The sequence below is a fragment of the Botrytis porri genome (assembly GCF_014898465.1).
Source record: "Botrytis porri strain MUCL 3234 chromosome Unknown BPOR_004, whole genome shotgun sequence".
Classification (NCBI taxonomy): Eukaryota; Fungi; Ascomycota; class Leotiomycetes; order Helotiales; family Sclerotiniaceae; genus Botrytis; species Botrytis porri.
In genome coordinates, this window is record NW_024066078.1 from 831,343 (window position 1) to 1,070,049 (window position 238,707).

General features: G+C 31.5%; 48 protein-coding genes across 48 annotated transcripts; 25 read left to right on the plus strand and 23 right to left on the minus strand.

Annotated features, from left to right (window-relative positions):
- Positions 1-7,757: 7,757 nt before the first annotated feature.
- On the plus strand, positions 7,758-9,239 carry EAF01_003233 (uncharacterized protein; the record flags this gene model as incomplete). The annotated part of the gene is made up of 3 exons (XM_038911487.1): positions 7,758-8,220; positions 8,280-8,419; positions 8,469-9,239. 3 exons carry the CDS (start codon positions 7,758-7,760, stop codon positions 9,237-9,239), a joined length of 1,374 nt encoding a protein of 457 aa, XP_038772722.1.
- Positions 9,240-10,084: 845 nt separating this feature from the next.
- EAF01_003234 (uncharacterized protein) lies at positions 10,085-11,477 on the minus strand. The gene is made up of 2 exons (XM_038911488.1): positions 11,095-11,477; positions 10,085-11,021 (listed from the first exon to the last, which is right to left on the minus strand). Exons 1-2 carry the CDS (start codon positions 11,153-11,155, stop codon positions 10,369-10,371), a joined length of 714 nt encoding a protein of 237 aa, XP_038772723.1. The 5' UTR covers positions 11,156-11,477; the 3' UTR covers positions 10,085-10,368.
- Positions 11,478-11,852: 375 nt separating this feature from the next.
- On the plus strand, positions 11,853-12,749 carry EAF01_003235 (uncharacterized protein; the record flags this gene model as incomplete). Its single annotated transcript, XM_038911489.1, has 1 exon — positions 11,853-12,749. The coding sequence occupies one exon, from the start codon at positions 11,853-11,855 to the stop codon at positions 12,747-12,749; it is 897 nt and encodes a 298-aa protein (XP_038772724.1).
- Positions 12,750-16,055: 3,306 nt separating this feature from the next.
- On the plus strand, positions 16,056-17,293 carry EAF01_003236 (uncharacterized protein; the record flags this gene model as incomplete). The annotated part of the gene is made up of 3 exons (XM_038911490.1): positions 16,056-16,382; positions 16,501-16,606; positions 16,707-17,293. 3 exons carry the CDS (start codon positions 16,056-16,058, stop codon positions 17,291-17,293), a joined length of 1,020 nt encoding a protein of 339 aa, XP_038772725.1.
- Positions 17,294-18,112: 819 nt separating this feature from the next.
- On the plus strand, positions 18,113-19,042 carry EAF01_003237 (uncharacterized protein; the record flags this gene model as incomplete). The annotated part of the gene is made up of 1 exon (XM_038911491.1): positions 18,113-19,042. The coding sequence occupies one exon, from the start codon at positions 18,113-18,115 to the stop codon at positions 19,040-19,042; it is 930 nt and encodes a 309-aa protein (XP_038772726.1).
- A 1,266-nt stretch (positions 19,043-20,308) lies between these two features.
- On the minus strand, positions 20,309-21,455 carry EAF01_003238 (uncharacterized protein; the record flags this gene model as incomplete). Its single annotated transcript, XM_038911492.1, has 3 exons — positions 20,309-20,439; positions 20,498-21,282; positions 21,340-21,455. 3 exons carry the CDS (start codon positions 21,453-21,455, stop codon positions 20,309-20,311), a joined length of 1,032 nt encoding a protein of 343 aa, XP_038772727.1.
- Positions 21,456-23,637: 2,182 nt separating this feature from the next.
- Positions 23,638-23,884, plus strand: EAF01_003239 (uncharacterized protein; the record flags this gene model as incomplete). Its single annotated transcript, XM_038911493.1, has 2 exons — positions 23,638-23,759; positions 23,794-23,884. The coding sequence occupies 2 exons, from the start codon at positions 23,638-23,640 to the stop codon at positions 23,882-23,884; spliced, it is 213 nt and encodes a 70-aa protein (XP_038772728.1).
- A 1,251-nt stretch (positions 23,885-25,135) lies between these two features.
- On the minus strand, positions 25,136-28,585 carry EAF01_003240 (uncharacterized protein; the record flags this gene model as incomplete). The annotated part of the gene is made up of 6 exons (XM_038911494.1): positions 25,136-25,464; positions 25,525-27,287; positions 27,338-27,649; positions 27,820-28,308; positions 28,359-28,398; positions 28,483-28,585. The coding sequence occupies 6 exons, from the start codon at positions 28,583-28,585 to the stop codon at positions 25,136-25,138; spliced, it is 3,036 nt and encodes a 1,011-aa protein (XP_038772729.1).
- Positions 28,586-30,228: 1,643 nt separating this feature from the next.
- Positions 30,229-31,716, minus strand: EAF01_003241 (uncharacterized protein; the record flags this gene model as incomplete). The annotated part of the gene is made up of 2 exons (XM_038911495.1): positions 30,229-31,302; positions 31,357-31,716. 2 exons carry the CDS (start codon positions 31,714-31,716, stop codon positions 30,229-30,231), a joined length of 1,434 nt encoding a protein of 477 aa, XP_038772730.1.
- A 1,872-nt stretch (positions 31,717-33,588) lies between these two features.
- EAF01_003242 (uncharacterized protein) lies at positions 33,589-34,008 on the plus strand (the record flags this gene model as incomplete). The annotated part of the gene is made up of 1 exon (XM_038911496.1): positions 33,589-34,008. One exon carries the CDS (start codon positions 33,589-33,591, stop codon positions 34,006-34,008), a length of 420 nt encoding a protein of 139 aa, XP_038772731.1.
- Positions 34,009-36,229: 2,221 nt separating this feature from the next.
- On the minus strand, positions 36,230-37,500 carry EAF01_003243 (uncharacterized protein; the record flags this gene model as incomplete). The annotated part of the gene is made up of 3 exons (XM_038911497.1): positions 36,230-37,020; positions 37,069-37,318; positions 37,366-37,500. 3 exons carry the CDS (start codon positions 37,498-37,500, stop codon positions 36,230-36,232), a joined length of 1,176 nt encoding a protein of 391 aa, XP_038772732.1.
- A 545-nt stretch (positions 37,501-38,045) lies between these two features.
- On the plus strand, positions 38,046-39,143 carry EAF01_003244 (uncharacterized protein; the record flags this gene model as incomplete). The annotated part of the gene is made up of 4 exons (XM_038911498.1): positions 38,046-38,062; positions 38,117-38,191; positions 38,256-38,857; positions 38,905-39,143. 4 exons carry the CDS (start codon positions 38,046-38,048, stop codon positions 39,141-39,143), a joined length of 933 nt encoding a protein of 310 aa, XP_038772733.1.
- A 173-nt stretch (positions 39,144-39,316) lies between these two features.
- EAF01_003245 (uncharacterized protein) lies at positions 39,317-40,533 on the minus strand (the record flags this gene model as incomplete). Its single annotated transcript, XM_038911499.1, has 2 exons — positions 39,317-40,352; positions 40,412-40,533. The coding sequence occupies 2 exons, from the start codon at positions 40,531-40,533 to the stop codon at positions 39,317-39,319; spliced, it is 1,158 nt and encodes a 385-aa protein (XP_038772734.1).
- A 451-nt stretch (positions 40,534-40,984) lies between these two features.
- EAF01_003246 (uncharacterized protein) lies at positions 40,985-42,949 on the plus strand (the record flags this gene model as incomplete). The annotated part of the gene is made up of 7 exons (XM_038911500.1): positions 40,985-41,059; positions 41,110-41,313; positions 41,370-41,701; positions 41,757-41,797; positions 41,846-41,920; positions 41,968-42,210; positions 42,261-42,949. The coding sequence occupies 7 exons, from the start codon at positions 40,985-40,987 to the stop codon at positions 42,947-42,949; spliced, it is 1,659 nt and encodes a 552-aa protein (XP_038772735.1).
- A 322-nt stretch (positions 42,950-43,271) lies between these two features.
- Positions 43,272-45,126, minus strand: EAF01_003247 (uncharacterized protein; the record flags this gene model as incomplete). Its single annotated transcript, XM_038911501.1, has 5 exons — positions 43,272-43,882; positions 43,948-44,107; positions 44,177-44,493; positions 44,532-45,029; positions 45,087-45,126. 5 exons carry the CDS (start codon positions 45,124-45,126, stop codon positions 43,272-43,274), a joined length of 1,626 nt encoding a protein of 541 aa, XP_038772736.1.
- Positions 45,127-47,731: 2,605 nt separating this feature from the next.
- On the plus strand, positions 47,732-48,721 carry EAF01_003248 (uncharacterized protein; the record flags this gene model as incomplete). Its single annotated transcript, XM_038911502.1, has 1 exon — positions 47,732-48,721. One exon carries the CDS (start codon positions 47,732-47,734, stop codon positions 48,719-48,721), a length of 990 nt encoding a protein of 329 aa, XP_038772737.1.
- A 648-nt stretch (positions 48,722-49,369) lies between these two features.
- On the minus strand, positions 49,370-52,194 carry EAF01_003249 (uncharacterized protein; the record flags this gene model as incomplete). Its single annotated transcript, XM_038911503.1, has 5 exons — positions 49,370-50,049; positions 50,106-50,447; positions 50,496-51,204; positions 51,250-52,025; positions 52,107-52,194. The coding sequence occupies 5 exons, from the start codon at positions 52,192-52,194 to the stop codon at positions 49,370-49,372; spliced, it is 2,595 nt and encodes an 864-aa protein (XP_038772738.1).
- Positions 52,195-53,513: 1,319 nt separating this feature from the next.
- Positions 53,514-54,541, minus strand: EAF01_003250 (uncharacterized protein; the record flags this gene model as incomplete). The annotated part of the gene is made up of 6 exons (XM_038911504.1): positions 53,514-53,589; positions 53,645-53,714; positions 53,777-53,849; positions 53,904-54,150; positions 54,238-54,314; positions 54,419-54,541. 6 exons carry the CDS (start codon positions 54,539-54,541, stop codon positions 53,514-53,516), a joined length of 666 nt encoding a protein of 221 aa, XP_038772739.1.
- Positions 54,542-55,189: 648 nt separating this feature from the next.
- EAF01_003251 (uncharacterized protein) lies at positions 55,190-56,276 on the minus strand (the record flags this gene model as incomplete). The annotated part of the gene is made up of 2 exons (XM_038911505.1): positions 55,190-56,006; positions 56,078-56,276. 2 exons carry the CDS (start codon positions 56,274-56,276, stop codon positions 55,516-55,518), a joined length of 690 nt encoding a protein of 229 aa, XP_038772740.1. The 3' UTR covers positions 55,190-55,515.
- A 1,755-nt stretch (positions 56,277-58,031) lies between these two features.
- Positions 58,032-60,431, minus strand: EAF01_003252 (uncharacterized protein; the record flags this gene model as incomplete). The annotated part of the gene is made up of 5 exons (XM_038911506.1): positions 58,032-58,421; positions 58,493-59,104; positions 59,196-59,236; positions 59,298-60,104; positions 60,161-60,431. 5 exons carry the CDS (start codon positions 60,429-60,431, stop codon positions 58,032-58,034), a joined length of 2,121 nt encoding a protein of 706 aa, XP_038772741.1.
- Positions 60,432-61,513: 1,082 nt separating this feature from the next.
- Positions 61,514-63,473, minus strand: EAF01_003253 (uncharacterized protein; the record flags this gene model as incomplete). Its single annotated transcript, XM_038911507.1, has 5 exons — positions 61,514-61,789; positions 62,070-62,160; positions 62,211-62,817; positions 62,867-63,224; positions 63,288-63,473. The coding sequence occupies 5 exons, from the start codon at positions 63,471-63,473 to the stop codon at positions 61,514-61,516; spliced, it is 1,518 nt and encodes a 505-aa protein (XP_038772742.1).
- A 1,945-nt stretch (positions 63,474-65,418) lies between these two features.
- On the plus strand, positions 65,419-66,958 carry EAF01_003254 (uncharacterized protein; the record flags this gene model as incomplete). Its single annotated transcript, XM_038911508.1, has 2 exons — positions 65,419-65,623; positions 65,673-66,958. The coding sequence occupies 2 exons, from the start codon at positions 65,419-65,421 to the stop codon at positions 66,956-66,958; spliced, it is 1,491 nt and encodes a 496-aa protein (XP_038772743.1).
- Positions 66,959-67,628: 670 nt separating this feature from the next.
- EAF01_003255 (uncharacterized protein) lies at positions 67,629-69,000 on the plus strand. Its single transcript, XM_038911509.1, has 2 exons — positions 67,629-67,989; positions 68,045-69,000. The coding sequence occupies exons 1-2, from the start codon at positions 67,944-67,946 to the stop codon at positions 68,881-68,883; spliced, it is 885 nt and encodes a 294-aa protein (XP_038772744.1). The 5' UTR covers positions 67,629-67,943; the 3' UTR covers positions 68,884-69,000.
- A 967-nt stretch (positions 69,001-69,967) lies between these two features.
- Positions 69,968-74,576, plus strand: EAF01_003256 (uncharacterized protein; the record flags this gene model as incomplete). The annotated part of the gene is made up of 3 exons (XM_038911510.1): positions 69,968-70,637; positions 70,694-74,371; positions 74,434-74,576. The coding sequence occupies 3 exons, from the start codon at positions 69,968-69,970 to the stop codon at positions 74,574-74,576; spliced, it is 4,491 nt and encodes a 1,496-aa protein (XP_038772745.1).
- Positions 74,577-75,383: 807 nt separating this feature from the next.
- EAF01_003257 (uncharacterized protein) lies at positions 75,384-76,100 on the plus strand (the record flags this gene model as incomplete). Its single annotated transcript, XM_038911511.1, has 1 exon — positions 75,384-76,100. One exon carries the CDS (start codon positions 75,384-75,386, stop codon positions 76,098-76,100), a length of 717 nt encoding a protein of 238 aa, XP_038772746.1.
- Positions 76,101-76,838: 738 nt separating this feature from the next.
- EAF01_003258 (uncharacterized protein) lies at positions 76,839-78,041 on the plus strand (the record flags this gene model as incomplete). Its single annotated transcript, XM_038911512.1, has 2 exons — positions 76,839-77,198; positions 77,283-78,041. 2 exons carry the CDS (start codon positions 76,839-76,841, stop codon positions 78,039-78,041), a joined length of 1,119 nt encoding a protein of 372 aa, XP_038772747.1.
- A 700-nt stretch (positions 78,042-78,741) lies between these two features.
- Positions 78,742-79,939, minus strand: EAF01_003259 (uncharacterized protein; the record flags this gene model as incomplete). The annotated part of the gene is made up of 3 exons (XM_038911513.1): positions 78,742-78,795; positions 78,847-79,354; positions 79,410-79,939. 3 exons carry the CDS (start codon positions 79,937-79,939, stop codon positions 78,742-78,744), a joined length of 1,092 nt encoding a protein of 363 aa, XP_038772748.1.
- A 743-nt stretch (positions 79,940-80,682) lies between these two features.
- On the minus strand, positions 80,683-81,447 carry EAF01_003260 (uncharacterized protein; the record flags this gene model as incomplete). Its single annotated transcript, XM_038911514.1, has 3 exons — positions 80,683-81,101; positions 81,168-81,251; positions 81,303-81,447. The coding sequence occupies 3 exons, from the start codon at positions 81,445-81,447 to the stop codon at positions 80,683-80,685; spliced, it is 648 nt and encodes a 215-aa protein (XP_038772749.1).
- A 460-nt stretch (positions 81,448-81,907) lies between these two features.
- On the plus strand, positions 81,908-84,338 carry EAF01_003261 (uncharacterized protein; the record flags this gene model as incomplete). Its single annotated transcript, XM_038911515.1, has 5 exons — positions 81,908-82,288; positions 82,347-82,657; positions 82,706-82,765; positions 83,174-83,612; positions 83,799-84,338. 5 exons carry the CDS (start codon positions 81,908-81,910, stop codon positions 84,336-84,338), a joined length of 1,731 nt encoding a protein of 576 aa, XP_038772750.1.
- A 1,161-nt stretch (positions 84,339-85,499) lies between these two features.
- On the plus strand, positions 85,500-87,744 carry EAF01_003262 (uncharacterized protein; the record flags this gene model as incomplete). The annotated part of the gene is made up of 3 exons (XM_038911516.1): positions 85,500-86,859; positions 87,192-87,451; positions 87,511-87,744. 3 exons carry the CDS (start codon positions 85,500-85,502, stop codon positions 87,616-87,618), a joined length of 1,728 nt encoding a protein of 575 aa, XP_038772751.1. The 3' UTR covers positions 87,619-87,744.
- A 1,158-nt stretch (positions 87,745-88,902) lies between these two features.
- EAF01_003263 (uncharacterized protein) lies at positions 88,903-90,794 on the minus strand. The gene is made up of 2 exons (XM_038911517.1): positions 90,479-90,794; positions 88,903-90,375 (listed from the first exon to the last, which is right to left on the minus strand). The coding sequence occupies exons 1-2, from the start codon at positions 90,688-90,690 to the stop codon at positions 89,346-89,348; spliced, it is 1,242 nt and encodes a 413-aa protein (XP_038772752.1). The 5' UTR covers positions 90,691-90,794; the 3' UTR covers positions 88,903-89,345.
- Positions 90,795-92,134: 1,340 nt separating this feature from the next.
- Positions 92,135-92,950, minus strand: EAF01_003264 (uncharacterized protein; the record flags this gene model as incomplete). The annotated part of the gene is made up of 1 exon (XM_038911518.1): positions 92,135-92,950. One exon carries the CDS (start codon positions 92,948-92,950, stop codon positions 92,135-92,137), a length of 816 nt encoding a protein of 271 aa, XP_038772753.1.
- Positions 92,951-94,842: 1,892 nt separating this feature from the next.
- EAF01_003265 (uncharacterized protein) lies at positions 94,843-95,709 on the plus strand (the record flags this gene model as incomplete). The annotated part of the gene is made up of 1 exon (XM_038911519.1): positions 94,843-95,709. The coding sequence occupies one exon, from the start codon at positions 94,843-94,845 to the stop codon at positions 95,707-95,709; it is 867 nt and encodes a 288-aa protein (XP_038772754.1).
- A 401-nt stretch (positions 95,710-96,110) lies between these two features.
- Positions 96,111-98,025, minus strand: EAF01_003266 (uncharacterized protein; the record flags this gene model as incomplete). The annotated part of the gene is made up of 2 exons (XM_038911520.1): positions 96,111-97,804; positions 97,854-98,025. 2 exons carry the CDS (start codon positions 98,023-98,025, stop codon positions 96,111-96,113), a joined length of 1,866 nt encoding a protein of 621 aa, XP_038772755.1.
- A 626-nt stretch (positions 98,026-98,651) lies between these two features.
- EAF01_003267 (uncharacterized protein) lies at positions 98,652-100,897 on the plus strand. The gene is made up of 2 exons (XM_038911521.1): positions 98,652-98,885; positions 98,939-100,897. The coding sequence occupies exons 1-2, from the start codon at positions 98,710-98,712 to the stop codon at positions 100,641-100,643; spliced, it is 1,881 nt and encodes a 626-aa protein (XP_038772756.1). The 5' UTR covers positions 98,652-98,709; the 3' UTR covers positions 100,644-100,897.
- A 275-nt stretch (positions 100,898-101,172) lies between these two features.
- Positions 101,173-102,408, minus strand: EAF01_003268 (uncharacterized protein; the record flags this gene model as incomplete). Its single annotated transcript, XM_038911522.1, has 5 exons — positions 101,173-101,351; positions 101,452-101,633; positions 101,708-101,844; positions 101,924-101,964; positions 102,201-102,408. The coding sequence occupies 5 exons, from the start codon at positions 102,406-102,408 to the stop codon at positions 101,173-101,175; spliced, it is 747 nt and encodes a 248-aa protein (XP_038772757.1).
- A 1,007-nt stretch (positions 102,409-103,415) lies between these two features.
- EAF01_003269 (uncharacterized protein) lies at positions 103,416-105,161 on the plus strand (the record flags this gene model as incomplete). The annotated part of the gene is made up of 8 exons (XM_038911523.1): positions 103,416-103,426; positions 103,482-103,495; positions 103,549-103,584; positions 103,746-103,904; positions 103,953-104,205; positions 104,259-104,314; positions 104,363-104,515; positions 104,569-105,161. 8 exons carry the CDS (start codon positions 103,416-103,418, stop codon positions 105,159-105,161), a joined length of 1,275 nt encoding a protein of 424 aa, XP_038772758.1.
- Positions 105,162-105,706: 545 nt separating this feature from the next.
- Positions 105,707-106,249, plus strand: EAF01_003270 (uncharacterized protein; the record flags this gene model as incomplete). Its single annotated transcript, XM_038911524.1, has 1 exon — positions 105,707-106,249. One exon carries the CDS (start codon positions 105,707-105,709, stop codon positions 106,247-106,249), a length of 543 nt encoding a protein of 180 aa, XP_038772759.1.
- Positions 106,250-108,121: 1,872 nt separating this feature from the next.
- EAF01_003271 (uncharacterized protein) lies at positions 108,122-108,514 on the plus strand (the record flags this gene model as incomplete). Its single annotated transcript, XM_038911525.1, has 1 exon — positions 108,122-108,514. The coding sequence occupies one exon, from the start codon at positions 108,122-108,124 to the stop codon at positions 108,512-108,514; it is 393 nt and encodes a 130-aa protein (XP_038772760.1).
- Positions 108,421-111,085, minus strand: EAF01_003272 (uncharacterized protein). Its single transcript, XM_038911526.1, has 5 exons — positions 109,740-111,085; positions 109,394-109,458; positions 109,239-109,345; positions 109,071-109,188; positions 108,421-109,017 (listed from the first exon to the last, which is right to left on the minus strand). The coding sequence occupies exons 1-5, from the start codon at positions 109,974-109,976 to the stop codon at positions 109,011-109,013; spliced, it is 534 nt and encodes a 177-aa protein (XP_038772761.1). The 5' UTR covers positions 109,977-111,085; the 3' UTR covers positions 108,421-109,010.
- On the minus strand, positions 111,086-112,612 carry EAF01_003273 (uncharacterized protein; the record flags this gene model as incomplete). The annotated part of the gene is made up of 3 exons (XM_038911527.1): positions 111,086-112,430; positions 112,482-112,545; positions 112,604-112,612. 3 exons carry the CDS (start codon positions 112,610-112,612, stop codon positions 111,991-111,993), a joined length of 513 nt encoding a protein of 170 aa, XP_038772762.1. The 3' UTR covers positions 111,086-111,990.
- A 375-nt stretch (positions 112,613-112,987) lies between these two features.
- On the plus strand, positions 112,988-114,049 carry EAF01_003274 (uncharacterized protein; the record flags this gene model as incomplete). The annotated part of the gene is made up of 3 exons (XM_038911528.1): positions 112,988-113,174; positions 113,240-113,380; positions 113,463-114,049. The coding sequence occupies 3 exons, from the start codon at positions 112,988-112,990 to the stop codon at positions 114,047-114,049; spliced, it is 915 nt and encodes a 304-aa protein (XP_038772763.1).
- A 928-nt stretch (positions 114,050-114,977) lies between these two features.
- On the minus strand, positions 114,978-116,464 carry EAF01_003275 (uncharacterized protein; the record flags this gene model as incomplete). Its single annotated transcript, XM_038911529.1, has 2 exons — positions 114,978-115,159; positions 115,213-116,464. The coding sequence occupies 2 exons, from the start codon at positions 116,462-116,464 to the stop codon at positions 114,978-114,980; spliced, it is 1,434 nt and encodes a 477-aa protein (XP_038772764.1).
- Positions 116,465-117,115: 651 nt separating this feature from the next.
- Positions 117,116-120,321, plus strand: EAF01_003276 (uncharacterized protein). The gene is made up of 4 exons (XM_038911530.1): positions 117,116-117,375; positions 117,459-117,545; positions 117,619-117,720; positions 117,772-120,321. The coding sequence occupies exons 1-4, from the start codon at positions 117,317-117,319 to the stop codon at positions 120,290-120,292; spliced, it is 2,769 nt and encodes a 922-aa protein (XP_038772765.1). The 5' UTR covers positions 117,116-117,316; the 3' UTR covers positions 120,293-120,321.
- A 1,447-nt stretch (positions 120,322-121,768) lies between these two features.
- Positions 121,769-122,143, plus strand: EAF01_003277 (uncharacterized protein; the record flags this gene model as incomplete). The annotated part of the gene is made up of 3 exons (XM_038911531.1): positions 121,769-121,795; positions 121,877-121,936; positions 122,000-122,143. The coding sequence occupies 3 exons, from the start codon at positions 121,769-121,771 to the stop codon at positions 122,141-122,143; spliced, it is 231 nt and encodes a 76-aa protein (XP_038772766.1).
- A 484-nt stretch (positions 122,144-122,627) lies between these two features.
- Positions 122,628-123,401, minus strand: EAF01_003278 (uncharacterized protein; the record flags this gene model as incomplete). The annotated part of the gene is made up of 1 exon (XM_038911532.1): positions 122,628-123,401. One exon carries the CDS (start codon positions 123,399-123,401, stop codon positions 122,628-122,630), a length of 774 nt encoding a protein of 257 aa, XP_038772767.1.
- A 564-nt stretch (positions 123,402-123,965) lies between these two features.
- Positions 123,966-124,704, plus strand: EAF01_003279 (uncharacterized protein; the record flags this gene model as incomplete). Its single annotated transcript, XM_038911533.1, has 2 exons — positions 123,966-124,014; positions 124,142-124,704. 2 exons carry the CDS (start codon positions 123,966-123,968, stop codon positions 124,702-124,704), a joined length of 612 nt encoding a protein of 203 aa, XP_038772768.1.
- Positions 124,705-234,799: 110,095 nt separating this feature from the next.
- EAF01_003280 (uncharacterized protein) lies at positions 234,800-235,723 on the minus strand (the record flags this gene model as incomplete). Its single annotated transcript, XM_038911534.1, has 1 exon — positions 234,800-235,723. One exon carries the CDS (start codon positions 235,721-235,723, stop codon positions 234,800-234,802), a length of 924 nt encoding a protein of 307 aa, XP_038772769.1.
- Between the last annotated feature and the right edge of the window lie 2,984 nt (positions 235,724-238,707).

Sequence of the window (238,707 nt, forward strand, 5' to 3'; positions counted from 1 at the left end):
GGGATGGAAGCCCTTTAGTGGAGTGAAACACGCCCATGATCTACCCCAAAGGAATTTGATGTGTGAACTGTTCAGCAGAAGGGGGAAGACGTGGTATGCGCCACCGACTGGCAAAAGCTCTTCGACTGCGGGAAAAAACTTAAGAATATGACATCTTCCCGTTCATTAGTTCTGATGCTAAATGCACTGATGTAACTATAGGCAAGGATGAGTAGTCAACTTTGGCTACTCCTTTGCCAGTGCTTCTTCAACCTCTTCCCGATTGGACATATCTGCTGAGTATAAATGTGCCCGAACCAGAAATGCCACGAGGTGTAAAGGCGCTAGAATAAGGATCCTACCTCGTAAATGCTGCACATAATCAAATATAGCACCTAAACCAAAAAGAGTGTTTTCGGGACGGTTGATATACGTTAATCACTGTTTGCGGCGCAGCAATTTCAGCCCAATGATTACTTTTGATTCGGTGCCCCAAGAGTATGAATCGGAAAGTATCTAGCGCATGAAACGAAGTTCTCTCAACGCATTGGCCACGTCGTATGCATTCTTGTGCCCTGCAGAATTGCATCGATCCGAATATGCCCTAGGTAGATGAGGGCAGGAGGGTAGGTTAGCCTATGCAACAAGCGGAACAACGGCGTAATTAGCATAGCTGGTATTGAAAAATCAAAGAGATTAAACCTTATTAGGGTAGCACTGCATAACGTGCGGAACAGTTTCTCTTGGGCCCAACGTCGTAGCTGAATAAATGAGATCAATCAATCTAACCATTATTCAAAACCGAGAAGAAAATTTAGTGAAGCATAAGAGGACAATGCAACGTCATCTATTGAAACTTCCTATAGAAGAACAATGGAATATGGAAGCGACAAGGATCCCATCTGCCATGCCCAAGCACTTTGGTTACTTGGCTTGGTAACCTATTCGAAGCGGGATATCTCCTCAGGTTCCGATCGGTCTGACCGGTTTCTTACTTGTTCCGCTTTCTCTCGCCTTGCTTTGATGTTGCATGATGATGAGTCTTGAGTCCATAAAGACCCCACAGCATCCGAAGTCTCCGATATGAGGGTGAAACATTCATGTCCTTGTTCTAGAAGGTGTTGATGAAGCTTCTAGCGTCTTAGTATCATGGTTAATACGGGTTCAATGTTATATTTAAAGTACTCGTGCGGCCAGAAAGTGTGCAAATCCGAAGCTAGATGCACATACCACAAGATGATAAACTACGACAGGAGTAACCTGGCTTTCGAAGCGGTAGAGTTGCATACCTACTTTGTGGCAGTACGAGTAATGACTGTCAAAAAAGATTGCTGCAAGCCATGTGGTGGCATATCCTTGAATCTTGACGAATCGTTGCGTTCCCAATCTTCTATTCCTGGTCAGATTGGAAGTCTGAAGTGCTAGGAAAGCGTAATGTTCCGTTTCTGGAACGTTAGCGGTTAGCAATGAGAAAGCTAGATACCTTCCCACTCTTTCCCTTGACATTGTGAGCGCTTGAACGTGTAGTTCATCAATCAGGCTATCATCCAGCGCAAGTTACATACTAGGGAGGTTAAGATACAGAAAGCTAAAAACATAGAAGAATAATGGAATAACTTACTGCACGTACCGTAATCAATTTGACATCAACGACCACATATCTCGATGATTCAAACGTCTATCCCCTTCTGACCAAGATCCTTGAAAGACTTTTGATTTCTCCGAAAAATCAATCATCATTTTCGGACATCATATCCCTTACTAGAAACTTGGAAAAGGGCGATAGTCCAAACGGTACTTGTTGCAGTGTAGTGTTTTCGGTAGTAGAGGAAGATTATATGGCAAAGACAACGCATGGATAATAAAGCGACCCGGTCTTTCACCCAGCGAATCCAATGCCATGGCCTTTGGTAACATGGAAATTAGATCTGACGACTTGACAAGGTTCGCACGTTTTATTAACAGAAAATAACATGGTTCCATGGTCATTATGATGAAGCGCCCTTGGAACAGTGAGGTAGGTGGGGTCACTTTGCAGCGAAGGATTGAAAAAGCTGTGATACTTATGAGTCCTAAGCACAAACTTAGCCAAATGCGAGATACTCCCCGGGGGTAAATGAACTTAGCTCTTGTCCGAGGCCCAGCTGCCAATTACCAATGGAATTGGATGTGACAAACCTACAAGGAAGAGACCGACGGAACGAGGCAGACAGGGGAAACGGGGCATTATCAACTTGAGCAAGTTAAGGTATCCATTTTGACGGGGGAGGAACGAGAGAGAGGATACTAATCCCAAATCTTTGGGCAGAATTCCGGTACTTGCGTTGGTAGATAGACAGCGTGTGTATTGCCAAAGTCTGGTAGAGATGGGGATTTTAGCACAGTATTGATAAAAGGAAATTTCGACGGCGGTGACTTTTGACCAAGACATTTGTCGGCTTTCTAGATGAAAAGAATCTCTTGAAACCTTCTAGAAGTTTTTGATAAGCTAGCTGACTGCATGGATATGTAGGTTTGTACCAAACTCCCCCTCAAAGGAATAAACACTGTAACCGAGATGGCAGTGGCTACTTCCTTTGATGACCCCTTACAATTCAATAAGAGTGCATGGAAAGAAGATGTAGGATTTCCCTATCACGCCACTAGTTTATGAAGAGGTTTCCATGTGCCGTATATGTTGAAATTACAATATCTCAATGCATTGCATCATATTGGATATTGGTACTGCCTGTGTACACATCACCCTTTCATTGCCCCTAAAAGCAGCTAATCGCCTTCACCTTGATAACTTTTCCCCGACAGTGTATACGTCAACTTCTCCAGGATTGTCCCCCTTTATCTACTGCATAATCTCTGATGATATATGATGCAAGCTAGAGTGTACATTGCACATTGCAAAGGGCATTTGATCTTCAGATCCTTTGATAAAATGCTGTTTGGACCTTTGATCCGACTTAAGAAGCGTCCTCTACGCTCTGGTACCTATGCGTTCGAATCCTGTCGCCTATATACACTTTGATAGGGCTTACGAGTTTCTTAACCAGTCGGAATTTCAAAAGCCTCCATTTATGAAGACTGCCGTGCAAGGGACTGCATCATCTACGGATCGGCTCTACGGTGTGTCTAAGTAAAGAACAGTCACGAGACCGGTATGCGAGCATCATGTTCAAGGTCTTCCGGGTCCTCTCCCGCTCAGGGGCAAGTAGACCAGAGTTGTCCCTCCCCCCTGGTACTATTTCATACCGCCTCCTAGTTTCCAAACCTCAAAACCCCCCCGGAATCTGCTACCATTTTCTTACTCGTCCGAGCCGCCCCACGTGTCTCGCATTGGACCGAGGACAGTGATCGCTTCTCAAACGCTATTGAGGGAATCATCACATTCCGTAAAGTTCTTTGATCTAGGATTGTGGGTGTATCTCTTTAATGATATCTGTCAACGAGCTGTTAGTGATTACACCGTACCGATGCCGTTCTTAACTAAACACGACGGTAGCACTAAATGATGTGCAAGGTCACTGTTCACAAGGCGGTTAGGTATACAAATTATCCAGGAATGACCTACCTAAGAGACTCGTGGAAAGGAATGCAGTCAGGAACAGACACAGGCACATTGTGGCTTAGCTTTTTAGGAGTTTTAGCACAGTTAGCTCCACCCATCAATCATTACCATGTTCGGACTCCGTAAAATCTTTTGACGGTGTAGGGTACGTATCTACTATCTACTATCGAGTATCAAGAGCTGCTGGAGCCTCAAGGTTTACTAGGGTGGAACTTCCCAGCACTCCAGGAGATGGCTGATGTTTCCAATAGGCTCATTACGGGGTAATTGACATAGTGCGGCAGCGTACCTTACCACTTGTAACTTGACTCACGCCCCGTGGCCTATACCTGGCACAACGTAGCGCTTGTGAGATTACAATTCGTGCAACTTGCAAGCACAAATGATAAACGCGGTGGTCGGACAGCTTAAAGGTAGGGACTGGTGGGAGTGGCATGTAGCATGTAGCGTGGGGCACCGTTAATTGAGGGAGCACAATGGCAATGGACCCCCGGGTGGTCCTTGGTCACTAGATCATCAATCATCAATCATCATTCATCATTCATCTTGAAGAATGAAGATGTATGGCAGTTGGTTGGGCATGAGCATGGACATTGTAAATAAAGCTAATTTACCACGATTGAACAAAATGGCATGAGAGCAATGAAGGCTCGGAATGGCTTTGATACTGAACCGGTGATAGCATTATCCTGTCAAGCTTACTTTGGGGTCCACCACTAATGTGATTGAAAGAAAGTATAATGATACGAAAGTGGCATGAAGCCGTGGCAATCAACACCTGCAATTAATAGGCATGCGTATTTGTCCTGTATGGTATAGATAGAGCGTGAGGCAAAATTCACATATCTCCAGATATTAGCCCCTAAGAGCAAACGTATGGTGAATGAGTATGTGTTGTACAGTAGATTCCTTTAGCTGGTGCCTATGTCAAGAGGAGAAGGCAGTCGCCTAATCATCTTTGAGAGATCGCGGTGACAGGATTGATAGGATTGAGTCGGTTGTGACCAGGGTAAAACTAGGGGATCTTAGAAACGAAACTTAGCAAGTCAGCGAGTGTCTACCTACCTTTGTAGTCGCAAATCTTGATCCAGTCAAGTGTGTGTAAATATTTACATATATTAAAAGAAAGTGGATGTGAAGTGGACACTGGACATCTGACACTGGTGACTGAAGTGACATTGGACATTGGACATTGGATATTGGATATTGGACATTGGACTGTGAGAAGTGGAGGGTGATCGGCGGATTTCAAGTCAACTCTCTCTTGGTACACATTGTTTATTATCATTACAGAGTGCAATTTTGTCCTCGATCAATATGTGCATATTCCCAAGCAATATTGAGGGACGGACGTGTGTATCCATAGGTACTCGGATCGATGAGAAGTGCCGTTGTCTTGTTCTGGTTCTTTTTCCACTTCTTTTTCCACTTCTTCTGCTTGTTCCTCATCATCGTCTCCATCATCCTTTTCTTCTTTCTCTCTTCTTTCTTCTTTCTTCTTTCTTCAACCATCTCAGTTCCCTATAGACCAAAATGACTAAGCGAGAAATCTATTATTATTCCATCAAGTCTCAATTCCTGACTCTTGAGTCTTGACATGAATCTTGTCCTCTTTTTCTCTTTTCCCTTGCCCTGCTTCATCCAAGTCTCTCCTCACAATTCCCCTATAGAGACTGACTATACCTGGTAAATCGAGGACTAAAGTTCTGACCACCCTGTTTTAAGCTTTTAGCGACTTTTCTTTTTATCGTACCAGCAAACCAGGATTTCCAAAAGGTCTCCATCAACAAAGCCTGCAAAATCTAATCAGCCCCTGTAAATTAAAAACAAAAACAAAAAAAAGCATCGACATCCATCTAAAAATTCTAAATACCCTCGTAATACACCCACTATTGCCGAATAGAAGGCCAAAAGAAGGATTCGAACCCTTTTCTTGTGCTTCTAGTTCATTAATTCCCCCCCCTCTCTCTCTCATTCTTCCCAAGTTCCCCCCCTCCCCTCGAAGGCCGAATATCTCTACAACCCACCCTTTCCCTCAATTATTGCTCCCAGTCTCTTCTCAATATTTCCGCATTCCTTGTCAATTCTCCTTCCTAGACACCTAGACACCCAGACACCCAGACACCCAGATACCCAGATACCCAGGTACCCAGATACCCAGGTACCCAAATATCTCACCCTCTTTTTTCGAGAAGAAAAAAAAGAAGTAGAAGTCTGATCCACACATCAAAACGCTAGACCACTTAAAATCATCTGTGAGTAGCTAGAGAGAGACAGAGAGAGAGCGAGAGCATCTCATTCTTCCCACGATACATGAACCTTCCCTATCTCATTCTCTAAACTCCTCGCCCGTCCTCCTCTCCAACAATAGCATCTACGCTTTGATATCTTAGCTCATCATTTGTGGTTTCTAATTGAAGAGCATCAACAGACCATTTCATCTTGATTGTACATTATTTCTCACATTAAATCTATAAAATCGGCATCGGCGCATTATTAACGATCAAGAAAGAGTACCTGCCGCATTGTATCCCGAGCTTCTAGTTCAGCCCAGAAGCAGCCTCCATCTCGAGATCTCTTCTCCGCCCTGCAGCAACCGCATGGTTCCTTCCGAGGCATCTTAATAACCTTCGTGTCACCTGGAAAACTACAACCTCACTCCAACGTCAGTTCAATCCCGTAAGATCGGATTACAATCTCAATGTAAGTTTGCATATCCTTACCCATCAACTACCCACGGTAGGGAAACAAATCACTAACGTCTGATGGAATACTAGAAGATCTACCCGAATCTTTCTTTCGATTTCTCGACTTCTTGAAAGGATCAATTACTTCTCCAACTCAAGACGCGTTTTACAAACAGATTCTACAAACAGATATAACTTTGCGACGCGAGTAGTTTGTGTTAAGACTCTGCATATCGGGGAACGGTCTCGAGTCTCAAGAGCGCATACATAAGGATAAAAAAGGAGTGTTGGACTAAGCTCAGTTCTTATTGCGAGAACAAGTTTGCGGATTCACCAAACTCTATTCAAACCAAATTCGAAAACGCGCCACTTCAAAGACACTCTGCCTCATCACATCTCACATTCACCACTGATCCAATATATCATCTCATCAGACGAACCTTTGGCTCGTGCCTCAGACACTGCAGTATTCCGAACCAGCATCAGTCAAAAGAGGTGCAAACATATTCTCCAGTTCTGGGAACCATTGCTAGCCCATACGAACCAGTGTGTATTTACGGTACGGTACTTCCCTTGGAATCAAGAAACACGCATGCGCAGTCGCGTCTAGGAGATTGTTCCAATCCAGCAAACTAAACCAGCAAACTAAAGCCAAGAGACTCGAGCAATAGCAGCGTTCCATAAATTGGAAAAGCACCATCCTCTCTGATTTGAGAAGGATTAAAAGAAGAGTCAATCAATTTTTAACCGGTCTGTACGGTTGCCCGTGCGTTGTGACATTCCTGCATCCCCGCCCACCCAGTGTCCAGATTGGCGGACTTGACATAGTTAACTGCTCGTGAAAATTGTCGGGGTCAATTTTTTAATTTTTTTTGATCTTTGAAGCCATACAGTGGACAGTGGACAGTGACCTAGTCATCAATAATAAGGTAAGCAAGCTCGGATATCTGCATATCTACACACATACACACACAGTACAGACAGTGCATACATACTGGATCCACTCACCCGCTCATCCACCCTTATTAACTCTACGTTATTCTTCCTACAAATTGAGGAGAATTGGCGGTGTGCACCGTGCAGTTGTTGTTGATGCCAACACTACACACAGCATTGCATCTCTTACCCCATAACACTTTGCTAATATTCACCCACTATAGACTTTTTGAAAAAAGTGAAAAGCGGCAAAATCCCCTCAGAAGAAGTCATTCTAAAAAGTCACTTTACCTTTTTGATTGGAACGAAGAACTTTCAATCACGTTACTCTACTCAATTCACTACGGTCACTTTGGTCATTACGGCCCAATCTAAATCTTTGCAAAGTATTTTCTATTTAATATTCTTGCATACCACTTACAGCCTCTCGAACACTGGTTCCCGAGACACAAAGCAACCTTCGAGACACGGTACCAGATTTCAAAACTTGGTACGAACGCCTGATCCAAGCGTCGATCACGTCCTATAATCTTCTTTTATTCCTCTTTACTTCATTTTTCCTAGCCAACGGAATCTTGAAAAGGAATCATCTCATTATGGATATCAAAGAAATAGTTAATTCGAAAGGAGTGAAAGGAGCAGCGGCGGCGGCAGCAGCATCAGCAAGTGGTCAAGCTCAGGCTCAGGCTCAAGATTTACACTTACTCCAAACTATATCCCAAGCCAACGGAATGCGCATGTCTGACGCTGGATCCGAGAGAGGTACTTCTCCTCATGGTTCTGAACATTCTCAATATTCTACACCACGAATGGGAATGAATGTAATGAACGGAGCTCCAAATGGCATGCGTTATCCTTCACCTCCCGGTATGCAAAATGCGATGCCAATGATGCAACAACCTTACCGCCCTGAGATTCCTTTCGATAACGGTATGATGCCCACACAACAACAAGATAACACGCGTCAACGTCAACCTGGAGATGTCACAGTCACAAAAGCTTTTCCTTGTAGTACATGTGGCAAAGGATTTGCTCGTCGAAGTGACCTTGCAAGACATGGTAAGTTCCTTGATAAAAATTATTATGATCGGAGTCGAGTTGCTGACCCCTTTATCTAGAGCGAATTCACAGTGGTGTCCGACCTCATGTCTGTGATTATCCGGGGTGTGGCAAACAATTCATTCAAAGATCAGCTTTAACAGTCCACCTTCGAGTTCACACTGGTGAAAAACCTCACACTTGCGAACGTTGTGCAAAGGTGAGGATTATTTACGTATGGGTTGATGCATTTTGCTAATTCAAGACAGCCCTTCAGTGATTCCAGTTCTCTTGCTAGACATAGGCGCATTCATTCCGGAAAGCGTCCATACAAGTGCCCATATGCCGATTGTCAAAAGACTTTCACCCGAAGAACCACTTTGACACGCCACCAAAATCATCATACCGGAACTGTCGAAGAGGCTGCTGCCGCAACTGCCGCTGCTCTCGCCACTCGACCTGGTAATAACAGACCTAGTAGACAACGTTCCGATGGCGAGTCATATTCAAACAATGGATCTCCAATGTCAACTCCTTCACCAGGCCGACATCTCTCTGCTTCTCCAAGTTCTGACATGGCACCAATGAATAACATGCAGCGCCACCCTGGTGATTACGGCTACATGAATAACAGCTCTTTACCTGGTCATCTTCGTGGTGACTATGGTGTACCAAGCCAGCCACCACCAGTCTCTACTGCTTTTGCAAATGGTATGCAGCAACAACGACCTACCTCCCACCCAACCGGTTATGGCCCACCAAACATTCTAGAGCCTCCTGCCAACATGGAACAACGTCAACCTGGTAGCGCAAGTGGTAGCCCACACATGACCAACATGGGTTGGCAATCACCATCTCACATGGGATCTCCATCGCACAACAACAATTACGTCTATCCAGATCCTGATCCGTATGGATCTGGCGCAGCGATTGGCCAGATGTATTACCCAAATTCAAATATGAGAAGACCACAGAGTACGGAGCCAGAACAATATGATATGAAGCCAAGAATGGGCGATCTATGGGCCACAGCTCAATGATGAACATATCGTATCGTCTGAAACTTTCTTTCTCTGCCTGCTTTAAACGATTCTCTGGTTTTCATAGTGCTATGAATCTTTTCATGAACTATGTTTGATACCCTGTACACATCACGACTCATTCTTTCATTTCTCTCTGATCGTTCACTCTTGATGTTCGACAGTACTGCATACTATCAAAAAGGCTTTGTTATCTCGATATTGGCGTTCTTGAGATTCTATCGCGATCTCGTGACTTTTAGGCGGTTTCTCTTTCGGTGGAATAAAGAATCTCTAGACATCATGAAGCAAACGACCTTGTTTTCTGATTAAATAACTTCGGGGTTGTGGCTCATGGCAATAATTATGATATTGGTCTCTTACTCTCACATGCATCACACTTGGTATCAAGCTTCACGGCACCTACTTCCACGTTGGACTGGCTCGCTCTTAGGGCTATACATTTTGTTGTGGGCTGTTTGCAACAGCTTTTGTGATGAATTGAGCAATTGGGCTCAAATTCTTTACTCCTTACTTTATTGTAAAGTGGTAATTTCGGGATTGGGTTGGTCTGGTCTTGTTTGGGACGAGCGATGGGAGGTGAATAAATTGATGGGCGGGATGCTTGCTAGGGGCTGCTTTTTTGCTGCATTTGCTGGCGTCAAAATTATGTGTAGAATTGCCAATAATGAAAAAGTTTAACATGACCTCTGTATTTTTGTGATAATCTGTTGTAAAATGATTGTGCATTTGCAATGCTATTCTGAGTTTCCTTTTTCCCGGTAAAACTGAGTGTCGTGCGTATACATGCAAAGTAAGTACTTGAGGTGTAGTACATACGATTTACGAAATAGTAGAATGTAGAAGAGACTCAAGAAACATTGAAAACCTAGCTAAATTCCATTGTTGAGATTTTGCCTTTTGCTCCTCGCGGCGATTGAATCTAATATACCAAGCCCATATAGAATTACAAGTAAGGACCAGTTAAACTCCTCATCATCATCTATCCAAATTTATCATCTCCGTTTTATCTCCTGCATTTGTCTACCTCTCTTCTTCATTGCCTTTCAGCGGCCATCTTTTCAGCCTCTTCTCTATCCGGAAATCACAAGTGATATCTTTTTTAATACACATAGATCGAAGTTTCACCTCAGACCCTATTTCCATTACGCTGCTCCTCACTCTTCACCCACTTTCCCTCTTTCTCCTCCATATACTCCACCAGAGCCTCAATCGTACAAGTCTTTAACCCCCATTTCTTTCCAAAAGCTAAACATCCATCTCTCCTCAACATTCCCGGCTCCTTCCTAATCGCCTGTCCGGCCACTTCCTCTCCATCCTCCACAATCTCACATATAACCCCCACCAGCGGCTTTCCCGCCAATTTGCAAAAATCCACCGCGGCCTCCGTATGACCCGGTCTCTCGCGCACACCGCCCTCGCGCGCCCGCAACGGGAATACGTGGCCCGGTCTGCGGAAACTCTGCGGGCTGGATTTCGCATCCGCGAGCATGGTGCAGGTGAGCGAGCGATCGTGCGCGCTGATGCCGGTGGTGGTCGATGGGTGGTTGGCGTCAATACTTATGGTGTAGGCGGTACGGTTGGGATCTTCGTTGTCGCTGACCATCTGGGGGAGAGCGAATTGCGTGGTTAGGGAGGGGGGCATGGGCGTGCAGATTATGCCGGAGGTGTGGCGGACCATGAAGGCCAATTTTTCGGGAGTCATGTCGCTAGCGGATATGATCAGGTCGCCTTCGTTTTCGCGCGAGGTGGAGTCGAGGACGATGATGAATTCGCCATTTTCTGGGAGGTGGGAGGGGAGAGTTAGTTGGGAGGGGGGATGGGCCGGGAGGGAGCGGATGGAGATGATGCTTACTGAAGGCGGTGATTGTGTCTTCGATTGTATCGAATTCGTGGATTATATCTGAAGAAGGCATTTTGGGTTTCTCTGAGAATATGCTGTGCTTGAAAGGAAATAAATGAGTCGGACTGAGAAGATGGGATGAATATATAAGAGTGCCCCGCTTCCGAATGATAGTGGGGAGATGCCGTGAGATATCTAATGATGATTTTACAATTGGACTTTGCGTCTATGACGATAATAGAAATAATAATGAATAAGCAATATCTTCAAGAATGATATCCAGGAACGATATATGTATGAATATATATTCAAATCAACGTATATGATTTTACACTACAAAGTAGCTGAACATCCAAGTGCCCTGAGTACATTTTTTGTTCTCCGGGGGCGGATGGAAAGATCTTCGGCATCGGACAACTAGGGGATTTTGGTATAGTACAGGGGTATGTATGTATGGAAGACAGAAATGCATAAGGGCTTACCAAGAGGCTGACAAAAGTCAATTTAATTTTCATGTCAGCAAACGCTCCCTTCAACAAATCATATACGAAAAGTACACTTACAACCTGGGATTTCTCGAACGTTTTGTGCCTCGACGAATCTATTCCTGGGAGCCGATTACATATCTCTAGGTAACTAGTTCGTATTATTCAATTCCTATTGGTAACGAAAGAGCTTGGCCTTCGACTTGGAGTACAGGATTATATAGGAATTTTGTGACATTATTTTACATGTTTACATACCAGTACGTACATACAAATATACAAATCATGCCCGTCACTCTCTCCACGCCACTACGTCCGACATCCCTCCGAAACATCAACCTACTCCTCCGAACCGCACCTCGATACATCCAGAACCAATTCCGAAGTCAATCTACCTCTCCCAATCATTCTCTTTCCCAATCCTCATCATCCGTCAATCCCGACGAAGTATCGCATTTCAATGTCCTCGCATCAACATGGTGGGATCCCCATGGCTCTTCACGATTACTACATCTCATGAATCCGCTCCGTCATGATTTCATTCGCACATGTCATTCTTCGCAGCCCATTCCCCCTGCATCCTCCGGGCTAAAATATCTCGACATCGGGTGTGGCGGCGGGATCTTCGCCGAAAGTGCTGCGAGAATGGGAAACTCGGGGAGTGTCACGGCAATTGATCCTTCGCCCGTAGTGCTGAATGTTGCAAAAGCTCATGCGCGGAAAGATCCAGGACTGCAGGGAAAACTTACGTATTTGAATACGTCGATTGAGGGGTTACCGAGACCGACTTCGAGGGAGGAACAGTATGATGTTCTTTCGTTGTTTGAGGTTATCGAACATATCACGTATCCGTCTGAGTTTTTGGATAAGTGCACGCCGTTTTTGAAGCCCGGGGGATGGATTATTATGAGTACAATGGCGAGGACGTGGACGAGTTGGTTGACGACGAAGGTGGTGGCGGAGGATGTCATGGGGATTGTGCCGAGGGGGACCCATGATTGGAATCAGTATATTAATGAGCAGGAGTTGAGAGGACATTTTTTGAGGCAGAGGGGTTGGAATAGTCCGATTGTTAGGGGAGTGGTTTATGTGCCCGGGTTGGGGTGGAAGGTGGTGCCTGGGAGTGAGAAGGTGGGGAATTATTTCTTTGGGATTAGGAGGGATGAGGTTACGCAGGTGTGAGGTGCGAGGGGACAGATAATTTGCATGTGTTGGGGTGTTGATATCCTGAGGAATCATCCGGAAGTGAAATCATTAATGATGAGTGATTACTCGTCAAGAAACCGAAGCCACTTGTTGATACCCTAATGGGTTGATAAGGGATGGCGAGAAAGGGATTTGGATGTGTAATCCTGGATACTTGAGTTTTTGCACGGCAAGCACAATATCATTTACATGATATTGTGAATAATGGCATCAAATACGATCCTTTACTTATCAGCACGATATTACAAAAGCGTATCCTTCGAAGAACATCGCCAAAATATATGGCCGATTTGGCTCTGCAAGATATCTCAAACGTGTATAACTACGGAAATGGCTACAAATTATGAGCCATTCTTATGGAGATGGAATAATAATGAATATCAAATCAACGTTTTGCGTTGTAAGTCTATACCATCTAGAAAACGCATATATCATATTTGACCATAGTCTATCTCACTCCTCCCATCCCATCCCATACTCTACAGAAAATATCCAGAGAATGCTATACATCTATCTATCTATCTATCTATCTATCTGATTCTATGATCCCGCATCCCATAAAGTGAATAATACTCGACACCTAACCTTGGGCGATAAGTAAGAGGTGACTTTTTGTTCTGAAAGGTTTTGTTGCATGTCTGTAGATGGTATATAGTTGCTAGCGTTGCTAGCGTGACAGATTGAACAATTGCAAGTGGGTAAAGGGATGGGAAATGGGAAGATGTGATTTATTAGATGTGCAACAAAATATATATAAGTGAAAAGATGCTGGTGAGTTGTTAGGTGTGAGGTCACCCGGTGGGGTTAGTAATGTGGAGTAGTGAATTGTGAGATGGGTTTTGTTGCATATCTGTAGGTGTATATAGTGGCTAGCTTGTTGCTAGCTTGTTGCTAGCGTGTGCTAGCTTGATGAAATGGAAATATCAAATGATTAATAAGGGGGTTGGAAATGGGAAAGAAATATTTCAGACGTGCAACAGAAGATGTGAAGAGATACTGATGAGTTGTCATGTGAAGTAGTGAATTGTGAGTTGAGTTGGTTTTGTTGCATATCTGTGAGTGTATATAATGGTTCATATATTTGCTAGCTTAGTGCTAGTGTTGCTAGTGCGGTCGATGGAAAAATGTCGAGTGGTTGAGGGGGTTGGAAACTGAAAGAAGTATTTCAGATGTGCAACAGAATAGAGAAGACCTGGTAAGTTGTCATGTGAAGTAGTGAATCATGAAGGGAATTGGTTTTGTTGCATATCTGTAGGTTTACATAGTGGCTAGCTTGTTGCTAGCGTGACCTATTGGGAAATTTCAAGTGGTTAAAGGGACTGGAAGCAGAAAGATGTGATTTAGATGTGCAACAAAGTTTATAAAAGGATACTGATGAGTTGTCATGTGAAGTAGTGAATTAGAAGGTGAGTTGGGTTTGTTGCATATCTATAGGTGTATATAATAGCTAGCCTCTTGATAGTGTTGCTAGCGGTGTTCGGTTCAGAGTTCTAAGAGTGTTCTACTCCTGTGAGATATGCAACGACGCTTATGATAAAGGTTGGTAGGTTGTTGTCTGAAAATTTCGGTGTATTCTATGGCGAAGTGGTGAGTGAATAGATGGGTCTTCATCTTTTTGTTGCAGGTCTACAGATGTAGTGCTGCAACTTTATAGCTAGCTTTAGATTTGCAGTTGCTAGTGAACGCTTCATTCGGGTTTCTGGCTTTACTGGCGAGGAGTGATATATCTCAGACACACAGTATAACGTGGTAAAAGTCTAGTGCATTGTCATCTGAAGTTGTTTGGGTGGCTCTATCGCATGAATTGGTGGTGGATGAAGGGAGATCGTTTTGTTGCAAATCTGAAAATTTTTGTTGGCAGCTAGCGTGGAATGTAATTGTAGTGCGGTACTGATTCGGCTTCTGAATGATTTATATGTCTAAATGAGAGAGGCAATGCTCCTTAACTAGCCGGCCACTTGGAAGAGCCGACCGTTAAGACATGCAACTAAAACGAAAAACGGCTTTTTGAGTGCTCTAGGTATCGATAGTTTCAAAATTGATAATCAATTGGTTGCGGGTAGATACATCAGACTTTTAGACGAAGTGCACAGGATTTTGTAGACATGCAACAACAATTTCAAAAGCTAATGGATTCTCATCGGGAATCCGTGAAACGAAGTTGCAGTACATTTGTAGAGAGTGGTGAATAAAAGGGTAAATACTAGGTAATTGGAATGGCATTTGAGGGACTGCTATTGTGACGTGTAAATCTTGCTCAATGTATTATGATTACTATGCCGACTCATGGCGCTTTCGGACAATAGATCCCTCGCGCTATAGTCGGGAGAATTTACGCTTTTTGGAGAAATTAATGAGGTTCGCATGCTTCCTTACTGTCTGTAGAAACTGGAATGAGGAATGGCATAGAAAGCTAACGGGAAGAGAGAAAAAGCTATGGCGCTCAAATCGTCGGACATACCTTGATTGAATGAGTAACCAAATTGACAAAACCTTGGGCAAATTTTCGGGCCATCTAATGGCTCAAAGATAATTTGGAGATTGGAAGGGGCATTATATGAAAGATTTTCGAGCTCTATCTAATCTGAACAATATAGCTTCCTAGGCCTCTCGTATGTGCCAGAGCCAAAACGTGAGTAACAAGGAGAAAAGCTACATTGCCACTAGCTTCAAAGATAAAGCTTTTGGAATGAATCGAGGTGCCTAATGATAGTACCGGACCAAAGTGATCATCATGGGTCTTGGCCCCTGACTGGCTACGATTCTAGGAGAGCAAGGTGATCTCAGGATACAGTAAACTTGAGATTCCAATCCTCAAAGCCTGCTAAAGTATCTTGAACTGCAGATCTTCTGATCAAAGCTAGAGTCATCATCGTACACAAATAGCGACAAGATGGCCAATATATCCGAGGTATCAGGAGAAAAGTTGAAAACGACGATTTCAAGCATATCCAGATCCGGCCAATGAAATGGCAAAGAAGAATCATAACCTCGACAATGGAATTGAAAGCTTAACTTGTGATAATTTGAATACACTAGCATCCATAAAAGACATTGTAGTTTTGTCTTTATTAAGAATGTCAACATTGGCCAAATGCACTTTGAATAAATATAAAAGCCTTAGGCACAAATGCCTCACCCTCCTCAATCTCTCTCTTAATTCTGATCCGCAAGTGCACGGCCCAGCCTCGCGCAAATAATTCCCCAGACGCGACTCCCCATCGCAATCAATCCATCAAGCTTTCCCCCTCCTTTGAGCTATAAAATTAATACCCATCAACAATGCCCTCACCAACCCCCTCGCCTGTCCCCCGCGGTCGCTCTCGTGTACGTTCCCGTTCACGAACTCCAGATTCCAGCGCATCACGTTACACCCGGTCGCGCAGCCGTTCTCCACGCCGTTCAATTTCACCTCGTTCTCGATCTAGATCTGGGGTTAGAAGTAGGAGTCGTAGCTTGGCAAGCGCAGTTGGTGCTGGTAGGAGTGGAGGTACGAGATATAGGAGTGAAAGTCGAGGCAGAAGTTTAAGTCCTAGGGGACGGAGTAGAAGTAGAAGTCGAGGGAGAAGTGAGAGTGCTGGATCTGTAGCTGCCCCGAGGAGTACCAAGGTTTGTTTGCTCGCCCTTATTTCCTTCTTCTCCTGAGCATGAAGATATCTTTCAAGCATTGTAGTTGTTAGTAAGCAGAGGTTCATATGCAAATACTAATAATCAATTCCGTTTACAGGTTGTAATTGAGAAACTCACCAAGAATGTTACCGAAGATCATCTTCGTGAAATATTTGGAAGTTTTGGTGAAATCAAAGATCTGGATGTGCCAATGAACAGAAATTGTAAGTTGCACATTAACATTTTCTGCATATCATCTCATCTTCATACTCTACCATCCTAATGTATAACTTACAACGAATGTCAGCTAACATTTTTTGAAAGTCAATACCAACCGTGGTACAGCTTATATTCTTTACGTCTCTTCACCATCCGCCGAATCTGCGATAGCTCATATGCATGAATCACAACTCGATGGCGCCGTCATAAATGTATCAATCGTGTTACCTCGCCGCAAATTTAGTCCACAACCACCAATGGCCCGTCGGGGAGTAAATATCGATCCTAGAATTCCAATTGGTAGTAGGAATTCTCGTGGCGGCTTTGAATCCAGGGGTGCTGGAGGTGGAATGGGAGGAGGCGGAAGAATGATGGATAGGGAAAGAGACAGAGGTGGTGATACTTATAGACCTGGCGAGAGAAACCGTGAGAGATCAAGAAGCCCCCGAAGACATAGGACGAGAAGTCGAAGCTTGAGCAGTCGATCGCGGTCAAGATCTCCAAGGAGAGATAGAGGGAGGGACAGGAGAGATAGTTTTGGAGGTCGCGGAGGTAGAGGTGGTAGGGATAGAGATGGAAGCAGGGATGGGAGAAGAAAGAGAAGTCCTAGTTATAGCAGCTATAGTAGCTATGATGATCGAAGTCGAAGTCCGAGTCGAGTTCGAGGTGGAGGTGGAAGGGGAAGACGTTAAGGATGCAGTTGAGATGAAGTTGGGTCTCCAAATTATTGCAGCAATCGGAAGGAATTTAAGCAGCGGCAGATGATCGAGATTTTGCCAAAGGTTAATGAAGAGCTGAGAGGAATTTGGAGCAAAAATGTACAAAATCTTTTCTTTCTATCAGCTGGGGTACTATTGTAGTGTAGGTATGGAGCGAAGGAGTTTGAGATTTCGAGATGAAAATGGATTAGCTATTAAAACGAACAGAAATTGTAATGAAAGTATGAAGCTTATTATTATTCTGGAGCGTAACGAGTGTTACTACTCTCAGTTAAATTTGCCATATTATTTCACATTATGTTTAATAAGATTCTATCGTCTTTTAGACTTCGGTCAAGAAGGTTCTAATATATAATCTCCCACTCATGACATATACTTTATGAAGATTCCTCTTTCGGGCGTCATAAGCTAAACAATGGCCAAGACGAGTCGAAATCATAAAAGCTAAAAGCTTTTAGTATCAAGACTTTCAACAGATCTCCATGCCAGCCAATTAATCGATTGGTTATTCGAAATCGGCGCGGAATACACCTCTCCCCAACTTGGCACTCAATTATTCATCACAAGTTACTTAGTAGTAGCATAGTGCGGCCGAATCAAGTAACATCAATAACTGTATGCTAGCAATTATGCTCTTCAACCTTTGGGCTCCCTTGTATCCTTACCTTTGTCAACACAGATGTTCTAGATCTTGATTGACATAGTGTGATATAAGGTGATGACTTCGTTCCTTTGTATTCTAACGATCAATTATTCGCGGCTACATCAACGTGTCATGCATACACTCTCATCATGACAAACGAAGACCTCACAGTCACAGAGCTATCTGTTGCACCCACTGCCCAACTTGCAATACGATACTCTCCAGTTGACCTCATCAAACCACCCACTGGTAACCTCGGGTCATCGAATAAGAAGATAGCTTTACCCGACGAAACCGTGCTATGCATTCTCGAACTAGCTGTTCAACTGGAGCCTCGCATGATTCGTCTCGAGTGCCATCACGACAAATGCCTCAAAACCATCATCGTGAGCGACAGCCCTGCCCAATTTCACATTACCTGGAAATTGAGACGATTGCTTTTAACCTCCAAAATCCTGATCTCAAAATCCTTGATACCTAGCAAAGAAGTGATGTTTACTTATAAACCATACTTTCGGCTCCCCGAATCATGCTTCAGTGCTGAGATTGACACCTTGCATATCAGCACACAACTTTACACGATGCTCAGAACAGAAGTTCCTTGGAGACATAATTTCAGACATATGACTGAACATGTTAAACGACTGGCTCTTGATCATACTTCCACCAATCAGAGTATATTTCTAAGTCGCTTACGCTTGGATTTCCCAAAATTGGAACAATATTCCGTACGATTTGATACAAGTCAAAATCTCACAGATCATGATGTAGATCGATGGGTCGAGATTTACAGGAAGCTTGGACGCGAAATTGATTACACGACGAATGTGCAGCTTGATGGGATGATGAGAACAGAGGGCGTTACACTATACTTTAAGCATAAGAAATTCCCTTTTGGACACGTCGCTGCGGGTCGCTTGTCGTTTCTGAGAAGTGCGAGTCGTATGTCTCAGGATTGGATTCCTCCTGTGGTGTCGAAGACCGGGCGCTTGTCGTGTCAGAGTGGTATGGATGTTGGGGTGCGGAATTCCTGTTTCCATATTAAAGGGTGGGATGGATGGATGGATGATAGTTTTTAGTGAGGGGTGAGGGGTGAGGGATGATTTGATTTAGATCATGGGAGCTGGTGCATCATTACTTTTCGGAGGCGGAGGATGTGTGGGACTTTGTGTGTGGAGATGTGGTTCCTATGAGGAAGAGATAGGGGAAGGAATGGTGTAAAGAGTTGAAAGGGCTACTGTGTTGTTTGATTTTTAGGAATGGGGGGGGGAAGATATATATAAACGTTTTTGAGAGGCTTAGGGGAGGGGAGTAAGGAGGCATGTGGATAGGTGGATGTAAATGTAGAGGAAGAGATGGGTATGTAGAGGACAATGGGTAAAGATAAAATTTACAGATGTGCTTCGGAAATACTCAATCCTGGATGTTGAAGAAATAACAGAGAGGAGGGTGAGAGAGGATGTATTATATATATACTTCGATACAAATCTGAGAACCCATGATATATCTGCTATACTTAAGTTTTGTGTTCACTATCTACAAGCGAGGTTTTCCGAGGAGAAGATTACTATACTAGGTTACTGAGGAGGGGGGGGGAGTATATGTTATAGCTTATTGACTATAAACTTTACAAATCCACCTAATCAACGCCATGCGATATAATACGATTAGATACTTTGAAATTCCCCATGTATACATTATATTACAACTCTACATATACGCTGATCTACATACAAGTACAAATTAAATATATACAATCAATGGGTTTATATATTCTTACTTTCTTGCTTTCTTGTAACCTATTTTAGTCCCCATTACATTAACATTACCATTACTTCACCATTACTTAACAATCCCCCAGTCATACCAGCAGACTATGTGCCAAGCCATACTGTATTACATGATAGCTATTCTATCATATCACATCAAATCATATCTTACTGAGTGAGTGACGTTTTGCCTTGCTCTTTCGTTCTTTTTTTGGTCGTATAAATTAATTATAGATATTTGATATTTGGGAGGGGGTGAGTTTGTATGTATGCATGAAGAAACTCGAATTCTCGGGCAGGGAGGGAATGTGTGGTTCGGCTGAGAAGGTAGAGCGTATAGAGCAGACAGACAGAGGGATTTTCAATGAACAACATCAGCAAATCATTTCAGCTCCGACATCTCATTTCTCACTCTCATCCCCTCTCACCTCACCCAGGAACTGCGCATCACAATCAGTGTATTTGTATATTTATTATTCAGGGCAATAAACAAAATGATATTCGCTACCTAGAACCATATCCTAAACCCCAATCCCCGAAGCCCACCATCTTGATATCAATAATCAAACTCCCTGCTCACTTATGAAATGACTTGACCTTCTCCATTTCATCCCAACTACCCATGAAAATACCGGATCTGTCGTGGATACTCTCGGGTACCACTTCCATCATTCTGTCCATCTTGCTGTTTAATGCTTGACCGCCGGCTGGAGATATGATGTTAGTATTCTGTGTATAATTGCGGGGAGAGAAAGGAGAGCTTACCATTTTCAAAAACCATAGCCATAGGTGCACATTCGTACAAAATTCTCAATTTACCCTTGGGACTCTTCTTGTCCGCCGGGTATGCGAAAACACCTCCATATAGCAGTGTTCTATAAGCATCTGCCACCATACTTCCGATATATCTTGCGCTATAAGGTTTTCCGCCCTCGTTCTCGGGGTACTTTAATGAGTTAAAGTAGTTTTTGGTGCTATCTTCCCAGTAAAGAGAATTTCCCTCATTGACCGAGTAGATGGATCTCGATTTAGGTAATTTCATATCGGGATGTGTGAGAATGAATTCTCCCAACGCATTGTCCATTGTGAAACCATTGACACCACCTCCCTTCATTGTAATAACTAATTGAGCCGAGGCACCGTACATGGTGAAACCTGCAGCGATGAGTTCGGTACCGGGCTTGAGGAGATCTTCCTTGGTTCCTGTAGAGCCTTCTGCGAGTTTATGAATGCCGAAGATTGTGCCGACGGAGACACCAGCGTCAAGATTGGAGGAACCGTCGATGGGGTCGCATGCTACGGCATAACGGGCGCCTTTAGCTTCAGGGAAGAAAATGGCTTCTTCTTCCTCTTCTGAAACTAAAACGGCGCATTTTCCGGAGGATTTCATGGCAGCGATAAAGAGGTCATTGCCAATGACGTCGAGTTTCTTTTGGTCATCTCCAGTGATATTGCTTGATCCTGCGAGACCGGTCAAGTTGATGAGGGTTGCGCGACGGATATAGTATGCTATCGATTTGAAGGAGAATTGGAGGGCATGGCAAAGAAGTCTGGTTCTTGTTAGTTTTCTGCAGATTTAAAAGAGTTAAACAAGGGAGGTGGCGTACGTGAAATCTCCGGTTGCTTCTTTTACTTTTGTTTGTTCTTCGGTGAGGAATCTAGTCAGAGTGATAATATCTGTGTTGATATGCTCTGTTGAGCCTTGGTCGCCGCCGTGAGACATTTTGAGAGTATTGAGTAGGAATGTTTTTGAATTGTGCGATTGTATAAACTATTTAAATAATAAATAGAAAAGAGTTATCCAAGGGAGTATCAAAGTACGGCCTGTTGTTATATAAATACACTGGACCTCGGGTCTACACGGGTATGAATTCCGGAAGCAGTATTCGATAATTACGATAGAACGAGCACGCCGATGGATAGTTTGGAAACGTGGGGGAAAGAAGGAGGAAATAAAAGGAAGAAAGGAAGAATGAAAGGAAAGGGAGGGAAAAGGGGGTAATAAGTACTTTTTTGGAATTTACCCAATCTTCTGATATCATCGAGTTGCAATGCTCCATTGTATTTCCAAGCTGTGAAGGAAGAAATATTGGAGCTGGATGATCTCCTCCCCAACATGACTCTCCTACACCGAGCCACAATACTAGAATACCCCAATTCCACCATTTTGGGTTGTTTTATTGCTTTACCAGCTACCTTAGCAGCTACCTAGATACCCAGCTAGACATGCTACACCCTCAACCCTCAACCCTCATCCCTCACACTCTCACCTCTTTCATCACATCAATGTCACACGTCCGACTCCCACGGGAAAGTTCAGTGGCTTTTGAAGTTCCCCCCTTCCTCCCCCCACGAGCCCCGCACTCAGGTCCCGTGTTGTATTTGCTTGGTTGCTTTGTTCATTCAATGCCCGGCGCTAAAAGGATCGGAGGAATGGGGGCCGGAAGAGCATAATTAAACACGGGAAACGTAATATCGGTATGCGGATTTGTTGGGCAAGCTGAGTGGAATAAGAATATACCTGGTAGTAGCATAGTGAGTCAAGGAAAGCAAAGCAATGATTTTCCGGTGGGATAAGATCACGAGAAATAGATTCCATACGCTTGGTAATATCCAAAAGTCTCGCCCTGGACCATGACTCCTGGGTAGGGATATATACAGTCCAACATACAACAAACAGCACAGTAATTACAAAGATTGGTCTGGAATTATTTTACTCGATAGAGTTATACGGGCGAAACCGGGCTTCGGACGGATATGTCATTTGTCTTTCCGTTCGCAAGAATGTTTTTCCATGGTAAATTTGAAGGTTGGAAATATATATTTATATATATAACTATATACTTATTATACCTGTGTGTATGTACCTAGTAGGTACCAGTACTTAATCTACCTAGACCTTGGTAAACATCAATCGACCAATCGTGCATTGGATCCTTTTTGTTGGTGACATGAGATGAGGTGAGAAGTGAACGTTTATTATTACGGAGCAACTACAGAGTCACACTTTTCGGCGTTAATAAATGTGAGAGCTCGGTGAGAGCTAGCAGCATATACAAACACCGAATTGAATAACAATAGCACGTGACCCTGAGAAAGTATCCTCGATTCGACGTAGAGTCTCAGGTTATCAACGGCTCATTGGTGAACCTCAGGTTGCAAAAGATCTTGCGCTAAACTATCTAAGCTAGTCTTTAGCGCGTGAATGAAATTTTTTAAGCTACAAAACTCTGCGTCTTCTTCATTCTATCCGAAATAACTTTTTTAACCCAACAACAACCTCTGCTTCATGCAGTATAGATTGAATTGGATTGATACAACTCAATTCAATCCAGTCCAATTCATCATCAATGGTAAGCGCATCTACATCTTCTTTCCCTTCCCCTCACTATGTGATGACAAAACAACAACCGCAAACTAGAGTCTTTGATCCTACGGGAAATGAAACTTTTGTAACACGTCAGTCTGATATTGGATCACAATTTATTCCATTCGAGCAAACTCATGATTATAATCATTGCTAACATCTGAGATAGATGTCAATGAAATAATCTCATGCTCCTTGCGATTGCTGTAACAAATCTCTGGATTTTACTTTGGCTCATCATTCCAATTGTAAGCTTCCCTTCATCCTTTCAAACTTTTTTCTCCCTCCCCCACATATAATTTGTGATGATGATCAGTTTATGCTTTTGCATGCTGGAAATTACCGACTGAAGCTTTCGGGCTTTTGACGACAAAAAAGGCTGTAACTGAGCAAATTTTTCAATTCAATTCATTTTGATGATTTTTTCCCTTTGAATCGATGCTAATTATATTCTAAGACTAGATGAGCCCTTCAAGTCAAGAGGTACGACACAACTGTTTTCACTTTCAATATCCCGCGAGACTGCATAAAATGATGAATGGCACTGGGCTCCGACAGTTCCAAAATGGTTCTGGTCTTGATGGATATGCCATTTTACGGCAGGCCTAGAAAACCTCGCCCACTGATATCAGTCATTACATCAGCATTTGTTGAACACATGTTTGATATATGGTTTCTGATTTTGGAAACATAGATCTGATAATACTTTGGGTACGCATCAGGTGTTCCAGGTCTTCATTGACTCTGGGCATCGAAACCTCCGTGAGGGCTGTAGCATCAGGTAAATAGACATTTTCTCTTAAATTTCACACTCTTTATGATGAGCATTTTTAGATGACGAGTCTGATTGGAGTTTTCCATGTTGACAACATCAAAATTATACCATTCATGCCTTCTGAATTTTGACGAAAAGAATTTACTTGTTATTGATCTTGTCAAGGCTTGTGCTAACGTTAAATTGTTAGATTTCCGAATCGCTGCAATACTCTTGTTGGCCAATGTTATGGTGTCAACTTATTATGGTAAGATATTTTCTCTTCTCACATTTTTCCGACAGCCCTCGAGCATTCTGATGACATCGATCGACAATGACAAGCATATGTCCAAGCCTCGGCTGTGACGAGCCTATCTTAACTGAATATGCTCATGCTATTATTTACTGTTTAAATTCAGTCGTAGCCATTACTAACGACTGTTCTTTAGATTCTTGAATGCGATGTTCCATCAACCTCAGTTGACATTATCTTGCATCGTCTAGCATGGTACTATTTGACCCGGGTCTTCGTTTATGGTATGTTACTTTCTTTTTAGTACACTTCCACCATCCTCACTCCTTAACATGATGATTAATTTATCACGACGGTCGACATATCCACACGTTGGTAATTGATGAAACTGCCTATGACTAGGCTTTTGATCTGACATTTCATTTTCCTCTACACTTCCTCGCAATCGGTTGATGATAAAACTATCACTAACAATTTGAAGATTAGGAAATGTCCATGCTTGAATGTAGCCTCTTCATTCCCTCCCGTTCACACGGATACTTATTTTCATTGCGATGCGCGGCTTGCCATGTACGTGAAGAAGATATCCACATAATCTCTTCAAAACAAAAATCAAATTCATTGCTTTTGTTATCATTTTATCACATCATTTGCTGTTCAGACATGCATAAGAACCAGCCAAACTTCGAGGTCTATTCAGTTGGCACAAAATGTTTATTCAAGCTACTATGACTTGCCTCTCCAAATACATCTATGGAGAAATACTCGTTTCATATCTGTATCGTAATTCATTCCAATCACAAAGTATAACCTGACACCGTTACTCTTTTCGTTAATTGTGACCAATTCCCGCTCAAAATATCAAGATACCCCCATACCAGCCATCAACTCCATTGCATGCAGAAGTAAAACCAAAACCAGACCTCCCAACACGTTCCTTGGTATCATTCGCCTTGCCGTCGCTATAAAAGGGCTCACGCCACCCACATAATATCCCTTTGAATCATCTGCAGAATCATCTCCAATCAATCAATGCAAAACCTGACCATCACTCGGGAACGCATTATCCAACGCCATGTAATCCAGCAAATCCATACCGCCCACATTAACGCCATCCGCCGTCTGCGTGATATTGACCTGACTATTGAGATCTTGATAGAAGGCGGATCCGGGTGGTAAATACCACATTTCGTCGCTGCTATTGTTGTTACCCCAGTCGTTGCTAGAGCCTGAGATGCCGAACATGGAATTGATGGAGTCACTGTTGAAGTTTGGACCGCCGTGTGCTGCAGGGTAATGGGTGCCGGCGTAGAAATCTCCTTGGTTGAGATCATAGGGCGTGGCGGAGAGATTGAGATCTGTGGGGAGTAAGTGGTTAGAGTAAAGATTTGGGAAGGGTGTTGGGTATTTGAACTTACCTGGACCATTTACGTGGTAATTGGGCATACCATCATTCCAATCTCGAACCGGATCAGCTGGGTCACGTCTCATTTTGTTCGGATCTGCGTCATGAGGTGGTACTGGAGTGCGACTTCTACTTGCGGGTTCTCCTGAAAGGGGAGGTGCTTCGGGGGCGCTAATGAAGCGACTACGCAGACGCTTGGTCAATGTTTCCAACAATTCCGCAAAGCGAATCCCGAGATGGACATCATCGACTACACAAGTACGAAGTGCATTGACCGCAGAATCCATGAGGCTGATACTGATCTCAACATCGTGTTTAGATGCTCCTAATGCGAATGTTTTCAACAAAAACATAGCACCACTTATAATCCGGAAGTATGTTCGAACAGGAGCATGCTTCAGGTAATCGTTTGGTAGAAGTCCCTCTACGACGGTTCGTAATAGGTTGCGGCATCCCTCGACAACTTCTCTGACATATCCCTGATCAGTCGCTCCAAAACCACCGAGTCTTGCCAATGGTAGCTTTCCGAAGTAATTTTGTGTTTCTGGGGACATGGCACTTCCTAGTGGTAAACCTGAATCATTGGAGGTGTTTGTTCGATTGGTTGCATTGCTTGTGCATCTTTCAACAACAGCCTGCAACGAGAGAGAATTTATGTATATTCTGACATACTCGTACTCTATAGTCAGAATATGTCGAATGTAGAGAGGCAATCCAAATCTGTCGAATTCTCGTTTCCATGAACTTAACATTGGTTGAAAATCCTTCAAGAGATCCGTGTAGCTACCGTCTTGGATGATTTTGGTCGTGTATTGCCTAGATCTAAAAATCTTTTCATTGCCCATACGCATGGCATTGCTAATTCCGGCCCAGCAATGAATAATCTGATCATCCAATTCTAAATCGGGAATGTAATTAAAATTTGTAACAGTGGTTGTATTGGTTTCGGGGGTTTTACCATCAATCGATAGCCTACGTTTTCGTGGAGCAAATGCAGGATCGGTTTTTCGCAGGTGTTCAGGAACCATATTGGTCCAACCTAAACGTCCAGCTAATTGCGTGACATAGATTAGTACCAATCGCTTGATTCTCGCGGCTCTTATTCGATATGACTCCTCGTTGTATTCTGGTCGTGTCATTTCTCCACCATCAGCTAACGACTCGTCAATATCATCGAAAACACCTAGTTCGTAGCCGAGGCCCATGGCGGTACTCAACAACATCCAACACATTCGATCACTTCTCCAAGCAGGTTCTAGCCAGCCTTCGATTCTTCGGCCTCCAACACCGCCAGGTAGATGGTGTTTGCCTTCTTCATCAGTAGTAAAAGCATCTTCCTTATCAGGAACTGGTAACATAAGTTCATCAGTTGCTTCTGCGGGGGGAAAGTGAAGAGCGCGAGGGTGCCATTCTGTCAAGATCATAAGACTTTCAATTGTACCGAGAGTACGAAGACTGCCTTTCCGAAGTCCTCTCCATGGTGCAGTGCTTGATGTAAGAGAAGCTTCTGCGCCGGAACCACAAAATCCACCACCGAATGCTTCTTGACCCCAAAGACATCTCTCGATCATGCCTCGCAAGTAAGTCCAAAGCTGTTCATGGATCGCGTACGATCTGGAATGTCCTCCAGCTCCAGACATTTCCATGTACCGACTTGAAATTGTCAATAATGTCACCGTGAGAATTGGTTCTTCGACTAGAAGCATAGGATGAGTGTAGGGCTCTTTGAAAGTAGGGGGAGAGATAGGTGTTAATGGGGACAAGAATTCGTAATAGCTAATCCAATCATTAGTCTCGTGTCAAGTTAGTGAAAAAGGAAAACTTACTATGTAATATATTGAATAGCTTCCGCTGCGGTAAACCATCCTGCGCGAACAAATCTGAACCTTGACCAAGCTTTAATTGCATCCTGGTATCCCAGATCATGATCTTTGTCTAATGGAATGGTATCACCAGTTGACAACGTAGGATCGATGGAAGATTCCGTATGGGTGGTTGTGTGTCGCATGTGGCTTATAGGAAATGAAGTATGTTGAGTTGCAGGGCCTTGATAGCTCTGAGAGGCAGATTGTGCTCTGTGGCCAATTCTTGGAGATTCTTGGCTATTGGAATCCAATCTTGCTCTTTTGTGACCTGGACTATAGAAGAAATTAGTACAAATTTTCGTGATGATGATGTATTCTTGTAAATCTAGCCAATTGCAAAATACCAGAAGCATTTTCTCTCATTAAAGCTGTACAAAGAAAGTACAGCAATGCGAAACAACTATTTAGATGTGAATTGCTCCAGATGAAAGTGCTCAACATACCTATCAGTAGCAGCCTTGTAAAGAAGATCCAAAGCATCATGAGGGCCGTAAACCTCCTGTCTCATAACCTCTTGCGCTTCTGGATTCTCTACATTCTGATCTCTTTCTTCTTGTTGTCGGGTTTCCGATTGAGGTCTTCGTAGAGGCTGAGTTCTCCCAATAGAACCACCAGGCGTAAGAGGAGGTCCAGGATCCATGCGCGCACTATCAGCGAAAGCGTTGCTTGTCGATCGAGCAGAAGAGGGTGCTCCCATAGAGTTTTGTCTGAAAGTTGCGGGGGGAGAGCCGGAGACCATCTTTCGACCATTGCGCGTTACATAGTCATCAGCATATTCATCTTCAACACTGTTTTCTCTACTGCCATCGGCCTTTCTCTTTCTTCTGGTGGCTGAAAAGAAACATTCTTTACTTTCGCGTCGGCATCGTACACATGGTGGATCACTCGGGTTATCGACACTTCCTAAATCACATCTCACTTTGCGACGACGACTGCAATGACAATTAGCCTTGAGATAAGATATTTGAATCGGATCAATTACCATGGGATGCAAGCTTGGTAAATCCTTTTGTGATTTCCTCCTACTGAAATGTTAGTCTACATGTACAATGGCATTGTGCGACCATGGCTAATTCCAAAGAATGTCTCCAGGATCCTCCACTAACCATTCTGCAACTTGGATTGCTGTTGACCAGTAGAAGATGTGCCATTAGTACTATGCTCACTCTGTTTCTCCTGCTGTGTAAAATTGGTCGCCGGCGTGGACATGATAATAGCAAAAAGAGTAAGCTTAGTTGTGTAAATGATCGAAGCTCTTTCGCTTTCCTACGGTTTAGGCTTTGCGATATGTTTCTTTCCCGAGAGATAAGAATGCCACAACCCGAACTGATTGACCGACAGACCGACAGCAAGGAACTTTTTCGGTTTTAATCAGCCTACTCTGTGCTTTGTACTTAGATAGACTGTCCTCAATTGTTTAGTTTGATCTCTTTGTTATTCGAGTAGAATGAAGTCAAAATTCTGGAAGTCTTGGGATGGATACTTAAAATGAAGAAAGAATTCGAGGTTGGATTCCGAGCAGGTGTTATTGACTTCTAATAATGTTTCATTATCCTCTTGACCTTCTTCCTTGTATTGGGTAGATTTACATACAAAAATGTGTTTTTATCTAACTCTTTTGGGTGAAGTTGCATACCCGAGGCTACAGTATTGTTTTTCAATGTACAAGGACTATCTACTCAGGTTGTGTGATGAACATGAATTTCGTTGATACAGGCTGTACAGATAGACGATACAGATGGACAATACACATGCTATCTATCTGTATAGGCGCAGCAGTGGGGATCTAGGCATACTGTCCCTACCCAGGTGATAGATACAGTATTCTACATACCTACCTAGTCAATGTTATCTATCATATTCCTCTTGCTAATTAGCTGTTATTCACTTTGCGCTTGATTAGAAATCCTTCTCTCTTCCATGTCAAGTGATTGAATACATACTCAAAGTAGTTAGTGAAGGGATTCTACTCACCTATATACTCTTTTAGCTCAGTAAAGTTGACGTTGAGCTACTTTGTATACCCTTGAGCTTTTAAATTGTTTAATGAGGGGAAGAGAAGCTAATGTCTTTAAGAAGCTAGTGTAGATCTGTGTATCATTGATTGAGTTTCTAGAACTTCTATCTCCCCTGTCCTAGGTTTTGCGCAGGAAAGTTAGATGTTTATTTCTTTTAGATCCTTAAGAATTAGGTCTTTTTAGTTGAGGCAATAATGAAATTGATAGGTGTTATGACGACAGTATAAATAGCGACGCTAGAGAACTATCGAAGGAGACAAAGTATGAAATTGTGTGGTATTATGCTATTTTCATCCAATGTTTACTTCATTCGTCTTATAAATACTCAACATTGATTCAAACAATCACTAGAATTGAGTACTTTAACGCATTTTTGACATTGACGTACGTATTCATCTTTGACATTGGGGATGATAACTTCGTATGAAGGGGTTTAACCGAGTCCCAAAGTTACTAGAGACAGTTGTCTTCACTTTACACTCAACTAGAGAGTGGGTCCAAAACCCCAAAGATTCGATGGGCTACATTGTTGGAGCATTTAGATTTTACATCTCTCTGTCAAGCCTCTCTTCTTGTTCATGGCCCTTGAAAGTTCACTGGCTGCTATTAATGTTCATTCAGCCAATTGTTCGGGTTTGCAAATTTAATTTTGAAAGTTTTAATTACAACTTCAGAGTGTCTTGGATGCCCATAACAACGTCTTGGCTCTAGGGATAACCTTTATACCAAGCAGCTACGAAGTCTTTTTTTTCTGCCTACGTAATATTTCGCTCCAAGCCTCTTTACTCGGTTCCTGAATTCAAATAATACAATTTCCCTCAATCTCATTAGACTCTAGACTTCATATTTCCCTTCCGCCATCCCAACTACCCTGACCTTCCCAAAAGCCACCTCTCTCTCCTTCAAATTAAACACCGCAAACCAATTCCTTAGAAATCCACTTCCGAATATAATACGCTTCACATCCCCTTCCATCTCATCTTCCATCTCCATGAACAACGACACACATCTATGGCCACCTATATCCGCTCTATCGACTTCCAAGGTATATTCATATGCTGTTAAAGGAAATTCGTGCTCCCCAAGATGTAGAGTAATGACGGGTAATGAATCACGACGGGAGCAGGGAATAGAAGGTGGCACATTGTAGCCGCGGAACTCCATTCCGAGATAGGCGTGCAGGGAAGTGACGAGAGATGAAGGGAGACCGATACCTGGATAGGATGTTTCAAGGATGGCGATGTATGGACGGAGGTTGTAAGAGGAGGATGTGCCAGAGATGGTAAGAGATTTGCAGGGGATTTGCCAGCGATCGGTGATGAGATCTGGGAGCATGGTGGAGCGAGTTTGTGAAACGACTGTGTGATTTAGGAGAGGGAGAAGCTTGAGGGAGCCGGTATAGAGTGTATGGTCTATTGTACCGAAGGTGAGGAGACCGGGAGTGTCTAGGTTTTGCGGAAGAAGAAGAGTGAAGACCGGTGTTTGAATGAGTTTCTGGGAACGAAGATTGATGAATGGATTTGGAATTGAGTGCGGAGAGTGCGTAGATGAAGGAGCTAGTCCAAAGAGCCCATCCCACTCCAAGTTACCCCAATCTGGATCGGTAAATCGTCCTACACTGTCAACAGCGCCGAATTGCTGTGAAATTGTTAGGCCGGCGAAAGTGATGGTATCGGAGACTATGTTACCAAATACAGAGCACCTGGCATAGTCCATGGCAAAGAGAGTGCCGATCCATGTTTTCGTGTTTGACAAAGAGGGATCGTAAAGTTGATGAGAATGGCATGTATTCGTACAGTCAACTGACGGTAGAAACATGTCATTATCGGAGATGGAAAGAAGAGCTCGTGAACTCTGCGGTGGGCTTCCAACCTCCAGGTTTATGACATATACTAGCTCATTCCAATCCTGTACTTCGATCAGTATTGTCGTTCAAATATTGCGAGTGGGTTATAAAATTACCCATTCCGGGACTCCACTCCCGTACCTTGCTCTGACATCGTCTAGAAATTTGCCTTCCCTCAAAGCCGCAAGGTACTCATCATCATTCTCCACGCCACCAACGGGACCTTTTAACCTCTTTTGTTCATCTTCATTATGTCTAACCCGTCTTGACACCCTTGCTCTCTCTTTTTTAATTTCACTCTTCTTATGACTGTTAGTTCTACTCCTCGCAATGCTATCCTCTCTTGCAGCTACTCTTTTTGCTTGCGCGTATGTCGAGTTCTTTGCAACAGAGTAAATCGGCGTCGAAAATATCTCTGCTTGGATCAGAGTAGCTGTACATACTACACATACCAGTCCCAAGTCAGAAACCTTCATATTGTTTCTCGGGTTGTAATCTGATACCCTGTTGATTCTTTCTTGTCTATGATATTATGCACTCGCGAATGAACTTTGTTGTATAATTGAGCGACAAAGTCAGTTTTAAAGTTGCTTTGGGTGATGATGTGTGAATCACTAAGAATTGAAGTGTTACCAGTACCAATCACAAGTGAATGAATGGATGTTAGGAATAAAAAAGCCGTTGAATAATAGATGAAATAGATTACAGGAAAAGAAAAGAATCCAGAGATACCAAATCCAAATCCTTTGAGGAATATACAAGGCTATATCAACAAATCTCTTTCCAACTTGAAGTGATGTTGGTGGTGCCACCCCTGACGTTGAAACCTACCTTTTCCTCTTAATACTCACAGCTCATTTGTAGCCATGCAACCCAGTATGCATCACTGTGGCAATGATGTATTTTCAATCTTACTCGACAGAGTATGTTTTTCATTACCAATGCGAGCGCAAATGTATTGGTTGCAAGGAGATTGAAATTGTTGGGTCTGATAGAATGATACGATCAGAAAGAAATGTTTGGTGAAAGAATTCCGGCAATTCGGATAAGCGCCAGGATAATATCCAGGTTTAGATTGGCGCGGTGATATGAGTGATTGGCCTGCATTTAACCGCTCTGATATGCGATGCGACTACCAGGGGAGGCGAACACGTGCGATGTGTGCTCACGTGTTCGATACTGTACTGTGCGGTCACCTATGCTGTAAGACGTTGTCGATGCTTCTTCCAAAGATGATTGTGAGATACTGGGATAAGGAGTTTGCAACTTTGTAAACACTTCTCAAATCTTGTCCCCGATACACTGGCTACAAATTCCACCAAATTGTCTTCACCAGAACCCCATGAAAGTAGTCCAGTTTCCAAACCTAGCAAGCCTGTGCCTTCCAGTCCAGCAGCGACATCTTACTGGATTTGATCATATGTAGTATTTATGATACAAATAAGCTATGTCCAAAAAGATCCTTGTTATGCGATAACTGCAGACCTCGATAACTCTCACGAAAAGGGTTGAGCGTTGTATTTACACGTTAGTGTAGAGATAGTTCTACCCCTCTAGTATGTGTTTCTCGTCGCGATTTCCAAGTATAAATTATCGAGCCTTGATCTGACCGCGAGGACTTCTCCCAAAGATCCATAAGCTGACAGAAACTTCAAGTGGAAGTGATTGAAGTGTTTCCTCACAACCGCGCTGCTGCAAGTCCTGAAATATTTAAAACCAATCATGGCTGAGCTCCAATACCTGGTACTCAAAGTATATCTACGTCATAGGTTCCGAGATTGCTTTAGTGGCTCTGATGGCGTTTTTGAAGATCCTGAGGAAAAGCCATGTTTTCCTTGCTGTAGTTGTGTAAATGGATACTCATTGGTATTTGGCATTACCGTCTGTCCTTATTTGACAAAAGGGGTAATCATAGCTCATTGTTTTTAACAAACCCTGATGTAGAGAAAGTGCACACAGCATGAGATACTTCGTTCTACATGCCAATGGTCAGAATTTCTGGCAGCCGTAGTATGGATCTGTAATCGTATCTAGAACGATCAAATTAATTGCAAAAGCTCCTCTTATCAACAATAAAGCTCAATATCATTACACTCCCAACAATATCGATTCCTTCCGAGAACGGAAGCGGCTTCGATAAGAAGTTACTGGAAGTACTCTTGCAGACCCACATGCTATCACTTGCTCCAAATATACAGTGAATAATGTCGAAAACTCCGAATCCATAAAGCTCACTCCTTCGGCTCTCTTCTGATGCTCGAATTTTGATAACACAATTACTCCTGAAAGCCTCTCCAAATTGTGACCCTCCCCAATCTAAACCAAAATATCAACTTCGAGCATTCAAAATGTCAAATCTCTTCTCTTGCGCCCATGTCTGGTTCCGACAAAGCCAAATCGGAAAACTTCCTCCTCTTTATCTCAGCAGTCGCCCCTCAGAGTCAAAGTTGAAGCATATGGAACACCACTGGGATCAAGTTATTCAACAGTATCGCGACATGCCCGACGAGAAAGCATTGGACATCATTATGCTTCAAGAGGAGTTGGAGAAGGGTATGTCGAAGGAAAAGAGAATGGCGGTACAGGAATATGTCTTCAATGTTGAAGATCCCGAGAGGAGAGCTATGTTGGAGGTTTGGTTGGCGAGGTTTCCGGGATTCATGTTGAGGACCGATAGAATGGTGGATTTCGGGGTTACGGATATGAGGAAGAAGGCTGGGACGCAAAGTGGTTGGCAATCATGGCTTGAGGAGTGGAAGCTTTGTTGATTTGAGCCTGGAATATGATTATGGAGCGAAAGTCAATTTGATGTTGGTTGATGCGAGGTATACAAAGCAGTGTGCTTATTTGCGCTGGTATAATTGAACACATGTGTTCAGCGATGTGGTTTCAATCTTTGGAAAGAGCAAGAAGATAGCGGAAGCCAATCATCATGCTGCATATACAGACATTTTTGTCTATAAGTTATCTTCACAGCGAGAAAATATAAGCAAAGACTCCTTTCGAGTCCCCTCTAAAATTTAGTACAGCTGATATCAATGATGTGTAGGGTTCCACACACTTAATGACCCCCTTTAAAGCATCTCTATCGATTGTTGCTTTGTAAATTGCATAATTCTCACACCTCTCCTCTTCACCCACACTCTAATATGCGTTACTTACCGTCTTACTCGCCCCGTTCTTCTGTCTCATTGGATCTTCATTTGACTCACCACTTTCACTACCTGAATCGCTCCGTTTGAGATAGTGTACACCAGTAAGCTATGCCCTTTTCGGGAATAACTTCACTATTTTGCCTCTGAACCCTTCGTACCATTGAACAAAACCTTTAAGAGATGTGCAGTGGTATACCTATAAGCTTAATTCTGAATAACGGACCAATGGTGTTGCAGAAGTTGAACAAGCTGTCACTTTCCTTTTACGTAATAAGTGTGCGATTGCGGCAGGAGCTCGACTCGCCAAGAAATCTCCAATTAATCAAAAGGATCTATCTTGGCACTATAAATGTTGTTATCATTTAACACTTTGTATGATATGAACCACATAATTTAAAAAGGTTTCAATAATACAATGTAAAATTTATTGTTGAAGAATTCTCACGAATGCGATAGTACCTTGAGAAGTTCAGCAAATACCAATAACTACAGTTCACGATGTTTGAGTCTCCACTACAGGCCCAGTCTTGGCTATAATGAATATTTCTATATGATCTGAACACTCGATACTATCACGCTGAATCTAAAGATGGTTTCTCAGCTTATATGAATAGGGATTTCCATGACACTTGCGTGATTGCCGAAAGAGAGGAAAGTCAACGAGCGAATCCGATGGCCTCAGGGGTTCTGTATGAGACTGTGCTAGTACCTTGGTCATTGTCTCTCTCATAGATATATACGATCCGATCTGCTGCTTAGAGTCTGGTTTGTAATGACCACAACAACTCCTATAACTGACAAGTATCATATCAAAGTGATACCAGCATCTACTATCAGAGTTTTACTCTTCATACATAATCCATGACACCTCTTCATTGCGAGACATATTATATCTCTACTTCTCCAATAGGGCTAGCTATCGAGGAGCATTTTTGAGATTGAGCGGAGTTTGATTAACGCAGACAAATCAACTAGACTACTAGTCATGCTGTTCTGGACCCCGAATTAGTCATTTCGTGCAACCACTTTGAAGCACCACACGGTCTCAAGTAAACTTTTGCATCTGAGCCCCCAGAATTCATGGTTTCTACAATCGCCAACCTATCGAAACATGTGTATCTATTTGTTTGGTTTATGTACAGCCACAACAGTCATACGCGGCAAATGTTCTACGCTAACTGAAGCTCGTTCTGAACAAGGTTGGCAGGCTTCTCGTCAATGGTTATTTCCTAACCGAAGCTTGAAAAAAATTCAGGCAGGGTTAGAGGGAAAAGCTATGAGAGCTATGGGCACCAATTTGTTGGCAAATTCGAATGCCGAAGAGATGGAGAGCGATTGATTTGAGTTATATGATGAATTGCAGGGCTTCCAGTTCTTGTGTGTGAAGAGACCAGTCGGGTGTAGAACCAATTCGATTGGGGCCGTAAGGGAAGAAGAGAAATAATGAAGCAATTTGGTAATAACGGCAAGCAGACGAGTAGTAGTGGCAACTAATCTGCCTGCCAGATATCTTCATTATCAAGTAGGTACGGGTAACAAAGCGGGGATTATTCGCCCGGGGTCTTCGACAGACTTTCAATTAGCTAGCAACAATAGCTTCAGATCCCCAATGCCACCAATGAATGGCAAACAACAACAATTGAAGGAATGACAAAAGTGAAAAAGCGGCTCAAGCACATGCGGAGCGTGTCGTCTACAACTACTTTTTATTGAATATGCCCTAGACTCCTTCCTATCAACGCCTATCCATACATCACATGGGTATTGCCAGTTTGAAACACAACATAGATCTTGCTTTGACAACCACAAATAATACGCATTCGACAAGAAATTATCAGAGCATATCCGTGTTCGGAACCCAGAACAGAACTTCCTGATCTGCTGTAGCAAAATGGTTATACTTGGGGTTAAAAGCAACAATGGCTGTTTCGCCTGGGTAATCCAATTCATGCAAAGGACTAAGGACCCGATTTGTTGTAGCCGCAAGTGTATCCCATACCAAGACATTCTTTCCGCGAGATCCACTGATTACAAATCTTCCATCAGGAGTAAAACAGCAATCTCCGGCAGTAGTGTGGAGGTATTCACTTGATGAAGGATCCAAATTATCTGGGTTGTGATCGCCTGCTCCTAGTCTCCTGACACCACCTCTATCCCTCCTCAAGAACGCCTTCAGATGCCCATCAAATGCGTCCAGTAAGAAATGGCCATTGCCAGTCGTGCCGAGTAACAGGTGCTTTCCATCATTCGAAAATGCCAATTTGTTCCATCCTCTTCCAATTGCTTGAGGGGAAAACTCTTGACAGTATGGTAATATATCGAAAGTAGCAAACGGTTCCTTGTCAAAATTGCGGAAGTCGTAAAGTAGAATCGATTGAGCTAGTGGGGAAGCAGCTGCAAAGACGTTCCCGGAAGGATCCCATGCAACGAGGTGAACACCAGTAAGATTCAGAATACCCGAAGGATTATTGGAAGCTGCGTCCCAGATCCTAAGAGTGTTGTCTTCAGAGCATGAAATGAAATTGTCCTGGCCGGGATGAAGGGATAGACATGTGACGTTTTGCTCATGACCTTCAAAGTAACGGATGTAAGAATTATCATGAGCCGAGAGATAACGAATTTTGTCTATATTGTAATCAGCATTATAAAGCATTGAATTGGGCTGTGACTTACGGTCTTTTTTGGTACTGGAATGGATTATACAATGTTCAGCATGGCCAAACATCGCATGATTACAACCATACTTGGCACTAATATTCATTTTTGAATGTCTCCCCTCAAGAACATCATATATTTGCATAGTGTTATCAGTTTCTGACGTGATAAGTTGACTGCCATTGTCATTGAAATTGATAGACTGAATAAAGTTGTAACTTGGGGGAGTTTGCCCTTTGTCTGCCGGCGTCGGAGGATGTTTGAAAAGCTTGATTCATTAGTAGTTGCTTATCCTCCTGTAGTATTTAAGCTTACTTTGACTGGATTGTATAAGGAGATCATCTCCGTAAGTTTGCCAGTTTGTGGGACTGATGAGACTCCGTTTGCTTTCGATATGGAAGCACCATTCGCTCCTAATGGAGAATCTATCACCATAGGTGTTGATGACATGTTTTTTGTTTGTTATGTTTTATATTTTTTGTGATACTGTGTAAACTTTCAAGAAATGTTTGAAAGGTCAGGGACCATAGAGTGACGAAGACTTAAACCCCTGGTCTTGATTCCTTGATCTTTATTTTGTCAAAATATCAAAATACTAACAAGCAGAAAGACTTAACCATAATTCAATTTGATATCACCACGTGATCCGGACGGTACCTCTTATCGGGTCCGCCCCACCATCTCCGCGCTGCTCCGAGGAGCAACTTTAATTTGTAGTGGACGAGGATCTGCAGCAAGCTACAGCTCCGACCCTCGGCCAGTCTGCTTCAACACAATAAAAATTATTACTTTATACAGAGTTAATTTATATAACAACACAGTCAGCTCCTATCACAAACACTACTATCAATTCTCCACTCCTTGAACGTTTTCCTTCCTCTTTTAAGTTCTGCAAATATCTTGAAATAGAGTTGTCTGGCTTCTTGACGTATTCGAATTGGCGAAAGGATAGCGAGCTCGTTCTGTGAAAAGAGTAGGAGCGGGGAACATAGAATATGTCTACGACATTAGGGTTAGTTTCCATGATTGTTTTCTGCTACATCATTTTCTGACGTAGAAAACATAGGGCCTTTGTCGCCGGCGGCATTGCTGCATGCGGAGCTGTAACTGCAACTCATCCTTTCGAAACAGTGAAGATCCGGTAAGAACACCATTGTCTGGGGAGCGCACACCCCACCACAAAGTTACTAATGGTGCAACCACAGTATGCAATTGCAAGGAGAGCTCCAAGAGAAAGGACTCCAACCAAGACTATACAAAGGGCCTATCCACGGTGTCACAACTATTGTACGGAATGAGGGCCTTGGGGGTATATATCGAGGAATCGGCGCTGCATACATTTACCAGATGATTCTCAATGGATGCAGGTTGGGATTTTACGAGCCTATACGAGAGACCCTTACTGGCGTAATATTCGATGATTCAAAAACACAAAGTTTGGGAATAAATATCTTTTCGGGCGCAACGTCAGGAGTTTTGGGTGCTGCGGCGGGAAGTCCATTCTTCCTGGTTAAGACAAGATTACAAAGTTTCTCACCGCAAGCACCAGTAGGCACACAACATGGTTACAAAAATGCCATGGATGGAATGAGAAAGATTTATACAACAGAGGGGGTAAATGGACTTTACAGAGGAGTAGGAGCCGCCATGGTCCGGACGGGTTTTGGAAGTTCTGTTCAGCTACCAACATATTTCTTTGCAAAGCGGAGACTTGTGAAACACTTGGGAATGGAGGAGGGGCCAGCATTGCACCTTGCAAGTAGTACAGCTAGTGGTTTTGTGGTTTGTTGTGTTATGCATCCACCAGGTAAGCAGTTTTGATTTTGTAAATGTTCTTTATGCTAATTCTCTCAGATACTATCATGTCGCGTATGTACAATCAAACCGGAAATTTGTACTCGGGTATTTTTGATTGCCTAGCGAAGACCGTCAAGACTGAAGGTATCTTCGCTATCTACAAGGGGTTCTTGCCACATCTTGCGAGAATATTACCTCATACCATTTTGACCCTCAGTTTGGCGGAGCAAACCAACAAGCTTATGCGGAAATTCGAAACCCGAATCCTTCCTGCGTCGATAAAAGAGCAGGTATAAACTAGTTGATCTACACCTCAGATTGGTTGGCAGGCCCGGCCGCGCCGAGTTGTATAACCTCGTTCAGCTTGTATAGTGCATGTCCCTCACGGACAACCAGGAACAATAATTGGTGTTTATATACGGGGCATTTTGGGTGTTATAAAAAGATGATAGAATATCGTTGAGCATTTTCATCCGTTGATAGATCTTGAGCATCCATAGCATAGAACAGTATTTAAACTGACATCTTCCCTTGCTGGTCTTGAATCTGGATTTTGATCCCCGCCCCAACCGTAAATACCATCAGTACCCTCTGCGACAGGGAGTCCGCAAATTCCACAGCCCTTCGATACGTGGTCAGTAGAAGATTTCAATTTGCTCGATGTCCTAACAACATTGGCAACTATACTAGGGAAATTCTCCTCGACAGATTCGAAATATTGTGCCATTAAATCGTCAATCGTTGTCGATTTAGAGGAAGCAGATATATGGGAGGGTGGCTCCTGGTACACAACTAGCCCTGGGAGAGGTGTCGTTGAAGAGGAAAATGTCATGATTTCTTTTTTAAGGATATCTCTTAAGGGATAATTAAAGCCCAGTCCGTATGGTGATGGTCCATCGGAGACTTGCCATGGCAGAGAGAATCCACGCCCCTTGGCTGTTTCAGTGAGCGTCTTTTCTGCTAGTCGTGTAGTAGTATCACCGAACAAGATGCTCTCGCAATCATTCCTTTTGGCGACATCCACTAGGAGTCTATTTAAAAGCGTAGATACAATATCGGCCCTGGAAGTTGCAGATGACATTGTAGAAACAATGTTCTGCAGATCCAAACTTGAGGCTTTGGTACCCTGAGTAGGAACGACGTCTGATATTCCCAAAGATGTCCAATCGATACCTTCCAGTTGTAATGCTTCCTGAAGTCCATAACTTAAATAAGAATGTCTGGGGTATTGGTCCTTATATTTTTGCAATAGAGCAGCAGAGGCTTCTCTGTCCGCATCATCCAGGTAAAGATCGATATGTACAACGAATAGTTCATATGAAACCCGGTTCATCCGCTCTTGTTGGGTTTGCAGGTGGCCATCTAATATATGGAGCAGGCATGACGACGAAGGTCCAAAGGAAAGTGGTAATAATAATTTTTGTGGAACTTTCGAAGATCGTTTGCCTTTATACGTTTCCATGCGCTTCACTGCCTTTGTTTTAACATACTGTGAGAAGCATTTTCTGGTAGAGAACAATTTATTAGTAAAAACTATATAAGGATGCTGAGATGCATAACGAACTGGCAAACTGATTCTGATCGAATTTGAAGTGTAGCATTAGACTCCATACATCTCTTGCAAAGCACGCTTGGTTGTTCCGCAGAAAGATGCACTGCCTCCGGATTTGCCATCGCCATCGCCATTTTATTCAAAATAACTCGAATAATTGGATGTTTCAGGTATAACAAATGTTTCAATGTTCTTTATTATTTTGTGCAGATTCAAGACTTTTAATGAGGCGAGGCTGGAGCAAAATGTCAATTGCCCGAGCAGAAATCTAACTACATAAAGTTAGCTTGATCCGTGCCTTACGTTTTCCCTAACCCGCAATGAAGCTCTGGCTCTGTCAGCTAAGAGAGATCCCTGCCTGGGGGTTTGGTGTTGCCAGAAATCAAACAAGTCTAACAAGTCAAAACTTCATTCAACAACAAACTTTTCATATTAATTTGTGAATGTTCGAAAAGCTGGTCTGGATGTGCATTTAAATTTCAAGGAGAACGTCAATATCATTTACAATCTCAAAGCTCGAAATCGTGTTCCCTAGATACTAAAGTAACATAACTTTCAATTCGAGCCCGCGAGGCTACAGCAAACATGCGAGGTTGGCTTCATGGGTTCCTCGCATTGGGGATTTCGGCCCTGACAGTTGGTGCGTTGGAGGTCAGAATGGTACGTCGACAGAAGTGGAGATGAGGTGCTTGTTTTGACGGTGATAGCAGGACGAATCTAATGACAATCGACAAGTATGCGCCGGAATGTATGATCGGAAGACTTGGGGAGGCTCGACTGAACCGCATATATTAGTGAAGTGGCTTCCAACTACACAAGACTCGGAGGATCCTGATCCAATGGCAAGTATGGTCATTTTTGAGTGGAGGGATTATGACTTGGTTGGTGTATTGCCAACTATTGACAGTATCCAGGTAGGATTCAAATGATTCAACTTTCACTTTCATCATCCGCTGATACCTGAGTTTAGAAAGAATTCATTTGCGATCCAGAGAACATCAGTAATGGTTTCTGTAATAGTAACCAAACTGGTCAATTTCTCCTTGCGCCAAACGCAACAGAAAAGTCGATCAGTCAAATTTACACTGGAGCCGTTCATCTCAATAGCACCGGCCCACCAATAAACTATCCTATCAAGAAGACTGGCTATTACTGTGTTGGTACAACGGGCTATTCTCCTTCAAATGTTAAATATACGGCGATTGTAGAATTTCGGAATGCCTATGGGGAGCTTCCAGCAGCACAAATACCAAAACTGCCATTTTACGGTATTATCACGATTGTGTATGCTGTTATAGGAATGTAAGTCAAACCGTTCCCCTATCTATTTTTGCCGAAGCTAATTATTGATTGACAGTCTTTGGGCATTTCTCTATGTGCAACATCGAGAAGATATTCGTTAGGATCTCTGTCAAGTCTGTCATATCTATACTAACGTCTTATTAGTGCCCGTACAGAACTACATCACAGCAATCATTGTCTTTTTGATAATCGAAATGCTGATGACTTGGGGCTTCTATGGTAAGTCGATTTTGCAGTTCTTACCCGGACAACGCTAACCTATGTAGACTACCTCAATCGATCTGGCAGCAACATTGGCTCAAAAGCAATGATGATCATCGTTGCTGTACTTAATGCAGGCCGCAATTCATTCTCGTTCTTCTTGCTACTTATTGTCTGCATGGGTTATGGTGTCGTCAAGCCTAGTTTAGGCAAGACTATGGTTTATGTTCGCTATCTCGCTGGAGCTCATTTCGTCTTTGGCTTGATTTATTCAATTGCGAGCTTGACAATTACTCCTGAGCACGCTGGTAAGACCTTTTCTTTCTACCAAAATATTTACGTACTAACCTGTGATTAGGTCCACTAGTACTGTTCGTCATTCTCCCTCTGGCCGGAACTCTAACAGCATTCTACGTCTGGACTCTCAATTCCCTCAATTTGACTATGAAGGATTTGAATGACCGTAAGCAAACAACGAAAGCAGGCATGTATCGCAAGCTTTGGTGGTGTATTCTGCTCTCGATTATCGTCATATTCGGCTTCTTTTTCTTCAACTCGTTCACTTTCGCTTCGGCTTCAGATCCTGACTTTGTTCCTTTTCACTGGAAATCCAGGTGGTTCATTCTCGACGGTTGGCTTAATATTGTCTACTTGATGGACGTCGCATTTGTTGCCTGGGTATGGAGACCAAGTGCAAACAATAGAAGGTTCGCTATGAGTGATGAGTTAGCTCAAGACGATGAGGGATTTGAGATCGCCGATTTTGGCGCTGAAGATGATGACGAAGATGATATCGAAAACTCTGCAGCTCGCAGAGGTGACCGAACACAGCCCGGCCAAGATGGAGCAAGATATGATCCTCCTCCAGGAGCTAACACCGCAAAGGAGATTCCAAGAGAAAGTCTTGATGGAGAAACAATTTTTGCAGTTGGAGAAGATGGTGACCGCTGGTCAGATGATGATGATGATGACGATTCGGAGGCAGGAAAAAAACTTGTGGGTGGAAAGGGGACGAAAGATGCACACAACGATTCGGACTCGGATTAAGCGAGAGTTCTACCATGTATCATAATGGGTCGGCGTTGGGTATTATTGAGAAAGAAGGAAATAATGGCATTTACAATTGTAAGCTCGGGGGATTTGTCAAAGCATTTGTACTGATGTATTATTCTAGCAAAGCATTTATCTATAGAATTTATACTATGGACTTTCTTTACATGTACCAATCGCAAATTACTTGATAAATGGTTAATTTCCATTGGGGACTGCCGCTCCTCAAAACCCATTCTTCATTCTCACTACCCCTTTCTTTGATATGAAAAGTCGTGGCGTCTCAATTTCAAATTCTAATACACTTAAATTCGCCCCTTCAGACCTCAATCTCATCGATTCCCCTTGTATAAGTATAAAGTGGCAAAGGTCCCGCTTTTTTAATCATGCCCTTCGACATCTTATCCTTATCGATGATACTCCTGCCAAGCCCTACTGTATTATTTTTCACCCGCTTCTCAAATTCCTTTCCATTGCCCTTTACAGAGTTGTGCATGCGTGGACTTGTTTCAATGAAATGCGCAATGGCTGCTCCTTGAGCAATACCCATATCGCTGGTTAGACGGCGGAGTGCGGTACAGGCAAAGGTGCGGTCCTCGGGTGAAGTGACACGAGATACGGCTGCGATATAGAGTGGCCAGACGAGGAAATAGGCGCCGGCTGCGGGGAAAGAGAAAGACGGGGGTGTGAGGCCAGTCTCAGCGGGAATAGAGGAAGTACCAGGGATGAAGGCATCTGGGTAGAGAGTGGAGAAAATATTGCTGATTGAATTGGGAGTTGAAGGTGGGAGGTTATTGAGGGATGATGGGGTGCTGGATAGAGGTGTAGAATGGCCGGGAGATGGAGTCCAGGTTGACGGTTTACGACTTACATAGCCCAGATATTGGGGTACTGAGCGTAAAATTCCATCGCGCATTTGGATCAGTGTATCTGTACTCAACTGATATTAGCCAAGTAGCTCATAGACGTAAAACGTGGGGGTATGGCATCAAAACCTTCGAGAATGTGTTGTCTGATCACCTCATTTAGCATGAATCGAGAATTTTGCATCGAATTCCACATTTGCGCTATCCAATAGTCGTAATATATGTCGTAAGAACCCTTGAAGACGATTTCTGGAGCTTTATTCTCCCCAGCTTGCATAGTCTCGACCCCCTAGCCGGGTGGTACATTAGCAAATATTTTTTGTAATTCTTCGTCAAGAGCAAGAGCGGCGGCAATCACTTGTTCGCTATCGCCTATTTTGCCGGTTCGAAGATCGGATCTGAAGTACGTAAATTTGTCTAGAACAGCCGGCATCCGGAAAGCGAGATCACGGAGATCGAGTTGCTTATAAACTGCGGCTCGTAGCGCCGTAATCTCTTGTGGCATCGGGATCTCTCGCTGTAGCACGCTTATGAGAAGATGAGCTGTTATCTGCATGAACAGACCAACTCCCACTCGTGTTTTGAATTGTGAAGGGCCTCGAAGCTTAATAAGCGTTGAGGCTCCATTGATGTGTTCGGTCCATGCTTTAAAAGACAATCGATTGGTACATGTTACTGTTTCAAATACAGCTAGTACCATGATAGTAATGTACTATCTTTGACAGCATCTGTAGGGGATCTAAGTGCACCATTGACACGCCTTAGCGCAACCATATATTCATGATGAGCTTCACCTAATAGTTGAGGTGGTTTGGTTCTGTTAACAAGAGCAGCAAGACTGACAGCCGTCATGCTTGTAGATAAAGCTTCATCTAGACTACCATTGCGGCAAAGGTCCTTTAGGTAATTAAAATGTCCGCGTGATGGTCCGGATGCCCCAGCCAAAAAGTTGGTGATGAAGTATGAGGTACCCTGTTGCACGATTGATGGAGCTAATGCGGCTCTTGGCCGTGGAGCCGTAAGGATTTCGTTCAACTCAAATTCGTCGTCATCTTCATAGTCTGATGAGGATACCGAATTGCTTTGACTTGAAAGTCTCCGTTCACTCGATGAGGAGGATCTACTTGTTGCTTTTGTTCTAGTAGCACTGGGTCTGGGTGATCGCTGATCTTTTTCGCTAGCTTTAAGTTTTCTAGTCTGGGCATTACCAACTGTTGCAGAACATATTAAAGATCGGGGTTCCTACGTACACGAATCTTTCTCTCTACAATTTCCACACCCTTTTGAAGGCTTTCCACAATGAACCATGATGAGCGACGACTAAAGAGTTATTTCCACAAATACGATTGAAGATTGACATAACTTCGTCAATAGGCGAGAATAGAATGCTTTTTGGACAAGTCTATTCACGGTCATTCATACAGGATATCCCGGCATTCTTGCTTGGAGTGAAATTGCAAGTCTATTAGCTTTGAGGAAACGCTTCTAGTGCCAGAACAATTTTGAAGCTTCGGATGACAATAGCGCAGATACAACTAACTGCGCCGTAGCTTGATTTACTCCAATCAGCTCAGGCATGTTACTTTAACGATTTCGAACAGGCTTCTAGTCCCATCGAACAATGTTGATGCCTGTCAACAGGTCCGCGTCTGATGGCGGTCAGAGCAGAATCCACTGGGAGGGTAAGATTTCCGCTCCCGAAAAGGAATAATTTCGCTGCAAACGTCACGAACTGTGAGAGGCCTCGCATTGCATTTCTAATTTGGTTTGTGTGATACTTCTGCATAGACCGCGTGGCACCTCCCAGGATTACGGGCCTGGTCCACTTTTGAAGCTTAGACACCGGCACAGGAAGCTCGCTCGCTCGCTTCAGTAATCTGTAACTAGCGAGGCTGGGGAACCGAAGGGTCAGAAGCTTAGAGGTTTATATATCATACGACGGTGCCGAAAACTACCGAATGTCGATGGGTCTCGCGGTTGTAAGATCTTACTTATCTTCGGTATTGTCTTTGATTTATTGGTCTGGTTTACGACTGTTGCCTTTACAAAAATGGATTTACGGTCTTGAAATTTCGGGAGCTCCGACTTACTAGCACCATAATTAGCATACAGGTCAAAAGCTAACATCTTTTTTGATAATTCTTTCTACAAAAAAACTATACGGAGTTCGCTGAGGTGAATTTCATATTTGGATTCATCAAATGAATGCCCTTTGGAATTAACACAGTCGCCACTGAGAGTAACGACACAAAAACTTTCGGGATATTATAGGCAAGAGTTCCGAATTCCGTACATGGAGAGATATACCTAGGAGTTCATTCAACTACGAAGGATAATATCTGCCTATTTATCACATGAAAAAGGCCCAAATAATTGCTTCATCTGATGTTGTTTGATGTTATTGCCTACTTGGGATGACTTCAATATTCTTATATCCGTTAAGGTCGGATATCGAAGTGGGCAAAGAGATTCTCCAAGGCAATATGAGATCGATTGATCCATCCGTGAACGGAGCAGCTCAGTAATTGGTTTAGGTCTTCACACGATAATGTATGCAAGTCTCATCATCCATAGCTGCTTAGGCTTCAAAAGGTGGTTTATATTCTACTTCGGCTTTAGGGGGTGTCTCCAGACAGTATTTACTATGTGAATCTTGCCCACCAAATCACTAGTAGCTCCTCTCAAAGTCACTACAACTCTTCGGGTCGTTTCATTTCTTTCATTTCCTTCCCAAAAATTCTACACATGTTTTGCACACATCACCATTTTTTAAGAATGATCTCTTGAAAATAACTCGCATTTCCAACAACCAACTATTTACTTGTTGAGATGATTCAATAATTATGCTATTATGGCATGCTTTTAGCGCTGGCGCTCAGAATATAGGGTTTTGCGCCAATCGGATTGATATTTGGATATCATTTTTTTGGCCAGAGATTCTTGAATGTTAGGTTGCAGTGCGATTATGGTTTCCTTCTGCCCTCTAGTCGCTCCGTCGAGATTGGCTTAGGCAACGGGATAGCCTCTTGAATCATGATGGCGAGGACCAGAGCTTGATGTTTTCACAAAGCAACCACGCTAGACGTATCTGCGCCTCTCAAGATCTTCTCTTAGGCTTACATGGCTTCTTTAGAATAGCACCAGGCGGAGAGAATTCTGTTTCAGTCTCGAAATTATCCGCTACTAAGATTGGGTCGAGTAGACAACTTTCATATATACTTCTTCAGAGACGCAAGTTGACCAGTTCTACCGCTTTTCTCATCTCTCTCTTTTTGCTCTCACCCCTGTCATTTATTTTTCAATCATCTAGAGTTCATCCTCCCTCTCGCATACAGAATCAAGTACGAAATTCGAAATGTTCCATTTTTCCACATATGCATAGCCACTTCCAACAAACTCAGTGCATTCCCAATCCGAAATAGCACGAAGTTGATCTGCAAACCCATCCATGTGTATGGTCATTAACCAAAAGCTTAATCATCGGAGGCTGAGCTTAATCTCATGTCAGCCACGTTTTCAACTGCATGCATGCCTCATTAGGATTAGTTTTCAGCCCTACCATGGGTCTTCAAGTTGCGCTTTTCTCAATGAGGGAATTGTTAAGTTGGTGGTGGAATTTCTAGTTCTCGGGTGTTGGATGAGTATGGAAGTCTGGGATAATTCAGATCGGTGAAGAAGTAATGTCGAGGATGAGGGAATATATATATCGTTTGGGATTTCTTGTTGTTATGTTTTTTGTTCATTCCTTCTATAGCAATTGATTAGCTGCAGTTCAAACTTTTCCGAGTTTTCACTTCAAATTGAGAATCTACATCAAAATCATCTGCCTTCTACTTCCCACTACACAGGTTCTAGTCGAAAGTCATATACCTCCTCTTTTAATCTAGCATTTCGTCGACCCAAAATACACATCATGACCATTACCTATCGAAACGGTGTTGGAATTGGTGAACTAATCGTCTACATTCCCTCCCTCTTCCTCTCCATCTTTCTCGCTTTCCGCCATGGATTTGGCCGCAGCGCAGGCTGGTACTTCCTCATAATTTTCTGTCTCGCTCGAATCATCGGTCCCTGCATGTCTCTCGCCGCCATATCCTCTCCCTCAGTATCTCTCTACACCGGCGCACTCATCCTGCAAAATATCGGCTTATCGCCTCTGATACTCACTACCCTGGGACTCTTAAGTCGCGTGCTAGATAGCATCAATCGAAATACCCACACACTTATCCAACCTCGCATGCTGAAACTCATCGAGATACTCACATTGGTTGGATTGATACTGGGTATTGTGGGTGGACTCAACGCGAGTGATACCTACACTTCGACTGGAAAATGGGTTCCGGGAACGGAAAGCAAGGTTTCTAATGTCTTGTTTATTGTTTCTTTTGCGGCTATTATAGCCACTACAATCCTTACCAGTTTCTCAATCTCGCATGCGGAAAATGGGGAGAAGAGGATTTTATTGGGAATTGCTATCGCGTTACCATTTTTGTTTGTTCGACTCCTGTACTCCATTCTCTCGACTTTCGTCTCACACTCTACGAAATTCAATGCTCTCACTGGAAATGTCTCGGTCTTGTTATGTATGGACCTGCTTGAGGAATTGGTGATTGTGGTTATCTATTTGGCAATTGGAGTCACGTTGAATGTTAAATCTAAAGACGTGGTTGCAGATGCAGAGATCCAACAGATTTCAGGGACTTCGGATAGTGAAGAACCGCTTGGTCGACAAAATCATCAGAGACGAACACAACAACAGAATCAAAAAGTGGGAGAAGAAAATAGGGTATTGAGAATTGCGAAGAAGACGATTATTGGGAGGTTGATAATGGCATTTATTCCGGAGAAAAAAGCAGATGTGGAGATGCAGCGTTATGTTCAAAAGGGAAGAGGTGTGTGTTAGGGAGGTTCTGAGGAAGCTGGCTAAATCTGTTTATTTTACTATGTGTTTTTAGCGTTGGTGTTGGAAGATGGTTTGGTTTGATTTTATCGGTCTGTGAAATTGTTGAAGATTTCTTCGTATACACCTCATTTCTCTGTAGACTTTATACATTATAGAATTCCTCAATCATCATTTCAAAATGTTTGATGTGTCTGAATGGCTAATCAGGTTGCATATGAGGTTTAATGCGTGATAGTGACTAGTCCAACAAGACTAAAATAGCAATCAAAACATATGTCCTGGACATTCCCATATGATTCTATAGATCATCCTCCTAAACTTAACTTAAAATGTCGAAAAATCTATTTTCGTACACGAAAACAAGGATTGAATACTTTCATGAAGTAATGGTATTTCGAAGCATACTGGCCAGTAAATTTCACTCTTTATCCCAATTTGATGATTCGTTCATTAATTCGTTTATCAATCATCCCTACTGGATATCTAACGTCATTAAGAAGAGTCCTTTACATGGGAAGACGCCCAGCGTGCATACATGAAACACATCCATCGAATACGAGTCAACGAGACCTAAGAAAACCCAACACCCACATTCGCCACATTCGCCAATTACGCATAACCCAACCAGAACCAAAGAGCCAACCACTTTCACAAAGGCAAAAACCCACCCCCTAACAACGCCAACAACGCTTCTCCCTCTTCCCTCCTCAAATCATTAACCCCCTTCTCCACACTCTCCACCTTCCTCACAATCTCATCCAGCCTCTCTTCCTCCACCTTCTCCTTTGATTTCTTCGCCACCCTCTTCTTATGAAAATATCGCGAACTGGTCCGGATACGCGTCCCATCCATTTTATATCCTCGACTCGTCTCCTTACTATCCATACTATATCGATACTCTCCCGTGTCGAGATCGACTTCAGTGCGACGTTTGGCTTTCATATTGAGGGAGATGCGATCGCGCACGAAGGTGTATTGGCGAAAGCCTTCGAGTTCGGGGGGAGGCGGTGGCCAGGTTTGTTTGGAGGAGGAGGCGGCGACGGGTGGGAAGAGGAGGTATTCTGGGGTGTGGGGACGGAGATGGGGTGGTGGGGGTGAGGGATGGGTTGGGGTGCGATGAAAGAGACTGTGTGGGGCTTGATGGAGATGAGTTCTATTGGATGCGATGGCACAAGTTGGCTGTCCTGTGTAAGCATCGTCGTCCTTGTCGTAATCATTCATGGGGTCGAAGTGGATGAATTCGATAGAGGGGTCTGAGGAGGCGCTTGAGTAGATTGCTTGCCGTTGTGGTGGTAAATCTGGAATGTAATGTGCTTGAACATTGGTTTCTAAATGTAAATCTTTAGTGGGTAGTCTAGAGTAATGACTGGTTAGATCTTAATACTTGATGCAGAATCTGATGCTCCATCTGCTTGAGCGGAACCCGAAGCTGTGGGAATGAATGCTTTTTTCGTGCTACTCTTCTTGGCATTGTGAACTGAGAGGGCATTTTGGGTTCTAGTACTGAAAATTGTACCAGGTGGTGGGGTTTCGGGAATTAATATTCCAAATTGAGGACCAGCCCCATGAAGAAGAGTAGTTTTAGCTTTTGTAGTTTTGGGTGTAGGTGAAGTTGGTGTAGTGGTGGAACGAGAGACAGATCTGGTGATTCTTCGAGAACTAATGGGTAGCGGATTATCTGGAGCGAAGTTCAGGTCTTGATCTGTAATTTCTTGTGAACTTAATGCTGAGGGTGGCTATGTCCATTACAAACCAGATTAAGGTTGAAACGTACGTATAAAACCCATATCGTCACGAATCACAAAAGGATTGTTATTCGATTGGCCTGGTGCCATAGCAGAAGTATCAAAGGAAGGACTTTGCTGCATAGAAGGATTTGGCGTGGCAAGTTCGGTTCTATGACCAGTAGTGGATATACTTGATAGGTCATTAGCAGCTACTACTGTGGAGCTCGATTCAGTTTGTTGATCTCCCTGATTATCAGGCAGTTTTGATAGCGAATGGTGGGTATTCGAGGTTATGTGAGCAAGCTCGTTTTCTTCTTCTTCATTGCGTGAGAGGAAGAGTCGTTGTCCCTCAGCTGATATTGCAGGGTGGAAGGAGGGGCTCGTAGGATCATATATTCTCCCAGTCGAGCTTGGAATCTGTTGTCCCTCAGCTGATATTGCCGGATGGAAGGGAGGACTTGTAGGATCATATGTCCTGTCAGTCGAGCTTGGAATCTGCAAATTTTGATAGCCTCTTCCATTTAATGGCTGTAAAGGATTTTGGTTTGTGGAAGGGAGAGGATAGTATCTAGAATGATTTCCGGAAGATGACATCATAGAATTTTGATGTCCCCGCGGGGAGTGTTGATGAGTTGAATTTGGGGATGTAGTTTGTTCGAACCGATATGTTTTCGAGGGTGCGGAGGGATATGACTTATGAGACACAAGAGTATGAAGAGAATTCCCCATTAGTGCACTGCAATCTGTCGATTCACTCTTCAAATTTGAAGTGTAATTAGACTGGAAAATTGGTCACTGTACTGGGACTCTTAATTCACCGTCAATAATTGAAGGGATATTGGCACGGGAAATCATGTCCCGTGCTGGCTCTCCTCCTTCCGAAACATACGGCATAGAAGTTTCAGAGGCTTGGACTGAATATGGGCTTGCATATTGATGTTCTTGAACTTTTTGATGCAATGCCAATGGCATATAAACACCGCCACCACAGGTGTTTGGCAGACCTCCAGGAACCGCGGTGGTAAATTTAGATGTGTGATTTTGAGTTTGCTGGCCAGATTGAGCAATCTGCGATGAGACTGGTTGTAGTTCGGGAGATTGGATGTGATAATTAGCAGGCTCGTTGTTGTTGGAACTTTCAACTGACGAAATACTAGCACGTCGAGTAGTGGGTGATATCGAAATACCCTTTGTCATCCAAGGCTTCTGAGGAGACCCAGCAAAAGCATTTGACGTAGCATTGATGGCAATAACTTTCTCTTCAGAGGTCCGTTGTAAGGGCTTCTCTTTCGGTGTTCTTGTGGGATGCTGACTGGCCTTGTATTCAACTTTATTGATCTCACGTGAGGCAAGACTCCTGACGGCTGAAAATGGTTTCCTTCTAGGTTCATGGCTTAAATCTGGTTCCGCAAATATTTGCGCCCAGATTAGTCTTCCAGCTTCTTCAAGTCCTTCAATATAGCCAGTCTTCTCGAATGCTCTCAAAAGTTCGTAGATTCTTTGACCATTTGGAGAAGTGTCGTTGAGGTTCTTCCGAGGTTCAAGTGGAAGTGAATCGATGGCTCGCAGTTCACTGACTGATTTGGTGTTGTTAGTTCTGAGTTCTTGGAACGAGGTTGAATGGTGTAAAATTAAGAAATGTGAAAAAGGGAACATACCTGTTGGTGGCCGATGAAATGTATCTCTAACGGCTTTTATATGACGATCTCGAAGGAGACGGGGCACCTCATCTCCATCTCCAGACATTCTGGCAAGGTGAATGCGAGATTTTTGTGTGCTTAATTTGTAGATATAGAGAAAAAAGATATTCGGTGTGCCAAAAATTCGCAAGTCATGCAAAGTAGATATGCGACTCGAAAAGCTTTATTGCACGTGGTTCTTCAGGCAATACGTACAAACAAATGCTAGAAAGAGGCTACAAGATTCAGCAAAAAGGTCTTGAAGAAACTATACGGCATGTTTCCTTATCGCTTTCCAAAAGACGGATCAAAATGGATCCGAAAGTGAAGAAATAGATGCGACGAGAGTCTATCACCCAATCAACCCAACCCCTCCATATTCACTTTCGCTTCTCTCAAATATAACCCCAAACAATCTCATTACCCTCGAACCAAACCACCAAGTGGTGGTTTGGTTCAACGGTCAAGTGGCCGACTTTGCTATACAATCCTTTGCTATACCCATAACTTGTTACAAAGCTGTTGCTATACCATACTAACCCTAATTCGTCCTCATCGTCAATGTAAGTGTGTTATTTCTTTTGCCTTTTTGATACTAGGTAGGTAGAGTATATGCGCTTTTTTCTTTTGCCAACCTTTTGTGTTGGATGTAGAGTGTGAGGTTATTCTTTTGGCGCGGGTATGATAACCGCCGCAGGTTAAGCGACGACGGTGAGGTGGTAAGTGGTTGAATTTTGAGAGCACTTGCGACATGAGTGGGTCTGTCGAACTTTCATAGAAAAGTGAATTTGACAAGGTAAGTAATCTCGAACCTTCTCAAAGCAGTTTCAGTGTTCATGGTCTTCCATGTCCCATACTTTTAATCACCATGTCTTTCATGTACTAATTAATCAGGTGGACTTAGGTAGAACAAATTTACCTTCAACTTTCCTTCAAATTCTAGAGGTCTGATATTGAATTGCAAGTAAAGGGATGATATTTACATAGCAACCAAGAAGTGAAAAAGAGGAAGCAAAGAACTGATTGTTAAAGAAACACGCTATCTATAGATATATTTTCTGCATCCTTGAAAGGCAGGGCATATATGCATACTACATGATCAAAGAAACAAAAATGCACCCACAAATATTCTAGCATAGCTTTCCGTTGAGCCTTGACCAAAAAGTTGATGAAAGTAAGTCATAGCGAGGACATGTAACCAACTCATTTTTACATTGGTAGGAAATGCTTTTGTTATACATCACTGTCCTATACTCTATGTTCCAACTTTTTATTCCGAAAAACTCCAGTGATTCCAGAATTTTAAATTTATTAGATAGTACTCCAGGCATTGTCGATAGGAAGTGCAAAACCGTTGATAGACTTCGCTCCATTGCTTGCGAGGAACTAGATTGCCTCAGCAATTGCTGAAACAGCCACATTGGGCATTTCGCCAGGCTTAATGTGCGAAGCGAGAACCGGCCTATGATATTGTCAATAAGAAGGGCACGAGAATGAATAGTCTAGAAAGATCTTACTCCCATACAGCGGCCGCTTCTTGGTCCATGGTTTCTCTGTTCATCGACTTGACCATGTTGGTCATTACGCCTACAAGATGTGTTAGTAGGTGTTACAAGAGGAGTTTATCTTTGAAAAAAGATGAGGTTGACCTCCGGGACAAATGGCATTGCATCTGATACCCTCATCCCTAAATCTGAATGCAGTATTCTTGGTCACACTCAGCTATAGCATCATTAGCTTCCACGACTCACGCTTCTCAATCAAAATATGACGAACCAATCCATGCTTAGAAGCTGTATAAGCAATTCCTGCAGCAGCAACACTCAATGCAGCTTTACTACATAAATTTACAATGACACCATTCTTCTTAGCCCTCATGAAAGGTAGAACAGCCCTGATTAGTTTCGTAGGAGCCGTGAGATTGATTGCAATGATACGATCCCAATCACCATCCGTGACCTTGTCCGCTGAGGTCATCGAGTCTATCACACCAGCTATATTGGCCAGAATGTCAGTAGTGTCGCTAGAGAATTTTTAGTGTCTTTGAAAACTGGTTGAATGTATGTATGTGGTTGTAGTTTAAGCCCACCGACAAAAGAAGAGTACTTACCCAAATCGATCGACACAGATCCTCACAAGCTCGTCGCATTTTCCATTTTTACTCAAATCTCCTCTATGAAATTGGCACTACTCAGATCCACATATCAGTATCTGATATTCTTTCTCCTATAAGTTCCACACCTCTGAAAAAAGAGTATGGCGTCCAAAAGCTTCAATCAATATACACTTACCATCTCCTGGTTCTCCTTATCCAATAGAGTATGGTCCATCTCGCTCACATCGACACCTAATACCTTATATACTGATGACTCAAAAACAACCGCGTGGTCTCGAGTCCTATCCCACTTGCACATCCCGTCACGATGGCTACCTTGCTAGATCCTTTCCCGTCAACCTTGTTGCTTAGTTGTACTGTAGATAATCTTGGTCGAAGACTTCGCTGATTGTTTGAATATGGTCTGTTGAATTTTGGCTTGTTGATTTTGAAATCTGCGAGGTATTTATGTTAAAGTATTGTCGATAATACTGTGGTCCGAACTTTCTTTTGGAGATGTAGAAGCCAGTTTCCGGATACGGATGATGGTCCACCCGCACTGTGAATACGAATCCGAGCCTCAGTACGATCCATTCACGGAGGTTAAGTGAGCACTGAGATTCAACAGCCGGAGGTTGTTGATAAGCCACTTGAGCTTTGTTGGTTGACTACCTAGGTACTGACAGGAGCGGAGCTTGATCAAGCTCTCGGGACATATTGTTACTCATTAAACTACGGGTCAATGGGTCGATCGAAGAGCCAAATGGCATGGAGGGTTAGAAATGAACGTAAACCCCCTATTTCGATAACCCCACGGGAGATAGCAATCGCAGGTACTGGTATTTCTATTCAGCTCACGACGTTATGGAGCTCATTCTCGTTTCAGAAGACTTGGCATACTGAACCATCAATGCATGATACAATTGTGGTTCAATTGGATAGGGGGGTAGTGTCATAGAGAATCCTGAATCTGACTTCATCTTGCCTGTAATAGATATGCGAGATCTTCCTGTGCAACATAATATGCAGCTAAATTGAGATCGACCAGGCGAGACACAGACGTCCACGGGTGGCCTTGCCGTGGCTGACAATTATATATGGGGGTTCATTGTGGCTGATTCACTTTTCTGTAGAAAATTTGTGAGTTCCGGCATCATTCATTGTTTGCCCACGTGTGCCTAACAAGCTCGCCATGGGTATGATCAACTAAATCTCCCAATGAAGCCTTCAAATCTGTATTCCCGTCCTTCTCTTCTATTGAAAAATATCTCAAGATCCCTAACTACATTTTGCCTAAGCTTTCGACGATTCCTCCATCTCCTTAATCTTCTCAAACAACCTCAAAAATACTGCAGAGTCCTGGGCACCTCCAATCTCATATTTTCCCTGGATAGTGAAATTCGGTACCCCGCTAATCGAATTCCTCGCCTCTTCAACCTCCCTATCAACCTCTACTCCCCCCTTCCCACTCTCCAACCATTCATTGACTTCCTTCTCGTCCAAACCAGCTCGTACCGCGGCACTTTGTAATACTTCATGACTTGTAATATCGCCTTCTTCTTCAAAATACGACTTGAATAATGATTCCACTACCTTTGTTTCCATGGCCGGCGACTTTGTCTTTCCCAATTGAATAAGGCGATGGCTATCTCTCGTAGCTCCTGTCTTTCCTCCAAACTTGAAGTCGATACCGACATCCTTTCCAATTTCAGAAAGTCGACCGAAAACTGCCGTCATTCTCTCTTCTCCAAAGCGAGCAAGGTACCATGCTCGTTTATCCACACCTATCCAGATGATTAATCTCAGAACATCTAATTGACTGATGATGTGTATTAAAGGAAGAGCAATTACTTACCAGTTTTGGGCGCTTCTGGAGCAAGGTAAAAAGGATGCCATGAGATACTAAATGTATCATTGGAATCAGGATGTCGTTGTTTGTATGCCGTAATTCCTTGCTCGAGTTTTTGCTTTCCAACATAACACCACGGGCAGACGGTGTCGGAAACAATCGCAATATCAAATTTGGTCATTCTGGGCAACGTCGCTCTGAACATCAGATTGTAATAGAATATGAGATGAAAGAAGATGTAAATAGAAAGAACAAAAAAATCACTACATATACTGCGAAGAAATTAACACATGATACAGCAAAAATTACAAGGGTCTAAATGAGGAAGCCGATGATTACTAATTATTCACCGACGATGAGCACGATTAGAAATCAAATAATTCAACGGTGACCCAGTCAAGTAGTTCGGTATCCCATTCGTACATGCCGACCCGTTGAGTACCTTAGTGGGGGTTAGTGGTTTTTATTATAATATTATTATAGTATAGAATTTATTGAATTGTATTTCAAAAAAAAGTCTATTTAAGAAAAGATTATACATTTAAATTTAAACTAACGTTAATTTATATATAATATTATCTTATGTAAGAGTTGAGGCCCCGGCTTATCGTACACTACTCTTTTTCGTAATAAAATCCTCATAAAAACACTATTTTCCTATACAAATTAATTATTTTCATAATTCTTTAATTATTTGAAAAATTGATTTGAAAATTATACATATAAGAAATAATTATATAAAAAAATATTTGATTTAAATTGTTTCTTGAAATTATAAAAATTGATAAAGTTATAGATTTTTAAAGTTAAAATTTTTCAAAATTTATAACATATAATACTTTTCCCATACAAAAAAACCACTTTTTTCTAGTTTTCTAATAATTTCAATTTTAAGAACCTATAACTTTATCAAAAAATAGCTAAAAATATTTCATCTGTTTTTTTAAATCATTTCAATGATTCTCAATCTTATTTATTATTTTTATAAACTTAATTTATAAATTGATTGAATTAATATATAGTTTAAAAGTTGAAGAAATGAGGGTTTTTGGTGTGTTTTCGCTTAGTGTGCGATAAGCCGGGGCCTAAACTCTTATAAGATTAGATTATATTTAAAAATTAATATTATATAAACGAACAAATATTATATATATAAATAAATACTATAAATATAATTAAATACTATATTAGGAAATTGATATTAAGATAGACGAGATATAAAACTTAAAATGAATTTTATTATATGAGTCTAATTTAATTTAGTTTAAATATTAAAAAGAAACTATATGAGATAGTAGTATAGTAGTAGTATATATTATATATAATTCGAAGAAGAAGAAATGAATAGAAAGTAAAAGAATAGAAATAATAATAATAATAACAACAATTTTTAGAAAAAGAAAAGTGAGTATAGTTTCATTTTCATTTATTTATTCGAAAATATTTCTATATAATATTATTTACTTATATAGTTTCATTCGTGTATATAGTATTTACTTCTTATATAATACTCGCTTTATATATAGTATTCGCTTTTTATATAATATTTATAATAAATATTCTATATATTCTAGTCGGGTTTATACGCTATAGTTTTAATAATATTATATAGTTTAGACACTATAATAAAAAATCAGTAACTGCTACTAAGATAAGCAATAGTAAAGCTTCATTTGATAGAATTATTATTGTATTAATTAATTTATATGAGTTCCGTGTCAAGGTCGTTTGAAGGGACATTTGTAAGGATTTTGAACAGGTGTGGAAGAAATTTCTAGAAGTTGATGATTAATCATTTGTGTGGCTTGTGGTGTGGCTTGCTAGACAGAATGTCAAACAACTGCATCACAACAAAATTGATTATTGAGAACCCTTCTAACAACTATTTTCTTGATAGTCTATCTACATGCAATATACCTAGGTAATATCCCGAAATTCAAATCCTCCTTCACTCACTTTCCTACAAGCCCGGAACAAATCCCTCCACTTTGACATCCCAACCCTCGGGAAAATGCATTCCAGGCTCGCCATCCCACCCCCCTGCCATCATTGCCATTGCAAGCATCAACCCTCCCGCGTTCGGGAAGTACGGGGTCGGCACGCGGGATCCTCCTACGGGGTATCCTGCATCATCGAATTGAAAGATTGGATGTAATAGGTACTCTATTGCTTGATCTGTGTCGCCTAGGCGAAGAGAGTTCATGGCCAGTAGAGCAAAGTCCCAACCATATGAATCTTCTAAATCCCAAAGAGAGTGGATTTTGGAGGCAGTGTTATTAACGATGGTTATATTGAGGGGCGGAGAGCTAGTGGGTGGGAGCCATCCATATATACCGGCCATTGCTGGATGCTATCATTAGGGTCAAGGTTAGCAATTCGGAATCTCAGAAATATGAATCATGCAACTGTAAGATCACTTACATCAGATGTTGTTTCATTATCTGTCCACATGTTGGGAATACCCTCATACACGGGATATGTGTCGTCAACGATAGACAGGGGAGCAAGATTTTCCCGCACGTCTTTCCAATCCTCAGGGATAGATTTTCCCTGACGCTCTTTCCACTTCATAGCCACATCAAGACCAAATCTCCAGTAGGCCAGCTCGAAGGTTGGGTTAATTGTCGCATTTGGCTTCGTATTTTCAGAGACGGGATACATTGGTGGACCCAAATCATAGACTCCAGTAGTGGCATTATACCACGCGAATGATGCCATGAAATCTGCCGTGGCTGTCAATACCTCATCCCATCTTTCCAGTGCCGTTTCATTCGGGAATGATCGGTATTCGATCTCGGCAAAGTGCATCGGATGCGGTTGCTGCCAGATCAAAAGAGAGTTGATACCCCCCGGAGCGCTGCGAACTGTCGGGTCGGTCATCTTCCCCCAGCGGGCGCCCTCGTATCCTTGAAGTCTAGCCCTGTCGAGCGAAGATTCGAGGAACTGCTCATAAATTCCTGGCATGCTTCGCCAGAGAAGGTCGAAATGATTCCATCGAGCAAAAGGCATAAGATGCCAGAAGACCATCTCAAGCTACACGGATGATTCTCAGCCATTGTTTTGAACCAAACTAGGCTCATCGTGAATAAAGAAAAAGATAACGCAATAGTTTGGGAATACTAACGTGGAATTTTCCATACCACCCATTATTTACGAGACCGGATTCTGAGAAAATCAGTAAATCGTCGAAGAAAATCTCATCTTGATATTCGTCTAAATGACATACCTTGAGGTGGAAAGTCTGACGCCGAATTGACCGCTAACAGGTATTGAGATAGAATAGTTCGTCGCTGAAGCTCAGTGGCATTCGTAGAGTCAACAGAACTCAAGTCAATAAATGCCCCCGATTCCCAATAAGTTTGCCACCACGTCTTGGAGCTATCAGCAAGATGAGTCACGGATGGTGCACTCATATTTCCAGCTTTACCACAGCTTGCCTCATCCGAGAAAGTCCCTGTCATTTTCAAATTGCTGGAGCCCGGAGTTTTGAGAAAGTATCTATGCGTCCCCTCCTTGGGACCCGACACCTGACCTTTGCCCTCCCATCTTGCGGTAAAACAGTAGCTAGTATCGTCTAGAGTATGTTGTATAACGGCCTCATTATCCGCACTATCAAGAAATGTAGAGTGTTTACTGCTGGCGTTCCACAGGCCAACAAATGGCGCATCGAATTTGTTCACATCCGAATATGGAAAGTCGAAAAACAAACCCAAAGAGCCGGTATTGAGCAATCCAGACTCCACATTGATTATGACGGCATCAGAATCCGACGCAGCTGATACTTCGACATGGACTTGGCTGCCATTGTACAGAAACGTCGAAGTAATCACGCCGTTCCATAAATCAAGAACCTGACTCTTCCTCTCCAAATCACCTTCCGCAACATTCGCGTTCGCAAACCAAAATCCGATATTCCCCAGATTTAACCGTTGCGGATTCTGGATTAACCAGTTTGATATATCAGCCTCAGCTGGGCTGGGCTGGTCATAGTTCACAAGGCGTCCATGAGTCCACAAGTCTACACCGGTAAAGTCTTCAATGTGTTATTAACCAATACCCCAAAAAACGTTATCAATGATCAGGCCTTACCTTCCACAGCTGTTTGATTCGGAGTTGTCGGCAAGCTGAAGTTATGCCAACCCCATGTCGACATCGTGGCGAAAGGACGAAAGGTCTGCAGCCCCGTCACATCGACACCAAATGCAAAATTCCCATTGCCAACTTGCAGAGGTGTCGATGCGGAACTCGCATTACGGTGAACGTTGTATGTTTGAATGATTTCTTGTCTTTGTATCAGCGCCCCAACCTTAACCAGCCAGAGGAAAGATACGCAAGATGAAAAGAACATTGAAACACGCATGTTTATTTGAGCAGCATGTCAAATAGTAGAATTGGGCCCCATATATAAATGTAAATATAGATCGATTCTCCTCTTTCAGGAACAGAAAAATTACCCCAGATTTTAACTACCGACGTCACATCTGCATGGAAACCCTTAACATTGTCCCGAGCCTGAGTTCTTCCACCACTCATATTATTTTTCTTATGCAGGTTAATCCTTGCTAGCGGACGCGAGAGATGTTTGGATGAATAATTCAGAGATGTATAAGTTATTTAAACTCCGAATAAGTTAATGCTTGGATAATCAAAGTGATATACAAGGGGAGCAGTCGTGTGGCAGTTCGAGGCCCAGAAATAATACACAAGTCGAATTTAAAATATTTCTCTTGATCTATCATGTTTGCGATATGCTTCACAGCTTCAACTTCAACTTCTCTCCTCTTGAACTGCTGGCATCATCAACAATTCACGCCTATGGTCGGAATGCCCACAATTCGCAAACATCTCATCGATATATCAATGACCACTTCATGATAACAAAAATCATTACTGGAAGCATCCGCATAGCAAACATCCACCAAGTTCAGCCTACCCCTCTCTATATCAAAAAGAGCAAGTCAGTGCCAAAAAAAAGCTGTTTCTTCTTTCTTTTCCATTTACATACATTAAAAGATGAGAGAAATTCTGCCATCCTTTATAAGCGATGCTGAACTAGGTTATAGGTCTCAGTGATCAGATTCTTGGACATTCAATTACTGGTGAAGAACGACTGAGAGAAAACGAGAAGCCTCACATTTCTCTATGTAAGCCATCATTTCACTCTTCATCCTCAACACCAGAGCCAAAAAGCATTTCTTTTTTTATAGAACATCTCGATTGTGCTAAGCTATCTGGTTTTTGACAGCTAAAACAATTGCCACAAAATCCTGGAAAATTTCAGGGTTACTTGGAAAAAAAAGAAAGAAAAGCCTAGGCAAGATCTGAAAGTCAAGGTAAAGTGAGAATACGTCCAGCGAGCCTAAATCTTCAATTTCTGCCCACTATAGCAAGAAAGGACTCTAAGATACTATCAATTGTCCTGTGCCTATCTTGTCAAGACATTTACCACTCGAACTCCGCATCATGCTTTGCCCAATAGTCTACCTTTTTCTTGGCATTCTTCTCTCCGGCTTCCCTATACTTCTTGGCCAACTCTCCAAACCCTTCCTCCTTGACGGTATACTTTATTGTTTCGTCTTCATGCTTGCCTATAACATCGGCCACACTAGCAGTGATATCATTGACGACCCTACCGTAATTAACTGCCTCACGGATTTTGCAACGAACCCCTTGAGACTCGCAATGTTGCGTCAGGGCTGTGTACGTTCCGAAACCTCTCTATCAAAAGGTTAGTAACAGCGCAATAAAGCACGTCTAAATCGTTTTCCTTTCCGATCTCAACTTTGAAACTATGATCTGACAGAAGATAAAGAAAATGAAAATGAATAATGGACGCCACACCGAACAACATTGTGACAACTTTGACGAATTGCGAATGTATCATTATGCGATGTAGAATAAAATATTCCACAATCAAAGTGATGCCAAGTTATAGAGAATACATGTTGGGATTAGTGGGATTTGGCAAACATTAAATAAAGAAATCTGTTGTGCTTACGTAGCAATTGGGACAAATAAGTCTATTATCTGAAGTGTGTGTGGCAGAAAGTAAATGTTGGATGAAGGCTCTTTCGGTATCGTAACTTTTCCTTTGAGAATGTTAGAGAATGGTTTGAACTGGGTAATTGAAATTACTTACTTGCACAAGCGGTGAGGACACTGGTACTTTCGGGTGAACGCAACCCAGTATCTTTGTGCACGGAAAGAAGGGTCTTCAGGGTCATAAAGTGCATACTCCTTCTCGGGTAAAGGGTTGACAAGAGCCCGCATACGAAGAGGCGGAAGTCCGTCAGTTCGAGTAGCTACATCTGTCACCGCAGGTGTTTCTGTAGATGGTGGGGGGATGGGTTTTCGGGCATTTGCAATGATGTGCTTGGTGTCCCAGATGGAAGTAAACTTTGAGTCCTCGAGTGGTGCATCCATGAAGTTTGGAGCTTTCATACCGGCGTCTCTGAATTGGCTTCCATTTGGCAAAGGTGGGAAGTTATCTTCTTTCATGGAAGGTGGAATTGCAATTGGGAAGGAATTTTCGACATACTCATACTGAACCTCCTCAGTGGGCTTTGGTTTCTCCTTGGTTGCCTTCTTTGAAATTCCTCCCCATGGTATACTCATGGCTTTGTCAACTTCCCCGAAACAAATTAAGTCTTCCTCTGGTTGTAACTCCATGACGGGAGCAGGGGTAATATTTCTAATTGCTTCGTTAAGAGTATTCGATGGTATCGATGGTATATCTTCTTCCAGGACTAAATGACTGTAAGCTCACTTCGAGAAAAGAAAGTTCTGGGGAGTTACTAGTAGTTTCCCATCCACCAAACTCAAAGTTGGCAGCTATTTCACTCTCAAAATTCGGTGGCGGTGGCTTGAACATTGGCGCCAGCGGCTTAGCATCCATAGAATTTACAGAAATATCCTGCGAATCTAAAAGGCTGTTACTGGTTCTTGGGCCAGCATTGTCATCAATCTCGTTTAGATTAGCCTTGAATTTTGCATGAAGTTGTTGACGTTGACGTCTGATAGCCGCCAGGTTATGTCTCTCTTCAAGGTTAATTGCGCGACAGCTATCAAGTTCAAGGTGATTGATCAGAGATCCTAGACGAATGAACTTCTTGCCACAAGCCATACACTTAAGATCTTGTTCCTTTGGGTGAGTCTAGAGTTTCATAAGATGTCAGTCAATCATGACTCGCCAGTTAATCGATGGAAATCAACCTACTAGAGTTCGATGGCGCTTCAGACCTTCCTCAGTGTGAAAATCTGTGCTACAGATGTCACAGCAGATGTGATCTCTGTGGGTCAATTTGTGGTTATGGAAGTCATCCCAATCCTTAAAGATTATGTTACAGAGTCTGCAATCTACCTTGGTATCAGGCTCGCCCGTCTTTGTGTCTTTGGTAGCCATGTCGAAGAGATTTTAATTGTTTCTAAACGTGATTGATGCTCTGAGTGTTGATATTGATCATGCGACGGATCGAGAGTAGTGTAGAAAGTTATGTCGTTGGTCTGAGGCACATGAAATTCCGACCTAGAAAGCAAGACTGAATGAAAAGAAAGGATGGTACCAAAAACGAACTCCTGCGTTTCTCAAGGCTTAGCCAACCTAGCTTCGAAGGAAATCAGAGAAAAAGAAATAATTTATCATGCATGGAAAATCGTGGGGTGAAGAATATGAGTTTGAAGGAAAAACTGTTTGTTGTGTAAAGAAGTGAGAAGTGTGAGAAGGGAGTGGGAGGCTTTGACTGTTGGTCGCGTGGTTACAGAAGAAGCAAATTGGGAAAGAACAAAAAGAAAAGGACAAGACCAACTTACTAAATAATAAGGCTACGGCGACAGCAGCAGCAGACATCACTTTTCAAAATAAAATAAAACTACATTAACCAATGAACAATCCGCCGACAGTTGACTTTTACAAAGACAAGAAATTGGAGGGAAATTGGAGGGTAAAAGAGGGGAAGAGAGGAGAAGAGAGGAGAAGAGAGGAGAAGAGAGGAGAAGAAGAAAACAAATACAAAAGTGAATAGAATGGCTAATAGCTTGCGCCTATGTGGGTAGCTATCATCTCATTCTTTCCATACACAACGGATTTCATCTAAAGCTTCTAGCTGCCCCGGCCAGCTTTATCTACTTGTACACGTTGAGTGAAAGAAACCCCCCCTTCCTTCATCAAAGCTAAACACACATTCTTCCTCTTGACCACGATGATATGCTTATTCTTCAGAGACATGACCACGCTGAGTGACAACTTATATATCAGTCATGCTGTCTATACTCACCTTGGATATCGGCTAATATGTCTGCGCAGCCAAACGAACCAGGAATGAAATAAATCGGCAATCCGAAGAAGTACAGACAACAATATCTACGACGAAAGAGCATCAAATGCTACCTAGCACTGCAAATAGCTTTCATGCTCTCTGGTGCCGACAAGGCGAGACCTTATCTCTTATTTGAGGTGCTTCTCCTATTCAACCATGATTTCAATTACTTCCAATATTTAAGAACCTATTGATGGCCAGATATCTTTCATTTTCGGCAAGTAAGGGTGCAAGTAAGGGCACAAGCTGTACCGAGCTCATGCGGGTTTGGAAGCTCAAGAAATCATATCTTACGAATCTCCTGTCAAAAGCAAAGAGTGACGATCAGGAGAGATACCGTGAACGAAAGCTCTCTGCTATTGAGCCATTAAGTAGAACCACTGTCTGGCTCACCTGCTGAGTCTTCAGAAATTATAGGGAAAACTAGAAACAATCCCTCCGCTTCCACCAAGATACCCGAGAATCCCTATCCCAATCCAAGAGCCTTGCGGTGGCAGGATGACAGAGAGTTCGTGTAATACTTTAGGTACTGCTTAGTACTCATGAATGATATTACTACATATTAGATCTTGTAGATATTGAATTTATAACTGCTATTACTCGCCAACTACAGAGGCCATCTCATTTATACATGTCTATGTAGGTATACATAGCAACACTAGCGATGTTCGATGTTGGGATGCTGAGGTCAGATGGATTAGAACACAGACCTATCGTTCAATGAAGAACGCCGTATCCTACCAAGTGAATCCAATTCATCACTGCTCATTGCTCATTGCTCATTGCATTGGACCAGAATGTCAAATGGATGATTTATTTGTGATCATGAGTGAAGTTTGTGCAAATTGACACTGTCATCTATCTTGTCGGAAGCCCGGGCTACGGAAGCCGATCTGTGCCTAGGTACCTACAGCATGTTTAATCAGCCAAGCTCAGCCTCTATTAAACGGAACACAAACACCAGCTGGTCTGTTATTCCAACAACTCCTTGAATAATGCGAACAATAAAGTCATGTTTCTCTGATGAATCCCATGGCTACTCTATCGCCACCAAGTCCTCCTAGATCTCCTGGCCCTTCAAGAATGTCTCGAAAATGGGCTAGAAAGTGCGAACGTTATTGTTGCATTGGCGCAACTTACTTCCCCCTTGTATTTGTATACAGTATTACAACCTGGGCTGTCTGGGTAGAAACTACAATTGGATTTCTGGCAGATGGCAGCAGAACAAACTGGATAGGTAAGCTTTATTGTCGCAAACAAAATTTTGCAAAGCTAACATTTCAAAGGAAAGGGGACGTCATTTCTAGGAATCATTATATATCTTCTCCTGAATTGGTCATACACGGCTGCGGTCTTCACGAGTCCAGGAACTACCACGGCCGCAAACCATGGATATAGCGCCCTTCCAACACACAATCCGGTAGCGACAAGCTTCACGGTGAAATCGAATGGGGAATTGCGTTATTGCAAGAAATGTCAGGCAAGAAAGCCAGATCGATCTCACCATTGCTCAACATGCGGAACTTGTGTATTAAAGATGGATCATCATTGTCCATGGTTAGCTACCTGCGTTGGACTGCGAAATTATAAGGCCTTCCTCTTATTCCTGATATATACAACATTATTTTGTTTTCTCTGTTTCGCAGTCTCCGGAACTTGGGTTTGGAGAGAGATATTGAGCGATGGAGAATATACCGATTCATTGTTGCCCGTCAATTATGTGATGCTAGTGGTAATTTCCGGAATCATAGGATTGGTCTTGGCAGGTTTTACAGGATGGCATATTTTACTATCATCCCGCGGTCAAACGACAATTGAGTGCCTCGAGAAGACAAGATATCTATCCCCATTGAGAAAGGCTATGCAACATCAACACATCCCTGAAGATCAAACCCATGGATCATACGAACAATTAGAGAGAGCTCGAGCACGAGATCGATATGAGCAATATCTTGACGAACAAGATTCGGAAAAATTACCTAGCGCATTCGATCTGGGTTGGAGGAGAAACTTCAGGCATTTATTCGGACCCAAGGCATTGTTATGGGCCGTTCCTATACCCACCACTACTGGAGACGGATGGAGTTGGGAGGCAAGTCCAAAATGGCTGGAGGCCCGAGAAAAACTTGCCCGAGAAAGAGAAGAACAAAGAAATAGAGAAAGGGCTGCTGGCTGGGGCGAGCCAGCATCTCCAATAATACCCCTTCCAAGATCAGAGGGAGCTGGCAGACATTATGTTTCCTATCCCACACAACCCAATCGAGCCAACCGTTCTCAATCTAAAGCAGACCGAATCTTGGGGCGAAGCCCAAATCAATATGTAGACGAAGCAGACTCAAACTCCGTCTCGATGCAAACACTGCAGCCAAGAGACAGCGATGAAGATCCTTACGAAATTAGTAGTGACGAAGATGAGGCCGAAAGACAAATCCTCGACAGAAAGGCTGCCGCTGGGTGGCCTCAGAGAGTTGGGGTGGTTACGAATACACTACTAGGAAATACGATAGCACGACAAAAGGATGACACAAGAGGATGGGATGGACATGTACATGGACACGATGATGTAGATTAAATTTCAAGATCTACACTGTTTGTCTCCGGTTTGGGGATCATCGGTTTCGTCCTTTGTATGATATAGATTAAACTTTGGATACTCATAATGTTGGTGAATGGATGGATATACGGAGTCTCGGAATATACTATGTTATAATATTATCATTCCTCATAATTAATACTTCATTTTTATGATCGAATAACGACGTGGCAAGTAATCTTCTACAAATCGTCTCGTATATTCTCTCCCCTGAAAATCACTTCAACACTTCTCTACTTTTCGCCTCCTTTTCGTCGCTCCTCTCGTTTTGCCCTTGGCACTAGGTTTGCTCGGCTGTTACCCCTTGTCTTCTCAGATTAGCAGCAATACAATACACATCAATGCGTATCTAAGTGAAAAGAAATCGATATTGGTTCCCTAGTTATTGCAACACATTTACTTTTCAGGAGCAAGAACTTCTAAAATATAGTATGACCTATGATGGAAGAGCTGGCTATAATGTAGGTACAATTGAGCACTGTGTACAGCTGTTTCTTTTTGCGTAAATGCGATAATCACTCATGCTATGAAAAACTTGGAATGAAGTGAGCTAGGTATGTAGTGAAACATGGCTAAGTTTTGATTCAATGATAGACAGCGAGGAAATACCGTGACTTTCACATTGACTCTATACGACTACTTACTAGGCATACCACCAACTGTGATGAGAACACCAGGAAGCACTACAACGATTACGTAATCGTTCTCAAGGCCACGTTATCGCAACATTTCAATCGTTATCTACGGCATGTGTTCTGGTGCTCTTCGCGCTTGTAACTACGATCGACCTGTCCAGTTACACCATAGCGTTGAATGAACAGCCACCAATTATTGAAAAGAAATCCATTACTCATTTACACGCAAAAGATCCTTCAATCATCGTATTAATCTTTCAGAGAATAGGTCAGGTAACCTCTCTTTCCAGCCCAGAAGCTCAATAACTATTTTCGATCAATTCTCAATCATGGCGCCTGGTTTCAATACCAAATCTCCCACGTTGAAGCGCATCAGTAAGTTGTTCTGTACCCCACGATCGTTCCTCGCATGTGCTAATCAGTGGCGTAGTGAAAGAAGCCGCCGAACTCTCACAACATCCATCTCCAGACTACACAGCTTCCCCGGCTTCAGATACCGATCTGTTTGATTGGCACTTCACATTGCGCGGCCCTCCATCCTCATCTTTCGCCGAGGGTATCTATCATGGACGCATCGTTTTGCCTCCCCAATATCCTCTTCGACCTCCTTCCTTTAGATTTTTGACGCCCAGTGGAAGATTCGAGGTGAATCGTGAGATCTGTTTAAGTATAAGTGGGCATCATGAGGAAACCTGGCAGCCTGCGTGGGGAATACGAACCGCCTTAGTAGCTCTTAGATCCTTTATGGAAACTAGTCCTTCAGGACAATTAGGAGGGGTTGATGCGAGCGACAGCGTTAGAAAGAGAATAGCAGGGGAGAGTAGGGGGTGGAAGTGCGGCGTTTGTGGTGGAAGGAGCTGCGAGGAGATTTTAGGAGAAGCAGAACAACTTGCGAAGGAGCTGGAGGGTGAAGGAACGAGTTCAAATAGAGAAGAGGAGATAGTACCACCTGACATGCAAATAGGGCTCAAGAAGGAGACTAAAGCGGAAACGGGATCAAACCAGGAAATCGATGAAGGAAATAGTAAATCTACAGAGGAGGTAAAGCCGGCACAGGCTGAGAGTGAGTGTCCACCTGCGAGGCCAGCGCAAACGGTACCTCAACCCACAGCTACGATACCACATCCTCAACATCCTCAACCTCAAAGACAAATGGCACAAGCTCGTGTCCAGTCAGACCAAGGTGTACCCGTATGGGTCGATCGGGCTATTGCTGGAATAGTATTATGCTTAGTAGTCATGGTTTTGAAGATGCTATTGGGAAAATAAACAGGGCTTCAGGGTGTTTTAGTTCAGGGATTTTTCGGATAAATATATTGTTGGGTCGGGAGGAATGATGACAAGGCGTTATTCCGCTGGGCGGGTATGGATCTAGTAGGCGTTTCCTAAAACTTGATACCATTATACAGAGAATGCAGGATACTTTTCACATAGCCTAGTTGGCACCTCATTGTACCAAATCAAGAATTCCCGCGTGTGGTGAGTAAGTTGCGGACGTCACAACATGCCGGTAGCTCTACATATCGCAGATGTCAGGTTCCTGGTTCTTGATACACGACATTCTCTTAGGATCAGAATTTCAATTCCTGAATTCTCTGTTTTAAGCATATCAGACTCGAATCTCACACATTTCTTGAGCTGCTCGAAGTGCATTTATCCAATCTTTCCAAATAAAATTCTTTAACGGTCTGTTGGCTCTTCAGCAAAAAATTGGCTGATCAGTATACACGACTGAAAGCAGGCAGTTGGACAGTCAATAAGGCCATCTGTCGTGCAACTATACATTGCCATCTTCCAAATTTCTAGAAAACTGATTTTACTGGAATTCCGAACAATTCCACTGGAGCTTCGTTATCGCACTCCACAAACAGCCACCATTGATGTAGTAAATTGACTGATCCACACTTGTCACAAAGCACCTGTCGATGTCTTTTCTTTGCTTGTAGTGGTATTATATTGCACTACAATGACATATAGCCCCCAATATGGTAGGTATTACACTTTCGTACTTATCCTTCAGCCAAAATCTTTTCTCGGCTCCTCTTTATATCTTTAGCAAATCACAACATTCAGGAGATCTAAACATTTCCGGTCACTAGAGAAAGCTTCGTATGAAAGACGGATGGCACAATGCCAAGTTTATTTGCACTTCATCAAAGAGAACAAGAGTTTTGGTTTTAGGAATGTATTGAAACGATTTCGAGGCCGCATTCTACCAACAAAGACTTCTTTGAGCACAGCTCCAAATGTTACTTTCTTCGAGTAATCTTTACAAGTTTCAAAATATTAGATAAAATTGAACTGGTATTGTATCATCTTTAAAAACACGCCGCCCGAATCAATTCTCGATAATATGGAAGAGTCTGAAGGTTCTGAATGGCAACGCGAGCCGTTACCCAATTTTTTGAGAATTCCGGGGCTACAAAATTTTATCAAGGAAGTTTACAAGGGCAAGAAGGCCGTGCCGTATCCACAAGATGTTGGCCTCCATAATTTTGAATTGGATCTCGGCGATGCAGCCTATGATTTCGCTGTATTGGATGGACCTGTTAAGGAAACATGGGGAGATTTGACTCAGTGGTTCAATGCAGAACATGGCTACGATGGTACCTTGCCAAAAATAGCACCCCCGAAAGAATCCGACGAGCTCGACATACAGCCAGAATATAATGATTTGTTTTGGGAGAATCACAGCATTGACTCGATTGCAAAACGAATTGCAAGTAAAGCGCGGGACGAGAACTCAGATCCCCCCATCGATTTTTATCATAAACCAAAGCCTTTCTTGCGTGGCTTGATTGATTTCCAAAATATCTTTGGTCACGGGGCTACCGAAGACCCTCTCGATGAGTATAGTAAGCAAAATCTGCGCGAGGATTTGATTGCTGCGTCGATGTTTCATCATATTGCGACGACGATTTTGAGGAATCCTTTCTTCTTCTTGGATGATGTAAAAAAAATGATTGGGACAGAAGACGGTCCGCATAATCCTGTTGACAAATTATATCATGACATCCTCCAGTGTAAGTATTAACCAGCCGAAATGAACTAGTATGCCGTCTAATGTAGCATCGCATAGATGAATCTCTACAAAACCAGCTTGTCGCCAAATCTTTCCGGGCGCATACGCTTAGATTACTTAGGCCCCAAGAGGAGTATAGCCATAGTAAGAGCATTGCAGCCAGAACAAATGGTAAAATTCGGAGAGTAGCTCAAGCTCGAGCAAAACAATGGTTGAGAAGCGAAGCACAGGATCTTTGGCTGCCGACCACAGAAAAAATCGACGAACATGAAGTTGAGATTCTTTACGAAAGAGCTGCGGAATTAGCAGTTGCGGTTGCTTCCATGACATGGACGGATATTCAAATTGAAACACTAGATAGTTATACGCCTTTGCCACACCCCACTATTCCTTGCCTTCCTTTATCATTCTGGAAACACTACAAAGCCGACCCAGCTTTGCATCATATCTCCGACATGTCGAAGTATCTTTTGGGAGACATTCCCGTGCCACCACAAGACTTAAAGGAACTAAACGAGCTCGAAAAGCAAGTTAAACTAGTCAGGTGTAGACTTGTCATGTATGTGCATATTCAACATCCTGAAAATCTCGATCCAAAACAACCGTATCTTGAGGTCGAAGGGTACCCGTTCCTAGACGCGGCCCAGGTTAAAGAATGTCCAGAACAGCTATATCTGGAGTTACCAGAATTGGAAAAGCAAGAGCCTGATCCCCGGAAGCTAGAAAGAATCTACAGCGATGAGGACTTGCCCAGACGACCCCCGATACTGCGTGGCATGTTTGGAGAAAAAGTCACTTGGCGTAAGGTGTGGAAGTTTTACAAATGGCTCTTCGATTCCGCTCTCTATTATATCCCGTTTTACGCGGTGGCGCTGGGAGTTCCTTTTGTAGTTGCATATGGCTTTTACAGACTTCCCTTTCTTCGGACTGGTGAAGAGGGTCCCTCTCTTCGGACCGATGAAGAGGGTCTCCCTCTTTCGACTGATAAAGAGTATCTTCATCCTTGGAATGATGAAGAGGGGGTAGCTTGGCGGTTTTTGCCTAATATTCGGAATCTAAATTCCTCTTGGCGAGATGCATTGTCCTCAAACTTCTTCAGGATCCTCGGCTGGCTGGGGATCTTAAAATTGTATGATCTAGCGATGACTGCTCTCTATAATCTTTTCGGTCGATGTTTTGGAATCTTTGCTTATGGGTGGGGATTGGCCCTTCATTCCGTCACAACTTCGAGAGAATTTATGTCTGGCTTGTATGATGCCACCGCGGGATATATCGTTTCCACAACAATATGGAATCTCCTAATTGAGAACCAGGAATTCGCAAAAGGCTTCCTCACTTGTTTTATAATGGTTGTCATCCTATATTTTCAGGCGGACAGGCTTTTTGTGGGAGCGCCAGGTCTACCTCCATGGTACTTACGTCCGCTCACGGGTGTTCTTTGTATTTGCCAGTCGTTATGGTTTGATTCTGTAAGACGCATGCTTTCGGGTTTTGCTGGTTACGTATTAGATGTGCCGAAAACTGTGATGGATATGTTCGGGGACTCATTTCATCTCCCAGAAACCTTCAACTGGGTGTTAGAATGGATTTCTGGAATTGGTGGCGACACGAGCGTCTCTATCATACCAGAATTCGACCCAAGTCAGGCTGGGATTTCCATCATACCACAGCCAGAGCCAGGAACAAGCGATGGTGTTCCACAACCTTTTCAATTGAGCCCAGATGCGGAAAACACGCTTTCAGAATCAACACTTGGAAACGTGTTGACGGGGTCAAAACTTGGGGGGGCAATACTAATATCGAATCTTTCAAAAGAACAAGGTTTATCGAGTATCGCTGAAATGCTAGAGCGGTCGGAACTTGGCCGAATATTAGGATTATTTGGATTTAGGAAATCGGTCGTAGGAAGAGGACCCATCGAGCAATCTTTGAAAGGGTCTTTGCTTGGATACATATTAACAGGGTCTGATACCGAAAAGAGGCTGGTAACTACAACGCTAGGAGCAACATTAGCAAAATCGGACCTTGCAGAAATGTTTGCAGAATCAGAAATCGCGAAATCGTTACCACAATCAGAGCTCGCAGGTCGAATAACCGAAGCCTTAAACATAGAACTGGGCTTGGAGGGGCCCGCGCAGAAAATACCGTCTGTACCAATGCTTGGAAAAGTACTAACAGGACTCAATCTGGCAGAAACGCTAGAAGGGTCATTGCTTGGAAAGATAATAACGGGATCAACTTCGGGACCTATTCTTCCAATAGGCGCTCTTACTGCGTGGGAAGGACTAACACCACCAATACCATATCTTCCTAGAACACTTGTCATGGAGGTAGAACCTTATTCGCAGATTATCACGAAGATAGTGACAATAGTCATGAAGCCGATAACGACGATTCTCAGCCCTTTCCAAATGATAGTAACGAGAATAGTTTCGGTAATGAGGAAAGCACCAATGATAGAATCTCTTCTTCCAATGGTGGCAACAGTAGCGAATGAAGCTCTGAAGCCATTCGCTCCGGTAATAGGTTTCTTGAGCGGTGTCTCCTATAACGGTACCACCGAGCTATCAACTCACGTGGTGTCGGGACATGTTCAAAAAACTGGCACACCAATAGCGGAATCTGTTCTCCCAATAATAGCGAAAGCGTTCACAATGATTTTGAAGCCAGTGGCATCATTAGTGGCCATGTTCTCTGGGTTTTCCTTCCCTGATTCTCCTATCACATACTTAAAAATTACTTTCAATCCAACCATCGTGTCATTCGTCATCGCTTGGATATTAGGTCCCGCGTTTGTATGTGGCTTTTACATAGCTTTACGGCGCTACATAAATGCCTGGGGTCAGGCAGATCGCGACAGACTTCCCCATAAGTGGAATCTTCCACGACCACTGATCATGATACTTGATCTACTCACCTATGTCTTTCGTAAACTTCGCTCAGCTTATCACATTTTCCTTCGATTTCTCGGTGCATTGGGTCGTTTAATCAAATATGTTTTTCGTCCATTTGTATTTCTCCTTCGCCCATTTATATGGCTTTACGCCTTCATTGCCCCTGTTCTTCGCCCATTTAGATGGTTAGGCTACCCATTCGTGTATGTTTATCGTCAGATTACCAGAGTGGGTGTTTATACCTGGCGATTAATACCATCAGGACGGTATCTTCTCCTCCAAGTTTTGACTTTGATCGTATTTGTATTATATATTGTTTTTCCTCTATTGGAATATGCTTATTGGCTGTTCGCTCTATTCGAAGATTTCCGTCACCCAAGGCCTCAACTGCCCCAAATACCATTCATCAACGGAATAGTCGGGTTTGTTATTCGCGTATACGAAATGGTTCTCCAACTATTCGCAGACATAAGACAGAAGTTAATAGATTGGTACAATTTCTTACACTTGAATGCCTTTGCTCCCATCCAAGGGGTAATCGATGCAACATTATTCTTATACAGACAAATTGCTCGCTTCTGCAACTTCTTTTTCCGCACCTCGAAATTGGTTTATTATTGTACGGCTTTTCTGATATATGTAATGTTTGGATGGGACACAGCAGTCTTCTTTGCCCCTGGACAAAATCCAGAAATTCTTTTGGCTCTCCGAGCTATCCGCGCTCATCTCTGGAAGAGCCCTTTCGCTGCAGTTAGAGTTCCTGGTCGGAAAGATGATTTGGCCTATCATCATTTCCCTGGGTTTGCCCAGGGTCGTCATCGCTCTCTTCCTCATCCACAATGTGAGTCACATTTTCCACCCTCCAAATATCAACAACAGATTGTATAGACTAACACCATCCAGGGTTTCCCTATTTCCATTTGCTGATTGGGGCATCTATTGGCATTTTTATATACTTGACCACAGGTCATCATCCTAGTGGCCCTAATTCTCTTCTTCAAACCAGTGATTTGAACTCGACCTTGGATAAATTGATAGAAACTTGAGATCTTGGAAAATTTCTGCCAATTGTCTTTGCTGGAACTGTACTACGTAAAATCCATGGTTCTGTTTCAAGGGTGCTTGTTAAATAAGGGAAGGCTGTGTATTTAATCTATTTATTTCGATCATTTTGACATGTAATGCATAGGGAATCAAAAATCAAACAATTATTCTAAAAACTGTATATCTGATGGTACCCTAGAGGCTTGAATCCATCATATACCCTCACCCCTTATATTAAAACCATAAACTCCTCAGAATTCCCGCAAAGTTCACAGTATGTTACTACCTTATAGCTCAGGTACATATTGACTATTGCATGAAAGCTCTGTAAAACATAGACTATTATGTCTTTTTAAGATCGCAAAAAATACCGCCCAGGGCCAGCTGTTGATAATCTCATGTGTGTTTTATGTATACTATCTAGACAGAAGTACCTAGTGTTATCACAAGCGTGCACTACTTATTCACTCAGGTCATTCTCCAAATCCTGATGATACACCCCTCCAGAAACATTGGACTCATGAACACGATGCAGTTCTCCAGTGAAAGCTCTAACATATAAAACAACAAAAGTTCTTTCGTGATTGAGAACGTTTTATACTCGATGAATCATCAAAGGATCGGAAAACTATAACATATTACGGAAGAAACTGGTAGATTCCTCATCAAGTTTGTGCAACAGCCATTGATAGATAATTGAAGATTCAAACCATTCACAACGATTGACATCCGGCATCTTTTCTATAAAAACATCGTTGCAAACACTTGCGACCTTTATATCGCTTCTTGTCTCTGGTAGCATGCCAACAATGAAGTCTGTGACCAAAGTCCTCCAATGTTTGGTCAAATCAGGACCCCAAGAGCTCAACTCTCATGTCACGCACAAACCTACCCCCAGTATCAAAAAACTTTCACCAAATAGCCACAAGCGCAAAGAGCTCATCAATCTTCTACTATGCAACATATGTTCGCCCACTTTCTCGCAGCATCCGATTATACCCACCTTTGCAGACCTTGGGCGACCAATTCATAATACTATGGGCAGATATACAATCTGTCTAACGACTGAGGAACATCGTATGAATACATATGCTAAATTCTTTGACAACCTTTTTTTTGCAAACAAGGTAAGGGATTCCTGTAGCCTTCTGCGAAAAGACACGGGGGTAGAAAGTGGTACATTCGGCGAATTTGTGCAGTGGGAAGAGAAGCCGCAGGTTATATTTTACACCGAACTTGGTAAGAAGACGAGCTTGACAAACGAGAAAGATAGGAAAGTCTTTTTGGAGAGACTATTGGTTGGGATGTGCTGGACGTTTTTGCATATCTATGAGTGCAAGGAGACATGTTGCTCGGAGTCACAAGAAGAGGGCGCTGAGCTGGAAAGACTATTTGAAGAACTGTCTAGGGTATCGGAGAAGGATTTGGGTATTCAGCTGGGGTTGAAAGGAAAGGAAGAGGACTTTGTGAGAATAGGAACGTCCTCCTTTTCTCCTGCTCGCTATGGTGCGACAAGGTTCTATTAAAGGAATGTGATTGTCGATGTATTTGAGCACTCTCTATGCATTCATGTCATAGAATAGCAACACACATAACGATGATATTATTGATTATCTGTATCTTGTTCATTGTTGATCCTCGCTTGTCCATGTATTCTATCTATACTTGGATGAGATACCCTGACAAATCACATCCATGCGGATGGATTCCAGCCCCTGTTTTGCCCAACAGGCGACCTGCGGTCTTTGAAGGTCACTGTCGTGGAAGTAGAGTATTCAGATTTCCCTTTCTTTGGCCTCTGAATACACTATATATTCAGGATCATTGAAGGCCCCGGATCGTTCCGGAATCTTATAACGGCCCTATGAGAGTTCATATCAAGATTTTTATGTGAAGGTTCACTAGAGCCTTAAGACATTAACACTCCCGTCTCTCATTTTCGTTTCGACAAATTCTTAGATACATAGACGTCAATCAACTTATTTCATTGCGTTGATGCATGTTCTGAGTGAAGTTTATCAATCTTGAGTCTCGCCCTAATGCTTCCGAAAGCTAATCCAAATGAAGTTTAGCTTATCTATCAACATTTCGGAGCGCGGATTGTAAGCTTTGAACAAAAAGTCCCAACGTGCCACTCGAGTTGAAGGTTCGTGAGAATACCTAGTAGCTTGTCAATTTTTCTCCATTCCTTCACATCCTCACCTCCCTCTCTTGAACTTCTTCGCTGAGGGTCTTCTTTCCTACCACATAACCCCATCTTCAAGATGTCACGAATCCTACGACCAGCGAGTCGTTTCATTTCTTCAGCTCGCCCAACACGAAATGCCTTTCAATCTTTTTCCCGTCTACCGGCCATTGTACAAAGCAGAGGATATGCAAAGGAAAGTGGTGTTAAGGAATATACAGTCAGAGAGGCTTTGAACGAAGCCTTGGCCGAAGAATTGGAGTCAAATCCAAAGGTCTTTGTTCTGGGTGAGGAAGTCGCTCAGTACAATGGCGCATATAAGGTTACCAAGGGTTTATTGGATCGTTTCGGTGAAAAGAGAGTTATCGATTCTCCCATCACTGAATCGGGTTTCTGCGGTTTGACCGTCGGTGCTGCGTTGGCAGGTTTACATCCTGTGGTAAGGACTTTTCTCCATTTCCTCGCCTTCCACCGAAAGTCTTTCGAGATAAGAGAGAGTAATAGCTAAAACTCAGTTCTACAGTGCGAGTTCATGACTTTCAACTTCGCAATGCAAGCTATTGATCAAATTGTCAACTCCGCCGCCAAAACTCACTACATGTCCGGTGGTATTCAACCCTGTAACATCACATTCCGCGGACCCAACGGTTTCGCATCTGGCGTCGCAGCACAACACTCCCAAGATTACTCTGCATGGTACGGAAGCATACCCGGTCTCAAGGTCGTCACTCCATGGAGTGCCGAAGATGCCAAAGGATTACTCAAAGCTGCCATCCGCGACCCCAACCCTGTCTGCGTTCTCGAGAACGAATTGTTGTACGGTCAATCTTTCCCAATGAGCGAGGCCGCTCAGAAGAATGACTTCGTTATTCCATTCGGTAAGGCCAAGATTGAGCGTGCTGGAAAGGATCTCACTATTGTCACTTTGTCCCGCTGTGTTGGACAATCTCTTGTCGCAGCTGAGAACCTTAAGAAGAAGTATGGCGTCGAAGTCGAAGTTATCAACCTCCGATCTATCAAACCTTTGGATGTCGAAACCATCATGACCTCCCTTAAAAAGACCCACCGTCTCCTCGCTGTCGAGTCCGGTTTCCCAGCTTTTGGTGTCGGTGCTGAGTTGCTTGCCTTGACTATGGAGTTCGGTTTCGATTATCTCGATGCTCCAGCCCAAAGAATTACTGGTGCCGAAGTCCCAACTCCATATGCTCAAAAGTTGGAAGATATGAGTTTCCCTAACGAGCAGTTGATTGAGAACTACGTTGCCAAGATGTTACGATTGTAAGAAAATGAATGTTTCTAGAAGTGATAACGAAGATGATGGGCTGGGGTTGGGAGGGGTGGAGGACGTGTATTAAATAGCATACTCCTGGCAAATATACCAATAAGACCTTTGTTTGAACCCGTATAATACCAATCTGGATCCAAGTAAATGTGAATTCATGAGTGTTTTACTATGATCTATTCTTCCAGACTAATCCGACATCACGAAATCCAAAAATTGTTGCCATGATCTCCAGACAGTTGAGAGGTTATCCAGTGTCAAATGATTCATGGCGGGTCTTTTTTGTTTAATAACGACTTGACATCCTATAGTAAAGCTACTTTAAACAGACATCATCGTTGGAACATTCAGCTAAAATTTCAGAAACTTCATGGCATTCAAATTGAATTCAAAAGTCTAATCACGTCGATTTTATGATTACAGAGAATAACCCTTGTTATATGACGATTTAGCAACACTCAACATAATAAGTATCACAAGCACGAAATGAGAACAGATGCCCGTTCCTCAAATTCTGATTTCTCTACAATGATATGATATAATATGTTGTGCTATTAGTGCAAAGACCTATCCGATACGCTCCAAACTCCTCGTAAGGATTGCTCCGCTTCGCTGCAGATTGAAAGAATAATCAAAACTATGTTCCCCAAAGCCGTTTCCTATCATCCTGAGCTCGCGCATAAAACAAAGACAACACCGCTTAGACACCCATAGTAAAGTCGTGCTCAATACCTGGTGTCACGCTTGCCATGAACTGGGATTTCGTTAGCATAATTCACTATACTAGAGGCGCAAAGTAACTGACCTTCAAAAATACAACGAGATATTGGTCCACACGGATAGCAACTTCTTCCTCCTCGTTGGCAAAATCTTGATCATGTTGTAATACCTCCCACTCATCATTGCCATTCCCACCAGCTTTCAGACCCTCGAGAACAGCCTTTTTATCACTGATTTTGGTCTTCTCGAAATCGTCAACTAGGCCCTCCATTCCGGTATCCTTAGAACCGGGTACTGTCTTGCCTTGTCTTTGTTTCTCTCGTCGAAGCTTTAGGGCCGCGTCTGCACGATCCAGAAGGGTCTTCATAACACTGGCATGTTTACAAGGATGAATGGAGGCCATCTTGATGTTGTTGCTGAAGTATGGGAAGTCTTCTAATGTGACGGTCTTGTCCTTATAGTCACCTACAATATCCTCCATCATAAGGTGTGGTGGGAGGGGTTGGGAGCTTGAGAGATATCCTGAGAGGTATAGTCGAGGAGTTCTGTAATAGGGTGTATATGCGATGTAGATAGTATATGTTCGACGAGATCTGAGGAATGAAACGTTAATATCTAGGCCTCAACCTAATCTCTAGAAACACTTACGAACTCGCATTGTCAGCCTTAGGATCACGAATAATCGCTTCATCGTCATCGTCGTCATCCTCCATATCTGGAATATCATCCTCATCATCTTCTCTCTCGCCCATCTCACCGCTCTCATCTACTGTTCGTACATCTCTCACACGGGCTTCTTGACTGGCGGCCAACCCTCCAGTCCTCAGCCAACCATCTTCATCATCGCCTGGAGAATGAGGACCATCGCCTCTGAAATCCTCCCCATCTCTAACAACAGTTTCATCATGGCCTGCATCGCCTGCAAAATCATCATCGAGTCTGCGATGGCAAGGCACGCCACGGGTAACTAGAAACTGCTTGCCGGCTGGTAGATAGTTGGCGCGCTTGCTTGTTGGGGATGCATCAGCCCATGACCATGTTGGAAATTTGAATACCAAATAATCTCCAGCTGCTACGAATTCTTCTGGTGTGATCTGTCCGTTGGTGCGAAAAGTAGAGGTATTAGATACAGGTGTAAGTTCTCGAAGTCTATCGAGAGTACTGTGGAGGAAGTTCATGATGGCGGGGTTGCTTCCTTTGATGTTGAGCGGGGTCTCAAGGACGAGATGTTGATCTTGATGGGATTTGCAAGGTTTTATCTATCGTATTATTTTTTGTTCGTATGGGTTCAAAGGAATCCGGAAGGTTGAATGCGGGTTGGATTTTATATGTATGTGGATTGTTGGATATGGTTGAGTCAATGGTAGAAAGTAGCCTTATGATGATGTTCTTATCGATAAAGACGATAACCTTCGAGACGGTGAATGATTTAGTCCATGTGACCGTTGACATTGATATTAGATGCATGCTCTCTGTAAACATACTTCTGTTGCCATTGCCTCCCGATATTAAAGATAGATCGCATTACATTGAAATACATTCATTATATCTAGATTTATATATTGTTGTCAATCTTTTGACTCATCATCGAAACAATAAAATTACCTACCTGGGTAAGATTATTGTATCGTGAATCCGTTACTCCACGCACGCAAATACAACTTTCCACATCCGGAAGACAACAAATACATTGTACACTCGAGAAAGTATTGAGTCTATTCTGGAGCGACAAATCTACTGACAGTAGTGATCGCGTGTTTATACAGCTGCAACGCTCGAAGGAACTGAAGCTTTCCATATCTCTCTCCCAAGACATGTTAGTTATCTGCTCAATGTCAATCTGTTCAAGAAGCGCCATACTGTATGATAATTTGTCGAAGTCAATCATAAGAAGGATGAATATCATGGTATTATCCACCATCTAAAAATCCTGTATTCCAGTTTCTCCACCAACTGTTTCCCCAGTTTCTTCTTCTCCTAACCATTCCGGTTCTTCATCCTCGAACCATCGCTCTTCAACGTCCCTATTTTCAATCTCGTCCCATTCCCCACCAGCATCTACATCGTGATAATCAAAATCTCCATCTTCCCCCCTAAGAAACTTGAGTGTCATCTCAAACTTCCATCTTTCGAAGCCGTCCTCCTTACTCCTCGGTACTTCATCCGGATCTTCAGGTAAAACTTCACCACTTTGACCTCTGGCATAGCTCAAGTATGGAACCCCGTGATCTTCTTGAATGCGCCCAACATCTTCATCTTCATCCTTAGGGCGCGAATCAGAGTTGCCCTTCAATGCAGCAAGCTTAGCTTCTGATCGATATAGATCTGCTTCCAATACACCTGGTGGAGATACTTATTACCATCAGAAGAACTAAAGACGATCGAAATCATTGAAGATTTGCCTACCAGAATAACCTTTTGCTCGTCCATCAGCTTCTCTTTCCGCGGCAGTCTGGAATCTCCTGATGCATCGGTCATACAATAACGGATCTGAATATGATTAGTTACCAAGTTGTTTAAGTCAATATAGCAAAAATTGACCTGCAAGCTCTAGGTCCGGGGCAGTGAAATATGATGGATGGCGATCAAGGTACAATTTCCTGCGGTTTTTGATCTGTATGCGAGCTACACGCTCTGCAGAGTCCTGCGTTTGTGGCTCCAATGTATTAGGCTCTCTGTGAGGCATGACGATAGGCTCAATGTTGTGGGGATCAATATTTGGATGAATAGATTCTTAAGTCATGCGTAAGGAGTTCAAGTGGCGAGATTGGTTGATTTTCGCAATTTGTTGTCAGATTATGAGATGACTGATAGTTACTTTTCACAAACAATACCTAGTAAGCATCAGATATGAAGTATTAATCTATGGTGATTTGATGAATGATATTTACCGAAAATATATTGTGAATATCCGAACGAAACGTTGGTTGATATTGGGGGCTCAGTCGTGGCAATGAAGTACACCAGGGTGCTGGTATTACATATGAGTCACGAGGTCGCCTCGGCTAGCCTGGACCGTTTAGATTCATATACTATAGTCACGTCTATCTGACACCTAGAACATACCGTACCTGATCAACATATAATTTATTATCTTCATCTACAATTCAGGAAATCATTCACCAAATAATTCTTCAATCTTGAACATGACTTCAACTCTTCACGAAAAGGCGCTTCAGCCTCCGTTCATAACCGTCGAAGGGATACCCAACTTTCGAGATCTGGGCGGATATCCACTCGCATCGGGACCAACTTCGCATTCCGTAAGACAGGGAGTTGTCTATCGCTGTGGTGAGCCTCAAAGAGTTACCGAGAAGGGAATCGCCACTATGCAGCAGTTGGGAATCACTCATGTCTATGATTTGAGGTCTCAAGATGAACTTATTAAAAGTGCGGCCGCTGGTAGGGGTGGAGTGGTAGAGTGGGAGGGCTGTCAGCGAGTCTTCGCACCAGTATTCCCGACGGAGGACTATAGCCCAGAGAGAATTGCTATTCGATTTAAGGATTATGCCTCAAAGGGTACCGAGGTAGGTTTTCTTGATTAGAAGCTGCGAAGAGAAAATGTAGCTGAATGGCATTCTGAAGGGTTTCACTCGGGCATATGCCGATATCTTGAACAATGCTCCAAACTCATACCGAACTGTTCTTCTCCACCTTGCAAATGAACCTTCCAAACCATTGATCGTTCATTGTACAGCTGGTAAAGATAGAACTGGTGTTCTATGCGCGTTGATCTTATCTCTCTGCGGAGTTGACGATGAGGTTGTCGCACGGGAATATAGTTTGACAACATTTGGACTTCCGCAAGAGTGGAAAGCAGGAATCATCAAGCATTTAATGACACACCCAGCCATCAAAGACGACCATGAAGGGGCAGAAAATTTGATTAGCTCCAAGTATGTAATACTTTCTCTCGAAAAAGATATGTTGCTAACAAAAGCTAGAGCTGAGAACATGCTTGCTACTCTTAAGATGCTGCATGAGAAATTTGGGGGGGCTGAATCGTACGTGATAGAAAAGTGCGGTCTTACAATTGATGAGGTAGAAAGGATTCGTAGGAACTTGATTGTAGAGTCACCGGCTATTCACAAAGCTGCTTAGAAGAAGGATATAAAAGAATGATAGCAATCAGTTCCGAGAAATGTCTCGAGATCATATAGACACGTGACCATTTCGCTTAGCGTTTTCTTGGAGCTCTGATCCCAAGTTTAACTTAGAAATTTCCTCTCTGAGGGACCCCACGGTTTTGATCAACCACCCTCAATCCTCTTTCTTCACTACCTCAATTGAGTTGTTTTTATCATGAATCCTTCTTCAAGATGTCCGAACTTACTTGCGTCGGGGTCCGCTTATGCAAGATCCTTTCTTAATCAAGTACCTTCACGATCCTTCTCATTGACCCCCCCACAAAGTGCACGCAGAGCTACCAGAGCCAGGCGATCGCTCTTCAGGTGGCTTGGCACACAAGGAGAGAACTTCAGAAACCCATTAGACAACTCAACAAATTATATGGGGGCCTACAATCCCGATGGTAAATTAAAAAGAGTCGTGGAAGCTGCGGCAGATGCGCGAAAAGATGGTGGTCCAAAGCCCGACAGTCAAAATGAGCCCGATGCAAATGGCAACAAGGAGTTGCCGCCACAATCCGCGAGAGATATGATACCATTCCCGGGCAATCGAAAGTTCATAAGTCAATCGGTGCTGAGCGAAGAACTACGAGAGCTCATTTGGACAAAAATTATGCAGGATGCTATGTCGGTGAGAGAAGTGAGTGCCGAACTTGGAGTCGAAATGAGCCGCGTGGGAGCCGTCGTGCGTTTGAAGGAGATAGAGAAAGAATGGGAACGAGCGGTATGTCAAGAAATTTTTTTTTACAGCCTAACATACTTTGTGATGATTTATAAAATTCGATTAGTCTTCAAGACAACTACATGGTTACAAAATTATGCATGCGAGCCTCTCTGAAAGTTATTTACATACGTGTTTTATTTTGGTATTTGTTTTCAACCACAAATAAACTAATGTCCATTGTGCTAGGGAAAACCTCTTGCGAGACCATACGCCGACGCTGTCATGTCAATGGTCCCTGTGACGCAACTCAATACAGGGGCTAGCAGAACCACACACGAATCGATTAATGACTTACCTATTCACGCAGCAACGGGACAACAAATCTTCCACCCCACTTCAGAATCAAGGCGTTTTACCCGAGAGGATGCCGCGAAGATTTTCGACGAGAAACTTCTCCCCGCAGACCAAAGGATACCACACCCCGAATTGATTGAGATGCATAAAGATTTTAAAGCTGGATTGTCTCGAGATGAGAGAATTGCGCGACAAGATGCGCGAGATGAAGCGGAAGAACAAGTGAGGCAACGTAAAGCTGATCGCAAAGCCGCTGAAGAAGCCAAGATAATGAAAGTCCATACCCCTCGATGGGAGTTTAGAATTAAGGAAATCAATGTTGACGACATTGGTAAAGATGGTAGAGGAGCACATGGAACAGGTTGGAGGTATGGAAGACCTTTGATGGATAGAAAGAGGGGACAAGTCAAGATTCCCACGAGTGTCCAATAAGTGATGACCATAAGATTTTTTATCATAAGTGTATATTCATGGAGTTTTGAGGTTGGGAAGGGGTATTATGACATTAGCGACTATAATGAGCGCATACTTGTACATTTATCTTGTACGATACCAAACCATCGGAAGACCAGGAGAAATGAAGGATCTGCATATCCTTCCAGGTGTATTAAATACTATTGCGTCTTCAGTACCGATTGAAGTAGTAGCCTTGACGCGACTCTTCCAAAGATGCCACTTTCTATTGATGTGATGACCATTATTGATAGATACGAATCCTGAGTGAACAAAGTACAGTACTGGTTTGTATTGTAATCACAATTCGTTGAATGATAAGTATCAGCGTGGCAGAATTAAAGAAATCAGATAACCATTAATGGATATTCATTTATACATTACCTATATCGTGCTTGCTTTGTTCGAACGCAGTATACATTAATTTTTCTTGCATCTTTCGAAAAATTTCGCTTAGTAACCCTAATGACGCTTAGTGCGATTTTGGGTTGCCATTTTGCGTCGCGGGTGCATACAAAAGGGCATGATAAATCCAGAGGTTCCCGCAGACAAAACGCGACTCTGGAACTTTTTGACTTCACTTTCTGCTTACAAATACAACATCACGTGTACATCAAAAGAAGATCATCATCAGGCTCCTCATCGACACCAATCAAAGAAATAACTCGGAAATCGACTGGTTCATCTTTATCATTCATAACTTTCATTACACCTTCTGTCATTCACTCCCTTACACAATGTCTGACAGAGAATTTTCAAGTAAGTCAAGTGAATCTTTATATCACGTGACATGGCGCTGTACGGGGTGACGGGAAGGAAAGAGCCCTACAAAACAAGTGGTTCGTTCGAGTGTTCATTATATAAAGAAGTATCTATGGAGAGTCTTTAGTAGTTGAAGGCAATTTTGCGACTTGAAGTTTTATCAAATCCCTCCAAACACTCATACTCAAACCAAAATCAAGATGCCGACCGCGACCAATCCAAGTACCTTCCTCTCCTTTATATTGCTGCATTCCGTTACATAAACTCAAACGAGCTTAACTGACGCACTTTCTTCACAGGTAACGATGACCTATCGCTTCCTAAAGGTAACATTTCTTTCTTTTTCTTCTATCTTCATCATCATTATTATCCGTAACCATGGACAACGAATGCGATTGTTCTTCCCGCACGCGGGGAGTGAGCAAGGCACCAATTCCCATTGGCGACTACGATGTATATCCTACTTTATCAGCATCATCGTGCAAAAGGTGCGCCTACTGCCAGAAAAGAAAGGTTAGCCCTTCGCCTAAGCAGTCGAATTCAACAACTACTTCGAAGGCTTCTCACGCTCGGTGCAATGGATCAGATCATCACTATAGTGACTTAGACTTAACTCGTATTTCATTTCCATCCTCATATCATAGGTCACTTTATTTGCAAAAGAGACACACGGTGTCGGCGGAGGCTATAAACATTCCTCGGCGAATATCAAGTCTAGCCTTCGAGTCATCATTGGAGAACATGGAGAGAGTGGGTTCGGCTTCACCCGAGGCTTCGGATTCCTCAAGATCCTCGTCTAGACTTAACCTCAGTGGCAAGCGTCTCGAGTATGTGCAGAAAGTACTGGAAGATATTCGAACCTGGCATGAAGAGGTTTCCATGTCAATTTCAAAATCACGTTCTGCAACTCACCAAAATTGCCACGAGAACAATATTGATATAGTTCCGACACAAGTTCATAAACAGCAGACCCAACATATTATTAGCACGTTTATGGATCCTCTACAACAAATTATTTCGTGGAGTCAAGTTTCCAATGGGGACTATGCAATTTCTCGAAGGTACACTTCTAGGTCACTTTGTCCTGAGTCTAATCGTTTTGCTTTCTGGAAAATCGATCCCATTCCCTCCAGTATCTACAAATCGAAGCGGATGCAAACTACAGGGATCAAAAGAAGTCCTAAGCCAGTCCCTAGCCCGAGAACATCGAGCCTCGGTGCCACCGTGCTCCCAAGACGAAGGAATGCCATCCGAGGTCGGATTCTTCCAAAGCCAGTTTCTATTGTCTATCCAACCATGAAACAGCATTCATGTCAACCACAAATGACAGGGAATGGCCCCTGCAGTCCATACCTTGGTTGTTGCTTTGATTCCTATTGGGATGGTGAAGGCTCTTTGGCCGATACTCAAGATAATGGTAAAATCGATGACACCAATTCTTCTCCGACAGTCTTTGCAGAGACAAAACTCATCTTCCACGCACAAGACCAGTCATATAAAGATAAAGGCGCCCACGATCACAAGGACGGAGTTCCTCATAGCGGTACTGTCATTAGGCTTTCTGCAAGACATTCTAGTCTGCAAGCTAGCGAGTCCATCTTTAAAACGCCTTCTTTAAAAGAAAACGAAGAAGAGAAGGCTAGACGGCATATAGCATTTGTGCATTCGGCGTTGCAAAATTTAGTGCCATTTGAAATCTCGGATTACCTATACAGAGTTTCGCAGTTTTCGGAAACTTGTAATAATTCTGGAGGAACTTTATAACTCAAATTTTCGGACATGGTACCGCCATGTATCAGGTCTAATCCAACTTCCCAGTCTTCTAAGAGCCTTGAGCAGGATGGCGATCTTAAACCTGGGTTTGGTTTCTCATTCAAAAGAACCTCAAATGAACATTCTCCTTTGCAACCTCCGGATACAATCGATAACCCGGGTGCATGGGCTTCAGGCACCGCCATCTGATGAGGAATTTTCGCCGCACCTAAGAGTTAGCCATGACTCCGCTGCCGTCCTCATTCAGCAATGTCACGTTTCCTCTTTTAGAAGCTTACTAACTCTTATTCTCTTTAGCAACTGTTCAAAAGATAGTAACAGAAATTCTCCCTGCCAGCTCAGGCCTAGCCTTTGGCAAAGACGCCCGCGACCTCCTAATTGAATGCTGTGTCGAATTCATCACTCTCATCTCGTCTGAGGCAAATGAAATTTCCGAAAAGGAAAGCAAGAAAACTATCGCGTGTGAACATATTACCAAGGCCTTGGAACAATTGGGCTTTAGCGAGTATGTCAAGGATATTATGGATGTAGCAAGTGAGCACAAAGAACAATTGAAGGTATGTCAATCAACTCCTGCAGGGTATCCGGAATACATACTAATTAAGCAAATTAATAGGGACGAGAAAAGAAAGCAAATAAACTCGAACAATCGGGTCTTACCGCAGAACAATTATTGGCAATGCAAGAAGAAGCATTTAGAGATGCGGCGCAACGTCATGGTTGATGTTGTGCTGTTTTTTTTTTCTAGTCTCTTCGCCAAGATCAGGTTTAATTTCGAACCTCTAGGGATGGATTGGGGAGTTTTTTGGTCTGCATACATGGCTGGTTTGTGGGCGTTTTAGGGGGATGGGCAAATGGGGATGGGAGGGGATTTTTATTTCTTACTTTCATGTTTGTGAAGTGGGTGGGGGTTGAGAAGGGGCAGATTGGAAGTGATTTGCTATTGCTATTGGTAATAAGGAAGGTGGTAGTGGTAGTGACGGTGGGTTAGACGGATTGAGGCTGTTGTAGGTGGTGGCTTACTTGTTCTTATACAACATTACGCGAAAACAACGTTGATTAAACATGTGTTTTGTGCTTAAACTTTGAGTAATTGCGATGCATTGCTCGTGAAAAGATGCGATATGTGATTTGCTGAGTCCGACGAAAACTTTACACTTATCTGATGTTCAATATGAGTTTCTTTGTGAAGTGCTACCTAAGTTCACACTGTTTACTCAGTGGCATCAGTTGTACATTCAGCCGCGGGTTGTGATATATAGTTTCATCCAATTATATCATTCTTCATCATTCTCCTAATTTTTGTACATATCCAACGAATTTTTCCATGAATCTAAAGTGCAGTATGGCCATTCCCTTGTCACATACTGTTTCCGAAAACCCCTTTCTATAAATATATTTACAATAAGAATCCTCAGTTTTCAGATAAACACTTGAGACTATGGGCGTACAAGTGAAAGTTGGCTCTTGCCTAGTAATTATTGATTATTAGATGCATACCCAAGAAATGTTGACGGAGCAGAGGAATGCTTCATAAAGCTAACATTATTCTCGCCAAAGGGGTCTGAAATAAGAATGGGCAATTTTTCTCGGTGCTTTGATTTCATTTTATTGGCAAGGGAGACTGTAGCTAGCTGGGTTGCATATTATCAACCTATAGGAAGAAAGGGTGAGAGTCGCCTGAGATATAATGCAATTTTGTATTTTGGCTGTCAGTCTGAAAGTCTCTGATAGTTTCCGATGGGATTGGTTCATTGTTTTGGCCGGAGTTATTAGCAGTGGTTTGTTTGTGAAGAACATTAGATCAGATCATTTGTAACTCGGTGTGTATCAATACCTGCCCACTGACAGTTTGATGCACCACCCGGGGTGAGCGTCTGATAATATCACATCGGCTCCAAAAAACCGTCGTTGCATCACCATAATTGTCTTCGACTTACTAGTCGACCCCTCTTTCCTAGAAGCCTCAAAACATGTTTCCGTATTGAAGAGATCGAATCAATGAACAAATGAATTGCAAATTTATAAACCAATTCTCGTTATCAGATTGAAGATTGAAAATACAATATTGAAGCCAAGACTTGAACATTCAACTGCAACAGGTCAGCGCAAGGGAATGATGGACAATCTATACTTTTCGCTGCTATCCATTAGGTAGTAAATTCGACAAGAGAATTTCATTCTGATTGATAGGAATCCGCTAGCTGTCTCGAAATCAAGGAATCTGAGGGCAAACATACACTTGCCGAATTCCCAGCAACACTCGCTTGGGTCCCCGAAGACTTAGATCTGTATCGATGAAAATCTGGGGCATTCAACTTTCGAGAGTTGACAATGGTGGAATAGGTGGAGAAGGAGCAGTCTCCAGTAGAATGAGCGCTCCAATAACCACTCTCAAAAACAAGAAATCACCACTCAATAATATTCTATCCCATTCTTCCCCATCACAATCTATGTATCTCCATAGATGAAAACTCCCTTTCCACTCCTGAATCCCTCCAAGGTTCCTTTCACTGCCGACTTCAACACATCCTCCTTTGTCTCCCAATCCCACTTGAGTTCTTGAACCGGAATGTCCTTGAACATACCTAATCTCGTCATCTCCAAAATTTCATCGACAGTTTTCTTCTTCTCATCTGGGTGGCTATCGCTCCACCTACTAACCCAATAACCACTAAACTTAATATCCTTGAAGATCAAAGCTGCAGTAGGAAGCATCAATGGTTTCTTAGACATTCCTCCATATGTAACCAAATGACCTCCATTACTCAGACATTTCACCAAGGCACCTGCGGGTTGTCCACCCACACAGTTCAATCCCACGCGAATCTTCTCCCTGCCTCCATTCGTCCACTCCTTAACTTGGTCCCTGAACCTTTGATCCATCAATTCCGACTCGGTCACCACCTTCGTAGCACCCAATTCCAATAATTCTTTCTTCATCGCCTCAGTCTCCTCAGCATTCTCACGATCCCGTATGATATTGATACTCTTATATCCCCACCTCTTCCCCAACTGTATGGCTGCTCTCCCCACCCCACTATTCGCACCATTTTGTATGAACCAATCGCCCTCCACCATACTCTCGAAATCTCTCAGCATTCTGTAAGCCGTGCACGGATTAACGCTCACAGTGCCGACCTGAATGGGCTTCAGTCCCTCTTTGTTGCCAATCTTGAGAACCTGAGATTCCTCCGCGATAGCATGTGTGCGCCATGTTCCAAACCCAGTCGATTTCATAATCACCCAGTCGCCTTTCGAAAGGGTTGAGATGCCGGGACCGAGAGACATGACTTCGAAACATCCTTCATTACCACCGACGGCTGAGGGAGCTTCGGTTCCGAGAAGACTGGTGAAGGGGGGCTTGGAGGGGTAGACACCTTGGATTTGGTTTATATCGGCGGGGTTGATGGGGGTCGCGAGCGTACGGAGGAGCATCGATTTGGAAGGAAGAGAGGGGGAAATGGAGTGATTGTGAAGACTAGGAGTTTATTACTATTTAGCCATATTCATGAACACTTGAGGTAACTCCAAACGCAAACATAGACAACGAGTAAAAAGTAGATGGCGTCAAGAAAACTCACGATAAGACATCCGCCGGCTCTCCATACTTAGAATACACAAGTGCTTTAGCTTGCGTATAACCATATGGACCAGATTTGTATCTGCGAGCTATCAAGCTCCCCAAGCGATTCTGTGTACATTGTTTGCTCAACACAGCAGAAATCAAAGCTCCTCTCGAGCTTATTGCTGTGGTGGAGCTAGCTAAAGCTCTACAATGAACAGGACTCGCCATCTTCAATTATTCGTCCCAAAAGAATCTTATTTAATAAAATTGGCGTGCACCAAAACAAAAAGGATGGACTGGTTGATGAGAAAATTAATGAATGTAGAATGAAGTTGTTTCTTGTTAATATTTCCACCCACCCATTTATTTCATATCATATCATATCATATCATACTCGTATTATATCATGATATGATATGATAACCAATCTCATCCATCCATACATCCGCGGCTTTTGATAAAAAGTTTTTATGACGTTGATTGCCGAAATTTCTGAATTCATTGGTGCATCACAACACAGAACCACAGAACCACAGAACCACAGAGCCCCAGGGCCACAGGGCCACAAAGCTTGTAAATACAGGGATTTCCCTCCCACCATGACCCTGAAATTCAACCCTCTTCAGCCTCACATAGCCTCACATAATGTCACATAATGTCCTATAATGTCATATAATGTCACATTTATAGGGTAACTACAGTGTCTCAGTGTGACCAGATAGCACGTGGCCGCGGGTACTAGCTTGATGCTAATAAGTAGCTCCAGACACGAATTCAAATGATGATAAGATGATAGTTACCCTGAATTAGATTTAGATTTTAAATTAATTAATTAAAAAAAAACCCTTGATATTTTTCCATTTTTCTCAAACACCATCATGCAAAATGGGGAAAAGCAGGTTCGAGGTAGGGATTTGGAGTTTCCAATGATAATGCATATCGATCTGAAACATCAATGGATGAAGGAATGGATAGTCAACCATACATCACATACAATCTATAGATCTCTACAGATATCTATAGATACGGAAAGGCGTCATTCAGGTAAATGAGATCAATCATTAATGGGAAAAGGGGAGACTAGGAGAAGCAGAGATACATACACACACACACACAGAGAGAGAGGGAGAGGGGGGGGGGAAAGAAAGAAAGAAAGAGAGAAAGAAGCCTTCACTTCATAGTTCTATTACAGAAAATCAATATCTTATTCGAGTAAAAAAGGGCCCTCCGACCATGCAAATCCCCTACTGTATTTCGTTCAGAAAAGGCTAATAAATATGAGTATTTTGGTACCCCAAGAATAAACTATCATGGCACATGAAGCCAACATTAAAATGTTGTTTTGTTTGATACTGTAGTCAGCGTAAAACAAGACCCCGATAAAAACCACCGCCCAGAGATATCATCGATAAAAAGAAGGGCGCCATGCCAAACAAATGAAAAGATAAAATAGCATTTTTGTCCCCCTCTCAAGCTTGATTCATAGTACATGGGACGCCTGCTTCCCTTTCGTGCCCTCCCCTCCGCGTCTCTCGGTCCGTATCGTTGGAGATATGAGTATGGATCTCATCCGAGCATTCTGCCAGTGCTGTAGCGAGTTTTGGGTCGTAACAGATAGCAATACCCAAAAGCACCATTGGCGTTCTCACAACCGTCTCGCATGAACACCTCACTACGAGATATTCCTGAACATGTCATCACCCCCAAAACTACCACGATCATCATGCGCAAGCTTAGCCTTCAATTGATCGAGTTCCGGTAATTTTGGCGGCGGCGGGCTAGGCTTCGTGTATGCTGGCTTGATGTTCTCTTTTTGAATCTCTGGACTCTGCTGTAGAGTAGGAGTATACACTACAGGCTTCTTCTCATAAACCACGCTGTTCCTCTTACTGCTGCTCCCAAAACTCCTAAACCAGCTTCCACTCTTCCGCTTCACGAAGCTAGGTCTGCTGCTTGCAAGACTATTTGGACTCTCCGGTCTCCCCATCTTTGTTAAGTCCTCATGCGATTTCGCATTGCCACTTGTGTAATTGGTGTTGAGTGATTTTCGAGACAGGAATTTGCGGATACTACTTTCTTTTTCGGGTCGACTAGGACTATTCGGGACAGCAGCGTCCGAAGGGGCTCTCACGCGAACTGGAAGGGCATGATTGCGAGGAGATGGGGAGGTAGGTGGGAAATAACCATTGGATTTCGTCGTGGTGAGGTGAGAAAAGTCGGATTGGTTATTTGCCGATGCTGACGCTGGAGGTGTACTAGTAAATGTGCTTCGAACAGGATCGGCAGTTTGAGGAGTGGCTGCAGGTTTCGATGCCGCAGATGCAGGTGCAGGTGCAGGTGTGGGTGCAATAGTCGGTTTGGGTGCCTCTTCTTCTATTGGAGAATCTGGAAGAGGCGGCGGGATATCAGTCCCGTCTGTCAAATTGAAGTCAAAGGATTTGAGAGCAGGAAGTTCAAATCGCCCATTGGGCTTGCCATTGATAGGCATATTCGCAAAGTATTTCTTGAACGTTCGATTTTGGTAGAGATCTCGCAATTCGCAGAATGGCAGATTGAATGAGAATCAGACAAAATATTTGAGCTCGCAACAGAATTTCCAAATGTTGAATGCTTGAGATTTATCCGTCGTACTTAGGTAGAGATTGTATTCAATAGAGTGAGAGATGTGGATGAATGGTAACTGCAAAAGAAGTAACGAGAGACTGCAAATCGAATTGGCTCGAGCTTTGCTTGCGATTTCCTATCTAGGAACTCTTCTCTGATCCCAGGAAACGAATTGATGTGATATCAAGGTGGCGGGTGAAATGAAGTGAATATGGAGATGCGATGAACCGGCAATTTGTGAGACTGCAGAAAGATCCAGTTTTCAGTTGATTAAGAATAGATAGCTAGTTCAACGGTGTACTCCGCACAAAACGGTGTATGAAACTCAAATGATCATATTATGACATTAAAGTGATTGGCATTAACATTGAAATTATGTGTGGATGTATGTATGTAGATGTAAAGAGGATAGGAAGAGAGGTATAAGTACAGGATACAATAGATACACAGTTCATGAGTATCGAGAAGAGATGAAGAGATTGTGTGTATGTATGTGTATTATCTCGAATTATGTATCGATAGCAAGAACAACGAGGACTGAGACTTTAAGTCATCTAATATAACTAACTATAGAAACAACAAGACGAAGCAAAAACAGGTGTATAAAATCAATTGGAGTAAAGAATGAAGATTTTCGTATCGTATTATATTGCTCGTCCGTTCGCTTTCTCGTTTGTTTGTTTGTTTATATATGCATGTACTAGGAGGGACTGTACCGTACCTCCGTACCAACTAGGGAATATACCGGTCTGTCAATACCGGTCTGTCAAATTATTCTGCTTGGATGCTTTTTTCGACTCCGTACACTTCGTATGTTGCTGGTATTGGTGGTACCAAATGCTGCCCCATTTTAAAGTGTTGGAGGAGAACCAATGAAGCTATCAAAAGAAATAGTCATCCGATCTTGATTGAAGTTTTAGATTAAAATAAAATAGAGTTAACTATACATGAACGCAGAAGTTGTGTGATTTGTGGATTTAATGCACTCATTTCTGTTGAATGCAGGGTGGCAGCAGTAGTAGCTAAGCTAATAAGTTATCGAGTAAATAGTAAGTCTGTATATATTTATATATATATACACCTCAATTCGAATCAAACTACATTCATTCTATACATCTCGTTCCTCTCATGACATCAAGGTTAGGTAGGTACTTCGTTCAAGACTTACACTCGCAGTTGTAGTTTCAAGTAGCGGAAGCAATTATACCAGCTACATCCCTTTGGTCGAAATGTAAGTATAGATTCTATCCCACCATGTCGTTTCTTCCGACTCTCAGAATGAGGTGTATGTATACTATGTTCCCGACGACATCTTGCTACAAATTGGTATCACAATGGCGTTTCATGCAGTGCAGACTAATGCGCATTCAAATATATTGCATCGAAGGCTTCACGACATTTCTGAATAACCCCTTCACTGTCCAATCAAAAATCGTCAAATTCGGTAGTTTCCGAGAGCTAATGTCGCCGCAAAGAATACAGTCATCACCCTTTTTCCTTTCTCATTTCTCCGTTCGCAAAAATACAGAATCCCTAGTCCTCGAAATAATGAGAAAATGAAGGCACTACGATGTATTGGGCTTTTAGATAATAATGTATCACGTGTCAATACTTTAGCTGCTTCCTATCATAGCACATTGTTCTCCGGATGACTCATGTTTAGCTACCCCCCTATTATATAGTCTGCTCGATAACTGATGCATTTCACAGTATACCTATTTGTAAAGTCGCGCGATCGGTTCTTCAGTTCTCCAACAGTTTTCAATTTAGTTAAAGATGTCTACGCTAAGCCCATCCACTACCCACCAGGAATCCGTTTCCACGTACCTCCTTTATAACCGATGGGCCGCAACTTACGACACAGACCAAAACCCTCTACAAATTCTTGACTCTGCCCTCATTCCTTCACTATTGGAGACGTTGTTTTTAATCCCATCAGAAGCTCAAGATAACATCACCATCACCGAGTTAGGATGTGGCACTGGCCGGAATACTATCCGGTTCTTTGCACCACCTTTCTCCAAAAAGATCTCTAAAATCCACGCTCTTGATCTCTCGCCCGCAATGCTTGAGATTGCCCGGTCCTGTTGCAGCCTTTGCGTTTCGGAAAACGCTAGCCATGTCCCCATCATCCAATTCGACGAGTTCAATGCCCTTAATGTTCAATCTAATCCCGAAGTTTCGAAATTGGTCCAAGGACAAGCGAACATGGTGATTAGTACTCTCGTCCTTGAACATCTTCCCCTTGGTGCGTTTTTCTCGGCTGTGACCTTCCTGCTGAAACCAGATTCGGATGTGAACAGCGGAAAAGTATTGATCACCAATATGCACGCTGAGATGGGTAGGTTGTCTCAGGCCGGGTTTAAAGACGAAATTGAAGGAAAGAAGACGAAAGTTAGAGGCGAAAGTTATATCTATGAGGTTGAAGAAGTGGTAGAGGAGGGCAAGAAATGGGGATTTCATGTCGTGGGGGAGGTGTCGGAACGGACAGTGGAAGAAAACGATATCGAGGACGGCAGTGGATTAGAACTAGGAATTAGGGGGGCAAAATGGGTAGGAAAGAAGATGTGGTTCGGAATGGTGATGCAAAGGAAACACAAACAAAACGATTTAACACCGAAAATCAAAGCGTTACTCACATAGCAAATGGTCCAGACTATCGAGAAGCCTAATTTTTTGTCTCATTGAATGGAGTCTTTATTCTGCTTCGTAGATTGCCGAGCTGTACGTTGTCCATGAACGAATCTTATCGAGGAAGACATCTTTTCATACTCGAGGTCTTCAAGATGTTTCTGCGGCGAGGCACAGGAAGCTGTTGTACAAACGCCTTGCGTCTGAATTCAAATTACATTTGTATACTGAAAATCGCCATCTATTTTTTACAGTGAAGATTGTTGCGTTAACAAGCAAATGATAGCCAAGAGGATAAAAAATATCAAGATTCATGCGATCAAACATGATCTCAAACCATCACCACAAGTTTGTGTGGTCTTTTCCCGTAGAGATCTCAGATGAGTGACGAGTAAGTGTCGGGCATAAATTAATCACCGTACCATACCTGCTGTTTGGGTCGACTTCTCGTCTCCAAACCTCAACTTCTGCCATTTATCCATATCTTCTTCACACACTTGCCTTTGAAACTCCCTGGTTTGTACCCGCCGCTGCCTTTTCTTCTCGACGCGCCTTTTCCGGAGCGTTTCCGCCTCCTCGGAAGTGGAGGCCTGACTTATCATCTCTGATAACCCTACTATATCTGCGTTCGATTGTTTTAAACTTCGTTCCTGCCACTCGTGGAAGTCCTTGTTCCAACCCTCATCTACTTGAGAATCCCACAACATCTCTATCATGGAGGCAACTTGTAAAGTGCGGCCATCGTCTGAGTGCTGGCCCATGATTTGAATGCCAACAGTCGAAGGCACGCTCTGTTTGGAAAATTTGAATGGCAATTTGCATGGTATGCTGATGGAGGGTATACCAGCAAGACTAGCAGGCACTGTGAATACATCATTCATATAGGCATCAACCGGTGTTTGACGCTCAGTAATATCTTGAACAGTTGGTGAAAGAGTGGGAGCTGTGGGACAGAGGATAATGTCCACTTCAGCGGGGCCCAGTTTATCTTCGAGTGCAATTCCTTCTTCCATATCACTAAGATCAAATTGTTCTTCTGGGTGTAGAAAATTGGGCATGGAGAAGACACGGTCAAAATCTCTCTGAACCAACCGTCGAACCTTTTGTGCCTGAATAAAGTAATTATCAATAGCATCAGAGCTCAGTGAATATGACCCAAGAAGAATTCGCCTCTTCACTTCGTCTCCAAAGCCAGCGCCCCTGGTCTCGGAATAGAGGACATCTCCGGCCCCATCACTCGATTGGTCACGAGTTCCGTACCTAACTCCATCATATTTTGAAAGATTAGAGGACGCTTCGGCTGCGGCAAGTACGTAATATGCTGAAAGGGCATGTTTTGTGTTAGGAAGTGATATGGGAAGAATTGTGCATCCTTCACGCTGAAGAAGTTCCAATATCCGTTGCCACGCCCATGAAACTTCCAAGTCCAATTCTGAGATATTATATTCGATTGGAACACCAATCTTTAGCTCTCGAAGGTAAAATGGATCATGCGTAGCAGAGATCTTTGTTTTTCCGAAAAAACTCATCCGCTGTTCTTTGATACGGGCTCGACTGGAGGGCTTGATACTCGTAGGATCCCGAGGATCATGACTGCTCAATCTCGAAAATATTTCATGTATTCTACTTGCACCACGTGCTATTAAGCCGACAGTATCGAGCGAATTCGCGTAAGGCACCACACCAAAGCGAGATACGATGCCATACGAAGGTTTAAACCCTGCAGTGCCAGTGTATGCAGCTGGCAATCTAACTGACCCACCAGTGTCTGTGCCGAGTGCCATGTTAGTTGTGCTTGTTGCCACAGCCATTGCGCTTCCACCAGAGCTTCCTCCAACCGATCTCGACCGGAAAGGCTTGTGGTGACGGACAGCACCGAAGTGTGAGTTTAATGAATGCGAACCCATTCCAAATTCATCCATATTCGTCTTCCCCGCGACATTTCCAGTGCCAACTTTGACATCTTCTACCACGGAAGCATCAAAAGGACTCTGATATGTCTCGAGAATACGAGATGCGCATGTCGTTGTTTCTGAAATGGTTGCTATGTTGTCTTTTACGGCAACAGCTCGCGATACCTTAGGGAGGAGTTTTTTGGGGCCATTCTCTTGTACTGTTAGCACTCATCGACATAATCCAAGAAGCAGTTCCAATACCTTGTTTGAGAAGGGGCAATTTTGACTTGTCATCAGCCGGGGGAATCAATCTTGGTTCTGATATGAATGCATTCGTATCTTGATGTGGATGAACTCTTGCTTCCTTAGCCTGCAAATGAACTTTGAAAAGTTCTGAATTAAAAGCCTTTCGCCATCTGACAGTACGTGCCATTACATACAATATGGCGAGTCATATATCCGGGGAGTATGAACACACAAGACATATAAACTTCAAATCACATTTCGATCAGAATTAACGGGTTGTGACTTTTTGGAGCTCTTATCGGATAAAAAGTGAATAGTTTTCCCGATCTCCGACCTTCCGACCTTCCGACCTCATGGACCCCTTACTTACCCTACCACTTGGTAGCTCTCAAGGTTCTTGAAGAGAAGCTCTCCGCCACATGATTATACAAGACAAGACAATCATTCATTCTCTGAGACCCATGCAAAGGTAGGTGTAGGTTGGTTTGGTCTCACTACATATTGGATATTATTAGTTTAGCTTATCAGACTATCTATTTATCTATCTCCGTCTCGGTCTCCATAATTATATCTATGTCTACATCTCTCAGCTGTCCATCATTCTTCTCGATTTATCACTTTTCTTATATGTCCTGGGTACATATCGTTCATTATCTGTCTGATAGTCCTATTGCCCAACTATCACTCTAAGTGTTCGTAGTTTGGCACGAAGCTCACTTCACACATCTCATTGAGCAACGGTCGCTCATCATTTAGCATTCACTTCAACATTCAGAGTCCAAAATCCTGAATGATAGTGCTCACTGCCTGAGACTTACTTTGACCCCCCCCCCCCCCCCCATTTGCCATTACTCATAATATTAAGGACATCATGAAGATAGAAAAACATCTATTGACCTTAACCGGTCTTCTCACATCTCTAGCAGCAGGTGCCCAGCCTTCTGCGCCAGCTGCTATTGCGGCACCTATGAGACCATTACAATGGGGCCAACTCAATTTCTTACAAACCACCGATACTCATGGGTGGCATGCAGGTCATCTACAAGAGTAGGTGAAATGACAAATCGGTGGAATTGAACGAAGGCTGACTGAAATCTCAGGGCCCAGTACTCTGCGGACTGGGGTGACTACATATCATTCGCAGAGCAGATGAAGAAGCAAGCAGATGATAAAGGCGTTGATCTTTTACTTGTCGATACAGGAGATAGAATTGAGGGAAATGGATTATACGATGCATCAGATCCCAAAGGGCAATATACATACGACATTTTCAGGGAACAACATATCGACATCATCTGTACTGGAAACCATGAGTTATACAAGGCAGATGCCGCCGCTCGAGAATACGATCAAACTGTGCCAAATTTCAACGGCAATTATCTTGCTTCAAATCTCGACTACATAAATCCAAAGACCGGTGAACAAATTCCGATGGCAAAACGCTATCGTAAGTTTACAACGAAGAATCAGGGGATCACAGTGGTCGCGTTTGGATTTCTCTTCGATTTCAATAGAAACGCCAACAATACTGTTGTGCAAGAAGTCGAAAAAACTATTAAAGAAGAATGGTTCCAACAAGCAATTCGAGAAGATGCTGATTTGTTTGTGGTTATTGGACATGTAACTCTGGATGGGCCGGAATACAAGGCCATTTACAAGGCTTTGAGAGATCAAAATTGGGATACTCCCATCCAGTTTTTTGGTGGCCATAGCCATATTCGAAGCTATGCCAAATACGATTCTAAGGCGTACGGAATACAGAGCGGTCGATATATGGAGACTGTTGGCTGGATGTCCATTGAAGGTATCAAGAAGAACGAAAAGGAAAAGATGTTCCAAGAAGAACACACTTCTAGGACACAAGCCACTGAGGTTGCCGAACTTACAAGCATGTCTTTTCAACGAAGGTATATTGACAATAACCTTTTTGGCTATCATTTTCATACTGGTTTAAACGATACAACATTTCCCACAGAGCATGGCAGGAATGTCTCGAATTATATCGCTAAAGCTCGAAAGGCTCTAAATCTCGACCACAATTTCGGCTGCGCCCCAAAAGATCTCTGGATGAGCAGAGCAAAATATCCTAGTAAAGACAGCCTTTTCTCGTGGCTTGGAGACGAAGTAATGCCTGATGTTGTATCCCGTCTTGATCGAAAGAGTGTTCCAACAATAGCTATCACCAACACAGGTGCCATGAGATTTGATATTTTCAAAGGTGCCTTTACAAGAGATACAACTTTTATCATCTCTCCGTTTGTTAGCAAATTTCTGTATATCAAAGACGTGCCAATAGCTGCTGCCGAACAAGTTCTCCCACTCCTTAACAGCGGCGGCAACATCTTCTCATCTTCGAATTTAGATACTAATAATCTCGCACCACCTGAACACCTCTCCTATAAAACGGATATCCTCGCTCCCTCGATACCCATCTCCAATCTCCCACCGCCATCTAACGCTCAATCTCCTCTCTTCTCATCCTCCTCAACCCAAGAACCCGACCTCATTCCTGGCTACACCACCAAGGATGACAACGGCTCCGATGGCGATGACACAATTCATTCCCCTATCACTTTCCATCGTGTACCTAATTGTATCGAATCCCGCATTAATATCCCTTCCACCAGCTCCAATCTCGAAACTGTAGATTTAGTCTTCATAGACTTCATAAAACCTTGGGTCCTGGTTGCATTGCGCTTTTCCGGGGCGGATTATACGGACGAAGATGTCAATAGTTATAGAAATGAGACTTTGACGGAGTTGATGGCCGGGTGGATCAAGGAGAATTGGGGCCAGGATTGTTAAACTGTGTGCCTCTCTTTTGGGAATTTTTGAGGAGTTAAATTGCATGACATAGGATTGTTGTTTTCTGGTCGGATGCATGGTGGATGGCGTTCTTATTGCATATCTCTGTATTACAATGGGATTTGAATGGAAGTGGGATGAAGCCTCTAGAGTGAGATGATGTCGTCATCAAGCTGTACATAGGTGCAGAGCTTATGAAATATTCAACTTCGATTCAACAATGAGAGGCTCTTTAATCTTGGATAATCTCCCTCCGCTGAACTCATCCGATTGATTGAATCATGGTGAGGGTTCTTGGCCATTCTGGCATTGAATCTTTTCAAATCAGATCGAAATAATGGTATGACATAGCTAATTAACAAATAATACAGCTGAGTGATATCAAGGGAGTCCGTAAACAGCCATGGTTTACAAAAGGATCCTACAAACCCTCAAATTATAACTCTATTGACACTTGAATGATTCGTATATACTTCTAACTTGACAGATCATATGTACAAATCTATATCCTTCAATATAATTACATATCTCAATCCTTCAATCTGCCCATCCCTACTCCATCAAACAAGGGTAACAAAAACGTGTCTAATCTTTTCTCGGTAACCATCAAATCATTAAATTCTTTCAGTGCATTTAAGTCACCTTCTTTCCAGGTCTTTTCTCCGTTTTTGAGGGCCCATGGGTTTGCGGCACTGGAATCGGCGACGACTATGGTTTGAGTTAGTGGGTGAGCAAGTGGGACAGGGAAGAGGAATCGAGAGCGAAACCAGGGGCTGGACAGGTTAGAATCATTGAAAACGGTGCTCACGTGCGCGACGCAGAATGTTGTCTGCGAGGATTAGACCGCTGGGTTTGAGAAGACGAGTTTGCGTAGAAGATGGGGAAGAAAGAGAGAGGATGAGATCGAGATAAGCGGGGTATGAAGTTTTGTCGGCGTCGATAAAGATTAGATCGTAAGGTTCTTGAAGGTTGGCGATCAAGCTTTTGATTCTGTGATGAGTTTAGAGAAAATGTCTACATACGTGTTGAAGGTCGATTGGAGGAAAGAGAGAAACCGGACATACGATTCACGAGCATCGCCAACCAAAACCTCAACATTACTGAGGTTATTTTTGGAGAATGTCTCGCGGGCAATTTCCGCGTATTCGGGGGAAAATTCAAGGCCCGTTACGTGACCTTCAGGACCGACGGCCTCAGACCACTAAATTGAGTCTTAACATGAGGTTCCAATCTTGTCAGAATAGAAGAAAGGAAGGACTTCAAATAATGAGGAGACTTACTCCCATAGTAGAAAATCCAATGTAGGTTCCGATCTCTAGAACTAAGTTTGCAAAGTCAACATGTGAATACTTCCATAAACGCGGTAGATATAACTCAGACTAGGTAGCTGAGGTGAAGGTTCCCGCTATTGTATTGAGCTCCCACATGGTAACATGAAATCGAATACTAGCGGTGAAACACATCTTCAAATCGAGGGCGAATATCTTGTTCTCATACAATCCCACGAAGACCCAAGACGCCATACTCCAGCTTTCAACAATATACAGAGTAACATACTTCTTTTGGCACCCATAGCCCTGGCCATAAAAATTTGAAACTGTGCCTGGAAAGGCGAGATCATAAAATTGGCCTTTGGTTGAGTTGATCCCCAAGCATGATGGTCTAATATATATTGAGGAAGCTTGGTTGAATGTTCAAGAGAATATTGAGTAACCGCTTGAGAAACTTCGGGGTTTGGATAGAGAGCAGTATCGTTTTCCTTCATCTTGTTGTGTTCTTTGGGTGTGAGGATAACAGTTAAGTGGTGACTTATTCTCGGCTTGCTGTCGGCTTGCTTTCGAAATATTCAAAGATGTAACACACGAGAGAGAAAGATCGATGTTGTACTCGAGTGACCTTATGTTCTATAAAGATCTGATAAGATTACGTGTAACCTATTCGGGGTCTAGGATACAAGAATCGGCATGAGATCCAGATCAGTCCGATTAGATACACGTGATAATCTTCCCTGAGAGCCAGGGAGCCAGGCTCGGCAGGGAGCTTAGGTTGATTGTCTGGCCGGTTTCCTGGCAGCCGGGCTGTGTTTCCCAAAAGAGGAGAAAGAATGCTTGGTCAGACCTGAGAAGGAAGCAAGTTTCGGTATACTCTAAAGCACTTCTAACTTTGAGAATCAAGTCTAGAGATAAATAGAAGGAGAGAGACTTATTCAACACTGGCATATTGTAATCCGAGCTCAAGCGATGCATTGAGTATCTTGACTTTAGATTATAACACCAGGGTAGTTCGCCAATGGTAAGAAAGGGGTAAATCCAAAGGGAGAGGCTTCTTGTGCAGGATTAGCTTCGAATTGACTAATTTTCAACAATCAAATACCACCCTTGCGCCAACCAGGTCAACTAAATCAAAGCTGACCTTCTTTGACCTACCTAGATAACAAATAGAATACTTGATTGCTGAATTTTGCGGAGTCGGCAGTGCCGTCAGGAGAAAATCGATCTATCGAATTCGGCGTGGAATCTCATCGGTTAGTACTAACCTACAAACAGACACTCACTTGCTTGTGCATTGGCCAACAAATGCAATCGCTAACAACAATGCCTCACGGCCACCTCCTTCTCATTCCCAACCCAACACAATCCAACCACACTTGAAAGTCCTCGACAACATTAAAACATCCATATTCTTAAGTTCTCAAATAATCACATAGTTATCTTTATTTTCCCGTAAAACCCCTTACAGTATTATACTTTCCCTTTAATCTGATCTACGACAATGACGACAAGGTACGTATCCATTCTATCACATGTAACTCCTCATTTATACTCACCGTTCCGATAGATTTCGAGTTGAGTGTACGTGTCCATAGCATATTCTCAACCAACCCAACGATTCTAATTCTCTTCAGATGCACTCAAAACCCACCGACGAGATCAATTCATAGGTACCAACTTTCAATTTGTTTCTACTCTTTACACTTGGCATACTGCTGTGTAATTGAATAGCACCCAGTGGTATTGCGCGTGATCTTGGAAGTCACGATGTCTAATTTGAGCAAGCGCTCTTAAACTGTCCTTAACATTGGTTACTAACTCTCAATTAAAGAATGGATCAAAGGTTTATTAGCTGTACCGTTTGTTCTACATTCACAGCCAACCGGTGTATTCGAATCTCGAAATGGAACCATTGGTGAAATGGCCGAGATTGCCCACCGCCGTTACGCGGAAATCATGCAAGATGTTGAAGATATGATTGATGATCACAGTGAGTATGATTCTTTGTAACGTAACCGGAGATACTAAAGTAATCAAGTCGCCCATCAAAAGGTTGGCTTAGGAGGTCAATCCAAGTTAAAACTCCTGGTTCCCAGTATTGGTACATTTTTCACTCGACTACCACTGGCGGACGCTTTTAGATATCAGGATAGAAAACGCTTTATTTCGTCGAGACGATTTGTTCCGCCTTCTTTCAACGATATCAGGCTTATTTTGAACACTGCGCAGCTCATGGGTGTCACTTCTGCGGGGTCGGTGGATTTAGCCACTTTTGATGGTGATGTTACATTGTAAGTCATGCTCGCCATACGAACTTCTGGGTTTTTTGACTAAACCATTAAAGGTATGATGACGGTAAAAGTCTTGAGCCTACCAATCCTGTTATTGAGCGAATAATCAGTGAGTCGTGCTACTCCACCTTGGATAATGAAATGCTTATAGCTATAGATCTTATGAGCCACGATACCAAGATTGGAATTGTAACTGCAGCTGGATATACTGAGGCTGAAAGGTACTATGGTAGACTTCATGGGCTGTTGGAAGCCATTAAAGCTTCCACCATTCTTACACCAGAGCAAAAGCAGAATCTTATCGTAATGGGTAAATTACCTTCCTAACACTCTCGTTCTCTTTTATTTCTAACGCTCAGTCAGGCGGCGAATCCAACTTCCTCTTCACCTATGACGCCAGCTCTCCATACCTTTTAACCCATCACAACCGTCGCTCATGGATTCTACCCAGTATGTCCACTTGGACTCAACCAAGTATAACTGCTCTCCTCGACCTTGCCGAGTTCTCCCTGCGCGAGTGTGTTACCAATCTTGATTTGCCTGCTACTATTCTTCGGAAAGAACGAGCTGTGGGTATTGTTCCTCGGGAACCGGGCTATAAATTTGCACGGGAGTCACTCGAAGAAACTGTATTAGTTGTGCAAAAGAAGCTCGAGATGTCGGAAGTCGGCCGTTCTTTGCCTTTCTGTGCTTTCAATGGAGGAAATGACGTTTTTGTGGATATTGGCGATAAGAGCTGGGGAGTGTTGGTCTGTCAGAAATTCTTTGGAGGAAATGTCGAGGATGAAAGTCAATGGATCAAAAAGGACAAGACATTACATGTTGGAGATCAATTCTTGAGTGCCGGAAGCAATGATTTCAAGGCGAGAGTTGTGGGTACTACGGCTTGGATTGCGAGTCCCAGGGAGACGGTGGAATTGCTGGACGAACTAGGAGGACTGATCCAGAAGAATTAGACTTGTGGAGCGGGGGATTTCTGATTGAATAACATGAGATTTATGAGATTTTGTTTGCATGAGCGGTAGTATTTTTGTCGTAAGAGCCGGACTCTAGGTAGTAGCGAATTCTAATTTTCGGGAAATCAATACTTATTACCACATTCAGTATCTCCGCATGCCCAAATTCGGCATCAATACGTGACCTTTTATGTCTGAGACGACGGTTGGGGAATTATCAATTATCAATCTGAATGTTCTCTGGGTACCTAGTGGGTGAGGAGGCTGGTTGAAGCAGAGGAAGGCTAGGCTGACGCTAATGGCCTAACATCAAGGAAGAATAACTATTCTAGAGAGATCTAATGATGAGCACATGATCGACTATCAGTGCGAAGAGCTTTAGGTTATCTACTACAAGCAACACCATATAAGCTATAGTACGATCGCTTACCACTACCAGTTCAGTCAAACTTTATTGTCCGAAGACATTTGGCAGGTTTTCCCCGCAACATTTCATCAACACACTTGTCTGCCAACTTCATCTGCAAACATCAAATTTCGTAAGCATGATTTCTTTCTGGAAGAACTTATTCCATCGCAAGAAGGTTTTGAGCTCATTAGAAGCACCTCCGCCATACAATCACACAAGTCCTAAATTCCCCGCAGCCGCCGAATCCTCCGACCAATGGTTTATACCCCATCATGATGTGAAGACTCAATCCTCCGTGGCCACCCAAACCAATCCAAGGACTCCATCCTCTCCGTCTTCGCGTATTCACATGCTCACAACAAATACCCGCCCAGACATTACCTCGGAAAGTATTCCACAGTGGAAATGGAACCATGCCGAATGTCGACTATGGATTTTCAAAATGTTAACCGATAAATGTGGTAGATCAGAGCAGCATTCTTACGACCTGGCTATGATGTGGGAAGGCTTTGGCCCGGCATTGTTCATGACTGAACACAGTACATGGCAGAAGTGGTTGGGCTCGAATGTTGGAATATCAATTCATAGTGTTATCATAGAAAACTTGCGGTCAGAGGGAGCGGTACCCGGCAATCTAGCAATTCAGACCAGTGAGCTGGAATGTACTGAAATTTCTTGAAATTCGAGTCGTTTTGGGAAATTTGAAATGAGTTTGGAGCGGAAAGCTTGAGAATGCATAAATGAGATGTTTTAATCCTGTCATGGGACATATCGCTATGGTTGGAGAAAAGCTGAGCGCTGAGTCTGCGGTTTCACGGATCTATATCGTCTCATTCGTACTCTTTCTATCTCAATCATACGCGGAAACGCCGGACCCGGTGTGAGGAGAGGGAGGGAAGGGGCAAGTGGGCAGTGATGACAGAGAAAGTGAACGACAAAAACAGCGTGAGGCGGAAGGAGCTCACAGAGGATAAGAATCAATGGGAGTTAGCGGAGAAGTCGATAATGTCGAGAGTAACGAATGTTAGCGTCACAGTTGGAATGATGCGAGTTTTAGAATTGCGCCAGTGATAGTTCAACATTAATCATTTTCTTCTCTAGTATCAGATCCCTCTTACCACTCATTGGACGGGGTGTCATATCGAAACTAGACGTCTACAAACTGATAGTTCTTCTAAAGCAATAGCTTGATACCTCGAGAAGATCTCAACATCCAACATTTCAATGGCCACTTTTATTCAGTGGAGCTATTCAGAATTTGAAAGTATCCAAATTTTGAAATCCCAGTGATATTTTTGTTTTTCCAAATGCATAAGATGCGCACGTGTTTTTCCTGGAATGTGATACCGTCTGACAGCTAAATATCTTTAAAGGTAGTAGTCGTTTAGTGGAAAATGCCATGTGCGTCCCCGGCTCTGGCGTCATGGCCATTCGTGCCTACTCTCGTTAACACCACTAACTCTGAGACTTGAGCCTTTTTACACGCCCCTTCATCTTCTCCAACATATCTCACTCGAGAGATAGCCAGATGTTTCAATATCACATCGATAGCTGAGCCTATCGAATTTATCAATAATGCAGCAATTGATCATGCAGTCTGAAAACGCATTCGAAGTCACGTCGCCTTGTGAAGGAGTTCTGGAAAGAATCTTGTCCGACCGTCGAAAATGAAATCAACTGGAATGAAACGGGTATTCACTTCATCATTTGCAAATCTAAGAAGTGCTCAAAATGACTCGAGTCGTCTACAACAAAGATATTCGGAGGAGAATTCCGTTTAGGAGATCGAACGACATATTGAGGATAACATATCTTGTCTTTCATCTCCAGACCATGCTTTCAGAGATAAGAAACTCATTCTGAGAAGTATAGCGAAATCGTTCTATGGATACTTTCTTTGGTAGGAATTCTTGCTAATCTGAGTTTGTTACGAAGCTTTTTTATTCACAAGCAGCATAGGATACCCCGCGGAATTGGGCAAAGCTTTAATTAAAATTCAGATATCTACTTCGATATTCGTCCAATTCATGCTTTTGGACGAAGCATGTACGCTGCACCTACTTATCCTTAGACATCAAAACAATATCACTAATTCAACACTCACAGGCTTACACTCTGGAGTAGCTGTATCAGTCACGGCTTTCAATATTCTCGTCCTAAATCAAGAAGATCCAAAGATAGCTATGCATCATCTTTCGCTTGCATTTCGCTTGATTAATGAGAAACTATCTGGAAACGAGGCCGTAGCCGATACTACTATCGCGGTTGTGTTGACTATGTCACATTATTACAGATTACAGGGTCAATTCAGCCAAAGCCTTCCCTGTACATCTTCAAGGACTCGAAAGGATGGTCAAGATGAGAGGTGTCATCTCAAATCTTAAAGAGGAACAATGAACTCTTGCTCAAAAGATATTTAGATTATTAATAAAGAGCTCTGTGCATAATTAGTGTTGATATATGAGATAGAGCTGATCTCGAATATTCTCTCCACTCGGGCACCTGCACACGACACGCCGTTCAGGACATGGAATCCAATGACACATTCTGTATGAATGACAATAGGAATCAAGATTTCTACAAAAACAAGGCAATCTCCTATGCAGTGGTTTCATTACCACTGAGCACCGATATCCTTGTTCTTCTAGTAGATACTGTTCAATTCGCTTGGTTTCTCAATGAGGTCGTTGTCAGAAGAGCCCCTCCTTTAAACAGTCATAAGCTTCACAATACGCTTCTCTTTCTTGGAGATCGTCTCCTCTCCATGTGTCCTCTAGGAGGTTTTCGTCCTAAGAATTCTCTGGAGAATACAAATCACTTAGGCCTAGCGTCATTTGTCTCAAAGTTTATGCGTGGACTTGATGGGAAAGTCCCAATCAATCTATTGTTGACTAGTTTGCTCAGATCTTCTACACAAGAAATTTTCAATCTTCGAAAGTCTTGATGACACTCGGCTATGTTCGGATATAAGCCAAGCCATGCAAGTTCTCAATCTTCAAGGTCATACTAATTCACAAGAAAAGCTGGAAAGCTTTCCTTGGGTCTATGCCTTGCACGATAAGGAAACCAAAGCTTTACTGCAATCGATTAAAGGGTCTTATTCAGAAAATTTGACCACTTCGAGACAAGAATCCAACTCTCATAATGATTCGGGATATAACTCTTAAGAATTTAGTAAGAATAGAGGTGGTTGAGCGAATGTATGTGGAGAGAAAATTGATCTGCTTGATACATACGTTCAAAGGTGCCACTGATAAAATAAGGAAGCTACATGAGTACTTAGAAACTAAGCAGAACTAACAATGAGTAGCTTCAGAAGCTTCATCTTTCGAATATCTTCTCTACGTATCCAGGCTCAATCGTCTCTGATTCCCCTGCAATAGCATCCCAAACAATCTTCTACGATTTCTTGCCATCCATGTCGGTTACCCAACTTGGTATTACATTCTTTGGTCAATGTGTCAGCATAGTAACAGAGTGTGGCTATGATTCAAACTTACTCGGCGATGGTACAAGGTTTCAGGAGACACCCATGAGAATCTTCGCCCGCAGCAGCACCGTACAATAATGTGCGACTACCATCCTCGGCGGTTCGCCCATATCGCTTCTTTTGTTTGGCTATTCGTTCACGAAGTCCCAAGGGGACGCTACGGCTCAGATCGTCTTACAAAGACCAGGGCACATTAGGTTTATGACAACTCCAGTTCGTTGAAGGGGAAGAAGACCGGTGAGATGGCGAATCGCCATTATCTTAAGGAACTTAGACAGCGGATACCTAGTTGAATTTTGTTAGTCTGAATCAAGCAACCTACAGATAACTCACGCCTTTTGAGTCATATCTTCCGCGTTCGACTCTACTATCGGTTCGTCCTTGATCTTCATCAAATCCTCTTCTCAATCAGAACTGACTCTACTTGTTACGATAACCAGATGCGGCAAGATTCCGAATCGCTCTTCAGACTCCATTAATTTTGGAAGTAGCAAGACTCCCAATGGTACAGTACTAATTAGATTGACCGTAATTGTAATCAGATGTCCCTCTTTCATGATTCGTTCTGCTGAAGCCACCCCAGTGTTCTCTACCCCCACATCAATTCTATCAAGTTCTTCGATTGCTCTTTTCTCGACAGCTATAACGGAAGCGTATGAAGATAGATCAAGCTCCAAACCTTGGCTACACCAGAAATTCCGGTTGGTGATTCAATATCAGCCAGAGCGCGAAGACCGAAAGCCGGGTCACGTACTGCCATGATCACGGTGGCAGAGCCCAGCCGAACAAGGTGTCTAGCAGCTTCAAGCCCGAGACTGGTGTTAGCGCCGGTAACAGTATAAGTACTACCTCGACATGTCTCGGCAGTAACGAGGAGCAGAAGATTATGAGGTTGTGTCACAACTGCAGCTGCCATCTTGTCTCGGGAATAGTTGTTGGATGGTGGTGAGTGATGAGTAAAAATGATTATTCTTAGATATGGATGGTTTCTGAATGAGATTGGTCTTGATAATTTAGATTCAACCACAACTAGAGGGTGAACAGCAAGTTATATAGATTTTTCTCGTATCGTTTCCCGTTGTTTGTTTCAACGCCCGAGTGAATAGCACGCATTCTGATGAGATTATCGCCATGACCAGTGGCCAGTCTTTTGTAAAATCCATGAACATTAATCTCCAAAATCCGAGATACGAAGCTCTTGCTACGCGTTTTGATGTACATGAGAGCTCAATTTGAGAAGTAAGCATCCACAAATGAATGAACCGCAGGAACGGGCCAATGAGAGAGTATTCTCCTGATCCCTACATTGCGAAGCGAGGTTGATTTTCCACTCGTGTAATACGACCTATCAGAGACTACTTTCCCTGTTCAGACTAGCTCGATGCGAGGTCTGTGGCTAGGAATTTATGATTGCGTTTATTGAGAAGGATCGAGCTGTAATCAAAACTCCTCTCATTAGATCAAATTTCATTGACTATGTTTATACAAATTTTGACGTGACGGGCAACAATGATCTAGTTGCATTCTATGTTGTCCCGGCCTACACTTCATCGATGGAAATGCCATCTTCACCATCGAAGTTCATCATTTTACTATGCTTTCTAGAACAATGATGATCTGAATGGCAACAATGAAGGTAAAATTAGGCTCCCTATATAATTCCAATGAATTGGGGTTGCTAGACGATTGGGAGGTTTCAAAGAATTGGCAAGTCCACTGAATTTACCTTCATTGATATTATGAGCCCAATGTGGGATATAATCCAGACTAGCTTAATTATTTTACTGAAAGGAGAAGAAATTGTTCACCCTAATAAACCAGAATTTCTTGTCCTAGAATCAATCGATGAAACGGGTACGAGGTGTATCCTGTATTGAAGGCTACAACTTAGCACTTATGCATATCGATAGAAGCACGCATCGTGGTCTGGATACGGAGAAAGCGGAAAGTATTCAGGACTCTCGCAATATCCATCACAACTTATGGCTACTGGATGCTGAGCCAAAAGGTACGATATAGGGGCTAAGGACAGGTATCTTGCAAGAGATTGTTCATTTCTTTCAACAATTGTAATCGATTAAATTGGCTAAATGGGCAGGGAACTACCTTCACGTAGAAATCGCATATATGAATAAGTTCATGACCCTTTCGCAGCTCATTTTCGCATGCAGCGCATGACGTCTAAAGACTTGACAACGACTCGTAGGACAAAGGTATTGCTAAACATGATTCATTCTTGCTATTCTGGTCATTTGAGTCCGAATTTCACCCTCTGGATGTCACGAATACCTTCGCATATCATCCTTTCCGAGTGTAATCTTTCATTGAACCAATCAACTTGAACTAGAACGCTACCTAATTATGCTCTAGACGCCAGATTGGCCTCTTCAATTTTGACCACTCGAAATTTGTCGTGATGCTCTACATTGAAGAGCCACTTGCAGAGGTAGGCAATCATTCACGTGGAGCTTGAGGACTGAAGCGCTCTCAAACAAATGTGCCCTTTAAAGTAGAAAGAGACGCAATGAATGCTCAAGGATTCCTTTGCTCATCGAATCCTCGTTCCTCTTCGCTTTTCGCAATGCCAGAAGCAAGGGATCGTGTTTGAGGTCAACTACTAATCTTCTCGCTGGGAAAAGATAGTGCTTTGCCAACATACAATAGGTAATTATGTTTTCTGGCTAGTTGGAACTCTCCAATTTAGAGATCCTGATCTTGATGTCCGTATATGTGGCCATGGATGTTCATATCTTTTCGTCGGGATGCATAGAATCGATGCTTTGATGCTGGTGTAATATGCCCTCTCTTCCATCAGAACTTTCATGCAAAACAAAGCTATGCGAGTTTTATGAGGGATTTCGAGCCTTCGGACTATACTCCGCTCGAGGCTGTAGCTCGTATGAATAAGAATCTTCGATGTGCGATATCTCTCAATCCGTAGGATATCTCGGATCGTACATCTCATACCCGTATTGTTCGTCATCGGTATCGCTTTCTAAGCCATCTTCCTTGACTCCAAGGCTTCTGCCTACTTGGATCTTCTCTTCAATCTCATGATTCACGGGTGCATCAGCTCCGCCCCCGTCAGCCGGGGCAAAAGCACTTTTAAATCCCGATTTCTTGAACCCCCCTTTCTTGAAACCTCCAGCAGTAGATCCAGTGCTTGAGCTTGTTTCTCCACCCAACTTTATTGAGATCAAACCAGACTGCGAGTTTGCTTTCGCTTCCGCCTTTCGAGCTTTGCTAGAGGCCATCGGATCGCGTGTTAATTGTCGCATGTCCTTCAGACGTTGTTTATGAGAGTGGTCGTATGAAGAGAGATGAGCCTCATACTCGTTCATTCGAGCGTACCCTTTGCTGCATAATTCGCCTGTGGATGTGAGAGAATGTATGGAAGGTAAATGGGGCTATGATAACCTACAATAGAAAGATTTGACAGCCTCGCGAGCACTTTCAGTTTTCGGGGCCGGATTCGTGAAAGCACGCTTGAAGATGACATTAGTACTTTATTCAGGCAATCAATTTCGGCGTGGGATAATTTACTGGGGGCATCTTTGTGATAGTGGTGGGGGGTTTTGCTGTTTTGTGTTGTGTTGTGTTGTGTTGTGTTGTGTTGTATATTGTAACCTCTTTTCCTTTCTTGCGCCCAATGTTCGTCAAACACACATCTTACGTGTTGCATTACCACGTGATTGACTAGGAAAATTAAGGTACGATCCAAGCTTTATAACCTTAAAATCTATCCGATCCATACATCTTCAACACATTTCACACTGACTATCTAGTTCCTATCTAGTTACCAACTAATAAGTAACCCGAAACTCTTTTTGTAATTCATTTTACCATTGTCATCATTTTCTTGCCTTTTTGAGATATTCCATTTCGTTGATACCGAGATCTCACACACACTTGCATACACTGTAGAATATGGAACAACGGCGAGATTCCATCGCTTCAGACGATACTTTTGTTGATCTTCAACAATTAGATCCTTCACCTATAGATTCCCCGCTTGACTGGGATGAAAAACTACCCGAATTGCCTTCATATGCCTCGTTTGGAAGATCCTCGACGTTAGGACTTAGTGGTTCCGGTCATGGAGCTGTATATTATCGTGAGTGCTATTTGTTGTAAATTGCCATCATAGGTATGGTCTAACAATGAAATAATGTGATATAGTCACACGTATACAACGTTACTCGTCGTACGCCTTTTCAGTCTTTAGTGCTTTGCATATCACGAATACCTCCATAATACCCCTCATTACACGTTCGGTGCCTGCTTCTGAAAAGTACTTATTACTGACTCGCCCATACTATCGTAAGTACCTCTTTTGCTAAGCTTTGTCTAAAGCTGTATCCCTCCTCCCAAGCTTCACGTAGCCCCACTAACTCCGCAACAGAATCCTTCCCTCTCGAGCCATTACTCATTGGTCTCCCTCTCGCCGCTCACATAACTTCTGGCTTCGCATTACGTCTCTATCGCCGCCGTGTATCTGAAGAACGCTACTCCTCCCATCAACCGTCCAGTTCTCTTTCATACTTTTCCTTCCTATCACCGAAGTTCTGGCCCTCAATCTCGTACACCTCTATTTCAGGCTATGTTCTCGCTCCTCTTGTAGCTTCTCATATGTTTGTTAACCGAGTCATTCCTTTGGTACATGAGGGAGGATCATCTGGCGTTGGGTTGGGATACGTTGCGCATGGCTTTGCCAAACATCCTGTGATTTCTTGGACGACGTATGTAGCTTTAGTAGGATTTGGGGCGGGTCACATGGTCTGGGGCACAGCAAAGTGGTTAGGGTTACTACCCAGAGGAACCGAGAGGGAAAGAAGAAGGAGGTGGTGGAGTCTCAATGGCATTGTTGGTCTTGTGAGCCTTATCTGGTATGCCGGTGGATTGGGGGTCATTGCACGAGGTGGTGCGGAAACCGGTTGGGTCGGTTCTGGATACGATGCTCTTTATCAAAAAATCCCACTGCTAGGATAGAACCGGTGCGCAAAATTTGGTTCGGATTCTAGTAACATTCTGAATCTTTTAGCAGCACAGCGAGGTGTTTGCTTTTAGCCTTTAACTTAAGATTTCAGGAAGGGCAGATGAATGTGGCCCTGATGGATAGACGACTTTATGTCATGTATATACGAACATACCGCTCCGTATAAGACGATCATGATGGGATGAATCCGAGTGGGTAGAATGGAGTCATTTGAACGGTGGCAAAACCTTCGCCGCAGTCCACGTTTCCTTCCAACTCTTTCATCGTTTGTACAAACACATGTTTTCAGTGACACGCCCTCTCTCCAGTTGAATTGATGTAATCTTACAGTTGTGATCACACCAATCTGAATCCAAATCAAATGGTTATAAATATATGTAGGACACATCTTTGTTGTCATTTTGACCATAACAAGAGACTATACAGCTGTCCCTAACACCCACGCATGTCGACAAGAAGATGTCTTCGTTTGGAGCTGTACGGGTGTTAAGTGGATATCGATCAAATAGGGCCACAATAATTTGACACTTAGAGTCCAACTAATAACAGAAACACCATAGAAGCACGCGACACATTGCGGGACTTGTTGAGAACGTTGTAATTAGAACTTGATTTATTTATCTCGACATGACATGCTCAACTCCCACAACTATATACAACACAGCAGCAAGTTCCTCCACGTCGTTGAAAAGGTACAAAGCTACAACATATAAGAAGACGCCCTTACGCCACTTGATGTTTGACACATTCATCCAGCCATGTTCCCATCCATCCAGCCATGTTCCCATCCATCCCTTTTTTGTTGTTCCCAATAAACTCCACCCATAAGCCAAGCATGAAACATATGTATCCACACCATGCTGCACCCATCAAAAGCGAACGCCAATCAACTCGCCAAGTATTATTGCCCCAGTCCATGATTCAAGCATACCAGCCCTTAGCGCCAATATTACTATTGTCTTGTTCTTCTCGATGATCGATCATGGGTTCTTTAATATCAAAAAGGTTGATCATTTCTTGCCAATCTTGCATATCGAGGGACAGGACTGCTTGATGTCTTGCTGTATGGGAAGAACTTCCGTTGTCTTTTGGATCCCTGACGCCTAAGTACTCTATCAGCTATCATTGTCATCTTGAGAGGCATGAGAAAACATACCTATGTATGGGAGACCATCCGAGTCTATTTCAACTTCTACTTTGCCGTCTCGAACCAAGAAGCTCACATAAAACATGTTCTCAATCGTCTGGCCGAAGGAAAATGGATTGATGACAAATTTGAAATATGCAATGCTACAATTCTCCGATATACCATACCTTTCCCTCAGCGCTGCACCATCTTCTTCGGACATGTCTTCTGTAGCCTCCAGCTCAGCAGCATGCATGGCCTTGGCCTGGACTTCCTTCAATCTGTCTTGAATTTTTGTGCACAAATAAGTTAGATTTGCATTCTCCGATTTCTCTATATCATCTGCTCTCAAAACCTCGGGTTGTATTTCGTGAAGATTGTTCAGTCTCAGAGGAGCTCTTCGAACAATAGTCCGGCGGGCGCGCTTTTGTAAAGACAAGGGGCCGAGAAGAAAACCGGGCACTGATGGGCGAACATTGTTCGGTAAACATGCATTACGCCCGAGATGTTCCCAGTTGAGCATCTCTCCATCATTATCGTTGTCGCTATCATCTTCATCCACGGCACCGTTCCGGCGATTCCGCTGAGTATTACGTGGTGCATGGTCCTGCGAACGTTCGCCCCTTCCCATATATAACTTAATTTTAGAAACAAAGTCATCCACGTCGACTCCTTGTGCCGTGTCACCAGAAGTCATTCGCAGCGTCTTCTTCTTGGCGAGATCTGCAGTACTAACAAGCAATCGTGAATCGATTGTTGCATCCGAGGTTTGTTTGACTTTCTCTGATAGTTTATTTGCTTTGAGCAAAGTATCCTTGATGCCCGTTGATTCTGCATTAAGATACTCGGCACGATTGTCTTGCAGAGTCTTTGAAAGATCCCTCAACTCGGACCGAAGCTTTCTTCTCTCTTCGACACTTTGATCTGGATCATATTCCTGTTCCGCCTCATCGTCATCTTCAACTGCTTCAATTGTGCGCCTTCTTTGGTTGCGTTGTGTTGAATGATCTCCCTCGCCGGTGGTTGCAGTGCGCTTTCTCTTGCTGATGGGTGATGGTGCTTTTGGTGGACCCATGGGAAAACTGATGGCGCGACCTTTCCCCTTATGGATTGCATTTCTCGAAGAGTGGTTCTCTTTATCGGATGAAATAGAAGCGGCTGGCGAAGGAGATAAAGCCATGTTATCGGAAGTCCTTCGTGGATAACTTGGCCCGGGGGATGCTTCGTACAAATCATCGCCAAAATGAGGGGCAGGAGATTCCGAGATCTTTATTCTAGACATGGCGAGTTATTGTGGAAAATTTGACGCAGTCCAAATTTCCGTTAAAGGTTTTATAATTAAACGGACGCGAACATGCAAGACGTGGTTGCGATAAGTGAATAACCTCGCGCGTCCAGATCGCGTTTGATACTTCGTGTTCCCGAACGAAAGTTCCCGATAAGATAAAGAATTGCGCTTGTCGAGTGATAGGAATTTGATGGTTCAAATTGAAAGTAATTTGTTACGGTGTTATTTCCATGATCATATGATACTGCAGGTTCCCAAATAACACGTTCGCCGTCGGAAAGAGAGAGAAGTAAAGAGAAGGACAATAAAGGGTGATATGGATTGAAGGGGATGGGGGAGAAGGAGGAGAAGGTGTACCGGGATACCTCGTAGCCTTCAATCAAAAAAGGGCAGGTCGCGTCATGGGGATCTATCATGTGACATTACTTCAACCGATATTTCAAGTCCCTCAGCCCTGATGCCGGCGAGAGGGTCGAGATGGCGAAAGGGCGAAAGGGCGAGAAGAGATCAATTTTGGCGGGGCGGTACTAGCGTGACGCGTGGGCGGAATTATAATGTTCCGATAGCGCTGTGGGGAAGTGCAGTGCACAGGCATCGTAGGATCACCAGTGGATGTGATACCGATGTTACCTCATCTCATATCATACACAACAATAACCGTAGGTCATAGTCATACCAACAATTCATTGTATCTGTTTCATGAAATCTACGGCTCCAACTATCTCTGTACTACAATTTCAAATCCCGCGAGCTTATAAAGTAAGCAGTTAACATTAGAAATTCATTCTTACTTCTCTTCCAAGTTACTAGGTACTCCTTCTGCCAAATATCCGTGGAACATGGATCATGGAACCCTTCTCCTTTGCAAGTTCAGAGGCTCTGGATATTCCAGTAAACATTAGAATGTAAGTCGAATGTCCACACGACATCTTAGCATGCTTGTTTGCAACACTGCTTTATGCACACCCACTAAGCACTGTATATATAGCGTCAACCTTGAAGGGGAGCAGACCCCAATTCCATTTTCTACACTTATAAATCGACCGGACTTGAGACATATTGGCTCCAATTTGAGGTAAGCTACCTGTGTATACGTTCCTATATTACTTTTCGAACTAGAGTATACTGACACCATTATTCTATCGCAGCCCTCACTCGGATCTTTATGTCACTGTACAGTTATGGGCTGATTCGAAACCATTAACCGTACCCGTTCAAACAGCTTATAAATCATTCAAAAATGAGAGAAAGTGAGTAACGAAGGTCACTGAAAGACTTGAGCATTGCTAACTGTAGGGAAGATGGAATGAATGGCTCACCTTGCCCATAGACTGTTCAACGATACCTTTGAGCTCTCAACTTGCGATCACTGTATGGGATTTGTCTCCAACGGGAGGTGATGGGGCTCAAGGGCATGCTGTGCCATTCGGTGGGACAACCTTAAGGTTGTTCGATAAAGATAATCAGCTGCAAAAAGGTCGTCAAAAATGTCATTTGCATCGTCGCAAGGCAGCAGATGGCCTGGATTCCTCCTCAACGCCCGCAGTCCTACCTAATGTGCGCCGCACCGGATCTAGATCGAAGGGAGAAGCTGAAATAATCGACAAAGAGAGTGAAGAACTAGACAGGTTGGAGAAGTTATTCAAAAAACATGAAATGGGCGAAATTGCACGTATCGAATGGCTAGATCAATTGGTTTTCAGAGGAGTAGAAAAGCGAGGTCTTCAGGCGTCTAGTACCTCACTCAAGAACATACAGCGCAGAAGGACTCGACAAAAAAGTGTGATTCTGACTCTAGATGGGGCAGAAGAGAAGAACAACGATGTCGACCATAATTTGTCGGAGGACCATCCTTCCAAGGATGATCGGTTCACTCTTCATGTTGAGCTACCCAGATTCGACTTCCCGGTTGTATTTGCCGACCACGAATACCCGCCGCCACCTATATCTTCGCTACAGAATCTTTCTTCTTCTCAGTCAAACATTATCCTTAAACCTCCCCCGCAAGTTCAATTCGGTCCAGGCATTAATGGCTTCGGGGACAATGACGAGCACGGCTTTGGCGGACGCCTTGTAAGAGTCTACGACCCTGAAGTTGGGGCCAGGGATAACCCCGCGGAGAGTAAACATCGTCGCCTGGTTCGAAGTCACAGAACTGGGGTCCTAGATCGTGACCTCAAGCCAAATGCCAAAGTCCGAGATGAATTAAACAATATTATCGCATATTCGCCAACACACTTCCTATCACCAGAAGAAAAAGATCTTGTCTGGAAATTTAGGCATCATCTTGCGCGGGACAAACGGGCACTTACCAAGTTCATCAAATCTGTGAATTGGAATGACCCAAACGAAGCCCGTGAAGCAGTAGCCATGTTAAGCAAATGGACCGAGATTGATGTTGATGACGCTTTAGAGTTATTGGGACCAACATTTGAAAATTCTTCCGTGAGGGCTTACGCCGTGGATAGACTACGAAAATCTGACGATGACGAGCTCTTGCTCTATCTGTTACAGCTAGTACAAGCCCTCAAATTCGAGCATATTTCACCCGATTCGGCTGAAGATGCGACACAGGATTCTTCCCTAGCACGACTACTTATTTCAAGGGCAACAAATAATTTCCAGCTCGGTAATCTCTTTCACTGGTATCTTATGGTGGAATGCGATGACAAGAGCGAAGATCAAGGAGCTGGCTATCGTAAACTATTTGCCAAGGTTGAATACGATTTCATGACCGAATTGGTGAAGACGCCCGAAGGAGTTGAGACTCGAAAGGTTTTACTACGCCAGGCAGAGCTCGTTACGATGTTGTCTAGAGTTTCTGAAGATATAAAGTCTTCACGGGATACAGTATCTCGCAAGGCCGAGAAGGTAAAGCAGTTTCTTGCCGATCCTAAGAATGAACTTATTACTATAGACCCACCCCTACCTCTACCGCTTGACCCTTCGATTATGATCACCGGCGTGGATCCTTCGGAAACGAATGTTTTCAAATCATCGTTGTTTCCAATCATGATAACTTTTAAGACGACAACCAAACAAAAGTATCAAATCATCTTCAAGACAGGAGACGATTTGCGCCAGGATCAGTTAGTCATTCAGATAATTACACTCATGGACCAGCTGCTGCAAAAAGAGAACCTAGACCTGAAGTTGTCACCTTACAAAATCCTTGCGACTGGAGCAACTGCAGGAGCTGTCCAATTCGTTCCGTCTATGACCTTGCAGAGCATTGTCAATAAGTTCAAGGGCAACACTGTACTTAATTATCTCAAATCTAATAATCCTGATGACAAGGCATCTCTTGGTGTTCGCAAAGAAGCCTTGGATGTGTTTATAAAATCGTGTGCAGGATACTGTGTGATTACATATCTGCTTGGTGTGGGCGATCGTCATCTAGACAACCTTCTTCTAGCACCAGATGGTCATTTCTTCCACGCCGACTTTGGCTTTATACTTGGCAGAGACCCCAAGCCATTTGCTCCTGCGATGAAACTCTGTAAGGAAATGGTAGACGGGATGGGAGGATCTATGTCGGAACATTACCCGCAATTCAAACAGTACTGCTTCACGGCCTACACAACATTACGGAAATCTTCAAACCTGATTCTCAATCTCTTCAGTCTGATGGTCGATGCCAATATTCCAGACATTAAAATTGAGCCGGACAAGGTTGTTTTGAAAGTCAAAGAACGATTTCATTTAGAATTGAGCGAAGAGGACGCAATTAGGCATTTTGAAAGGTTAATTGAGGATAGTGCGAATGCGATCTTCCCAGTCGTCATTGACAGGTTGCACGGTTTTGTACAGCATTTCAGGTAGAAGGTATTATCAGCGATCAAGGTCGAGCTGGAGTTCGGCGTCTATGAAGTATCGGATTTAGACCATAATTCACATTTAATTATACTCGTCTGTAGTCTGCTAGCAATCTAGATCAAGACTATACACAATAAACGTATAAAATTCACCGATGGCAGTTCTTGTAAAACAACCCCTTGGTCTTTTGAAGTTCGAGCATGTTGTATCATAGGTGGATGATGATCAGAAGTTGTGAAGTGGCACTCGCCTACCAAATGTGTCACCATTTCCTTCGGTGAAGAACTCGGTCTTATAACATACCCGGGGAGCGATTCATGTGTGACTTGTATCATTTTCTACTTTGATCACTGTTCTTATAGATACTCATTCTTTTCCGACATCAAGATAGAAGTACTAAACCCCCAAAAGCAAAATGGTTTAATTTCATCGTTGCTCAGTATAATGATTTCGAACCCTCTCATGGCAAACCACTCTAAAAAATTCCACTCAATTTATGGAAGTTCAACTTGTGGCAGGTCTCCAATCGTCTTGTCTATACACCTTTTTTATAAATTTACCTATAACTATAAGGTGAGCTCTTCAATCCATTGATTGGTAAGTGGGTCAATCCTCGAAAAGGGCAAGGAGTTTCATAGGAATATCACACTCGCCGTTTTCCATCCTGAGACCACATATTGATCCTTGGAGAATGAAAATCTCGTTCAAAATAAATCTTTCAGATGAACCCCATGTTAAATGGTAATAAATGAGCCGAGTTCAAGGTTATGTATTGTACGCTCGGCCCATATTCCTGTCGTATCGTACCCCAGTCGTCAAAGCCATCAAGTTCCCTGAACATAATACCAAGCTGAGAATATTATTGCATATGGTTTGGATTCAAGGGGGTGATCTGGTCAGTCACTTGGTCTAGTAATAATGCGTTTAGATGCATGAGTTTTCTCGACAAAACTCTGAGTCCTGAATTCTGGACCTCGAACTAGTATTGAAAAAGTGTGGATTTAGATTTGCTTATCCTAGAGTTATATTGAGCTTAATATGGACGTGCGGATTTGACTGGCTGGGCTGGGATGTGATTGCACTGGTATGTATCATTGTCAATATCTAGGATCCGAATTTGTATTTGTATCAAGGGTCTGACAGAAATGACAGCGGTGGATTTAGGGTAGAGGGTAGCTAGTTCCCGTCACGGCTGTCACAAAAACTTATTATCAGTAGTTTAAACGTGCCCTACACTTATTTCGGAAAGGGCAGGTAGCCAACTACATTAATAGCTTTGCAGCTATGTAGCCCTTGCCTTTTCTCCGTCTTTCTCTTCAAATATTCGTGTAGCATCTTGTCCTTTTGCATAAGCTCAAGAGGAAGATATAGAAAAATCCATAAAGTCTTCTCGCTTTACATGAAGAAGAGCACTAGCTCGTAGTAAATTCGGCTGACGCGGAGATCAATCATCGTCGAAGAATTCGAGTACCAATTTTTGAAATGTCTTGCTATTGCGCAAACTACTATGTGAGTGCCAGCATCCCAAACCTGCCAAACCTCCACTCTCTTTGTACGTAGAAATACGCCTTATGCTCATATGACAGCCAGGGCTCCCTCAACTGCCAGAATATGGTTTTGAAATTTGGTGATCAGTGCAGGTCATGTCTTGTGAGCTCGAGTCCCTGTTCATTCTTCAAGAATTCCAATATGGAGGACTAACCTCGCCCCAAGGCTCAATCTCCAAGTCATGATGGAAAGTTTGAATGGAGCGATGCACTTCTAGGTCAGCAGTGGCTAGAGAACTCCAGTAAGGAACAGATGAGAAGAGATGAGGATAAGTCTAGGAGGGGCAGAGCTAGAAGGGCTGTAAAATGAAGTTGCTAGATAAGGTAAAAGGTGTGAAAGAGGAATGAAAGGTTGTAATGGTACAATTATATTAGATCTGTGGATAATCGGTAAAGGTGGGGTCATGAAAGGGTATATAGAAGCGATATGGGTGGATGGGTGGATGAAAAACTAGGTGCTGTGATTGGGTGAGAAGGGCACTTGGAGCTGAACTTGATTCTGCAGAGGGAATAACGTTAATAATCTTTGGTTGTTTGGAGATTAACGGATTATCTACAGCTTCCATCTCACGTTTCCAGGCCTGGGTGGAGGAAAGGTTCAGTAAGCAAGAAAGAAAGCAAACAAACGAACAAAAGCCAGTGGATGAGTTATGGGTGAGCTGGTGTTCAATCAATAGTGTAATTGACCTTAATATGAGAGTGATTTAACGATCTCAGAAGGAAATGTTTCCTGGGTATAATATCTTCGAGATCCAAAACATAAACCGAACTCCCGGGAAGGATCTTCGCCAATGTTACGAACTATCCTGCTTAGGAGAAGAGAGTTTATCTGATGGATCCACATCCATTCTTCTTCCCTCTTCCATTGCTTCCTCCCCAAATCCCTCCCCTAGACTGTCTGCGCTCTCTGACTCCGCGCCATTCTTCATCACCTCAATCTCGCCCTCACTCTCATCTAGCAAATCCTCAATATCTCCCAATGGACTAATCCTGGGCTCCAGCACCTCTAAGTCTTCTAATATCTCCCTCTTTGGCATCTTCCACAAGGTCGTCCCACACACCCTATCCTTCGTCAACAGATCGTCCACGAACTGATCCATGAATGTTAACGTTGTGCCTGTCCTTGTCTTCCTTCTTAGCTTTCTCTTATCTTCCAAATAACCTTCTAACATAGTGTATACATCTTTTGCCTGTCTCGTCATCCTCCAATAAAACAACGCTAATGCCCTCAAGTACTTGAACTTCTCTCCACCATACCCCATATATTCTTTCAGTATATCGTCACTGGGGCCTAATTGTAGTAACTTAAAGGCAAGACATAAAAATGGCGAAGGTCGTTGCGAATCCCCGTATGTGCCAGCGATGAATGTTACGTGAGAAACAACACGCGAAACAATATCAGCTTCGTTGAGAGCAAAACATTGGTCTTTCCAGAAATAACAATCGACAATGCGTTCGCGCACAGGTTTCTCGAGGATGGTAGCAGGATTGAGGCCGTTGGGGGCAAGAGGACCAGTGTTGCCGCGTTCGTCGAGGAAGCGCTTTTCATCGGCGCGATGGGTAGCCATTCCGAATGAAGAGAAGTTTTGATGCGATTCGATTTATATTTGGAAGCTGGAAGAGGCAGAGGTAGAGAGACTCCGAGATTTAATTCAGAGTCATTGAGTGGAATGTTAGTTTCACTTGGTATTGTGCCTCCCAGTAGCGTTTTCCTAAGATGGGCTCGAGAAGAAGTAGATGATGATGGTGACGGTGGTAGTTTTTCTTATCACAATGGCTGATGCGAGTAATTGATAATTAGATAGTTGATAGTTGCTATGTCAACCAGTCACCAAATATTTTTTAATCTTGCGCGGAACGAACCCAACGCATCATCGTGCGTCAGTATCGATAATCTATCTGATGGTTATGTACTCGTAGGTATAAGTTAACCATATAAATATGGCACATAGTTGTATATAAATCACGGAATTGTATCAACTCCTACGAAACATCCCACAACACCTCATTACACTACACTACACTCCTTTGATCAATTATATTCATCATATGCTGTGTTTGTACTTTCTATAAGAAACCTCGACTCGACAACTCGATTTTGAATTACCAAATCCAAGTCACGTCGCAAAAACATGCTCCTAACATCTGGGCAAGTTTCCGTCGCGATCTCTTCCTTTATCGGTATGTGCGAGTGATTACCTCTTCTCCGCGTTGCTACAAATAGCATTTTACAAGCACTGTCAAGCACCAAGGAATTCTTTCCTCTTAACGATGGTTATTGAAAGCTAAGCTAACGAGTAACCGTCAGTATTTTTCTTCACGACCGCACTCTTTCTCTCCGGTTATGTCCTCCAACAGCAAACAGTGCGTGATCTAAGAGAAGCTATCAAGCCCCAATTTCAAGCAAAATTGGTGGGGTTGGAGGTTCCAGATAATCTAAATATCAAAACCGATAGGAGTGGAAGGAAAGGTCAAGTTGAGGTTTTTTTGCCCGAAAAGTTTCAGAATGATGCGGTGCAAGAAGGAAACATAAGAGCTGAAAACAGGAGAGATGTAGAGGAAGAGAGTTACGGAGTGGTTGAAGAAAATGAAAAGGCGAGCGGGGAGGAGAATGGAGAGTGGAGTGAGGTCGAGCTTGAGGAGAGTGTCATCAAAATACAGAAGAACTACAGAAGTGTGGAGGGTGAGGGTGATGGTGTTGAGTCGGTGGATAATACAGACAGTGCTAGGAGGGGAGAAGGGGGAGAGATTACAATTCCAGAAAAACCGCTAAGTCGTGCAGAAAGGAGGAGGAGGATCAAAGAAGAGCTCGTGACATCAGGGGAAGGGGAAACCTTCAATGGGTATCGAAGACGTGTTCCGGGCGCTTGACTTTGAATTGCATTTTGGGTGTATTAGTACAAGGGAAGAGGAAATATTATGATGGGATGTATCATATAGATCTGGAGTTTGGAGCGGTTGAATTGGACTAATTCAGAGCAGACATACCATGTAAGCAGAGAGGATGTATATCTTCATTGTATTCATTGTAAGAGTTCTGTAACCTACTCACAACATACTATGGTTTTGCAATCAAATGCCTGCAAGATTCGTGTTTTCCTACATAAATTAAGAAAATCAATAATGTCGTCAATTCGTTTTGTTTTATTCCAGAAATTCAATAACATATGATTGATGTTATTTGTCAAGTAGTACCTAGTCGTAGCTGCTGATATATAAACCCTTCGATTTTGAATCAATTAAAGAAATCGTATTATCTCAAGTAATTATATATTCATTTATAATCTAGAAAAAAAAATTGGGAGTGATTTCGGTTCTATTGAAAACTAATATACAGGTAAATTTTATTAGAGGTTTGAATTCTTAATATTCTTACTATGTATAAGAACTATAATACTATATATATTATATCGTATAGTATAGTTACGTTCGATCAGATTAGTATAGTTACTAAGCGTCGAGCTGATTATATATAACGTAGTTTATTAGTATATGTATTATATTAGTACCTACACTACTTCAAAATTATACTAAAATCAGGGTTTTTTTAATATTTATATCTTAATAATTAATCATTATTTTAAAAGAGAACTAAATATTTGATAAAAATTATAATTTAAATATTCAAAAATTTAATTTTTATATAAATATTTTCATTATATTTTAAAAAAAGATTGAAATTGTTACGATTTCGTTACAAAAAAACTTTTTTTATAATAACTATTATATTAAATCAAATTTTTAATAATTGATTAGAAGTTCTTATTATTTATATAAATAATTATAACGTTTTTTAGGAAAAATTAAATTATATTAATAAATAAAGAAAGTGTACGATTATATATAAACGAATTTTATATATAAAATAAGTAGTATACGTACTAATATAATGTACGTACTAATAAACTACGTTATAGCTTTATGAATTCGTAGAAGTAAATTAATTAAATATATACTCCAGTTGTATTATATAGTGATATATATATATATATATAGTAAGTCATTTTTATGTTTTGTATATTTATAAAACCCCTTCTAATTAATTATAAATAATATATAAAACTTTTAATTGATTAGAGTTAGTTATTCTGATTATATAGAGGGGAAAACTCAAGTAAAGAGGAAGAAAAAGCTTATAATAGCTTATAAAACCTATTATATTACTTTAATTCAGTATGTAATTCATAAATGAATTAGTAAACTAATTAAAAAATAAGTAATTGAATTAGAGTAATTAAGGACTTTCTAATAGTATAATTACTTTCAGTATCAAGTTTATAATGTTAGTAAAATCAATTAATTGAATTGAAAATATTGATTGAAATATATTTAAAAATGTATTTAGAGATGTATTTAAAGATGTATTTATAAGTAGGAGTATCATAGCTTGAGGTATATTTATATTAGATATTTTATAATATTAGAAATAGAATTTATATTAGCATCTGAATTAGAGCTTATATTGATATTTGAATTAGAATTTATATTAGTACTAGTCGTCGGGGAAGAAGAATTTAAAGTCTACAAATTCGTAGGGTTTCAAAATTATATCCCCTAGACCGTTATAAATGAACTTCGAAAGTAGTCCACACGTTAAGCAAGAACATTATTAACTTTATAAATAATATTAATAATAAGGAAATCAACAAATATATAATATATAATAATTCTATTCATATGATTTTAATTAATATGGAATTTTATCATGTTAATATAAGAACATCATGTTTAGAAATTCCCTCTATTTCGAAAGTAGGGATTTATTTCAAATCTATAAATTATATCGATTTTGATTAAAACTTATTCTATAAGCTATTATTCAATATATTTTATCTCTACTTTTCTATTATAATAATAGAGTTGATTATAAAATAAACGAATTGATATATACGAATATCGAAAGATAAAGAACTTTCGAATTCGTAAACATTTTAATAATATACTATCATAATGAATAAGGTTTATCTATATTTAGGCATATATATATATATATTAATTCATATTGAATTTAAGCTTAAAACTTATTGAAAGTATAATAAAAATATCAATATATCTTCTTTTATATATTTCATAATAAGAAATAGTTTTGAAAAGCTTTATATAAGATAGTATATTAAATCCTCTAAAACAAATAATATTTTTAAAAGAATGAGATATCAATTTATTAATTTATATGCTATATATTAATATACTTGTTTATTCGTAAATCTATTATCAAATTGTATTTAGATTATTAACCTTTCAATGTAAATATATCAGAATTGAATATTGATTGACGAATATACAATATAGTATTTTGATCGATCAAGCTTTATTATTATTATTAAAATTATATTTTTATTTATAGAACTTAAGATATAAATAATGATGAATTGAGAATTCTTTATAATAAAAGATTGATGTAAAATTAATAAAAAGAATAATTCTATAGATATATTTATATATTTTTTCAGGTTATGAAGGGAAAGAAATCTTTAAATGAAATATAAGTAATAATTATATATTAAGTATAGAGGTTATTTAAAGCTTTATGTTATTTTTATTATAATAATCCATTTATTTCTTATAATTTTTAAGAGTATATATATTATTTGAGATATATTGTAATAGGGATATACTAGTCTAATTCTGATATTTATAAATATTTAGTTAATTTGAAGATTTAAGATATTATAAGGAATAGTTTATTTTAAGATATTCCTTTTAAATAATATGTGTTTTATAATGTGAAAGGATAATGTAGTAGTTTTGATATGATTTATTATATAATGGAAAGATTCTTATCAATAGGATATATAAAAGATTGAAAATCATCTTTTTAAAAGCTAAAATAGCTTGAGTATTATTTGAAGATGAATACGAAAAAGAATTGTTTATTTCAGTTCTTTTTGATAATTATAAATATAATATAAATACTATCGATATAGGGGATTAATTATTGTTGGGACAGGGATCACGTGATTATGCTAGTGTTGACGCTAGTGTCTTCTAATATTATAATAATACGTTTTATAGTTCTAGCTTTTAGAATCTTAAGTAATATAACAATAATGTGAATTATAATACTATATTAACTTCATTATTCTTATAGTAATATTATAGATTATGAACCTAACACCTTAATTTTAATAATAATATATAATTTAAATTAAGATTAATATTTCTTTAAAGAAATACAAATTCTTATATCATTTTAATATGATTTGATATCTACCTTTATATAAATAAAAACAGTTAATAATATAATATCAATTTTTATATTAATTTTAATCTATATTTTATTCTTTATTATAATATATATTAAAAAGTAAAAATTAATAATATTCAATTCGAATTTAATATTATACTCTTCGAACTCAAACTTTATTATTCTTTAACAAAAATAATATCTTATTATCTACTTATCATTTATCAAATATAACAGGATTATTCACAAATTCTTTTATATTTTGAAAACATTACATCGAAAATATTGAATATCTAGCCCTAAAACAACTCAATAATATCAAATCCATTAAATTCACTACCAAGTCCCTAATTTCATTAAAGATTATATCTAATAATTATAAATTAATAGTAAATAAATAGGAAAATTATCCTTTTAATATTAATTATATAAAGAAAAGGGAAATACAAAATTTCCATAAATTTAAATTATATAAATACAAATCCAATAATTTTTATAATAAGGAATTATAATTGAATTATATTATAAATTTTAAGGATGTAAAATCAGAGTATTTTCTATTCATTAAAATATAATTACTATACAAACTATAATACAAACTTTATATATATAAACTATTTATTTAAAGTGAATAATTAATAAGGTACTAGTTGATATATGATTTATAATTGTCGGAACGTATGATCACGTGCTTAAGCGAATCACATGAGACTTCCCACTATATATATAATAAAAAGAATCATACCTTATTCTAGATTATTTTAATTTATATTAATCATTTTATATAGACTATACAATACTATATATAATAATTCGAATTAATAATTCCCTTCCCTCTAAATGATTTCAATACTAATTAATATTTACCTTCTTATTAAAGTGTTACGGGAGCTGCCTCTAGGGTCACGTGGAAGTGTCTAGAGATCTCTCGAGGTGGTTTAGACTAGACTTCAAGTAGGAATTCAATAAGGTTGTAACTGGTTGCAATTCTCGTAACTATAGTAATGAAACTAATGATTGTTCTTGAGCACGAAGCTCTACATTGTAATGAAATCTGTTCTCTTATATAGACCTTCCTGCTCTGCAGAACCTACAGTTCTGTCTTGTCTGGATCCTCTGGATCCTATGGATCTAGATGTTTATTCTTCGATCCCCTAGATCCTCTAGGTCCATCACGTGACTTCCTGACCATGTGACGCGGTATATTGGATGCCGTCGTAACATAAAGGTATTTATAAATTAAATCATTTTCTAAGATTTCGTACAAAAGTATTCGTACAAAAAATAAGAAAAATAATTTAAACCATTTAATAAGATATTCTTCAAAAAAACAAATAAGATTATACTAAACTATATTTATGTACAATCTATATAAAGGATTAGAATACTATATTCTTTATATTATCTTCTTCAATTAATATACTAAAAAGAGATCCCTAAATACAATTATATTTTTCTTTAAAATTGAACAAATTAATTGATTTATAAATTAGACTATTACATTTATATAATTCAATAAATCAATAGTTCAATTCATGTTCATTATATTCTATTCAAAGCTCAATATACTTTTCGAATTTGAAACCCTTCTTCTTCATACAAAAAGAATTATTCCACTACCCCTCTTCTATTAGGAATCTTTTATTAAACCCTTCTTCTTTACTTCATAATACAAAACGTCTCTTTTGTACAACTATTAAATTAGAAAAAGGTTTGCCTATTATTCCTAATAAATATAATTCATTCGAATCGAAAGGGTAAAGGGAAAAGATTATAAAATTAAAGAATTTATTATAATATGAATAATTATTTAATAAAATAACTTCAAAATTCTATATGAATTCGATATTTATTTATACTCTTAAAAGAATATACTGAAATTAAAGCCTTATAAGCTTCAGACTGTCATTCCTTTATTAAAAAGAATCCAATTATTTATATTTCAAATTTTACAAAGAAGTAAAAGAATAACTCACTTTTATTCATTCCTATACAATAATTAAATTCCCCTTTATTCTCAATTCTTTCAAATTCAATTAAATACAAATACCCCATTTAATCAAATCAATTCAATATTCTCCTTTTCAATCATCTTACTTTAATGAATAAAGCCCTTCCCCACTTATACACAGCTTTCAATTTAATTCATTCTTTTCTTTTCCTCTTGCTCTTAGCTTAAGTATAGAATAAAGGAGATAAAAAGGAGGAGGAGGAGTAGTCTTTAATTAGATTGGTTTTAGGTTTTAAGAAACTTAATTAATATAATTCGCTTTTTATATTATATATTTCAGATTTTCATTATAAATGTAAATTCTACCTATATCGAAATATATAATCACATACTTAAGTGAATCATATAATTCTTCTTATTATATATATAATAAAAAGAATTATATTTTATTCTAGATCATTTCAATTTATATTATTCATTTTATATAGACTATATAATACTGTATATGGTGATTCAAGTTGACAACTGCCCCCCCCCCAAGTGATCTCAATAATAATATTTTAGTAATAATTGAATCCTAAAATTATGAATATTCTTAAAAAGAAAAAGTTTCAATTTCAATTATTAAGTATACTTAAAAGAATTATAAAAGAGTTGAAAATATTATTAATTATTTCCGAAATGATTAAAATAAAAGATTCAATTAGATTAATTATTCATAATTAAGATAGATTCCTATAACTTCTAAATGTTATATTCGGATTATTAGGTATCAATTTATATCGATATAATAATAAAAATAACGATATCAAGAAATACAAATTATATATTCCTTTTCTATTGAAATCATTATTATAATAATAAACATTAATAATTCAAGATTATACTATTAATTTTCTTTAATAAGTAATTACAATTGACTTATCATTTGTAAAAAAGTATTACAATTTAATAAAATTAATATCTATTTGATTTATTTAATAATTCAATATTTATATTATTCTAATATTATTATAATTACATTTTCAATTTAATTTTCAAAATCTTAATCAAAAGTAAATAAAACTAACTCCAATAAAGGTATAAATATTCCATTAGTTCAATAATAATATAATCCTATAATGATAAATTAGATAATTAATTAATAATTTATTTAATAACAATAATAATATAAGTAAAGAAAAAAGAAATGGTGGAGAAAGAAGAAATAATATTCTAAATTGAAATTGATATTACGGAAGTGAAGAAGGAAATGATTTAAAAGGTATTAACATTATTCAAAATATTTTATCTTCTTAAAGATTTATAAATATCGGTTAGCTTTTAAACAACCTTATAAAACTTTATAATAAAACTAATAAATATAATGATCAAAATGATAATTTTGCTTATAAATTCTTGATCTTTTTTAATAATTATAAGTATATTAATATATTTATAATATTATTAAAAAAGGTATTTCTCATTATACTTATGAATATTACAATCAACTTTTACTATATAAATTTAAACAATTTACTAAATATAATAACTAGGATTTATAACTTAATAATATTTATATTTAAAGGCCCAGAGTATAAGTACAATCTTATATAATAATAGAAAAGCATTATACTCAAGAATATAATAATAGAATTAAATAATAAAAGGAAAACAATACTTTAATATCTATAAGGTAATAAACCTAATAAACATTTGAAGATCAATCTTAAAATTAAACGTTATAGAATTAAAGGGAATATATTACAGAGCTATATATATAATTGGTTTAAAGTTTAATATTATATTAGTTCAATTGAATACAATTATATATATATTATAATACTATTTCCCCCTTTTAAAAAGTTCATTTCGAATTTGTTTTAAATAAATAACTCAGATATAAAATATAATTAATAAAACTCTATTTCATTATTATTATTATTATTTTCTTTATTAATTTTTTATAAAATATTTTGAAAGATTAAATATATTGTTATTAAATAAAAAGTATTAATAGAAACTTATATCTTTTTTAAGTAATCTTTAAAATATTGATTATTGATTATCTTATTTAGATTTTTATTATTATTATTATTATTATAGAAGTTAATAAGAATAAGTATAATAATTAAAACAGATTCTTTTTGATCCCGAATATTTTAATATAAATTAAATAGGTAGGCTTGTACTCAATAAAAAGCATTTCTATATCAAACATATTTGTTTTTTTATATAATTGAATTCTTTTAATAGAAAAGAATTCGAATACTTTAATATAGAATAGAATTGGGGTACAATTAACTTTGTTTAAAAGGATGTTAAAGGTATTAAGGATATTAAGATTATTAATATTCATTAAATTATAATTTCAAAAATGAAATGGATTTTGTAATAAATATAAGGCTTTAGGTTTATTAAAATAGAATGATATATATAATTAATTGCTATATAATCTAAACAAAGTTAGGATATAAGTGAAATAATAAAAACTATTAAGAAAAACAATTTTTAAGAATAATATTAAATCTATTATGAAAGATTAAGATTTTATTTAAATTGAATTAATTCTAATCTTTTGCTTTATAAAGAGTCCTTTCAAATTTAGTAATATAAGTATATAAAGAATCAATTCCTTATTTAAAATTGAATAATTTATCTTCAACTTCCTATACTTTATTTGAATTATTATAAATATGTGTAAATTGATCTAGAATTGTTATATAATCTAAAAGAACATTTTGATTGAAAAAAGAAAGCTGAGGTAGTATTATAGTTTGTATATGAGATTCGAGATTAAAATAAATATAATAAAGTTAAACAATAGAGTTATTGATTGTAGTACTATTTATTTATAATTTTATTCGAATTGAGGATAATTATATATCAAATTTCTAAGAGCTATTATTAAATTTTTCAAAATCAAAAAAAGAGAATTTCAATTGAAAAAATATTTGAATAATAAAAGTATATTCAAAAATTAAAAAGTATAAAAACAAGATTTCATTTTATTAATAAATCACTTCATTATAAAGTTTTATAATTATAAGGTTTATCGAATCATAATTTATAACTAAAAAATTAAGAATAAAAAAAAACAATATCTTCGAATAATATCAAGAAGATTCGTATATAAATAAGAGAATAGGAGCAATATACCTAGATAAAAGTAAATAGAATATATATAAAGGCTTTATTTATGAGTATATATTAATATTATTCTATTTCTTATTTAAAAAAGCTTTTAATAATATAATAAATCTAACAAATGTTAAAGATTAACCTTAAAATTAAAAGCTATAAAACTAAAAAGAATATACTACAGAACTATATATATAATCGGCTCGAAGCTTAATATCGTACTAGCCCAATCGAACGCGATCACATGTATATCATGATACTTAATTCATAATTACAAAGCTTTACTATATATATAAAGAATTTAATTCTATAATAAAAATAGAAGAATTACTTTATTAAAAAATTGTCATTATATGTGCTTCAATATAGGCATACTTTTTAACTTATTTTTGTTTTGTTAAAGATTTTCTAAGTCTTTTAAAAGAATTACATTTAGCTATTATAATATGGGAATAAACTTATTCTAATAAAGCTATAATATTCTATATCAATTATAAATATTATTATAATTGAAATAAATATAATTAGAATAAAGGTTTTAAATAAGATAATCAATATCTATTTAAATTATATATAAAAAAGAAATGCTTCATTTATAAGAAGGAAAATTATTAGTTAATTTAATATAATAATAAAAAATATAAGGAATCCCAATATAAGTATAAGAAATAGTTTAAAAGTAATAATTTCAATAAAAACTTTGAACAATTTCTTATCAAATATAGAGAACCTATTGAAGATTCTAATTCTAATATAAACAATAAAGTTATAGCTTATTTCGTATAATTTAAACTTTAGAACCCATCTATACAAGAACTATATTCAAGCTTTATTACCTAGAATAAATTTGTGAATAAATAAAAGATTGTTAAGAATCTATTTAATAAGTTTTTTATATATACTTTAATATATTAATCTCAATTCGAAAATATGATATATATTAGTAAATATAATAATTAATAATGGATTATAAGTAATATATAGTATATAAAATAATAATTAAGGATATTACTATAAATACAAAAATAATAGGAACTATAAGTATAGTATTCGGAATTAATAAAGCTGAATTAATTAATTTAATATAATTAAACTTACTATTAAAAACTATTGAATTTCATATTATAAATATGAAAATACTATTCTTATTATTTCTCAAAAATATAAACAAACTTAATATATTATATAATAATTTATATAACAAATTATTAATAATAATATATATTATCTTATTAATATAACATTATAATATTTATATTATTACTTTGGTTATTCATTAATATATAGATTTTTATAAGTATTTCAATAAGCTAGCTATAACAATATTATATAAGTTGAGATTAACAAATTAATCAAGTTTTATTAATATTATTAAAAGTATAGAAAATCATTAGATTGATTTAAATTTAATTTATAAGATGATATTGATTTCAATTTATATCTTTTCCTATCTACTTCATTCAATTAGACACAGATACAGGCGCATCGCATGGTCTTAGCATAGCTATATAGATCGAATCGATTATGAATTTACTACTACTACTACTATTAATTTCAATTACTTAATTATAATAAATATAATATGTATTAATATCAATTCTATTCTATATATTATTAATAAAGACATACAATTCTAAACAGTATAATAATTAAATAACATTATTATGAAATATATCTTCAATATATTTCGAAAATACTAAATGAATATTTATATTAGCCCCCCAGATTATATGATATATAATATTAGAAAGAACTTTATTGATAAGAAATTTATATAATATATAACAACTATATTAACTAGAATGAAAAATATACTAATTGAAATCTATTAATTAATTAGAGTTATTAAACACTATTACATAGTTATCAAACAAGTATATAATATTATTGTTAATGAATTAGAAAGTTTTATAATAAGAAAGATAATATTATAAATAACTATTAAAACAATGAACAATATTGTAAAACCAAATGAACTAATTTTGATATTCTTAATATTTAGAGTATATTTACAAACAATTAACCTCAATCTATTAATATTTATAATTTTATAATGATAAATTATAATTAAAAAGATAATAAACAAAATCAATAAGTTATGAATAATAAAATAGATATTAAATATATTAAATTAATATAATAAACTATTTATAATGATGTTATATAATCTATTCATTAATTTAAAGATTTAGGTATAAAAAGAATATAAAGATTAGATAGATTTATACTATTTATTAGGAATAAAAAATGAAATATGTATTATATAATTGATAAATAATTCAATAGAATTTCGTATTGTTCAAATTAAATTATATATAAAAGAAAAGAATTAATCTTAAAATTAATCCTATAAAAAACCTATTGAATTAATATAAATAATAAGATTAATACAATTTGAGTAATCTATTAAGAGTATATAAAAGGTATATTCAATATAAATAATATAAAACATATTATAAAAGAAAAAAGAATAATTTTGTTAAAAGCTAATAAAGTTAAATTAAGTACTTCATTAGTTATTATACAAAATAAAAACAAAAAGGAAATTCTTTTAAATTTATTTAAAAATTCTTAATTCTCATAACTATTAATTCCTTAAATTATAATTTCTATATTAACAATCTTTTTGATAAACAAAAAAATTGATTATATTGAATCTGAAGAATAAGTATTGAATTTAATATTCTATCTTTTAAATAATAATGAATTTAATAATATTAAATATATAGATTATTTTATAATATTTATTAATAATTTAATGTTAATGATTTTCATTGAATTAAGATAGAAGGAAATCAATAATTTAATAAAAAACAGTATTTTCTAATTTATAAAGATTATAAATATACTCGAAAATATAAGATTATTCAATTTATAATTTATTAATAAAATAAAGAATAAAGAAACTAATAAAATATTCCCAAAATCGTAATTAATAATATAAATATAAAAGGATTAAAGAAAAGATATTGTTTTGATATAATAACCTATAATATAATATATTAACTAACGAATTATATCATTAATAATGATTATACTTTTAAAGAATAAAATGATTATAAGTATTTATAACATTATACAAGTATATATATAATCAATATCGGATTTAGTTCGAAAGTTTTATATATGATTATTAATAAAGATAAACGTTTCAAAAGATCTTATTCTATAAGTAATACGATTATTATATAACGTTCTGGAAATAAGCAACTATTAACTTAATATTTATTATAAATATTATATTAATACCCTTAAAATAATATAATCAATTTACAATCTATATCTTCTATATATAATAAAGGATAATATAGTATTCGACGTTATAAAACTATAAATAAACAAAATATTTATTATTATTAATAATAAATTTATAAATTACAAATAAATAGAACTCTATAATATTAAGTTTATAACAAAAAAGCACGAAATATTCATATTAAATATACTACTTAAGTTCAATAACGAATTAATTATTCAATAAAACAATTATATAATTTACCTTAATTAGAAAAATTAATACAAAAACTTATATCTAATTAAATCAAAACCATTCAATATATAAGAAATATATAAAAAAAACTAAGAAAATTTATAATAATAAAGAACCAATATATTATATAATATACTTAAGAAGTATATATTACAATAATATATTAATTAAAAGCAGTTTTTAATCCATTTATATTATATAAATTATTAATTTTAAGAGAAAAAATGCTAATTCTTTTAATAAATATATTCAATAGTAGATTAACAATTTGAAAAGAGATTTATAATTTGTTTTATTTGATATAAATTCTTTAAAATGAATTATATTTATTAATATATCCTTCGTTAACAATAAAGATTTATTCTTCTAAATTAAATATATTATCGTTTTAATAAATAAGTATAATAAAGCTAATATCATTTATTAATTATTTATTAAGTACAAAAAAATCATTAGAAATATATTAATATTAGAACTCTATATTATAGTTTTAGGCTTTGATATTAATATTATAATCAAAAGTATAATCAATAAGATCTTCTCGAACTATAAAATCTCATTAATTATATATATTGATTCCAAATCATTTTACAATTATCTTACAAAACTCGAAATTATTAATAAAAAGAAATTAATAATTAATATAATAATGATCTAAAAGGTATATAAAAAACAAGAGATTATAAAAATCAAATAAATAAATAGAAATTCTAATCTTATAAATGTAATAACTAAATCCAAATCGTATTAAATCTTACAAGATTTGATTAATAATAATACTATAAAGATTAAGGTTATAAAATATATTGAAAAAGATTAAAGGGATAAATACTTATATAGATAGAAAAGGTATTAATTAAAAGAATATAATTTAATAATTTTAAAGAATCGTTAGTATTAAGATAGAGATTATATAATTATATTAATATTGATATTAATGTTTTCTAATATTATAATAATATATTTTGTAATTCTAGCTTTTAAAACCTTAAGTAATATAACAACAATGTAAACTATAGTACTATATTGACTTCACCATCTCTATGGTGATACCAACAACTATATATATTTATATCGAAGTATTAATAATATCAATATAAAGATTATCAAACTTTAGAATAATAACTTTTAATTATTGTTTTAGTCAATTGCTATTTGATTTATAAAGAAATTGTATTAAAGAAATCTATAATTACATCTCTTAAGTATAATGATTTTCGAAAATCTCTTGTTAATAAATGGATTATTAAATTTGAATTTGAAGTCAAACAGAATAGATTAAAATGAGATTATAAAAACTCAATATATATTTTTATACTACCTTTTTAATATTGTTTTATTTATATATTAAATGGAGGTAATTATTATCATTATAAAAGAGAATTTTATAATAAAAATAGAATTATTTTAAAGGAAAAATCTATTAATTTAAATAGAAAAGAATAAGTTGATAAAATATATAGACATAACAAGAATATAATATATATTTATATAATAATAGTAAGCCTTTTAATAGTTATTATAAAATATAGTCTAAATGTCATGAGAACTCTGAAAATTCTAATGATCTGATTGGTTGATAAGATCTCTGTTATGCGACGGAGCTCATTTATATTAGTCTAGGGGATAATAGTTAATAAGAAAAAGGAAATTCTATAAATCTGTAGTCTGAAAATTGTTTTTCCCCAACGACTAGTAGAATAATTTTTTTATTCTATAACTTTTAATTTTAGAATTAATCTTTGAATTTATATTGAATTTATTTTATTATTAGAAACTTCTTCAAATAATAAATATATTGATATTTGTATATACTTATGAATAAAGTTTTTGAATATATTTTATTTATTTCTTCTTAGATATATCATTTTTGCTTTTTCATTTAAATATAAATCTTTTTTATTTTATTAGAAAATATTGTTTTTTTATTCTTAATTTCTGAATATAAATTATAATTCAATATATATGATAATTATAGAGTTTTATAATAAAATAATCTGTTAGTAAAATAAAATCTTATTTTTATACTTTTTAATTTCTGAATATATTTCTATTATTCATACTTTCGTTTAATTAAAACCTTTTTTCGTTAATTCTAAAGAGTTTGATAATAGCTTTTAGAGAATTGATACTTAGTCATCTTAAATATTAATAAAATTATAATTATTAATCGTAAAGATTAATTCTATTATATTTATTTCAATTTCGAATCTTAAATACAAATTATAATATTATTTCAGCTTTTATCTTCCAAAGAAATGTTTTTTTATATTATATCATAATCTTGAATTGAGTTCTACTTATCTAGAATAAATCGAATAAGATCTGAGAAAATCCAAAACTAATTATTTACTCTCACATAAAAAATCAATTCTTTATATATCTATATTAAAAAATTTGAAAGAATTTTTTATAAGACCATGAATCAAGATAAAGTTACTTTAAATAAGGTCTTAACTTTTTATAATAAAATCAATACTCCTCTTAGGAATTATTTCTCTGAATAATTTTCTTTTTCTCACTTATATTCTAATTTTGTTCGAATTATACAATAACTAATTATACATTTAATAAATTAGATTCTCTATATCATTTTATTCTCATAGATCTAAAATTTTATATGTATTATAGAGTTTATTTTATTCTTGAAACTACAATATATTAGATATTAATAACATAAAAGTTATTAGTAATCTTAGTTTAATTAATATTTCATTTGATTATTTTTTATTATTTTAAAATCTTGAAATTTGTTTATACTCAAGCTTTTTTACTAAAGAAATTTTTATTCATTTAAATAAAACAAATATATATAATGTGAAAATGGTTTTAACTAAATATGAATATATTTGTTGAACTTTTACAAAAAACTAAAAAGTTAAGAATTTATTTAAATTATAATATTAATTTCGATTACTTTTATTGATAATAATAAAAACAATAAGAAAGATCTCAATAAAATAATCAATAAAAAAATTAGAAAGATTATTTGAAGAACATAAATAATAATCTGAGTACATATAAATTGAAAATAAAAGATCATATATATTAGCATTATTTATAAAAAGAAACTAAATAGTTATTTTGTATTTAAAGAATTTGTTTAAAATAAATTCAAGATGAATTTTTTAAAAGAGAGGGAATAGTAATATAGTAGTAATAGTAGTATTTATTAACATTCAATAAGTTGATATAAAGTCAACCCTAGGAAACTTCTAAAAAATATAGAGAGATATATGAAGCTATAGATTTATTTAGTATTATAAAAAATCGATTTATATATAAAAATAAAAACGTTTACTTGAAAAACTTCTGTTTATTAATCAAAATAGGGCTGACATTTTTTAAAGATTTTAAAAAGCTAAATATAATTTCAAAGAATAATTAAATATATGTTTTTAAAGATAGGTTTCTATGAATAGAATTCAAATTAAGTATATATACAAAAAGAAGATATTCGTTATATTTCTAACTATCATTTTATAAAGTATAAAAGAAATAGGATTTTATTAAAAAAAGAAAGAAGAAAAAAAAAAGAAAAGAAAGGAAAAGAGGGGAAATGTTCTTTAATATAATTAGATCTCAAAATAAAATAAAATACTTTTAGAGAATTCAATTAATATTAATAATTATAATATTAGAAATGAGAGATAATTAAAATCTTTTATTATTAATAAGAATAAAAATAAGAATGATTATTTAAATGATCTTTTAAATTAGATTAACGACTTATAATATAGTATTGAATATTCGAGGGTCTTTTAATAATTATAAAAATACTTTAAATTAATATCTTAACATTTAAATCTTCTATAATATTATATAAAATCCTTCATATTCTAAATATATAGTAAGAATATAATATAATATTATTCCTAATAAATCTATTTCAATAAGAAATGTTATTATATATATATATAAAATTTCATTTATTACATATTCCTAAAAAAGGAAATTGTCATATTTATTATTAAACTTACTCTAAACAAAAACTAAATTTCAATTTCCTAATGATAATATCTATTTTATTAATAATAAGTTTTATTACGAATTCTAGATTTCAAACAAAATTATAAAAGCTAAGATCTATAAAATTATCAGCTATCTTGTTTCCCTCAATTTCAATATAACTAAAAAATTAATGAATTTTGATATTAAAGATTTATACAATATTTTTAATAAATATAAAAAATCTATTGAAATAAATTTAATATATTATTGTAATAGTAGTAGTAAATTCATTATCGATTCGATCTATCTAGCTATACAAAGACTATACAATACTTCTGTATATATTTCTAATTAAATAAAATAAATAAATAAGAAAAAGAAATAAAAACCTATTCTTCTTCAAACTTTTTTATTAAAATCTATAGGTAATCTTTTAAATAATCCTTTTAAGTCCTTCAACTTGTTTATATTATGAATTTATTATATTCAAAAAGCTTCTTCTTATTAAATCCTTCAATATACTTATACAAATCTTATACTTTTTATTTTGTTATAATAGTTCTCTTCTTTTTATTCAACTCCTTTCAAAATATTATAAAAACTATAATTAATTATAATATTATATTCCTTTTAAAAGGTTATCTTTACTTATTAATATTTTAAATCTTTTAGGAACTCTATTATAATCTTTAATTCATTACTTGTAAATCTTATATTCATTTTCTCTTATAATATATTAATAATATATAATTTCTTTGTAAAGCTTAATATCTCTTATTCTTTTTCCTTTTATTAAATCATTTTATCGATATAGAAAACAATACATTAAAATCTATTAAATCATTTTATCGATATAGAAAACAATACATTAAAATCTATTAAATCATTTTATCAATATAAAGAATAAGATAGTATTATAAAACTAAATAACTAAATAAAATAAAAATAGTAGACATAATAATATTAAGATATTATTGTTTTAGTAATATATATCCTATATTAAAGAGTTATTATTTCTATAATTATAATTAATAGTATATTATTTATTATATGAGATAGTTTTGAAATTAATATTTTATGATAATATTATATATTAATATAAAATACGGTAATAAGCTTATATAGTATCATTTCATATATTAATATCTTAAATATCAAAAGTACTAATTAAAGTTTAATATATACTATTTCAAATCATTTTGATTTTCAAAATATTATTATTCTAGTTTTAATTTGAAAAGTATTAATTTGATTCAAATTTATAGGGATATTAATATTTTGACTTTAATTAAAAATATTAATTTAATTTAAATTTATAAGAATTTTAATATTTTAATTTCAACGGTAATAACTCCATATAGCATTATTTCATGTATTAATACCTCAAATATTAAAAGTACTAATTGAAATCTAGTATATACTATTTCAAATTGTTTTGATTTTCAAAATATGACTATTCTAATTTCAATTTGAAAAGTATTAGTTTAATTCAAATTTATAAAAACATTAATATTCTAATCTTAATTAGAAATGTTAATCTAATTCAAATTTATAAAAATATTAATATTCTAATCTCAATTTAAAAAGTATTAGTTTAATCTAAATTCATAAAAATATTAATATTCTCATCTTAAATTCAAAAGTAATATTAATTTAAATACAATATAAAATTTTGATTTTCTACCCCAACTATAATCAATCAAATTAGGAAATCAGATTCTAATCTCAAATTAAATTTCAAAACTTTTATTTCTTAAACAAACTTTATTTTACTTTATATTTCTCATTTTTATTAATATATTTCTTAAATATTCTTTTTTTTTTTTCTAACTTTGATATATAATTAATATCCTTAATAAAATATCTGATTTTAAAGAAAGGAAAAAGAATTAATTAAAGAACTTTAAGAAAGATAAGTATTTATAGAATTTAATATATAAATATCTAAAAGCTTTTAAAGTATAAAGTTTTAAAACAAAAAGCTTAAGGAATTCAAGAAATAAATAAATTAATTGAAAGATTTAAAAAGTATAAAAAACACTAGAGATTTTATTATTAATAATAATTAATATTTAGTTTTTAAATAAATAAAAAGAAATTTTTTAAATTAATTTCAATTTTTATATAAATATTAATAAAACAAATTATAAGACTTTAAACTCTATTATTTTAATCTTATTTCTTCTTTTAAATTTTACAACCTTTTTTATAATACTTTAAATTCTTTTTTTAAAAATCAAATAATATTATTTATTTAAATTTAATTTCGAAATAATAATTATTATTTATATTTCCTTAACTTTATAATTAGATTTAAATATATCTTTTTTTATAATATAATTTAATATAAATTGAAATAATTTAAATAAAATTACTTTAATATCTATATTATAAAGAACCCCATCAATTATCCTAAATCTAAGCTTTTATTATTTAATATTAGTTTAACCTAAGAATGAAAGCTTTTTTAATCAAATGATATCGCCTTTTTTATTATATAAAAATCAGATAGATAATATTAATTACTATAAAGTTATTTTTTAATATTACTTTTTTTATTTATTAAATATATTATCCAAAACTTATTCTGCTTTTTTCTCTATAATTTCTTTAATTAATTTTTTAGATTTTTCTTTTCTTAATAATCTTTTCTTTTTGACTTATTATTTCTTTTCTAAAATTATTTGAATTAGCTCTACTTTATCATCTATTTCACCCTCTATTACTCTTATATTTACATTTACATACTCTCCCTCTACAACATTTATATTTATAATATCTATATCTACATTATTTATATTTATATTTTTTTCACATACACATCTGCGAGCTTAGATTGTATTAAGCCGTACCTTCCGACTATATAAGCTCTAGTATCAAATATAACTACAATCATCGTTAATAGTATAAATACTATAACAATTATTCTTATAAGGGTGCCGATTATAATCGATCCTTAATTTATTTATAATTAATCATTACTCTCACCCTTATTATTCAATTACAATAATATAAGTGCCTATAGTATAGAAGTTATGAGAATTGTTATATTAAATTTACTAGTAATAAAAGAATCCTTTATTATAATTTAATTTAATATTCTTGATAAATAAGTATAATTTAAATATAAGATTTATAAAATATTTGAAGTAATATTTTATTAATTTAAAACTAATAATATATTAAAGAAAGTAGTTTTTAATAAAAAAGTATATAATATAATAATAAACAATATCAAAATCAAATTATTATAAAATATAATATAATTTTCAGTTGAAGGTAAGAATAATAATAATTCAAATTATATTTATATAAATATTATAAAGATCTTAAAAAATTCGAGTATATTTATAAACATAATTGTATATATATAAGGGTAGATTAATAAATAAAGATCAATCAAATCCTAAAAAATTAGAATGAATATCTATCTATTAGTAATAGGAATTGCTATATTAATAATAAGCTGCCTAAATCTTTACATATTAAGAAAAATAATTAATAAGATTATTTCCAATTTAAAAGATATTAATATTATAGATATCATCTTTATAGTTATTAAATAAACAATATATATTACTAATAATATTATATATAATAAACTTCTTAAAGTTAAGAATATAGAAAAAATCAAGAAGATTTTGAATTATAATAATCTGAAACAATCTATAACCTAATATTATTATATACTAAAAAAATCCCAACCTTTTTTTATAATTTAAATAAAAATAGAATATTAATTATTAAGAAAATAATAATTAAGAAAGTATTAATATAAATAGGTACTCTTTTAATTAATTATCAAATTATTATCTAAACAATTAATTTTTATAAATAAATCTAGATTATTAATCTATTAAGAAAAGTCTTTTTCTTTAGATTTTTTAATAGTTCTAAATAAGCCTCAATATATTAAATTAAAGTAGTATATCATTCACTATAATCTAGAGTATTAGGATTTCTATAATCTAATAATATACAAAAGTATTTTAAGATATAATAACTATAATATCCTATAAATAAATTATAATGACCTATTCAAGCCCAAATATAAAATCAAAATTAAATATATAAACTATATAGGATCGTTTTTGACTAAATATAATAATTGTTTTATAATATTATATCAAGTTAATAAAAAAGTTATATATCTTATAAAATCCAAGGTTTATAAGATCAAGAAATATAATCGAAAAACTTGTTTAATTACTAAAGTACTAATCAATAAAATAGCTACTTTAACTATAATAATTCTCTAAAATATAATAATAAAAATATCCTCTTTTATTTATAAGAAATATATTGTTATATATAAAAACCTAAATAACTCTTAATATACTTCTTAGAACATCTCCCTGGCTAGCAGCTTACCTAAGAATTCCTATTACTTTAAAAAAAAATGTTTAAATAAGAGCAATTTAAATAAAAAGACATTCTTCAATATTATATTATTATAGTATATTAATATGAATATTAATATTAATCTAAATAAATAGTTATTCCTTTTAGTATTATAGTATTAATTATCAGACAGCTATAGTTTGATCTATACGGATTAATTAAGTAAATATATAAAAGAAAATAAAAGCATATATTATAATATATAAATAAGATTTGAAGGTTTTATATATACAGAAACCCTTTATATATTCTAGAACTTGGATTCAGAATCATTTAGGATATAACCTTTTTATATCAACAAATAGCTAGGATAATCTGAATAGTTTAAAAAAAAAAAGAAAAAGATTAAGAATAATGATATATATATATAAAAGTAAACGGTTATATATTTAATAAAAATGTATCCAATTATACTAGAATCTTTTTTAAATAAAAGTGAACAATATATAGATTATTAATATATACTAATAGTTAAGTATTAAGAAAATAATAGATCTAATAGTTTCTATAATACTCTCTAATTATATAATAATAGGTAGTAACTTTAATATTAAATATAATCTATTTAAGTCTGATATAACTTTAGTTAATTAAAGAGTTCTCCTTATAGAATAATCCTTTTCAAATGAAATAAACTTTATTAAAACCCTAAAAATCCTTATCTACAAAGCAGATTACATAATTGATTTAATCTTCTCTAATATTCCTTTTGCTAATATTATTATTAATAATAATCTAAAAAGTAACTTCGATTATAAAATACAAGTAATTACAATTCTAAACCTTATCTTACTCATTACCATATCCCTTAATCATATAATCAATAAGAAAAACCTTTTAATCTTTCAAAAAATTATAAAGAATAAAGTTCCTTATTTTCTAAATTTAATTAATATATTTGTTAAATAGGTTAATAAATTAATAAGAATACTGAATTTTTTATTTGAATTAATAATTTGCTTAATAAAAAAGGAAAAAGATATCTTTGATTATTTTACCTTTTAATAAATAAACAAATGTAAAACAATATATCAAAATTATAAAATAATTAGAACTAAAGATATCAATTAGATGGGATACTAATTATAGGGATTAATAATTATAATTAAAAAAACAAAATGTTAATATTAATATAAAATTATTAATAAAATAAACTATAATAAAGATTAATATAAAGTAATTGGTTAGTATAAGTTTATTATCAACCTTAGAATATTGTCTTTAATTATTAATCATATAATAATCGAAGATATTATTGAAAAATTCTGGTTTCTATAAAAAAAGATCCTCAAGTATTTTAATAATAATAATAATCTTATAACAAATTTATTCTAATTAGACTATATATTTAATAAACTCTTATAAAACATAAAAATATTCTTCAAAAAAAAGAAAAAGAATATTATAGGAGTTTCGAGTATTTTATTGGAATCTAATTAGATTATTAATTGTTTTCTGAAGGCTTATTAGAATTTTATTGAATTAATAATCGCTAGGATCTTTAATCAATATCTATAACTAAGCTACTTCCTAGACAAATAGAGATATATAAAAATAGTAATAATCTCTAAAATTAAAAAGAAAAACAAATTATTAATATAATCCTGACGATCAATAGTTCTATTCTTGTATATCTTAAAGGGTTTAGAATGTATAATTATCTAATGTATTTTATGAATTATAATAATAGTAGATATATTTAATCTTTAATATAAAAAAGTATTTCCTAAATGAATAATAATAGACCTAATCATTTTATTTATATATAATATTAAAAAGGCCTTTACTTATAAGCAAAAAGTTATAATAATTATATTAAATATATAAAATATATTTAATATACTTTTATCGAATAGATTATTAAAATATATATACTAATAAAAATTCAACTGGAAAATGTAATTATAAAATATAATCATATCAAGTATAATATTTTATAAGACTTTTTATTCTCATCTATACTATACATTTTATATTTTATTAAGCTTTTAAATTAAAATACTAAATTTTATTTCAAATATATTAATAATATTTATATTTATTATACATTCAAGAATGTATACAAGAATATTAATTTCCTTAAATATAATTTTCATCAGATCTTCTAACAAAATGAAAAAAACTGTATAATATTTATATCAAAAAAGTTAGAGATGATATATTTTTTCTAAAGAAGAAAGGTATACACCTCATATTTAGAAATAAACAATAAGATAATAATCTACCTAATCAATAAAACAGATAATAAAGTTGTTCAATTAATTCTATACTAATTAGAAATCTGATTTAATCGAAAATTCTTTTTCAAAAGATATATAGTAGAATAAGAAACAAAAGTTTATAAGATTATAAGATATATTAAAGAATTTGTATAAATATATTATAACCTATTAGTTATAGTGTTATACAAAGTAATAATTATTTATATCTTACTTTTTATTCTTTATAAATTCGAAATATAATATATAAGTTAAACAAAGTCAAATCGGGTGAAGGGAGTTGCTTATAATATAATGATAAGTATAAAACTAAGTAATTATATTATCAAGATTGATTAAATAATTATTCTAATAATAAGAAAAGTTTTATTTATTTGGTATACAATTTTGATTATAATGATTCTAAAAAACTCTAAACTATTACCTAATAAGTTAGCATTTAAATAAATATAAATAAGATTTGCATTCTGATTCCATAAAATAAATGAAAACTATTTATTAATAATTTGTTTAGTATAAATACCTTAATATAAAATGAACAATATTAACCTTTACAAACTAGTCAAATTAATCCTAAAAGTATTAAGATTAATACTTTTATTATTATATTTCTTTATAGAAAGCTATATTAATCTTATAGGAGATATAAAAAAAGAAATAGTTGTATTTAAATTTATATAATAATAGAGTTGTCTACTTAATAATTATATTATAATCTTCTTAAAAAATATTAAATAATATTATTAAAAATAAAAGATAATCGATTATAATTATATAATCTATTAAAAACAATTTCTAATAATATTTAATTATAAGGTAATCAATTTATTTTTATATATCTTTAATATTAAAATAGTAAATACTTTAAAAGGCTTGGAGTATATTATTTGATTAAAATTAATCAAATAGATTACTATATATAATAATAATATATTAAGAATAATACTTTTAATTCATTTTAATAAAAATTCTTATATTATTATAAGATTATTAGAAACAAATAAATAACAATTTAATAATCATCTGGATATATTAGAATTCTTAAAAATAAAAAAGTTAATTAGCTTATCGATTTAAACATTTATAATAATTATATTGAAAATAACAACTTATTACTCCTTATTATTAATAATATAAGCTTAATAATTAAAACTCTTAAATAAAAAGTAGAATAAAGGTAATAAAAACAAAACGAGGTTATTTTTATTGATTAATATTATTATTAATATTTTAATTATTAAATTAAAGAATTTACGGAACTTATTCTTTTCCATTTTATTCTTTAATAATTAATAATACTTAAAACTAAATATAAGGATTTTATATCCTATTATTAATACTTTTAATATAATAATATTGTTTTAGAATATTTTTATAAATATAACAAAAAGTTTAAGTATTTAATATCCTTTAAATATTCTTATATTTAATTCAATAATTAATCAAATAAATCTAATTCAATCCTATAAAATATAAAAAGTATAATCAACTATCTCTTTTTTCTTTTAAAATTTTTAATAAACTTTATAATCCTTTTAATAATTATTAATCACTTCAAACAATTATACTTAATTCCTTTAAAAATTCTTTAATCTCTTATTTTCATATTATTAATTAAAATTATACTTTCTTTAAAATCGCTTTTCTTTTTTATTACTATATACAGATTATATCAAATAAAAATTAATAATATAAGGCCCTATAATTAGCCTTAAATCTAGACTATTTGATATAAAGTAGATTAAATAATATCAATATTATAAATAGAAAATAAATAGTAGGAGTATATATAATACCTTTAGTTATTTTTTCTTTAATCTATATTATAGTTATAAAAGAATAAAACACATAGCTATACTAATATCCCTATTAGTATAGTTCATTCCTAATATCCCTTGGAAGGTTGTGGCGAACCCCTGCGGCTTGCTCCCTGTATGTAAATTAAAATAAATAAATACATTTATATTTCCTTCCTCTTTATAATTATTATTTTTAATAACTTTAATATATTTATTATTCTTATTATTAACTTTATCTACTATTTATCTATAATATATTTTCAATTCTTTCCTTTTTTATTAATTTTAAAAAAAATCATTTAATTCTTTTTATACTTATTAATATTGTTTATAAATAATAATATATTGGCCACAAGTATTCAAATTAGTAAAAATTGATTTATTAAAATCCCTAATTTAATTAAATAGAATTCAATTATTATTATTATTATCCAATTCTTCATTAAAATTATAATTAAAATTAAATTTAATCTCATTATTATTAAAATTATTTAGATTTGATTGAAAATCAATCGAATTTAATTAAGAATTAGTTGAATTTGATTAAGAATTTAATTAAGAATCTAATAGAGTATTATCTTTATCTTAATAATTTCGAATTTGATAATCTTTAGTACATTAAGCTTTATTATTGGTAATAGGTTCAAAAGAATAAATTCAATTATTATAATCTAATTTAGTATTATAAAAACCATATATATTGTTCATATAAGTAGAATATCTTCTTTTGTTTTTTCAAATTTGCTTTTTCTTTAAACAACCTATTATATAAAACTATAAAGAAGAAAGAATTATACAATCTTTAATTAATTTATTATATTATAGAATTTAATCAAATATTTGTAAATAAGTATAACATTATATTTTTATAGTAAATATATTATAATATTATAATATTAGCTTCTCTTATATATAACAAAGCATAATATATATATATATAAAGTGTTCTAATATCCTATAACTTTAAATATATATAAATAATACTTTTAAGATTAATTAAAGATTAATTTCTATTTAATATATATTTAATCTAATAATCAATTCTTTTAATTAAATTAATTTTTATTTTTATAATTTAATATTTCATTTTCTTATATTTTTTTTAGGATATATTAATAAGTTCTGAATTAAGCATCTTAAAGTTTCAATATTTTTTGAATTTCTATATAGAATAGTTCTGAATATTATTCAATATTAATAAGATTAAAAGGTTTTAAAATGAATTCTATTTATTATTAATAGATTTACTAATATTGAAAGTATAATGTCCATAATGAACAATACCAATATCAGTATTTATATAAAAGAAATACTAGTAAATAATAAAAGAAATCTCTTTAATATATTTTCATTTTAAAAGATAATATTTTTTTATAATAAGCATAACAATATTAAATCTTTCTTTAATATTTATCATAACAATAATCCACCAAATACACTTACATTCCTTATCTTTACTTTTAGCTTGAATATAGATATTATTAACAATATATTGAGTACAATATAAATATATAATTTATAAAAGCTAAATCAAATTATTAATTAAACCCTTTTATCTATTAGAAATATATATATACTTATTCTCTTAATTTAATCAATTAAGTATTAAAAAGACCTTTTTTATTTGAAGATAATATTATTTTTATTAAAATTCATTTTCTCTTAAAATAATAATCTAATAAATAGGGAGAATATACCCGTTAATATTAATATAAGTTATAATAATTAATATTAACTTATAAATTACTTAAGTATATATATCATTAATAATAAAGAACTTTTGAAAATATTTGAAAACCTTATAAAGAGATATAAGTACTATGAATATTACTTGAAATTAATTATATTCATTTATTTTAATATTATAGTAATTCTTAGAGTTAATATTTTGAATTACTTATATATATACTAATAGCTTTTAAAAACCAGCCTTTTCATTACCATATTATTGGAATTATATATGCTTTTTAACTTGATTTACTTAACAAACACTAATTTTTTAATTGGAAAAGACTAGTATATTATTCTGTAGTTATTTACTAGAGATTAATGGATTAAGAAGGATTAAAAGATTATATTAATATTAAATCTATTTGAAGTTTTGTTATTGTTTTTATTATTGATAAATTATTAGTAAATAAATATAAGGTTTTGTAAGAGCTTTGTTAATAATATATATATCTTCCTTATTATTCTTTAATATACAATAATAAAATTTATATTCATATTACTTTATTAAATAACATATTAAAGTGTAATATTCGTTTGAGCTTTATTTAATATAAAAAGATAATCCTTAATTTATATATCAAAACTTAACCTTTATATATGCAATATTTTTATCTATTTATATTTTGCTTATCAATTTATTCCACAAGATTGTATTATTTGCTGCCATTATAATTATAATTATAATAAAATCTGGATTGAAAATGGGAACTCAGATTAGATTCTAATATGGATTTGTTATATAATAGTTTTCAAATCAATTTCAAAAAAATTCTAATTAAGCAATATATAACAATTAGTATTATAATAGAATTATATTCATTATTTTTCAAATAAAATTTTTATATTTATTTTAATTAATTATAATTTAATACTTAAAATTCGTAAATATTATTTATATTTATTAATAATATTTTTTTTAATATAAGTTAAACAAAATAAATTTTAGTTTTATATTTAACCTCTCTTATAGATATATTATATAATCTTTAATTCTATTAAATTTAAATTGCGAAATTATTAATAACATATTAAAAATGACTTTTATTTTAAAAAATGATAAGTTTAAAACTAATAAAATGATTAATAAAAGATTACCATATAACATCACTAACAAGTTTATAAAAATAACTATTTTTACTATAATATTAAATTAACTATAATAAATAGTATAATAAGTATAACAAACTATTATAAAAGAAATACTTAATATAATTAGTATAGTTTATTTTCAAATTAAAAATTATATATTAATTCAAACTAATATTCAAAGCGATTACCCTTTTATATTATATATCTCCTAAACTTAACAAATCTCTAATTCTTTATACAATAACTTTATTACACCAACTCCATTTACCTTCCTAATTACAAATATTAAAATACAAAAACCTAAATAATTAATATAAAAAGTTTAAAGATATTTTTATAAAAAATAAAAAATAAAAAAAATAGCTTTAATTGTTAATACATAAAATATTCAACTATATTCATTAGATATAGATCTATTAATAATAATAAAAAACAATTGATCTATATTTAAAACAATTCTATTAGCTTTATAAGATTATTAAATATCTCTGAATTTAAATTAAACTTTATTATATAATTTTAATAATATATAAATTATATTTAATAATAATAATAATAATTTTAATTCTAACTTTAATAATAATTATACTCTACCTAAAGTTTTTAAAATATTAATTAATATTATTTATTAAGAGGAAAAGCTGGAAATATATAATTTTAATAATTCGAAATCAGAATTCAATTTTAAAAATATTAATCTTATTTAATCCGATTTTAATTTAGATTATAATTATTTATCAGGCTTTTATTAATAAATAATATCCTCAGTTTAGCTTTCAATCAATTTCTTATTAATAATAATAGTAATATACAAACTCTCTTTAATATATAATTTAAAATATCAAAATTCTATTTGAAAAATCAAATGGTTTAATAAAAATAAAAAGTAATTAAATATTAATATAGATACTACTTTTATATAAAAGTATAATACTCTTATACTTATATTATATAATATTTGTTCATTTATTAATAAATCAGAAATTTTTGAAATTAAATATATTATAATATTAGATTATAATAAAAATATATATACTAATTGCTTGGCTAATTATAAAGAATTATAATATAATTTCAAAGGTAATTAATATTTTCAAATAAAAAGATTATAATTAAATGTTTATAGGAAATAATAGAACAAATAATCTTATTTATTATAAAAGAATAGTAATTTAAAAATCTTTTAAAAAATACAATTAAAAGAATGAAATTAGTAATATAGATGATTTTAATAAAGACTTTAGTTCTAATAATAAGAATTCTAAAAGCGATTTGGGCTTAAAGAAGATTAGTAAAGCTATTATGATTATTTTGTAGTAAATAATATCGATTTTGATTAAGAGTATAAATAAGAAAAAAAAAGAAGAAAGAAAGAAGACAATTAAAAAAATTAAAAAAATTAAAAAAGGAAAATATAAAAAGAAAAAGGGAAAAAAAGATATTTATAAATTTAAGAGATTAGAAAAAAGATTTTGAATCCATAAATTTATAATTTATAATTATTTAATATACTTTATATCATATTATAATTAGAATATGATTTTTGAAATTAGAATAACATATGGTTTTTGAAATTAAAATGATATATGATTTTTAAGATTAGAATATTAAATCAATTTGAGATTAAAATATCAAATCAATTTGAGATTAGAATATTAAATCAATTTGAAATTAAAATATTAATTTTTTATTTAAATCAAATCGAGATTAGAATAATAATATTATTAAAAAAAGTTGAGATTAAAATGTTAAAAATGTTAATTAAGATTATTTTGATTATATTCCTAACATTTGAGGTATTAATATATGGAATAATGCTATATAGGGTTATTATCGTAATTTCAATTTAAAAAGTATTAATCTGATTTAAATTTATAAAAATATTGATATTCTAATTTTAAATTCAAGAATAATATTAATTGAAATACAATATAAAATTTAAATTTTCTACTGAAATTATAATAAATTAAATTAAAAAGTCAGATTTTAATTTCAAATTGAACTTTAAAGCTTTTATTTCTTAAACAAATTTTTTTTTATTTCACATTTTTTTTTTTAATATATTTTTTGAATATTCTTTTTTCTTTTTAACTTTGATATATAATTAATACCCTTAATAAAATATTTATTTTTGAGAAAGATTAATTTTAAAGAAGGGAAAAAGAATTAATTAAAAAACTTCAAAAGAGATAAGTATTTGTAAGATTTGATATATAAATATTTAAGGGTTTTCAAGGTATAATACTTTAAGATAAAAAGCTTAATTATAATAATTAGTTTTAAAGGAAAAGAATATATAAATATTTTTATTATTTTTATATTCTCTTATCATATATAGATTATTAAAGTTAATCAAAGATTATGAATAATTTAGATATATAAATCTAAGATTTTATAATTGGGAAAGATAATTTCGGATTTTAAATTTATTATTTAATAATATTACTATAAAAGTAATTATTGGATTAAATCTTTTGTTTAAAGGAAAATAGGGAGCTATTTCTGTATATTCAAAATCAAAAATTCAAGGATACCTCGACTTTAAAATGTTATATTAATCTGAGAATTAGTAATGTATCATATATTATATATATATTTAATTAGACTAATATATTTATTAAGTATTCAGTTGACTATACGTGAAGCTTTATAGAATGTTTTCTTTGATCTATAGCTTTTAATTCTCAAGTTAATTTTTAAAAATCTATTAGGTTTATTATAGTATATATATATAAAATAAAGAGACTTAGTCATTTAGACTTGATTTGAATAATATAATTATTTTGATTATCTCGGTCTTCTTAGTATTATAATATGAAAGTGAGAAATTAGAATGATTTATACAAAACATTCTTCAATAAAAACAGTTAAACCTTTTCATTCAAATTGATCAAGATAAAAATAGATAGAGAAAATGAGGTAATTATACACCTAGTAATAATATTATTAAGATTTTAAGTCGGTAAGCTAATTTGTATACTACCAGGGGCCTGCGAGCCCCCAGACCCCTTGCTTTTTCAGAAGGTATAATATAATAAATCTTATTATTATAGAAATTTAAAAAGAAATTTATTGATTGCTTATAGTCGAAGTTGTTTTATCATTGAATTAAATTAGATTTTAATTCTCTTGAATGACTTTGAAAAAATTAGAAAAAAAAAGAAGCTTATCAGGATTAGATTTTTAATATATTAAAATAAAAACGAATCAATTATAAATTTCAATTCAATTGATTATATTTTCTATATCTTTAATATGAAAGTAATCAAAACCTAAATAAATCTATAATATACTTTTAGAGTTTATTTATTTAATTAATATTATTTGTAGTTCTATATTAATAATACTTTAATAATCTAATACTTATATAAAAATATATCAGATTTATTTTGATAGGTTTTTTATATTTATTAAGATATTAAATACATTTTTAATATCAAAGTGCATTAATCCTCTAATTATATTAGGATTTAGGGAAATAAGGTAATTGATAGATTTGTAAATCCTAACTTTTCTAGATCTGTTTAGAATCTAAAATCTATAATAAAACTTTATTTTCAACTAAATCTATCAAGATTAATATTATATTATATCCTTATTATAAACCAAGAATATAAAGAGTTTGTAGAATATTATAGAAGATTTAAATAATAAAATGCTAATTTGAAATGTTTTTATGATTACTAAAAGATTTTCAAGTATTCGATACTATATTATAAATTGCTAATTCAATCTGAAAAATAATTTAAATAAATATTCTTATTTTTATTCTTATTAATAATGAAAGGTTTTGGTTATCTTTTGTTTTTAATATTATAATTATCAATGCTAATCAAATACCTTAAAATTATTTAGTTTTATTTTAATATTTGTTTATATCAAGGAGATTCTTTTCTCTTTTCTTTTTCTAATAAAACCCTACTTCTTTTTTTAAAATTAATAACTAAGAATATAATAAAGACTTTTAATATATATACATATTCAGTCTTCTTTATGTTTATAATATTTATTCTTAAAGTATACATTTATTTGTTTTTCAAAACCATAATTAACTTTTCAAAATCCTAAAAAAAATATTAATCTTATTTTAATCAACAAATAAGAAATCATTTAAATAAACTTTCTTATTTCTATATAAAAGTCTACCTTTTATAACATTAAATAAGTTTATAGTTTAGTACATCTTTATATCCTTCGGAAGATTCTTAGGATCGGCCTTATAATAATAGTAGTAGTATTTATTAAGATTCAGCGAATTAGTATAAGACCAACCCTAGAAATCTCCTAAAGGATATAAGAATATACTAAGCTATGGATTTATTCAATATTATGGAAAGTAGATTTATATATAGAAGTAAAAGAACTTATTTGAATAATTCCTTTTTTATTAATTGAAATAAAATTGATATTTTTTCAAGATTTTAAAATGTCAAATATAATTTTGAAGAATAAATAATTATATATATTTTATAAACAGGTATTATAAATGTAAATAAAATTATATATATAAAGGGAGTATTCATTATATCCTTAATTATTATTTTATAGAATATAGAAAAAGTAGGGCTTTATTAGAAAGGAAAAAGAGAAAAGAAAAAGAAAAATGAAGAAAAGAGAAAAAACAAGAGAGAGTATTTTCAATATAATCAGATATTAAAATAAAATTAAGTAATTTTAAAGAATTTGATCAACATTGATAATTATGATATTAAAAACAAGAAGTTATCAAACCCTTTTCTTATTGAAAAGGATAGTAATAAAAGTAATTGTTTAAATTGTCTTTTAAATTAATATCTTGATATTTAAACTCTTTGTAATACTATATAAAGTCTTCATATTTTAAATCTATAATAAGAATGAAATAGAATATTGTTCTTAATAGATTTAATTTAGAAGAAAGTTTTATTATATTGATAAGATTCTATTTATTATATATTCTCATAAAAAAGTTATTATTTCTATTATAAGATTTATTTTAAACAAAAGTTAAATTCTTTGACAATAATATTTACTTTATTAATGATATCTTTTATTATAAATTTTGAATTCTAAATAGGTTATAGAGGTTGAGGTTTATTAGCTTATTAATTACTTTATTTCCTTTAATTTTGATATAATTAAAGGATTAATGGATTTTAATGTTAAAGATTTATATAATATTTTAATAAACATAGAAAACTTATTGAAATAAGATTGATATATTATTATATGGATATTAGATTATTAATATAAAGTTAGGAAAAACACGAAAAAATCAAGAAAAGATTTTCTTAGAAAAACCTATTAATCTTTATTATATTCAAATTAAAATATCATCTTCTGCTTTTTTTAAAAATTATTGAATTAATATCTATTTAGATTAAAGAGATATTATTATTAATATCAAGGAATGGAATTCAATATATTTATATTAAAACTATTAATATTAGTATTATTAAAATTAAACTTGTTATATTAAATATAATTAATAAAAAAGATTAAATTATAAATTTCTATAATAATTCAAACTTTTTAAAACTTGAAAACTTTATAAAAGAATTTTAATTATAAAGAAAAAGGTTTTTAGATATAAAAATATAAAAAATGAAAACTCTTTAAAAGACTTTGCTTTTTATAAGAAATATTTTATAAAAGATATATCAATATAATATTTGATATCTTATTAATATATTGATAACTATTCTATATAAATAAAAAGAAAAGCTAAACCTTTCAAATAATATTTATAATATATTAATTCAAATATATAATATTTTATATCAATATATACCATTATTATGAAATATTAATTTCAATATGATTTTATATAATAAACAATATATTATTAATTATAATTGAAAAAGTAATAACTGTTCAATATAAAGTATATATCATTAAAACAATAATATCCTAACACCATCATACCTATTATTTCGATCTTATTTAATCATTTAATTTTATAATATAATCTTGTCCTTTATTATTAATAAAATGATTTAATAAGTTCTAATATATTATATCCTATATTGATAAAGTAATCCGGTAAAAGAAAAAGAAATAAATGATATTAGATTTTAAAAAAAAATTATGTATTATTAATTAATTATAAAAGAAAGTAAATATAAGGTTTATACATAATAGATTAGGGATTATAATAAGATTCCCAAAGGATTTGAAATATTACAGGGTAAAGATAACCTTTTAAAAGGAATATAATATTATGATTAATTATAACTTTTATAATATTTTAAAAAGAGTTGAATAGAAAGAGAAGAATTATTATAATAAAATAGAAAGTATAAGGTTTTTATAAATATATTTGAGGATTTAATAAAGAGAAGGTTTTTAAAGAAAACAGATTTATAATATAAATAATGCAAAGAATTTAAAAGAATTATTTAGAAGGTTGTTTATAAATCTTAATAAAGAAATTCAAAGAGGAATAAGTTTTTATTTCTTTTTCCCATTTACTTTATTCAATTAGAATTATATATAGGTACATTATATGGTCTTGGTATAGTTAAATGGATCGAATCGATTGTGAATTTACTATTACTACTACTAATATAAAGTTATGAATAATATTAATTGAATAGATAGAGTTTGAGAGTATAAAAAAAATTTATTTAGATCTTAATTGTTTTTATATTAAAGATATAAAAAATACAATTAATTGAATTAAAACTTATAATTAATTATTTTTTGTTTTAATATATTACATAACGTGATTCATCATCAAATGGATCATATCACTAAGTGAATCATTTTCACCTCAATTGACACATTCAAATTCATATTATTCAACAATTATTAATTCAATTAATTAAAGCTATTAAGAATCTAATAATCTAGAATCTATTATATCAATTTAACAAATTCTTATATTATGACCTATCTTTCCACAATTATTACAACATCAACTAGAAGATACTTTCTTATTAGAATTCCCTCTATTTTGATGCTTATCATATCGAATCTGAATATCAACTTCTTATTAAAATAATATATCCATAGCCTTTTGTCTAGTAAATACTCCTCCTTAATATATTTATATTTTTTTTGCACGTCGACATTGATTTAATACTTTATTAGCTTTTCGAAGTATACAGTTTTCTATACTTAAAAGTGTATTCTTATATACTAATCTCTCTATACCCTTAACTAAAGTTAATACAATCTTAAATAAAGATATAGGAGAGCTTAATTGATAACAAGTTATTCAAGATTTAATTAATATTGATTGAAAAAAAGCTTTTATAGGATTATAAGGAGTTTGAAAGATCCAAAGATTTAAATTGAAAGGGGGAAAAGTAGGTATATGACTTCGAATATTTAATTTAAAAAGCACTACTTCAAGATCAAATGAAACTAATCCTACTTTTCGAAACCTAGCTTTTATATTCTAATTCATAATTGACCATTGATATACAGCTTTGAAAACTATAAAGAATTCGATCTTTAAAATATAATTGATATATGCTCTTATAAACCCTTCAATTTGAGTATCATATTCTCGTTTTAAAGTACTAAAACATTCAATATCAAGAGGCTAAGTTAAATGATTTAAATGCAATAGTAAACATATATATTTAATATCATTCTCTTTGTAATAGTTCTGGAATGATATTGATTTATAGTTTTCATACTTATCTAATATTAGTATTCTATATTTGCCTTTAGTTCGATTTCTTATATATTTATCAAAGTGTTTTAATCATTCTAATTCTATTTCATTATTCGTTCATTTATTAAAAGTAGGTTTAATAGCCTAATTTATAGGATGATCGATTTCCGTATATCAATTGAAAAGATATATCTATTCTTAAACTATTAAAAATGGAGGTATAATATCCCCCTCACTATTGCTATATATAATCACTATTGCCCATTCTCGATTGCCTAGTTATATAGTTTTACTCCTATCGGATCTCTTAGAGCTAATAATAATCATATTAGTATTTATAATTCCCATTATAAAACCTATTTCGTTGAAATTTTATAAATCATAATCGAGAATACCAAATTTGTTTCGTATATTTGATATAAGTCGAAACCAATCTTTAATAAGCTTAGAATCTTTGTAAAAAGCTTTTTGAAAGTTATAAATACGAGTAAAATATATCCTTAACTCTTTATTGTATTTTATAAATTGATATACTCATTGCTTTCCAATTCTTTTTATTTTTTTTGATTTAAGAATATAATTTGTTATATTTTTTATCTCTTTATACTTAGATGTAAAACTTCTTATATTTATATTAATTATATAATTGAATAATGATCTCCTCTTTTAATTTCGAAAGATTATTATTATTTGGTAGAGATTTAGTATAAGGAATAAAATCATTTATTTTATAATGTAGTATTATATATAGTATATTATATAGCTTGGTAGATTATTGAATACTGAGTTTTTTGTTTTTTCGAATAGCCTTAATAATTAAGAGTATTTGAGCTTTATTATTATTTGATTGTATAATAATTGATTGATAAAATACATATTGAATTGAAACATGAATATTTGAGGTGAAAGTGATCCACTTAGTGATATGATCCATTCGATGATGAATCACGTTATGTATATTTAACAAGTTTCTTTTTATTTTCAACTTTTTTTTCGATTATTTAAGAAAGTTAAACCCTTATTAAGAATTAATTGAAATCATTATTCTTTAAATTAGATTATAGTAATTTTTTGATTAATATTATATATCAAATCGATTTTACCTTTTAAAGAGAAATAAAAAGACTTCATTATAAATTAAATAATATTCAAAAGGAGGGTTTTGAAATATTGAATTTTTATTTCAAAGATTTGTTAATGATTAATTTTCTTATCTTTTTCAATGAGTAAGGTTTACATTTGATAAAATATTAAATAATTAGTATTCATTATTTAAATATATTTAACAAAATGAAGCTTGACTTTGTTTAATATAATATTAATTGAAAGGATATAAGAGGTTTTAAAAAGAATAATAATAAAAATAGGTTTGTATATAAAAAGTATTCCTTTGATTAGAAATATGAGTATTTATTGAAATAGGTTGACATATTAACTGATCTATATAAAATTAATAAATTAATGATCTGTATATTAAATATAAAAAGATTTGATTATTGTATCATATTATACAAAATAAATAGGGTATAATATAAGTGATAATAGTTTTGCATAATATGAAAATCGAAGGGTTATTAATTGTTTTTATAGAATTGTAAATATAATATATAATCACTTTCACTTTAATAGTTCTGATAATTCCATATCTCTTAAAGATAAGATAATAATCAAATCAGATATTGAGTTATTATGAAGTTGATTATACTCTTTTTTGAATTAATATAACAATAAGCTTTTTGTTAATAATATAAAGAGAAGTATATCTATTTATCTTTTTAAGTAAATAAAATATTTTAAGTTTTCTTAGTAGTAAAGGTAATCTTATTATTATTATTTATTTAAAAGTCTTTCTTACATTATTTACTAGAATAAGAATATTTGAGTTTAAAAATCGAAATATTTAATATAAATAAAGATTATTTATATTATTGATTCGAGAAGGATATGGACAACGTAGCATTCATAGTATTCATAAATTATAAATATCTATATATTTTATCTAAAAAGCTAGCTAAGTACAAAATGTTATAGATCTTAGATAAATACTATGAAAAGAATTAATCTCTTTTACTTTCATTTAGAGCTTATATTCTACATTTGTTTACAATTATAATATAATAAACAAGCTTTTTCTTAGTCCTTCATGGCTAAAAATAACAACGGTCTTGTTAGCGTTCTTTATAATTATTTTTAATGTTATTTAAAACATTCGTCTATATTCATACTGTAAAGCTTTTCTAGTAATACAATTTAATAAGCTTTTTTATTATTTATTCTTTTTAAATAGTAATTTTGAAGCTATTCAAAAATCTTGAGTCTTTTGAAAGGATGGTTTGTATGTTGGCTAATGTGGGGTCAATCTGATCTAAATCTAATAATAATAAATCTAAATCTAATAAATCTAATAAATCTAATAAATCTAATAAATCCCCCCCCCCTCCTCTTTCTAATCTCCTTCCTCTCCCCCTCCCCTTTCTAATCCTCCTTCCCTCCCCCTTTTCTTTTTAATCCCCTCTCCTTTCTAATCCCCCTCCTCTTTCCCCTTCCCCTCCCTTTTCTAATCTCCTCCCTCTCCCCCTCCCCTTTCTAATCTCCTCCCTCTCCCCCTACTCTTTCTAATTTCCTTCCCCGTCCCCTTTTCTTTCTAATCCCTTCCCTTTTCCTCTTCTCTTTTTAATTCTTTTCCCTTTCCCTTTCTTTTTCTAATCCCCTCTCCATTCTAATCTCCTTTTTCTTTCTTTTTTCTTTTTGGTTCTTTTTTCCTTTTTAATTCCTTATCTCTTTTATTATAAATCCCAAATCTCCAAAATAATTAGAAACATTTATTCAATTCTTTAAAATCTTCAATCTTTTTAATTCTTTTTTTAATTAATTTTTTATATATTAATTATAATTTATTAATATAAGAATTATATTATTAAAAAGTTTTCAATTTATAGAATTCTAAAATCTTTTTTAATCTTATTTCATAAATTCTTTATTTTTGATTTGTAAATTTTTAAGTTCAAACATTTTGATATTCGTATATAGAACATTTGTACTTTTCTCGATTAATCAGCTTCTAGTTATAAATTGTATTTTAAATCTTATATATTAAGGATAATAAATTAAAGTTATTCATCAGATATCAATAATCAATATTCATATTTTAAAAACTCTTTTTTTATAATTTCAATTTATAACTTTATTACAATCTAGCAGAATTATCTTCCTTATTATTTTCTTTTCTTTTAATCCACTTTATTATTTTGATATTAATCTTATTTATATCAATAAAATTAATAAATACATAATATAGTTTTGCCTTTATTATTACATCAATTGAGAGAATCAGTTTATCGATTTATATACTTTAATAATCTCTTTTCTTTTCTAATGTTGATATAATATTATAATATCAATCAGTAATCTTTTTTTATTAATTATATTTGATTTAATAAGCAAATCATATAATGATTTTGAATTAATATATAAAACTCATGAAATTCCTTTGTTAAGAATAATATTAATTATAGAAATAATTACTATATTCATATCAAATCCTTAAATTAATCTATATAATTCTGAAATCAGAATACTATATATAACCCTTTTGTATTTAACAAATAATTAATAATAATAATATTATTATTATAGTTGTTTATTAAAATAATAATATAGTTTTTTTGAGATAAATAATTTTTATTATTAGTAAATGAGGTATTAATAAAGATAATGATTTTGAAAGAATCTGAATGCAACAATATATAATTAAACCCTTTAATGGAATTCTCTTTTTACTATTTAATATACTTGTTTAATATTATAATATTGTTTTTATTGAGTTTTATTATTTGTATTATTATGAATAAACCAAAAGATAACTTAGGCTGATATATAATTACAATATATGTATTACGGATTTATTATGTAATATAGTTATCATATATAAAAATATGCTTTCAAATTCTATTATATATATTATAAATATTTATAAACTTTATTGAAATACATTATAGATTCTTATATAACTTTTTTGGATTAAAATAAATGTTATCGTTCTGAAATATAAGAATAATATTATTAAACTTTAATGAATAATTATAATAAGTTCTTTAAAATGTTTAACTATAAAATTAACCTATTCGAATTATTCATTCTCAATTTTAATGAATTTATTATCCCTAATAATAAGTATTTCATTTATTTAAAGATTTATAATATTGAATCTAATATTTTAATTATTAGTATATAAGAAATAGAGATTATATATAAATTACTATATTTTAAGTTTCTTTTAATGATAAATGGAATATATTTTGAATTAATATTTCTTATTTTTAAAACGTTATATAATCATCTTATAATAAATAAAATTATATTAATCAATAAATCTATTTCTTTTATAATATATACATTAAAATGATAATATAAATATAATAGAAACTCAGAATTGATTAAATATATATTTCAAATAATATTTCAAAGATATATAACTATCTCATTTTTCTTTTAAAAATTAATAATCAAAAAGACTAAAACATATTAATATAATTATCAAATTATTAGTAATTGTATCAAAACAATTTAGAATGTTCAATCCATTTTAATTTTCAAGAGAATTATATGATAGATTATAAATAATATTAAAGTGATAAGTGATTAAGAACTTTCTTATATAGAACTTTAATTTTTCTATTATATTCTTTATTAAAATACTATTAATATATAAAAAAGATGATTTTAAATTAGTTTTTAGTTTACATTAATCAATAATCTTATATGATTCTTTATTGTTTTTAATTTTATTTATAATATTCTTTCAATAATTACATTTCACATATTATACTATAATAAAAAAAGTCTAGATTATTAATAGAATTTTCTTTTTTAAGATGTATTAATAAAAATGATTCGAATACATTTCCATGAATTCAAAATGGATTTAATATTAACTAAATACTTCCGAATTTATACAAAGATTTTATTATAAATGAAACTTTATTCATTATTATTATTTTATTATTCAAATTTATGAAAAAAGATAAAAACTTTTGTAATTATATATTTGTATCAAATCTTAAATATAGTTAAGAATCTTATTCCTAATATCTATAAAATCTTTTATTGATCATGTTTATTGAAAAAGAAATTATGCATATTATTACTAATAGAAATAAGGATTCAATTTATAATAATAAATATAATATTCAAGATATTAAGCAAAAAAAGGTTTTCAATAATTTCCATAAATTATTATTAAAAGATGAAAACCAAAGGTTTATTAGATAATCTTCAGTTATAATATCGAATATAAATCAAATTATAACTTTTATTTGATATATGATTATAAAGGATTTTTCTAAAGAATATAGTTTTAAATTGAATAAAGGCCATAATACTTTAGAATAATTTTTATTATTAGATTTCACTATCCCTGTAAAGATCTTAAAATTTATAATAAATGCAATATAAATAAAAAATCATATAGAAGTATCAAAAGAAGTAAATAAAGTAATTATATTTATAAAGAATATTATAATTGTAAAATTAATTATAAAATCTAAAAGTTTTTTTATAAAGTATGTATTAGAGATATTTATAAAAAATATTGTAAAGAAGTTAAATAATGTTATACATTTTATAATAATTATATATTTGTTTTTACTATTATATTCTAGAAAATTAAGTTAACTTTTACAAACATTTAATATATTTCAAATAATATTTTATTGATTTTAATTATGATAATTAATTTTAAAAGAAAAAAATATGTAAGTATTTATTTTATCTTTTTATCTTTTTATTTTTTAATTATATATAATTTTTTAAAATTAATCAAGGATTATAAATCTTTTGAAGATAAAAAACTAAAGTTTTATAATCAAAAGAGATAATTATTGAATTAAATAAAAGAATTTAAAGAAATATAAGAAACTATTTCTATATATAACAACCGTGTATAGCGATTTATCGATTTCAAAAATCATATTAAAAACAGACATTTTGCTTTATTTATAATTCTAGAAAAGAAATATTTCAAATTATTAAATTCAATTAAAACTTGAAACTTGATTTTATTATATAATAAAGAATTTATTATTTATATTCCTATTATTTTAAAATGAATATAAATTAATATTCGTAGATTGAATTAATATCAAAAGAAAAGTTCTTGATTTTCGCTTATTTTACTAATAAATTTCAAATTTTTTAATTTCTATTAACTTTTTATATATATTTTATGTTAAACAAAATCTTCAAAATTAATAGTTTTTTTTCTGAAATTTCAAATCAAATTAAATAAATTAATATGAAATTTATTAATATATATATTATGTTCATTTAATAAAATACAAATGATTTATATGAGTTACAATATAATTTGATGTTCAACAAACAGTTGTGTTCTAATACTATATTTCAGATCAAAAATCTAATGATACTTCAATTTTGAAATATTGTATTAATCTTATCTTATAGGATCGGCCTTATATTAACTCATTAGATGTTAATAAACACTACTATTATTACTACCAATAAATCTATATTAATCTCAAATTTTAAAGTTTTATTACAAAATCGTTATTCATCTTATGAATATTTCTAAGTCATTTTTTTGACTATTGTTATCTTTTTATTAAAACTATTTTCAATATTGATTACAGTTTTTTCAAAATAAACTTTCTATCTTCTAGAATTGAGTTTTTATACCTTTTCTATTTATAAACTCCTTACTCAACGTTTCTATTATAATCTCTTTATTTTAATAACTTTAAGTTTAGTCTTTTTATTCTTATTATCTTATTTGCTTTTCTATATAATGTGAAATTATGAGTATTATTAATTATTAATATATTATAATAAAGATATGATATAAGCATTTTTCTTTTTGTTTCAATTTTTTTTTCAAATTAATCATAAGGAAAAAGAGTTTTTCAATTACAAATCTATAGAATTTCCTTGATTTTTGATTTTTATTATATAATTTTGAAATCCTTGAAATTCATAAACTTAAAATCCTTATTCCCTAACAACTAATAAAGATGATGTATATTTATATATAGAAATCTTAATTCTAATTCTCATACTAATTCTTTTCAATATATTATATAATATACATAAAAGTCAGCCTCAAACTCTCAATCCTCACTACACTTGAGTTTAACTTATCAAGTTTATATGAACTTATATTTTAATTAGTCCTTTTAATTTCTTTTTTTTAATAAATATTTTAATAGGTTAATAGTATTATTGTAAATCTTCTTTTTCATTCCTATTCATATTCTAATCTATATTCTTATTCAAATTCTTATATTGAAACCCTTTTGAGGCAAATATGCCTCAGGCTAAAAATATCCCTACATATAAATATATCTTCAAATACTTCTGAGTTCATATTTTCAATTTAATTAACTAATTCACTCATCCTTATAAAGTCTATATTAAATGTAATTATACCATTAAAAAGCCCTTAAATATTTAGATTTAATTGTTTCTTTATATAATTATTTAAATAATTCATTTTAGATTACATATTAGATTGGAATGATTATATAAGTTTTTCTATAAACTTCTTTTTCTACTTAAATGAAATAAAGAAATTCCCATTCTACTTGACTTAAGTAATTAGATTTCAATCAATAAAACATTTCATATATTATTTATAATTAATAAAAAGAGTTTATGAATAAACATTTTTTTTAAAATGACCTACTAGATCACTAATAAGTATACAAACTCACAGGACACTCAAAAAAAAGAACACAATTTCACAGCAAAAAAAACTCTTTCGAAAATTCAACTGAAATTCAAAATTTGATTAAACCCTTTGAAAATTAAATACATAAATCTCAAACATAAAGATTCTTTATTATATTAAATTGAATTAAAAGAATCAAATTTCATATACTTATAAATGAATATATAATTTCCTACTGAAATTTTGATAGAAAAGTATATTATTTGTTTTTTGAGTTAAAATCTCTCTTTTTTCAAAATAAAACTCAGACAAACTATTTTTTATTATTTAAAAAATACAGTTCATTATTTTAATTGATATTAAATCACATCTCAAATTTGATTTAATTTTGAAACTCATAAATTGAATATGAAATTATACTTTCATATTATATTAACCTATGAATCTGTACACCTACTAATAGATATACATAACATAATTTATTAATACATATATTATATTAATATATATACTATACTTTTTATATATAAAATTTATTTATATATAATTATACACTTTCTTTATTTATAAACAGAATTTTCTGAAAATTGAAAATATAATAATTTAATATATAAATATTATAAAAAGATTTTTTGGTAATCAAAATCATAACAATTTTAACTATTTTTATAATATAAGAAGGATATTTATATGAAAATTGGATTTTTGAATATTTAATGTTTATTACTATTGAATATCCTTTTTTTTTAGAGGGAGTAGCGATTGATTGTCAAAATATTAATATTAAGAAAAGCTTGATTTTGGTGTATTTTTGAAGTAATGTACACAATGATATAGTATACATACTGATAAACTACGTTATATAATTACATAATACAAGTAAGGTACAGTTTTCCTTGAGTTGCTTTTACGAATTCGATATTATATTACTTACTAAATCCAGTCATTTAATTATATATTATTATGATTTGTATTATTTCTTTTGTCCTTAGCTCTTTTTTTTCATTACAAAAGTTTATAAAAATATTATTTATTATAACTTCAATTATTTTTTGAAAATAAAAAAAGTATGCGAGTCGAAGAATGACCTTAAAACAACTCTTGTTTTGGATACAATTTTAAATTATGATTTGTATAACTTTTTAAGTTTTAGCGTTTTTCTAGGACTCAGTATTGAAGATTTTAATAAAAAAGTTTCTATCATTTCGTAAGCTTAAAAAAATCTAACTTCGATGTTTGCCTTTGTTGAAAAATTTGGTAATAATTTAATTTATAATATTGATGGTTCAACAACATTTATCAAAATTGAATTATAAAAAACGAATAGAGAAATCGATGTATATAGAATGAAGTACAACTATAATACAATGTTCTTATCGTTCTAGCTCTATTTTTGGTTTTATTCGATTGCAAGAGAAAATAATCTATTAAAGAATCTGATTGAATATTTTTCGAATAGTTTTCATTTCACTTTGGAAGTATTGATTTTATGACTTTTTAAATATATCATTAAAAAATTAATGGATGAAAGGGATCTGATTACACGAGGAGATTATTTAATATAACTAAAGATATTATTCTTGACTAGAGTCAAGTTAGTCAAGTTAATTTGAAGAAACACAAATAGTACACAAAAATCGAAATATCAAACTCTACAGAATTAATAAAATCAAAAAAATAATAATAATAAAATGATATAAAAAGATTCAATGATTCTATAAACTATAAGCTTTTTAAGTATCGGGTTTTACTTATTGAAGAAATTAACTGATTAAAAAACAGAATGGATATTTCAGGTCTGAAAATCAGGATTGAAAAACTGAAATGAATAATCTCAATTGATTTTAAAAATAGTGGGAATGTAACAATAATATAGGAATCTCGATATACTGATTAAATATATATAAAGATTGATAGGATTCTTATTAGATAATATTTTAAATGATTGATGAGGCAATTTTATAAGGTATTTGAGATTGAAAAGAAAGGTTATTGGAAACGTTAAAATGTTTAAATTTAAGACTTGATAATGCTTTTACAATCTGTAGTCAAGCCAAAAGCAAAAGGCCGATAAAATATAAAGATTATTATATTATTCTTAGATCTATTATCAATAGATTTTTGAATTTGATAAATTTATTAGATAGACTATCAGATTTTTAGATATACTGCCATTCTCAATACATCTATACAAACTATAAACAAGGGGAAAAGGGAAGTATGTATCCTATTAATAAATGACATTTTAGATTCCAATTTGACTTTAGATTTTTAATTCTTAATTATTCAATAGAGATTCATTCATATTACTATTAAGTCAAAGTCTTTAAAGAACTCTGAATTTCTATTTGAAAAAGAATAACGAAAGTCTTTTCAAATCTTAATATTTTGAAATCTATATAACACAAGCTTTCTTTCATACCTTTATAACTAAAAAAAAAAATAGATTTGCTAATAGTTTTTGTGATTATTTTTAATGCTATTCGAAATCTATACCTATATTCAGTTATAATTACTTAGATCAATACAACATCCCAAAATCGAAGTATCTTTATATTTTCGATTTTGTTATATAAAATTAATTGTTTATATTCTCCTTAAATCCTTTTATTTGATATAATAATGACTTTTATAATAATGTTACTAAATAATAGATTTAGAATATCAAATTATCTTTTTTAGTTATTAAATTTTAGGTTTACATATTTATCAGATCCACCAGTGGGTGCACAGACTCACGGGACAATGTGACAGGAATGTACAATTTCATATTCAAATTTATCAACTTCAAAATTCAATCAAAATTCGAAATTTTATATAATCTTATTCAAATTAAATAATATAATTTTTAAGTAACGTAACGTATGGGGAACTCGGACATATGGGGAACTCAAACACTTTTTCAATTATTCTACACACGATCTTGTTCTACGAGCCACACAATCCTCCAATTCCAATTCCGAATCACTTGAACTATTCTCTAGCTCTTCTTCTTCAATCTCTTCTTCTGATTCTTCAATTGGGCGTTTGCGTGGCCGTCCTCGTGGCTTTTTCTCCTTCGGTTTTTTCCTCCGCCTCACGTACCATTTTCAATACTTCCTTAGTACTAAAGACAAATTGACCTTGTAATTTGACTCTTTTGCCTTTAGTTCTTTTCTTTCGAGTCTCAATTACCTCCTGAGCATCAGAGAGCTGTTTCCGAAGTAGGGCTATCTCAGCATTTTGAGATTCTACAAGCCTAGTCATTCTCTTGGCATATCGACGAGTTGGCGATGCAGGAGAACCACTGCTTGCTAGAGCTGTATTAAAGATCTGATTTGCTTGCCTTAGTTCTGTTCCATCTGGAGGAGAACTCCTGAGTATAGACAAGTCTAGGTCTTGATTGAGGGTTCTCATTTGTGGAGTAGAAGGTTGCTGGGAGGAGTTAAATGGTAATGAATCGAGTACTTTTCGTGGGGCAAAAGGTACTAAACCAGCTCCTCTCCAGCCAGCTTTAATATTAGAAGAATTCAATGCTTTTTTTCTAATATTTTGAAAGAGTTCTACCCATTCAGCTCTTTGGATTCGCTTTACACCAGCTCGAGAATATCGATCGACCTCTAAAGCATGATATCGTTTCATTGGCCCATACACCGCAATATCAAGTGGCTGAAGCAAGTGAGAGCAATGAGGAGGTAATATAAGTAAATCAATATCATTATCTATACAGAAAGCAATAAAGCTACCTGTAATATGGCTTGAATGGCCATCCATGATCAAAAGTCGAGGTCGGTCACCTGACACTTTCTTGGATTCTGGTTCGAAAACCCTTTTTAACCATTCTAATCCATGGCTATTTGAGGTCCATCCATTTGTACTAGTAGAGAACTGCCAGCTTTGAGGTGTGTCCTTTGGAATCCATGCAGAATTCGTATTCTGAGCCTTGAAAATGACCATAGGTGATAGAGCATTTCCAGCTGCATTGACACATTCAAATGCAGTTATCCATTCTTGCTTGCCAGCTGTAACTTTCCAATTCGATTTCTGAGTAGAATCGACTATAATGCGCGTACTTTGAGTACTTCCAACTCCAAATCCGGTTTCATCCATATTATACATATCATCTAATTCATACTTTCGCTCAATGAGACGCGTGCGAAACGCGTCAAACCAAGCCTGAATATTCTCCGGAGTTGCTTCTTTAGCCCGATTAGACTCTAATTGACGTGAATAGCATGTTTTAAGTTCTGGATGTCGTTTTTGGAATCTATAGATCCATTCGTGGCCTATAGGTGGAATTTCTGTCGAGGTAGGATTTCGAGATGACGCGACCCGAACGCGTTGAAAACGAATTTCGTTGGCCATTTCCTTCACTAATATAGGTATAATAAGGAATCTAGTGATGGTAAGTTATGAAATTCATTGTATAAGAGTATTTTCTTCTACATTTGAAAGAATTTGAGCCATTTTGTGGGTTTGGGAACATATTTTCTTCCCAGTCAGCCTATCAGCTAGGGTAGACTTAGGGACTTCAAAATGCTCTGCAGCCTTTCTAATTGATTTAAATTCTTTCAATTGAAGTGAAATTATAGCCTTTTGAAGCTTCTCTTCAATTTGAGCAGATGTAGAAGGTGATTGAGTATACATAATAAAAGTTATTACGGTTTCAAGTTGGTGATGGGCTAAAAGTGTCCGAGTTCCCCATATGTCCGAGTTCCCCATACGTTACGTTATAAGAATTGTATAGAATTTAAAAATTGAATTTCAAAAAGAAATATTGAACTTCAAAATTCAGTAGTGTGTTTTTTTATTGAAATTTTTAGCGGGAAATTATATAATGGATTATATAAGCTTTAATATCTTTTCTAATAATATAAGATTTTTATTATATAGAATCCTTATGCTTAAAAACTATAATATTCAATTTCAAAGAAAGATATTAATTGTTTAAATTTTAATTGAATTATTAAAATCGCATTTTTTGGTGTGAAATTGTGCTTTCTTTTTAAGTGTCCTGTGAGTCTGTGCACCAACTGGTGATCTACAATCTCTAATCAATTAGATCAACACAATATTCCAAAATCAAAATATCTTTATATTTTCGACTTTATTATATAGAGTTAATTCTCTATATTCTTTATAAACCTTCTCATTCAATATAACAATTATTCCTATAATAATATTATTAAATAATGAGTTTAGAATTCTGTATTATTCCTTTTAATTATTAAACTTTAGATTTATATACCTATTAGATTTAGAATTCCTGATTAATCTTAATATATTATTTATAGTTTTTTTTTTAAAAAAAAGAGTGAATACTTATATACTTTTTCTTGAAGTTAATTATTATAATTAAAATATTATCATAAGTATATTAAATACTATTAAAAAGCAATTTGATATTTTTAAATATGATATAAAAAATAAATATATAATTATTATAAACCTTACAACCTTATTCAATTCCTTTATAATATTCTATATAAATATATTTAATATAATCTTTATAAAGAAACTTATAAACTTAATAATCAATTCTATAATTACTATTATTTTTATAAATATTATAACTGTTTTTAAATCTTTTGATATTTATACTTAATTTTCTATTTATATTATATTGATTATTAGCTCTAAGATATTCATGAAAGTAATCAAATTCAGTAATATATATACTATCGAAAATATTACATTCTTTAAATCTAAAAATATACAATCCAAAAAACCCTTTTATAATTTTACATTAAAAAAAAGTTTAGTCGAATTATATTTAATATTAGGTTTATAAACTATTTATTAAGTATAAATCCTTTACTCTATTTAATCAATCCTTTATTTTCACTTTTCAAAAGTAATATATAAAAGTCATTAAAAACCTTTTTTTAATTAATATACTAATAATCTTGTTTATGATTATAAACTAGATTAGTAGTAGTAATAGTAAATTCATAATTGATTCGATCTATATAGCTATATTAAGACCATACAACACGCCTATATCTATATCTAATTGAATAAAGTAAATAGAAAAAAGATATAAAAACCTACCTCCCTTTAATATCCCATTAAATCGCTTATATTATATATCTATCCTATTCAATACTTATAATCTATAATACCTATACTTTCGAAAACAATATCATTACAATTACTTTGTTTCTATTCTATAAATTAATAATATATAGCCTATTTCCATCTAATATAATAATATAGATCCCCTTTTCCCTCTTTTACAATACAACAATTTTTATTATTATTAATATTATTGTCATTATAACAATATAATCCTACAATTATTTACTTTTACCCTACGACAACCATATTTATTTGTTTACTTTTTATCTTCCTTATTCTTTTCCTTTTTATTTACCTTATCTAATCTCTTATTTATTATTTATCTTATTCTTTATAATAAAATATAAATCTTTTCGTTTTTTTTTCAAATATCCTATTATACTTTATTCTATATATATTCTATTATCCCCTTATCCCTATTAATTTGAACCTCAATCTATTACTTTCAAAGTAATATCCTTTTAAAATGCCTTCCAAAAAGAGGGTAGATGTTTAAAGACTTCCTTCCCATTCTCGTTTTATCATACACTCACTTTATAATTATTATATCAAATATTTATATTAACTCATTTATAATCTTATTATAATTTGTATTTATACTTATAAAAAGTATTCTTATTATTATGTTAAAAAGGGTGTATATTATAATATAAGTATTTTATCTTTAGATTATAATTTTAAGAGTTTCTAGCTGATAAAACACTTGTTAATATAGATTTCTATAGATTGTATGAATATTATAATAATTATTTTATATATTATTATTATTTATAAGAAAAGTATATAGAGGGTTATAAATGATTTTGATATTTATAATGACAATTAGAATCTTAATGTTTTTATGGCTACTTATAACCTTTATAATCATAAAAAGTTGCTTGTTATTATTGATATTATTAACATTAATTAGCTTGTTAAGGTTCCTTTTAAATATTACAATCTCTTTAATACATTTGAGATTACTATATGTATTATAATCAAGGGATTACACTATACTTTCGTTATTATTGAAGCTATTATATAGGTATGATAGACTAAGGCTATGGAGTTTATTGTATCCTTCTTTATTTAATTTGTTAATATATATTATATTATTGTATATTATTTCTTATATTCTTCTTATTGTTATTACTAATTAATATAGTATAGTTTTTAAAGGGAGAATTTTGATAATAATAATAAGATTAATATAAAAGTTATATTTCGATTTTTAAAAAATGAAGTTTAAGGTTTAATAGAATCTTATTAATATTGTTATATTCCTATAATTATTTTTATGATTTTAATTTATGATTTTAATATTTATATATTAATATTCCTAATAAAAATATATGTTAGAGAAATAGTTCTATTTCGATAAGCTATATGGCTATCCCTTTAAGTAATCCTGAGTCTTATATAAAGTTGTGTATCCATTACATCTAGATTCAAAGCCTTTATTGTTATAATATTATATTTATATAATAGAATATAATATAATTAGTAATCTAATTCCTTTATTTATATTATATACACTCTAATATATATTCTAGAACCCTTTGTTTTATAAGGAAACCTCTCAAACCTATTTTTTTCATTCTAATGTTTAATATTATTGAACTAATTCCTTTTTTTAAAATTATTAAAGATCTTAAACCAGCCCCTATTAATTCAATAATCCAGAGTTATAAGTATTCTGAGTTCACAATGGTTCTAAAAAATATTTCTCTATATAGTCATCCAGTCTATTATACTTTAAAATCGAAAATAAATTATTATATTTATTCAATATAAAATCCATTTACTATTCTCTTTTATTTTATATTTTTATTCATAATCCTCAATAATTTTATTATACTTTAGTTTGAATAGGGCTTACTTAAGCTTTATCTTTTCAAAAGTGATACGAATTCTTTCCAGTTTTTTTATAGATTTATATTTCTTATATACTCTATCACATTCTTTTTGAATTAGTTTTAATATATTTATTCCTTCTAATTTAAATCTTGCCATAGCTTATAACTTATCTAAATAGATATCTAAAGGTTTTGTAAAGGCTTTTGTATATAGTATATAAATAAATATTGCTTTATAAGCACTAGAAATTATTCAAAAATAAGTATTCTGTTTTCTTTAAAAATTAGAAATAATAGATTTAACCATCATCTTAATAATCACTAAGATATACAATATAAATAATATATATATTATTACAAATAGCATTACCACTTTATATATTTGTTAAGATAAATATAAATTAATTCCCTAAATCAATATTATAGTTCTATATAGGATAAGTATTTAATTGATCAACTTTCCTTTTATTTATTAAATATACTTTCTTCAAAATAGCTTGAAATTTAGGTAAAGATTTAGTATTTTAATATTTGGCTTTAGTATTATTGTAATAAAATCAAACTAAAAGGAAGCTTCTATAATATAAAGTTTGAAATATTAAATGAGATAGATTAGTTAGTATTTTGCTAAAGTGAATTATATATTATATTATTCTGTCTATTATATACATTTCTTGTAAATTTTATATAGAATATATATATTTTCTACTATAATATCATTTTATATAAGGATATTAATATTACTTATAAAATCTATTATATTAATGTATTGTTTGATTTTTGTATAAATATTAACAAATTTATTATTATAAAATAAAAAGAGAATCAAACTTAATAAAAAGTTTCAAGAAATACTATTTAAAATTTCTATTTAAGGATTAATATAATTATCTATTTGAATACTATTGGTTCTATTCTAGAGGAAGTTTATTATAAAGTTGACTATTTGAATAGGTATTCCCTTATTTCTTAAAATATAAATTAATTTAGAGTGTAAGATATTATTAAAGGTTTTGGATATATCTAAATTGAGTATACTTATAATTTTCTTTGATTTAATATTTTATATTATATAAGTTTATTTAATGAGTATTTATAAAGTAATAATAGTATTTTATTTTAATTATATTCCTATTTGAAATTTGAATAGAAAAATTATAGGTTTTTGTAATATAGAATAATTGTTTAAATATAAATTTTTTTAGGAATTTTTTTAGAATATTTAGAAAAGTAATTGAGTAGTATGACTTGATTTGTTATTTGTTCTTTTTTAGCTTATAAAGGAGGATTATATATACTTTTTTGAATACCTTTAGGTAGTATTTGTGAGCTATATAAATCCAAAATAGATAGTAATAATAAATATTCATTAGTTTAAATTTCAATATAAATTTGATAATAAAATTTCTAATTTCTAATAGTTTTAATACTTTATAGAATTTCAATCTTATTATTATTTTAATAAGATATATTTTAATTAATTGAAATTATATATTTATTATAAAAAAGTATTTAAAGAAATCTTCTATATATTAGTTTATATTAAATAGATTTGTTATTAATAGTAGTGTAAAGAAGTAATTCTTAAGTACTATTGTTTTATTTTCCCTTGATATCACTATCTTGTTTTCCTAATAAAGGTCGAGAAACTGGGGTATTGTTTTAGACAAATAACTCTTATTCTTAACCTACCTTTTCAAGATTTATATATCATTCTTCTCTTTTATTATTATCTCAATCCTTTCTCAAAAGTATTGTATCATTTTATTCTGAATTATCTTTTTTTTTCAGTTTTTATATCTTATTGAAAGCCTTATAAAAATTAGAAAAAGGATTAATAATGTATTCCTAATAAAGCAACCAGATTTGTTTGATTAATATTATACAATATTTTATCCAATATGATTTGAAGTATAAAGATATAATCACTATAAATACACTATTATCTATAACCATTTATAAACAATAATATAGCTTATCAATATAATTATCAATTTTACTTATTATCTTTAATAATATAATATCTAGCATGTTATTTATAATACTGTTCCTAAACTTGTTTATATTTATAGCTTTTCATAAGGATTTTAACAATAATTCAAAAGTATATAATTGTATTGCGATTTTAATAAGAAATGGAATATAATTCGAACTCAAATCTAAATATTTATAAATAACAATAGAATAGACTTAGTTCAGGATCCCATTCAAAGTTCAAACAAGATTTATTATAGATTCTTGAATGCCTCTATTTTATATTATAATTCCTTTTGAAATAATAAATATAAAAAGGAATTAATTATAAAGATTAATAAGTTTTTTACTATACACTTCTATAAATATCATCTTCATCCCCCCTTAGAATGAATAGTAAAGATTAAAATCACTCAAAATTATATGTCCTCGATCTAGATTCTTTAGTTGATAGAAGATTATTAATAAGATTGATAATTCAATAGCTTTGTATTTGGCTAGTAGGATGAGGTTATAGATATTAATGATCTGTATTTACTGTTTGGTGTTTCCATTCTGAATCTTAAGGCAAATAAAGTAGAGATTATATATAGAAGTACTAGATATCCATCTGTAAGTATTCAAAATCTTATTTATATATAATACTACTCTAATTCTACTTTTCTACTTATAAATAAAATGCTATTACCGATTATTATTATAAATAAATTTATTAAATAGATTAATCCAAGGTTCTTAAACCACAATAATATAGTATCATACAACCTCCTTATAATATAGAAGTATAATCATTACGGATCTCTGTTTATTAATATTGTACTATAATATAATGATATCCTAATATAATATTATAAGGATTCTAAAGATTGATTCTGATTATTAAATGGATTGCTATTTGAGGTAGACTTTTGACTTACTTCTGCAATACTAGGGTTCTGACCCTAATTCGGGAATAATATCCTGGATTGTTTATATTATATTACCTTTTGTTATTGAGATAATATTGATTGATATAAGCTGATGAATATGAATTGACTACTTAAAGTAGTATTGGGTCCTCAGCTTCTTTCCATTAGAATACTGAATTGGTTGTATTCGTTCTCTATTATGAAGCAATTCGAAATGAAAGATACCATTTGCTTTACATATTCGAATTTCTTTATTAGCTTATAATAATTATACCTATCTTATACTTTATAATTTCTTTTATAATTAATATATTTCCATTTTCCTTTATTCTTGATTCCTTTGTTCTTATATTAATCTGAATAGTAAATTCTCATATAATTACTATATATTGTTTATCTAATATATATAAATGATCTATAGTTTCCAAGTTCTTAATAGTTATAATATTAATTCAGTGAATATATTATATTGTAGAGATTAATTTTCAATTATATTCTATTATAGAATAGATTATTGAATAAAGTTTAATTTGCTATTTTTGAGGAGGGTATAGTAATAACAATGAATAATATTTCCTTTTTCCCAGTAATTTTCTTATATAGCCAAAACGAGTGGTTTATATTTAGATCAATCTTAAGATTGTCTACTATAAGGATAACCTTAAATCCTCTTTATATTAAACTCTCTTTTAAATCAGTTTACTTTATTCTTATATTATATATAATAATTTAGTTTATAAATTGTTTTACCTTTACATTTGAAAAGATAGTATTAATTTAGATGAGATTCTTTATAAGCTTATTATACCTCTTTCGAATTTTGATATCTAATATTCTATTGATTCCTGTTATATTAATCCCTTCTATTTCCTTATTAATATTCTTTAATATATCTTTATTAAATATATCCTTATATTTTTCTATATTTATAATATTGAGATTAATCTGAATATTCTAAAGAATATATATAATAATAGATTTCCTAACCAGATTGCTTATATCAATATATTATATAAATACCAACTCAGTTTTTAATATATCTGTATATAATTATATTTGTTATTCTTTTAATACTTCTTATATCCCTTTTCTTATATTTTCTTTTAAAGCTTTCAATACTCCCTAAAACTATCCGAATATCTTTCCACTAGTATTATAATGAATGACTCAAGCATTACAGAGTTTTCCTATCTCTATCTTCAATACCTCTATCAAGTTGCACTAGTATATTATTGATTGAATAATTATCTTTAAGAATTCAGATATTATTATATTAATTATTTCTTAATATTTTACTTCAAAAATCTTTATTTCCTTTATTCTAAATATTATTATAATCTTAAGGAATTCCTATAAAAACATTTACTAAATTTTTAATAACAATAACATATCCATTTAGACTTATTTCAATTAAAAAAACCTTATAAAAATACTACAAAGCTTTGTTTACAATTTTATAATAATTTTACAACTTTATTTCAAGTTTTCAGAATGCTCACTTTTCTATGTTTTAATTAGATTATTATTCCTATAAATAAGAACATTTATAATTTGTTTTATAATAAATATAATTAATAAAAGGTTTTATAAATATTAAATACTATATTTCTAATCATTTTTAAGATTTAGTATAATTATGTAATTACAAAAGTCCTTATTTTCTTTATAAATCTAAACAATAAGACAACTAACTATAATAAACAAAACCTTTATCCTTAATAAAGCTTTTGTATAAACAAAAAAGTATTTAATCATAATCAAATCCTTTAGTTATAAAACTAGTGAATACTTTAATAGAATTATTTAAATCATTTTATTTATTGAAATAATCTATTCCTTTATTCTCTTTAATGATAACGACTCTTCTAAACTTATTAAGGAAAAACATATTGTAACTTAGTATAATCTAAACTATTAAGGATATTATTTTCCTTTCAAATATCATTAATTTTCTTTTTATATTCATTATAATTATCAAATAGAAATATATAAGAGATTAATGAATATTGACTATATAATGTTTTTTAAATATATTAATTATTATAAACCTTTCAAAATAAAACATAATAAATATTTTATTACCTTTTAATATAAGAATAATATTATAATACTTCTTATTAAAAGTAAGCTTAAAACTATTCAAAAGATAGATAAGATTTAGTACAAAGTAATTAATATAATCATTAAAATTCTCAAAGTAAAGATATTAATTATTCTTATAAATATAATACCCTTTAATAAATATAAAATAATAAGGTTATTATTTGATATAAACAAATGAAGTCTCTTTTTATTATTAATTATTCTCTAATTGAAAATTAAATATAAGCTTTTGCAATTATAATTTAGATATTTATTTTCTTTAAAATAAAAATCTTAAATTATATTCGAAATCAAAAAGAAGAAACAATAAGAATATTTTTTATAATATATATAATCTTAACAAGTTAAATATATTCCATTTTAAAAAAACAGTTTGTTAATATTAGTATAATATTATAAGCTTTATAATAGGATTTATACTCAATTAATTTGATAATGTAATTTTTAGATATATTAGATTAATATTAATAAAAGTATTTCTATATATATAATAATTCCTATAATCTCAAATATCTAATGAATTAATATTATTTATATTTTAAACATCTAAATTATTATTAATATATATATATATAACCATTTAGATTATGATTATTATATTCTAATAAATTTCTAGAATCTTATAAACCCTGAAAAGCTAGATTATTCTTAGGTTATAAAATATATATATAAAAATATTGATTTATATATATAATAAGAAAAAAACACAAAAAAACTAAAGAAAGACTTTCTTGGAAAAACTCATTAGTCTTTATTATATTTGAATTAGAATATTATCTTCTATTTCTTTTCAAAGTTATCAAATTAATATCTATTTGAATTAGAGAGATATTCTTATTAATATTGAGGAAAAGGGTTTAATATATTTATATTAAAATCATTAATATTGATATTATTAATAATAAGCTTATTATATTAAATATAATTAATAAAAAAGGTTCAATTATAGATTTCTATAATAATCCAGGCTTTTTAGTATTTAAAGATCTTATAAAAGAGTTTCAATTATAAAGAAAAAGGTTTTTAGGTATAGAAAAATGAAGAATGAAAATTCTTTAAAAAGTTTTACTTTTTTTAAGAAATATTTTATATAATAGAGAAAAAAGCTAAACCTTCCGAAAAATATTTATAATATATCGATTTAAATATATAGCACTTTGTATTAATATATGATATTATTACGAAATATCGATTTCGATATCACCTTATATAATAGATAATATATTATTAATTATAATTAAAGAAGTAATAACTCTTCAATATAAAGCGTATATTATTAAAGTAATAATATTCCAACATTATTATATCTACTATTTCGATCTTATTTAATTATTTAATTTTATAATATAATTTTATCCTTTATATTAATAAAATGATCTAATAAGTTCTAATATATTATATTCTATATTGATAAAGTAATTCAATAAAAAAAAAGGGAATAGAAGATATTAAGTTTTAAAAAGAAATTATATATTATTAATATATTATAGGAGAAAGTAAATATAAAACTTATAAGTAATAAATTAAAGATTATAATAGAATTCCTAAAAAACTTGAAGTATTAAAAGATGAAGATAAATTTTTGAAAGGGATATAATATTATAATTAATTATAACTTTTATAATATTTTAGAAGAAGTTAAATAGAAAGAAAAGGATTATTATAATAAAATAGAAAGTATAAGATTTTTATAAATATATTAGAAAATCTAATAAAAGAAAAGTTTTTAAATATAATAGATTTATAATATCAACAATTTAAAGGATTTAAAAGAATTACTTGAAAAATTGCTTATAGATTTTAATAAAGAAGTTTAAAAAGGAATAGGTTTTTATTTCCTTTTCCAATTTATTTTATTCAATTAGAATCATATATAGGCATATTATATGATCTTAGCATAGCTATATAGACCAAATCGATTATGAATTTACTATTACTACTACTATATATAATAATATTAATTTATTTATAATAGGGATCTTTTTAAATTAATATAAATAAAAACATTATCTTTAATTTATATTAATAATCGAATAATAATAAGATAATAGATTATATATTCTGTTTTATTCTATTATTTCAATATCTAATAAAGGGCGATTTTAATATTTAATATTATATATTTAAATTCAAGGTGTAATTCAGATATAAAAGTTCGAATCTAATATATTAGTTTAATAATAGTAATATGAACTTTATTAATATTCTTAGTAATCTTATAGATAAGATTAGTTATATTATTGACCTTATTTTCTTCAACATTCTTTTTATTAGTTATCTTTATAAAGGTTTTAGGGCTAATAATTAATATAATATAGATCGAAGATTAAATATAAACATCAAAAGGTGTGAAAAAAGCTATAATATTTATAAAGATAATAATAATTATAAAATTAATTATAAAATTAATTATTAAGCTTATAAGTTCCTTCATAAAGATTATATTAAATATATTTATATAGAATATTAAAAAAGAATTGAGTAAGATTGTAAAACCTATAATAATTATATATTTTTATATATATTATATTTGAAGATATTAAATTACTTTTTAATAATATTCAATATATATGAAGTAGTATTGTAATTATAATAATCAGTTTTAAAAGGAAGTATATAAATATTCATTCTAATTTTTTGTTTCTTAATTATAAATAATATATTAAAGTTGATTAGAAATTATAAATTCATTGAATATATAAACCTAAAATTTAATAGTCAAAAGAAACAATTTAAATTATAAAATTATTACTTAATAATATTACTATAAAAGTAATTGCTATAACAAATGAGAGGGATTATAGAGGACATAGAGAATTAATTCTGTATAATAAAGTCGAAAATGCGAAGATATCTCAATTTAGGAATGTTGTGTCGATTTGTAGACTGGGCTATAGTAACTAGTATTAACATCAACAAATATATCGAATTTATGAACAAAACTCTAATTAATATAGTATGCAATATACTATTTGTTTTAAAGAGCTTTCTCAATTGCTACTCTCTTAAAAGATATAGATCTATTCTTTAAAAAAGGAATTCTAATAATAATCAAATTATACTTTATATTTTATATTAATTTTATAAATACTATCAATTCCTTACTTGAATATATTCTTCCCCCAAAACTATTAGGGAATATAACATAAGAACAAAATAGATTTCTAAAATTAAGAATTAACAATTCAAAAATTTCTTGACTATAATTCTTAAATTCAAACTCTAATTATTACATTTCATTCATAAATATTATATTGTTCTGTTACAAATGTTAATAAAGAAATCACTCTAAAAGAATCTAAAGAAGAATAAAAATTCTATTTAAATAACAAAATCAAAATCCCTTTAACTAGATTGAAAATAGATAGTAAACTGATATATTAAATAGGTTTCTATTATATATTTGAATTAAAAATTATATATATAGTTCAATATTTATTTACTTGATCTTGTACATTTTCGATGATAAAGCTATTAGTATATAATAAGGCCTTTAATTTATAGTTCAAGTACTAGCAAATACGAATTTAAAATATGTCTTCCTATATTTATATATATAATACATTAATGATTTGATTTTTCTCAGGATAACATATTAAAATTCATTTAATAGGTATTTTATACTATTTAGAATATTATATAAATATATATTATTCATCTTAAATGATTACTAGGATATGCTAATATTAAGAATAATAAGGCTGAAAAAAGACTTATCAATATTAATATATTATATAGCTTGTTCAATCCTGAACTTGATTTGTAACTCATTATCAATAATATTGAGAAATTTATGAATATATTCAAGGTATTTTCTTATTATACCTAATAAGTCTAATAGGTTGACCACAACCTACAACTTTTTATTAATTATTATAAATGAAGTCTGAAGTATAAAATCTGATTCTTACTGAAGTTAGAATTCTTCTAATATTAGCTATACAGACTATTAATTATTAAATTCTTATATAAGGATTTTGCTTAATATTATGAGAAATTTAATTATATAGATAATAATCTTAAACACTTTTGTAAGGAAATCAAAGCTCTTTCTATATTATTCGTTATGTCAAATTCTAAAGATTCTTCAATAAATAATTATTTCGTTTATTTATTTCTTTAATTATAATTAAAGGATGGATTGAATACCTTCTGTAATTATTAGGGAAATTACTTGAATTTATGAAATGCTTTATCCCAACTAGCTTTTATATCAGTGTTTTCTTTTAATGAGGCGATATATTACTTGGATATCCTATTTCTTTCTTTTTTTCCTGATGTTTCATCTTTTTTTTTAAGTATTAATAGATGACAAAAAACTAGTTTCATTGAAATAGCTACTTCCTTGTTTATTACTTAGTTTTTTGATAGTATTAGAATAAAATTTTCAATTATTTCTTTTATAACAAAGTCAAACAGTACTTTAGATTAATATAAATCTATTTTGAGTTGAACAGAAAGATGATATTTGAATAGTTTTCTGAAGTCTATTATATATTGAAAATGTTTTTTATAACCACTCAATTATCTTGGTTTTAAAATCCTTCATTTCTATATCCCTTGGGAGATTATAGGAACAGATTTTAAACTTGTACTAACCAGACAAAAATCATTATTACTATTATTACTAGCATTATATTCGATTCTAATCTGTATTATATATCTTCAGTCATTTTACCAAGTATAACAATCTTAGAGTTTTATAATCATCAAAATTTTTATTTTTAGATCTTATCAAAATATAACTTCAAAGTTCTTTATAGATCTTGAGTTTTTTTGACTATATAATCTGGATTTCAAGCTCCAATACAATTGATCTGATTAAAACTTTTGATAGATAATCTTTTAATGAACAATTAAATCTTATGACATCCAAGAAATCCAGAAAATCTAAGAAATCTAAGAAATCTAAGAGGTATAATTCACTATCATATGCTTATTCTTTAACAAATCCTCTTTTGAAATCCCTCTTAACATCTCATTTAAAATTTCCCTCAAAGTCCTTAAATAAATGTTTTGATGATGACTTTTTTATTAAAGTTATTAAAAAAGCTCCTTAATAATTTTTTCACCAATTTCTATTTATAGTCTCCTTTTTGATACCTTCTTATATTATTTTTCATTAATAATAATTATTCGAAGAATTCTTTTCATGATTGCCTAATAACTTCCTCCATCTAATTTTTCAATTGCCTAGATTCCTTCGAAACTTGTCAGCCTAGAAGTATATGAGTTCAAACTATTAAGGTTGCCTATTTCTCTTGTTTTACTCTAAATCTTAAATGAATCAAAAATGCTTTTTTAATTCAGTAAAAGCTTTAAGGTTTTGAAACTTTGATCAAAAATAAAAGATTTTTGAAAAGATTTCAATATGTTTAATATTTATATTTTATAAAGTTTTAAATAATCTCCATCTCTTTGATAGTAATAGATAGTAGTAGTAATATTCATTAATATCTGACGGAATTCGGGCTTAGTGCTTTTATCTTATAACCTCTTCAAGAGTATAAGAATATATTGAATTAAACTTCTAAATATATAAATATATATTATAGGAAGCAAATCTATTTTGAAAAGGGTTTAATAGTCTGTACGAATGTTCTTATTCTTATTGCTTGAAATGAGGTTTTAAAGTTTAATAACTTATATAGGCCAAAAAAAAATTTATAGATACTTATAATCACAGATTTAAGGATTAAGGTTTGTATTTTTAAGTGAATTCAAAGAGAAGGAGAGGGAAGTAATTGTAATATATATCAAGGAAAGAAACTTTTGATAAATCATAGTATTGAAAATAAGTAATAAATAAAATAGAAAGATAAAGGGAAGGGAAGGTAATGGAGTAGGAGCTTTATATAGTAATTATTTTTAAGAAAAGAGGAAGGACTATAAAAGTTGATTATTCTAAAGAAAAAGGAATATTTTAATTAATAAGAAAAAAGTTATATTAAATAGTTCAATCCGTTTCTTTTGATTGAGAATAATATCAATAGTTTTTTGAATCGATTTTTGAAAAAAAAACTAGAATTTATAATAAAGAATAATATATTTAGAAGTTTTGAGATAATTGTAAGAATACTTAAATTGAATATCTTTGTAACTGAACTTCTTATAACATCAAATGAAATTCTTATAAATAAATTATAATGTAAGAGATTAATATAAATAATTACAAATTAATATGAATTTGATTACTATATTAACCTTGTAAATTGATTTTTAATAAGAATACTTTATTAATGACTTTGAGTTATTACAATACTATTATTATTATTTTATAATCAAATGGAATTTTGTTAGAATAGAATCGATATTATTCATTATAAATTTTAAAGTTAGATCTATATTCTATGTAAGACTTTTTATATTAATATGATTATAATATAGTTGCTTCTCAATAGATTTCAAATTAATAATATCTTAATACTTTCTATTTTAAATTAGTTATAGATTATTCTTTGTATTTCCGTATTACTTTACTTTTATTATTCTTGTAATAGTAATATCTTATAATAATAAATATACCTCAAATTATTCTTTTAAACTTAATAATGAGTTTATAGGATTTCAAAACTCTTAATTACTCATAAACTTATATAATTTCAAGAAATAAAAAGTAAACAAAATAATCAATCTTCTTTTTTTATATCCTATATTGAATAAAGATATATTTGATAAAGAGTTCTTTATTATTAATTGTCTTAAAGTATTAATTAATGAAAACGAATATAAAATCAAAGAAATATATAATACAATATTAATATTAATATAATTCATTGATAACTTTATTATATTCTATTTCAGAGAATCCTTAAATTATAAGGCAATGTATAATCTTTCTCAAAAAATATTATTGTTTTTATTAATGTCATTTTATATTGGGATCAAAAAAAATATATTTGTATTAGTTCGATGTTATGATTTTATTATCATATTCATATTAAAAACTAGTAAGTTAATATTCTATATATACACTATCGAATCCTTAAAGAAACACTCATAAGATTCTTAAATCTTATCAATATTGAAATCTTTATATAAGTATTCATTATAATTCTCGAATCAATTGTTGAAATAATAATAAAATTAAAGAAAAAGAATAAATTTTTTATTCTTTAATAGAATGATAAATATATGAGAATTTATAAATATCATATTAAATCCGAATAGAATAATGAAAACTTCATTGTTAAAAAGATCTTTTAAAATGTTATAAGACAAGAAAAATATAAATATTGAAAATATATAATTAATATATTTAGAAACAATAAAAGATTATGTAAAGTTATGGATTAATATAAAGCGAATTTTAATCTTAAATTATATTTTTTATTTGTAAACACAATTATAATCAATAATATTATAGATAAAGCAAAAGCCATATCATTTATTATTCCAAATTACTTCTTTACAAATAAAAATCTAATTAATATTCTATTAGTGAGTGTATTAATATAATATAGTAGTAGTAAATTTATAATTAATTTGCTCTATCTAGCTATGTTAAGATTATACAATACACTTGTATATAATTCTAATTGAATAAAGTAAATAAGAAAAATAAATAAAAACTTATCTTCCTTCAAACTTTTTTATTAAAACCTTTAAGCAATCTCCTAAGCAATCCTTTCAAGTTCATCAAGTTGTTTATATTATAGACTTATTCTATTCAAAACCTTTTCTTTTATTAAATCTTTTAATATATTCATAGAAATCTTATACTTTCTATTTTATTATAATAATCCTTTTCTTTTTATTTAATTTCTTTTAAAATATTATAAAAGCTATAATTAATTATAATATTATATCTCTTTTAAAGAATTATCTTCATTTTTTAATACTTCAAGTCCTTTAGAAATCCTATTATAATTCCTAATTCATTACTTATAAGCCTTATATTCATCTTCCTCTATAATATATTAATAATATATAATTTCTTTTTAAAGCTTAATATCTCTTATTCCCTTTTTTTCTATTAGATTCCTTTATTAATATAAGATACAATATATTAGGGTTTATTAAACTACTGTATTAATACAAAGTATAAGATTATATTATAAATCTAAATGATTAAATAAAATCAAAATAATAAATATAATGATATCAGAATACTATTGCTTTAATAATATATATTCTATATTAAAGGATTATTATTTCTTTAATTATAATTGATAATTGATAATGTATTATCTATTATACAAAATAATATTATATATTAATATAAAGGATTATATATTTAAATCAATATATTATAAATGTTCTTTGGAAGATCTGACTTTTCCTTTTATTTATATAAAATAATTATAAATATATTAGTAAAATATTGAATGTTATATTAATATATCTTTTATAAAATATTTCTTAAAAAAAGTAAGGCTTTTTAAAGAGTTTTCATTCTTTATTTTCCTATATTTAAAACCCTTTTTCTTTATAATTAAAACCTTTTTATAAAATCTTCAAAATATTAAAAAGTCTAAATCATTATAAGAATCTATAATTTAATCTTTTTCATTAATTATATTCAATAAAATAAGGTTATTATTAATAATTTTAATATTAATAATTTTAAGAGAAGATAAAGAATAATAGGTTTTTTCAAGAAAATCTTTTCTTGATTTTTTCGTGTTTTTCAATATAATATAATAATATAAAAATTATAAAGTTATTTATAAAGCTTATAGTTCTTTTATAAAGTTTATATTAAGAATATTAAGATTAAATATCACAGAATAGTTGAATAATATTATAAGTTCTATAATAATTCTATATCTGTTTTTAATATTATATTGAAATATATTAAATTATTTTTTGAAGATATTTAATATATTCGAAAAAATATTTGATTGATTGTGATTGTAATAAGAAAGCTTGAAAGGAAAAGACATATAAATATCCATTTCCTTTTCATTTTTCTTGATCTTATATATGTTATTAAAATTGATTGGAAATTATAGATTTTTTGCATATATAAATCTATGCTTTTATAATCAAGAAAATATAATATGGAATTTCAAATTCGTTATTTAATAATATCAGTGGCAAATATTCAATTAAGTAAAAGAATTAAAGAAAGTATAAAAAGCTATTTCTATTAATTCAAAATCAAAAATCCAAAGATATTATAATTTTAAAGTGTTGTGTTGACTTGAAATGATAAATGAGTTAAAATGGAATCTATACTTTGGAAATTAGGAATCAAATTTATTTGAAAAGTAAGAATATTATAGTAATGTTAGTATATAATCAATAAATCCTTTATAATCGAGAGTTATAAATATTAGTAAAGAATAGAAAATAGAGAGTTTATATATTCAATTATGTCTATAACGTAGTTTATCAGTGGATCGGCTATATCAGTGGATCGGCTACTTTTACCTCGAATTATTATTTTATATTTAATATATATTTTCTTTATAATTAATTATGAAAATTTATTCTAAAGAAGTATGTATAATCTTGGTTATTCAAGCTATTAAATCAAATAAAAAATTATTAATTCGAAAAACAGCTCAGTTTTATTATATACTTTGAACTATATTGAGTAATAGAATTCAAAATAAATTTAATATAATTAAAAATCAATTAAAAAGTTATAATTTGATTGAATTAGAAGAGAAAATATTTATTTAATATATTCTTAATATAGATTTGAAAGGTTTTTTATTTAAATTTAAGAATATAAAAAATATAACAAATTATATTCTTAAATTGAAAAATGTAAAATATATTCAAAAGCTTTAAGTATATCGATTTATAAAATATCAAATCAAATTAAAAATATGTTTTAATTATGTTTATAATTTTTAAAAAGCTTTTTATAAGAATTTCAAGATTATTAAAGAATGATTTTAATTAATTACAAATATATAAGTAAAATATAACATTTTGGATAGAGATTTTTATAATTCCAATGAAACAGGTTTTATAGTAGGAATTATATATATAATAATAATTGTTATTAATACTCAAAAATATAATAAAAGTAAATCTATACAATTAGATGATTGAGAATGAATTATAATAATAATATATGGAAATAGAGAGGGCGAAATTATTCTCTTATTTCTAGTGGTCTAGGGATAGGTTTATCTTTCCAATTAGTATACCAAAACCAATTTTCCTATGAAATAAACTATTAAATTTATATTTAATGGGTGGACAAATAATAAGATGGGTTTAAAATAGTTGAAACATTTCAATAAGTATATTAAAAATTAAAGAAAAAGTAAACATTGAATATTAATATTGAATAGATATAAAAGTTATAAATCAATAGCTTTTTAAATATATTATAAAAAGAATAATATTATATATTTATATTTATTATTATATTTAAGTTATTTAATTTAATCACTTAATATTAATTGTTTTAACAATCTAAAATGTTTATATAATAATTAACTTAATGTATTTATTAAAGTATATATTAATTATATTTTAAAGGTTGAATTCTTTATGGCTTTTAAAATTATATATAAGGAATTAATTATTTCTCAAAATATAAAATCGAAATTTTAAAGAATAATTTTAATTCTATTTAATTTTAAAGCTATATTCTTGAAGTTAAATATTTAAATTTATATATCTATTCTTTTCTTTTTTGACCTAAATCAATAAATCTCTTAAACCCTTTACGATCTAATTAAAGCTCTTTCTTAATTAATGTTAATTAAATCTCAAATAACTTATTATCAAGCAAGCTCCTCTATATTTATATTTAAGATTATATTAATTCTAATTGAGAATATAGAAAAATTAGCTTATAAAAATACACTTTTAAATATAGAGAATTATATACTTTGGATAGTAAATGAAGTATTAAGTAAATATTAATGTATAAAAATAATTTAATTATATTAAGAAGTGCTTGTTAAATAAAAGGTTTTTAATATATTATTTTAGTAAAAGATTAATATTTAAATTCAATATAATAAATATTAAAAAGAGGGAAATTTTAATAAAAAAACATTTTTTAATTGATATTATAGTAAATATAGAAAGATAGATTATAATATAAAAATCTATCAAAATAATATAATAGATTTTAAATTATTAAATTCTTAATAGTTTTAATTGATTGATTTAATTATTATTAAATAATATAATTTTAAAGTAATAATTTAAGATAAAAGTGATCGATTTATTAATATAACCGACCCACTGATAAACTACGTTATGTAAAAATAAAAATGATGCTTATATTACAAAACAATCTTGAAGTAAAAATAATAGAATACTAAAGATATAAGAAAAATTATATGAACTGAATGTGATAATAATTTATAAATTAGAATTCGAAAGTGATAGGATGAATCGAATTTATATATTATTCATATCTTTATAGTTTTAATAGTATAATATCTATATAATATAAATAAATGATTCAGAATGTAATTTACTAATACTATATATTATAGATAATTTTCGATTACAGATAGCTTCAAAGAATTCGAAATAAAGTTTTAAAAATATTTTTTTAGGTAAAATTTGTTTTTTGAATTAAAGAATATTAAATTTATTAGAATTTATCATAAATAAATTCTAAGTCGAAAAAAGTATTTTGATTTTGATCTAATATTTTAAGCTTTTTCTTAATCTTTTAATATTACAAATAATCACTATTTTGTTGAAATTTCCTTAAATTGTTTTTAATATTATTTAAAAATCAAAATTTACCATTATACTATATATCTTCTCAAATTCTAAAAGTAATAGTTCTATTATTCTCAGATCTTTTTAAATACAAATTTTAAAGTTATTTGAAAATCTTAAATTCTTCATGAGAACAATTTATAAATTGATTTAAATTAAGAAAATCTAATAAAAACTATAATTCATGAAATATATATAAAAGAAAGGAGGGCGAAGATTCAATTACTATACATAATGCTTTTTACAAACCTATAGTTCTTTTATTGAATTTATAAAGCTGAAATTAAATTATCGATTTTCTAATAATTTATAAATTATATTAATTCTCTCTATTCAAATTATTTTCTTTTAAAGATCTAATTGCTTTTTTATTAATTTCTTTGAAATTCTTATATAATATAAGATTGATTTTATTTATTGAAGAAGAAGTAATATATAATAAAGAAAAAGGAGTATTAAAAAGAGAATAGAAAAGGATTTTTAAAAAAAATAAAAAGGGATTTTTCGAATCTGTAGGATTTGTGGTTTGTAAGGATATTAGAGTAAAGATTTAGAACTTGTTTAAGGAAGATTTGGATTATTTAGAGTTTTATATTATTCAAATTATTATATTTCTAATTTAAATAGAAAAGAAGGATTATATAGATAATAATTATAATTATATATAGAAAATTATTATGAAGCTATATATAATATAACTTGAAAAGCTTTTTAGAATATATAATAAAATTAAAATATTATAGGATTAAAGACTTAGAATTATATATATTAAAGAATCCCTTTTTGTTCTTATAGTTTTGAATTTTTTAATATATAATATATTATTTTAAATCTTTAATTTAGTATATCTCTATACCTTTTAGAAGGTTTTTCCAGATGAAAATTAATATTATTACTATTATTATTACTATCACTATATAATAATAGTAATAATAGTAAATTCATAACTAATTCAGTCTATTTAGCTATATTAAAACTATATTATATATTTATATATAATTTTAATTGAATTAAATATATAGAAAAAAGAAATAAAAACCTATTCATTTTCAAACTTTTTTATTAAAATCTATAAGCAATCTTTCAAACAATTCTTTTAAAAAATTTAAATTCTTTATATTATTAATCTATTCTATTTAAAAAACTTCTTTTTATTAAATCCTTTAATATATCTATAAAAACTTCACACTTCTTATTCTATTATAATAATTCTTTTTTTTCTATTCAACTTTTTTTAAAATATTATAAAAGTTATAATTAATTATAATATTATATCCCTTTTAAAAGATTATATTCACTCTTTAATATTTCGAATCCTTCAGAAATCCTATTATAGCCTCTAATCTATTACTTATAAGTTTTATATTCACCTTTTTTTATAATATATTAATAATATATAATTATTTCTTAAAATTTAATATTTTCTATTCCCTTTTTTTCTTTAAAATGATTCTATTAATATAGAATATAATATACTAGAGCCTATTAGATTACTCTATTAATATAAAAAATAAGATTATATTATAGAACTAAATGATTAAATAAAATCGAAATAATAGATGTAATAATATCAGAATATTATTACTTTAATAATATATACTTTATATTCAAGAATTACTATTTCTTTAATTACAATTAATAATATATTGTTTATTATATAATATAATATTGAAATCAATATTTCATAATAATATTATATATTAATATGAAATACTATATACTTGAATTAATATATTATAAATGTTTTTCGAAAAATTTAGCTTTTTTTTTTCATTTATATAAGATAATTACTAATATATTAATGAAATATCAAATATTATATTAATATATCTTTTATAAAATATTTCTTAAAAAAAGTAAGGCTTTTTAAAAAAATTTCATTCTTTATTTTTTATATTTAAAAACCTTTTTCTTTGTAATTAAAATCTTTTTATAAAATCTTCAAGTTTTAAAAAGTTTGAATTATTATAAAAATCTATGATTTAATCTTTTTTTTTAATTATATTCAATATAATAAATTTATTATTAATAATATTAATATTAATAATTCTAACATAAGTATATTAAACCTTTCTTTTTGATATTAATAATAATATCTTTTTAACTTAAGTAAATATTAATTTACCAATTTTGAAAAAGAATAAAGAATAATATTCTGATTTAAATATAATAAAAATTAATAGGTTTTTTCCAAGAAAATCTTTTCTTGGTTTTTTCGTCTTTTTTATTATTATATATAAATGAATCTATTATTGATAAATAAAATATTGAAAAGTTTTACATTATTAAACTCAGTAATATAATACACTTTACTTATCTTCCACTTGTAACTCGAATAGAGTGCTAAAGGTTTCAATAAGCCTGAAAATTTAATAAACTCAATAAATTCAATGAATTCGATAATGAATTCGATGAATATTATAAATTTAATTCTACGGTAAAAACCCCGAATGTCATCATTTCATGTATTGATACCTCAACTAGCACGTGACAGAACGAAATATCATCATTTCATTACACCATCGCTAAATTTATAGGCTAGCAAATTTCGAATTTAATACACAACGTTTTAGGAATTAATAAAATAAAAATAAAAGATACGAAATTGTTAATTAAAATTCAAGAAATTTAATGAAATAAATTATTTTAAATTATCTCCAGAATTGAAATTAAAATTTAATTTAGTAGTATTTCAGTAATAGGGGAGTTAGCGCTAAAGCTTGATTACCCTGACAAAATCAATTGGAAAACTACTAAATTGAATTTTAATTTCAATTTTGGAGATAATTTAAAATAATTTATTTTATTTCATTAATTCCTGAAAGGTTGTATATTAGATTAAAAGATTAATAAGCGTTACAAAATGCTAATTGAGGTCACTTTAGTCATAAATCTGATATTTGAGGTATCAATACATGGAATAATGACATTCGGGGTTTTTACCGTTAATTCTAATACTCTTCTTAATCCCCTTTCTGAACCCATATTCGAATCTATTTCTTAATATCTTTCTCTATCTCTTTCTAATCACCTTTTCATAAATCTCCCAATAAATCTCCTACTATTTCAACGAATCCTCTGAAATATATCAATTTTGATTTTTGATTGAAATTTTCAAGTTTAGAAGCTTATATATAGATCTATAAATATAATTTCACAAAACTAAAGCCACTTATCTCTCTAATTATATTCTTTTGTTTTTGAATCAATTGAAAGCAATGATTTAGTTGGTCAAAAATTTTGATCCAACTCTTTAATTCAACTCTTGAATATTTAATATCTGATAGATTATAATTCATTAATATAAAAACTCAAATACCAAACAACTTTTTATATATAAATAAAACACTTGTTTTTTTGTTCTGATTTTATAAATCCTTTGGTTTGATTTATTTATCCATTTATTTGTTTAATCAAACTCTACATCTTAGGAATTATATACTAGCTATTCATGTTTTTCTAAGCTAATCAGCCTTCATTTATGAAATAAATCTATAAATCTATAAATCTATACATTTTTAAATCCCTAAATCTATAGATACATCGAAAACTTCAAAACCTTAATCACTATATAAAAACTAATGTTTATTTAACTAAATATCTTTTGGTCTCTAAATAACTTTTCATTGTAACATAATGAACAATAAAAACTGATAATAATAAAATCAATATTTATTCCTTGTTTCATTCTTACAATAAATAATATAATAAAATTCTTTTATATTACTGAAAATCTAAAACATCAAGCTTAGAAAATTAAAACTCATATCTTTTTATCTTCACATAATTTCGATTTTAATTTGATATAATAAAATCTCATATATGAAATCTAATTCTTCAAATCTAGATTCTGACTCTCAAATATACAGTAATCGTGTACAATTGTTCATTGGTTTCAAAAATTATACCAGAAATAGTCAGATTGCTGTATTTATAATAATAAAATAGAAATACTCAAAAATATAAAAATTAATCAAAATCTTTTCAATAACCTTATTATATATTAATGGATTCAATATCGATAATTATTATAATCTCAAAAGATATGATTATAACTTTCAAAAACCCGAACTTGAATCAAAAGAGAAGTTTTTGATTTTTGCATATTTAACTAATAAATTTCCATAGTTTTGATTTGATTTAACTTTTTTTATAAATATTATAATCAATAAAAAGTCATAAAAACATATCCTTTAATTTCTATCAAATTCTAAATGAAAATGATTAGTTTCTTATTAATCATTATTATTATTGTTAATATTATTGAAATATAAGATAACAACATATATAGATTAATCTAATAATATCATATAGATTCAATAAGATAACGTTACTCTACATTATTATACAGATTTTCTTATTCCAGAATGACTAGAAAAGGATTAAACAAAAGTCAATTTTCCATTAGATTCTTTTGATTTATTCTCTATTAGATCACTTCAATGGAAATTAAATCAAATGAAGAATACAAAGAAATTTTATTCATAGAAATAACTATATTAGAGAAAAATCTACAAGAAATGAATGAAAACTAGAAAGCTAATTGAATAAAAAGAGTAAAAATAAAAAAATTGTTTTCTTGAATATAGAATACTAAGAATTCAAAAAATCACCTGTTATATTGCTTACATAATTGACATCAGTTGTTAATTAAAGCCTGCTCTTTATTTATAATAAGAGTTTATTATAAATCAAAAACGAATATCAAATTAATAGCGATTTCACTATATACTATAATCTTTTCAATTAAGAACTTCAATTTTTAATTCCAATATAAATTAATGAAAAAGAATTTATAGAAATTCAAAGTTATAAAAATAAAAATAATAATAAATATTCAAAAATCAAACTTAAAATTAAAAACAAGAAATCAAAGAAAATATACTATAAAATCATATATGTCATCGACTTATCATTTAATAACTATATTAATCTAATCAAAAATAATTATATTATGTAGTGTGATATGATTCTCACTTTATATTAAATTTCACTTTGAATTTATTATAAATAAAGAATTCGAATATAAAAAAATAATTTAAGAATGGTGGTAGTAGCAACAGTAGTATTAGTAATAATAACGATGTTAATTTTCATTTAATAGATATAGATTTGAGATTATTATATTGTAATCTTTTAAGGGATATAGAAATAAATTAAGTTGAGGATTTCTATTAAAACCCAAGTAATCAAATAATTATAAAAAGCATTCTCAATCTATAAAAAACTTTATAAATCTATTTGAATTTAATAATTCAATTTCATTTAAAATAAATATATATCGTTTTAGAATGACATTTATTTTTAATATAAAACAAGTAATAATCGAAACCTCTATCTCAATGTTATTAAAAAGGCTCGCCAGACGTAAATCAATACTACTACTACTACTACTCAATATTATTAAAGCATTAAACCCTAAGGGATAGAGTACCTTTCACAACTTCTAAGAAAGCCACTTGAATTTGTGAAGTTCCTTTCTCTCATTGATTTTTATATTAGTATTTGTCCCAAATAGATGCGTCACTCTAATACATTTTCTATTTAGACATCTCCTTACCCTCCTCTTTTTTTTTCTTTTATATCCCTCTTTTAATCATTTGTATTAGTAAATTTTTCAGTTTGATATATTTGACGCTTTTTAGCTTTTTCATCTTAGCTCACCTATTACAAGACTTATATTTCTAGCCAGGGTCAGCTATTTCTTTGCTTTTCAACCCCTTTTTTTATAGGAATATTAGAATAGATTTTTCAATTATTCTTTTTTTTTAAAAATAAATATAAATATTACTTTGGAATAATATATATTCTTTTCAAATAAAATAGGAGGATTATATTTAAATAGTTTTTTTAAAATTTATTATAAATTAAAAATGCTTTTTATAATTATTTAATTATTAATTTTAAAAACTCTTAGCTTAATATATCTTTATACTTTTTAAAAGGTTATAAGATATAAATTTTAAATTTATATTTGTTAAATGTAAATCAATATTATTATTATTATTATTATTATTCAATATTATTAAAATATTAAACCTTTAAAAAGTTTATTTTAACAAAAAATATAAATCTTATAAAAATGAATTAAAGAATGAAAACTATTAATCACCTTAATTTATTATCATTGATATAAATATTTAAAAAGAAAATAAAATAGCAAAAGAAAAGAAAAAATAGAGAATCTAAATAAAATTATTTTAATAATATACAGTCTTACTAAAAGCAAATACCAATTTAGAAGCTAATATAGATGAGAAACTTTATAAAATCGGTTTTTTTTTTTCAATAATTTTTAAAAGTATTTAATTCCTTTTATAATCATGATCACAAAGATAAGTGATTAAAATAATTATTTATTAAAGAATCTTTGAGATTTGATATAATAATATAGAGAAAGATCTTGTTTTGTTTCTAAAACTATCTGATATAAATATTTATATAAATGAATTTAATACAACATTAGATAAAGATTTTACATAAAAATCTAACAATCAACAGTTTATATAACTAATACTAAAAAACTTGTAATTTAAATATAATTTTGATTTTATATTTCAAATTCGATCTATCATAATTAGCAAAGAATTTTGAATTCTATATAAGCTATTAGATCTATTAGATATTATGACGAAACACTTTTAGTATATTCATAATATTATTAATAATAGATTATAATTTGAGTTCAAGATCAAATAAATTATTTAATCTAATAATATTCTTATTATCCTCATTGTTTATATATTCTTATAACTATCTGTTATGAATATTATATATCTATATAATATCTTAAATGTTATAGAATACTCATTCAAAGAATCTCAATATATTTTAAACTAATATTTGTCAGTATTCTTATTTTACATTGAATATTTATAATAACTTTATTATCGAAAATACAAAATATAATCTTTCTATTTTACAGATCAATACAACATTCCAAAATCGAAGTATCTTTACATTTTCGACTTCATTATATAAAATTAATTCTCTATATTCTCTATAAACTTTTTCATTTAATAGTAGTAGTAGTAAATTCTTAATTGATTCGGTCTATCTAGCTATATTAAAACTATATAATACACTTATATATAATTCTAATTGAATAAGGTAAATGAAAAAAAGAAATAAAAACCTACCCTCTTTTAAACTTTCCGATTGAAAATTATAAGCAACCTTCCAAACAATCCTTTTAAGTTTTTCAAATTGTTTATATTATAAACCTATTATATTCAAAAACCTTTTCCCTATTGAATCCTTTAATATATTTATAAAAACCTTATACTTTTTATTTTATTATAATAATCCTTCTTTTTTTATTTAATTCTTTTTAAAATATGATAAAGATTATAATTAATTATAATATTATATTCTTTTTAAAGAATTATTTTTACCCTTTAATATTTCAAATCCTTTAAAAATCCTATTATAATCTTTAATTCATTACTTATAAATCTTATATTCATTTTTTCTTGTAATATATTAATAATATATAATTTCTTTTTAATATCTAATATCTTCTATTCCCTTTCTTTCTATCAAATTATTTTATTAATATAGAATACAATATATTAGAACTTATTAGATTATTCTATTAATATAAGGAATGAGATTATATTATAAAACTAAATAATTGAATAAAATTGAAATAATAAATATAATAATATCGAAATATTATTGTTTTAGTAATATATACTTTATATTAAAGGATTATTATTTCTGTAATTATAATTAATAATATATTGTTTGCTATATAAGGTAATATTGAAATTAATTTTTTGTAATAATATTATATATTAATATAAAGTACTATATACTTAAATAGATATATTATAAATATTTTTTAGAAGGCTTGACTTTTTTATTTATTTATATAAAATAGTTATAAATATATTAATAAAATATCAAATATTATATTAATATATCTTTTGTAAAATATTTCTTGAAAAAAGTAATACCTTTTGAAAAGTTTTAATTCTTTATTTTTTTATATTCAAAAACCTTTTTATAAAATCTTTGAATATTAAAAAGCCTAAATTATTATAAGAATTTATAATTTAATCCTTTTTATTAATTATATTTGATATAATAAGTTTATTATTGATAATATTGATATTAATGATTTTAATATAAATATATTGAATTCCTTCTTTTTAATATTAATAATAATATCTTTTTAATCTAGATAGATATTAATTTAATGATTTTAGAAAAGGGTAAAGAGTAATATTCTAATTCGAATATAATAAAGATTAATAGGTTTTTCCAAGAAAATCTTTCCTTAGTTTTTTCGTGTTTTCTTTCATTTAATTTAATAATTATTTCTATAACAATATTATTAAATAATAGATTTATAACTCTTAATCATTCCTTTCAATTATTAAACTCTAAATTTATATACTCATTGAACTTATAATCCTTAATCAATCTTAATATATTATTTATAATCAAAAGATAAAGAAATAAAATAAATACTTATATACATTCTTTTAAAATTAATCATTATAATTATAATATTATCTTGAATATATTAAATATTATTAAATAGTAGTTTAATATCTTTAAATATAATATGAAAAATAAATATATAATCATAAACACAAAAAAACTAAGGAAAGATTTTCTTGGAAAACCCTATTAATCTTTATTATATTTGAATTAGAATATTATTCTTTATTCTTTTTCAAAATCGCTAAATTGATATTTATTTGGGTTGGGGAGATATTGTTGTTAGTGTTGGGGAGGGGGGTTTAGTGTATTTATATTGAAATTATTAATATTAATATTATTAATAATAAGTTTACTATATTAAATATAATTTAAAAAAAAATTAAATTATAGATTTTTATAATGATTTAGATTTTTTAATACTTGGAAATCTTATAGGGGGGTTTTAATTATAAAGAAAAAAGTTTTTGAGTATAGGAAAATAAAGAATGAAAACTTTTTAAAAAGCTTTACTTTTTTTAAGAAATATTTTATAAGAAATATATTAACATAATATTTGATATTTTATTAATATATTTATAACTACTCTATATAATAAAAAGAAAAGCTAAACCTTTCAAAAAACATTTATAATATATCAATTCAAATATACAGCACTTTATATCAGCATATAATATTATTATAAAATACTAATTTCAATACTATCTTATATAACAGATAAAATACTATCAACTATAATTAAAAAAGTAGTAACTCTTCAATATAAAATATATATTACTAAAATAATAATATCCTAATATTGTTATATCTATTATTTCAATCTTATTTCATTATTTAGCTTTATAATATAATCTTATTCTTTATATTAATAAAATAATCTAATAGGTTTTAATATATTATATACTATATTAATAAAGTAATTTAATAGAAGGAAAGGAAATAGAAGATATTAGATTTTAAAAAGAAATTATATATTACTAATATATTATAGAAAAAAATGAATATAAGACTTATAAATAATAAATTAAAGATTATAATAGAATTCCTAAAGAACTCGAAATATTAGAAAGCAAAGACAATTCTTTAAAAGGAATATAACATTATAATTAATTATAGTTTTTATAATATTTTAAAAGGAGTTGAATAGAAAAAGGAGAATTATTATAATAGAATAAAAAGTATAAGGTTTTTATAAATATATTAAAGAATTTAATAAAAAAAAGGTTTTTGAATATAATAAGTCTATTATATAAACAATTTAAAGGATTTAAAAGGATTACTTGAAAGGTTATTTATAAATCTTAATAAGGAAGTTCAAAAAGGAATAGGTTTTTATTTCCTTTTCCCATCTACCTTATTCAATTAGAACTATATACAGGCATATTATATGATCTTAGTATAGCTATATAGACCGAATTGATTATGAATTTATTACTATTACTATATGATCATTACAGACCTTATAACCTTATTATGATATTCTATATAAATATACCTAATATAACCTTTATGAAACAATTTATAAGCTTAATCATTAACTTTATAATTATTATCATCTTTATAAATATTATAAATTCTTTTATACCTTTTAATATTTATATTTAACTTTCTATTTATATTACATCGATTATTAATTTCAAAACCTTTATAAAGGTGATCAAGATTAATAGTATAAATAGAACTAAAAACATTGTATTCTTTAAGTCTAACAATATATAATCTAGAAAAAACTTTTATGATTTTATATAAAAGAGAAATTCTATTTCAAATTATATTTAGTATTAGAATTATAGATTATTTAATAAATATAAATCCTTTATTTTATTTAATCAATTCTTTATCTTTACTTTTTAATAATAAGTTATAGAAATTATTGAAAATCTTTTTTTATTAATATTTCAATAATCTCATTTATAATTATAAACTAGATTATTACTCCTATAAGTAATAATATTAATAATCTTTTTTATAATAAATATAATTAATAATTTATTTATTTATTTTATTTATTTTATTTATTTTATTTATTTTATTTATTTTATTTATTTTATTTATTTTATTTATTTTATTTATTTTATTTATTTTATTTATTTTATTTATTTTATTTATTTTATTTATTTTATTTATTTTATTTATTTTATTTATTAATTTACATTCGAGAGGCAGTCATAAGGGCTTGCCACAATCTTCTAGGAGATACTAGGAATAAACTAAACTAATAGTTCTATATATATATAATTATCGGCTTAATTAAGCATTTTGTTCTTCTATGATTATAATATTGGTGAAAAGTGGGTAGTATTATAAGTATTACTATTACCTTTACTAATAAGTTTAAGCTGTTCAGTTTATTTTATATTAAAGAGTTTAGAGATTATTTAAGGTTTTGAAAAAAACAGAGTTTATAGGCTGGTAAAGAGTAGAGTAATTATAGATTGTTATAAACAGATAATTATATTGTTGAAAAGAAAAAGGAATATTATATTTATTTGAATATAAATGAAATCATTTTTTAAAAGTGGGGAGGTAGAGTGGTAATGAAGTAAAGGATTTTATTAAAATTAAAGAATTGAGAAAGAATTCTAATTTCTTTTCTTAATCATATATGAATAATAAATTATAGATTTAAAGATGATTAAGCTTTAAAAAGATAAATATTAATTGAAAAATGGTTTAGAGTAAAAGTGGGTATGAATCACTTTATCATTAAGCTAGTTACTCCTTGTAGAGAACAATGGTCCTTTTGTTAATATATAATTAATAAAAGGCTTTACAAATATTAAATATTATATTCCTAATTATCTTTAAGATTTAATATAATTATGTGATTATAAAAGTCTCTATTTTCTTTATAAACTTAAATAATAGAGTAATTATAATGAATAAGGTTTTTATTCTTAATAAAATCTTTATATAAATAAAAAAGTATTTAGTTACAATTAAATCCTTTAATTATTAAATGAATGAATATTTTAATAGAATTATCTAAATCATTGTATTTATTAAGATAATTCACCTTTTTGTTTTCTTTATTAATAATAATTCTTTTAAGCTTATTAAAAAGAAGTATATTATAGCTCGATATAATTCAGATTATTAGGAATATTATTTCTCTTTTAAATATTATTAATTTCTTCTTTACATTTATTATAGCTATTAAATAGATATATATAAAGAATCAATGAATATTAATTATACAATATCTTTTAAGTATACTAATTATTATAAATCTTTTAAAATAGAATATAATAAATATCCTATTTTTTTTAATATAAAAATAATATTATAATATTTTTCATTAAAATTAAACTTAAAATTATTCAAAAAATAAATAAGATTTACTACAAAATAATTAATATAATTATCAAAATTACCGAAATAGAAATATTAAATATCCTTATAAACATAATACCTTTCAACAAATATAAATATAATAAAGTTATTATTTAACATAAATAAATTTAATCCTATTTTATTATTAATTAAATTTTAATTTGGAATTAAATATAAGCTCTTACAATTATAACTTAAATATTTATTCTTCTCTAAAATAAAAGTTTTAAGTTATATTCGAAATTTAAAAAAGGAAGTAATAAGAACACTTTTTATAATATAAATAACTCTCATAAATTAAATATATTTAATTCTCCAAAAAATAATTTATTAATATCATATAATATTATAGACTTTATGATGAAATCTATACTCAATTAACTCAATAATATAATCTTTAAGTATATTGAATTAATATTAATAGAAATACTTTTATATATATGATAATTCTTGTAGTTTCAAATATTCAATAAATTTATATTATTTATATTCAAGAATTCTAAATTATTATTGATATATATATATAAAATCATTCAAATTATAACTATTGTACTTTAATGAATTTCTAGAATCTTATAAATTTCAAAGAGTTAAATTACTTTTGAGTTATAATATATATATACAAAAGTATTAGTTTATATATATAATAACATCATTCTATTTATGGTAAAGGTCTTTTTTAAATTAATATAAATAAGAATATTATATTCAATCTATATTCATAACCAAATAATAATAAAATAATAAATTATACATTCTATTTTATTCTATTATCTTAATATTTAATAAAAAACGATTTTAATGTTTGATATTATATATTTAAATTAGAAATATAATTTAGATATAAGGGCTTGGATTTAGTATATTAGTTTAATAATAATAATATAAATCTTATTAATATCTTTAGTTAATCTATATACAAGGCTAATTATTTTATTAATCTTATCTTCTTAAACATTCCTTTTATTAATATTATTATTAAAAAAGATATATATAATGATTTAGGTTATAAGATATAAATAATTATTATTTTACACTAAAATATAATTCTATTAAAATAATATTATTACAAAATTCTAAAAACAAAACTGAATAAACTCTTTAATCTAATATATATTAATATAATCTATCTTTCTAAAACTTTCTTTTTTATAAATAAAATAATAATTGATTTAATTTTAATAATGAATTCTATTATTTATATAATTGATAAGTTTAATAGAAAAAATAATAAAATTATATTTTAATAAATTTTTAAATATAAAAAGATATATTAGATTCATTTTTATAAATATAAATTTTTAGAAAAAGATATCTCTTAAATAATATAAATCTATTATAAAGTAATTTAATAAATAAAATATAATTATTAAAAGAATATTATAAACAAAGTTAAAAATGATAAGAAGTTTTATAAAATTATTAATTAACATAAATTAGAATTTAATCTAAAGTTTTTTTTATTATATATTAATAAAAATCTTATAGAAAACATTATAAAGAAAATTAAGGTTTCATATAAAAAGATTTTTGATTGTTTTAATATTTTTAATAATCTTGAATATAATCCTCTTCAAAATTAAATTAAATTAAATACTTTAAAATGGTTTTAATTTATTTTAATAGAAAAAGTTGAATATAATATTATTAAGATTTCTAATATTTTATTAGATATAAATTATATTATAATTTAAATATTTAAAGCTTATTAATCGATAATAGATTGTATTTTTTATAAACTTTATAATTAATATTTAATATTCAGCATCTTTTTATAAGCTTAAAAGCTTAGTAAAATAATTATACTATTTAAAATTAATAAAAAAAACAAATTCTTAATCTATTTCTAATAATTAATCATATTCATTTTCTATATTTCAAAAAGTCTCAAACGAATTATAGCTTATTATTTAATATAAATTATATTAATTAATAATATCCTTAATTTATAATATAAAAAAGCTATTTTTAAAAGAATTATTATAAATCTAATAATCTATTTTATTCATAATATAAAAGTAATATTTACTTATAAAATAAAGATTATTATAATTATTATCAATATTTAAGAAGCTTTTAATATACTTTCAAAACAAAAACTATTAAAAAGAATAATTAAATAAAATTAACCCTTAATCCTTTTAAAATTAATTAAATCCTTTTTATTAATCAATTTATTTAAATATAATTGAAGAATTCGATTATATTCAATTCTAAAGTTAATTATAAAATACTTCAAAGTCTTTTCCTTTCCTTAATTTTATATATATTATATTTAATAAAGCTTATATTATTAAATATAATCTTATATTTTAAAGATATTAATAATCTTTATGTATATTCAATCTTTTAATTCCTAAGCTTTAATATCTTTATTTTAATAAATAATATAGAAAAGATTCTTGAATAAAATAATAACAATAAGATTACTTTTATTCTCAAAAAACTCAAAATGATTCATTAAATTAAAAAAAAAAGATTTTATATTCCCTTTTATATTATCAATAAAAAGCTTATTATTATATTAATTATTATAATTAAAAATGAAGCTTAATTTACTCTAAAATAACTAAAAACTTAATTTAATATAAGACTCATTTTTAAAAGACATATGACTATAAGGATTATTTAAGTCTAAATAATAATATATTATATTTATAACTTTATAAAAATAATCAATAATTCTCTAATTTTAGTTCTATAAAAAGTTATAATTATTTATATTATTTCCTTTCTTATATATAAAATCAAAATATAATTCAATAATAAAACAAAATCATTTTATATCTAATATATTAACCTATTTAAATAAATATTTATTCTAATTCTTAAAAATATATTTTCTATGTAAAAGATTATTTTAATTATTATTGTTTGTAAAAATATAAGTATTTTATTCTTCAAAATCATATTAAATAAAACTATACTTTATTTCATTATATATATATAATCAATAAATACTTTTTATTCTTTAATTTGTTAAATCTTATTTCGATTTATCATTAAAAATAAAAATATTAATTAATAATAAAAATCTAAAATCAAAATTTAATACTTGAAGATAATTCTTTCTTATATTACTTATCTTATATTATAATTTTTATACTTTTCTTTAAAATATTAAATAAATTTAATAGAAAATATAAATAAAGAAATTATAATTATTATTTTTAAAAATAATAATTTTATTTCCTTTTTAATAAGCTTTTAATCTTTTTAAATAGTTTTAAATAGATTGTTAATAAAAAGAGGTTTGTTAAATATAAATATATAATATATTAAAACAAAAAGTAAATAGTTATTAATTTGGATTTAATTGATAATATCTTATATATTTTTAATTTAAATGTAATTAAAATATATATAAGTTTTAAACATATTTTAAAAATCCTTTTATCTAATAAATAATATTTATAATTTTATATCAATAATATATTAATAATCTAATATTTATTTAAAAATATATTCAATTCTTTTTAATAAGCTTTTTATATTTGTTAAAATATTTTATAGGTCTTTAATATTAAGGTTTATTAATTCTTTAAGTATATGAATATAAAGGAAAATAAGACTATTAATAAGGTTATTAACCTTAATATTTACAAATCGATTTAAAATTTAGGATTTGTTTCAAAATCTATTATGAATAAAGTAAATATTATTATTAAAAAGCTTCATAATTAAATAGATTAATTTTAATAAAATAAATAATAATTTATACTTTTAAATATTTATAATAAATAGAATCTTATTTATATAATAAAGCTTTTTTTTAAAATTGAGTTTATTAAAAAATATACTTTATTGTATTCTAATTATATATATAGAATATAAAGATTTCATATAGTATTATAGAAAATTTAAGTATTAAGATATTAATCTAAAATGTTTTTATAATTATTAAAAGACTTTAGAATATTTAATATTATATTGAAAATTATTAACTTAATTCAAAAAATAATCTAAATAATTACTTTTTTATTCTTTTTTATTAATAATAAAAGACTTTAATTATTTCTCATTTTTAACATTATAATTATTAATATTAATTAAATTTATTAGGATTACTTAACTTTATATTAACATTTATTTTTATTAAGAATAATTTTATTCTTTTTTTTTCTTAATATAATTTTATTCTTTTTATATCTAATTTAAAATAATAATTAGAAATAGAACAAAGAACTTATAATATTAAATATATTTTATTTAAATATATTTTATTGAAATATATTTTATTGAAATATATGTTCTTATAACGTTATACTTATTATTTTTAGGAATTATATTTGATTCTTTAAAATCTTAAATATTATTAATTCCATTTTAAGGTATTTAAATAAGTTTATAGCTTAATATATTCCCATACTCTTTAAAAGGTTCTTAAGGTTGATTTTATACTAGCTTAATAAACATTAACAAATACTATTATTACTATTATTATTATTATTGAAAATATATGAAATCGATATTAATAATTTTCAAGTTATATATTGTTCGTTTTTTACTTTAATATATAATATGATTATATCTGATATAGTTATTTCTATTAGTTAATTCTTTAATTTACCTAACAAAATTATAATTTTATTATCTGAACAGAATATTCACCACTTTATAATTTCTTTCATAAATGTTTCTCTATTAAGTTTTGTAAAAGCGTTGATATAATATTTATATATAAAATATATTGATTGAAACTCGAATCTAAAGATTATAGAGGAAAGATAATCAAATTGTTGAATCTTAGTTTTAAAAATCTATTTTCCTTTTATATTATACTCTCTAATAATCTTTGAACAAAGAATCCATTTGACTAAAGAATATATAATATAATATTCATAAAAAAAATATTTTTTATAGCTTTTTAATAGGATATAGAGTTGAAAAACTTAATTCAGTGAAACAAATCATCATATTGTCTGGATTACATTGTTAATATAAAAGGTACTAATAATATACTTCTTATGATATAAAACAAATTAAAGAATAGTATAATCATTATATAATCATTCTATTGGTTCATTATTAAGAGAAAAGCCTTGTATATTACTCTAGGCTTTATATAAAGGAAAGAATATAGTTTGTCATTATATAAATAATTAAGTTTATAAATAAAAATTGATTATAAACAATTTATGTCATATTGATTAGCTAATATTATAATAAAAAATGAAATAATATTTGAATTAGTTTTCAAATCATTAGAAAATGCTATATTATGGTTTTAAAAAGATAATAATTTTATTAAATTAAAAAAAATTGAAATTAAAACTATATTCTATTATAATTGTTTTAGTAGTAGTAATAATAATAGTAGTATTTATTAACATTTATTAAGTCAGTATAAAGCTGATCTTCAAAACCTTCTAAAAGATATAAGAATATATTAAGCTATAAATTTATTCAAATATCTTAAAAAGTAAGTTATCTATATAAAGATCAAAATTTATTTAAACAACTCTTTTTTAATAATTAAAATAGAATTAATAATATTTAAGATTTTAGAAAGTTAAATATAATTCTTAAAAATAACAAGTATAAAGCTATAAGAATATATATTTGAATAACATATATTTTATATTATAAGTTTTTTACTCCATTTTTAATTATTATTTCAAATTAAATATAAAGAAAATAGAATTTAATTAAAAAAAAGAAAAAAGTAAAAGAAAATAAAAGAATTGAATATTTCTAATAAAAATAAATATTAATATAAAGTCATATGATTTTAAAGAATTTAATTAATACTAATAATTATAATATTAAAAACAAAAAAAAATAAAGCTTTTTGTTATTAATAAAAAAGAAAATAAAAGCAATTATTTAGATTATTTTTTGAATTGAATTAATAATTTTCAATATAATATTAAACATTTTAAAGTCTTTTAATAATTATAAAAACATTTTAGATTAGTATTTTAATACTTGAACTTTTTATAATATTATATAAAATCTTTATATTTTATATATAATATTAGAATATAATATAATATATTTGTTAATAAATTTAATTTAGATGAAAGTTTTATTATATAAATAAGGTTTTACTTATTATAAATATTTCAAAATATAAAATATTATTTGTCTTATTAGAATTGTTTTATTTGATTATAAAATCTTTTCATAATAATATTTATTTTATTAATAATAGATTTTAAAATATGTTTTAGATTTCAAATGAGTCTGTAAGTATTAAGATTGATAAGCTTATTAATGATTTTATTCTCTTTTATATTTATATATTTAAAGGATTAATAAATCTTAATATTGAAGATTTATATAATATTTCAATAAATATAAAAGATTTATCAGGGAAAGTTGAATCTGTTTTTATATAAATATTAGATTATCAATATATTATTAATATAAAATCATAGATATTATTTATTGAATAAAGGGATTTTTAAGATATATATGAGATTTATATGAACTTTAATTACTTTTAAATTAAAGATATATAAGATATTATTAATCAAATTTGAATTAATAGTTATTTACTTTTTGTTTTAGTATATTGCATATCTATATTTAATAAATCTTCTTTTATTAATAATCTATTTAAAACTATTTAAGAAGGTTGAAATCTTATTAGAAAGGAAATGAAATTATTATTTTTTAAATTTAATAATTATAATTTCTTTATTTATACTTTTTATTAGATTTGTTTAATATCTTAAAACAGTATAAAGGTTATAATATAAAATAAATAATATAAGAAAGAATTGTTCCCAAATATTAGGATTTGGTTTTAGGTTTTTGTTATCAATTAATACTTTTATTTTTAATAATAAGTAAAAACGAAATTCAATAAATCATAAAATAAGAGATATTTATTAATCATATATATATAATGAAATGAAGTATAACTTTATTTAGTATAATCTTAATAAATAAAATACTTATATTTTTAAAGGGAATAGTAATCAAAATAATCTTTTATAACTTATAGAAAATATGTTTTTAAGAATTGAAGTGAATATTTATTCAAATAGATTAATATATGAATTTATTTCAAAAGAAATAATAAGTTGATAATTAGTATATTGAATATAAAAAGGTTTTATTTTATTATTGAATTGTATTTCAGTTTTATATATAAAAAAGGGAATAATATAAATAATTATAGCTTTTTATAGTATTAAAGTTAAAAGATTATCAATTATTTTTATAAGATTATAAATATATTATATCATTATTTAGGCTTTAATAATTCTTATAATTACATACCTTTTGAAAATAAACTTTTTATTAAATTAAAATTTTAATTATTTCAGAATAAATTAAACTTTATTTTTAATTATGATGATTAATATAAAATCAAGTTTTTTATTAATAATACAAAAAAGAATATAAATCTTTTTCTTTTTAATTAAATAAATTATTTTAAGTTTTTTAAGAATGAAGATAACTTTTTTATTATTATTTAATTTAAAAATCTTTTTTATATTATTTATTAGAATAAGAATATTCAAGTTTCAAAATTGAAAGATTTAATATAAATAAAGATTATTGATTTATTTAAAATATTATATTATATTTTGTAATATAAACTTTATTAAATACAATGTATACAAAATTAAATAAAAAAAGAATTTTAAGATGTTTTATAATTAACTTTGTAATTAAATATAATTAAGTTTTTTAATTATATTTGAATAAATTCATTAATAAGGAAGGATTTCATTAGTTTTAGAAGAATTAAGGATTAATTTTGTTTAATCATTCTTTTTTATAATTTTTATTTTAAAAATATATTAAAAACTTTTTGAATATTTATAATAATTAAAATAATCTTTAATTTAAATGTAAATATTACTTTTGTATTATAAATAAAATAGATTATCAGATTTATAATAATTCTTTTAAAAAGAGGTTTTTAATATTATAAATTAAGAATATTATTAATTAATATAGTTTATATTAAATAATAAGTTATAATTCTTTTTAAACTTTTTGAAATATAAGAAATAGATTGAGAATTCGTTCTTTTTATTGATTTTAAATAATATAATTATTTTAATAAACTTTTAAACTTATAATAAAAAGCTGAATATTAAGTATTAATTATAGAATCTATGAAAAGAATAGTATATTATCAACTAATAGGTTTTGAATATTTATATTATAATATAATCTATATTTAATAAGTTATTAAAGATTTCAATAGTATTTCATTCAACTTTTTTTATTAAAATAAATTAGAATTATTTTAGAATATTTAATTCAATTCAATTCTTAAGAAGATTATATTTAAGATTATTAAAAGTATTAAAATAATTAAAAATCTTTTTATATAAAACTTTGATTTTCTTTACAATGTCTTCTATCAGGTTATTATTAATATATAATAAAAAAGATTTCAGATTAAACTTCAATTTACATTAATTAATAATTCTATAAAACTTTTTAATATTTTTTTAATAATTATGTTTTATTTATTAAATTACTTTATAAAAGATTTAAATTGTTTAAAGGATATTCTTTCTTAAAATATTATATTTATAAAATAATTTAATATATCTTTTTATATTTAAGAATTCAATATAATTTACTTTATTATTTCTTTTATTAAATTTATCAATTATATAAATAATGAAGTTTATTATTAAAGTGAAGTTAGTTATATATATTTCAATTATTATTTTATTTCTAAAAAAGAGGATATTAGAAAAATGAATTATATTGATATATATTAGATCAAAAAGTTTATTTAATTTTGTTTTTAGGATTTTATAGTAATATTGTTTTAATAGAGTTATATTTTATTCTAAAATAATAATTACTTATATTTTATAATTCAAGTTATTATATATTTATTTTTTAATAAAGACATTAATAAAAGAAATGTTTGAGAAAATGAAGTTAATAATATAGTTAGTTTTATATATAAAATTATTAAGGATATTAATAAAGTTTATATAATTATTGTAAATTAATATACTAAATTCGAATTCTTAAATTTAAATTACACTTTTAATTTAAATATAATATTAAATATTCAAGTTGCTTTTTATTAAGTATAAAAATAATAAATTAAAATAGGATATATAATTTACTATTTTATTATTGTTCAATTATCAATATAAATTAAATATAACATTTCTATTTATATTAACTTATTAAAAATCTTTGTTATAAATAAGATAATATTATTATATATATAGGCTAATATCTTTATATATATATCATAATCTAAAGGTGATATAGTTTTTCAGGATTCATAAGAATCTAGAAATTCATTGAAATGTAATAATTATAACTTGAATGGTTTTTTTTTATATATATTAATATTAATTCAGAATTCTTGAATACAAATAATATTCATTTATGAATATTTAAGATTATAAGAATTGATATATATATAAAAGTATATCTATTAATATTAGTTCAATATATTGAAAGGTTATATTATTAGGTTAATTCAATATAAAGTCTATTATAAGATTTGTAATATTATATTGATATTAACAAATCATCTTTTTAGAATTAAGTATATTCAACTAATCAAAACTATATATATTATAGAAAGTGTTCTTATTATTTCTTCTTTTTGATTTCGAATATGATTTAGAATTTTTGTTTTAAAAAAGAATGAATATCTAGATTATAATCATAAGAGCTTATATTTAATTTTAAATCAAGGTTTAATTAATAATAAAAAGGGATTTAACCTCTTTATATTAAATAATAATTTTATTATATTTATATTTTTTAAAAAGTATTATATTAATAAGAACATTTAGTATTTTTGTTTCAAGAACTTTAATGATTATATTAACTACTTTATATTAAATCTTATTTATTTTCTAAATAACTTTAAATCTATTTTTAATGAAAAGTATTGTAATATTATTCTTATATCAAAAAGTAATAGGGTATTTATTATATCTCATTTTAAAAGGCTTATAACAATTGATATACTTAAAAGATACTATATAATTAGTATTTACTAATCTCTTATATATATTCATTTAATAATTATAATAAATATAAAAAGAAAATCAATAATAACTAAAAGAGAGATAATATTATTAATAGCCTGGATTATATTAAGCTATAATATACTTCTTCTTAATAAGCTTGAAAGAATTGTTAATATCAAAAATAAAAAAAGAGTGGATTGTTTTATTAAATAAAATGATTTAGATAATTTTATTCAAATGTTTGTTGACTTTATTATTAAAGGATTTGATTATAATTAAATGATTTTTTATTTATATAAAGGCTTCATTAAGAATAAAGATCTTGTTTATTATAATTGCCCTATTATTTAGGTTTATAAAAAAGATAAGGACTTTTATGATTATATAATTATGCTAGACCTTGAAGATAATTAAGGATATAGTATCTAATATTTGCAACACCTTTTATTCATTATACTTAATATAAAGTAGATTATAAATATTATTATTTATAAGAATAATAATATAATTTATAATTATAAACAAGATTATTAGAATATTAAACAAAAAAAGGGTTTTAATGATTTTTATAAATTATTATTCAAAGGTGAAAATGAAGAATCAATTAAATAGAATAAAGAGTTTATATTTGATAAATAATCTATAATTCTAATATTAAATATAATTTAAAAAAGAATATTTTTTAATATAAAATTGTAAAAGGTTTTTTAAAATTATATATTTTTAAATTTAAAGAATATAATGTTTTTTATATTATTTATATTATCAAACTTAATTATCTTTATAAAGATTTTAAAGTTAATAATCAATGTAATATAAATAAAAAGTTAAATATAGATATTAAGAAGTATAAAAAGAGTTATAATATTCAAAAAAATAATAATAATTATAATTAATTATTAAGTTTTTAAGTTTCTTTATAAAAATTATATTGAATATATTTATATAGAATATTATAAAAATATTAAATAAAATTATAAGATTTATAATAATTATATATTTGTTTTTTATATTATATTTAAAAATATTAAATTACTTTTGATAATATTTAATATATTCAAAATAATACTATAATTATAATAATTAACTTAAAAATAAATATAAATATTTATTTTACTTTTTTATCTTTTAATCATAAATTATATATTAAAATTAATTGGAAGTTATAAATCTAATAAATATATAAATTTAAAGTTTCATAATTAAAAGGAATAATTTAGAATTATAAATCTATTATTTAATAATATTATTATAAAAGTAATTATTATATTGAATAAAAGAATTTACAGAGAATATAAAGAATTAATTCTATATAATAAAGTTGAAAATATAAAGATACCTTGATTTTGGAATGTTGTATCGATCTAAGCAACTATGTTATAATCGTCTTAACAGTAGTTGTAGTAATAGTATTTATTAACATTCATTGAACTGACATAAAATCGACCCTAAGAACCTCTTAAAGAGTATCAAAATATACTAAGCTATAAACTTATCTTAATGCCTTGAAAAGCAATTTGTCTATATAAGAATCAAAGCTTATCCAAGTAATTCCTTTTTTGCTAATTAAAATGAGATTAATAATATTTAAATCTTTAAAGAACTAAATATAGTTTCTAAGAATAATAAGTATAAAGCTATAAGAATATATATTTAGAAAAGTATATTTAATATTATAGATTCTCTACTTTATTTCTAATTATTATTTTAAATTAAATATAAGAGAAAGTAGGGTTTTATTAAAAAAAGAAGGAAAGAAAAGAGAACAAAAAGAGATAAGTGTTTTTAATAAGAATAAATATTAATATAAAATTAATTAATTTTAAGGAATTCAATTAATATTAGTAATTGTAATATTAAAAATGAAAAATAGCTAAGGCTTTTTGTTGTTAATAAGAGAGGAAATAGAAGTAATTATTTGAACTATTTTCTGAATTGAGTTAGCAATTTTCGATATAATATTAAATGTTTTAGAATCTTTTAATAATTATAAAAGTATTTCAAATTAGTATCTTAATACTTGAACTTTTTATGATATTATATGAAATCTCTATATTCTATATATATAATTAAAATATAATATAATATATTTCTTAATAAATCCAATTTGAAAGGAACTTTTCTTATATAAATAAGATTTTATTTATTTTGAATATTTAAGAATATAAATTATTATTTATTCTATCAGAATTATTCTATTTAATTATTCTATTTACTTTATTAATAATAAATTTTAAGACAGACTTTAGATTTTATATAGGTTTATAGGTGTTAAGGTTGACAAGCTTATTAATAACCTTGTTCCCCTTTATATTTATATATTTAAAAAACTAATAAACCCTGATATTAAAGATCTATATAATGTTTTAATAAATATAAAAAATTTATTAAAAAAAGTCGAACACATTTTTACATAAATATTAGACTATTAATATATTATTAATATAAAGCTAAAAATATTATTCATTAAGTAAAAAGGTTCTCAAAATATATTTGAAATTTATATAAACCTTAATTATCTTCAAGTTAAAGATATATAAAATATTATTAACTAAGCTCAAATTAATAACTACTTACTTTTTGTTTTAATATATTATATATTTATATTTAATAATCTTTTCTTTATCAATAATTTGAAAAACACGAAAAAACTAAGGAAAGATTTTCTTAGAAAAACCTATTAATCTTTATTATATTTAAATTAAAATATTATCTTTTATCTTCTTCTAAAATTACTGAATTAATATTTATTTAGATTAAGGAGATATTATTATTAATATTAAGGAGAGAGGTTTAATATATTCATATTAAAATTATTAATAATAGACTTATTATATTAAATATAATTAATGAAAAAGATTAAATTATAAATTCCTATAATAATTTAGACTTTTCAATACTTGAAGATTTTATAAAGAAGTCTCAATTATAAAAAAAAGGGTTTCAAGTATAGAAAAATAAAAAATGAAAATTCTTTAAAAAACCTTATTTTTTTTAAGAAATATTTTATAAGAAATATATCAATATAGTATTTGATATTTTATTAATATACTTATAATTATTCTATATAACGAAAAGAAAAGTCAAATCTTTTTAAAAATATTTATAATATATTGATTTAGGTATATAGTACTTTATATTAGTATACAATATTATTGTGAAATACTAATTTTGATATTATTTTATATAGTAGATAATATATTATTGACTATAATTAAAGAAATAGTAATTCTTTAATATAAAGTGTATATAATTAAAGCAATAATATTCTAATATTATTTTATTCAATTATTTAGTTCTATAATATAATCTTATTCTTTATATTGATAGAGTGGTTTAACAAATTTTAATATATTGTGTTTTATATTGATAAAATAATTTAGTAGAAAAAAAGGGAATAGAAAATATTAAGTTTTAAAAAGAAATTATATATTATTAATATATTATAGAAAAAGGTGGATATAAGTCTTATAAATAATAGATTAAAAGTTATAATAGAATTCTTAAAGGATTTAAAATATTAAAGAGCAAAGACAACTTTTCGAAAGGGATATAATATTATAATTAATTATAACTTTTATAATATTTTAGAAAAAGTTGAATAAAAAGAAAAGAATTATTATAATAGAATAAAAAGTGTAGGGTTTTTATAATTATATTAAAGAATTTATAAAAAAAAAGGTTTTTGAATATAATAGATCTATGATATAGACAATTTAAAGAACTTAAAAGAATTGCTTGGAAGATTATTTATAGATTTTAATAAAAAAGTTTAAAAGGAAATAGGTTTTTATTTCTTTTTCCTACCTACCTTATTTAATTAGAATTATATATAGATGTATTATATAGTTTTAGTATAGCTATATAGACTGAATCGATTATGAATTTACTATTACTACTATTAATAATTTATTCCAAATTATTCGAGAAGATTAAAATCTTATTAGAAAAAAGATGAGATCATTATTCCTTAAAGCTGGTGGCTATAGTTTCTTTGTTTATATCTTTTATTAAGTTTATTTAATACTTTAAAAAGAAATGTAAGAATTATAATATAAAATAAATAATATAAGGAAGGATTATGTTTAGGTATTGAATTTTGATTTTAGATTTTTAATTATTAATTAGTATTCTTATCTTTAATAATAAGTAAGGGTGAGATCTAATGGATTATAGAATAAAAGGTATTTATTAACTATATATATAATGAAATGAAGTATAGTTTTGTTTAATATAATTTTAATAAATGAAATATCTATATCTTTAAAGAAAATAATAATCGGAGTGGTTTTCTATATAGGGAATATATCCTAAAGGATTAAAATAAATATTTATTTAAATAGATCAATATATTAGTCTATTTGAGAGAAGATAATAAAATTATAGTTAATATATTAAATATAAAATAGCTTTATTTTACTATTAAATTATATTTTAGTTTTATATATAAGAAAGAGAACAATATAGATAATTATAGCTTTTCGTAAATCTAAGGTTAAAGAATTATTGATTATCTTTATAAAATTATAAATATAATATATCATTATTTAGATTTTAATAATTCTTATAATTATATATCTTTTAAAGGTAAGCTTTTTATTGAATTAGATTTTCAGTTATTCTAAAGCAAATTGAACATTATTTTCGACTATAATAATTGGTATAATAATAAGCTCCTTATTAGTAATATAAAAGGAAATATAAACCCTTCTCCTTTTAGTTAAATAAATCATTTTGAGTTTTTTGAAAATAAAGATAATCTTATTGTTATTATTTTATTTAAAAATCTTCTTCATATTATTTATTAGAATGAGAATATTAGAGTTTAGAGATTAAAAAGTCTAATATAAATAAAGGTTATCAACATATTCAAAACATAACATTATCTTTTGCAATATAAACTCTATTAAATATAATATATATAAAATTAAGAAGAGAAGGAAGTCTTGAGATATTTTATAATCAACTTTGTAATTAAATATATTCAAATTCTCTAATTATATTCGAATAAATTAATCAATAAAGAAGAATTTGATTAACTTTAAGAGAGTTAGAGGTTAACCTTATTTAATTATTCTTTCTAATAATTTTTATTTTAGAAATATATTGAAAGCCTTTTGAATATTTATAATAATTAAGGATTTATTCTTTTTATTAATCTTAAATAATATAACTATTTTAATAAGCTTTTAAACTTATAAGAATAAGCTGAGTATTAAATATTAATTATAGAATCTATAAAAAGAACAACTTATTATTAACTAATAGGTTTTGAATATTTGTATTATAATGTAATCTATATTTAATAAGATATTAAAAACTCTAATAATGTTTTATTCGACTTTTTCTATTAAAATAAATTAGAATCGTTTTAAAGTGTTTAATTCAATTTAGTTTTCGAGGAGATTATGTTTAAGGTTATCTAAGGTATTGAAGCAATTAAGCACCTCCTAGCATAGGGCCTCGGCCTTCTTCATAGTGTCTTCTATAAGGGTTGCGTACAATCGTCTTACCTTAACAGATAGACATTAACAAGCTTTCTAAATGTCATAAGAATGCTTATATATCATTAAATTTTATTTTAAAATTAAAGATTCTAGAAAAATATTATAATGATTTTATAGGTAGATATTAAATTATCTCTAAAACTCTTAATCTTTTAAAGATTTAATATTATTAGTCATTAATTTTTTTTAAAAAAATATATATATAATGAGTCGGGTACCCTACTTTCGGGCCACCCCCCTTTTGGGCCACTTTTTATACCAAAAATGGAATTTTTAACTTTCTTATTTATAAACAGAATTTATTGAAAAATTCATATATATATAATTTAGATTATTTTTAGCTTACCTCGAAAATTTCAGATTTTTAGGAATTTTCTGTATTAAAATCTAGAGCTTTAAAATATCGATTTTTAAATTTGTATAGGAATTACATACAAATTTGAAACTTTTATAATATCTTTAATAACTTTTTAATAAAAATTACTAAAAATGAACTATAGAAATTTATTAAAAATTTATAATATATTTTCTTTGAAGGATTTAGAAAAAAAAGAAAATTTCCTATAAATAAATATTCAAAAGAATACCCTTAAAATTACAGGGATTATTTATACTATTCTAAACTCATTATATACTATATCTCTATATATATCAATTTTTTTTAAATCTTTTTTTTACAATTTCTATATAGATTTAAGTTCAAAACTTTTAAAAAAATATATAGTTTTCTTTTAATAATTCTTATTAGAAAGTTATTGAAGATTTTATAAAAGTTTCAAATTTGTATGTAATTTCTATACAAATTTAAAAATTAATATTTTAAAGCTTTATATTTCAATACAAAAAATTCCTAAAATTTTAAAATTTTAAAATTTTCAAAATAAACTTAAAATAGCTTAAATTATATATATTCAAACTTTTATCAAATTAGATTATATATTAATAGAAATATTAATAAACTAAAAAAGCGATTTTTAGTGTAAAAGGGTGGCCTAAAACAGAGGTGGCCTGAAAGTAGGATGGTCGACTTACATTTACAAATTATTATTAAAAGATATAAATCTTATACCGAGTTATAAAAATTTTATATTTATAGATCTCTTAAAATCTTTTATAAATTTATTTTAAATTTTATTACTATTCAAACTAAATAAATAGAATCATAATATAATACTTATAATAATTAATAGATTTATAAAGCTAGTCTGTTATATATCCATAACTAAAGTAATTATCTTTTTAAAGATAGTTAATATACTTATATACAATTTATTCACAGATCGATACAACATCCCAAAATCAAGGTATCTCTATATTTTCGATTTTGTTATATAGAATTAACTCTATATATTCTTTATAAACTGTTTTATTTATTATAACAATTACCTTTATAATAATATCATTAAGTAGTAGATTTATAATATTGAATTATCTCTTTTGATTATTAAGCCTTAGATTTATATATCTATTGGATTTATAATCCCTAATTAATTTTAATAAATTATTTATAATTAAAAAAAAAGCAGAATGAATATTTATATGTTTTCTTTTAAAGCTAATTATTATAAATAAAATATTATTCCAAATATTTTCAATATTATTAAAAAGTAGTTTAATACTTTTAAATATAATATTAAAAACAAATATATAATTATTATAAATTTTATAATTCTATCTAATATTTTTATAATATTTATATAAATATATTTAATATGGTCTTTATAAAGGAACTTATAGATTTAACAATTAGCTTTATAATTGTTATTATTTTTATAGATATTATAGTTTTTTTTATACTTCTTAATACTTATATTCAATTCTTTATTTATATTATATTTATTATTAGTTCTAAAGTCTTTATAGAAATAATCAAGTTTAATAATACAAATAATATCAAAAATAATCTTTAAACTGAAAAATGTATAATTTAAGAAAATCTTTAATAATTTTATATTGAAAAGAGGTTTTATTTTAAATTATATTTAATATTAAAATTATAGATCATTTATTAAATATAAGTTTTCTATTTTATTTAAACAATTTTTTATTTTTACTTTTTAATAATAAATTATAAAAATCATTAAAAATCTCTTTTTAATTGATCTTCTAATAATCTTGTTTATAATTATATATTAAATTATCATCTTTATAAATAATAATATTTATAATTTACTTTATAATAGGTATAATTGATAAAGGGTTTTACAAATATTAATGATTATATTTCTAATTATTGTTAAGATTTGATATAATTATGTAATTATAAAAGTCCTCATTTCCTTTATAAATCTGAATAATAAAGTAATTATAATCAATAAGGCTTTTATTCTTAATAAAGTCTTTATATAAACAAAGAAGTATTTAGTTATTATTAAATCCTTTAGTTATAAAATCAATGAACTTTTGATAGAATTATCTGAATTATTTTATTTACTGAAATAGTCTATCCCTTTCCTTTCTTTAATATTAATAGTCCTTTTAGGTTTATTAAAAAGAAGTGTATTATAGTCTAATATAATCTAGGCTATTAAGAATATCAATTCTTTTTTAGATATAATTAATTTCCTTTTTATATTTATTATAATCATTAATCAAATACATAAAAGAGACTAGTAAATACTAATTGCATAATATCATCTAAATATACTAATTATTACAAATCATTTAAGATTAATTATAACAAATATTTTATTATTCTTTAATATAAAAGTGATATTATAGTATTCTTTATTAAAAATAAGCTTAAGGTTATTTAAAAGATAAAAGAGGTTTAGTATAAAGTGATTAATATAACTATTGAAATTCTTAAAGCGAAAATACTTAATATTTATATAACTATAATACTCTTTAATAAATATAAATATAAAAATGTTATTATTTGATATGAACAAACTGAATCCCTTTTTATTATTAATTACATCCTAGTCTAGAATTAAATATAAGCTTTTACAACTTCAATCTAATTTTTTTATTTTTATTTTTAAGGTAAGAATGCTAGATTATATTCGAAGTTAAAAAGAAAAAATGATAAGGATATTTTTTATTATATATATAGTCTTAATAAATTTAATATACTCGATTCTAGAAAAACAATTTGTTAATATTAATATAATCGATAATAACCCTATATAGCATTATTCTATATATTGATACCTCAAATGTCAAAAGTGCTAATCAGAGTCTAGTATATGCTATTTTAGGTTGTTTTGATTTTCAAAATATTGTTATTCTGATCTCCATTTGTAAAGTATTAATTTGGTTTAAAATTATAAGGATATTAATATTCTAATCTCAATTAAAAGTATTAATATAATTCAAATTCATAAGGATATTAATATTCTAATCTCAATTTGAAAAGTATTAATTTAATTTAAATTTATAAGAATATTGATATTCTAATTTTAATTAAGAATATAAATAAAGATAAAAAGAAAAGAAAGACGAAAAATATGATTAAGAAAAATAAGAAAAGAAAACACAAAAAGAAAAAGGAAAAGAAAGATATTTATAGATTTAAGAAATTAAAAAAAAAATCTTAAATCTATAAATTTGTAATTTATAATTCTTCAATATACTTTACATTATATTATAATCAGAATATAACTTTTAAGATTAAAATGATATATAGTTTTTGAAATCAAAATAATATATAACTTTTAAAATTAAAATATTAAATCAACTTGAGATTAGAATATTGTAACGAACACATCATTTAAAATACTAAGATAAAAAGCTAAAAAAGCTTTTAAAAAAGAAATAATAATATACAGAATTATAGATCACGTGAGTCCCTAAGAAATCCACTAATATAACAAAATCATTACAAATATCAAATCAATTTAAAATCAGAATATTACATATTTTTGAAATCAAAATATCAATTTTTTATTTAAATCAAATTAAGATTAGAATAACAATATTATTAAAAAAAGTCAAGATTGAAATATCAAAAATGCTAGTTAAGGTTATTTTGGTTATATTCCTGATATTTAAGGTATTAATATATGGAATAATGTTATATGAGGTTATTACTGTAATATGATATTATAGGCTTTATAATAGATTTTATATTCAATTAGTACAATAATATAATTTTCAGGTATATTAGTTTAATATTAATAAAAGTACTTTTATATATATATAATAATTCTTATGATCTTAAATATTTAGCAAGTTAATATTATTTATATTTAAAAACTTTAAATTGTTATTAATATATAAATATAAAATCATTCAAATTACAATTATTATACTTTAATGGATTTCTAGGATTTTATAAATCCTAAAGAGTTAGATTGTTCTTAGGTTATAATATATATATATAAAGACATTAATCTATATATATAATAACGCTGCTTTATTTATAATAGGAATCTTTTTTGAATTAATATAAATAGAAATATTATATTCAATTTATATCATCAATCAGATAATAATAAGATAATAGATTATATATCTCAACTTATTCTATTATCTTAATATTTAATAAAAGACAACTTCAATATTATATATTATATATTTAAATTAGAAGTATAAACTAGATATAAAAGCTTAAATCTAGTATATTAATTTAGTAATAGTAATATAAACTTCATCAATATTCCTAATAAGCCTATACATAGGACTAATCATATTATTAATCTTATCTTCTTGAATATTCTTTTTATCAATATTTTTATTAGGAAAGATATATATAATAATTTAAATTATAAAATAAAATTAATTATTATTCTAAAATAGAATATAATCCTATTAGAATAATATTATTTCGGAATCCTGAAAATAAAACTAAATAGACTCTCTAACCTAATATATATTGATATAGTCTATCTGCTTAATTCTTTCTTCTTTATAATTAAAATAATAATTAAAATGTATATAACTAACTTTATTATTATAATAGATTTCGTTATTTATATAATTAATAAGCCTAATAGAAGAAATAATAAAGTAATATCATAAAAACTACTTAAATATAAAAAGATATATTAGAATTATCTTTGTGAATATGATATTATAGGTAAAAATATTTCTTAAATAAATTTAAAGATAATAAAAAGCTTTATAGGATTATTAATTAATATAAATTAGAATCTAATTTAAAGTTGTCTTTACTATATATTAATAAAAACTTTATTAAAAATACTATAAAAAAGATTAAAATCCTATATAAAGAGACTCTTAATTACTTTAATATCTTTAATAATCTTAAATATAATTCTTTTGAAAGTTAAAACGAATTAAATATTTTAAAATGGTATTAATCTATTTTAATAGAAAAGGTTGAATATAATATTATTAGGATTTCTAATATATTATTGAATATAAATCGTATTATAATATAAATACTTAAGATTTAGTAATTAGTAATAGACTGTTTTCTTTATAAGCTTTATAATTAATATCTAATATTCAGCTTCTTCTTACAAGTCTGAAAGCTTGTTGAAATAATTATACTATTCAAAATCAACAAAAAGAATAAAATCTTTATTTGCTTTCAATAATTAGTCATATTTATTTTCTGTATTTTGAAAGGTTAAAGAGAATTATAATCTATCATTTAATGTGGATTATATTAATCAATAATATTCTTAACTTATAACATAAAAAAGCTTTTTTCAAGAGAATTATTATAGACTCAATAATCTACTTTATTTACAATATAAAAGCTGTTTTCATTTAAAAACTAAAGATTATTATAATTATTATAAACATTTGAGGAATCTTTAATATACTTTTAAAATGAAAGTTATTAAGAAGAATAATTAGATAAAATTAATCCCTAGTCTTTTTAAGATTAATCAAATCCTTTCTTATTAATTAATTTATTTCAATATAATTAGAAAATTTAATTATATTTAATAATAAAGTTAAGTATGGGATACTTTATGGTTTCGGCTTTTCCTTAGTTTTATATATATTATATTTAATAAAGTTTATATTATAAAATATAAAGCTATACTATGAACATATTAATAATCTTTATTTATATTAAACTTTTCAGTCTCTAAACTGTAATATTCTTACCCTAATAGATAATATAAAGAAGATTCTTAAATGAGATGATATTAATAAGATTATCTTTATTCTTAAAAAACTCGAAATAATCTATTTAATTAAAAAGAAAAGGGATTACACTTTTCTTTATATTATTAATAAGAAGCTTATCATTATACTAATTATTATAATCAAAAATAAATTATAGTCTACTTTAAGATAATTGGAAGTTTAATTTAATTAAAAATTCATTTTTAAAGTATATATAATTATAATAGTTATTAAAGCTTGAATAATAGTATATTATATTTATAGCTTTATAAAAACAATTAATAACTCTTCAATCTTAACTTTATATAAAGTTGTTATCATTTGTATTGTTCTCTTTTTTATATATAAAATTAAAATATAATTTGATAATAGAATAAAATCATCTCATATTTAATTTATTAGTTATAATTTGATCATCTCTTCTTAAATAAATACTTACTCTGATATTTAAAGATGTATTTTCTATTCAAAAGATTATCTCGATTATTATTTTCTTTAGAAATACAAGTATTTTATTTATTAATATTATATTAATAAAGTTAAGCTCTGTTTCATAATATATATATATATAATTAATGAATATCTTTTATTTTATAATTCGTTGAATTATACTTCTATTTATTGTTAAAAATAAGAATATTAATTAATAATAAAAACCTAAAATTAAAATCTAATGCTTAGAAGTAATTCTTCGTAATATTATATACTTTATATTATAATCCCTATACTTCTTTTTAGAATATCAAACAAATCCCATAAGGAGTATAAACAAAGAAACTATAATTATTAATATTAAGAAATAATAATCTCATTTCTTTTTCAATAAGATCTCAATCCTTTTGAACAGCTTTAAACAAATTATTAATAAAAAAAGACTTATTAAATATAAATATATAATATATTAAATTGAAAAGTAGATAGTTATTAATTTGAACTCAATTAATAATATCTTATATATCTTTGATTCAAAAGTAACTAGAGTTTATATAAATCTTAAACAATACTTTTGACTTTATATTAACAATATATTAATAATCTAATATCTATATAATAATATATCTAACTTTTTCTAATAAATCTTTTATATTTATTAAGATACTATATAAATCTTTGATATTAAGATTTATTAATCCTCTAGGTATATAAATATTAAAAGAAATAAGACTATTAATAAGTTTACTAACCTTAATACTTATAAACTCATTTAAAATTTAAAATCTATTTTAAAACCTATCATTAATAAAATAGATATTATTATTAAACAGCTTTATAATCAAATAAAATAATTTTAATAAAATAAATAATAATTTATACTTTTAAAAGTATATAATAAATGAAATCTTGTTTATATAATAAAGTTTTCTTTTAAATTGAATTTGTTGAAAAGTGTTATATTATATTTTAATTATATATATAAAATATAAAGATTTTATATAACAATATAAAAAGTTTAAATATTAAGATATTAATTTGAAATGTTTTTATAATTATTAAAAGATTTTTAAGTATTTGATATTATATTAAAAATTACTAATTTAATTCAAAAAATAATCTAAATAATCACTTTTATTTTCTTTCTTATTAATAATAGAAGATCTTAATTATCTCTTATTTTTAATATTACAATCACTAATATTAATCAAGTTCCTTAGAATTATTCGATTTTATACTAGTATCTGTTCTTATTAAGAACATCTACTTTCTCTTTCTTTTTCTTCTTCTTTTTCTTTTTTTTAATGAAACCTCATTTTTCCCATATTTAATTTAAATAGTAACTAAGGATAGAGTAGAAGTCTACTTAATGCTAATATATCTTATATAAATATACACTTCTATAATTTCATATTTATTATTTTTAAAAATTATATTTAGCTTTTTAGAGTCTTAAATATTATTAATCTTATCCTAATCAATAAAGAAGCAATAATTTAAATAAACGTTAACCTCTATATATATAAATCGCTTTTTGAAATATTAAATAAGTTTATAGCTTAGTATATTTCTATATTCCTCAGTAAGTTTTTAGAATTGGTCTCATACTAACTCAATGAATATTAATAAATACTATTACTATAATTTATTTAAGGATTTTGAATTGCTAAATAGAATTATTTTAAATCAGAGATTACAATTTATTAATAAGTTTTGAAATAGTATCTTATTTTACCTTTAAGTTTATTATAAGCTTATAATAGTTTTTTATTTATAAATCGATAAGTAAATGAAATAATAAAATCAAACCCTGATCTGTTATATTTCTTATTATATTAATTATTCTCAAGGTAATCGAGTAATATTATTACTCCTTATAAAATTTATTTATAACATTATATAATAATATATAAGTAATCTTAGTTTATTTAGAGTGATATATGGAAATTATAACAAACTAATATTATTTCTTTAAAGAATGACAAATATCAGAAAAATCTCTTTAAAACTTAATCAACAAGCTTACTTAATTATCAAAATCTTTTATATACAATTATTCTTATATTTAAACTATCGGCTTCTTATAAATTATAAATAGAAATCTGAGAATAGAATTGATTATTTAATAGTTAAATAATATTGAATTATTCATACTTCAAAAAGGGTTCTTTATACTTGAAAAATCTCGAAAATATTATAATATAATGAAAGGATTATTAGATTAGTATTCATTCTTTTTATAATAGAATGATAAAGTATTATAGACAAATTGATAGCCTAATTATAGTCATTTAGAGAATAAAAAACTATAGTATTATTATTAGGAAATATAAAATCCAAAGAAGAATATGAAATGTTATTAATCTATTTGAAAACTTCTTTATCGTTATTACTCTCCTTTTTTGATAATTCAGAAAAGTTAGCTTTCAATAATTTAACCTTATAAACCCTATAAAGTACATACATTTGTTTGATAAAATAATTTGAATTAATAATTTAACCTTTTTATAAACTGAGGTTTAAATTTACAATAAGATTTAATTATATTACTCTATATAACATTAGATTGCGAATAGGGCTTAGATAACAAATCATTTATTATTATAATTCTAGATATCTTTTTAGACTAATCAATCAGTAGTATAATAGGGGCTTTAATTATATAAAAATGTTAGATAATTTTTAAAAATCAATCTTTCTTATTAGAACTCTTTACGATAATCACTTCTATTATTGTTTCAGAAATAATAATATTTAAAGCTGAAAGATTACTATGATAAGATAATATTAATTAATTAATTGAAAATTATTTTAACTCAATAAATAATCAATTATGAATTAATAGAAATATATAAAGCATTTTATAAAACCTTATTTTATATCTATCTTTAATACAATTAAAAAACCTATTTTCTTTAATATCTTTAGCTTATGAATAATATCTTACTTTTTAATCTTATAAAAAATGCTTGTAGTATATATATAGTAGTAGTAGTAAATTCATAATCGATTCGATCTATATAGCTATGCTAAGATTATACAATACACTTATATTTGTATCTAATTGAATAAAGTAAATAAAAAAAAGATATAAAAATCTATTTCTTTTTAATATCTTATTGAGTTGTTTATGTTGTATACCTATCCTATTCAATACTTATAGTCTATGATACTTGTACTTTTAAAGACGATATCGTTGCGGTTGCTTTATTTCTATTCTATAAGTTAATAATATATAATCTATTTCTATTTGGCATTGTGGTATAGGTTCCCTTTCCTTTCTTTTGTAATGTAATGATTTTTATTGTTATTGATATTATTATCGTTGTAATAATGTAACCCTGTAGTTACCTATTTCTATTTTATAGCAATTATATTTCTTTGTTTACTTTTTATCTTTTTACTTTTTTACTTTTTATTTATTTTATTTAATCTTTTGTTTATTATTTATTTTGTTCTTTATAGTAAAGTATAAATCCCCTTGTTTTTCCTTAAATGTTTTATTGTACTTTGTTTTGTGTTTATTTTATTATTCTTTTATTTTTGTCAACTCGAATCTTAATTTATTATTTTCGAAGTAGTGCTTTTTCAAAATGCCTTTTAAAAAAAGGATAGATATCTAAAGGCTTCTTTTTTGCTTTTGTTCTATTATGTGCCTACTTTATGATTGTTATGTCAAATTTTTATATTAATTTATTTATAATCCTGTTATAATCTATGTTCGTATTTATAAAAAGTGTTTTTATTATTATATCAAAAGGGGTATGTACTATAATATGGATATCTTATCTCTAGATTATAGCTTTAAGAATTCTTAGCTAATAAAACATTTATTGGTGTAGATTCTTGTAGGTTGTATGGATGTTGTAGTAGCTGTTTTATATGCCGTTATTGCCTATAAGGAGGGTGTGTAGAGGGTTATAGGTGATCCTGGTGTTTATGATGAGTATATATATATAAAAACAAAAATAATATATAAATATAGTCTTAATTTTAATCTTTAAAGAACTATTTTCTAATATTTTATTTCAAAATATATAAGTTCAATATATTAAATTAATATTAGAAATAAATTAAGAAGGCATTAGATTATAGAATTCTTTCTAAATATAATAATAGCTATATTTTAAATTAAAATCCTTATTGAAATAACAAAATATAATCAAATCATTTATAGATATACATTTATAATAATAAAAGTATTTATATTACTTAAAAGAAAGGGATTAGAATTCGAATAATTAAATAAAAGCACTATAAAAGTCTATATAAAACTAATAATATAAATTTAGATTATTTACATAAGAATATAATTCTTTCCCTTCTTATAAGGAAAGAAAGAATTATATGATTTACTTAAGTATATAATCGTACATTCCAATATAAACAATTATTTTTTTGATAAAAACTTGAAACATATAATATAGAAAAGCGAATGATCTTAATTATATTTCTAAAATTTAAAATTTAAAATCTATAATAAAAATACTCTCCTTCTTTCCCTTTATTTTATTAATTTTATAATCAAATTAAAGAAAGGAAAAGAATAAATCAAATTGAAAATTATATATAACTAGGAAAGAGCCTTATTTGTTGAAATAAGATAATTCAATATTGAATCAAATCTTCTTCTTAGTGAACTGTTATATTTAATTTGATTTGAAGAAATGAAATGAAAAATGAAATAACTAATTATTATATAAAGATAAATGAAAAGAGATTATTCTCTTATTTCTTTATAAATTCTAAAGTAAATAATTGAATCCTTTTTTATAAAAGAAATAGTAATTTAAAGCTTGTAAGATTATAAAATAATGCGTTCTTTTAAGGGTATAAATAAAGATTAAATTTATATAAAACTTGAACGTTAATTCATTAGATAGCTGATTTGTATTATAATAGGCTATTCAACTATATAATCTTAATCTTACTTTTTGAATTAGTAGATTAAATTTATTATTATTAATTAACAGATTCTCTTTTAATTTAATATATATATAAAACAGTTTTGCATTATAAAATAAAAGGTTTAATTAGAGATTTTTTTAAAAAAAAGAAAGAAGAAATAGATTTTTTTTTATAAAAGAAAAGGATTTTGAATTTAAAAGGTATATTGAGTTTTAAATAACATGTAATGAATATAAAAATTAAAAAAGATAATATAATGAATATAGTTTGTTCGTAATTTTATATGAAATAAATGTTTTTGTACAAATCTTTAAATTAATAATTTAATTTATAAATTTCTTTAAATGAAAATAAATAATAATAAATATTTGTATCATTTTGAAAGAATAATTAGGATTCGAATTATCAAATAAAACATTTTAAAAGTTTATACAAAATGAATAATATAAATTTAAATGATTTATATAAAAGTATAATTCTTTTAAGAATAGAATTATACGTTCTAATCAAAATTAAGTAAAAATAGTTAGTTTATAGAATTACTAATTAACTATAATACAACAGTTAATATAATTTCAAATAATATAATGATTATAATAAAAATAAGAAATAAAAGATTGACTGAAATAAAAAAAGTAATTATGAGATTAAAAATATAAGTATTCAAAACATACTTAACATTTTATTATTATTATTATTATTATTATTATTATTATTAAAAGAATTAAGAGGGTTAAAAAAGTTAAAAGAATTAAAGAAGGTAAAAGAAGGTAAACCGACTTCGCCTGTAAGCTCCTGATACAAATACTATTAAATTTTTTATTTAAAAACCTATAATAATAAAGATTGTTAAATAATACTTTCTCGAAAAGTAAGGGGTCCTGGGGCTCGCAGGCCCCTGGTTAAGTTTCAATCGAATTTAATATAAGAGTTTAGACTTTGACTTATCGTATACTAAGTAAAAACATATCAAAAACTCTTACTTCTTTAACCTTTAAATTATTTATTAATTCAAGAAATTCTTAAATTATATTTATAAAAATGATATATGAAATTGAAAATCATTGAAATGATTTAAAAAAATGAATGACACATTTTTAGTATTTCTTTTCAATAAAATTGTAGATTTTTAAAACCGAAATTATCAAAAGACTTGAAAAAAGTGATTTTTTTATATGAGAAAAGTGTTATATATTATGAATTTAAAAAAAAATCAATCTTGAAAACCTATAACTTTATTGATTTTTATAATTTCAAGAAACTATTTAAACTAAAAATTCTTAATAAATATAGTTTTCAAATCAATTCTTTAAATAGTTAAAGAATTATAAAAATAATTAATTTGTATGAGAAAACAGTATTTTTACGGGTATTCTGTTACGAAAAAGAGTAGTATGTAATAAGCCGGGGCCTTAACTCTTGTCATTTTTTTATTTTAAAAAGTGTACAAGATAAAGAGTCGTGTAAGATGTAGAGATATCGGTTAATGACTACTTTGGAACTCTTAAAATCATTTTTTCAAAGTATTGTTGAAATCGTTGATATTAAATGTATCATCGTATTTTGATATGCACGCAACGACACCGTCAAGCCGTACTAACAAAGCCCGCGGGTCACATTTCATCATTGCTCTCAAGTTATAATCTCCATTTTATTTGTGTGCTCATCGGTAAGTGACTCATGTAGTGTTGCGTTGTTCTCAAATCCACCAGCAAACCTCGACCACTCTATATGTTTTTCAAGGCCTAACCTTGAGCTGTCAGCCAGCTCGAAATCTGCAGCACTGGCCCCAACGAGTGAAATGGTATAACTGTCTCCCTCCCCGAGAATATATCGCTGTGATAGACTCCAGAAACGGTCGAGAAACAGATTAGTTCCATCCGAAGTATCAATGAGGTCACGAGTAAGAGTCTGAATAGCCGTTCTATATAGATTAGGCAGCAATATAGCAACTTGCGCACGAGTCCACTCAAGAACCCATACTCCTATGGGATGAGTCTCATTCTCGTATGGTCAAACAGTCTAAGACTTACCGCATCTTTGATCGATACTGCCTCCTGTCGAATCGTTGTCGCGAGTTTCCAGCATGGATTCATGGCATCACCGAGGCCGACATTCAAACCTTGAGCTTCAAGTGGCGAGTGAATGTGAGCTGTGTTGCTAGCGAGGAGGATTCGACGCCTCGGATAGCCTATAGCCTGCTACGATCGATGATTGTACGAAGATACAAGGTGCACAGTTGTGATTCGCAAGTCTGTGATCCCTGTCACTCGGTTCACCGCGCTGTCCTGAACGTGCTCTTTCGGGATTTCCTGCCTTCGATTGCATATAGCACCACCAAAATCCACAAGATGTAAACAGTCCGTTCCTGCAACGATGTATATTCTAGTCGTGGTGACATGGAACCCGGGTCTCAGATTTTCTGGGCGGTTGAAATCACACTTGATTGCATAACCTATGAATCTCGCTTCTGTTCCAACGAAATCAAAATGCGCGGCTTTCCGAACTCTGATTTGCCCACTACCACACCCTACGAGCCATCTACTGCTTTAGGACGCATCATCACTGGCCTTGACCGTGATTCCGATTTCGCATTGTGCTACTATTTTGGCCACAGTTCTACCCCTGAGAATCGCACTCCCAAACCTTCTTCCCGCTCGATCAACACCGCTCCAATTTTTTTGGAAGTTGTCGGGCTAGATGTCAAAGCCAGCCTAGGAAGGCTGTTTTTCCAACGGTCAGGCTCAAGTCTGTTGGCATTGAGCATGATGCCACCGAAGTGACAACCAAACTGAAGTCCAGGAGTCATCCTAATCGTCGACGGCTGATCCTCACCATCAAATAACTTATCTAGCAGCCCTCGCCGGTAAAAGTGCTTCAACAAAAGTCATGTTTAGTCCTTGCCGTCATAAGAGCTCAATTTTCCAGGGTGATTCGGATTCGGGGTTGCTCTCCAATATCAAGACGGAGATACCTTTTAACCCTAGCTCACATGCTAAGAATATTCCGACAGGTCCTCCACCAGCAATGATAACATTGTAGACCTTACTCATCTTTTGTTGTACTCTTCTATGGTTTTACAATAATTGTGTACAGCTGTTCGTTGGTTTCAAAAATCACACCAAAAACAAGCATTTTGTCCTATTTATAATTATAAAAAAGAAATATTTAAAATCATTGAATTTAATTAAAATGTTGAATATGATTTTGTTATTTAAATTTCTATTATTTTAAAATAAATATATATTGATATTTATAAGATTGAATTAACATTAAAAGAAAAGTTCTTGATTTTCGCTTATTTTATTAGTAAATTTCAATATTTTTAATTTCTACTAACTTTTTATATATATTTTATAATAAATAAAAATCTTAAAAATCAATGATTTTTTTTTCTTAAATTTCCAATGAAACTAAATAAAATAATATATAATTTATTAATATATACATTATATTCATTCAATAAAATACAAATGATTTATATGAGTTTAAGTATAATTTTGATGTTCGACAAACAGCTGTGTCCTAGTACTGTAATAGTTAAGCGAGAAGTAAAATCTTATTAACTGCTTGATATCTTTGATTCAGGCTGATGTAAAGGCAGGATTGAAAGACACTGAAAAACATCATCAAAATGGGCACCGAGTCCTATTGTGTAGAGTGTTCTTATAGTTTTATCATCAGGCTTTCCTATTTCCCGAAGGTAGGGGAACGTGTATCACAAGACATTGATTGCTTCAAGACGGGCATCAGAACAATCCGATCTCAGTTTTTGTAGGTGTATTTCTACTGTTCATTCCAAATGTGATCTATCTTATAAACAGTACTGAAGAATCCTTGAAGAACCGAATTTAGGGAAATGACTGGAAACAATGAGTAAGCCATTAAGCCATTAAGATGTGCACAAAATTACTTCGCAAATCCAATTCTCGACACAACGTCTCCAGATACTGCACAAAAATCCCACCAAAACAACAGGAATACGAATCGCATCCATCTATTTGACCTACGCAGGGATCGAACCTGCAATCTCCGTGACGGTAACAGCTAAAGAGCCATTCAACTCCTCTGTGCGTCGTAGTCAAGCGCCTTGCCATTGGGCCAGCAGGCCGATACCTTCCGGATAGCTATCCAGCTGATTGATGGACACTCCGGATTGGAATCAACAGTTGTTTGTACCATTTGATAAGGGTCGAGTAAATTCTAATTTTAAACAATATATCGATTGTTCTGTAGCTCAATCTAAATGTGGGGTGGAAGGAAAAGTTTCTTTTCTTTTGTGGACTGTTTGACGGAGGGGGCTCCAGAGGGGTTGAGAGGGGGCAGTAAATTATTAGGTCAATGCTTTGTTTTATGATTGTGAATGAATCGAAAGTTAACCCGAATGCCAATACAAATACAAAATATTTCCTCGAGGAACATCTTTTATAAAATTTATTTATTGAATATCATTATATACATTGCAGAGTTAAGAAGTTGACAAGAGGTATCGTTTTTAAACATAGAATAGTACTTAGCACACACCCCATTAAAATCATCATCTGACCACCGGATGGCTCCAAAAATCACGACCATTTTTTATTCATACGTCTTCCATGCAAAAAACATTTATTTTAAATTGTTGACAAGTCGAATGTTGGCGAATCTGGCGTTACCTCAATGATAGCTGGACCAGCAATGATGTTGGAATCAGCCAAGGTGCCAGAGTTGTCATTGGTCAAGAAGACATAACTTTGTCCCGAGATATTCATGGGAACTGCAGACATGATTAAACCGTCACTGCCGACTTGGCTTTCGACAGCGATAGCATCGAGTCCGCTCACAAAGGTAGTATAGAAAGTCCCGGAAGGAGCTGTCTCTGGTACAAGGGCAACATTGGCGCCTGGTGCAGTAGGCAAGCCAGACTTGAGGGCGAGGGATGGATAGGCCATTACGGGCAAGGCAGCGTTGGTAGATGGGCAAGAGACGATAAAGGATGACGCGATGGAGTAGACGGCGTTCAATCCAAGGGGTGTGGCGAAAGGATTAGCCATTGGAATTTCACCATTCGCGTTACGTTCAGCAGATTGATGCAAAGCTTCGGTGACAAGTATAGAGGCAGCTGCGGTAAGGTAGGCCTTTGTTGTGATATCGGCTGCTGCTCCGAGGTAAGCGGAAACACCGACACCCTCAATGACGGAAGCGAGAGCAACGAATGATTTTGGATCCGTGAATGGAAATTTGTATTCACAAGCTTGAACAGGGGCAGCACCTGCAGCGGTAAGGCCACTTTGAAGATAGGTAACATGTGCTTCTTCGTCATGCGCAATATACTTCAACTGGGTGTAGAAGGAAGAGGTGAAGTTTGCATCGAGCCACATCTTTTCTGGCATTTCACTAAGAGCCTTCTTGTAAAATGCATCCTCGAGATGTTCGAGTGTCAAGGCATATTGGAGGATGTCCGCATCGGTTGGCGCTGCTTGTCTTTTTGCTGGAAGAGCCGATGCAACGCTTAAGATGCTAGCGATAGCGACAATGGTGGTGCTAGAGAATAGCATGATGTTTGTGATGAGTTGGAAGAGAGATTAGAATTAGACAATCGTTGAATGTCGGTAGTTTGGTTAGAAAACGAAGAGGAAGGCAGAATTGTTTGTTGGTCAAGGACTGATGATGGTAGGATAAACAAGCAATTATATAGAGTTGGCAATTGCCATGACGATGACAGACTGCTTGTCTAGTCATCAATCTTTCCGAATTATACTTTGACTTTCTACCGTGGTCCTCGATATCGACCTCGAAACTGATTCTATCAGGTAATAGATTCGACCGGCAATACGCCAGGCCGTGACACTAATCAATAGTTCCCGAACCCCAAAGAAGTCAACATATGGGATGATGGCAAGGAGACATGGGGAATTGCAAGATATTGATAGTAGGATTAGTCTCGAATGGCCAAGGGATCATCTGTCTTTGTTGATTGCTAACTTGAGGTATTTCCAGTCTACCTCGAGTCTACCTAGTGGTCTCGCTAGCCTCGGGAAGAGTGTTGACCGGATGTTCAAAATCCCGGAATGATTTGAACCATACTGTGTTCCTACTCAGTCACCAATATTAAGTTACCTTGGAAGATGATATTGGTGGAAATGGTAAAGTGGTGAAGATGGTGAAGATGGTGAAGATGGTGAAGATGGTGAAGATGGTGAAGATGGTGAAGATGGTGAAAATGGTGCAAATGGTGATATTGATGATAATATTGTTAATATTGGTGATATGTTTGAGATTTGGGAAAGACATCTCAAACAATTGGCCAGATTACTGAATAATCAAAAACCGATTAACAAAGTGATAGCTGCAAGAGGTTCAATACGGATAAGCGTAAAAGGAGGTAAGGGGTTCTGACAATACATCCACACCTAGCTCGCCTAGGTACTTTACTATACTCGGGGTATTGACCAGATGGTTAGCACAATAAATATGGAGAGCTTGGCTTGCACCTTGCATCACTTCCAAACTTTAAGCTCCAAGGCAAGGAAGCTGGAGGAAAGCCCCTTCTCGTTTTTGGACTTGGTACACATGTCGATCTTCAACGATTCTTTGTTGGCAACGGCCGAATGAGTATCTTGGAGCGGCTTCAGTAGTTCCCGAAGTATACTACTACATGGTATTTTACGTGTTCCTGTTCCTGTTCCTGGTTTTCGTCCTGGTCCTGGTCCTGGTCCTGGTCCTAATCCTAATCATAAGAGGTAATTGAACTGGGTAGTGGCGATACCTTAGGTGGTTGAAGTAACGAATGAGAACTTACGAGTGATAAACCTTGAGTGACGGTCATTCCAAGTGTTGGCATGATGGCACCTGCAAGTACGATGGGTGCTACCGGTATATGACCGGCACACGATAGATGATATTATACAACAATCATTGATCATTACTCTCGTATCTTCTCCCATACACCAGAATGTAGATAGAACAAGTCAATTCCAAAGTACCTCGCCATTGATTATTGTTCGATGTTGATTTCGATATAGATACCTAGAGATAGAACATTGCAAAGTCTCTCTCAAGACCCAAAACAATTCCCTTTGATTGTGACCTTCCTATCTTGGACAAACTAGTCTCTGCCGGAAAGAACTCCATCCGATCTTTGGGACAACGCTACTAGGTAGGTACCTAGATATAACCTTATAACCTTAGAGTCACGTGCCACTAACCCCCATCTGCACCATCCTGCCCCTTCCGCCGGAAATGTCATCACTCGCCGATACTTTACACGCTTTACTAGGTAGGTATGTAAGTAACTAGCTATGTAGTAGGTATTAGTTCTATTAGTTCAGCTACTTAATATCATGTACTTATTATATTCTTATTATATTCTTATTATATTCTTATTATATTCTTATTATATTCTTATTATATTCTTATTATATTCTTATTATATTCTTATTATATTCTTATTATATTCTTATTATATTCTTATTATATTCTTATTATATTCTTATTATATTTTATTATATTCTTATTATATTTTTATTATACTTTTATTATATTCTTATTATATTCTTATTATATCCTCATTATATCCTCATTATATCCTCATTATATTCTCATCATATCCTCATCATACCCTCGCATATTATTTACTTTCTTTCAAATCTATTCACTAACCACTTTTCATCTGCTCTCAACCTTGTTTTTACAACAGTCGGGCTTTTAGTGAGCGCGACTAGATGTTACAACCCCCCTCTCTGATATCGCCTACAAACGAATAGTCCCATAAGTTGATTAGATCATTATTTGAAAATCTATTATTTTCTGATATTAGTATCATGATTATTTGTTGCATGTCTACAGCATATGCAGCTAATTCCTTCGCGACCGTGGTGCGTAAGACATGGGGATTGTGCCAACTTGAGGGCGGCAATTGGCTGTGAAATCTAGCAAAATCAGACCTCTTCTCCTTCTCGCGATTGGAGATTTGTACCTTGGCAACTTGGAAAAAAGTGGCGAGGAGGATATGAGGATTTTGCTTGTTTACGTGATCTTGTTTCGGTCATATCTTTGGTATAAATTGGGATGATAATTTGGCACTCAAAAATCTCACACATCAATTACTCTTTCATCACACACAGCTCAAATCATATATCACACCCACCTTGGCCTGATAGCTTGCTCATTTCAACCGATGTCTATCCGCCGATTTAGAATTGTAGTATTATTTGATTTTCAACACAAAACCACCCGACGCATCTTCCCTTTTTATATCTTGCCAAAACTAGAGGAGGGTTTTAAATCCAAAGATTGGCATGAGAGAAGAATGTAATGCGATGAAAGTCACTATGTAATGTGAGAACGTTGTTGTTAATCTCGGATAGAGGACATATTTATTTGAAGTTCTTTGCACTACATCTCAGTGGCGAAATCTGTTGATGAAGCGACTGTACTTACAAAGAGTTTGGCCCGATTTTCAGCCTTTTATATCGCTCAAGCATCTATTGGTATGAAGAAGGCCTCTTTACTCATTTCACTTTTTTCCGAGTCCTAAATG

What these genes read in the sequence shown, in the direction of transcription:
- EAF01_003234 (XM_038911488.1), bottom strand. Translation starts at nt 11,155, where the DNA reads ATGCCTTCTTCAGATATAATCCACGAATTCGATACAATCGAAGACACA. An exon ending in AGACACAATCACCGCCTTCA is followed by an intron (nt 11,022 to 11,094) that starts GTAAGCATCATC and finishes CCCACCTCCCAG; the next exon opens with AAAATGGCGAATTCATCATC.
- EAF01_003255 (XM_038911509.1), top strand. Translation starts at nt 67,944, where the DNA reads ATGGCGCCTGGTTTCAATACCAAATCTCCCACGTTGAAGCGCATCA. An exon ending in TCCCACGTTGAAGCGCATCA is followed by an intron (nt 67,990 to 68,044) that starts GTAAGTTGTTCT and finishes TCAGTGGCGTAG; the next exon opens with TGAAAGAAGCCGCCGAACTC.
- EAF01_003263 (XM_038911517.1), bottom strand. Translation starts at nt 90,690, where the DNA reads ATGGCGAGTCCTGTTCATTGTAGAGCTTTAGCTAGCTCCACCACAGCA. An exon ending in GAGCCGGCGGATGTCTTATC is followed by an intron (nt 90,376 to 90,478) that starts GTGAGTTTTCTT and finishes ATAAACTCCTAG; the next exon opens with TCTTCACAATCACTCCATTT.
- EAF01_003267 (XM_038911521.1), top strand. Translation starts at nt 98,710, where the DNA reads ATGAAGATAGAAAAACATCTATTGACCTTAACCGGTCTTCTCACATCT. An exon ending in CATGCAGGTCATCTACAAGA is followed by an intron (nt 98,886 to 98,938) that starts GTAGGTGAAATG and finishes CTGAAATCTCAG; the next exon opens with GGCCCAGTACTCTGCGGACT.
- EAF01_003272 (XM_038911526.1), bottom strand. Translation starts at nt 109,976, where the DNA reads ATGGCAGCTGCAGTTGTGACACAACCTCATAATCTTCTGCTCCTCGTT. An exon ending in GAAGATATGACTCAAAAGGC is followed by an intron (nt 109,346 to 109,393) that starts GTGAGTTATCTG and finishes AAATTCAACTAG; the next exon opens with GTATCCGCTGTCTAAGTTCC. An exon ending in CCTAATGTGCCCTGGTCTTT is followed by an intron (nt 109,189 to 109,238) that starts GTAAGACGATCT and finishes GTGAACGAATAG; the next exon opens with CCAAACAAAAGAAGCGATAT.
- EAF01_003276 (XM_038911530.1), top strand. Translation starts at nt 117,317, where the DNA reads ATGGAACCCTTCTCCTTTGCAAGTTCAGAGGCTCTGGATATTCCAGTA. An exon ending in CATATTGGCTCCAATTTGAG is followed by an intron (nt 117,546 to 117,618) that starts GTAAGCTACCTG and finishes ATTCTATCGCAG; the next exon opens with CCCTCACTCGGATCTTTATG. An exon ending in TCATTCAAAAATGAGAGAAA is followed by an intron (nt 117,721 to 117,771) that starts GTGAGTAACGAA and finishes ACTGTAGGGAAG; the next exon opens with ATGGAATGAATGGCTCACCT.